General features: G+C 40.6%; 1 protein-coding gene across 1 annotated transcript; it reads right to left on the bottom strand.

Annotated features, from left to right (window-relative positions):
• Positions 1–147,144: 147,144 nt before the first annotated feature.
• Positions 147,145–269,545, bottom strand: LOC129522787 (uncharacterized). Its single transcript, XM_055345193.1, has 2 exons — positions 269,421–269,545; positions 147,145–147,658 (listed from the first exon to the last, which is right to left on the bottom strand). The coding sequence occupies exons 1-2, from the start codon at positions 269,543–269,545 to the stop codon at positions 147,145–147,147; spliced, it is 639 nt and encodes a 212-aa protein (XP_055201168.1).
• Between the last annotated feature and the right edge of the window lie 18,813 nt (positions 269,546–288,358).

Raw genomic sequence — 288,358 nt, 5'->3', positions numbered from 1 at the left:
GACACTTGGCTGTCGGGTTTTATAAAATGAAGGAAGCACACCTGCGGGAGTGACAAGATCTATTTTGTATTTGGGGGAAACAATTGCATAGAGAGCTAGGATAGACGGGTTGGCAGGGAAGAGATTAAGAACTGGGGGATGAGTTAATATTTGATGCTCGGGGCTGATTGTAGTGCAGTGAGTCCTGGATCAGAGAAACAGTTGGAAGGTAGTTTCAGATCATCCAGTCTCATGGGGGGTTAAGAATGTAAATCACTGTAGCTCAGCCCCGGGAAGGAAAAGCAAAGATGTGAAGGTTAGTTTCCTTGCAAATATGGAATCCAAATTGGGTTACAATTGGGTTGTAGTTATTTTTCTTTGGATTCTTTCAACTGTTTTTGTTTATACAGTTCCATTGAGCCAGAACAGAAAGTCTCATTGAAGTTTCATACCAGTTGTTACATCAGATCCCAGGAAGTGAAGCACTATGATTTGTGAAGTAAAAAAATACTGCTATTAGGAACATTTTTGATTGTGGAGTACATCTTCTATTCTTGTATTCCTCAGCTATCCATTTTTAGACATATCTCAGACACTTCTTTAGCTGGAATTTCTGAACCAGCCTAAAACTATACGAATGTGAATCCATCGATGTTACAGTTATGGCGACAGATGCAGGGAGACAGGGGTGAGGTGGGGAGACAGCATTGCGTGAGTTGTAATTGAGAGTTGGCCAAGACACAACAGGCTGGATCTACTTGCCATTGCTCTGCTTCTTGGTGAAATTTCACTGGGTAACACAACTTTATTCTCAAGATCTTTGGTTTTCAAAAAGTAAATCATTAATGAGGGATGTCTGGGTGACTCTGGTTGAACATCAGCCTTCGGCTCTGGTCCTGGGATCGAGTCCTGCGTCGGGCTCCCCGCAGGGAGCCTGTTTCTCCCTCTGCCTGTGTCTCTGCCTCTCTCTGTGTCTCTCATGAATAAATAAAATCTTAAAAAAAATAAATCATTAATGAAATGCAGGTTCTTGTAATAGGGGCACCTGGTTCCCTAAGTAAAGCCACTGGGTTACCAACCCACACCTGCCTTAAGTTTTTGTTAGAAATCGGTAGGCTGGGGGGCTCTCATTCTCTGTGATCTCACGTGAAGCTAAGAAAAGTGCATTTGGAGCAATGTGCTTTAAGAGGGAATGTGCTAGTGGGAACTGGTGCCGGGGTCCGGAGGCCCTGGTCGGGCTCTGTGAACAGAACCCCGAGAGCTGTCGAGGTGGGCGCGCTGGTAAATACCAGGCCTTCGGCACAGCGCCGGTGCCCACCATCGGTTCGGCGTCCTCCGTGACTTTGGTGTGCCCCTTGCCGCCGAGGGCCGCAGCATTTTCCATTAGGAAAAGTAGCTTTCTATTCACACCAACAAAATACTGGAAAGAGGAAGCCTGGAAGAATTTATGGGAAGAGGGGATGGAGCTATTTCTAGATGCAAGAGCTGGAGGATCACTGCCGGGAAAGCTGAGAGGAGGAGCAGGACTGACAGCGATCCACGGGCTGGAAAGTCAGAGATGCGTGGACATCCCCAGCCCTGGGATGCGCGGCCAGGAGTCAGCAAACTGGGTTTCAAGATCACTCTGGCCGCCTCAGCATGTCCCTGGCTCTTTCTGGGCCTCAAATGTTCTCAGAAGTAAAGTAGGGACCCTATTTCCTGGCCTGCCTGACCTGGAAGGTGAGCCTGGAAATCAGACGAGAAATTACAGTCTCGTGAAAGTGTTTTGTAAATACAGAGGGAGTCTGTCCATGTGCCCTCCCTTTATAGTCACATGAAAGCAGGTGTTTAGGAAATGACAAATGGCATCTTTTTTTCAAGATCTCTACGAATTATTCACCTTCTGTTATTCAAGGGCCATGTTTAAAAGAGATGTTGTTTATTTATCCACGAGAGACCCAGAGAGAGAGGCAGAGACCCAGGCAGAGGGAGAAGCAGGCTCCCTGAGAGGAGCGCGTTGGGGGACTCGATCCCGGGACCCCGGGGTCACGCCCTGGGCCCAAGGCAGACGCTCAACCGCTGAGCCACCAGGTGCCCCCCTCAAGGGCCATTTTTTGACTTCCACTGTACCAGCACAATTTGAGAGGGACAGCCTACTTGGGAACCAATCAGATAATCCAGTTTAGTTTAGACATTCACGGAAGGCAAGCCGTATGCCCTGGGGAAGACCCGCCTTCAGGTGGATTGGCCTGGTGAATTGGCTGTCCCTCAATTTCCCAGATGTGTGACCCTGGTCTGGAGACTACACCCCTCTGGGTCCACTTCCTTAGCCATAAAAAAATGAGAAGACTAGCTGCTCTTTTCATCTCGCTGGGTTATTTTGAAGACCACATCCGTCGTGCAAAGGTCCAATAGGAACATCTTAAACAAAGAATCCACTAATTCATTTGAATCGCAGATGTTAAAGAAACTAGGTACAGCAAAGCGTAAAAACGTAGACCCCCTCCCTCGGATGGAATATTATGTCACCCTGACCGGTTGTGTTTATAACCAGATTTCCTAACACGAGACGATGTTCATAAAATAATATCAAGTGGGTAAAAAGACATGGGTGCACACTCCCCCCCACCCCGCACACCCTGAGAAGTGCATCAAAAACACCAACAGTGATTGCTTTTCTGAGTTTTGGGATTTTAGATTATTTATTAGCTTATCTTTGCTTCTTTCAATGTTCCTGCTCCTTCCACATTTTTTCTTTCTAGAAGAAGCACCTACTGCTACTCCACAGGGGGGAAAATTTATTTGACAAAATGGGGTAGCACGTGTGGAAGCTCTGCAGATGGCCAGGCACACAGGGTAGGATTTCAGAGATGTCAGTTGACTCTGGATGAAGTCTTTTAAAAAAGCGGCCTTGGAAGGAGCAGATTTGTCCAAGGCTCTGCCATCAGATGATGTCGCTCAAAGGAAATAGATGGAAAGCCAGGACCCACCAAACATGCCACCACTGTGATGCCGGGACGTGAGCCTTCAAGTGGATGTTAGGAAAAACTTTGACCCCTGAGCCCTGCAGGGGTATTGTGACTTCTACTTCCTTCAAGACAGACAATTAACATTTCAGCTGCTCGTGTTCTGGGGACGATCGGAACCACATGAGGGACTTAAAATATCCCCGGGATGACATGTTGCAGAGCAGCTGGCTGGCTGGAGGGGTCCCATAAATGTCACAAGGAGACTCATACCATCAGGGAAGACAGAGACGCAAATAATAGCAATAATTCTCTGCATTCACATGGCATCTTTCATCTGAAAAGCTCAAAGTATCGTACAGATGTTATGTCCATTAAAACTTATGTGGCAAGTGTTACTCTTCCCGGATTAGAGACGGGGAGGCGACTGTATCCTGTCATTCAGACTAAAAGTGGAAGAAACATGTAATGATCTTTGAGAGGAAATCTTTCTCCTGTGACCCTTTCCTCCTGCAGCTTTCTGCTGCTTCTGAGTGAAGAGGACAGGTCACATCCTTGGGCCTGGAATTATCTGGGGCAGGTATCCAAACACTGAAATGAGATCACCTCTCAATCTTTTTTTTGCCCAGACGAAACATATTTAACTTTTCAAGTCTCTCTTCAGAAGCCCGAGCTTCCCCCTTTCTCATTTCCCTACAACCTGGAGGTGGTTTTCAAGTCGAGTAACTAAAACCAGGGCCTGACGCTTCAGCCTGAATCGGCCGATGACTCTACCTGAATAAACTCACAATGTTGGGGTTGGTTTTGTGTTTTTGCAGCTGGGCCTTCCACGAAGACGCATTATTTTTGGTTTGGACATTTTTCTGATGAGGCTGTGACTTCTATCCTATTTCTGATTTTCAGAATCTCTCCCCCCGCCCCCATTTTTTGGTAGAGTTAAACTTTCTTTCAAAAAGGCAAAGTATCCCACTTTCTTAACCTTGCACTTACGATCATTTTTGCATACTCGCTTTGTCTTTATTCATATCCATATTTTGACGTTTTAAAAATAATGCTGTGTATGTCATTTTGCACTCTTTGAATTGTGTTCTGCTTTTGAGATTCACAGTTTACTATAAGTATCTTCTCTATCGCTTCTTGGAAAATAAGGACAATGTTGACCATATAATCGGGATTCTAAGGTTTATTTGTTTTAAGAGAGGGGGGAGGTGAAAGGCAGAGGGAGAGGAAGAGAGGACTGTCCAGCAGACTCCCCCCTGAGCACAGAGCCCCATGTGGGGCTGGATCTCACCACCCCTAGATCATGACCTGAGCCAAAATCAGGAGTTAGATGCTTTTAACCAGTGGAACCACCCAGGTGCCCCCAGGATCCTAAGTTTGTAATAAAATTCACCCACTTATACTATTAGAAGATGTTAGAATTACCTCCAGCTTTTCTGCCACTATATGTTTTTCTTTGTTGAACGTCTTGCATTTAAAGGCTTTTGTTTTTTATGTATATTTTAGGCTATTTTGTTGGGAACTTTGTACTTTTTCAAATACCTTTCTCCAATGACTGAGGCTAATTATAGTGTCCCCAGTAATGCTTGCCAATATCCTATTCACTACACTGTTGATAAAACTGAATTTTACTATTTTTTGAATTTGGTGAAACCATTTACCTTGTTTCATAATCTAATTTGAATTTCCTTTGTCTTTTCGTTTTGTAAGTCAGATCAAATAAAATGTTTTTCTTCTTTACTGGGAGTTACACACTGGGTGAAGGATGTGGCACAGTGTTAAAAAAAAAGTCTTGATATGAAAATAGCAATAATGAAATCTCCATGTGCAAACAGTGGCAATAATGAAATCTTGCACGAGAAAGCCCTCCCCACTCTAGAGCTCCGTGTGCTATCTCATTCTTCAAAATGCCTCTGCAGGGTAAATGAGAAGTGCTCTGAGTCCATTTTAAACAGGAGAATGAGGAGAATGGCCTGATGCCATGTCTTAGACCATCGCTGTTCTGTAGCAAATGGCACTGATCACGTTGTCTCACTGCATTCTCAAAGCAACAGCGCTTCAGACTCTGGCTAAGCCTTATTCAAATTCTCCAGGCGTTATTACTTTCCCCTTTGTGCTTCAGATATACATGTGATTATTTATCCTATGCTCAGATAGTGGAGGGAAGAAACAATCAGTTGAGCCAGTTTGGCAATGTGTAGGAGGAGTTGGGAAAGGCACTTGTGCATTTAATCTGTTCTCAGAACTAAAAAGATTTTCAGATGCATCAAAAGGCCAAACAAGTTCGTACTTGGAGACACCAGCTCAGACAGACTGATTGTCGGTGGTGATAGATTTAATATTTGGACCCGACTCTGATCCCTGTGAAACCTTATTTATGATTTAACTGTATGAGAAATCCTGCCGCAAACCAGAGACTTTAAATTCTCTGACCGTCTGAGGAAGATCAGCCTTTCCCAAACTGTTTTTTCATCATCTCTGTGTGAAGTTGTCTTAGCTTATACATTCAGATGCTTTCTCTCTGAACCTGTAAACCCATAAACCGGCACCTCCAGAAGGTAGGTTTCCTCCTGAGGCTTGGCGGGGTGGGGGTGGGGGGTATGTTTTTTGTCCTTAAGCTCAGAGCACTGAATTGTGGTCTTCAACCATCAGTAGTTCCTGGTCCTTTTTCTGAGTGAAGGCATGCACTGCAGTTACACAGCTGAGAGAGAACTGATTTTTAATAGCATGGCACACAGCGAGATTTTTGGAATTTAACTAAGTGTTCAGGAAATAACCAAGTTTCCAAACAAAGAGAGCTTGCTGCCTTATTTATCTCTCTGCGGTCTCTCTCCCACAACCCTGCGCCTTGTTCACGTTTATGTGAAACGCAATGAGGGAGAAAGTGGCTCCAGGACATGCTGGTCTCACAGCTCAAAAATTTGGGCCGGATTCATTTGTCGAGATGCTGCAGATCATTAAATAACAAGACCCTTTTCAAGTGGGAGATAAAGTAGTAAGAAGGGGCCGGAGAGAGGGAGGCCTGCAGACAGCAGAACAGCAGAGGGTGGCTCCGATGAGGTGCTAGGGCATCTGAGACCAGTGATCGAGGCTGGCGATGCCCTGCACCTCGTGCCTGGATGCCGCCTTCAGCCTCTGCCCGAGACTCGGTCCTGGCTCTTTCCAGGAGCTTCTGTCTCAAAAGACACCTGGCCGGGTTCCTTCCCTTCCTGCCTGTACCTTCTGCTTCAGGAGGCCCTGGGCCCCCCTTCCCGCTCCTGGCAGCCTAAGACCCTGCTCCCTGGGCTTCTGCTCTGGCCACCTGAGAGCAATTAGGGAGCCTCTCCTACCTAGAGCTCAACCGACTGGTTCCAAAATTATATTTTCCTGGAACATCTTGTCGAACTGGAACGCTTTGGCAGTTAAGAAACCACTGCTCACACCTGAACAAATCAGTCCGTTTTTCCTGAAATGTAGTCCATGTCCCCCCACCCCCACCCCTCCCCACCCCCCGGGACAGGCCGAGGCAATTGGCAGATCCGTCGTCTGGCTGAAGCCGCCTGCAGCGAGATTGTCACATCATTCGAAAGCACAAAGTTACAGATTGCAGAAAATCAAGAGGTGTATTAATTGATCGGTAGTCTAATCACGCAAGCAGGTCAGATGAAAAAACTCAGAGGCAAGAGTAGCCACGGTGCGTGTCCAAACACAGTGGGAAAGGTGAGTCTGTCTGCCACACAGTTGGTTTTTCAGGGAGACAAAATTCTTTTTTTTTTTTTGAGACAAAATTCTTGAAATATAAAATAATTCTTATGTGGTATGTCACACACACACACACACACACACACACACACACACACAGACACGGAATATCGTTGCCCCCACCCACTAACCCTTTGGTTGGGAAGTAAGTCAACTCTTTCAAGATCCCGAGTTCTGTTCCGTATTTCCCTTCCGATTATTACTACTTGCCACTTGGTTTTCTGCGGGCAAAAGGCAATAATTCCATGCTGACTTGTAGGGCAATCTGAGAAAGAGTGTGGCCAACTCAAGTCAAAACATAATGCTTAAAAAGCCCTTCCCAAAGGAACCTATGGAAGGAGTTCTCTCACTTCCAGACCTAAAGGTAATAATTTTGAGGAAGAACAGCAACAAAACAAATTGGAAGCCTTTAGGGAGACAAGTTTATTAGAACTGAAAAGCATAATTTTTTTTCTTTCACATTTCATGTCCAGAGACTGAAGTGCCTCCTTACATTTTTTTTTTCTTATTATTATAAAGGGGAAACTGCTCTTGAAACATTTCAAAGAACCACTGGGGCTAAAACACGGAATACATTCTGGGGTTGAGCCCCTCCTTGTCTCCCCACCCAGGAAAGAGTCTTCCTTGCCTCCTGATGTTGGAGGATCCTGGGGTCACTGCTTGCACGCAGTGGTGAACTGTCCTCTTTCGGGTGCTCTGGGACCTGGCGCGCTGGTGGGGGCCGTTGGGCATGGCAACCAGGTGCTTTTCAAATTCCACATGGAGGTAGATTGTCCTTCTCGTGTAAACAGATACATTCAACTACGAGCAAACCCGGAGATGACACACAGTCCTTCTGTGATCCAGTCTTGGTTCACTTGGTCAAGCATTTTGGGCTTTGGCAAGTGCCAGCCCACTCCTTTTCAGGCTGCCCTTCCTTGCGTGGACTCATAGGTATTTGCCCCCAAGCAGTAGACGGAAACATGATGGAAACATTTTCCTTCACAGAAAGAAACCTGTCAGCATTGGCATAAATTTAAGGATGTTATATTTTGATGGTAGAAGATATATCAGAACCCATCGAGTGAAAACCTCTGTACCATGCTGAGTAAGAAAATGGGGACAGAGGGATTCAGTGACATTGTGCTTTTGCTCTATCGAAAGTTCACAGTTCTTAAAGCTCCACGGAATTCCAAGTGCAGGAAATTCAAATCGCTTTAGCCATACAGTCCAAAATCATTTCCACAGGATATCATAGGCAAACCAAGGGCATTCAGATAAAATAGATATGATGATTGGCACTTTAGAAAAAAAATTCTTAAAAAGTACAGAATAGGTAAAATTAGTACTAACTGTTGGTTGCAAAGCTGATTTGATCTTCTATGTTACTCATAGAAGTTTCCAACTCACAAACAGTAAGAATCACTCCCTGGGCTTCGAGAGTTTATTTTCTTTTTCTTTTTTGTTTCCTTGCTGGAAGGGAAGATCCGTATTCTCTGTATTCATGACGATCTTCACTTTAGGAGATGTAACCAACATTTTGAAGGTTGGTAGATCCTGGGAAGAAATTTTCGATTGGGGGAAGCTAAATACAAGTTTAGCTTTGGATAGCAAACGGAGGTATAAATATTTAGAATAAGCAGTCAGATCCCACGCACGCAGATGTGAGGTCCCATCAAGAGGTGAGTCCCATCAGAGGCTGAGGGGATGGGGGACCCCCTCCTCGGTGGTCATCAATCACATCCTTTCCTTGTGATCCAACTGATAAATGCAGAGCCGGCACTCACAGACCTGCCTCCTGTCATCTCGCCCGCAGCACGCAAAGCTGTGAAAAGTTGGCGGCAGTAATAGGTTTTTTTTTTTTTTTCAGTAATAGGTTTTGCACCGAGGGGGGACAACAGCAGGCCTTCAGCACTGCGAGGAAGAGGTCCTGGGCTGCTCCCTGCCCATACGGTACTTCAGTTGATGATACAACATGTGAGCTTATTTCAAGGGACAGTTTTAAGCCACAGCTACATTTTACTATTCCCTTAAAAATACTTCTCACCAATCCCATATCACCAAAGAGTGTTTCTTCGGTTCAATCGTTTATTGAAGACAGCCCCGGCCCTATTCATGAACCACAACGGCAGCGGCAGGGGCCCCAAAACCTGATTTCTCTGCAGCCCTGCAGCCCCGGGGCGGGCGGCTCAGCTCCTAGGGCAGGAGGCCCGTTAGAGACCCCTTTTACTGCCCTAACCGGGCGCTCCGGGGCCAGCCCGCATCCAGGAGGCAAGTCACGCTTCCCCAGGCCTTGCCTCTGTGGGGAAGGCGCCCAGCGTTTGAGAGAGGGTAGTTCTGATGGGTGTGAAACATCTTGAACTGCTGAAGTCCCCGCGGGACTTGAAAAAGCCTCTGGAGAATCAAAGGCCCAAAGTGATGTCACGGTCTTTAAAAGATAAAACACAGATAGAACGAAGAGGGCTTTAATTCATTTCAGAGAGAGATGTCAACTCTGTGTTTGTGGATAGAGTTGCCAGATAGTGTCTCTCATTTAGAAGTGGATCTTGGGTGTGGGGTGGGGTGGGGGGCAAGGACCGAGCCTCCAGAAGAATATCAGGCAGCCAGTGCCATCTAGTGCTGCGACAGGGTCAAGACAGAATTTCAGCAAAGGGAACATTTCAGGCGCCGCCGCCATGGTGAGGGCCCAGCTGGACTAGCTGGCTTGGCTGTTCAGCTCCGGTCACCCACTGCCCAGCACACGCCCAGCGGTGTGGCATCAGGGCTCAACGATTTTGATGAAGCCTTCACGGAGCAGAGGTAAACCGCTAAGGTCACACCGAGCAAGGGGGCCCTTCCAGGACGTTCAATACGTGCGATCTCCCGTGTTTCCACCACGGCTGCGTTAAAACCATCAAATGATGTTTAAGGAGGGAATGTCACATCTATTTCAAAGTATCAGGTTGCTGAGAGTTCCTTTACCTGTAAACAATACGCAGATTCTAAAACCTTTTTTTTTCTTCTTGAAGATTTTATTTATTTATTCCTGGGAGACCCATAGAGAGAGGCGGAGACACAGGCAGAGGGAGAAGCAGGCTCTCTGCGGGGAGCCCGATGTGGGACTCGATCCTGGGATCCCGGGGTCACGCCTTGAGCTGCTTAACCACTGAGCCCCCCAGGCGTCCCAATAATAAACAGATTCTAAAGGGAGACTACTGTCCCCCTGGTCTGTTCAAGAGGAACAGAAGGGAATCAAAGGGTCCACACAAATGGGGATGGAAAAAAGTAACATCTTTATTTTCCACACCCTGAATCTGAAATTTAGCATTTCCCTCAATTAAGAAAGTAGGCTACAAACCATAGCAGTGTTAGCAGCATCTGGGACTTTGACACCACAAGAAATGAGATATTTTATCACTGTACACGTTTGTCACCACTTATCAAGGAGAGGAGTTGCTGGCTGGACACCTGATATTGCTCCTCATTGATATCAAATATCAATTATTTGATATAATATCAAATATATTTATTGTGTTATGAATTTAGTTTCTTTAAAAAAAGACTTTTATTTATTCATTTGGCAGAGAGAGAGAGAGAGACAGAGAGAGAGAGAGAGAAAAAAAAAACACAAGCAGGTGAAGTGGCAGGTAGAGGGAGAAGCAGGCTCTTCACTGAGCAGGGAGCCGGGCACGGGGCTCGATCCCAGGACCCTGAGACCATGACCTGAGCCGAAGGCAGACACTTAACTGACTGAACCACCCAGGAGCTCCATAAATTTAGTTTTAAAAACATTTAAATAATGGCTTTCAAAATAATATATTTTCTTTGTACTCCTATGTATCTTATTTGAGGCATTTCCAGACTTTAATCTGAGAGGGGTCCGTGGTACAGAGGGGTCAGGAGCCCTGTTGTAAAGGGAAGGCCCAACCATGAAGCTGAAACACATATCATTCAGCAGATATGAGCCCAGGCCTCTGGCTCGGTTACCTGGGTTCAACTCCCAGTCCACTGGGTCTTCTACTCAGCTTCTCTGCACCTTGGTTTACCCATTTACACCACCAATCTCATAGGAGAAGTGTGAGCTTTCAGTGAGTTGGTGTAGGTGAAGGGGTGCCGTTAGCCGCTAACCCACAAGACATTCTCGGGGACTGTTCATGCTTTGCGTTGCCCGAAGTGGTCACTGAGCTTGGAAACTCTAGTCAAAAACAAAGAAAGTGGGGCGCCCGGGTGGCTCAGTGATTGAGCATTGGCCTTCGGCTCAGGGCGTGATCCTGGGGTCCTGGGATCGAGTCCCACGTTGGGGCCCCCCTGCAGGGAGCCTGCTTCTCCCTCTGCCTGTGTCTCTGCCTCTCTCTCTGTGTCTCTCATGGATAAATAAATAACATCTTAAAAAAAAAAAAAAAGATCGAGACACAGCAGAGGATTTGCACCCAGTCCTTGCTGGTTGTGTGTCTGTGACAGGTCCAGGGCACTCGAGTGAATATGACCTTCTGATTTTTTTGTTTGTCGGAGATGCAGCTGAACTTTGGTTTCGGCTTCGAGGCCGGCATCAGGAGATCGGGGTCGATTCCCGGCTCTGCTACCTGCTAGCCGCGTGGCTGCGATTGGACTTTGTCACATCACGGAAGGAGCAGAGTGACCCCAGCACACCTTTGTGAGGACGCCCTGGGCCCAAGAACGTCTGGAAGGACGGCTGTCCAGGAATGCAGCGCCTTGAATTAGGCGGGCAGGCGCTATCATTAACTCGTGGAATCAGCCAGGGAGGCCGCGGTCCCGAGAGGGAAAGAGCTCTACCCACGGCCTGGAATCCTACCTCCGTCTCCACGGTCCGCAGCCCGCCGGGTTCCTGCCACAGGACAGGCCCTCGTGGGATGCGCTCCCCGAGTCTGACGGCGCACCTATCAACTAGGCACCTTGTAACATGTGCTACAAATTTGGGTTGAAATTCTTTTTTTTAAAAAAATCTTTATTTATTAAGATTTTATTTATTTATTCATGAGAGAGAGAGGCAGAGACACAGGGAGAGGGAGAAACAGGCTCCATGAAGCCCGAAGTGGGACTCTATCCTGGGTCTCCAGGATCACACCCTGGGCCAAAGGCGGCACTAAGCTGCTGAGCCACCTGGGCTGCCCTGGTTTGAAATTCTGTGGATGTTTTTAGTGCAGAGACTTTGGATCAAAAAGCCTAAGAAACGAGAAAGCATCAAAAACTGTTAGAAAGGGGGCAACCTGGGTGGCTCAGCCATCTGGAGACCCAGATTGAGTCCCACATTGGGCTCCCTACATGGAGCCTGCTTCTCCCTCTCCCTGTGTCTCTGCCTGCATCTCTCTCTGTGTCTCATGAATAAATAAATAAAATCTAAAAAAAAAAAAAAAAACTGTGAGAAAAGTTTGATGTGAAGGAGAACGTAGGAATGACAACTCAGCACGGGGAGCGTTTCCCCGGTTGATTAGGATCTTCATGAGCCTCCCTCCGAAGTCTTTCCGTGGCTCTGCACCCCGATCACCCAGTGTGGGCTCTCTCTAGAATGGGCACGTGGATGGGGACCCGACGTTCCTACTGTCCTCACAATTATCTGCTGAGTGTGGGTGTCTTAATGGTACAGCAGGAGTGAATATTGAAAATTGAGAAAGTTTGGCCCCATCTGCAGAGCCCTTGGTGGGGTGGGGGTGGGGGTGGGTAGGGGTTAATGGGAAGGGAGTTTATTTTCACCCAGTATTTGGAAAACAGGAATTCAAATGTAAATACCTGGCCTCAGGGCATCTTTACAAAGGTTGTGCCCTGGAACCTAGCCATGGGGCTGGGCTGGATTTAATCCTAAAAGTAAAGAGTGTCGCCCTACAAAGGAGGGGATGGGTAATAATGAATACATTATGGTCATCAAGTTTTTTTTTTTAAAGATTTTATGTATTTATTCATAAGAGACACACAGAGAGGCAGAGACACAGGCAGAGGGAGAAGCAGGCTCCCTGCGGGAAGCCCGATGTGGGACTCGATCCCAGGACCCCGGGGTCACACCCTGAGCTGAAGGCAGATGCCCTACCGGTCGTCCCTGGTCATCAAGTTTTTAAGCCTTCTGCTTGGTAGTAGTGATTTCCTCCTCCCAACCCACATTCCTCTGTCTGTCTCTGTCTCCCCCAAATCCCATCAGCTCCCCTGATGGGAGGGTAGTCGGCTCCTTGGGATCCCAACCTTCACTGTGTCCCTAGGGGGAAGCAAGGGACTTTCTGTGGGGAGAAGGATGAGGGAGAGGCTGGCCACCTGCTGAGCTCTTCTCTCAAACAAACTGAGCTCTAGCCCTGTCTGAGGGCGCTCGGGCAGCCGAGGCTGGAGGCCGGCCCTGGGACTCCAAGGCCTGGCTAGGTCCGGGTGCCCGTCGGGCCTGGTTTCCCCCTCGGCCTCCTGACTGCTTCCTGGACTTCTCTCTTCTGGGATCTCTGCTCCTTCCAAGCAGCTCCCCCCTGAATTAGGGCACTCAGCCTCCCTACCGGGCCCAGCCAGCAGGTCCCTCGGGCTCTAATCATGATTTGGCAGGTGTCCTCCTGCCCAGGGAGAAGCCCTTGCTGGCCGCCCTTTCCAGTCCCGCTGCCCTTCAGTGCCCCCTGCTGGCCAAAGGGGCCACTTCCTTTAGCCCTTGGGGTTTAGACTTCATTCCAGGGGAAACACGCTGAAAGCTTTCAGACCGCTCCGCAGTCATGATTCCAAGCAGGTAGGTTGGAGTCGTGGGAGAGAGAGAGAGGGAGAGGTTATCGAGGCTCTGATACTTTTCTTGTTTTTATTTGAACCTTAAACATAGGTAATTATATTGAAACAGATACTACTGAGGGAATCTGGTTTCAGGAGGTGAAGCAAAAACAAGTGGTTTACTACCTCCGAGTAGCACCTCTTGATCCTCATTCTGTAGTCAATTGCACGAGTCTGGTTTTACACAGTCTGGAGGGTCTCACCCTAAGCAGAGCTTCTGACACAGACTCACAAGCACACGAGAACCAGTTTCTCCTCACGCCTGGGAGTCCTGGGTGCCTTGGAGAGTTGTGTAATCCCTCTTGCCCAATGCGACGGCTAACCGCCAATCACAAGGGCTTGAGTTGTGTTAATTCTCATACATATGTTGCCACATGGTCCATATTTCGACACAGTCGGATGAATCTCACAGGCTTTAGCAATCCATTGTACACTCCGGAGATTTCTGGTGGAGACAGATGTTTGCAGGCCACTGGGGCCTTAGGAACATGCCAAGAAGGTGAATTTGTCTTTGGTGGCTCCTCCCATCTTCTGAAGATGCCTGGGAACCAAATGAGTCTCAAGAATCAGTCAAGTTTGTGTCTTTAGAACTGCAGAGGGCAGAGCCTCTGGGACGTCTCTCTGCATGAGAATCCCCCGCCTCCCCCAACCCGAATCTGAGCAAACTGCACATTTTGCTTCAAGGAGCTAGAGTGTGCCCAAGAGCCTGCATTTCTCATGAACTTCCAAGTGATGCCTATGCTGCTGGCCCTTTATGGACCACACTGGATAGCAGGGCAATCAAATCATCTGATTAAAGGGATTCCTTCTAATTAAGGTCTAAGTAAATGTTAGGTCCAACACAGCTGGTGTTTGCATTTTAATAGGAGTTGTGCTCTTTAGAGCAACCCTTGGAGGTTTCAGGAAGAACAATGGTGTAACCTGTCCTCTTCCTCTTAGGCCTCCTTTTCTGAAGTGATGGGGTGCAGGTAGGGTTAATTGCAGGAAATTTGCAAAGGCGTTTCTTTGGCTTTCCATCCCTTTTCTGTGTCTCTTTTCACCTCTTCCATCCATGGCTCATCTTTTCCTCATGCACCTTTTCTACTCGGCGTTTCAAGGACATGAATGCTCTAAGTTTTAACAAAATCATTTAATATTCAGATATTCTGTCACAAGATAAAAATGTTCATAAGCTATTGGTAATGGATGGGTTCCTATCCCAATTTTGCCGCAGAATTGGGGTACAGATATGGTGTTATTTCTTGACCAAGTGCTTAAGTAGCCAATATTAGCTTCCACATAACTAATTAATCGTCAATAATCTTAGAGATCAAAGACCGGTAAAAAAAATAGAAGTCCAAAGTCTGTGCTATTATGAATTAACCAATATTTATTTAATAAGGATTTTGCTCTAGCAGAAAGAATGGATGGGAGCTAAGAGAGTCTGGCTTTGTTCCAACTCTGTGCTCCCTGGCTGAGTGATCCTGAGCAACAGCAACAGACCCTGGCCTCAATTTTCCCATCTGTCAGACCTGATCATCAATTGAACAGATATTTATTGAGTGCTTACTATGAGGTCATTACACCTCTAGCCAGGACTCAATACTCTAGTATGAATCAAGTTCTTATATGTATTTAAGTCACAGGCTTTAGAAGTTGGATTTATTTGTTCCCAGGAAGTGATTGAGGCATATAGAATAAGGACTCTACTTTTGGCTACATACTCCTTGATGTGGTAGGAGGCAACCCTCCCCTGTTTCCCATTGCTTTCCTGAACCTGAAATTACGTCTGGAAGTCTTGAAGACTCGGCAGGCGGTTCTTGTAGCAACTTTCTCTTTTGGGTGATGGCCAGGGAAGGTGTCCAGTTGCACATGAATAAACCGTGTCTGGTGAGCCCAGGCTGTTATAACTTGGGTGGGCTCAGCTGTGAGGGATGCTGGCACTGGCCAAGAGGAAGTGTTGGAGAAACCCAGGACCAGATGGGAGCAGCACTGGGAAACTTCCTCAGCTGAAGGGCCCCTCTCCAGAGCCAATGGTACAATTTGCCATGTCAGCAAGGTCAGCCACGTCATGGCTCCTGAGGATAAGCACATTTGGAATGGTGCCCCTGCCAGCAACTGGGAATAGACAGGACAAACTACAACTTCCAGGGGAGGGGCAAGGGCAAGGACTCCACAAGGAATTGGATCTCTGCCCAATGGGCTCTGATGGTTCTAGGCAAAGCTCCAGTCCCAGCAGTGGACTGGAATACTAAGCAGGAAATTGAGAGCTGCAACCTGGTGCTTGGGGCTCATCAGGCCTGCAACGGCAAGATGAATTCCAGACTCCACACACAGGTGTTAATCCCTGTCTTGGTCAGGGCTGATTGACTCCGAGTCCAGGCAGGACTGTGTCTATAACTGGCCAGCATCGGGAAGGCAGGGGTTGTGAGGGAGGGCTCCAAGTGGGAACTCTGGTAGACATCCCCAGTACCATTTATTTCTACCTCCTCTTCTGTGCTGCCTGGAATATTGTTCTATTGGTAGGGAATCACTTCTTTGTCTCAGAAAGGTTTTTGTTTTTTAAGATTTTTTATTTATTCAATTTAGAGAGAGAGAGAGAAAGACGAAGAACATGAGGGGGAGAAAGAAGCAGACTCCCCGCTGGGCAGGGAGCCCGAGGCAGAGCTCCATCCCAGGACCCCAAGATCATGACCTGAGTCAAAGGCAGATGCTCAACTGACTTAGCCAGCCACCCAGGCGCCCCTTTCAGGAAGGTGTTCAAACAAGAGTAATTTTGTTAAGTGTTAATACTTCTGAGATATGTAACATCTTAAAGCCCTGCTTCCTTTTTCCTGTACTGAAAATTCTAGGGCAAATGTACGGTCTATGTCCTCCAGGCTAAGACCATTGGAGACACACCTGGAGTCAAGCAAGTTGGTTGATTACTCTTTACAAGGAGAATGAAGTCGACTGCGAGGCTCTGTGGGATGTCTTGTTGAGAAGATATTAGAAATGACATTTTATAGAATCTGGACTTTGGTTGGGTGACGTTAGAAGAGGGGCTAAAGGAGCAGAGTTGGTTCTAGAGTGGCTTTCGTCAGAAATCAGGGACAAGTCTAGAATTAGGCATCTCAGTAATAATAGCCTTATCCATAGGGAGGAGAGTATAGAGCAAGGATAAAGCTGTAATTGGTAAAGAAACAGCAGTCGATCATGTTAGCCAGGTGCGACTGGAATATTTGGTATTTTGTAGATCACACAACGGCCATATTTTTGTCTGTACTTAGATAAAATTATGAAATACTCTTGTTCTGTCTTACTTTGTCATGGCCTCAGAGTGGCTGTGTCTGAGCTCAGTGTTCTGTGATATCTTTTATGTCCAGCAGGAGACACCATGCTGTGAGCATCAGGGCCACCCCCAACAATACCTCAGACTAGTTGGAAGTGCCAGACTAGCACTTAGTTGTTAATATACTCTGGTCCATCCATTCCTAGCAGGTTGGAAGAAATAGGGCTTAATATGTACAGTTTTGAGAGTAAAATATCTGGGTACATGGAAAAACTCATGTTCTCATGTTAACATTTTGTCAGTCAGGAAACAGAGTAAATTCTGTAGCATTTTATTAATGTCACTCAGATGTTGGTATTTACATTTCTACTAGAAGAGAAGAGGAATATAGAAAAGTCTAGAAAGTTCTGAAGGTTATCACAAATCATGCAAAAAGTAAATTAGGCAGAACTAGAAATACACAGGCTAAGCTTCTTTAATTATACACTAGTGGTTGGTCACCAAGCTCATGGGAAGGCGCTAATAATGCACCCAATGTGGCTTTGTTGGGGGGCATGGTGTATGCAATTGGTGACGAAGACAATGACAGTCATCAGAGTCAGGAAGGTATCATACACATACCTGACTTTAACATTAATACGTTCATTCTTTCACATGATATAACTCCTAATAGATGTTTGTAGATAATGATATAAAGAGTTACATAAGTTTGAGCCAACTTATAATTGTGGTCAGTTTCATCTCTTTGGACAGTAAGTTCGTTGAGTGTAGTGCCTATTCTGTTAAGGAGTATATCCTCATTCAATTCCTTTACATTTGTATTTAATTCACTAGATTTTGTGTCACTTGAAGGCAAGGACAATATATCTTCCTGAGATACTACCGGGGAATACTGAAAATGACTATAGATGAATGATACTTATTTACTTCCTGAGAAACTATCTCATCCTAGGACTGTGATTTTACGACAAGCTCAAAATTTCATCACTACCATCACTAAAATTGTGATTTCTAAATATCGTTGAAGTTAAAAAAACAACATCAAATCAAACAACTCTTCATTGAATGAAAACAAATATCCACAAAGATGGACATGAATGTTTATAGCAGAGTCATTCATAAAGATCCAGCTGGAAACACCTCAAGTGTCCATCAGTAGGTGAACAGATAAATAAGTTGGGGTATATCCGTGCTATGGAATGCCAGCCAGCAATAGAAAGGAAGTAACTACTGATTCATATGCATTGACATACAATTCTCAGAAACGTTATGCTAAGCAAGATAAGGTAGACATAGGAAATGACATGCTGTGTGATTCCACTTATTTGAAACTCTAAAAGATGAATTTTATTTATAGTGATATAAAGCAGATAAGGGTTGCCTGGGTCTGGGTGCAAGAGGCCGATGGGTGGGAAGGGACACAAAATGTTCTACGTCTTGGTAATGGTGGTGATTGCATAGATATTTACATGTGTCAAACTCACTGAACTGTACACCCCAAATTGGTGAATTTTATTGTATGTATTTCACACCTTAATGAAGTTGGTTTTTAAGAAGTTTCCGTTGACTCCACACCTCTCTTTAGCTACTGCCCCTTTCTTTGCTCTCCATTTAGCAAAACTTCTCAAAAGAACTGCCTATATCCATTTTAATCCTTCTCCACTTATTCTCTTTAGAAGGAAAGACTCTTGGGTGTTGATCTCAGGGCCATGGGGTAGAGCCCCACTTGGCTTGTCTTTATGCTTAGGGGGGAGTCTGCTTGAGGACTCTCTCTCTCTCTCTTCCTCTGCCCTCCCCCTGCTCACAGACACACACTCTCTCTCAAAGAAATTTTTAAAAAATCTTTAAAAAAAAAAAAGGAAGAAAAGACTCTTGTCAAGGTCATCAATGACTTCAGGGTTGCTACTCCAGGGTCAGTTCTAAGCCCTCAACTCAGGAGACCTCAGTCAACCTTGACAGAGGCGCTTACTCTATCCTTCTAGACACACTGTCCTCAGCTCTCAGGCAATTAGCACGCCCCGGGCAGCATTCCTTCAGTTTCTTTCTCTGCTTCCCCATCATTGCTTATACCATTGAATTCTGGAGGCTTACCCGAAGGTGATCTCATGCATTCTTAGGGTTTAAAATGCCATCTCTATGCTGATGATTCCAAGTGCCATTTCCAGTGCAGACCCATCTCCAGCGTTCTAGACCCATATAATCAACTACTTATTCATCAGGGCCACTGGGAGGCCTAATTTATACTCCACACGACTCTTTCTGTACTAGTTTCCACAGTGCAACTATAGCAACCTTGCTTCTCACACTCTGTTCCTCCCTTCAACAAAGGGCAAGTCTGTTCTAGTTCCTATGCCAGAACTTTGGTGTCATCTTTGGTTTCTTTCACATCCCACACTGTTCTGCTGAAATTCTGTTGACTCTTTTTCAAAAATATAGCTAGGATCCAACCACATTCACTGGTCTTATTTTAATCCAAGCCATAGTTGTCCTGTGCCTGGATTATTACGATTATTACGATGGCAGCTACTTGATGTCCTCGGATGAGTAAGCAGTGAATTATGGGCTCCTTTGTAGTCTAAGCCCCACACAGAAGTTAGCATAAACCTTTTAAAATGCAAGTTAGATTGGGACACTTGGGTGGCTCAGTTGTTTAAGCTTCTGGCTTGATTTCATCTCAGGTCATGATCCCAGGGTTGGGAGATTCAAGCCCTATGTGGGACTCTATGCTGAGCATAGAGCCTGCTTAGATTCTCTCTCTCCCCTCCCAAGAAAGAAAAAAAAAAAAAGCAAGTCAGATCATGCATACTCCTGAAAACAAATGTTCTGAAGTCTGATGCTGTAAGTCTAATGCTTTAACCCCACATCCCTATAATGACCTAAGAGACCTAACAAAATCTGGCCTCCTATTGCCTCCCCTTTGCTCACACTGGTTAGCCACCTTGCCGCCCCCGAAATGTACCAGTCATCTTTGTACCTCAGGACCTTTGCATTTCTTTTTCTGTCTGCATCCTTCTGGAATGCTCTCCCCCAGATAGCCACATTGTTTACTCCCTCACTCCTTCAGGACTTTGCTCAAATGTCACCTTCTTAGGAGAGACCTTGGATAGCCACCTTGAAAACTATAGACCCCTTTATGCCTTTCTACACTGGGATTTTCAATTTTCTTTCCTGTTTTATTTTCATAGAATTTGTCACTATTTGACATAGTCTATGTATTGTTCATTGTACAATTTTCTCCTCTTGAATGTCAGCTCTCTGAAGCAGATTTCTTTCTTTTCATCCATTTCTTTGGGCATTTTATCTGCTGAGCCTAGACTACAGTCTGGCACAAATAAGACAACAAAGACATTGTTAATTAATGAGTGGAAGGACATTGAGGCATGGGGAGATTAAGCCAATTGACAAAAATCATCTAAGAGAGATGGACTTGCTTTTAAGAAAAATCAATACCCTGGATTTGGACCTGATATTTATATTATTAGAATCACACTAAAATATATATTTTTAATAACCCACCTGTATGTATGTATAATAAACTTCCCCATATTGGCAAGCTGGTTCTATAAATTACTTACCATCTCTAAGCTGATTGACTTCAGCAGAATGTTCTGAAAATTCCTCAGGTATGATCGCTGACTACTTAAATTCTCCATTGCCAAGGGCTTCATGACCACCAACGGAAAAGTACTGCCATTCTCCACCAGCCTCTGAAAAGAACTATATTTGTAGGAAGTTCATGTATAAAAGCTGAAAGGATGCTCAGTGATGGAAAGACTGGTATGAAATTTCAGCCCAATTTCTGGAAACAGGAGCCTTTGGTGATGAGGACAAAGATTCTCAACTTTGGGTCTCCTCGGGCAGAGTGGTCCCTGGTTGGGGGTAACAAATCTGGTCCACCCTCCTGTAGGTACATTCCTGAACTAAACTAGGTAAAAGCTACTTTTGAGATCCACACTACTCTAAATAAGAAAGAGTGAGGAGGTCCCTATGATGTAGGTGGTTTAAGCTGGCACACAAAGCCATAATTTTGACATGTTCTTGTGATTAAAGATAAAAGTTTTTTAGTGACTGTAAGCTTACTCAGGTGCACCATCCAGTGTGTCGTAATGGGCTGCTTAGGTCTGGAGACCACGCAGGTTTGCTCGGTAATTACCTTACTGAAAACCAGATTACATATTGTTTGCATGTCAGCTACCTGAGAGTGTGCCAAATAGCTCTCGACAACCGGGGATTACCGACAATGCTTGTCTGATGAAGGCACCTGCATTTTTCATGTCATGCATGTTGCCAGGGTGGGCAGACTCGTTCAAGGAAATGAACTTCATCCTGTGCTGCAGCAGGCCTCTGCTGAGCCCCCGCCACCCTGGCTGGGGAAATAGCAAGACGATCATTTTCTTTGATGGGCTGGTGCGCCGAGACAGCTCTTGAGTGTTGAACCAAGAAGAACAAATACTCTGATGTTTGTCCTTCTGGCTGTCTCCTCTGCTTGGGAACTTCTAAAGTGCTGTTGACATCATGACATCAGAAAATTTGATATTCTAGAAATTAGATCTGCTTTGAAACTTTGAATATTGACAGAAGATATATACGTATGAATATATTGCATATATGTTTGAGATTTTATTTATTTATTTTAGAGACCAGCACGAGTGGGGTGGGGGTAAGGGGAGAGGGGGAGGGAGAGAGAGAAGGAAAATAATCTCAAGCAGACTCTCCACTGAGCATGGAGCCCGCCACAGGCCTTGATCTCAAGACCCTGAGATCATGACCAGAGCCCAAATCAAAAGTCAGATGCTTAACCGACTGAGCCATCCAGGCGCCCATATGTTTATATTATGTTATATACCAGTTTATACCAGTATAAACACAAGTCTTAGAGATGTTCGCTGTCTATAGTGAAGGGCTAGTAAAAGTCAGGAGTTAGGCTGCTGGATTGAAATCTGCTTCAAACTTCTACTTGTTACTTAATCTCTCTGAACTCATTTTCTTCTCCCTACAATGAGGATAAAATAGTAATTTCCCATAGGATTCAAAAAAATTTTTTTGGACTAAATGTGGAAAAATACCTGTAGATGTATCTGAAGAGGAACAGCCAACTTCAGGCAGAAATCCAAGTGCAGATGGACTGAGGTTTCAGTTGACAAGACACTTTATGAATCCTCCAATGTCACTAATACTCAGTTTCTTTATTTGTGGTCCCTATATGGTGCTGGGCACAGTGACCGGTACACAGATAGAGATCAGTGTCCATTAGTTATTACTGTTATTGTTGCTTTATGCTCTGAGGTTTAGGAAGCTATAATCATCCAACTGATGAACGATTATTCTAAGTATTTACTAACTGCTTCCTAAGTACTTACTGAGTACATACTAAGTACTGAGGTAGGAGGAGGGAAGTAGGACTTAAAACATGGAATTTGTAGTTTAGTTGGTGAGTTGATTTTTATGTGTTTATATACACCGGGGCAACAAGTCCTATTTTTCTTTTAAGATGTTACTTATTTATTTGAGTGAGGGAAAGACATAGGGAGGGGGAAATCACACTCCACGTTGAGCGTGGGCTTGATCCCATGGCCCCAAGTCTGTGATCCAAGACAGAATCCAGAGCTGGATGCTCAATTAACTGAGCCACCCAGGCATCCCTACAAGTCCTGCTTTTTAAGAAAGAACATGAGATATGGAGTTAGGAGACTTCTGGTCTGCCACTTATCAACTGGATCCTTGAACAATCCAGTTCGTTCTGACCATCAGACACCTTAATCTGTGAAATGACTGTAACAAAAATCAGGTTTGTGGTCAGGATAAAATGAGATCATTTACATACAACTCTTTACTAAAGGTTATATACCTATTAGCTCTTGTTATCAGGAGTTAGAAAGTGAAATCTTGTATAACAAGTGCCTAATTAGGCAGAAATAAAAAGTATGCAGAGAACAGGGGATTACCGTGGCTAGAATAATCTCAGACAATTCCATGGAGAAAATGGATCTAAAACTAAGGATGAGAGGAAGGATATGGTTTAAAAAACAAACAAACAAACAAACAAATAGAAGAAAATAAACTTCCCAGGGGAAGCAGTGTGAGCAAAGGCCTGGAAAGAGAAGTGCAAGGTATGTGGTTAATCCCCATGAGGACACCAGTCTGGCTGGGATAGAGAATTGAAATAGGGAAGTATTGGCAGTCGGGCTAACGTCGCCGTTGTTGCAGAGCATGGTCAGAAGTGATATGGTAAGAAGGTAGATAGCCTAGGGGTTGAGTCTGGGCTACACTATTATAAACTGTATTCTTGGGCAAGTGAAAGTTTCTTTCTGGAAATGATGACAAACTTTCAAGAGTGTTGTAGAAATTTAATGTGTTGGTACATATAAAGCATAGAGCTCTGTGTCTGGTATTTAGTAATCACCTGGAAAATGCTAGACAGTTAATCATTCTGATCCTTTCACGTTGATCTTTATTCGTGATTATCAAACAACCAAAAGCAGGACATGGTTGTTCATGGCATAAATAACAATAGTTAAAGACACCCACAATCCCATCAGCCTAATAGATCAGTTTACTTTTTCGGATTCCCCTTTGACCATGTGTACATCAATATATTTTTCATAATTTTAAGAATTGCTTGAGAGTAAATGCTCTGTGTTTTATTTCAATTACGCCTTCAAATGCTATATTATATGTGTGTGTGTATATATATATATATTTTTTTTCTAATCCTAAATCTACTAGAATTTTGGTAACCCCGAAACTTGAAAATATCTTTGAAGTTTTAGATCACTTCTATCATTTGCACGGGGAGGTTTTATGAGTTAAGTTTTTTTAAAAAAAATATTTTATTTATTCATTCACAAGAGAGAGAGAAAGAGAGAGAGAGAGAGAGAGAGAGAGAGGGAGAGAGGAGAGAGACAGAGATGCAAGCAGAGGGAGAGAAGCAGGCTCCATGCAGGGAGCCTGACTTGGGACTCGATCCTGGGTCTCTGGGATCACACCCTGGGCTGAAGGCGATGCTAAACTGCTGAGCCCATCCTCCCACCCCCCCACCCCCGGGGCTGCCCTGTTTTTGCATTTTTTAATCTGAATCCCTCATCTGACTCTTTGGGAATACTGTATCATGGGAAAAGACCTAGAGCAGTGGTTCTCAACCCGTTTTGCCCCTTGGGGGGATACTTGGCAATGTCTGGACACCTTTTTGGTGTCAAAACTGGGAGGTGGTGGGGAGGATAGTGCTACTGGCATCTAGTGTGGGTAGAAGCCAGTGATGCTGCCAAATATCCTGCAATGCACCAGACTATCCCTACACACCCAACAGAGAATTATCTAGTCCAAAATGTCAATAGTGTTGGGGTTGAGAAACTCGGATTTAGATAATTTCTTTCATCCTTGTTGTCTTGTTTAGATGATATGACATGGCCAAAGCTACATGAAACAGACAACTAAGCCGTAGAGGATGGAATGTGGCAATTTTTCCTTTGTGTCTGTGTCAACCACCCTAAGCCTACTTTTCATCAGCCACAGAAGAACAGGAGCTACTAGAAAACCCTGCTTCACAACCAGTCGACACAGTCACTCCATTTGTGTTTAATTTGGTGCAGTCAAGTGCATCATCACTGTGTTAGTGTTAGTAAGTTACAGATTGAAATACTTAATTAGAACCTATCCGACTGCCCGAAAACATCATCTAGCAGAGGTGTACTTTCTAGGAGCTCAGCTCACTCCTAATATTTTTGGCTCCTTTCTAATGAGACATCTCATCAGATTTAATAAGGCCTCAATTTTAAGATGCACCATTATTTCTTTCCCAGTTGTGTGCCTTCCAGTGAGAAAGAGCAAAAATGTCGCCAATTTTAATCGTAAGCTGCCATTTATGGTAAGATATATGCCCATTTCAGGTATGTTAAAACGTGGAAAAATGTGCATTCTAAAGTTGATAAAGTATGCTCATTACTGCCCATATTATTGAATGGGGGCATTAAACTTATTTTCCTTTAAAAACATCGTATCTTTTTAATATTTGGATTTTACTTTTGGGCAACTTCAGTATTTCAAAACTGTAGTATTCTAAAATGTGACGGTAGCAAATGGGATTAAAAATTGTGTTCAGGAATAATAGATTGCCTTTCTGGGGGGAGGGGCACCTACCCAGCAATTCTTGTATCTTGAAGAATATAAAGGAGAAAATGCTTGAAACCAGACTGGTTACAATTCCTCAATCTTCCACAATAATATTGATCTATTCCTAGGTTTTTTAGCCTCTAATCAATAGCCCTAATTAGAGACATGACTAATTTTGACTACGATGAGAAGCAGAGTTGATTGAATCCTTTGGGCTCCATGGAATTTACTTGTTCTTTGCAGCTATTGGAAAAGTCACAGAGAGCCAGAGATGTCCGAGTGCATAACAGGTAATGATTGAAAACCAATGACACGTAGTCATCGCCACCTGTAGAAAGGAAAGCTTGTATTGCTTGTGACTCAGCCTTGGGTTAAATCTGGAAATTGGAAAATGATATAATCTTTTTAAAAATATTTTATTCATTTATTCATAAGAGACACACAGAATGAGGCAGAGACACAGGCAGAGGGAGAAGCAGGCTCCCTGTAAGGAGCCCAATGTGGGATTCGATCCCAGGACCCCCGGTTCACGTCCTGAGCCAAAGGCAGATGCTCAACCGCTGAGCCACCAAGGGGCCCCGTGATGATCATCTTGAAACAGCAAAGTTTCTTAACAGGTCATTTCAGAGACTTAGAGTCTAGGCCCATCAACCCTGTATCATTGGCTGTTCACACATAGTGAGAATTTAGTTTGGACCACCTACCTTTCAGCTAACTGGGAGAATGTAAATGATAAAAAAATTAATCATTTTCCTATTTTTACATGTAATAAAAAAGGGTTGTTTTTGAATATTATGCAAACAAATATTAGTAGCTGTTCAGCTTGAAATGTGAAATCAGAAGATAAAAACAATTCGTAGGAGAAAGAACCAAATCATGACAAAGCAGTTTAGTGAAAGAGCTAAAAAATCAGCTTTATGAAATAATTAGTGACTTAACCAGAAATCTAGGACGTCAAGACTGGTGGATTTCTCCACTGAAGTGAGAACCTTAAAGTTTATTTTGAGCTGTATAAACAGCTTCTTCTTGACAAGGACAAAACTAAGCATGGAGCCCCATCCTCAGCCCTCTTGTGGTAAGTACAGATTATGACAGAGATGATAACCTAAAAAGTTCTATACAGGACAATTTTCACAGAGACAGAATTATTTTTCTCTTATAGGAAATTTCAGAGTATGTTTGCTTAAAAAGAATCACAATAGGTGCTTATTATTGCAAAGCGGAATGTAAGCATCTTAGACTTTGGAGTAAAATAAAATAAAATAAAATACCAAATAAAAAACTCTACTTGTTGAAAAATTCTCTTTTTGCCTGGAAAAAAAGCTGTTTCCAGGTCTTTCAGGCAAGGCTCTCAACCCATGGAAATCTATCGCCACAAGCATGTCTAGGGATGGGATATTTACTCGACAGACTCAACAAGGTCATTTGGAAAGTCAAATGAAATAATTGACCTGGCAGCATTTTTAAGCTGTAAAGTGCCACAAGGGGCAATGTATAGTTTATCAAGCGAAAAAGGAGTGAGTGGGGGACACCTGGGTGGCTCAGCGGTTGAGCATCTGCCTTTGGCCCAGGTCATGATCCTGGGATCCGGGATCGAGTCCCACATCAGGCTCCCCAGAGGGAGCCTCCTTCTCCCTCAGCCTGTGTTTCTGCCTCTCTCTCTCTGTGTCTCATGAATAAATAAATAAAATCTCTAAAAAAAAAAAAAAGAAGTGAGTGGTTACACACCCTTAAACTAATCAGACATACTGACTTGAAATGTAGAAGGTTCATGACACCATCCTCATCTTCAGGACTGTAAATAACTACATTTAATTTATTTTTTTATTTGGTTAATTTTATTATTATTTTTAAACCACTGTTTTAAGGAACTTTTTTTTTTTTAAGATTTTATTTATTTATTCACTTGGAGAGAGCAAGAGAGCAGAGGGAGAGGGAGAAGCAGACTCCACACTGAGTGCAGATCCCAACACGGGGCTCGATCTCCCCACCCTGAGATCGCAACTTGTGCCAAAATCAAGAGTTGAAAACTAAACCGGCTGGCCGAGCCACCCAGGTGACCCAAATATACGCATTTTACAATGAACTGTTTTTTCTTTGCATTCCTTTTCCTCTTTTAATTCTTAAAATTTTCCTATTTCCTTTCAGCTTTTTATGGACTTGGAAAATATCTATCATTCACATTCTTTAACATTTTTGCTGTTCCTCATCATGATCATAACACTTCTAGTTTCACCTTATGTCATCATTTGTAGAGTCTCTGGTCTCTTTGCAACTGAGAGTCTACATGGCAATTACTGTTCTATTTTTCTGGGCATAGAGGGGCCGAAAGGCAGTGTAGCCCCTCATGGATCTTATGAGACACACACACAAGCATGCACACACACACACACACATGCTGCTCGACAGCATTAATACTATGAGGAAGGCCGAAGCATTGGCTCAAAAATCATGGAGTGAGGTGGAGGAAAAAAATCATTCCAGGCTGAGGAAGAGCAGAAAGAGCAAGAAAGCCAGTGGGAGTGGAGTACAGGTTGCAGAGATGAGGAAGGACTTGAAGAGAGGCCAGTGCAGATGACGAATGACGTTGTCATCCACAGGTAGGAATCTGCTTTACTCCGAGTGCATGGAAGCCCCTGGGGAGGATGTAGAATGGGATAACGATGCATCCCCACACGGGTCACCTGGCCACCCTACGCCACAAGGCTGTGAGCTGTTGAAATAGGAGATTATGGTTTCTTCACCCAGTTCCCAGGTCAAATCAGGTCATAGACTGGGGCCCATTGCCAGAAGGGGAGTTCAGTTCTCCCTGAAGAACTGCTATGGATTGACTTTTTGTGTCCCCTCAGAATTCATGGGTTGAAATCTCAGTGCCCAATGCCATGGTGTTAGGAGGTGGGGGCTTCGGGGGGTTTAGATGATGAGGGTGGAGCCCTCCTGAAGGGGATTAGTGCTTTTATGAAAGAAACTCCATAGAGCTTCCTACCATGTGAGGGTATAGTTAGAAGCTGAAGGTATACACCCAGAAGAGGGGCCCCTGCTGGAACCTGGGCACGTGGGCTCCTGACCTTGGACTGTCAGCCTCCAGAACCACGAGAAATAAATGTCTGTGGTTTATGAGCTGCCCATACTGTGGTGGTTTGCTGTAGCAGCCCAAATGGGCCAAGACAAGGATGCTTCAGCTTATATCTCCTGAACTTTCCCCAAAGAGGCCTGTGGCCACCTCGCAATTCACAGGCTACTAGGGAAGAGGGAATGTCCACACTTGCCAACAATTAAGTGGATCAAGAGGGTCTGAGCTCTCAGGAATAGCAGGAGAACCTAGGCACCAACATGGCGCTGCGGGTAGAGTGGCCCTTGGGAGACCAGGTGATAGGTGGAGGTCTGGTCCGAGTCTGTCCCCCGGTGGGGCCAATGCACGTTCATTACTGGGGACATCTATGTGGATGCTGAGGTCACTAACACTGATGACAGGGAATAGCGATGGTGGGAAAATGACTGAAACCAACCAGAGGACAAGGAGTGATAGCCAGGTGGTGGGTAGACGCCTGCCAGAGGGGATGGCAGCAATGCGACTGGTCTGCTGGCGTGGCCTCCAACAGCACTGGGTTCTAGAAGGAGAAGAACTGTCTGGAAGTGGGAGAAAAAGAGGGCATAAATGCCCTCAGTCCAGGCCCGCTCTGGAAAGCAATAGCCACCGCTTTATGAAACCATAAACCAACACCTGGCACGGTGACTGGGGACGGTGGCCCATCTTCCCCAGGTACCACACCTGTTCTGTGTGGCAGGTCACTTAGGCCTCCGTCTGACAGCTTCCTAAGTGGTCTGGTTCGACAGCAGGAACCAGGAGGCCTTGGACACAGACTGCGGACTGCACAGTCATTGCTGTTCTGCTCAAAGTCTAAAGAAAATGCTTTTTTTTTAGGCACCCCCCCACCCCGCCCCCTGGTAGCTGAGAGAATTAGTGAGATCCTGTTCAAAGGGCTTTGGGCTCCCAGGAGGAGAGGCAGCCGTGGGCATGTCAGGAGCTTCAGCACAGGTGTCCCTGCCTTGGCCCCCCACTTCCCAGACATGGTCCCAGCATGCTGGGGGGCACTGCAGACGGAGGAGCCCTGGCCCAGGGGAGTCTGTACCCTTTTTTTTTTGAGAAGTCAATATCCAATTTCATTTTCCTCTACAAAATTGAAACCTATCTTGTACGATGAATTCACTGCTCAGAAATAATTCAATATGTGGCCTTGCTATTGACATAGAGATTCAACAAGTTTCCATGAAGGTCCATTAGAAACAGAGGGAGTTTTTCAAACATTTTGATGATATATCATAATAAGATATTTTGCCCCCCTCGCCCCCGCCTCCCCGACTGCCTCCACACCGCAGGGGCCCCTTCCTCGCAGCGTGGCATCTGCAGGGACACGGGTCGCTCCGCCGCCCAGACACCGCCCTATGGAAGGACTTTTTTTTTTCTTTTTAAAAGATTTTATTTATTTATTCATGAGGGAGAGAGAGAGAGAAAGAGAGAGAGAGAGAGAGAGAGAGAGTGGCAGAGGGAGAAGCAGTCTCCATGCAGGGAGCCTGACAAGGGACTCGATCCTGGGTCTCTAGGGTCACGCCCTGGGCCGAAGGCGGCGCTAACCAGCTGAGCCACCCGGGCTGCCCCAGGACTCTTTTTTTTTTTTTTAAAGATTTTATTTATTTATTTTTGAGAGACCCACAGAGAGAGAGAGAGACACAGGCAGAGGGGGAAGCAGGCTCCATGCAGGGAGCCCCACGTGGGACTCGATCCCGGGACCCCGGGTCACGCCCCGGGCAGGAGGCAGCTGCTGCAGCACTGAGTCCCCAGGCGCCCCTGGAATGACTTTCCATTCAGTTTCTGCAGCACCCCCCAACCCCCCCACCCCAAAAGTTATTTGCTCTCTGCACACGAGACCGTGTCACGCTCCCAGGGCCCATGCGGTGCCGACTCCAGGCGGGTGCCTGTGCACCTGTGGGGTCAGCTGGGCCCGGAGACGTCTGCCCCCCCCGTGCGGATGATGCCTGCCTCGCTGCTTCCCGGGACCCGCAGGACACATCACTTATGGGGTTCGTGCATCTCCCAGGGGTTCCTGGAGAGAAGCCGCAGAGCGATGGGGGGCCTATGGGAGAGTGAATCTGTGCAGCCCGCGCCCCTTTGAGGTCAGAGCTGGGCACCCACTGGCCCTTTCCGGAGCCTCTGGGTACCTGCTGGGAGACGGAGTGTGTCCCGTTTGCCTGTGACCATCCCACTCTCACCAAGGCCCCCCCCCCCCGTGTGCATATTCTTTTCTGTATTGTTGACGCTGGAAAGGTTCCAGACTTCCTCCTGGCTTCCTACAGGGATCTCTCAACTTCCTTATAATTTCCTGTCGTACTGTCAGTGCTGAGGGCTCGGGGGATCCTCCACGGTGGGGGCTGTTGCACTTTTAATTAAAGGCATCTGCCAACACCACTGTGTTCAGTGTGAAATTACCTTCCCAAGTGAAGGGGAGGAGGGAGGAATGTGGTTGTGCAAGGCAAGGCCTTTCAGATGCGTGGGGCCCACAGGGTGGCCCGGGAACAAACTTCTCACCTGTCTTCCTGCCCTCATTGGACTGGTTAAGGCAAGTTACTTTGAATGACTTTTAAGCTAAGTTGCTTCAGCAGGTGTAGCAAGTGAGCGTGAGTGTGTGTGTGTGTGTGTGTGTGTGTGTGTGAGAGAGAGAGAGAGAGAGAGAGAGAGAGAGAGAGAGAGAGAATTTAAAACAGAAATAAACAGACCTGAAAAGAAACAATGAAAAATACAAAAAAGGAAGCAAAAAAAAAAAAAATGAAGGGTCCCCAAATGCTTAATAAACTTACGACAAGTTGTATCTCCTTTATTCGCCCAGTGAAGGTCAACCGTCTATTTACTTCTCCCTTTTATTTTTTTATTTCCCCCCTGACCTCCCCCCCAGGCAGCCTCTCTTTGCATCTCCCTCATGTCTCTCTCTCTCTCTCTCTCTCTCTCCCTCCCTCCCCCCTGACACCCTACTTCTCACTCCCCCTCACTCCCCTGCATGATTTCCTTTTTACCCTCAGATTTTTACCACAATGTGTCCAGCTCTGGCCCTTTGTGGTTCCTATTTTCAGATCACCCTGTAGTCTCTAGTCTCTTTGCCTGGCTTGATCTATGAGCATTGCTCAGGATGTCCTCTGGAACGTTCTATCATGGCATCTCCAAAACATTTGGTCCCTCTGTGGCCAGTGCTTGGGATTTCCATCTTAAATATGATCTGCCTTGTCTGAAAATCCCAGGGTGAGGAGGCATTTGGGGTCTGTATGGCAGCCAGACTTCACCATAGATTTGAGAGGTGAGGCCTGTGTGGGGAGAAATGTCAGAGCAACAACAAGAACAACAGAAGCGCGGCTGGAAAACCTGTGAGCGACCTGACACTGCAGTCAGAGGTGTTTGTGTAAGAGCTTATTCCTCTCCCCTCCGGCAGCCGCCCATGTGGGAGGAGAAGGGCTTCCTTTCTCAGGCTTTCCCGCTGGCCTCCACCGCCCAGGAGAGCGGGGCGACAAAGAGACTCCAGATGGAAAGCAGCCAGAGTGGTGACCTGGGAAATCACTTTGGCCACCGATACAGCCAAGTCAATTTTCATTCATCCCAAATGTACGGAGATGCTAAGATGCCTCAGTTTCTGTGCCAGGCATGAGTGTCCTAAAGATAAACACGGTCAAAGAGGACTGGCAGGATTTGGGGCTCCACTGGACTCAGAGTGGCGGAGCAGGGGTGGGGTAGAGGATGACTCCCGGGTGTCTGGCTTAGGAGATTTGGAGGAAGGCGGGGATGTTAGTGAACAAAGGGACCATAAGAGGAGCAGGTTTGAGCAAGGTGGGGCAGGGAAGGAGTGGGGGATGCTGTGGATGGTTGGGTAGGGTTGAGTGGAGCATGCCATAAGGCATCCAAGTGGAGATTCCAGAAGGTGGTGAAAGTACAAGGCCCAGGTTTAACAGAGGGAGCTCAGAATTGGAGATTTGATCTGGAAGTCGGATCCATGTAGATAGAGCCAGTTACTGAAGCTGCTCGGACTTTACGCTTCCCAATATGAATAAGAAGAATAAATATCTGCTGTGAAGTAAGACAAATGTATCTACAGGTCTCTGACGCTGGTTCCTCTCACAGAGACCCTCAAAGCACTGACATTTCCTAGGTGATAAGAAGAGCACCAGGAGCATCTTTTGTTCCAGTATTTGTTCTTTGACTCCAGTTCCTGATCCTGAGCTCCTAAATCCCTTGGAATTTCCTGGGTAATAGGAGTGTCTTCTGTCCTAATGAGGCAGTTCATGGTGGGCTATTCAATCGCTTCAGGATGGGGGTGGGTCACCAGGAAGACCAAGCCATGATTAGAAACTTGGAACTTTCTGCTCCACCCTTCATATTCCAAGAAGAAGAGGACGGCTGGGGGCTGAGTTAATGATCCATTATTCCTATGTAACGAAGCTTCCATAAAAATCCCTGAAGTACTAGGTTTGGAGAGCTTCTGGGTTGGTGAACATCCGTCCATGCTGGGATCGGACGCCCTGGTAGATGGTGTCAGAATAAATTGTGGAACACTCAGCTGGTGTCACAGAATTGCTTGATTGTGGAAAACCCACACTTCTGGTGTGGGAAGTGTTGTGTGTGAGGACATGGGAAACACAGGAATGTTTTCCCTTTATAGCTTCTCTGATAACCTCATGGAGTTATTGAAATAATTAAATGTGGGGATCCCTGGGTGGCTCAGCAGTTCAGTGCCTGCCTTTGGCCCAGGGCATGATCCTGGGGTCCCGGGATCGAGTCTCGTGTCGGGCTCCCTGGGTGGAGCCTGCTTCTCCCTGCCTGTCTCTCTGCCTCTCTCTCTGTTTCTCATGAATAAATAAATGAAATCTTAAGAAAAAAGAAATAATTAAGTGACATAATTTACTTGAAAGTATTTTTAGCACGCAGAAGGATGCAATAAGATCCTAATATTATTGTTTGATCACCACATCTATAATATGACAGAGCATGGAGTGTAAAGTGAGAGAAGATGAGACCCTTCTCTCAAAGAGCTTGCAATTAATGAAGGGTCTAGAAGAAATACCTGTGCCTGCAAAACATTGAGGAAGGCCCTAGGATTTGGATTCTCCTAGGATTTGGGTGGAAGAGAAGGATACCACATGAGGAATAATTCCTGGTGAGGAGAAGATAGTGATCGAGCTCTACTTCATGATCAAAAGCCTACGTCTGGGGTTGTACAACTGTCGGAAGAAGACTTTGTCCAAACGGAGTGCCTTTTTAGGGCTCCTTTCCATTATGCAGGCAATTTATAGGATGCCCTCTCTATTTGGAAGGTTGGCCAACTTGTCAAAAACCTTAAAACACCCAGTCAGTACTCCCCCCACAGGGATAGGTAGTGTCTGTCGGCAAAGTGTAAAAGCCACAGACAGGGCTGCCTACCTAATTTGTGGGGCTCAGTGCAAAATGAAAACATGAGCCTCTTGTTTACTTAAACTTAGGAATTACCAAACAGTGACAGCATAGCTCTATGCTGGAAGATAGTGCTAGTGGAAGATCCTTGTAAGCATGAGGCCCTGTGCTACTGAAGAGGTTGCCCACACATGAAGTTATCTGTAGTATTTCTGGAATCTACTCTAGGGACATCCAACCTGAACCATCAGTTGAATTGAGAGAAAGAGCTTGAGTCTCCATGCACTCAATGAGCAATCATTCAGTCATTGCACCAAGCACCTGTTATGTGTTAGACCAGCTGAGAGGTGGGTACAGAGGTTAGGAGAATAGATAAAGCTCTCTTCTCTTGAGGAATGCATTTGCTGCTTAGTAAGAACAAAAAACAAAACACAAATACACATATTATTGTCCGGTTATTGTGTTTATAACATGAGAGTATGGAGTGCAAAGTGTTAGAAGATGAAACCCCGCTCTCAAAGAGTTTGCGATTAATGAAGGGTCTAGAAAAAAATATCTGTGCCTTCAAGACAATGAGGAAGGTCATCGGGTTTGGATTCTCCTAGGATTTGGGTGGAAGAGAGAATATATATTCTTATTCAGGAGGCCTTTCCAGTAGCAAGACTGCCTCACACCACACACAGGACCTGAGCCGAAGGCCCACGCTTAACTGACTGAGCCACCCAGGCGCCCCTATTACGTACGGCATTTTGGGGCCAGGACGCAGGAGCCACGGTCAGTGGGCCAGACCACAGCCTCACAGAACGTATTTCTGCAGCTCTTCATCTTTTCAGATCTTGGCAGACATTTGAAATCTTGAAAGGATTCACCCCGTCTTTTTCCCTCCTAGAAGACAGAGACAATGTTAGGACTGGCCCGAGGTGGTGATGCTTCCTTCTCCTCCCTCTGCAACTGGAAGATGTCATTCTGCTCTGCATCCTGTCACCTCCCTTCTTTCTTTCTCCCCCGCCCCTGTCCATGCTCTCTCTCCACACAGAACTGTGTAGTCTCTGCATTGCTTTGTCCCTTGCAGGACCTTTCTTCAGGCTGAGCTTTGCCATTGGGCCACCAGTCTATTTTGAGTGAATTTATAAGACACAGAGCCCCCATCCCCCATACCTAGTGCTGAATTTATTGCTAGGGGTGTTGCCTACAAGTTGAGAACCAGGAGAAGAGATTTCTCAGAGGCCTCGGTAACCCAGGAACTGGGCCTATCTTGAAGAGTCTGCTTTTTAATCTGATATAAATTGTGAAAATGACTTTTCCCCCCTCTTATAAATGGCTTGCTGAGAACCGAATCTGTTTAGGATTTTACATGCCTGCCTGGTATTTAGATATATTTTCTAGGAATAATTTGGTGGAACTCTACCAAAAAGTATAGGGCTTTATCGCGTGTTATTGGAATACTAGCCTTTCCTTTGTCTTCATTTGCTCTTCTTTTTTCGCTAAGATTTTCTATTGTTTTAAATATTTTATGTTTTTATTTGTGAGAGACACACAGAGAGGCAGAGACACAGGGAGAGGGACAAGCAGACTCCCTGTGGGGAGCCCGATACAGGACCCGATCCCAGGACCCCGGGGTCACGCCCTGAACCAAAGGCACAACCAACTCACGCAACCACTGAGCCACCCGAGTGTCCCTCTATTTTTATACTGATGTGATCCTTGTATCATGTGCTACTTCAACTATCTTTTTAGAGACACAAGGTAGCAAATAAATACATTAACAACCGAATGCACAGAGGGTAAATGAATTTCTAACCTGTCTTCAAAAATCCTCTTTTTTGTTTTTTTCCTCCCATCTACTTTCCTTTGGGTTGCACCTGTCCCATAAACCCTCCACAAAGGCAGGGGGAAAACCAGGGCCAAAACAAACTGCCTGACAGGCCCATGAGTATTTGCGGAAGAGTAAGCTAGATCGCATGGCTGAATCCCCCAGTCACACCAGTCACCGTCCCGTTGTTGGTGGTCGGCTTGTGCTTTGCACGGGAGGCAGAGATGCGTGGGCGGGAACGGGAACTCCACGAAGGGAGAGAAGGGGTGTTTTCTATGATCCACTCCAGGCATCTGCTCCATTTCTGGCCGCAGGTGGAATGTGCCAAAGATGAGGAGGCAGGGGCTCCTGGGGAGGCCGTGAGAATTTCTGGTGGTTGTTGACATTGGGGTAGACGACTCTGATTTTAAGGTAACGGAGTCCCAGGTCTGTGACCTGTGGGGTCTCGGGGAGGAACAGGATGAACCTTTAGAATCATTTTTAGCTTCAGAATTTCTAGGCTGCAGGGAGAGCCAAGGTCAGCTGTGGATGCCGCCCCGTGTGGCATTCTCCGTAAATTGAAATCTCGCTGCTGATCCAGGGCAGATGCATCTCACTTTGTGGGACTCCCACACTTCTGGGCATTTCTATGGTAAGTGAGCACGTGTGCAGTAAATGGTGTCGTTTAATATACAGCTGGGCAGCTCTCGGGTCAAAAGATCCCTGGGGTGAATCCTTCTGGAAGCCACAGCTCCTCTGTGACTTAAGTAATCGTGTCCTAATTTAGGTTTTCTCTTAATTTGTATTGTAACGTAAGGAGTTTCCTTTATAAATCTTTACTTAATGTAAGTAAGTAAGTTGGTACGTAGCCTCTAATATTTTCCCCAGGGGCAAAATGATCACAGATGTGTCATCCTTGTAGTAATATTATAAGTCAATGATTTAATCCTTGTCTTAGAAGAGATACGGATGTCATGAGAAGCAGGGACAGCCAGTGTCATTGGCTCATCTAAGAATAGCTCGCCGGGCTCTTGCCCTGGGATGTGGGATAAACCTGTCTGACCTTGAGCTGGCCTCTTAAAATCCCTGAGTTTCAATTCCCTCAGCTTAAAAACAGGCTAAAGTATCACATAGGCTCCCGGGTGAGAGTACGGAAGGACGGCTTCCACAGCACCCTTCCTGAAGTGCCAAGTACAAAGCATATGAGTTCATTTTGGTTGTGTTTTTTTTTTTTTTTTTTTTTTAAATCGACCTCTGCTTTTTCAAACACAGTGTCCCAGCAGCTTCTAATCCAGGCTTTTCTAATCGAAACTACCCAGCTGTTCTCTTTATTTTTATTTTTTAAAATTCAAATTCAATTAGCCAACTTACAGTACGTACATCATTCGTTTAAGATGTGGTGTTCAATAATTTATCAGTTGCGTGTAACACCCCGTGCTCATCACATCACGCGCGTCACCTAATTACACCTCCCCACACCCGCCCCCCTCCGGTGAGCCTCAGTTTGTTTCCTGTAGTTTAAGTGTCTCTCATGGATTTCCTCCCCTCTGATGACTTCCCATTCAGTTTTCCCTCCCTTCCCCTACGATCCTCTGTGCTAGTTCTTATATTCCACATGGGAGTGAAACCATATGATTATTGTCTTTCTTCTTTCTCCGATTGACTTATTTTGCTCAGCATCGTACCCTCCGGTTCCATCCACGTCGATGTAAACGGTTGCTATTCATTCTTTCTGGTGGCCGAGGAATATTCCATTGTTTATAGACCACATCTTCTTTATCCAGGCATCTGTCGATGGACATCTGGGATCTTTCCACGGCCTGGCTATTGCAAACTTTGCTGCTATTGGGATGCAGGTGCCCCTTTGGATCATTACATTTGTATTTTGGGATAAATACCCAATAGTGCAGTTGCAGGGTCATAGGGCAGCTCTATGTTCAACTTCTTGAGGACCCTCCACACTGTTCTCCGGAGTGGCTGCACCAGCCTGCCTACCCACCAACAGTGCAAGAGGGCTCCCCTTTATCCACATTTGTTGTTTCCTATCTTGTTACTTTTAGCCATTCTCACTGGTGTGAGGGGGTATCTCACTGTGGTTTTGGTTTGTATTTCCCTGATGCCCAGTGATGTCACTCAGCTGTTTTAAAGATTCCTTGGACGTTAGCAATCTTCTTTAGAAAAGACCGCCTTTGAACGGATGTACAGTAAAAAGATTTTCTGGAGAAGAGAAAGTTCGCCCTCTAGTGTGGCCCATGAGAAAGACAGAATATGGATTTATGAACCAGTCGCAATGTGCTTTTTGGAGAGACTGCCCTCCGAATTATTTATGCTGCCCTTTGAATCGAAACCCTTGCTTCTTTACTAACTTAGCTTGGCTGCTCAATGTTTACTTGATCGCTCTTCAAATGATCTATTTATGTTTCATAATATTAAATAGTCTGCTGACTTTTTAAGCCACTGAAAACAGTAAAATCCCCAGAATTAGTTCAGTTTTATCTTACCGGGTGGTATGTCTATATGGTCATAGTTGTCATGTGAATGCTACGCAGAATCTTGCCTTGATGTATCTTGCTTTGATCTGATTTCGAATTAAATAACCTCAATCAAGATTACGAACTATAGTGTCTGATGCTGTGTGTTGTAAAAGTCCCTGCTCCTGGTGGGTAGACAAATGGCAGGGAAATGAACGCTCTCATCATTTCAGAATAACAAAAGGCATTTAATCGCATTAGCATATAATATAGATACGTGACATTTTTCCCCATGGAATGTCTTAAATTGACATGGGCACATCCTCCCCAAGCTTTGAGCTTTATGCCAACATCTTTCATTCCTTTTTGGCACCCCTGAATGAGGAAAACATCACAAGTGTAAGTTTCATAAGGTTAAATGTACAAAAATCTCACTATTTTTATTTTTCTGTTACATGACGTAATATGTATCTTGATCCCTATGTCTGCCTTTTAGCAAAAAAGCGTAACCAAGTCACTTCCAGGTCAGGGGGTGCACTGAAGCTGGCTTGCACAGCACGACAGAGCCAACTGTTAAATTTTCAGGAATTATACACATAGGTTATTATTACACGTTAAATTGCATAAACTGAAAACTAAATGAATAATATCAAACACAAGGATCATTAATATGCATCACTCATCCTTTCCTAATTAGTTTAGGTGGCCATTGTAATGTAATACAGAGGTCTCTGGACTCGGTGTTCACTCCCATATGTCCGTCCCATGCTTGCTCTTCTCGGCCCTGAACTTCCAGTCATTTCCTTCAGGTCTCTGTCCAGGCCCGCGAGTCAGGCCTCTTCTTGTTCCTCACAAAGAGGAGGAAGCCTCTGCCCATGGAGAGGGCTTGTCCTCAAGACCACCCCTCAGGGAGGCTGTAGCACACTTGCCGCCTGTTTTCATCTCAAACCCACAGAATGCAGCTGACCCCTCTGAACCGAGCTCTGACTTTCCCCTTCTTGCGGGTGAACATACAGGACTGTCCATGTGGTGAGAGGCTGGAGCTGAGGAGGGCTGCTAGTGGGACGCTGATGGGAGCCAGGCCACGTGCGTGCCCCGCGGTCCTGCACATGCTGGGTCCTGATGCACTGCTTTTATCCTACAGGGGATTAGTGCTGGGCTTTTACTGTGGCTTGGTGGATCTGATGGGACTCAGCTCATCAGGAGTAATTCTGGCGAAATGAGTCCTTGTGGTCCCATCGCTAGCAGGGTCAAGCGGCTTGAGGGAGGTTGTTTTTCAAAAGGTGTGTAGTCCCGTACTGCCGAAGACCCGGTCTTGCTCCAGACCCCGCGGGAGCATGCTGCAGGCCCTGTGCCGTCTTAGCCTGGGTACCCCGACCCGTCCAGCCTTGGCTGGATTGTTTCTCCCCGGGGTAGGCTGCCTGCACTGCAGCCTGGGCCTGCTTCAGAGCCCTTTCCTGCTCGGGGCTCCACTCAAAGGCTACAGCTCTTCCTCTCACCAGGTATGGGCTGCAGTGGTGGTCCTTGCTGTGGAATGTGCTACCCCCGAATCCAAAGAGGCCCACAATGTCGCGCCTCCTTTGTTATGGGGGTGCACGATGCCGTCAGCTGCCTTTGGCTTTGGAGTGGATGTCTCGGTGTGCCCCTAAACCAACGAATCATTAAACATTTTGCAGCTGCAGCAGGTTCTGCATCTTTGCAAGTCTGCTGTCCCACCCTCCGCAGCATCCATGTGGCCTGCAGCATGCTCATCCAGCCGGGTCAACTAATATTAACGTGTGCAATGTATTCTGTTGGTTATTCCATGTGAATGCAAACTGTTTCTCACGCTCTCTCCTCCTCGCAGTAGAAGGGAACACCTTCGCCAGATCGGTGGCCAATCTGCTTTATACCTGAGGCTAAGAGCGAGTTGAGCATCGGGGTGGAGCTTGCAGTCATCTCCAGTTCTAGCCAGGAGTCAGACTGATGAATTAAATGGAGGTCTGATGGGAATCGTGATGCCACATTTTTTAGATCCTTACGGAGATGTGAGCTCCTAAAACACTTAAAAATTTCCCAAGCGGTGAGAGTGACTAAGATATCTTTTATTATGTCAATGAGATGGCTTTTCCACCCCCACCTGATGATGGGGGCTGGTTGTTAGTGGAGCCAACCACGCAGTCAGAGGTTTAGAACTTACAGTCTTGCCCACCCCCCTCCTAGGAGCCCGGGAGGTGCTAGAGATTGCATTCAATCACAATGGCCAATAGCTTAATCATTATAATGAAGCCTCCTCCATCGAAACCCAGGAAGTTGGGGTTTGCAGAGCTTTGGGGTTGGTGAGCACATGGAGTTTTGGGAGCAGCACACAGAGCGGACGTGGAAGCTCCGAGCCCTTTTCCTTATACCTTGCCCTGTGCATTTTTTCTTCTGAGCTATTCCTGAGTTATATTGGTGATAGATTGGTAATCTGGTGAGTAAGAAGTTTCTCTAAGTTTTGTGAGCTGCTCTAGCAAATTAACAGAATCTGAGGAATGGGGTCATGGGAGCCTCTGATCTATAGCCGGGGGTTCAGAAGCACAGGCGACAGGCTGAGCTGGTGTCTGGCATCTGACATGTAAGGGGAGTGGGCAATTTCATGGGACTGAGCCCTCAACTTGTAGAATCCGATGCAATCTCTGAGCAGGGAAGGACACCCAGCTGGTAGCCAACCACCTCCTAGTTGCCCCCCTGGAATTGGGTCTCAGGGCCGTTAGCAGTTTTCTCACATCTGCTGCCCTCCAGGGGTACAGTTTTGCTTTGGATTTATCTTCTTGGCCAGAGGGGCTTAGCTTCAGAGACTTCTGCTTTGCATCCCCCTCTTCGATGGCTCTTATCCGTCAGAACAAAGTGCAGACTGCTAAAAAGTGCAGACTGCCAAGCATGTTGATCTCATTTACATATTTTGGGAGAGGAGAGATGGCACAGAGGAGGTCTGTAGCCCCACTGTGACCCCCTGTATGCCAGAATGTGGTCAGAGTTATACTTATTACACGGCCTCGACGTGCCCCTACTCAAACAGGGGGAGAAGCCTGGGATGCTTCAGGTGTCTGGCCTGAAGGGCATTTCAGATCCTGTGTCCGTCATTCTTGAGGTGTCTGGGAGGCCATGCTCTCCAGCATGCAGCTACACGTAAATAACTGTGGATCCCTTTGCAGAAGGGCTGGGAGTGCGTATCTGGTGTGATGTTGCAGGATCCTTCCTTCTGGGAGCCTGGTCATCAGTCAGAGGGTTCCAGGTCTGGAAACGGGGAAAGGGATTGAGAGTTTTTATGGATGTGTCTGCCCTCAGCCTGCAGGCCATCACCCTTTATTTCTTCTGCTGGTGTAGACTGAGTAGTATCCTTGTCAGTTGTCCATGTATTTCCCCCCAGGGTCACTTTGTTCTCTTAGCCGTTTCCCTAACTAGTGCAGGTGGGACCCCGTTGGCTACCACTCCAATTTTGCCAGCCCTTCTGAGACCTTCTAGACTTCTGGCATCTCCATTGTTTTAGCATCCTGTCATTGCATTGCCATCAGGGAACCAAGTTTTGAAGCAGCCTCTCCTGCTACCAGCCCGCAGAAGATGGCCACCACCGAGCTTCTTATTATTTTTACATTTTTTAAAAAAAATTTATTGTATTTTTTTTTAAATTGGAGTTCAATTTGCCAACATATAGCATAACACCCAGGGCTCATCCTGCCAAGTGCCCCCCTCAGTGCCCATCACCCAGTCACCCCAACCCCCCGCCCACTTCCCCTTCCACCACCCCTAGTTCGTTTCCCAGAGTTAGGAGTCTCTCATGTTTTGTCTCCCTCACTGATATTGTTTCTTTTTCTTTTTCCTTTTCTTTCTTTCTTTTTTTTTTTTTTTTGTTGTTCACCAAGCTTCTTAGTAATGCTGGTGCCTTCTCACTGGCACATTCCTCTGGCCTTGCTATGTGTTGTGTCCTCTGGGCCCTCCCATGAAACTGGCTGTAGCAGCATGTCCATTCCTGCATGCCCACTTCCCGGAGCCCTTTAATCCCTTCCTTCACCATCTGCCACCACAATTCTGTTCTTTGGGCATTGGCCATTGCTTTTTCATGCCTTTGAGAGCAATGCTTGTACTGACTTAGCACCCTCTCCTGGGATCATTGCCAGGGTTGTTAAATCCTATCTCCCGGGACAGACAGATAGAATTCACTTGAGTCAACAATTTTATGTCCTGCTTCCCTTAATCGAGCATTTTCAGAATTCGGTCCCAGGTGTGCTTCCCCTGCTAGTGTAGTCTTAGCCTTACTTCTCCTTTGGGGTTTATTCCCTTCCCACCTTATCAGATCACCTTTGGGTGATGCTATGACTTAACCTTCATTATGAACCCAGTGGCCAGGATTCTGAGAGGGCAACTACCAGTTCTCTTTCTAATATCATCTCTGCAGAATTACCCTGAATTCTAGCCTCCTTAAGGGCCTGGCTCTCCCTTTCCACAGGACTTTGCCTTGTCTCCTGGGACACTTGTTACATCACACAGTTTCCCCACTAGACATCGTTAGTGCCATGTGATGGGAGGAGCGACCTTCGTTTGATTCGCTAATGTATCCTCTCTGCCAGGTTCCGGGCCTGACATGGATATTCAGTGTGGGGCTTGCATAGGCCTCCCGTGATAAAGGCCAGCAGGTACTGAGTGTTCACCATGGACGAGGCTCTGTGTAAGCTCTTCCACAGGCATTAGCTTATTTCATCTCCATCCTAATCCTCTGAGATAGGAACTCTCCTTTGGTTCCTATTTTGCAGAGAAGGCTGTTAGCTTGCCCTCTACTACTGTCCTCACAACACCCTATACATCCCATTGTCATAGTAATCACTGCGTTATGTACCTTGAATTATTTTCAAATGTACTTTGAGCTCTATGTGAATTTGGAATCACAGAAATTCGATAAACTTTTTTTTTGCATGGGTATTTATGATGGAATGAATGAATAAATTAAGTCTCAGAAATTGACTAGAGGGGTTTAAGCATTTTATAATTTCACTCTTTTTGTTGCAGGCGCATTGCATTATATATTGTTCTTAATTCACGTACGCTGTTAAAGAAAGGTCAGATCTTTTCATTTGAAGTTCATTAAGCCATTACTGCGCTCACCTTTACAATCATCTGTGCCTAGTAAACAAGCCATATGTTTTATGAACCAGGATATGTAAAACTTTATCCCACACGAGGAACACGTTCCTTTTATGTGTGCCCTCCTCCTCTTGCAAATGTAAATCAATTTTTTATGTCTGTCAAATACCAGCACACATTCCAGTGATTAACAGCCCAGTGTTAATGTGATGAAAGAAATTAATTTTAGATGTGTTTGGAGTTTAAAGTAATTTGTGTAAAAATAAGATCCTGCTGTGATTCAACTATTTCCTACCAATCTGAAATATGCTGCCCTGGAAAATGTGTTATTGGCACATTTATCATAGATCACAGCTCATTATTTCAAGGGCTGACAAGTGTCTCGTTGCTCATTTATTAGGGAACTGAGCCTTAATCATATCTGTGGTTTTAAGAGTTTCTGTCCTATTAGATTTGTGACTTTTATTTTTACAGAAGAATTTTAAAAGGGAAAAATCTCCCAGACTTGGAACTGAAAGGATGATAATTTTATAGAGTATTAAAAAAGAGTTATAAGGACTCACCTACATAAAAAGGATGGCTCCTATTTTTTGATTGATGAGCAAACTCAATTTTTTGATTCCAGCCAGTAGTTTAAGCACAGTTACATTCTGAATTTGTGAAACATTCTGCCTTCTAGAAATTTCACAGTATTTTCTTTTTCTTTTTTTTTCTTTCTGGATTTCCATAAAGATGAAATAGGTAAAATATTAAGTTAGAAACAGAAAACCAAGAACAAATCTACATTACCAAAAACAGTACTTTTCAAAATTTTGCACTTAAGACATTTTTTGTTTAATTATTTCAACAAATATTTGAGCCTCTATGATGTATCTGTCACTGAGGGCTTTTGCTATATCAGTGGAAAAGTGGCTATGATTGTGTGCCTAGGGGGAGATTACCTTCTATTGAGAATAGACATTAAATAATAAGCATGATAAATAATAAAATTATAAACTATGCTAGAAGGTGCTAAATGCTATGGAGAAAATATAATAAGAGGGAACAGGAGTTCTGGGGAAGATTTACAATTTTAATTAGTATCACTCTTAATGAGATATTGACATTTGAGCAAAGATTTAGTAGAAGGGGAGTAGGCCTTGGAGATATCTGGGGATCCTTCCAGGTATAAGGAACAATGAGGTCCAAAGCCCTAGTTTGCGCCTGTGTCTGGAATGTTCAAGGACCTGCTAGGAGGCCAGTGTAGGGGGAGTAAGGTCATAAGAAAGAAGCTTATAAGACATGAGCTTAGAGAGGGACCCCAGATGCCAGACTAGAGAGGGTCTTGTGGGCCACGATAAGGACTTAGGCTTCTACTGTGAGGGAAATGGGAGACCAATAGGTCTGAGAAAAGGAATGGTAGGATTGGGATCCCTGGGTGGCCCAGCGGTTTAGCGCCTGCCTTTGGCCCAGGGCACGATCCAGGAGACCAGGGATCGAATCCCATGTCAGGCTCCCGGTGCATGGAGCCTGCTTCTCCCTCTGCCTATGTCTCTGCCTCCCCCCCCCCCTCTCTGTGTGACTATCATAAATAAATAAAAATTAAAAAAAAAAAGGAAGTAGGATTGGTCATGAGGATGACACTGCTAGGTTAAGAATAGACTGAGTACAGGGGTTGATGTAAGGAGACTAGTTAGGAGATCTGAAACAATTTGGGTTCAAGATGAGGGTGGCTCAGATCAATGTTATGATAGTGGAGGTGACTGGAGGTGACTAGACATGACTAGACTTTGAATATAATTGAAATGTAAAAACAACGGATTTTCCAGCAGATTTGGTATGGGATATGATAAAAAGGAAGAAATCAGGGAATAACCTAAGCATTCTGGCCTGAGCTTGTAACAGGATAAGGCTGTCATAAACTGAGATGGGTGAGACTGGGGATTGGGCATGGCAGTGGTAGTGGCGGAGGTCCGAAGCTCAGTTTTGAATCCATTTCAATTAGCCGTGTCCATTAGACATTCAAGCAAAGAAGTTGAGGAGTGACCCAGATAGGAGATATATCTTTTGTAAACTATCATTATATAGATTATAATTTAAGCCATGAAGTTGGTTTGGTTGAGATCACCTATAGAGTGAATGCAGATTAAAATGAGAGGAAGTTTAGGGACCTTTTTCATTTTGTATTTATATTTGATAGTCGACACGATCATTAACTAGCATAATTCAACAACAAGGACAACTGGCATAAGCAGGTTTTGAAACAAATACTCCAGGGAAGTGGGTGACTCACCTTTGAGAGCAGAATGGAGTGGGAGGCTGGTGGGTAGCAGGCAGGATGTTGTGTAGAGGGGGTGAAGAGAGTTCGTTAATATGGCAAATTGGTTAGGAGGAGAACATTTAAGAAGATTTTTACTTTATTGATGTAAATAAGCCAAGAAAGAGAATAGGAGAAACAATTAACTCCTTCATTGGACCGCTTCTTCCAATCTCTCCTCCATGATAGACCCAGGTAGAATCAGGACATGTGCTGGTTATCATCTCTTTGGTCTCCTATTCTCTGTCATTCTCTAGCTTCTGGAATGCCATGGCCTACATCCCCTCGCAGCCTGGTTTCCAGGTGGGTTCTTCTAAGGGGAGGTACCTCTAAGGGGAGGAAGGAGGAAAGCCTGGAGAATAAATTACCCTGACTGAGGAGAGAAGCCTGGAGAATCTATCCTCCATCTTTGTTGCAACTGATACAGTGTCTATGTCTTTCCATGACCACAGCTTCTGTTGAGTGGTGGCTTCACTCTCATCTGGGCTCCTGTTGCCTGTTACACCATTTCTTCCCTTTACCCTTTCAGGCCTAGGGCTGGAATTCACTTGCTGTTGCTGATAGCCCTTAGAGGGCTCAACATCCAGGGTCCACACCTTGTAAAGCTCCCCTCATTGAGCTTTCCTCAGCTGAACTCTGAGAATGCCATCTATTTTTTGTTGTTTGTTTGTTTGTTTTGTTGGGACCCTGCAAAACAGGGGAAGGGCTCAATAGAGTTACTTTTAACTACATGGTAGTTAATAAACTAATAAATACAAACTCCCGTTTCCTCCTCCTCTTCCTTTTTCCTAATATTTCCCCACTGGCTCATCTCACAGAAGATCAAGGAGAAGTCACTGAGGAAATGTACATTTCTAACCTAAGAAAGAATAGTTCACAAAAATATGATTCTTCTTATTATACAGGAAGATATAAAGATGGTCTATAAATAATATTTATTATTTGAGTTGAACAATAAATGTCACTGAGTTATTCATCTCAGGAAAAGATATTTGTTAAAAACGAGGCTTCAAAATGCCATCCCCGCTTACAAATTTATGAGGAGGAAATTCTAGAATGTTGTTCTGCTGCATTACTCCACAAAATAGTCCTGTGTACAGAGCCTGCAATAATTGACCACCACCATTCTTTTATTCATTTAATAAACTTTTATTGAATATCTTTTATATGCCAGCCACAAAGATAAATACAGAATAATTACTGCCTCAAGGATTTTACAGTCTGGAAAGAGAGCTATATTGACAGTTCCTATACAGTGTGATAACTGCTTTGGTTGAGGAGAACACAGACATGGAAAAGCACTAAACAGGGGAAATCAGGAAAGGCTTCCCAGCAGAGGTGACCCTTGAGATGAATACTGCAGGATGAGTAGGAGTTAGCTGAGTAAAGGAGGGTGGTTGGAAGACAGGGGCTTTGGAGGGACAAGCTGAGAGCCTGGAGATATGGGATTTGGAATCTATAAGGTATAACTACTTGTGAGTAAAGGCAAGGATGTGGATGGGATCTCCCATGGAAGGGTTTAAGAGCAGAACCAAGAAGCAGAACCAATACATACAGACCAGGAACATAAAAAGAAGCCAACCAAGGAAAAGACTGAACAAAGGAAGAAGCTCACAGAGAGACTAGAGAACAACCAGAGTAGAAGGGTTTGACAATGTCAGGCATGACCGTAAGATCCAGGATACAGGCCGAGGGGTAGTTTGGTTGGTGTGAAGTTGAAGAGTGGGATATGGTGCTTCTAAGTCACAGTTTGGGGGATTAACCATGGAGGGAGTGAGAAAGGCACAGTGTAGCTAGAAGAGACAGCAGGTAATTCAAGAATTTTCTGTTTCTATGTTCAGAAAGATGTGAATATGTCCAAATATGTGACAAGAAAGAAATAGGAGAGAGTAAAAATATAGGATGAAGGGGGAGCTACTGTGAATGAAAATCCGTTCCCACCCTGAAGGAGAAGAAAGGGAATATTATATGCATGGACAGAAGAACTATCTCTGAACTTCCTGTTAGAATAGAAAAATAAGATCCAGTTTATTGGAGGCATTGTAAGTTGAGTTTTATCATGCTGACTTTCTCATTCTTATTTAACTCGCATATACAGACTATTCGTTTCTGAGGTCCAGCGTATCGAGTACCTACCCTGTTAAGCACTGTGGAATTCAGGGGCAGAGCAGAGGAAATCCCAGAAGCACCTAGTTCCCCTCTCCAGCTTCTCACTCAAGAACTTTAGTCTCTGATCAGTTCCAGGAATGGGACTAGATACCTTGATAAATCTCTTTATTTTTGGACAACTCCAAAAGTTAGAACGACCTTTCTTAGATCATGCTGAAATATGCCCTCTTGCCTTTTTTTTTTCTCCAATTGTCTTGGAGATACTCTCTGGATTAGGGACTTCGGAATTCTGGTTTTTTCCCTTCTCCAGATTTAACATGCTTTTTCACTTCCACTGCTATTTATATGACATTAAGCAGATCCTTCTTGATGTTTAGAATTGAACCCAACACTCCCTGTGTGATCTGAGAAGCCCAATCTAGAGCCAACTGTGCCCTCTCAGCCTGTAACCTCTGCCACTGCCTGTTTTCAACACTGTGTTTATCGAATCCCACGTTTCCTTCTTTCCTGTCTCAAACATTTAGCTTGGAAAGTTTAGAAGTTTGTACAAAACAGTTTAATACCTCAGATTTTCTCATGCCAATCCCTTTCCTCATTTTAAATTGTTTTAATACCAAATGCTGCTATTATTCCTACGCAAAGTTTTTTTAAAAGATTTTATTTATTTATTCATAGAGACCGAGAGACAGAGAGAGAGAGAGAGAGAGAGAGAGAGAGAGGCAGAGACACAGGCAGAGGGAGAAGCAGGCACCATACAGAGAACCTGACGTGGGACTTGATCCCGGGTCTCCAGGATCACGCCCTGGGCTGCAGGCGGCGCTAAACCGCTGCGCCACCGGGGCTACCCTCCTATGCAGAGTTTTTGAGATTGAATTCTTAGACACAATAGATCAGTGGGTTAGTTAGACTGATTCTGTAAAGACCTTAAAATTAAGGACAGGATAAAAAGAAAATGCTTCCTTTTCTATACTCTTATTAAGCATAACAAACTCAGAAATATATATATATTTTACTACCTTAAAAAGTTGCTGCTTTTGGGAGCTTCTGGGTGGCTCACTTGGTTAAACATCCAACTCTTCATTTCGGCTCAGGTCATGATCTCAGGGTCATGACATGAGATTGAGCCCTACCTTGGACTCCATACTCAGCATGGAACCTGCTTAAGATTCTCTCTCTCCCTTCCCCTCTGCCCCTCCTTCCTCTCTCCCTCTCTAAAAAAATTAGTCTCTCCTTTTGGATAAAAGTTTCAGCCCTATGCATCACTTGAAAAAACATTGCAAAGTGAATAGTTCCATTAAAAGAATATGTCATGCATCATAGCATTTGCCACATTCATTTATATCCAGAAGAAGTCATAGTTATGTAAGAAAAGTTAAATATGCAAAATTGAAAAGCCACTAAGGAGATATGAAATTTAGCCTGCAAAAGAATGCAGATGGTGAGCCACTGAATGGTTATTTGCTTTGCCTATTTCTTCTGGGAGAAACACATTAAATGGGGTAGGGAACCCGCTCAAGGAGTACACATTGTTGAATTTGCCCTGGATTGGCTCTCCCTATATTTGGTTAAGATTATGTATTTATATGCTTCAACTATCCTTCTTAGTTCATCATTGTTCAGGTCCTTCAGGAAATGAGATCTTCCTAAGGAAGGATCTAATGACCACATTCACTAAAAGAAAAGTAATAGAATTTTTGCTGACTGTTTTTTTCCCCTCACCATTAATGCTTCCTTATGATCGTAATGAAAACCTTGAAATATTAACTCGATTAAATGTTTTATAGTGAGAAGGAATTACCATTTTATAGAAGTTGAATTTCTGGCCCAACGAGGGTTTTAGTGGGTTGGCAAAAGTAAAAGAGGTGGTAAAAGAATCAATGAATGGAACACAAATCTCAAAGTGCGGACATTGGAAGGATTTTTAACAGTCATATTTTGTTCTGATTAACTCTCCTCTTCCCAGAAGCAAAGAGGATGTCCTTTGCTGGGGCAATGTAGCCAGGACAATCTGTCATCTTTAATAATACCACTTATAATAAGAAAGCCATTTTCAGGCTCTTTTGTTTTAATTAGATGTTGGGTAACTATCATCATAGCTCATTCTGTTCTTTCTTCAAGAGCTCATATATTATAGCTTTTGTGGAAATAGAAGTCTTATTTCATAGACAACTGTCTACAGTCATTCTGGCTAAAGCACGTAACTTTTATATATTATTCCTTAAAGGGGGATTTTTTTAGTTTTTTCTTCTGTGGTATGAGTGAGACTGCCTACGAGAGCAGATCAGGGGTGAGAATAGACCCATGTTAACCTGGCCAGTCACAAGCATAGGTTTATTTTGGTAGATATCAGAAGCCTTCAGTACTTTGAGACAGGTAAAGGCTATAGATTTCCTCCTCTACGGCCTTGCACCCATGTGGTGTGTTACAACTTGATCTTGCAGTTTTCCACTCAGGCAAGCAACTGTCAGCAAGCACCAGAAACCAACCCTTTGGCTGGCTTTTCTTGCTTATGTGGTTAGTGAGGTCCCATCCTCTATCCTTCAGTCTCTGTCTTTCATTGTGTCACACCATCTGGTAGCAAGTTCTCTGCATGAAAGATTCTCTAGAGGTGGATTTGAAGCTATTCCAACAGGAGGATTAGCTGAATCCTCCTGTTGGAATAAGGTAACAGAATCCTCCCTGAAGCTGTGGGATTCAGGACTGAACTGAAGCCCAAGGGCACCACTTGGAAATGTGTCTGGGTGCCGGGCTGGCTAGATTCCTATATCGAATCCACTGTGATTGAAAAGCGCTCATTTCACCCATGAAATACTATTTCTAATATTCCTTATGCAGATAAGCAGACCCTATCTGCTGACCTAGATACAGTTCAAGTGTTTGTGGTTCAAATGCTATATTACCAACATGGGTTATTTATGACTTGGGATTCTTAAATACTAGCCAATTTTCTATCTATCTATCTATCTATCTATCTATCTATCTATCTTCTATCTATCTATCATCTATCCTCATTTATCCTCTATCATCATCGTCATCATCATCATCATCAAATCTATCCATCTATCTATAACTTGCACTGCGTATAGAGTAAATTATAGATAGCATAACATTAAGATTCATGAGATATTCAATCACCATGAAGCTTCTACTTCCCTCTTGTTTTCATTGTTTTGTTTTCCTTCCTCCCTTCTTCCTTCCTTTTCATCCTTCCTTCCCCTCTCCTTCCCTTCCATTTTTCCTTCCTTCCACCTTTCCCTCTTTTCTTCCTCCAAATCTCTCTTTCTCTCTCTTTCAACAAGTATTCATTGGATACCTTCTTGGAGAGTCAGAGGACCTGGATTGGAAACCACCCACTATTTTATTAGTATTAGGGTGACCAATGTTCCTGATTTGCCTGGGGTTGAGAGGTGCTCCAGGACCTGAAACTCTGTTAAAATGGGAATAGTCCCAGGCAAACTGGGATGGAACCCTACTTGTAACTCTGAATTATTTAACTTCTAAAGCTCAAGTCTCTTACCTTTAAAATAGGATTTTACTACCTACTAATGTGGTATGAAAAATTAGTAACAGTTGATACAAGTGTGTGAAACATGATACGACAATGTAGAGGACACTTTATTTCCTTGGCATTAGCTGTCTCCGCCAGAAAAGACCTGTTGATTGGATGAATAATTTGATGAGCATTTCAGGTAGAAATAGAATGACCTCAAGGCATGTGTGAGGGGACATAGATGGCACATAAACTGTTCCCTAAGGGGAATTGGGTGGGGTGGCAGCCTGGCTTTGTCTCGCTGAGTTCACTTCATGCTGAGTGTCTGGATGAGAAGATAATTGATGGAGGACCTATCCATGAAGATGGTCGTGTGATGAGAACTGAAATGTCAAGCATGGAGTTGAATAAAGCCTTGTGCGATGGGTGCTATATTTACCAATCTTCCAATGAAATTCTTTCTAAGAAATATACATCATGCCTTCATGTGTTTGCAGTTATGTCTTATTGCCTTATTTTTGGTTGGAATGGAGAACTGAGTCTAGCATCAACAAAGCCATGAAACAAGAAGAGAGGCTGCCCTCTGAAGGACGATGACAGTGCCTGCCTCATAGGCCTATTGCGAGAATTACATGGCGTTTTCCGTGTGTGTCATGATGTCTAGAGAAAACTCATGAAACAGTGCCTGGTACATCTTAAGTACTCTGTAAATGTTAGTTTTTTGTTTCATTATTATTATTATTTAATAATAATAAAAATAGTGGTTATTAGAATAGTCTGCTCTCAATGAACACTAATTTCCTTTTCCCTCCTCTTGGGCCTTGCTCCCACTCTCTGCACATCTCTGTTTTTAATTAGCTCTTACTGTTGGATTAAAATCTAGGTGCTCTTTTTGCAGGAACCTCAAAAATCCTGGGTAATGTAACCCTTGTCTATGCTGGAGATACTGCTTCTCCTTGGCTCAGCAGGGTCCTGCCAAAGTCTTTCTCCCATGGGGACCAAGCTGATTATTCTCAGAGGCCTCATTTTTACTTTTTCATAATTCTCAAGGCTTGGCTTCAGACATGGTTGAATTTCATATATTTTTATAACTGCTTGTTTCTTTTTTTCTAAATTGGAGGAGAGGAAGTAAAAATAAATTTGGTAAAGACATTCCAGCTGACATGTAGAGCAGGAAAATAAGTAATTTTTGGTAGTTATTGGAGTCCTGAATGGAAGCTAAGTCTTTTGACCTCCAAGATCTCATAGGTCAAGCATCCACATTCAGAGCCTCATGAATAATTGAGGTAATTACAGAGATAGTTCTGTTAGAAATCCCCCTTGATTTATTCAGCTTCTAGTTGTCTCACTTCTGGGTTATTCATTCAGAACTACTTCTAGATAAAAATGACAGCTTCTATTACCCAAGCCCCAGATCTGTATATTGATGCCTATAAATTTGAGTAATTTAAGGGGTGGTTCTTTCAGTCAAACCCAGAATATATTGTGATCACATAAGAATCTCAAATATTTTTATATCCTACTCCACACTCCCCTTGTATAATGGCTAAGTTATCACTAGATCCAGAATGTGACTGTTGAAAGCTTAAATGATGGTGAGTAAATCATATCCAATCAACAATGCAAGGTCAAGCTAGACTTTTCATGGGACCTTATGATAGCATTAGTAGAAAGGTCCTCCAGGGGCATGAGGCATATACACTATTTGGAAAAAGTAACCTTTCCTTGGAAAGGAAATCTATCTGACTAACCATTGGTGACTACTGAATGCTCTTTTGTGTGTGTGTGTGTGTGTGTGTGCTTTATAGCATAATAGTGATCTAAGAATTCTTGCCTAGAATTGGATGAGGTTACCCATCCGTTCCTGTTTTTCAGTGTTTAATGTAAATGAAGTATTTTGGAGGCATAAAAATGTTCTTTAAATATTAAACCTAATTCAACAGTAAGAATAGTTTCCCCTTCTGTATTGAAAATCAACCTGACCATTCATGCATGCCTAAAGTCAGAATTTATGACATCCTAGAGAAATATGGAAACAAAGAAGAATCTGTTAAGTGTTTCCTTATGCTTGTATACAACAAAAACAGAAATAAGTATTTTTATACTTTCGGTTATATAAACTTATACGAAGAATGGGGCTCATCTTTTTCATGTGTGGAAAAGTATCTATACTCAAAATATTTATTATTCTCAACCACCTTCTAATAAAGGCAGCCTAGCAGGTTTGTCCTGCACAATCGTTCTAATGCTTTTCTCTCTCTTCTTTTTTTTTTAAGATTTTATTTATTTATTCATGAGAGACACACAGAGAGAGGCAGAGACACAGGCAGAGGGAGAAGCAGGCTTCCTGCAGGGAGCCCAGTATGGGACTCGATCCCATAACTCAGGGATTACGTCCTGAGCTGAAGGCAGACGCTCAACCGTTGAGCCACCCAGGGGTCCCTCTCTCTCTTCTATTAATACTTTATTTTTTAGAGGAGTTTTATGTTCACAGCAAATCTGAGGGGGATGTACAGAGAGGTCCTATAAACCCATGTACCCACACATGTGTAGCTCCTCCCATTATCAGCATTTCCTAACACTGTTGCACATTTATTGTAATTGATGAACCTACAGTGACACGTCATTGTCACCCAAAGTCCATAGATTACATTAGAATTCACTCTTAGTGTTATAGATTCTATGAGTTTGGACAAATATTCAATTATGTATATCCACTATTCAAGTATCATACAGAATATTTTCATTGCCCTAAAAATCCTCTGGACTCAGCCTACTCATCCCCCTTACACCCTAGCAAGCAGTTTTGCCTTTTCTAGAATGTCATGTAGTTTAAGTCATATAGTATGCAGCCTTTTCAGACTGGCTTCTTCATTTAGTAATATGCACTGAAGATTTCCCCATGACTTTTTATGTTTCGATAGCTCATTTGTTTCTAGCATTGAATAATATTCCATTGCATGGACATACTATAGCTTATCTATTCACCCACTGAAAGGCATCTTGGTTGCTTCCAAATTTTGGTAACTATGAATAAAGTTATTAAAATATCTATGTGCAGGTTTTAGTGTAAACATAAGCTTCCAACTCTCTTGGGTAAATAAATACCCAGGAGCGCAATTGCTGGATTGTGTGGTAAGAGTGTATTTAGCTTTATAAGAAACTGACAAATTGTCTTCTAAAGTGTCTATACCATTTTTCATTCCCACCAGCAATGAATGAAAGTCCCTGTTGATCCACATCCTCACTACTATTTGACAACAGTGTTGTCAGTGTTTTGGATTTTGGCCATTTTAATAAGTGTGTAGTAGTAGCTCATCATTGTTTTAATTTGCATTTCCCTGATGACATATGGTGTGGAGCATCTTTCCATACATTTGTTTGTCATCTGTATATCTTCTTTGGTGAAGTGTCTATTAAAGTCTTTTGCCCATTTTCAAATGAGAGTTTTTGTTTTCTCATTGTTGAATTTTAAGAGTTCTTTGGATATTTGGGATAACAGTTCTTTATCAGACATGTCTTTTAAAAGTATTTTTTTTTCAGTCTGTGGCTTGTCTTTTTCCCTTGATATTGCTTTTTTTTATAGAGTAGTTTTTAAATTTAATGAAGTCCAGCTTATCAATTATTTCTTTCATGGGCCAGCCTTTGGTATTGTATCTAGAAAGTTGTTGACATACTCAATATTATTGATATTATCTTCTGGTAATTATATAGTTTTGCATTTTACATTTGAGTTTGTGATCCATTTTGAGTTAATTTTTATGAAGGGTCTGTGTCTAGATTCATTTCGTTCCATGTGAATATCCAATTGTTCCACCCCCCCCACTTGTTGAAGAGACTATGTTTGCTCTGTTATATTGCTTTTGCTCCTTTGTCATAAACCAGTTGACTGTATTTATGTGGGTCTATTTCTGGACTCTGTATTCTGTTCCATTGATGTATTTGCCATTTTTCCTGCTAATATCTCTTTTTTATTTTATTAAAAACCACATTTTGGTTTCATACACTTGCCCTTAAAAAGGCAAACAGTTTGTGAGTGATGAAATTTTACTTGCTATAGAAAACTAAAGGTCTACTAAAAAAACAAACTAGAGGGCAGCCTGGGTGGCTCAGCAGTTTAGCGCTGCCTTCAGCCCAGGGCCTGATCCTGGAGTCCTGGGATCCTGGAGCCCACGTCGGGCTCCCTGCATGGATCCTGCTTCTCCCTCTGCCTGTGTCTCTGCCTCTCTCTCTCTCTCTGTCTCTCATGAATAAATACATAAAATCTAAAAAAATGAAAAAAAAAACTAGAGAAGACAAAAATGTATTTTGGGGGCTTATCCTTCATTTCTGAAAGGAATGTAATTTTATCAATGGCTCCACAATTTATATTGATGCTAATGAAACACCATAGATTAATTTACCTGATAATTCAATCTGAAAATTATATAAATATTTCTCTTTTTATTAGGAAAACATGTTTGGGAATACTAAAATCTGCAAGTGTCAAGAGAATGAGAAGATCATAGCCTGGGATATAATATTTGCAAATGATACATCTGATAAAGGACTACTTTCCAAAATATACAGAGAACTCTTAGGAATCAACAGTAAGAAAATAAATAACCTGATTGGAAAAATGACAAAAGATAGGCATTTCTCACCAAAAAAGATGTGTTGATGACAAATAAATGTATGAAAAGATGTTCAACATCATATGTCATCAAGGAATTGCAAATTAAAATGAGCTACTACTCCATACCTGTTAGAATGGCCAAGATCCAAAACACTGACAACATCAAATACTGATGAGGATGCAGAACAACAAGAACTCTCATTCATTGCTGGTGGGAATACACAATGATACAGCTACTTTGGAAGACAGGTAGTTTCTTATAAAACTAAATCTATTTTTTACCGTGTAATCTAGCAATCATCCTCTTTGGTATTTACCCAAAGGCATAGAAAGCTGATGGCCACTGGACATTGATGTTTGTAACAGCTTTATTCATCGTTGTCAAAATTTGGAAGTAGCCAAGATGCCTTTCAGTAGGTAAATGGGTTAAATTAACTGTGATACACCTAGACAACGGAATATTGCTCAGCGCTAAAAAGAAATGAACTATCAAGCCACGAAAAGACATGGAAGAAATGTAAATGTATACTACTAAGTGAAAGAATCCATTCTGGAAAGATTCTATACTATAGGATTCCAACTAGATGATGTTCTGGAAAAAGCAAAGCTATAAAGAGAGTAAAAAGGTCTATGGAGAGAGTAAAAAGATCATTGGTACCAAGGGTTAGAGAGAAAGATGAATAGTTAGAGAGCACAGAGGATTTTTAGGGCAAAGAAAGTACTCTGTATGATAGTATAATGGTAGATACTTGACATTATGCATTTATCCAAACCCATAGAATGTGCAACATCAGGAGTGAACAGTGATAAAGTAAACTATGGGCTTGAGGTGATAAATGTGTGTCACTGTAGGTTCACAGAGTATAACAAATGTCCCACTGTGCTATGGGATGTTCATCGTGGGGGAGATAATGCATGAGTGGGGGACAGGGGCTCTGTGGGCACTCTGTACTTTCCTCTGTTTTGCTGTGAACTTAAAATGGCTCTAAAAAATTAAGTTTACTAATTAGAAAAACTAAACAAAATTCCTAAGCATAATCTATTTTAAAATCTTGAGTTAAAAAAAAGAATTTATATAGCAAGGGTGTAAATATGTCATACATTATATTCATAAGTGAAAAACAACGTTGCCTTTAGTGAGCTATATTTTGGCTGGTGTTATGCTATAAACTTAGGGTATTTAATTAATATTAATTATAATAATATATTTAAAGAGATTTACAAGCAATGCAATATGATTTAAATCTGTATTTTTCCCTCTCTGATGCTATTCCTTTTTCTTCTTTTCCCCCTCTTCTACTTTTTCTTAGCCTCATCCTTTTTTTTATAATAAAACTAAACTTTCAATGTCTTAAAATGAGAATATTCATGTTTGCATTTTCTATTAAGAAATGAACCCATCCAAAATCTCAGGAGAAAAGTCTTCTTGCTGAAGACTTCTAAACCAGAAATACATGTAAATATGCATACTTTTCAGAAGGCTCATGTTTTGTGGTTTTTGTGTTCCTAAAATAAAATGACATATTGGGAATTGGATGCAAATAGCTCATCTAATGAGCAACTCTGTTCTCTCTTGAGCACCATGAGAATAATCAGGGAAGTGACCAATTATCTTGGACTAATATTATATACTCTAAAAAATGAGTAGTTTCTGAGTGCATATGTGCATAAGTTTGTTGGGAGAGGGGAACATATGTGACCCTACCCTACTTTGTCTTATACTAATGGATATGAATCCATATTTTAGACTTTCAACAGTGTTTTATAAACTGCGATTTTTGACTTATTAATGGGTCATAAAATCAACTGAATAGACTGCAACCAGTGCTTCTTTTTAATAGGATAGAAACTATCAGAATATATGACCCTTAGTAAAGGTAAGTCATAAAACATGAGACTTTAGTTTCAAAATTAGTTACTGAGTTAAGGTATATATAGTGGCTTGCAAGCAACATAGATTGAGAGCCACTATTTTAGATCACTCATGTCTCCCTTTAAGCCATTAAGAATAAAAAGTAATAAAGGGGCACTTGGGTGGCTCAGTTGGTTAAGTGATAGAGTCTTGATTTTGGCTCAGGTCATGATCTCAGGGTTGTGAGTTTGAGCCCCATGTTAGATTCTGTGCTGGGCATGGAGCCTGCTTAAGATTTGCTCTCTCCCTCTCTCTCTATCCCTCCTCCTGTTCTCTCTCTCTCTCTCTCTCTTAGAAAAAAAAGGAATAAAAAATAATATAAATTCCAGTACGTTAAATGTTAGTCTTCCTGCCTATGGACTCCCAGTGCTTCATGAATGATATGATCTCATTTATAGTGATGTGGGTCTTATATACAGTGTAGAGAGAAGCTGGCCCAGATGGAAAAAAAAAAAAAAGGAAGCCCATGAAAGACTCACATGAGGGTTGTGAATGAGCTGGCCAGAAAGCCTTTAAGTGGATGTGCATGAGTATGAAACTGGAGATGGAGTTAATCACCCCACCTTCTCCTAAGTGCAGCCCTTTCCACCACCTGCCCAAAGTATGTGCTCAAAGTTTTAAATAAATCTGGTACAAGGGAGCCATTTCTAAACCTTGCCAGAAGCCATAGGGAAGCCTGAACATTCACGTGTGCATAAATACACAGTAGATTTGGATTCTGCTCTGGTAGTTCTTGGGTTTTATTTGTGAAACCTCTGAGGATGAACAGTAGTGCTTATCTGGTTTTTTTCTTCATGATAGGTTAATTTGGCAAGACAAGAGAAAGACAATTGTATCACATTCATCAGGCTCTGGATTACAGTGTCCCACTGAGGCTCAGGCTGCTCAGGAGAATTCAAGAGATGCTTCAAACAAAGAAGACACTCCCACCCATAAAGATGATCATTTCTCAACTGTTTCAGTAATTCACTGCCTGGCACTGAACTCTTCTGTGAATATTGGTGTTGACTCCCCAAATGGATGGTTTGCTCTTTAAGAGTTCATAATTCATATTTCACTTGTAGCACCTTCTATTTGACAAGCTCTAGTACATCTTTAAGTAATGACTGGTGGTCGCTGGTGAAAGAGTACCCAGGATCAGTAAACAACTGGGACTCTATGGTAAGTGCTGAACAGAAGAGAAAGGCAAAGCAAGGGAGTAGTAATACAACCAGTGGACATTTGTTTAGTGTTTGTTACATTCCAGGCACTTGACATGCAAAGGCTCTGAGCATCCAATTACACCCTGGGGTGGGGGGCATGTTTCCCCATACCACAAAGCAATGCTTTGATGCCAGCTGGGTGTCCTACAATTCAACTAAATTCTGACACTATCTGCCTGGACATAGTGTCAGATTCCATAGGTTAAGGGCTCAGTCTCACAGAACTGCCTCCTCCCCTATTTCAGACAGCAGTTACATGCCAACATTTTACAAAACTGTGCTTCTGGCCACAGACTAGAGGTTCCAAAGACTCTCTCCTTGGGTTTGGGAAATTTGGTAGAGCGGGTCACAGAACTCAGAGACACATTTTGCTTACTAGATTACTGGTTTATTATAAAAAGAGCTATAACTCAGAAATAGCTAGATGGAAGATGCATATAGGGCAACGTATGGGGAGGGCTCAGAGTTTCCATGTCTTCTTCAGGAGTGCCCCAAGGGTTCACCAACCTGGAAGCTCTCTGAGTCCAGTCCTTTGGATTCATTACACAGACGTGGTTGATTAAATTATTGACCACTGGCATTGATTCAACCTCCAGCCCCTCTCCCCTCCCTGAAGTCTCATCACATGCATGGTTGGCTTCTGGGCAACCAGACCCCATCGTTAGGTAACCTAGGAGGCATTCCAAAATCATTTTCTCCTTTACACCACTCAGGAAATTCCAATGGTTCTAGAAGCTCTTTAGAATGGGGATGAAGACCTAACATATATATTTCTTATTTTAAGTTACAATGTCACACCTGCATTATCTCTATGCAACTCTTAGAGATAACTCTCTTTAGAGTTGTGATGACCACACATGCAATTAAATTGAGACACAGAGGAGTGCAGTAATCACTCAAGATCACACAGTGGCACAGTAGCTAAATTCAGAGTCCAGGTCTGCCTTGCTCCAGTGTTGAGCACTTCCTTCTTTGTGCAAATCAGGCTGGTGACTTTGTTCTGTTCACCAAGGCAGGTGGCATCACGTCCTACAAAGAGATCTACTATTTATCAACGTGTGATTTGGGACAATTTGCTTCTCCTTTTTGAGCCCTAGTCTCTCCTATTAAAGGGAGATCATGATACCTCCATGCTTGACTTGTGAGACTTCATTTGAGTAAGGGAAGTTTCAGGAAGCACTGAGTCAATGTCTGGGACACGGATAAGCCTGTAGATGAGTTTCTTCCTAGAGTGAGTGCTCCTTACCTGAAGTATGTCAGTCAGTAATTACAGATGGTAGACCATGTCCAGGGTCATCCAGAGACTTGCTGGATTGAGACACATATCCACTTATCTGCTTAGCCACGGTCAGCAGTAGACAACTGAGGACTCCCAAGCCTGAGGGCATAGCCTGTAGGAATCAGCTAGGCTACAGGAGAGCCCTCCTTTCACAGCTATTGTTTTCCTAACACAATCTTTCATTGTCCCCTTTCTGATACCTTCAGAAAACATTGGGAAGCAGGGGCTTGGCTCTGGTGCACAATAAAGAAAAATACTCTCAGTTTCCACCTCCTTGACTGTATAGCAACACTCACCATCTGCTTTATGATGCTCTAGCCACATATGTTTTCCTCTGTCCCTTGAACACCCCAGCTTCTCACTTGCTAGCATTTGCACCTGTGCTTCCTTCCACAAGAGGCTCTTTTCTTGGCTTTTTGCACTCCTTGCTTCTTCTCTTCCTACGAATCCCACCAGAGATGTCTTCCTGGCAGCTCATCTATGGGGCCAATATCTCTAGGCATTTACCCCTTTTTATTTCTTTCTTTACTTTTATTCATATTTGAAATTGTAACATAGACTCCATGAGGCCAGGGATCCTTGTGTTTTGCTCACAGCTTCTAGTGTCAGGAGCAGAATTTGCTAATTGATAGTTGTAGAGTGAGTAAATGAATGCATACATTGGTTTACCTAGACATTACTTGTCTTCTTTTTTTGGAACATAAGCTCCTTTAATCAAGGATCTGTCTGGTTTGCTACCAACCACCAGGGCCTAAAAGGTGTCCCTAGCACAACACAGGGACATAATAAATAGTTCTAATGGATCAACTGAATGTGCACTCTAAACCTACCAGGCCCACTGCTCACACTATCAGGGTCTAGGGAGGAAGTAGAAATGGACACCTATATACCACATTTAGAAATCAAGTTAATATATTAAATAAAATACCTTCTGTTCTTCTACCTTGACAGCTGGTCTTTTGTAATAACCTAGGGAAAGAGAATTTTGGATTCTAAGATGACCTAGAATTCCAAAATTGAGTGCTGAAATACAGTGGCATGGGCAGAGTTGGTCCTGGCTGGTCATCCACACTACTTTTCCACCCTCTGCTCTATCTCACACTGATAGTAAGTAAGTGTATGTTTGGACACTTATGCCCATATATTCAAACTGCCTGTGTCCCTCTTGAAAACAATTACCCCTTGGATGGCTGTTAGGCCTGAAGGTCTGCCAACAGAAGGATGGACTCAGGAAAGAAGCCCTGCACAGGTCCTGGAGGTGGACTTGGGACAGCATTTGAGCAACAAACTCCAGGATACTAGAGATTGGCTTGGGGGTGGTGGATCCAGATTCCAGGTGGGCACAGTTTCTTCATTCTGTGGACTTCCTGCCCTAGGCAGATGGGGAGCAGCTGGAAGAGGGGCAGAACAGGACCATCTGGAGCTCATGGCCTTGATCCCCAGGCAGGACTGTGTGTGAGGATGGAGGATTAACCAATCTGAATGTGAACAGGCACAGAGGATGAAAGGGCAAGAAGAAAGAGAAGGGGTTATCTGGAATGAGTGTGTAGTTCATTTGGCTGTGGTGCCCGCCTCTCTGTCTGATGGGAACCCTATCTCCAGCTGGAAGACAAATGGAGAGAGGAGGCCATGCCTGAAAGCAGACAGCAGCAGGATAGCAGGTTTTAAGCTGAAGGCTAATAGGTTGGTCCCAGAGCATAATTTCACTAATGTTATCCAGATCAGACCAAATAGGATAGTCTGGCTGCTGAATCACCTTTATTTCTCAGTAAAATGAGGCTGATATGGAGTGCCTGGGTGGCTCAGTCAGTTAAGTGTCTGCCTTTGGCTCAGGTTGTGATCCCAGGGCCCTGGGACGGAGCCTGTGTAGGACTCTCTGCTCAGCAGGAAGCCTGCTTCTCCCTCTATGCCCATACCCCCAACTCATGCTTGCCTGTGTGCACTCTCTCTGAATCAATCAATCAATCAATCTTAAAAAAAGAGACTGATAATTATTAGAAAGAGTTCCCACAATGACATTTAGTGAAAACTTGAGGGGGAAGAGCACACATACAGAAGAACCTATGCTATTAAGTGTAAAACTGAGAAGAAATATTCACAAATAAATGTTTGGGGGTCTGTGCTACTTCTGAGTTTATTCAGAACACAATGTAATAGAAGTTAGTTTGATCAAAGAATTTCGGTCTTCAAGCATCTTCTCGGTGCAGACACAGGTTGAGCCCTGGAGCCCCAAAGGTGAACAAATGAGGGGCCCAGCCCTTGAGGACTATGTAGATTTTTGAGATGATCTAAATTAAAATTTGTTGCATGCTCTTTTAGCTTCATGCCTACATTCTGTGCTATTTATTAATGATTTTATAAGTAAGATCTTGAAAACATTTTACTGGCCCCCTAAAAGCTTTTAAGTGAAAATGAATAGGTGGGAGGTTTTGTTCAAAGAAATCATTTAACTTTCTAAATCAAAATTCTACCCATGCAAATATTGAGCCTCTTTCATTTTCATTAATTTGACTTAAAGGGTCTTAAAAACTGCATTAAGGTTCCATAGCGTTTCACTCTAATTATAATTTATGTTTCTTTCCTCCTTTCACCTTTATCTTTCAGGCTTTCCTTTTTCACTCTTTATTTCCATTTTACCTCCGAGCAGTGTACAAGTCATCACCTTTCTCAGTAACAGGGGTTGAGATAGTCAATAATTATGTGATTTTTAAAAATGATAAGTTCTTCTAATTGCTTCAGCTAATAAAATGACATAGAACTGATAAGCCTGCAACACGCTGCTTAATTGCCTTTGCTAAAGATAGAGGTGCCTGGCATTACTTATCGTCTTTTAGCTGTGAAGAGGCAATCCAAGTGTTAGGGAAAATGACTATGAACTCTTGGGGAAAACAGTACTTAGATTCTCTTCTTGCAGGCAGGGAAAGATACAAAAGAATCTTAAACACAACTCAGTTGAATGAACCCATAGTTTCACAAAAATTATCCTTTTCTAAAAGATTATAAGGCACAGCAACAAAAGAAAAAAGGAGAAATCAGGTGAATTAAAAAAAAATGTGTACTTCCAAGCCCGGTGTCAAGTAAGTGAAAAGACAACCCACAGAATGGGAGAAAATGTTGGTAAAGCATATAATTGGTAAGGGACTTGTATCTAGAATACATAAAAAGTCTATTAACAAGAAAAAGACCAAAAAATTCATATTTTAAAATAGCCTATGGAAATAGACATTTCTGCAATTGGAAGGATAAATATTCCTCCAAAGAAGATGTACAAATGGCTTGTTAGTGCACGAAAAGATACACAACACATTTAGTCACCACGGAAACACAAAGAGAACCACAATAAGATACCGCTTCATGGCCATGAGCGGGGCCAGAATGGAAAGGACAGGTAATAACAGGAGTTGATGAAGGTGAGGAAAGATCACTTTATACATTGCTGCAGAAAATGTAAAATGGAGCATCTGCTTTCAGGAATAGTTGAGAAGTTCCTCAAATGATTAAATATGTGATTACATATGACCCAGCAATTCACTCCTAGGGATATACCCAATAGAAATAAAAACATATATATTCACTCAACTTGTACGTGAATGTTCATAGCAGCATTATTCATTATAGCCAAACAGTGCAAATAACCCAAATGTCCATTAATGGATGGATGGATAAACAAAACGGAGTTTATTCATGCAATGGAATATTCTGGTCTTATAAAGGAATGAAGTATGGAGACATGTGGCAATATTGATAGACTTTGAAAACATTATGCTAAGAGAAAAAGAAGCTCGTCACAAGTGATCACACAGTATGTGATTCTACTTGTATCAATGTACACAGTAGGTAGTAAAGTTCGATGTTTGTCTAGGGCTAAGGTTGGGAAGAATTGGACACTGACTCCTCATGGGTGTGGGGTTTCTTTTAGGAGTTGAAAGTGTTCTAGAATTAGATACTGGTGATGAGATACACAACTCAGGGAAAATACTAAAAACCATGGAAATGCATGAAGTGCTTATAAATTAAATGCATGAATGGGTGAATTGTACCGTATGCGAAGTATATCTCAGAAAGCTGCTATAAAATCTGAAAATTATCTGCTCTTAAAATCTTGTAATTTTTATTTTTGTGTTTCAGAGCCTCCTTGGAGCTTTCTGTGGTAACAAATGCTCTTTTAACTAGCTAGCTTAAAAGACATAGTTTTACTATTTCTGCTATATTATCCATGTGTAATTTCTTCCTTTGCTTTCTCATTCAATAGTAAAATTTAACCAAATCCATTTTAATGACTTTATTTTATGATAAGCTCCATAGAGCAATCATAACTTTAAGGATATGCCTTTTTTTTTTTAAATGCTATCTAAGTATTTAATGTGAGTACTTTTTTTAAAAAAAGATTTTATTTTATTCACGAGAGACACAGAGAGAAAGAACGAGAGGCAGAGATATAGGCAGAGGAAGAAGCAGGCTCCATGCAGGAAGCCTGATGTGGGACTTGATCCTGGGACTTCAGGATCGTGCTCTGGGCCAAAGGCAGATGCTCAACTGCTGCTGAGCTACCCAGGTGTCCCTTAGTGTGAGTACTTAATCTGGTTCTTTTTTTTAATTTTTTAAAAAGATTTTATTTATTTATTCATAGAGACAGAGAGAGAGAGAGAGGCAGAGACACAGGCAGAGAAGCAGGCATCATACAGAGAGCCTGATGTGGGACTCGATCCAGGGTCTCCAGGATCATGTCCTGGGCTGCAGTCAGCGCTAAACCGCTGCACCACCGGGGCTGCCCCTTAATCTGGTTCTTAGGAGTTCTGTGAAGAATTTAAATTTGAATCCACTCAAATTCTCCCCATCTGCTATGTCACTCCCCTATTCACTGCTCCATTCAAGCTTCTAGTATTTGTTTCCTGTTCAGAATAGCCCTCCAGGAGGCATCTCCGTATCCTGGCCTCAATCCTGTCTAATCTTCATGGTGATGCAGGAAATTTTTAAAAATGCAAATCAAATCATGCCATTCTCCAGTCATAAAACTCATCAACGCTTCTTCCCTGTTCTCAAGATAAAGATGCAAGCATTTTCGGTGGTCCACAAGGCTCTGCAAGGGTTGAGCCTTGCCTCCCTTTGCAATGTCATCACCCACTCTCTTCCCCTTACTCGCCACTCCCATCAGGAGCCTTCCTGTTCCCAGGATGCACACGCTTCTGCCACAGAGCCGAGGCACGTGTGGCTCCTCCCTGCACCCCCACGCTGCTGGTTATCTCCCATCTGTGCGTCAGATCCCAGCCCTGTCTAGGTTTGGTTCCTTGGTGCCATGTTCCTTTCTGCCATAGTCCTTGTGTCAGTTTGCAACTACACATTCATTACCGCTGCATCACACCACCTGCCAAGTACACCACAGCATGTCCAACATAGTCGGGAACTCCTGGGAAGGCCAGGTCTGACTTGGTGTTGGGGGAACGGAAAGATCCTCGGTGAGGATGCTCTTCTGACAGGGTTCAGGAGGGTAGGTTTTGCAGGCAGTTGGGAGAGCATGGAACGAGAGTTGAGAGAACACATAGCAAGATACACAAAGGTATGAAAATATTGTGTTTAGGGAAAAGCAAGAGTGCAGTGTGGCTGCCAGCTGGATGTTGGGATAAGTGGTGAGTGCTGGGTGAGGCGGGAAACAGGGCAGGGCTGCATGTGGAAGGTCAGGCTGGTCCTGTGTCGCACACGGCCTTGTGAGCAGTGGAAAGTTGCTGAGGATTTCTAACAGGAAAATGGTGTCAGTAGGCTTTGGGGCTAGGAGGATGACCTCATGAGAAGGATAGAGGACAAGACAAAGGAGACAGGCCCCAAACAGGGACTGGTCCAACAGGGGGATAGTCCAGAACCAGGAGACCATGTTCTGAGGCACCAGTGAAGAGCTTCCTGGTAGGCCAGCAGTGGGAGGCCAAGCAGTCGGGGACTGCCTAGCCAAAATCAAAGTGATTCCAGCTTCAGAGAACAGGTCAGACCTCTGGGAAGATATCCAAGTGCTTTTTGGTCATCCTATGAATAAAAGAAGGGAAAATATCTCCTTTTATTGTTAGGTTTTGAGAAATGTCTATCTTGCTTCTAAAGAGGGTTCCATTTGCCGACAAGGGTTAAATTATATTACTTGATTCCCTTTGTCATCTTATCTCTTCCCAAGAACACTATGAATTAAGCGACAGAATTAATCAGTATTCAAACTATATAAATGTTCTTTCATTGCAGCCTTGTAGGTCATTATAATCATGACTTAGAAAACACACACATAGTTCGAAAGAGTCTAAACAATGAGGTGAAGCATGAAATATTTTCTCTGCCCCTAATAAATGCCTCGGCTTTGTGAAGCTCAACCTTACTCACTGGGTGAGAGGTGCCTTTTAATTGAAATTAGTATGATTCCATACTTCTGATCATATTCAGATATTAAAACAGTCTATTCTTGGATATTTAAACTTACTTTTCCCAGCGCAGACCAAGTTGGTGGTTACAGCAGCCAGCAAGGGAGTGGAGCTGGTGCGTGGTCTCTTGTTTCTCACTCCCCCGTTCCTTCTCTTTCTTCTCTGGTACTGGGGAGGAGAGAGAGAAACGGGAGGGTGATCACCGCTCATATGACTCATGCTCATGAGTTTACAGGCTCACGGTGGATCGGTGCGGGTCCTGAGAGGTTCATGGAAGAGAGACTCAGCCTCTAGCAATTTCCCTGGGTTTTGTTGGTTGCTTGTCAAGCTCAGCCATATCTTTTTGATGTCTGTGTTGGCCCCTAATCACAGCTCTCTGCTTCACTCAATTCTTTGACTCAGATCATGGTGTTTTCATCAAGTTTATCCCATTCGTCCAATTTTGGAAACTCGAGCGGTTGCCTGTGAACTGGAATTTGACAAGCTGGTCCCAGATCCCTCTATGATGGAAGGTACCCCAACTCCATCGTGCCCTGTGCTCTTCCCTTTTCTACCATAGCACCAGGACAGGAGATCTAAGCCTGGGTTTGGAAGTAAACTTCCAATTAAGTAGCAAAGTGCTAAGTCCCCTTCTTACAGATGCGGGTGAGTGTTAGAAATGATGTTTGTGGGGACTCCCTTCCCATACTGGGAAGGGAAGGGAACTGGGGAGGGAAGCACCCTCACTCACCCTGAGAGGGAAAGGAAATCTTGCTTCATGAATTGCTGTATAGCCATATTCATGGTAATTGCCTGATAGCTTTTTTTTTTTTTTTTTTTTTTTTTTTGCCTGATAGCTTTTGTGGTAAAACTGTCAGCTGGATCAGTGTCGCCCCCTCCGTGGCATGTGGGAATCTCCACCAGAGAAGGAAGCTCTTTTGAACTAGGTTCTGCAGACTTTGTTAATTTTATTTATAGGGAGGAGCCTTTCCACTGTGGACGTCCCAGTTTTGGTGACCTCAGGGGAGCAAAGGTCCTAATCAACACCTCACACCACATGTAAGTCTCCCCACTGCCACCCCTTTCTTTAGTGATGCCCCTTCTTGCATCTGATGTTAACTTTTCCAAATTACTCTTTTGAGCCTGTAGATTCCTACATCTTCCAGGACTAGGGCAGAGGTCTTCTTCGATCTCCTCCATCTATTTGTCCTTTCTCTTGGACTTTCAACTGCCACCCTTCCTATAGCTTGTAAGTATGCTCAAGTCACTTTCAGCTTAAAAAGAAGACAAAAGGAGGGGCACCTGGGTAGCTCAGTGAACCAAGTGTCCAACTCTTGATTTCGGCTCAGGTCATGGTCTCAGGATTGTGAGATCAAGCTCCATGCTGGGTGAGGAGCCTGCTTAAGATTCTCTCTCTCTCTCTCTCTCTCTCCCATCTAAAACAAACAAACAACAATCAAACAGAAAAGGAAAAAGTCCATTTCTTGACCCACATCAACACTCTACCTGCTTCATTATCTCACTGCTTCCCTGCACAGCAATGTTCCTAGAAATGGTAGGCTACACTTTATTCCCACTCGTCATTCACTCTTTAACGTATTTTCCCAGTTATATCAGCAATCTATTTTCATTGATAACTTTTGGTAAATATAGAAATGCAGTAAAAAGAAAGTGAAAATTTCCCAGCATCCCATCACTGTCTATTGCCGTGAGATGTTTCCATCTTGTCCTCTTGTGGCCATCTTCCAAGAACCACCCTCCTCAGGAAGTCTTTCTCCTTAATCGTTCCTTCTGTGCTTTGGCTCGACCTAGCACACATGTTAGCAGCACACGGGCTGGACCCATCTGGCCCCGCATCCATATCTCCCTGCAGTTTGTAAACTCATTTATGGGAGAAACAGTGTTTACCTCCTTTCTGTATCTCCAGCATTTAACACAATATCTGAGACACAATAAATGCTTAAATTTTTCAAGATGCCAAGGATATGCCTATGTACAAAACAAATTCAAAATGTCGTTTGTTCAGATGTACCAGGGCAAGAAGGATAAATAACATCATCTTCAGGGTCAATCATGATCCCTTTGTGATGGCTTTCTGTGACAGTTGTGTTGACAGCCATTTGTGCCAGTCCTGAAAGCAATCAGCAGTCCCTAGGCCCAGAGAGGGAGGTCCCAAATAGTATCAGAATGTATCTGAATATTATTTTTAAAGATAGACAATTTTTTATTAATTTTGAGCGAATACCATCACTGTAGATAGGCAAAGTGTGGTCCAATAGATCACCTACTTCAATAACTAGATTAGCTATTTGTATTTAGCATCTAGGCAGGATTGGTCTTTGCATGGATAGTAACTAGAATGTTTAGAAGCAGATGTTTGTATGTTTTCTCCAGTACTAAAGCACTCCTTTGGGAACCTTACAAATACTATCACTTCCCAGATATTTCTTTTGTATGTAGTGGAAAGGTCAGCACTAGCCCAGCTCCTTCTTGAACTATGGCAAGTTCTAAATAAATGAATCAGAATTAATGAGGTTTATTGTAATGCCATCCATTGGCAGAATTTTGCTTTTTTTTTTTTTTTTTTTTTTCTGAGCAGCTGTCTGAGCTTGGTGTTTATTTTCACGTGAATGCCTGTGTTAGTGTTGCCGGTTTGGGGATGAAAACTGTGTGGGGGTCACAGACATCATTGATTTCACTTCATCAAGAGTGGAAATTAAATACGTGGGCTCTGAGGTAAAGTCACTGGGTATGAAACTCTGCTCAACCACTTAACACTTTGGGCAAGTCTTTTAACCTCTCTAAACCTGAGTGTTTTTATCTGTGAATATGAGTTAATACGGATGATTAAGCAAGATCAGACATATAAGATGCCTTTCTTTCTTTTGTAAAAATCATAGGACTTGTCATGTAATAAATGTTAGCTATATTTGCAGTAGCAGCATTGGATCTACCCATCATAATAATATGCGTGCAAGCACTTGATAAGTGTTATATGATATTGTGGAATATTAGTGCAGTAGCAATTTTTTACCAGGGTTGATTTTACCTGCTAGGGGACATTTGGCAACGTGGAGAAATTTTGATTGTCACAACTGGGGAGGAATTACTACTGCATCTTTTGGGGGAGAGGCCAGGGATGCTACTAAACATCCTCCAATGGTATAAAGATGACCTCTACCCCCCGGCCATAAGGAATTATCCTGCCTCAAATGTCAATAGTGCCAAGGTTGAGATACTCTGTAGTAAAGGTGTGAGGTCACTTACAGGAGACACTGTAGGAATCTTGAAATACACAAATACAGCTAAAACTAAGGTGTTTCATTTTTCTTCTTGATTAATATAAAAGGTTAACAGTTTTACATCCTTTTTTGTAACTATTTCTGGCTAGTAGATCCTATGTGAGGTATTGTTTTCGTGGCTCAGAACGATTTTGTCCAATTGCTTTTTAGGTATGAAATGTGCTGAGAAGCTATTCTGGTGAACCTATCTACATGTAGTAAAATTTTAAAATTAAATTATTGGGCATAGAAGGTTTATCTGACTTTGTTATTTATATTTGTTTATATATTTTAAATATATAATTTTAAAATAAATATTTTAAATATATAATTTAAATATATAATTTTGTTTATATTTGAATTTCTGATAATTACCAAATTGCCTACTTCCAGTGAAACCAAAGAAGGGACAAATTTGTTTGCCTATTTTTTCCCTTGACTGGGGCCAAGTCACACACACACACACACACACACACACACACACACAAAAAAAAAACCAAACCAAAAACAGAATTGTATTTCTTAAAGTGTGGTCCAAAGACTCCCTGCTCAGAATTACCAAACATTCCAGGGCCATGAGAATGGAGTTCTACGTAAAATGTACTGAGTCAGCATCTTTGGGGGTGGGGGGGGGGGTTAGGCCAGGGAATCTGTATTTTCCAAAAGATTCTAAGTGGATTCAAAGCATTCTAATGTTTGAGAACCACTAGGTACATACAACCTAAGTGATGTGAAAAGGGACGAGGCAGGGCTGTGGTCCTGTGGTGTTAGTTTTTGTATCAGATGGTCTGTGAACCGGGATTAGAATGTATAGGTCCCTAGAGCTCAGTAGTTTAACATTTTCTTTTATTTTTCCCTGGAAAAGGCCTTCAATATACCCTGTACCTGAACATAGTAGTTCCATTTTTAATAAAGGAACCTGCTGTTTGAGCCCTCGGTGAGGCTGTTAGAAGGGAATAGCTATGGACAAAGGCAAGCTGATTATATATTTAGAATGTTCCATGGGGCTGAGCCTGTGACAAATTCATTCTTGTTCCTCTTAGAATTGCCTGGTTTGTGAAGCAGAGAACAGTTTACTATATTCCAGCCTTTCAAACTGGGTAAAACTTAGGGTTATTTATGTGTCCCTTAGGAAGGATGATATATCTAAAAGCTCATTTCTCTTCCTTCTTTGCACATCAATTCTCAAGTTAAAACAACATCATACCTTTTGGTTCTTATTTTATGAGTTGATATACCTTTCCAAGTGCCAGTGTAAAGTCTACCGATGCTAATTGCTAATAGAAATTAGATGTTTTGAGGGAAGAGTCAAAGGGGGGAAGCAAATGAATTCAAACCTAATTTGCATTCCCTTGCCAAGTTTGAATTGGGACCAATTTGCAAACTGAATTATCTCTCTAGCCTTGATAGAGTTTATAATAATGCTGAAAGTTTCTTAACTCATGGCAGTGCCTTTTTAATAAAGACACATTCACAGCTGCAGTCTTGGTGCCTTGTAACATATTGCTAATAATTGGGCTAATAAGATCTTAAAGTTAATTAAAAGGAGGGAAAAACCCATAAAATCTGATGCAGCTCAAACTGGTTGGTGTGTAATAGGCTGACCAAGCAAAACTGCAAAGAGAAAAAAAGGATAAAATTTGTTCACTAGTCATTGGCCAATGATGGTCCTTTTTTTTTTTTTTGTAAAAAGTTATCACTTTTGCATTTTTCTTAAAATGACTAGAAACCATTTAACAGAACTATTCAATGCCTATTATCTTGTTTCTTTTTACAGAATCTCATGAGACAGCCAAAGAGGTGACACATAGGTAACTCACCACTTTGTTAAATTGATGGTCCATGAGCGTCTGGGGCATGCCCAATATCACTTTACAAGTCAGAGGGAACTTGAGTGGTCTAGTCTGGCTCTCACAGTCCAGTTGCAGTGCTCACAGCATCTCTTAATCGAAGGATTCCAGGACCAACACAGTGAGCAGTAATATGGTTTTCTGATCAAAGGCCCTTCAAGTTTCTCCAAGACAAGCCTGCCTTTTTGCACTTCCCTGTGTGTCCTTTTTCAAAGCCTATAGCTTTGTATAAAGTGATAACCCTGGTTCCCCTGTGCTAAGGTGCAAGTCTCCCCAACATAAAGAGAAGTAGAATCCTTGCAATGTACACTGATTTCAAAATGGTACCCAGACAGAGGATAACGGAAGGGATAGGTACCAACTGCGGCGCTATCTATCCATTTGTAGACGATAATATCTGAATGCCCCTGCCTGGAGTGAGAGCTGATTTGAATGCCTACTGGTCTTCACGTCCCTCAGGATACTATCTTCTGGCCCAGTATAACCAGTATATGACTTAGAGTTCTGAAGGGTCTTTTTTTTTTTTTTCCTTTTCGGAAAGTTCTAGATAATTCTGCTAGCACTATACCCAGATTATCTTCCCATAAATCTGGATTCTGTTCTGATAATTTCTAGTGTTGGTCTCCTTCTTTAATAACTGACTTCATCAAAAGAAGCATGCACATAATATTCCAATATGAGCTTAAATTAGATGTCAGTCATCGTCATTGTGAAATCCCACTTCACTCTCTTTCCCTATCTCCCCAGTCTGTGTGAAATTGTTGATGGGTCAATAATTGGCAAATAGGCATTTGCATGATAATCCATATCTACTTCTCACTTATTATGTATGTATTCTATTTTCTAGCGTCAGATTCTGAGCAGAGTAGCTTATGGTGACATACCAGTTGAGGCAGAGGTAGCCAGTTGTCCCCCAATATCCATTCTCCCATTCTATAGAAATGTTTGTGATATAACCTATAGCTTAACCTAGGCGGTTTGGAATAAAGCTTCCCTTACAACTAAGGATTGCTATGGAACTAAATTCTGGTCAATATGATATACATCGAAGCAGGCTGTTGAACTTCTGGAAAGTGCCCTTACGCGGAGGCAGCATTTCTTTCTTTGCTCATTTTTTTCCATTCTGCCACGTGGAATGTGGATATGATGGCTGGAGCTGGAGCAACCATCTTAGACAGAAGTGATCTAGGGCATGGAACCATGGACTGAGGAGCAGCAAGAGAGAAGGAACCTGGATCCCTGGCACTGCTGAATGTCATACCAGCTTTGGGGCATGCAGTGCCAACTTTTTTTGAGAGCAAGATATAAATATTACCTGTTATTGGCGGTCAAAATGAATACTAAGTAATTCATTCGTGTTCCTCAATTCTCAAAAATTCCTTTACGAATCTATTTCTTAATGTTTGGAATTCTTTCAAAAAAGCCTAAAGCCCATCATCTCACAGCTTGTTAAATGAATTAATGAGCATGAGACTGAGGCATTATAAACATTGCCTTAAATATTCACTAAAGGGTGAATTACTAACACCAGGTCTATTTCAGAGATCATGGTCAATATATGGCTTCCCATATTGAAACCTTCTTTCTGAAGCCTGAGGCTTGGGGGAAATGCATCATAAACTTGTCTAGTTCTGGCTCTGTTTTATGGGCACTATGTTGATCTGTTTATATGAAGGGGAGGGAAAATAAGAGCAAAAACATTGAAATCTTTAATTTTGATCAAATCAAATAAGAGTATACTATTGATCAACAGATTCCAGATAGCTATTGAATATCCCTGTTATTCAAAAGTTCATGCAAGGTTCTGTACAGGGACCTGTTTCCAAGAAGTGAAATCTAGTCAGGGAATGTCTTATCTTAGGTTCTCCAAAAAGCAGACTCTGAGATAGGGATGTAGGTACTAGTAGTTTGTGAGATGCTCCCATCAGCATGGGGAGGAAGGGAAGAGGGATAACCAAATAGGTTGATGTTCTGGGTGACTAGGGCACAAACAGTGAAATATCTTCTGAGGAACCATGTGGAGCATGCTTCAGGATCTTCCCACCAATGTTAAGAAGTTGGGATATTGATTCACCAGCTCTCATCCTTTACTGATTGAGGTTTGCCCCTAAAGATTTTAACTCATTGGGATTTCTGGCTTATTCTGCTGATGGGCTGAGAATACAACTGGGGATAGCCAGACATGCAGGTTCCAGGGATAAGAAATCTTTAGCGTATATGAGAACTGCATCAAGCTAAAAGTGACCTCTGAGGTCACCCAAGGGACTATGAGGCAGGCACCAACAGCATCTGAAGCCGTCCATCTGTGTATTGTTTGGGAAACACTCTTAGTCTACTGTCCTATTATGAGGAGAGAGTTGCCCATATAAGGCAATATCAGAAATGCTTGATGCTTGATAGTATAATCTTAGAATCTCTAAAGAAAAACAGATCACTTGGGGCTATAGTGCTGAAGGAGGGGTTTATGTATGATATGAAAATCCCTTTAGCTTAAGGCTGGTTAGGATTTAAACAAGAGGAAGAACAGGGGGGAAATGGATATCAGGAGTGAATCATATTATGGGCTAGGGCTTGGATGTAAAAATGTGAAGGGTACAATGTGGGAGTTGGTGGCTGAAATCAAAGGTCTAGAGTGGGAGGTAAAGTTGGAAAAGTATTAAGGAATGTTTTTTCTGGGACCTTATAGTTAGGACTAAGTGTTCTGGCTTGACTTCCTGCCAAGATATTCTTTCTATTTTAATGGTACTAAATTTATGTATAATTAAAATTTTTAGTCCCAATTTAATGGAAAATATTATACACTCTTACAGGTAATTTTAAAGCAACTGCTCTCAACCTTTTCTTCCCCCCTATCATGGTAGACATAAAAAAAAATGATGTTAGCATACAGCCCATACATTAGAGATAGGATATTTCTAAGTTCCTATCTGTTAACTCCACCCTTTTATCTCCAGTTCAAAGATGCCTATTGGAATGCAAGCATACAATAAGCAAGCCATGGGCATGATTGAAACAATTTAATTCATTAAAAAGAAAACAATTAGCAAATGTTGGTCCTTTAATGCTTATAGAATAATGAGGTTATTTGTGATACATTTCAAAGCCGGTTGAGATATAAGGTTGTTTCTAACACAATGGCTGACAACCAGTGCTTTTTAAGTCAAGGTTGAAAATTGGTGACCTGCAGGCAGAAGCCACAGGTGGACCTTTTGTCACTTCCACGGCACTGGCCTCAAAGAGATGGAGGAGGGGCTCCCTTTAACACCGAGGCAAAGACAACAAGCTCACTCTATAAAACCAGGAGTCCACAAGACAGGGGAGACCCAGGGAATTTTGGTAACTGTCCTGCAAGTACCTTGCACTCCAACATTTCCACATGGAAGCTACTGGAGCCCAGGAGAGTGCTGCTTAGATGGGGCTGTGGCCTCCAGTTTATCCCTCTGGCCTCCTCACTCTCTTACTTTAGGCTCCAAATGTCTACGCTCTTGAATATGCCTACTCTCTGTAGGCATCTGAGTGTGAAATGTCACTTTTGGAGCATAAAAGGGACACCTGGTTTCTATAGATTCCCGGAGCCAGTTAGTGCTTTGGCCTTGAAGTCTCAGAGCTCGTGCTCTCTCTTAATTCTTAGACAATTGCTAGGCAATCTCAATTAGGGAGTTTCTGACTGTAGTAGCCTTTGTACCTTAGCAAAGACTATTTTCTTTTTTCTTTTTTGGGGGGTGGGCAGAGGGAAAGGGAGAGAGAGAACCTTAAGTAGGCTCCACACCTGGAACCCAACGCAGGGCTTGACCTCACAACCCAGAGATCATGACTTGAGCGAAATTAAGAGTTGAACTCTTAACCAACCGAGCCATCTAGGCATCCCAGTGAAGACTATTTTCTATTTCTATACTATTTCTATCCAATGTAATTTTCTGCCTCTTCTTTCTGTAGCTGGAACCAATGTTCCCCTCTCTAAAATAATATAATGAGTATATTTAAGGTCCCATCAATTTGTGAATCCAAGCTAAGGTCTCCTTAATGGTTTGTTAAGAGGGGGTCAATTTTGTTGATTGATTAACAGCTGGATCAGTAGCCTCCATTCACATGACAGATAGCAGCCCGGTACTGAAAAGCTTCTGTTGACCAGGCACAGATTTAGGTGCTGAGGATACAGCAATGAACACCACAGAATGTTTTGCCCCTGGTAACCTTCTAGTTCAAGAAGTGCCATCACAGCAAAGGTATCAAATGGTGAAGGTACTAGGAAGAAAACAAAACAGGGGAAGGGGAAGGTGGGAGGTGTGTTGTTTCATAGAGAATGAGGGAAGGCCTTTTTTGAAGGGGTGACATACCAGAGCCTTGAAGGGTGCTGGGACAAAGGTATGCAGAGATTCGAGAGCAAAGTGTCTCAGGCATGGGAACAGTAAATCTTGAATTGGGGGTATACTTGATATGCTTGGCCTTTTTTTTCTTTCTTTCTTTCTTTCTTTTTAATTTATGAGGAAGCCAGCATGGGTGGATCTTAGTGAAAAGTTAATAGGATACTAGATTGGAAAAGTGGCTGGGGGGTCAGAGCATGCAACACTTGCAGACAAGAATAGGGCTTTTGAATTTTATCCTGAGTGATTGGTTTGATCAGAGAAGAGACATGATTTGAATCATTATTCAAGAGGATTAATCAGGCAGCTATGGGGGAACACAGTCCATAGTAGGGTGACAGTGGACACGGGGAGATGATGAGGAAGCTACTGCAATATAGTGGCTTGGGGTAGGATGGTAGCAATGCAAATAGTGAGAAGTAGGTAGATTCAAGATAGCGGTAGAGCAGAGAGGTTTGGTGTAAGGTGTGGCATGAAGAAAAGCAACAAGAATAAGTTCAAGTTTTTGACTGAGAAGCTGCACAGTGGACTCTGAGGTGGGGAATACTGCAGGAGGAGCAGCTTTGGGTGTGTGGACTTTGGTGAAAATCAAGAGTTTGGTTTTGGATGTATTGACTTTGAGATGCTCATTCAACCTCCAAGAAGAGATGTCAGATAGACATTTTGATATACACATCTGATGTTCAGGGGAGATGATGGGGATGATGAATTAAGTTGAGGAACCACCAGCATATTCAAAGCCCATGGGGCAGAATGAGATTATTTAGGAAGTGACCATGCATAGGGAACAGGTCCAAACACTGTTCCTTGGAGCCAGCAGTGAGAATAGGTGGTTGGATTTGACCCAGGCTGGCTTACACAAGAGCAGTGTCCGTGAATGAGGAAAGCTTGTGAAGAAGGGAACTGAGAGTGAGAGGGAAGGACATGGAAGCAGTGAATATGGACCATTCCACACTAGAGAACAAAGAAATGTAAGAGGGACACATGGCCATAAAACTCCAGGCTTCCTCTTTCCTTATATTCTCTCATAAATCCTAAAATGTGGTTAGGGAAAGAGCAAATTTCATGCATAAGGCACATTTGCTTCCAACTTTTTCATTTTTCAGCTGGCAGCTAATCTTGTCCTTCGAAGTCCAGGCCCTTGTCACTGTTCTCTGTTTATTGCATTGGTGCTGCCCACTTGTGACACTCACATGCTAGCACTGACCCACATTGACCAGTGACACCCCTTGAGCATCTGTTTCTGTCTCTGCCTCTGTATCATTGCTGCCTAGAGCTTCTTATCATCAGCCTGTCCTTTCATTGGATGGGCCTATTGTGCTTTTTGGCTGTAGGCAAATGAGTTTTTCATCTGCTATTCCATGTCTTATGTCCAGTATTTCATGTCATGCTGTGGGGCACTGAGAAAGAGAGAGAGAGAGAGAGAGAGAGAGAGAGAGAGAGAGAAATGGGAAGAGGATGGTAGATTAAATTAGAAGATGTAGCTGGATACAGGAGGGGGTATTGTCTGCTCCTTGGCACCTGGCTGGTGTAAGTCTTGTCTCCATCAGAGCTGTTAGAGCTGAAATTTACTTGTAAATTTGTAAATTGAGAAAATCAAATCAATTAAAAGATGTCAGTTAAAATGTTTGTGTTTTGAGGCAAGCACTTTTGTCTCTTGTTTGATTCATCAGGGACCCTGAATCCTTTTCATATGGTTGTGTAAGTCTTTAATTTCTGAAAAGGAGAAAACATGCATACATATGAAATAATCTTGGGCTTGATCAAGGTAATCTTTGCTTGTCTGGGTAATCCCTCCTGAGTTTTTAACTCCCTCTGTTCTTGGAAATTGAGTCCTGTAAACAAGAGTTTCAGAAGAAATTAACTCAGATGTCTAATTTTTTTCGCTCTCTTCCTATTTCTTTCCTCTCCAGAGAACATTCTTAGTTGATTATTCCAAGTTTAAGGTGGGAAACAGGATTTTCTCCTTTGCCCCTGCTGATCATATCCATAGGAGTAATTGACTTGCAAAGTGGATGGGTCTCAACAACTAAAGATTAAATGAGTACTTTCCTAAAGGCAGCATTTCAGATTCTTTTAGAGGTACTGAGAAAACTCTTCAAAGTATTTCTTGTTCATTGAGGAACTCATTGAGCCCAGAACTTGAAAGTGAAGGAAATTATACCTGTTACCCTCATACTGTGATTTATAAGCCATCTCTTAGGTCTAATTGCTTTGAAGTCTGTCTTTTTTGCAAGGGCAAAAAGAAGTAAGAAGCCTACTCATCAAAACAAACAAACAAACAAACAAACAAACAAAATTTACATTGAACATTGTGTTATAGAAGTAAAGCCACAATTTTGAGCTCTTGAGAAACCAATTCAACCTTGCTCTCTCTAGAGTGGAACCACTTTTCCTTGCTCCGTAATGATCATTCTTTATGTTATTAGGCAGCTGTGCAATATTTCTCTTTCTACTATGAAATGTGCAAATGAAAATTTAACTTTCACCTGTGTCCCTGGTATGTCAGTAGCTTACATTTAAAAATTGGCATGGCCAAGGGAGAAATACGCATCGAGTCTATGTACTACAAAGACAAATGAGCCAACTTAAAACAGATGCCCCAGGTCCCTGCAGAGTGTAGGCTTGGCCAGAGCACCTTGGATGAGGTGGCGAATTGGGTTCCTCTCTCAGTTATACAGGAGGACTTGGAGAATATTGCCCCAAGCCCTGTAGAAGACAAGCACTCACACTGCTCAGGGGAAAAACCAAACCAAACTAAACCCCTGTTATTTAACATGCTTCTGAGGTTTTTAATAAGCAATGCAACTTCATAAATAGATGATAACCAAATAGGAAAGCACCAGTCTCATTTCAGACTTGAAGAAACTTGAACCAGTCTGGCCAGTTTCTAATTATAATGTGTGTTGTAATTAGACGAGTGATTTATCAGAACATTACTCAATCCAAGTTTCGGTTCAGAGGCTTAGAAGGGAAATTTTGCTAGTCTTTGGATGACTGACTTCATTTTCCTTGCTGAATTCCATTTAAGTTCTGGGTCCAGATGGAGAAAATAATGTTCTTATTATTTCCTTTCCAGGCAAGGAATTAGTAAGGGGAATGCTTCATCTGACTTTGCTAGAAATCAAACCCATTAGAAATGGAGGTCATGTGGCTCAATGTATTTCTCTGACATTTGCTCTGTTCTGGGCCTTTGTGATTGGTGGGTGGGTGGAGAATTCAGACTTATCCTACACTTCATTTTTAGTGACTCCTTTTATTGAATACTCATGACAATTTTCTATTTCTTTTTTTAATATAAAGGTATTTTCTATTTAGTACCATGAGAGCAGGTGAATATTTTATGCTAAATGCCACCTTGAAGACAGAAAAGAAGATGGAAAACCATAATAAAGTTAGGTAATTGGTGTAGGAAGAATATTTAATCTAAGGCTTGAAACTTTTTCCAGCTTGTGTTGTGTCTATGATATGAATGATTACTTTGTGGGATTCTGGAGGGCATTTCCAGGCATTTTATCAAGGTTGGTGAATTGATTAGTCAGCCCTCTTAGCATATTTGGGATGGAGGCAGCACACAGTCTGTAAGAATGGACAGGAAGGTGTCACAACATAGGTCTGAGAGTTCCATATCTCACTAATAGGATCATAAAATCAGCACCCTTAAAATGAAGACTTCTTACCCCACTGTCATTAAGATTAGCCCTATTTTCAAAGTAAAAATATAAGAGGATCTTATTAGCAAACCAAAGTGGAAGTTAGGAGCTCATATGTCCTAAATTAAGTTAATTCTAACTGAATCCTACTGTAGTAAGAATGTAATATAGAATCTCCAAACATAGCCCCACATGCAAATTTCATTTTATGATAAGAGATTATTTTAAGGTAATCTCAGTGAGACTATATAATAATATTAAAATGTAAAACATAACTGGAAAGTGATACGATTAAATTTTAAGAATTAAATAACACACATTTACCCAATTATAATGGAAAAGTGTATGCTAGCTTGCTAAAGGACCCACCCAAAATCCAATCACTGGAGAGTCTTCTTGTGAAGAGAAATGCCCAAGTCATTTTTCTAAGCTTTCTCTGTAACTGTTTTGGCAGGTCTTTCTTTTCATGTAGAATGAAGGCATTCACTGGCCTACAGCCAAACTCTGAAAAATACTCAAAAAAGTATAAGACACAGACACAGTCCTCCTGCAGTTTATATTCTGGTTGGAGTTACAAGACCTTTGCACAAGAAATATTGAAATGAATGAGACTGGATGTCTGAATTAATCCTGTAGGGACTAGGAGATCAGAGGGGCAGTGTGATTGGAGTGTTTGGGGAAATTAGGATTTGATGGATGGATAAGATCTGATAAAGATGAGAAAAGATAGATGGATTTGGTACATGGCATAAATATAAGTAAAAATAAAGGAAAGAGCTCAGAATGTATTCATTCAATAATTATTTATTGAGTGTCTGCTAGAAAAATACAGTGGTAAATATGATGATGAGGTCTTGACTCTCATGAAGATTCCATTCAAAATTTGATGAGGGAGGCAATAAAAAGAAAAAAAGAAAAAAGATATTTATAGATAGTGAATGTGCAATCAAGGACATAAATAGGCAGAGAGACAAAGACAGGGAGGTGGTGGTGGTGGGGCTATACTCGGTGTTTCTCAAACTTTAATGTTGGTATGAATCTCCTAGGGGTCTTAATAAAGTTTAGATTCTGGGTCAGAAAGTCTAGGGAGGGCCCAAGAGTCTATATTTTCAAAAATACCCCAGGTGTTGCCAATGCTACGGGTCCACACACCACACTTTAAGTAGCTAGGCTTTTGATGGAATGATCTGAGAATTTGGGGAAGGTAAGTCTAGTTGGAGTATAAAAATCCTGGTAGAATAGGGTGGGGACACTGTATGAAAAAGAAGGCTTGGAGGAAGATTTGGACCATATTGAGGTGGGCCTAGAATGTCAAGTTAGCAGCTAGGATGTTAGCAACAAGGCCAGTGTTGGAAATGTCTAATGTGGCAGCGCATGCAGGATGCAGTCTAGCAGGGCTTACCACCTCATCATGTCAAGGCATGGATAGAAAATGATGCTATCACTGCACGGTGGGGAAAAATGAGCTTCTGCTCTGGGAAGATCCAGGTTAAAAGAACAAAAGGCTAAAGACACAGGATTTTCATGATCCAAGCATTCCCTAATGAGCTCCTTGTCAATGGAAAGAAAGTAGTGGGTAGGGAAAAACAGGAATTAGCGTTTGTGTATATGTGGTGAGGAAGGCAGATGGTCTTAGGGATGATGGGACATCAAAGAGTCTAGCAGGCCCCCAAACACACATGACTCGCCTTTCAAGTGAAAGTTCTGCCCAAGAGTTAAATATTTTTGAATCAATCCCCACATCTTATTTAAGATGTATAAATAAGCAATTCCTTTTAGGACGAGCATATGAAGACAGAAGAGCAACTAACTAAAGACTATGCTTCCGGGGGTATTTACAGCCCACAGAAGGAAGAAGAGGACTGGGGAAGGGACAGGTGAGAAATTCAGCAACATCAGAAAGCTGTCAGAGGTCGTGCATGTCCAACGTGCGTGGGCACTGTGCACTGTGTGATGTTAGGACTTTGGCCATCATCACTGTCATTGCAAATAGGCTGATTGTGAAGGCAGGTCTTTAATTCTCAAACCACTTTTCCCCACCTCGCCTCAAGCTATGTGGTCAAGCATTTCCATCTGAGAAGTGCCTTCAGCCCTGGGAGAAGGGGAGCAGGAAGAAAAAGATCCCAACCAGGAAGAGGCGAAGCTTGGGACCAATGCCCAACCTGACCCTACACAGGTAACTACAGCCCCAGAAGCCTAAGGTTCTCTGCAGGATACACTACTATGCCCCCCAGGGGAGGCTGAGGGAGGGGAGAGCTTTCCTATGTCTTTGCCTGTATTTTATAAAAAGGCTGAATCCCAAAGAGGCTCAATGAGTTCTGAGAGAAAATTACATTTGTTAGCAGTAAGCTTAGAATGAGGACTCAAGCTTTTTTTCACTTTCAGAGTGGTGATCTTTTTATTGCAATTAAAGTAAATAGAGACAAGTGTTAAATATAGAGGGTATATATAGCCTACCTTGTCTATGAGAGGCTTGGTTTTTGCATTCATTGACATTAGTTTCTAGCCTTTCTGGATTCAGGACATAAGGTGACATTTTATGTTTACTGTCTTCTGCATGTTAGGAATGTGAGAAAACCTTCAGTGAATGTTTTGAGCAGCTCCACAATGAAATACTAGGTGGCAGTCTAACACTACCTTTGGTATGTAGAACTACTGGTTCTCAAAATGGCATTTTAACAGAAATTTTTAAGAGATATTTTTAAAAGAATAACTCCAAGAGAAAGCTGTACAGAAATAAATAAATGGTGTATGACACGTTTGTAAATTACCTTTTCCAAAACCATATTTTTAATTACTAAATGAACATGCAATTGAACGAGAGACTAAAGATCTAACAACAACAACAACAAAAACCACCAATAAATAAACAAAGGACATTAATAGATATTTCAAAGAAGGAGAAATACATATGGTCATTGAACAAATGCACAACACTTAATATCTAATGAGAAAGAAAATTCAAACACTAGGCAAACATTTTTATTTCCTCTCAATGTGACAATATTATTTTCAAAAGTTCTACTTCTCGAAGAAAAATTAGAGATGTGGTCAAAGATCTATGTATAGCATCTTCCTTGATGTTTTATTTATGATGATCTAAACACATTAATGCTTAAAAGATGGCATTTCTTAAAATAGAATATTATACATTCCTAATTTATAGGGCTTTATATTTTAGTTAGCCAGTAACACAATTATATTAATTATGGCCAATCGCCATAAAGAATGCAGACACATAAAGTTTAAAACCATGCAGAGAGGAAGTATAAGTTAGCCCTTGTTGGAAGGACAGAGGTTCTTGGACAGTTTTGGGGTCTTTGGGAGCATTGATTGGATCAAAATACGTAGAACTAGTTCAATGTCTGAATTGATGGTGAAGGAGTGAAATCATAACCAAATGGATCACTGCTGACTCCACACAGCAGCAGCTGCTTACCTCACCTGCAGGAGTGTCATGGGATGGAAATCCAGTTCCCTTCCTTCAGATACTTTTCCGGAATCACATGAGAACATGTGTGGGATCTTTATGCCATCTCAGGGCTGCCTTCAAGTCATAGATTTCCCAATGGCAACTAAGAAAGAAAGAATTCAGTAAATTAGAAAAAAAAAAAAAAACCACCCAAATCCTCAAATCTCCCTCCTAAGTGATTACTGAAATATCATTTATAAATATTTTGCCATGATGATAGAAATATTAATCTGCTTTTCATTTCTTTCTTAACACATTCTTTCTAATACATGTTTCTTTTGTCAAAAACAAGTGATTATAGTTGCTTGGTTTGTTGTTTGCTTTATGTAATAATATGGAATAAATAAGACTAAAGAAAAATTAATAGAATCATCTGGCTTGAAAGGTTGCTTGTTGCATTCTGCTAGAAATGTATGAACTGGGTGTTCAACTTATTTATCCACCTAATTTATTGATTCAATTACTCATTGCCTTTATTGTGGAAATAGTAGATAAAAATGAAGGAAACCTTTGGCAAAATGGTCTGACACCTTGGCAACTGTAAAGAATGTGGAATATATAGAGTTTAATTTTGGAATCCAGGACTCAATAAGAATTTTTTTTAAAGCCCTTCATTTTTGGATGAACATATTTTTAAAATAAGAGCCGCATATGGTCCCAAATTAAAAACATAATCATAATCTAAACATAATCAAAATTCTGGTGCTTTCATTTCACAAGCCTGAAATATAACTTGTTGAAAACCTGGTTGGGAGGTAATTTTTCTGCAATGTCTCTGCTTTCAGTAATTTGTAATTTTTTTTTTCTATGAACAACAGAAAAAGCTCATTAATAGCATTTTTCTGGATTCTGTCCTTTGACAAGGAACAGAGCGTGAGACCTGTAAGTTCTTAAAATTATATCATGATTAGAAAAACACATCATTAACCATGAGGAAAGATTTTTCTGTATCAACGAGATATTTAGGCACATCCTATTTCCAGGCATCCAGCCTGCCAACGAGGTCCCACCCTTTGTGTAAAACAACAATGCTGCTGACCTATTATGATCATTTCCATGGAGAATCATATAATATTCCATGGGGGAAGAAACAGTGGCAATTGTCCCCCTGAGTTCTCTCATTTCACAAATGAGCTTGCACATGTGAGTGGTTTTCCCAGTTATAGGTCAAAACCTGCTCTCACGAGCCTGATAAAACAACAGATTGTGTTTCAATGGAATACAAAGGAAGCTTATAATATTATTCATTATTTTTAAAATGTGCCTACTTGAAGCAAACATTTAGTTTGCCTCTTAATTGCACAATTAGTAAGTTCAGGTAGTGAGGGAGAAGTAAATAAGTGGACTTGAGCAAATGCAAAGTTTGCGGGTGTCTGGGACACGGGGAAGGGCAGATGCCTGTGTCTCTTTTACGATCATATTTCGGTGCAATTTGAGATCATCTTAATAAAATGCTCATGTTTTGTAAAGGTTGCCGAATTTTTGTTTGTTTGAATTTACTTACGTATACAATCTTTACATCAAGGGTTCCTGTCGCATGAAGGGGCCGGCTTGTCTGCTGTTTGGGGTTATTTCTTGCCTATGATTCTACTTTTACAGAAATGTCAGAGATGAGCCTCTTTTGAGTTCCAGCATCTCACTAATCGCTGCTGCTGTGAGGACCGAGGAGACCCCTGGTCCAGTCCTCTCCTTTGAGAGGTGAGAACAACAAAGTCTGTGCTGTGTTGGTCTGAGGTCGATGGCAGAGCTGAAACGAGCACCAGGGTCTCTTGCCAGCCCAAAGTGGGGCGATTTTTCTCCTACATCGTGCTTGCCTTGCAGGCCCTTCCTTTCCTCAGCAAGGTAGTGATGCTGGGAGCCGCATTTCTCACAGAGATTGGCTTGCTTGCTGGAGATTGGCCTCTGGCTGTAGCCTCACTGCGAGCCCTTGTGGTCCCTTACCTCACCCCAGTCCATCTGACCTTCCTACCTCCTTCCAACGGGGGGTGGCAGGGCACTCCCATCTCTCCCTGGGCTTTAACTAAGAACTATGGAACTTTCTGGTGATGGTTAGTGGTAGTTCCTAGTCACCAACCTTTTCCCTGGAAAAGTTGTTCTAGAGGCTCCCAGACTGCCTTCTGTGGGGATCCACATGGACACAGGCTGCCTTCGAGGCACGAAGGATGTGCATAATGAAATGCGGAGCAGAGGGCTCAGGATGCTTCTTTCACATTTTGACTTTACCACTTGGGCAAGCTCAGTGTCTCAGTTTCCTCATCTATAAAACGAGGATACTAGAAGTATCTCCTTACCAGGGTTGTTATGAGGATGCAATGAGTTAATACATATAAAATATTTAGAACAGTGACTAGTGCACAGTACATGCTCGATTAATGGAGGCCCATGCTATTAGTATGGGTTTTCATACTTGGTCAAGATAGTAGCCTAAGGGATGTTGGGGTTATTTCTGGATATGGTTTTCTGTGTCCAGCGACGGTAGCCTTCTTTCGGTCCACAGAGTGAGTTTTATTCTGACCTGCCCCAGGGCTTTGCACATACTGTTCCTTTTGACTCTAAGGGTTTTCTTTCTTCACTTTCATCATCTAGATAGATTCTATTTGTCCTTCTTAGAACCAGCATTACTTCTTCAGGAGAAAGTTCTATGACCCCCCATATATTTTACTATTTATTCTCATTGAACTTTTCTGAGAGGACCATATTTGTAGCACTTACAATAATGTAATTTTGTATGTATGTGAGTGGACATTTGATCAAAGCCTATGTTCCCCGCTGGTCTGTAGCCTGCATCAAGTAGCATAGGAATTTTGTCTGCTTTTGCAGACCCTTGGCTCCCTAGTGCCCATATAGTACAGAACTCGTAGAAGGTGTTCAATAGCTCTTTTTTAAGAAGAATGAATGAATGAAGGTGGGCAGAACAGAGTTTTGGCCCTGAGATCAAATTGGATGACAACTTGCATATAATATTGACTCTCAGGAGGCGTAGGTCAGATGGGTGAATGTCATGAGATGAACACCTTCACCATGTTTTCTATAATCTGCTATGAGAAATCAGGCTCTAAAAATAAGTAGAGGGCACCTGGGAGTTCAATGGTTGAGTGTCTGCCTTTGGCTCAGGGCGGGGTCCTGGGATCCAGTTCCGCATCAGGCTCCCCACAGGGAGCCTGCTTCTCCCTCTGCCTGTGTCTCTGCCTCTCTCTGTGTGTCTCTCATGAATCAATAAATAAAATCTTAAAAAAAAAAGACAAGTAGATCTTCAAACCCACAAAGCCAGAAGTCATCTCCCCTTTTTGTAAAAAGGAAAAATTAACTTCATAACTTGATAATATTGAATAACTTACATGCAGAAAATACATGCTTTTAAGTGCACGTTTCAGTAAGTTTTGATAAACATACAAGCTCATGACCAGCACCATTGCTTGGGCCACATGTGTCCATACCCACTGCCACTGTATTAATCGGGTTATTCCTCAGCTGGTCTTCCGCTTCCACTCTGTTCTACCTGGATCCCTTCTCCACCCAAAGATGTCCACATTCTAATCCTCATTAGTTGTGACTTTGTTACCTTCCATGGCGAGAGGAGCTTTGCAGTTGTGATTAAGTGAAGGCTACTGAGATGGGACCCTTAGTCTGGGTTACCTGGGAGGGCCCAACGTACCCAAAGAGGGAGGCAGGAGGGTCAGAGTCAGGGAAGGAAATGTGAGGGCAGAAGCAGAGATGATATGCTGCCTCTGAAGGTGAAGAGGCCACGAGCCAGGAAGGTAGGCGGCCTTCAGAAGCCACAGAGGCAAAGGGTGGGTTTCCCCCAAAGCCTCCAGGAGGAGTGCAGTAGCCCTGCTGCCCTCTTCTTTTTAGCCCCACATGTAAGACTCATTTCAGACTTCTGAGCTCCTGAACTATAAGGTAACAACTTTGTGTTGTTTTCAGCCTCTAAATTTGTGGTTTCCTTTCTTTCTTTCTTTCTTTTTTTTTTTTAGATTTATTCATTTATTTGGGAGCAAGAGAGAGGGAGAGCATGAGTGGAAGGGGCAGAGCAGGAGAGAATCTCAAGCAGACTTCACGTTGAGTGTGGAGCCTGATGCAGGCCTCAGTCTCATGACCCCAAGATCACAACCTGAGCCGAAATCAAAAGACACATGACTGACTGTGCCACCCAGGGCCCCAGTTCGTGGTTATTTCTTGCAGCAGCAGTGGGGAATAAATACAAGGTCTCTGCCTAAAATGCCGTGTCTACAGGGACCCCTTTTCCTGCCTCAGTCTCTCATTTGATTTTTTCATAGGAAAACTTTGTTTTATTTATCCTTTGCCGCCTTCACTAGAACGTGTGGAACCTGGGCAGAGATAATAACTCATCCACCACTGTATGTTCAGGAACCAGTATAGCACCTGCAACTTTAATAAATATTTATAAATGGTTCAGGTCTGTGCTGCCCAATGTAGTAGACACTAGTCACGTGCTTTTATTGATCCCTGGCAAGGTGGCTTGTCCAAAGTGAGGTGGATTCAAAGTGGACAATGCAAAATTTTTGTCTTCAGGTGAAAAAAGGATGAGAAATATCTTTATGCTTTAAAACGAATGCCTTCAAAATATTTAAGCATAGTAAACATTTTTAATTAAATGTTGAAACAAAGATATTTTAGATCTACTGGGTAAAATAAATATATCAAAATGATTTTTGACCATTAAATTAGTTTCAACTTTTTTTGTTTTATTAATATATCTACTAGAACATTTAAAATTATATATGGGGCTTACATTATATTTCTATCGGGCAGCACTTACTTGGGTGGTAGATTTCTCAAAAGAAAACCCAAATTTTACTCTTCTCTGGATGACACAAAATAATTTGCCCATAGTAGCTCCTCGGAAATGCTTGGTGTATGACACACTTGTTAAATGTTGTTTTATAAAAAATATATATTGTTGGGGGCGCCTGGGTGGTGGAATTGGTTAAACGTCTGACTCTCGGTTTTGGTTCAGGTCCTGATCTCTGGGTGGTAAGACTGAGCCAGTGTCGCGCTCTGGGCTCAGTGGGGAGTCTCCTTGAGTTTCTCCCCCTGTCTCTTTCTACTTGCCCCCCATGCTCTGTCTCTTAAATAAAAAAACCAAATAAATTTACATATAATACATATATAATTTATATGTAATTTGTAATATAGTATATTATATATATTGTTGTATCAGTACATAAATTTGGGACAGAGGGGATTTTCATTCCACAATTTCCACCAATGATATTTGTGGTTATACATCTTTTTCACCTGACAATTTTTTTTACTTTATTATTATTTTTTATTTTTTAAATATTTTTTAATTTTTCTTATTGGAGTTCGATTTGCCAATACATAGTATAACACCCAGGGCTCATCCCACCAAATGCCCCCTTCAGTGCCCATCACCCAGTCACTCCAATCCCCTACCCACCTCCCCTTCCACTACCACTTGTTCATTTCCCAGAGTTAGGTGTCTCTCATGTTTTGTCACCCTCACTGATATTTTCACTCATTTTCTCTCCTTTCCCTTTATTCCCTTTCACTAATTTTTATATTCCTCAAATGAACAAGACCATATAATGTTTGTCCTTTTCTGATTGACTTATTTCACTCAGCATAATACCCTCCAGGTCCCTCCACGTGGAAGCAAATGGTGGGTATTTGTCGTTTCTAATGGCTGAGGAATATCCCACTGTATACATAGACCACAGCTTCTCTATCCATCATCTGTCAATGGACACCGAGGCTCCTTCCACAGTGTGGCTACTGTGGACGTTGCTGCTATAAACATCGAGGTGCAGGTGTCCCGGCGTTTCACTGCATCTGAATCTTTGGGGTAAATCCCCAACAGTGCAATTGCTGGGTCGTAGGGCAGGTCTATTTTTAACTCTTTGAGGAACCTCCACACAGTTTTCCAGAGCGGCTGCACCAGGTCACATTCCCACCAACAGTGCAGGAGGGTTCCCTTTCCTCCGCATCCTCTCCAACATCTGTGGTTTCCTGCCTTGTTAATTTTCCCCATTCTCACTGGTGTGAGGCAGGATCTCATTGTGGTTTTGATGTGTATTTCCCTGATGGCCAGTGATGCGGATCATTTCCTCATGTGCTTGTTGGCCATGTCTAGGTCTTCCTCTGTGAGATTTCTGTTCATGTCTTTTGCCCATTTCATGATTGGATTGTTTGTTTCTTTACTGTTGAGTTTAATAAGTTCTTTATAGATCTTGGATACTAGTCCTTTACCTGATAGGTCATTTGCAAATATCTTCTCCCATTCTGTAGGTTGTCTTTTAGTTTTGTTGACTGTTTCTTTAGCTGTGCAGAAGCTTTTTATCTTGACGAAGTCCCAATAATTCATTTTTGCTTTTGTTTCTCTTGCCTTCCTGGATGTATCTTGCAAGAAGTTGCTGTGGCCAAGTTCAAACAGGGCATTGCCTGTGTTCTCCTCTAAGATTTTGATGGGTTCTTGTCTCACATTTAGATCTTTCATCCATTTTGAGTTTATCTTTGTGTCTGGTGCAAGAGAGTGGTCTAGTTTCATTCTTCTGCATGTGGATGTCCAATTTTCCCAGCACCATTTACTGAAGAGACTGTCTTTCTTCCAATGGATTGTCTTTCCTCCTTTATCGAATATTAGTTGACCATAAAGTTGAGGGTCCACTTCTGGATTCTCTAGTTTGTTCCATTGATCTATGTGTCTGTTTTTGTGCCAGTAACACACTGTCGTGATGACCACAGCTTTGTAGTACAACCTGAAATCTGGCATTGTGATGCCCCCAGTTATGGTTTTCTTTTTTAAAATTCCCCTGGATATTTGGGGTCTTTTCTGATTCCACACAAATCTTAACATGATTTGTTCCAGCTCTCTGAAGAAGGTCCATGGTATTTTGATAGGGATTGCATTGAATGTGTAAATTGCCCTGGGTAACATTGATATTTTCACAATATTAATTCTGCCAATCCATGAGCATGGAATATTTTTCCATCTCTTTGTGTCTTCCTCAATTTTTTTCAGAAGTGTTCTGTAGTTTTGAGGGTATAGATCATTTACCTCTTGGGTTAGGTTTATTCCTAGGTATCTTATGCTTTTTGGTGCAATTGTAAATGGGATTGACTCCTTAATTTCTCTTTCTTTAGTCTCATTGTTTGTGTATAGAAATGCCACTGACTTCTGGGCATTGATTTTGTATCCTGCCACACTGCTGAATTGCTGTATGAGTTCTAGCAATCTTGGGGTGGAGTCTTTTGGGTTTTCTATGTAGAGTATCATGTCATCTGTGAAGAGGGTGAGTTTGACCTCTTCTTTGCCAATTTGAATGCCTTTTATTTCTCTTTGTTGCCTGATCGCTGAGGCTAGGACTTCTAGTACTATGATGAATAGCAGTGGTGAGAGTGGACATCCCTGTCTTGTTCCTGATCTTAGGGGAAAGGCTCCCAGTGTTTCCCCATTGAGAATGATATTTGCTGTGGGCTTTTCATAGATGGCTTTTAAGATGCTGAGGAAAGTTCCCTCTATCCCTATGCTCTGAAGAGTTTTGATCAGGAATGGATGCTGTATTTTGTCAAATGCTTTCTCTGCATCTATTGAGAGGATCATATGGTTCTTGTTTTTTCTCTTGCTGATATGATGAATCACATTGATTGCTTTACGAGTGTTGAACCAGCCTTGCATCTCGGGGATAAATCCCACTTGGTCATGGTGAATAATCTTCTTAATGTATTGTTGGATCCTATTGGCTAGTATCTTGTTGAGAATTTTTACATCCATGTTCATCAGGGATATTGGTCTATAATTCTCCTTTTTGGTGGGGTCTTTGGTTTTGGAATTAAGGTGATGCTGGCCTCATAGAACAAATTTGGAAATACTCCATCTCTTTCTCTCTTTCGGAACAGCTTTAGTAGAATAGGTATGGTTTCTTCTTTAAACGTTGATAGAATTCCCCAGGGAAGCCATCTGGTCCTGGACTTTTGTGTCTTGGGAGGTTTTTGATGACTGCTTCAATTTCCTCCCTGGTTATTGGCCTGTTCAGGTTTTCTATTTCTTCCTGTTCCAGTTTTGGTAGTTGTGGTTTTCCAGAAATGCGTCCATTTCTTCTAGATTGCCTAATTTATTGGCATATAGCTCCTCATAATAAGTTTTTTAAATTGTTTGTATTTCCTTGGTGTTGGTAGTGATCTCTCCTTTCTCATTCATGATTTTATTAATTTGAGTCTTTTGTCTCTTCTTTTTAATAAGGCTGGCTAATGGTTTATCTATCTTATTAATTCTTTCAAAGAACCAACTCCTGACTTTGTTGATCTGTTCCACAGTTCTTCTGGTCTCTATTTCATTGAGTTCTGCTTGAATCTTTATTAATGCTCTTCTTCTGCTGTCACCTGACAATTTTTTTAGTTGCATTTACATTCTGAATGGGGTACCTGGGCGTTCAGTCGGTTGGGCGCCTGACCCTTGATTTCAGCTCAGGGTGTGACCTCAGTGTCATGAGATAGACCCCAGGTCAGACTCTGCACTCAGCAGGGAGTCTGTTTGAGATTCTCTCTCTCCCTCTCCTTTACTTGCCTCCCTCCCACCCAATGCCTGCATTTTCTCCGTCTCAAATAATTAAATCTCTTAAAAAATTAACATTCTCAGTATGTGTTACAAATCAACTGGAAATAGAGCTAGATGGCAAAATGGCCCATCAGACCTTCTTGTGTTATCTGGCACAATGGAATTGTACCTTCAGGGACTCAGCTTTTTGTTTTCTTTCTTTTTTTTTTTTAAGATTTTATTTATTTATTCATGAGAGACACACACACACACACACACAGAGGCAGAGACACAGGCAGAGGGAGAAGCAGGCTCCATGCAGGGAGCCCCACGTGGGACTCGATCCCAGGTCCCCAGGGTCACCACCCCGGCTGAAGGCAGACGCTCAGCCACTGAGCCCCCCAGGACTCAGCTTTTTCCTAAGAACACTGACTTTCTTGTGCAACGTCTAAAGCCGGATCTGAGGCAATCCATTAGACAGTGCTTCTAGTCCTTGTCCCCAAATTATTCTGAATGTGCAACGGAGAGAAAGGGGCCTGACCGTTAGGAAACAGAGCATTGAGGACCCAGTCTCACGTTCTGCCTAATTCCAGCTTGCTCGAATTTTTTCTTTTTTTTAGCCTCCACAATTCTGTCTTAACAATTCACGAGGATATTTTATTCTACTCTATAATTTGTATTTGTTTCTGTATAAAAATCTTGTGTGCAGTGCAAACCCTCCAGTAGGATGGGCGGTCTGCGCCTTCATCCGAGGCCCTTGTGGCCCTGAGATCCCAGCCCCGGGAGCACTGGCCAGCAGCGCAGCTGGGACTCAGTCCGGGGCCTGGAGGTGTTGGGGCATCCTCGTCTGGCTGACATGGGGCAGTAGCAGGGAGACAGGTGAGGGGCCTCTCCCAGGGGCTGGAGGCAGAGGCTAGGGGGCGGGAGCGCCAAAACTGTCCATAGAAAGACGGACAGCAGCTGGCCCTTGGGTTTCCGCCGGGGTGGTCGGACAGACCAACCTTATCTCTAGCCACTCGGGTTTCCCGGCTGGGCTGCCTTCAAGGCTGTCTGTGTGCATGTGTGTTTGTGGGCGTGCATGCACTCCTGCTCACGCTCGTAGGTGCAGGTGGCTGTAAAGCAGCCCTTGGGATCATCCGCCTCTATAAAGATTGGAGGGCAGGAAAGACAGAGTGTCATTTTGTCCCCAGCCCACACTCAGTTGCCCGCGGCCCCGGCCACCTCCTGGTTTTGGTAACTGGTGATTTAATTTTTTAAAATTCCCTGTCAACCCTGTAAGGGGGAGATTGGTTATTACCATTTCAGAGGAAAGGAAACTGAGGTTCAAAGAGGTGACACAGTTCGCAGCCCGCAGTCAGGGTTCGGGCCTTGAGCTCCGTGCTGCTGTGGCCGCCCGCATGTCCAGCAGGTGTCCGGGCCTCTCACCTGGGCTGCGATTCCTCTGGAGCGCCCGCTGTCCCAGGGACCCGGCCCCCGTAAGAGAAGATGCAAGGATGAATAAAGACCTGCTCCCTGCTGGCTCCCAGGCCAGAAACTTCGCCTTCCACGACACTCAAAGCAGCATGTAAGAAGGAGAATAACTATTAAATTACCTTCTCGGGGCAATTCATCGTGACTAGCCCAGAGTTAAACATTTCTTATTTAACACGAGCAGATGGTGAATGAGGCAACAGTGTCTGCACTGGAAACAAAACAAAAGTAATAAAAAGAATTGGCACTTGAATAGAAAAGATGAACCACCATTCCTGCAGGTCTTTTGTCTCAATCATTCAGCAGAACGAAAAAAAATCACTTTATAAATCAGTCAAAGCTGGTCTCATTCTGCCAACCCCAGAACATGGAATTACTTGCTTCGACTGATAAATGGATGTCTTTGCCAGAGCACTGTCACCGCGGCTTATATAACTTACAGTGCAATTATTACTTATGTCCTAGGAAGGACTTATTTATTTTAGCTTCTATCATCTTTTCATTCTTGAAACATGTTTTTTTATGTATTTGCTTTTGAAAACTGGAGTATATTGCCAGTATAAAAAGAGGCTTTTCTATTACCGTAACTGAAATATAATTTTGCAAGGGAGTGAGAGGAAACAATGTGTTGATTCTTTGCATTTTATCACTGGAGACCAGAGCCAAAGGAAAATAGCAACTGCATTTTTGGAAAATCAAGGCTCATCTGAAATTGTGGGTGGATCCCCAGAAATTCTAAAACCAGAGCGTGTGGGGTGGGTAAGCCCTCAATTTGTTAGTACCCAATGGATTGATTCATTACATTTTAATTGTTAGGATCCAGTGAGGATGGGCACAATTTATCTACATGGGAAAACACACAAGTACATACAGTAGATGCATATATGTATATACACACACACGGACACATGGACACAATACGTATACCTATACGTGCACACATATGCACGCACATGAAAACTTGTCCCCCAAAACAAATTCCATTTTAATCTTTTTAAAATAGGTAAAAAGCCGAGTCTGATCTTTGTGTATACTATAATCTTAATACTTTTGGGGAAGAGAGCAGAATTGAAGCAAATATATATCCTGGTAATTGGGCACATCTCCAAGTCATTTTCTAAGATTCTCAAGAGTTTTGGTGAAAGCTGAAAATTAATCTCTAAACCATTTTTTCCATTTATTTTTATATTCTTAACGCATGTTGTAAGTCTTTTTCTCCTTTCTAGATTATGGCATGTCTGCTTTTAAGAGTGGAATCAGATCTGTAACTTTTCACTGAGTGATGATACTTTTGCTATGCAACTTGAGATTGCCCAAGGTCCGCCTGATTCTCAAAGTCAACAATCAATGGCCTAAATGAAAGCCAAGTATCAGCATCTATTTGACTTATAGACAAGTTGGCAGATTTGTAATAATTTGAAACTAGAAGAATTTTTTTGATGCTTCTGCCCATAATATGTCCTATATGTTTCTGCAGAAACTATATGTTTCTTTTCTAAATGATAAGTACAATTCTTTAGTAAAATCCAGGATTTATTCCTTCCTCCCCTATTTTTCATTATGCTCTGGTTTAGAAAGTCATATTTATAATAAGTTCTTTCCCCCATTTTCCCACAGTTATAAATAAGTACTGTCCTTCCACTGTTTGCCCCAGTCATGCCCCACCTGGCCAACCAGACAAAACAGGAAACAGGATTGCTTGACATAGCTTTTCATTTACCTATTTTCCTTTTTTTTTTTAACTTCCCTTTTTAAGAAGGTTTCTACTTGATAGTTTTGATGGACTTTAGGTAGTATCTCAAAAAATTGCAAGGGGAAGTATTTGTCACTTTTTATTTGTAACACAAGCTAGTCTATGTCACATACACTTTGCAGATTCATAGGAATAGACATTACCTCGTGTCCTTTGGCCTCCTTTCCTCTTATTTTTTTTGTCATCCTTCTTTTTTTATGCTAAATGGAATATTATGGAAACAATAATTGAAAAAGAGAGAGTCAGACGTAAACCAAGACAACTGTATGACTTTCTTTTTATTATATCCTCTATGGAATGTTTGAATTTTTTGTTTTCAATATTTAAAAATTTAGCTATTAAAAACAATCTTTTGTCTCATTTTCCAAACAGTCTTACTTCATGGTTACTCTAAAGAGCCTATTCCTCAAACCTATGCTTGATCTTCCTCCCTAGCCTCATTCAGTGAGACCTTCCCCCCTCCTTCCCTTCTCCCTTTTCTCACCAATATGATTCTGCATCTTGCTCTATTATTTGGCCTGCTATGCATCACAAAAGCCTAGAATACGTTGGTAAAAAAGAAATTCCTAAGTGGGATGGGGAATGGAGAGACAAAACTGAGTGGCAAAGATAAAATGTGTTTGTGTCTGGGGTAGAAGAAGCATAAGGCAAGGTTGGGAACACCCACATATTAATTTTGTCCCTATTACACCTAAATTGAGACACCTAGGTTTCCTTTATCCCACAGACAAGGAAAATTTCCCCGCTCTCAAATGTGCTTATTTCAAATTCTGGAATTGAAAACCATAGTTTCCAATCCCCTAAAAGGACTTTGTCTACAGCATTTGAGCACAAACACTGTATAATATATACTACATATCTGTTCCAATTCTCCACATGACTATGGGTCATGTCAGAAGGCAAACCCACAATAGGAATTGGACACATCCATCTTGTGGACATAGCTTGGAAGGTAAGCTTTTTTAGAAAGCAAAGATTTTCTTGATATCCTATGTAACATTTCTCATACACGACGGTATTCTGTAAATATTACATAATGTGAGGTATGATGAACCCATGGGTTTTGATAACCCTATTCAGGCCTACATGAAATATTTTCTTCTAAACATAGGATTAAATATCTTCCGGGGTGCCTCCATGGCTATTAAGCATTTGACTCTTGATTTTGGCTCAGTTCGTGAGATTGAGCCCCTCATCGGGCTCCACGCCCAGCATGGAGATTCTTTTGGGAAAATCTTGGGATTCTCTCTCTCTCTCTCTCCCTCTGTCCCATCCCCCTTGGCTCTCACTCTCTCTCTTTATCTCTAAAACGAAAAAAATCTTTCAAAAGTGAGGCTACTGTCTCCCTTTTAGAATTCTTATAAAGCTATTTTTTATTGAGGTATTCTCTTTTAGGATTTAGGCATTTCTGAAACTATACTTGGAGAAAATATAGCTACACACAAAGAAATGAAAATACAACTAAAATACCTTTTTAAACATATGGAAAATTCACAGTTTTATAAAACCTGAGTTACTGTCAGTTGAAAACTATCATTATCTTATATCACAGACACACATACACATGCACATGCGACTAAGGTATCTTATCAGTTATGAATTTATTCTATACACTTGCAAGATTTCTTTGGGACTTCACTAAAAATGTTTTGGTTTGTTTTGTTTTTTAAAAAGCCTTCAGGTTTCTGTACACATCAAAAGGAAAATAAAGTAAAAGTGGTTAAGGCATCCCTAAACTTGTTCCCATTCTGGCACTGTTGGCTCAGAGCTGCTGGTGTCTGATTTTTTTTCCCTCTTCTTCATTTTTTGAAACAAAATAAAACAAAACAAAAAACACAAGAATTAAAAGCATTGTAGCTGCGGTGACTCTACTGTTCTCTCGATCCAACTGTCTCCTGCCTTGGTATGAGAATGAACATGGGGCTGCAGCTCACTTTTGGCAGAAATAAGCTTTGTCCCTTGCAGCTGTTGGTTCTGACTGTGTTCTTGCCAGCATTCCATGGAGAAAGAGAAAGGAGAGAGAGAGAGAGAGAAAGAGAGAGAGAGAGAGAGTTCCCAGGTAGTTTTGGTCTCTAGCTTCCTTCAAGAATGCAAAGTTGCTCATGGGGAAGGGTATTCATTCCAGGGCTTAGGGAAAACCAGGCTTCAGAGCCTGGGGGAGGGACACTAGTTCTCCATAGTTTGTGATCCTCCAAGAAGCCCTGTTGTTTCATTTGCCTGCAATTTCTTCATCGCATCCATTTCCAATCACTACTATGTGACTTTCTTGCCAAACCCACACACAATTCTTTTGACTCAGCTCTCCTTACTAATTTTGGTAGCACAATAGATGTTTTCAATGGAAAATACTTCTCCTAGCCCATATAGGAGAACTTTGGTCAGAGCTGGAACCAGCAGGGTTGTAGCCATCAGAACATTCACAGAATTCTTTCTGGGCTTGATGAGAATTAAGGACTTTAATGTAGCTCCTCACCAGGAATCTGTTGAAACTTCAATTTCTGCTCTTTATCTGTGCAGTGCAGGGGTGCCTGGCTGGCTCAGTGGGTAGAGCATCTGAATTGATCTCAGAGTTGCTAGTTCCGCCCCATGTTGGGTGTAGAGATTAATTTTAAAAAAATACAGTGGGTTGCCCAGGGGAAAAGTTTTGAGCCCTTGTTTGATTCAGGGTCTGTGATTTTTTTCACTGATCCGCCACCTGCTGTGCCATCTTGCATGTCAGTGATGCAACATTACCTGAAAGAGTGCTCCAATATTGTCTCTGGGATGTTCTTAAAGCACATCCTTATTTATGTTCTTAAAGTGCTCCTTATTTGCAGGGTTTTATGCTTGTGCTTTCTTAATTTTACCATAAGGTGTCTACAGAATATTTTCAGATAATAATCAGAACTTATGTTTCATCCTCAAATGGACCTTGTATGGTTTGTCAACTGAAACATTAAGAGATTTTGATTGTCCAGTTGGGTCACTAGGAATAAAAACTGACATCAAGCCTGCACAGGTAATGATCACTACTTTGCATTCCACCTGGCTGACAACACTTGTAAGGTGCCCTCCATTATAGATGTAAAATATGAAAAATGATCATTTCAAAATTGATGAGAAATGATGGACATTTTATTAGAGGCCAGACATCGTATTTGATTGATTATTCTACAAAAAAGAATTACTGATCTAATCACTCATTTTACCATTATGTATCATTAGGCATGGTCTTATTCATGTTTTTTGTTGTTGTTGATTCCAGGTCTTATGGAAATGATGGGACATTGAAACATTTTGTGGTAAGATTTCAGGTTAGTTCCTCAAGTAAGAGGAGGTTTAAGTGCCCAATAATGGACAATGCACAGGTCCCTTCCTGGGAACTGATTCTTAACTTTGGGGTGCGTGCAACTTGTAACAGAGGCAATGGCAGAGAATTTGAAGACTGACAATCTTGAGTCCAAATCTTGGCTCTGAAAACAGTAACTGGAAGATCTTAAAAGAGTGTCTTAACTTATCTTCCTTCTCTACATACATATGTTAACATTTATTTGTAGTATTGATTAGATTAGAATTGTTGAAACTTAGTGGGCATTTAATAAAGGGTTAGCCATTATTGCATGAGATCTACCCTTATTGGGTGTCAGGATAATGATTTCAATTGTCATCAGGGTGTACTTGGTTCAGTATCTTTGTTTAACTTGTGTTTAAAGTGATATTTAACTTGTGATTTATGAAGACTAAAACTTAAACAGAATAAAGTAAGCCATGAAGTTTTGAAAATAATTTATACTCAAATATACACATATGCATGAACTTCAAATGCTGTAATGGCTCAATTATGATGTCGTTTTGGAACTTCTTCCTAGTTCCTTCTCATCAAACCGGATCGGTTGAGTTCCTAGCCAAGAATCGAGATGGCTGTATTTCATATCTGTTCCTGCCGTGAGTCTCTTTCACTCCATATCTGACTTTGCAGTATCTCTTGCTCCACTGTAGTGACTCTGCATGGATCCTTATCAATCTCTGTTGGACTGGCTGTTATCCTCTATCATTGGTCATGTACTGGTAGCTGAGTTTTCATTGTCTGGTGTCTTGAACTTGTCAAGACCTATCAACTGTATTTATTTTGTGCTAATGCTCTTGGCCCTATCCATTATTGAGTAGTTTCTTCTAACACATACAGGTCTACCAACCTCTCCATTACAATGAATGCTTGCCAACTGCCTTCTGTTACTCAGTGACAGGGTGTTTTATAAGATTATCTTGTTTCATTGCTTTTTTACTCAGACAGACAACTTTTCTTCTATGTTTGCTTCCATTTTCAGATTCTTTGAAGTCCCCATTGGCTATAGCAGCTAGAGTCAAACCCAGCTGGTCTCCTTGGATTTTCTCTTAAAATTTACTTACACTTGGATTACATTTATATAGAGGTTCTCTTTGACAAATGTCATCTTGCTGAAATAGTTGACTCCACACATCTCAGGGGACAGGATAATGCCCATTAATTATTAATTCAGTTACCTCCAATCGTGAACATGGTTGCATAGTGAAGGAACATGGGGATTGCACATAGGTAAACTTGGTTTAAATTTTTACTCTGTCACTTGCTAGGGGTGTGACCTTAGCCAATCAACATAACATCTCTGAACCTCAGTTTTTTTCATTTATAAAATGGAGATAATCTTACCTCACTAGGTTAATGTGAATGTTAAATAAGATGGTAATTGTAAAGTGCTTGACACAGGCAAAGCCCTCAGTAAATCATTGTAATTATGAAGACTGCCATCATCTGGCATTCAGTGAACAACTGGCATGGAGACCTCCCCTTTGGACGTTATTTCACTGCCCTTCTACTGATGGGCTTTCTGGATTCATCCTTGAGCTATCTCACTTCTCAAAGGATTGCCTTTAATAGTATAGATGGTGCAGCCATACTACATTTTTTTTTTCAAAAGTAAAATCCTACTAAATCTAACAACTCATTTTCTTCTGTGGCTTGAGATGAATTTTTGCATTTAGGGAGGAAGACACTTATTGAATATTGAAAAATTCCAACATTGACTACGGAATATTGGAAATTTGGTTCAAATCGCTTATCTATATTCCATTAAGACCAGCATTTTACCACATGGACTATAGGCCATGGGTATCAGATTCCCTAACATCACTAGAGCTGGATGTCTTGATAGAGCCTTAATTTTCATCATCTCTGTTTAAAGCACAGCATAACACCTAATAAGCTCTTCTGAACAATTCATTTGTGCTGCTTGAGATCTCCATCATGGAGAGAGCTTTCATTCACGGAGCTATTAAAAAGCTTAACAGAAACGGGTGAATTTTTCTATTTTCTCATACTTTCCCCTTATGAAGGAAATGTGTCAGGGACAAAATCTGCCTTTAAAGGATAAAACATTATATCAGATGTGTGAAAATGTTAATACGTCATTAAGGAATGAATGCTATATTACAGTTCCCGCCAAGCATTATTCAAGCAATGGTTAATTCTGTCCAGCAGGCATAACATGTACCCTTTTCCATCACAACATGTAAAGACCTTGGCAATAACAGAGAGTTTATAGTATCAGGAGCTTTAACTTTTAGAACTGATTTTGCTGACATAGAATTGCTGGTATAAATGTTGGCACTTCCTTAACTAAAGTTGTGATAACAAGTGTTGCTATAATGAAAACAAACGAGATTAATGATCTTTTCCAGGTTTTTATCTGGCAGTGTCTTGCGAGATTGAAATTCCTTTTGCTTTGCCTCAGACGTGGTTACTGTCCCTGCCTCCCAGTCTAAATGAGGTAATACAGAATCTAGCTGCTTGATGTTCTTTAAAACATACACATGGTCTCAGGAGTACTAGAGTATGTGTTCATGTTGAGAAGAACTGTACAAAGAAAGGTAAGGTAGTCTTTAAAAAAAAGGCTTACTAATTCAATGAAAAAAAGGCATAGATTTCTTCTTGTAAAATGAGCATTATTTAATGCAAAGAATAAATTGGTAAAAAATCCCTTTCTCTAAATGTGGTGTATGTTTTAGTCAACATAAGTCAGAGTTTTAAGGTCAAAGCATAGTTATTTTAGAAATGTATCTTGACTGACAAATCTTTTGTTTTTTTTTCTTTGCAGTAACATAGAGGATATAGATGATAAAATGACAGTATAGGGCTGATGTCATAGCTTAATTAAATAATTGCACTTTGGATATTACACTGTTGCTTATTTGCAATAATTCATGCATTACTGCAGCTAATTCAGGTATTAGATATAAGCTTCTAAGCTAAGCAGTAGAATTTGCCTACCTGAAAAGTTTATTTAACCAGAGTTTTCACTAGATAATGGAAAGATCATACATAATGAAGGTATTTTCTTCTGTACCAAGAAATGGTATAATCCTTCGATTTCTTCCAAGAGTGTATCATGAGATTACACACATTTTCATTACTGTATTCAAGAACAATATTGTTGAGTAAATATTTGCACTAATATGTTGCCATTTTAGGATTTCCTGAGGTGTACAGAGTCTCAAAAGGTAAATAATTAAAGGATCTGCCTTCTTGGGTAGCACAAAGCAGTGCTTGATATAGGTTTGATTAGTTCACTTGTCTCTTTGATAATCCATAACTGTCTTCTGCAATTATTTTCATCATCCAGCCAGGCAAAGATAAAAGATGGAACATGCTTCTTTTGCCTACTCCCAAGGAAACTCCATTATCCTTGAAAGGCCATGTGACTGCTCAAAGCCCAATGTGAGTCGAAAGAAGAATCCACAAGGACAAGCTTAGTGTGAGCCGAAAATGAAGTTGTTACCAGACAGCAAACTGCAGTCCTCGCTTCTTATGAATATTTGAATGAGTAACTAAAAACAGCTCAGTAAACTCTAAGCAACTATGACAGCTGAAACTGTCTGGAAACCAGGAGTCCACCAGGACCATGATGAAAAGATCGCCAGTTACCTTGTGCCCTCATCCTGCTGTGGGTCTACAGAGGGGTGGAATCAGATCTATTTTACTCAGATATAAGTTATGAAAAATCTGATTTATCTCTGCACCTTCGGAAGCTAAACAGCCTCCAAATCTCCCATGTTATTTTGAATTCATTAAAATGCAATGATTTCTAACAATCTTTTCAAGGCAAGAGAATGCCATGTTTTTGCAGACCCTGAAATATTGATGCTGTTGTTGTTTTTACTCATAGAAAATTGGCCCTAGTCAATCTTTCGTATCTTTCAGCCTGTTCCATGTGAACAGAATCCCTAAAGCCAATATTCTCTGAATTATTCCTCCAAAAGCTCTAATAAGAAGAGTTACCAGATACATGGCCTGACTTATCTATTCCCACATTGAATGTTGTTTTACTTTTTTAAAAAAATTAGGTAAATAGCTTCTTTTTTCGTTGAAGTAGAAAATTCAGAACAGATTTTTGTCACATGGAAGAGTTCTAGAAAATATTTGTAGAAGATAAATTTCAAAAAACAATGAAAAATGTATTTGTTTTTATTTGGTTTTCTTGGATATATGGACAAAGATGACTACCTCAATTTTCATCTGCAGTGTACTGAGAAAGTAGCACACAATTTTCAAAGTGGTGCCTTTAACTACAGGGAGAGAACCAGTTATTTAGTTCCTCTAAGTGTGGACAGTCAATTCTACTTAAATCCACTCAGTTTTGTGCATTTTGATGAACAAGTGTAAATAAAATAGAGCCCTCTCATAGTCCATGAATTCCCAGTAAAGCAAGAATCTATGCAGGATGAATATCTAATGGAGAAAGTGTGGCAATTCACATCTAGTAGCTAACTGGAGATAAAATCAAATTGAGGGGAACCTCGAGGAAGAAGCCATTCATTCAGTGGTTATTTATAAAATCTTTCGAAACATGAATTTTCAGGGATAAAGCCCTGTTAGAAAGTTCCAGAAAACATTGGCCACTGCCTTTGCTGCTGAACAGTATGAGAATATTTTCAATGACAGTAGGGTTTACAATGCCTGTCTAAGAGGCCACTGCTGGGACCCCTGGCCCCGCATCTGGAAATGAGAGCCATGTTTCTACCTCGATTGTTAAAATACAATTCCAGCTCCTTGATGTGTCTGGACAATGCCGACCTTCCATGGCTATTTGCCATGTCCTTTCTCTTTAGCCATGTGTGGATTTAAGATTGGTATCAGATATTGCCAGATTTTCAATTTTGCAGTAAAAATGTTAAGAGGCATGCAAAATGCCACTGTGGTCTGTGCTCATCCAATGGAGAGAAGGAAGGGGGTAGACTGAACATGTTCACACCCACATTAGAAGCCCAGCGCCTCCAGATGAACAGAAACACAGTCACTCTGAAGCAGTGTGAGGAGATGGAGATCCATTTTAATATTCGGAGTTAGTCAGATTTAATGCCACTTGCAAAAGCTCACTAAACCCAGCAGGGCTGTGGGAAGAACGTTGACTCAGAGGTCAGAGGTAGAGCTAGCGCTGTGGCCTTCAGAAAGTCACTTACACGCTCTGGGCTCTTCTGTCATCTGTGTGGGGCCGTGTGACCCACCTGACAATTACAGAAGCAGTTCTGGGAACAGAAGGAGCATAGCTTTTAGAGTCAGAAGACCTGGGATCGCATTCCCTATCCGTCATTTACTAGTTGTGGCAGCTTCCCGAACAATCTAGGTCTCCATTTAGGAGATGCGGGTGGCTCCCCTCTGTCAGGGTTGCTTGAGAAAAATGAAAGATAGGAGGTGGGGGATCCTACACAGGCAGGTGCTCTGACGAATGTTAGTTTTTTCTCTCTCCTCATGCTAAGATTTTTCTCCAACTGTGAATTTTGTCAAATAGTGAATAAAACAAAGTCTTTTCTGAAGTGAGTTTGAATAGTAGTGGGGTTAGGTTTGTAACTGCCGCTGTCTTGGTATTTCTTACCCATGGCACATGTGAAAGATTTAAAATTTAGTGGTTGGGATGCCCGGGGAATGTCAAGAGAGAGGAGTAGACGGTGAAGGACAAGGTCAGTTGAAATCACTAAATATGATAATTTTGATACTTTCCAACCCTTTCATCTTATGGCCTGTGATACAAAACTGTTGTATATCAAAAAAAAAACTGTTGTATATCAAATGTAGTATTTCAATTTAAAAGGTCAGAGCTGGGTCAGTTTAAAATGGAAGTATTTCCAAAGACTTACACAGTAAATATGTATTCAGGCACTAAATATGCATTGACATGTACTCATTTTTCTTGCATTACAGTGGTTTTCAAAATTAATGGGAAAAAAAAGCAACCTTATAATCAAGTCATCTTAAAAGTGGCCTCAGAAGATAAGAGATTAGTCCAGCAGGAGTGCAATCAGATCTAGCAGTAGTGGATTCTTAAAAGTTTTACTTGAATGTGTGGGGAAAATCTTCACCTAAAGAAAAAAAAAACCCATTTTAAGTCCTGTTAAAATAACTCTCAAGCATAAGACCCAGTAATCCTATTTTTAGTTATGTGGCCTGAAGAAATACTGTTATAGTAAAAGAAGGGGGAGTTTACACAGTTAAGGCAGCATTTTCTCTAAGGGTAACTAATTGGAAATGCCCTAGTTTTCTCTTCATAGGAGAATAAATAATAGTACATGCCTACCATGAAAAATGATATTGTTATAGAAAAGAATGAAACAGATCTATGTATTCAGCTATGAGAAGATGCCTATGATTTATTGTTAGGTGAAAAAAGCAAATCAGTGAACTATATACTTAGTATGTACCCATTTTGAAACAAGAAATACATATATGTATTATACAAATATGTGTGTGTGTGTGTGTGTGTGTTAGGCTAACATAGAAAAATACTTGATACACATATAGCTGTTTACAGTCTCCACCCCTCGGTTAGAGGTTAGAATTTTTTAGTACAATTCTGTTGTGATGTAACATGCTACCACAAATGTAATGCTTTTACAATTAAACACTAAGTTTAAATATGGGTTGAAGTATTAAAATGACTTGAAAAATCAACATATTCCTTCTGACCTTTATTCCCCTGGCAACTTAACAGGGATAGGCTTTAAAACCCCAAGGTCCATATGTGAATTGGTTGTTGGTGTTGGCTCTGTGTTTTCCGGCCCTCAAACTAATCTTGATTCTTCCATTAGCCTTCTGTGAATCTCAGGAAAGCTGGTTCATCCTTGGCTTCCTCATCGAGAAAACAAAAAAGATTGGAAATAAATAAAGGGGTTGTGCAGCTCTGTTTCTGTTTAAATGAATTTCATGGTCCTTTGTGGTATCATAATTTTTGTTCTAGAAGCTTCCTCTTTTACTGTGAATAGCCTATTACTTTATTGGAGACGTGACCAACGAGGACTTCATAATACTCTATTTTGTCCTGATTTTTTGTTCTTAATAAACTGAGTGTCAATCTGGGGATCAGGAAGGTCCACAGACCTTCATGGTCCTCACCTAAGGATGCTCTAGGTCTGATCTCCCATTTAGGAAATGGTGGCCAAGTGCATCCCACATGTGAAGTGGCACGTTATCCTCATAAGGTACACTGCTCTTCCTTGAAGCCTTCTGAGATGCTTGCTTTTTGGGCTTGCAGCCTTTCCCCTCCCCCGTGGAGGGCAGAGATAGGCAGATTTGGTGGAACATTGTGTCATGAACCCTTTGTTGATTTTATTGTTCATCTGGTCCATGGCCTGTATTTGTAGCAAGCTGGCCTTTTGAGAGAATGCATTCTGAATAAAGGCCACCACAATTTGTTTGGCGTCATTAAAGTTATTTTGTTTTCTCTGACCACAGTGAGATCATGAATTATTCTCCTTCTCTGAAGAACCAAGTAAACATGACTCTAAGGATCGTCCATTGTGTATAAGGGGAATGAGAGGCACAGAAGACATTGTGCCTGCCCTTGGAAGTTTAAATTTGTACTGAGGGAGACAGAATGAAAGCAGAATAAATCCACGAAAGTAGAACACAATGTGCTATTAAAAAAAAATAAAAGCACCAAAGATAAGCATTCTGAACAAAGAGATAAGGAACTATGGTTCAAGGAAGTACTGAAGTGGCCTCTTGAGAGCTTGATAGCACTTTACCTGGAAACATGTAAGGGAGAAAAGTCAGAGATTTTTATTATATCACTATTATGAAGGGATTTCTATGGCAATTTTGTGTAAAGATATCTTAGGCCACACTGGATGGATTTGTACTTAGCAAGCTGAAATAAGGTTATCACTTTTGTATTTCCAGTGGGTTAGTATCAGATAGGAGCTCAGACAGACAAAAATTGGAGCGGTGCTCTCCATGGCAGGTGTCCTCAAGTGGGGTCTGCACAAGATCATCTATCGGGATAAAGAAGGAAAATACTTCACCTTTATAAGTTCATTTTGAATTTTATCCTTTAAAGTCCTCTAGTTCTGTATTTGTTTTGTAATACTCATGTCAGTAAGTATAGCAAGAATATAATTTACAAATAAATATTCATGGTTGGGGCTGCATAGTTAGACATTTTACTTCTTGAAATACATATTTGTTAAACTCTAGTCAGTCATTTTGCACATTTCGGTGAATAGTTTAAATGACATTTATAGGGATACAGTAGCCAAAAAATCTAGAAATCAGTGCTTTCAAGGAAAATAATTCCTAATTTCTTTTGTTTTGTAAATTGTAGTTTTCTTTCCAAAGGAAACTTACTAAAAGCAAATCTAGAGTTTCTTCTGACTATCTTACATACCAGCGAAATATTTCAGTTTGACAAAGTTGGTAGGAAGATCAGTGATTAATAGATAGCTTTCACTCCTTTCAGATACTTCTGGCTTTTGGGCTAAGCCATTAGGGATTTTCAAGAGAGTAAAGAGTTTCTAAGGTAAGAGGTTTGTCTTTTATCCTTATAGTGTGAAGGCAATGCTTTTGAGGTCACTGTGATTTACTGGCAGTGAAGTAACTGTGGTAGGCTAAGGTACGTGGGGCTTCCTCGTCACTGTGCTGGCAGGAATGCAGTGGAACCCACTCTGACTCCCGTGTCTCCCCAACCATGTAGACTGTGGTCACTGTGTCACTGGCTCTGTCTCCCCTGTCAGGCCCTCTGCCTCATTCTGCAGGTGGATTGCTCTTGTTGATTTTTCACCTAATTATGTGATATTTCTTGAGCACCAATATGACATTTGGTTTTGATCAAGGGACTAAACTGATTGTGTAGTTCATGGAAGGGGAGGGTGAGATTTCTCTCTCCTTTTAAGATCATCCACAAGCAAGGAAGAGTAAGTAGGTGTTGGAAAAGCCATTGCAGGTATAAACTAGTACAGCCTTTGATTTATGAAATGACTTTTCCTCTATTAAATGAAAAGTGAGACTAGAATTTTATGAATAAAATAAGCACGGTACAGGATATTCTTAACATTTGTATTAGGAGTCTCTAGAGAAACAGAACCAGTAGGAGATTTCTATATTTACATTGATATAAGCATAGACATATCAGTCTTTTTTCTGGTAAGGCCCTCAGCTCAGTGGAGGAAGCTCACCCACATCATCGAAGGTAATCTGCTTTACTCAAAGCCTACTGATTTAAATGTTAATCTTATTGGAAAAATATACCTTCACAGAAACATCTAGAATAATGTTTGACCAAGTGTCTGGGTACTGTAGCCTAGCCAAGTTGACACATAAAATGAACCATTACACTATGCTAGCAAAGTCTTGAACTACTTGATGAATTACTACTCTACTGTACATATTTTACAAAATACTTCCTCATGCACCCGTATGTGCTAGAAATAATTATAGTTCAGTGATGTCACTTTCAACAAAAGCCCTGTAGCTATTTCCTTTTCAGAGAAGTCAGAAATAAGCTTTGATTACCCAAGGCATGAACTCATTGTCTAAAACGAAATTGTTAATCAAATTCTGTCTAAAGAGTCAAAAAGTGTGATGTGGATCAATATGTTGGATGCCCATTTGTGTGTGGTGCCAAGAAAAGGAGATCAGGTGATATAAGCCAGTGGAAGTCTCCCCTAAGCACGTCCCAGTGAAGAAAGTAATCATTTTTACTCTCACTAGATCTATCCCTTTTCAAAACAATACATTTTTGTAAATGTCAGCGCTTTTTAATTTTATTTTTAAACTAACTTTTTAATTTTAATTTTTAGTAATCTCCACCCAACATGGGGCTTGAACTCATGACCCCAAGATCAAGAGTCGCATGCTTTACTGACTGAGCCAGCCAGGTACCCCAGTGTTAGCCCTTTTAAAACTCAGAAAGCACTTGACTACTGTGAGAAATTAATATTATTAATATTTTTTATTTTTATTTTTATTTATTTATTTATGACAGTCACACAGATAGAGAGAGAGAGAGAGGCAGAGACACAGGCAGAGGGAGAAGCAGGCTCCATGCACCGGGAGCCTGACGTGGGATTCGATCCCGGGTCTCCAGGATCGTGCCCTGGGCCAAAGGCAGGTGCTAAACCACTGCGCCACCCAGGGATCCCGAGAAATTAATATTATTAAAAGTAGTAACTAGCACTTGCTTCCAAAATATCTTCAAGAGTTTAACTCCAAAATTGCATCTCCCCAAAAGCTCACATTTTCTTTCCCTGAACTGGATGTGCCTACAGATAACAGCAAGAATAGTTCTTTTATTTACCATTCCTAGTATCAAATGTCTCCCAAATTGCCTCGCTGATGTACCTGGAAGTGCCAAATGCTCTTCTATTCTTCTGCACCGGTATGTCAAGCATCAGTTGTCCACTCCTTTCAGTGGTCACCTCCCTTGGTGTGTGTTGGATCATAGAGAAGCTGGATTCTCCTCTCTTCTGAGTCATCCCTTGGCAGCTGCTTATCCACACCTCATTCACTATCTCATGGCTCCCACTCTGCAGGGGACACTGCATGGTTCTGTCCACTTTTCATAGCCCGGGACTCCTGGCAGTGTCCCTTGAGGAGAGCCACTTTCTTCTTGGGCCCAGCAGAGAGAATAGGGGGTAGAGCCCACATCCCTTTACTGCCTTGTTCTTTATCCCCCCGCACTGTGCCATGCACAGATGGTTACAGGGCTCTCTCATATGCTGTTTTGGCAGGGAGACGTCAGAAGGAATGAAAACACAGGTGGGGAGAATAGGGAGGGAAACTGAACCCCTACCAAAACAAAGCCAGCCAGTAGGTCCGTCAGAGTTCCCAGCATTCCCTTCTCCCTCTGTGCTCAGTTGTTTTCCTCTGGAAGAGAGCTTCCTTCAGCTTCTTCTGTCTGTTGGAAATGCTTCTGACCAACAACTGATCTCACTCAGTCTTTTCCTCGGATTAGAGCTAATGAGTCTAAAATAATGTTCTGGAGGCCCCACTAAGACTGGATTGGTGGTCTTTGATACTCTGGATCTTGCCTGCACAGGTGGGTGCAGACATTGAAACTGAGTCTCTTCAAGAGTTCCCACCAGTGTGAGTTGCAGATAGGTTCCCTAACTCTTCTGGCATCAAGTGGGTAACCACTGGCAGGCGTATGCGCACACACTCACTCACACTCATATCAAGGACAAACTTAATTCTCACAGATAGTGAAATCTAAATATATATGGAAATGACATTTTTCTAGCTGTTTCATACCAAAGCTTTGCTCAGATGCCAATTTTTTTTTTCATATTTTGCAGAACAGACACAGTTGCTCTTTATTTTCAATTTCACACTGCGTCCTTGGGCTTTCTGAGCCTAGGGACCAGTTAAAACATTGTGGCCATAAACGAGTCATGTGCCTGTTGAGAATGCCTCTTAGCACAAAAAGCCCACTTTTGAAATTACCCTTGTTTTTAAGCTAGGCCAAATGAAATTTTTAAAAAAGGCATTGCCATTCCATTTTCTTTGGTTAGTGGAAGAAATCTGTTAGGAGAATATATGACCGCCCATTACTAAAATGTCATAATGGTGCTGGTGGTGCTTGAGATTTCATCATGCTTTTCTACCTGCCCAGAAAAATGAGAGATTACACTGAGATACTCACAGTTTTATCTGAAATAGCTTAGTTTTTCAGAGTTTCTTTACATAAGGAAGTTACTACCATATTTTACTGACTGGGAATTTCTTTCCCTCAAGGAAAAGATTATATTTGTTTGGGGAAATGCCTTGATAAACTGATTAGAAGTGGAAGGTTAAGCTTTACGGAACAGACTGGAGGGAGGCAATGGAAACACATCTGAACTCCTTTTCAAACAAATGAAGTGGTGGGGAGTGGGGGCATGGAGAGCGGGTGAGCTATAGTGGGGGTAGGAAGGGAAACGAGGGGTTCCTGGGCCAATTTGTGAAAATATGCATTCCTAAGTTGACAACATGTATTTTATTTCTTTTAAAGATTTATTTATTCATGTTAGAGAGAGAGGGGGGTGAGCAGGGGGGAGGTGCAGAAGGAGGAGAGAGAGAGATAAAGAGAAAGAGAAATCGAGAGAGAGAGAGAGAGAGAGAGAGAGAGAGAGAGGAGGAGACTCCCTGCTGAGCGTGGAGCCAGGCAAAGGGCAGGATCTCACAACCCTGAGACCATGACCTGAGCTGAAATCAAGAGTCAGATGCTTAACCAACTGAGCCATCCAGGTGCTCCTCAAGTTGACAATCATTATTAAAGAATTAGGGGCCCCTGGGTGGCTCAGTGGTTGAGTGTCTGCCTTCGGTCCAGGGTGTGATCTTGGGGTCCTGGGATCGAGTCCCACGATGCATGGAGCCTACTTCTCCCTCTGCCTGCGTCTCTGCCTCTCTCATGAATAAATAAACATCTTAAAAAAATAAAGAATTGGTTAAAGAATAGAAAAGGGAAATGCCCAATTTCAGATTGTCTGCTGAACATTTCCATAGCATGATTTGTTCTTCCTCGGCAAGTATCTATCTCCAGGGGCCACCCTGTATGAGTGGGATAGGGCGTTGTTTGTATTGAGAGGATGAGGGTTCAGTAAGGAGAAGCCCCCATGAAAAAGAAAAAGTCACAGTACCAGACATCAAATTCTGAGAGAGAAATGAACAGAAGCTGGACATTGGAATCTGAGATGATTAAGGATAAATAGAATTCCTATAATTTCTAAATATTCTTGTGAAGGCTTTGAATTTCTCACAAGATGTGAGATGGTAGCTGAAAATAATCTTATAAAGATTTTAAGTGGCAGAGTGACCCTTGGTTACACTTAGCAAGCAGTGAATTTTTGTCACTTTAGAAGGAATCACTCAGGAGTGCTCATTAAAAAAAATGTAGTCTCATGAACATGATAGGGCAAAATAAGTGGTTTAAAGCAATGACATGGGTGTGCATTTTGTCCTGGGTTCATTTGGTTGAATGCAGCAAAGATGTACCCAAGTGATCATAAGTCGGTGTTTTCCAAAATCCTCAGTAAATTACTGATAATTACAGCAAAGAGGAAACGTGCTCCCTCAGGGATCTGGAACTTAGCCTCCTGCAGACTGTTGCATCCCTTCTCCTCCCCAGGTCTTTGAAGGCTCATGTTTTATCCTGAACAGTCATTAGATCTTTAGATCATAGTTTATCAGACTTCCTTTAGTTTTCATGTTAAAATTTCCCCACCCCTGCACACAGCGTTGATGGTAAAATCAACCCAAAGAAAATTTCCCACCTTTGGGTGGGAAGATTTAACCTCCTTTCCAGCTTTAGAAGTACATGTTTTTTTAACCTAGTTATTTATTGACTGTCTTCTTAGGTAGAATGTACAGTCTGGGAGGACAGGGAAACTTTGTTTTCTTTATTTGTGTATTCGGATCAGAAGGTTAATATTGAATGTATGAGTGGTGTGACATACACACCCTGGTCGTATGTTGCTGTACAACCCCTAAGATGTACATAAGGAAGTCTGAGAGGTCTTAGGTGAGAGGGCTTGTTGAGAAAAATCTCAACTCTTCTGTTCTAGTCCTAAGCCATTCTGTAACCTCTCTCAGGCCACAGTTGGCATTTAAGGAGTCTTGGTGCAAATTCGAAAATGTGCTGTCACTAAACAGGTGAAAAATTTTTTTTTTAAACAGGTGAATTTTTGAAGGCGTCTCTTTGTCTAGGCTGATAGAACTGCTCCTAGCTCCCGCGGCTTGGCAGACTGACCTAGGCCTGCAGTGCCACCCCCTAGTCTGGGCTCTCTCTGGGCTTCTCAAGGTGTCCTCCTGTCTCCTGTGTCCTCAAGCAAGGAGGACTCTGATTGGTCCACTCAGCCACCGTGATGTGCACTGCTGTACTAGGCTCCCCTCCTTGGTCCTATCAGTGAAGGCCTCTTGGTAGAATATTTGGTAGGATTGCCTGGTTTTCTCAGAAAAGAACCGTAGCAGTCTGCATAATTTATAGGATGGATCTACTGTGGCTTTCACGATGGACACAGCTTGTTCATAGTAGGCCCGTGTCAATAGGTGAGGGAAGCAGGTGTCAATGGCGTCAACTGTTGTCCATGATAAGGGAAAAAAAAGTTGTCCTGTAGTTCTTATCCAAAAGAGTCTGGAAGCTTTCTTTGGATTGGTTTAGTATGAACTGTCTTTGACTGCCACTTTCACTTCTGTTCACAAACACTGTGTTGTGGCATTATCCCTATTTGGTACCTAACGGAACTGAGGCCCAGAAAGGGTCAACGCACCTAAAGTGACCAAACCATCAAATAGACTTGACGGTCAGATCCAGGTGTCTTGTTTTCTCATTTCACCACAGTGCTTTCATTTCAAGAGCAGCCCCACATGGTGAAGCTGTTAGAGATGGCGACCGAAATGATCCAGTTTTCTTGGATTTACAAAAGTGTGCTTATTTTTAAGACACCTGATCAACTGCCTATAATTACGTAATGCCACACGTGTGCTTCAAATTCAAACATTCATTTATTTTTATTCTTTAGTAGTCACTGAATTTCCTCATCATGATGGGTCAAACTTGCAAAGACTTTTCCAGAACTATTAGATTTGTTAAAAAGAGAAAGAGAGAGAGAGAGAGAGAGAGAGAGAGAGAGAGAGAGAGAGAGAGAGAGAGAATATCTTCTGGAAAAAATAGCACTTTAAATCCTGATGACACTTATTTATTTTGTTACTCTGCCACCTTTTCCTCCTTTTCTGCTTCTGATATCAGAGCTATGACTACATAGAAGTACTCTCCGAGGTCTTCCTTAATTTTAGTTCTCAAGAAGAAAAGTGAAGTAAATATGACTGATCTATGTTTTAAAGATTTGCTGATGGATTCTCAGTAGTGTCATAGGAATATCTTTATATCCTGGGTACAGATGTCTAGCTCTTCATTTAAAGTGATTTTCTATGGGGCACAGAATAAAATGGTCACTGGAAATGCTTCAGGCCCAATAGCTTTCAACTCCTCAGGTAACATGATATGCCCATCACATTTGCAATGTGCATATCATATATCTTTTTGGTTGTATTAATTTTTTATTTATTAATTTGCTTATTCATAAATTTGTGCATTAGCTGCTTGCATATTTCCATTTTGGTAATTTGTTATTAGTTTCAGAGGTAGAATTTAGTGATTCATCAGTTGCATGTAGCACCCATTGCTCTTTATATCAAGAGTCCTCCTTAACACCCATCACCTGATTATCCCTTTCTCCCGCCCACCTCCCCTCCAGCCACCCTCAGCTTGTCTCTTAGAGTTCAGCACGACCATTTTCCAACCTAAAAAAAAAAGATGTCCTTTCATCCCCGGGATTCAACATAATGGAAGGCCCACCCCACCGAACCAACTGCATTTTCCTTTGGATTTACATGATCAAGTTCTTCTGTCTTCCACTTGGTGGGCAGGAAAGTTGTAAAGATAAAGGAGACTGTGTTTCTAAATTGCTTTTAGCTCTTCTGAAGGAAGAGCGGTGAGATACACAGTGATGATGATGATGATGTGTTAACTATTATACTGAAGGAAGAAAGCGGTTTAAAAAATAATAACCTTAGATAACATGACAGACAAAAGAAAAGTACTATTTTATTTTTATAGAACTGTGCAACGCAAAATTTACTCACAATTGTTAAACATGGAGTCTTCATTTTCAGGAAATCAAGGTAGCTTCTGCTTGTGAAGGGACCACCGTTTTAGGAAATGTTTAGTTTACATGGCTCAATAAAACCAATCATTAGATCCACCAAAGCATCCTGGTTCCCTTCAGCTGATTTTTACAGTTCAAGGTCCTTGAGGAAATGTCAAATGGAAATGAATTCAGAGTCTGAGAGAGTAAGGGAATTCAGGTTTGTTGAGAGTCTGAATTATAGACTGAATATTTGCATCCCCTCAAAATTCATGTGTTGAAGCCCTAACCCCCAGTGTAGCTGTATTTGAGGATTTGGCCTCTAGAGGTTAGTCGAGGCCATGAAGGTTGGAGTCCTGATCCAATAGAATGAGTGAGTGTCCTTGTAAGAAGAGACACCAGAGAGCTTTCTGTCGCTCTTCTGTGTGTAGAGAGGAAAGGCTGTGTGGGGACACAGTGAGAAGGAGACTATCTAAAAATCAGGAAGAGCGCCTCACTAGGATCTGAACCCTGCTGGAAACTGGTCTTGGACTATCTAGCTCCCAGAATGGTGAGAAAATAAATTTCTGTTGTGTAAGCCACCTGGCCTGGAACTTTGTTAAGGCAGTCCAGGCTGACTACTACAGTCTGCTGTTGTCAAAACTTGCAATCAAAAGTGAGATGTATAAAAAAAAAAAGTGAGATGTACTCAAGAACTCGGAGATGATGGAAACAAAACTGTGCCTGTGGCTTCAAGGCCACCAACCCTGGATGAAACTTTCAGCAATGTCAGTGACATAGTTATTGCATTTATACAACACCTGTTAGATGCCAAGCACAAGCATGGCACTTTACAGATATTCAATCACTTAATCATTCCAAACTTTTATTAGTAAGTCTCTCTTTTAACTTGTGCCTTTTAAATATAGTTGTAGAGTCTCAGGGTGGTTAAGTCACACTCAAGGACACTCAGAGAGGAAGGGATCCAAGCTTGGGCTGTCTAATCCCCAGTGCCAAGGGCTTAACCTAGTCCACACTGCAACTCAGTGCGGATGCATACTTATGGAAAGAATGTGGCTATCAGAGACACCTGGGTGGCTCAGTGGTTGAGCGTCTGCCTTCGACTCAAGGCATGATCTGGGGTCCTGGGATTGAGTTCTGCATCAGACTCTCCATAGGGAGCCTGCTTCTCCCTCTACCTATGTCTCTGCTTCTCTCTCTGTGTCTCTCATGAATAAATAAATAAAATATATATATTTTAAAAAGAATGTGGCTATCAGAAGAGTAGTTAGTTAGCAATACAGCACAGGAAATGAAAATTATAGACACAAAGCTGGCATAGTTTATCTTGGAACATCTGAGATCTCAAATGAGTTTCCCAAACTGCAAAAATCAAACTTAGGCTTATAATTAACAAAAGTGAGTCTGCCCTCCATTCTGCTGTACTCACATTCATTTGTGTCTTCTAGTAGCTAATGAGCTTTCTAAGACCTGAACCTAAGATTTGATTTGAACTTCTCCAGGATTTTCCTTAGCTGGAAGCAATGTTGGGGAAAAGGAAGTGCTCAGTAGATGCTGATTGCATCCTAGTAATCTGACAGCCCACAACATCAGGTCTACTGTAGAGATTCAGGAATTGCCTTGGTCACTGGTCCATGGTCTTCAAGCCACCCTTCCTGGTCTATAGCTCAGCCCAGTCATGCCAACGCTTACTACTATATGCTGAATATTTCCTGGATTTCTGTAGGCACTCTCCAGGTAAGAAACAGGCAATTTTTGTCTCTGAGGCATTTGGAACACAGAAGTGTCTCCTATGTTCCATTTCCATATGGCATCAAAATCACAAACTTACTGAAATTACACTAAATAAATTTCAAATTAAAAAAAATATGTATTCACAAAGATTTCTTTTGACATCATGTTTTTACCTCTCTTTTATCAGTCCATGCCTTTTAAATGGCCCTTCCTCCTCATTTCTTCACTCTGAGCCAGAATACATGGTCCCACAGGCATTACCTTGTGAAGACTTTCCATTTTCAAAGGTCAAATGCATCTATTTCTTTTATTCATTAGGCTTTTAAGTAAATATGCCCATGACTTGATTCTGGTAAGTAAGGTGAGTCTTTGAAAGATATAGAAGTACGCAAAGCAGTCTCAAAAGTGGGAGGTTTACTACGTCAAGAAAATTTGAGGATGATCCATACTCTTCTTCATGGAAGCTTGGTAGTGTGATTGCAAAAGAAAATTATCCACTACTTATAGACTGGAGTTCAGTCTAGAATGTTAATATCACAATGCTTATTTGCTATCACTTTATAGACTTAGAGTTTATGAGGCAAATATTTGAACAAACTTTATCTCTTAGATATTGGGTCTGCCATTTTAGTATGCTACCGTTGTGGATGGAAGTTCCCAGTGCAAACAGCAGGTATTTTATTGGTTAAACTAATAGGATAGAAGAGATTGTACACAGATTTCTTTTATTGACTATATTCCCCATGCTATTCTTTTCATCTCTGTGACTTATTTATTTTATAACTGAAAGTTTGTACCTCTCAATCCTCATCACCTATGGCACTCATCTCTCCCACCCCCTGACCTTCCCTCTGGCAGTCACCAGTTTATTCTCTGAAGAACTGATTTTTTTTTCCTTTGTTTGTTCATTCATTTGTTTGTTTTTTTTTTTTTTTAGATTCTGTATATAAGTGAAATCAAATGGTATTTGTTTTTGACTTATTTCGCTTAGCATATACACAGGTTTTTGATGAATGTTTTATCTTAACAGTTGTCAAATGTCTGTCCATATCCTCTTGGCCTCCTTCTAAATTCATTTGTAGCTGTGGTGGGCAGTTTGTGCACACATTTTCTGCTGGAGGCTCTCTCTAGTGTGACAGTAGCTGCTTATTTCTCATGCAGGCAATGCACCTACAGTGGAGGCAGGCTATCAGTGTTCCTCAGTGGGAGAATTCTGTGATGTGAAATGCATGGTAGCTCAGGTTCTAGAGCACTGAGCCTCAGTTTCCTGCAGCTGTAACCTACTCATTAATATTCCCTTCATTGGGTTTTCTCTCTTGAAAATTAGAAAAAGCAGTAGAGATAACACATGCCTGTCCTTTGGTCTGTCTCTAAGGGAGTTTTTGTCATGTTTCTTAACCAATGTGACCACTTTGTTCTGTGTTACCATTACTCTTTGTATCTTTCTTTGGTAAACTAAACACACTTTCCCTTCAAGACTGTCCTTGGATAGATAAAGAAGATATAAGTGAGATATATATAGATATCTCATTGGATATTACTCAGTCATCAACAAAGAATGAAATCTTGCCATTTGCAGTGACATAGATGGAAACATGGGTCATGCTAAGCAGAATAACTCAGTTAGAAAAAGACAAATACCATGTGATTTCACTCATATGTAGAATTTAGGAAACAAAACAGATGAATGTGTGGGAAGGGGAAAAAAGAGAAAGAGAAAGAGGGGGAGGCAAACTATTAAGAGACTCTTAACAATAAAGAACAAACCGAGGGTTGATGGAGGGAGGTAGGTGGGGGATGGACTAAATGGGAGATGGGCATTAAGGCAAGCACTTGTGATGAGCACTGAGTGTTTTATGTAAGTCATGAATCACTAAATTCTATTTCTGAGACCAATATTACACTGTATGTTAACTAACTAGAATTTAAATAAAAATTTGGACCAAAAAAAAAAAAGGACTGCCCTTGGGGGTTAGGAGCTGTGGTTGTTTTGTTTGTGTTCATACTTGCAGCAGGTAACAAAAGTTTTAGTACATGGTGAGCCCTTAATAAGTATGCTTCAAATGGAAATTTGATATTTTTCTTTTACATGTCGTAGTACTTCAAGGTTGTTCATGACGTAGCATGGGTTGGTACTTCATTCTTTTTTATAGCTGAATAATAGTCCTTTGCATGTATATGCCACATTTCATCCATTAGTCAGTTAATGGCCATTTGGGATGTTTCCATTTTTTGGTTATTATGAATAATGCTGCTAAGAACAGTGATACACAAGCAGCTGTACCATTTTGCGTTTCCATCAGCAATGCATGAAGATGCCAAGACCTCTACATCCTCACCACTTGTTATAATTTTCAAGTTTATTATAGCCTTTCTAGTGCCAGGTTGAATTTGATTTGGGAAGAACGGTCTTTGGAAGACTTCTTAGCATTCTTTTTTATCTAGCAATTTACGTTCCCTTGAGACTTCTCTCATTTTACAGCAGCACAGAAAAGAAACTACATAAAGTAGCCAATATTGTTAACTTATAAGAAGGCTGTGATTATTCTTCACCATTGAACATTTTCCCTGGCAGCCTCCTTTCCAAATCTAATAAGATCAGAGGTTGCTCGGCATAATATAAAGTGCAGCTCTGAGCCTATCAAGTTGTGTGGCCATGGGAAAGTTAATTTTCCTCTCTGGGCCTCAGGTACTTCACCTGTATATTGAATAAGACATGCTCAATGTCTTACTGGAGTGTTGGAATAAACCCTCTCAATATTTACTTTTAGTTTTTGAAGTTCAGTGCAAGGCAGTAATAGATGTCTGCTTCATTTTTACCCCCTGATCTATATCCCTTCCTTTTGGGAATTATTCCTCATTTTTGGCAACTGATTCTTAATGGAATCTCAGAGTCAATATCCTTCACTCCAGAAGTGGACCTAATTAAAATAGTTCTTCTCCCTGGATAAAGTGATCACTTCAGAGATGGGTATATGGCCCAAGCTAGGGAGATTGGAGTCTTTCCTGGGACCTCTGAGCCCAAGCTATCAGGGAAGATGCCATCTGCTGCTGGGACCACTAGCTAAAGGCATATGTCTGCACTGCTAGTGGCCCATCATGCCCTCCACATGAAAAATAGAAATGATGGGAGAGATTGTGCCATTTGAGGTCCTCAATCCATGTGGGCCTGCAGTCAGATCTACCACTATATTTTTCTGTTCTTTCTTTTGCATCTTTACATAACTTATTTTAAGTTGAATTTCAGTCACTCCTATTAATCAGAAAGTGACTAATACATACGCAAACATTTATTGAGTGTCTATGGTGGATATTCTGGAGTAAACAAAGAAGTATATGTCCATATTCTCAGGGAGTTTACAGGCTACTTTAACGGCCAAGTTGAGGAAATAGGAAAGCCAGCTGCACAATCAACCTTTCCTATAGGAGGAATGGCACTAATGTGCCATTTCAGAGAGTGCAGTTTTTTTGGCACAGAGTCTCACATAGTTTTAGCATCTAATGGCCTTAAATGCTCTATCACATATTAAACTGCATGGCCTTGGACATGTTTTCTTAATGTTCAGAGCCTCGTTTTCTTTTTGCCATCCACAAAATGGGGATAATATTATTTAGTTCATCGGTTGTTTTGAAGATGAAATAAAATAATTCAGGCAACACAGTTCTTGATACCTAATACAGCTTCATAACTTTGCTCCCTTTCTCTGTCCGGAATCCCCTCCAGTCTTGAAAAATCTAATTCAGGATTTGCCTTTAAACAAGCAAAAGCTTTTTTTTTTTTTAAAAAAAAAACAGTGATATAAAATAGTTATTCATATACATCTTAAAATAGTAACCGTTTATTGGGATAATGTATTCACAAACACATTTAAACAACATAATTAAATGGTTTGCCCAGGTGTTGGCACAGTTTAGGAAAGCTAGCAAGCAGAGATTGATAGTCACTGAATATAACTATCCCTCATAGAGAATGAAGAGGATTGCTAGAAATTAAACAACAACCAAAAGGTACTTATTAAGAATTATTTTGCCTGAAAGGCATGGGTTTTCTGATTCTGAGTTGTAATTGTAACAGTCTCCATATGACATTGGTAACATAACCAATACACTCATTTGTCATTGACCTCAGGGCTTGTTGACACATAAATATGAAATGAAAATAATGTAATAACCCAAAGGGCATCCTAGTGAATCTCCCCCATATTGTTATTATTGTTTAATGAGCATACATGATAAATTAATATTATGCTAATGGATAATCAGTTTATCTTCTGTTGGTTCAGGGCATGTATAACATGTTCACTTGACTTTTAGTTTCATTTCTAGTTTTTCCAAACAGTAGTCACTCTTTCTCAAACCTTACTTGACCTTGTCTTTATGAACTTGACCCTAACTAGAGGGCGACCAAAATTTGCTGAAGTAGTGAAGAAGTGATTGAAAATATTTAGATATTTCCTAAAAATAATTATTCATTAGTGTACATGTATAAACTAGAAATATGAAATGGCATGAGAGTTGCTGTTACAGTCTAAAACAATGGCAAGTTTGTTTATAGAACAATCATCCTTTGAATCAATTATTTTTTCTGATTAGATTACACTCATAAGAAAATGAATACAGTGCCCTTTAGAAATGCAATATAGTTATGGGAAAAAAAAGCCCACCCTCTCCCTGTACATTTTAATGATTAGTAAAGCTATCTCATGGTTTGGATGGAGGCCCAGGAAATGATCCAAATGGGATTATATTTTTCTTAATCTATTAGGATAATGTACAACTTGCTTCCATTCTCCACCCTACCCCATCTAACTTGGCAAGTATTGTTAGCAGACTCTGAAATAGTTATATTCCAGAGACAGACTCACATACAGTTTATCATCTCCAGACGCTGTGTCTGTCATAGCCTGAAATCTTAAGAAGATAGTATTGCTGACTAGAAAAGAATTCATATGCTTTAGAATTTGATTGATTAGGGACACCCAGTTAATAGTCAGTGTGATCAGCATTATGCAAATATATAAGGGTCATGGCTTCTGTTCCCTAAAAGTGATTGTCTTTCCCATACACCCCTCAAAAAGCAAAAGCCACTACTGAGTTTCAAATTCATAATTAAAATTTGGGAAAACCAAAGGTGATTTAGAGGAGTCACTGTTTCTTAGCACCTGTTTTTAATCTGCATGCATTGCCCAATATAAGCATAAGCACTGGGGAGGAAAAAGATGCTGTTTTTAATAGCAATATGGTGGCTTAAAGGTAGGCAACTATCTGAACCACTTTCAGAATTAAAGACCTTTGAACAAAAAAATGGTAAGCCCTGCTTGGAGAAGACATTGAGACCTTGCTCTCTGCTAAGATGATTTTGCCTAGATGTGATCATGATCATTGAGAGACTCAGCGATAAGAGCAAAAGTTGCCAGTCACATGAGAGAAAGGGAACACTTCTCTTTCTTCTCCCTACAGATATTTACGGTTCCAGAGGGGCACTGCAGAGTCTTGGGTTCTGGAAGTTGATACCGTGAACTTGGAAGAAATCCTTATATGGTGTCTCATTTGGAATGGGCTGCTGAGAAGACCATGCTGACTATCTGGAGAAAGTGCCATCTGCAGATCTTCCACAACTGTAGAATTTGGTGAGCCACATTGAAAGCCAGAAATGCAAGGAATACAGGGGGGAGAGATCCTTCAGCCACTCTTGTGCCATGTTGAACTTCTGTGGGTCCTTTGAGAGATAGTGGTATTATAGGTAATTAACGCGTACCATTGGGTTGTTGACTGTGCTTTGTCTTAGTTTAAAACTCTTGTAGAATATTTTGGTCAGAGAATTGAACATTTGTCCAACAAGGCATTTACTACCTGCTTTCTGGGTGGAACTTTAAATGAAGGAATATCTAATACCCTTGCCCCCGTCCCCAAATGAGTATGTTTTTTATTTCGGGCAAGTTATAATTGAATTATGCTCAAATAGAATCTTGTTTTGGCAATTCATTTTGTGCATAAAAAAGTAGCTCTGAAGAATAGGATATAGGTGTGGTTAATGAGGACACCTTCCCTTGTGTGTTAAACATTTGTCTTTTATTTATTTATTTATTTATTTATTTATTTATTTATTTATTTATTTATTTTTAAAGATTTATCTATTTATGATAGACATAGAGAGAGATTGAAAGAGAGGGGCAGAGACACAGGAGGAGGGAGAAGCAGGCTCCATGCTGGAAGCCCGACGTGGGACTCGATCCCGGGACTCCAGGATCGCGCCCTGGGCCAAAGGCAGGCGCTAAACCGCTGAGCCACCCAGGGATCCCCTGTCTTTATATATTTAAATTAATCAAGAGTTAGTTAGCTTGGACTAAGATTTTAGAATTAAGAAATGGAGAAAAATTAGCCCCATTCCTCAAATGAGAGCTTTTCTTTAACCATGATAGAGAAGCTATATGTGTGGTGGGGAAGACTATTAGAGTGGATCTCTGAGGACTGGCCTCATGAAAGTAGGTTAACATTTAGTGAGTCTACCACATTTAGTAAAGAGGGATTATTTGGGGTGGACTGAAGACGAGTGACTTGGTGATTAATTTTGCATTCATTCACATATTCATTCAATAAACATTAATAGAGCATCCAATCTGTGCTTGTTCCTGTGTCGGCAACGGGTTCTACCAGAGAACAAGATGCAGTTTCCTCTCTTCTGTAGCTTACAACCAAGAGATTAATAAACATGAATTGAGCACATCTTATGTGCAAAGCGATGAGATGTTCTGGGTGTGGTGTGCAGATGAGTAGCAATTGTCTTCAATGAATTAACAGTTTATTGATGAAGTTGGACCTAAACATTGATTATCATGCCAAGCTGTGTGTAATTAGGACTCTATTAAAGGTATGGGTCAAGGGCTAGAGTGCATAAAATTTTTTAAATCCTTTCTTTGTATTAACTTTTTATTTTTTGGAATTTTCCTCTGGGAAACATTGGATTTATAAATATTAACTCCATCAGAAAAGAGCCATAGAAAGCAATGGAGACAACACTTTGGCTTTAGCTCTGGTGTTGATTGAGGCAAAGCTCCACCGTTCTCACATAATACTTCCCTGTGAATAGGATTCTTGAAGTCTCCTTTTGTCTATGAACATACAAACAGAGCTTACTTATTTACAGTGCTGGCTTTGCATGAGCCAGTGACTGTAGGCTGCTGAGACTCTCTGAATGGATGCTGGGATGACAAGCCAATGCAACAGCTCATTGAGCTTTGAGGCTCCTGCACTGCCTCCAGGACTCATGGTCTGAAGCCACTGCCTATGAGCTAACTCTTCTTGTCCTACCCACTTACCCACATGGCTATGGCCAAGTTATCCAATAATTCTTAGAATGTCACTGGAGTGACATTTCTGGAATCAACTCATTTATTTATTGGATTTCTTATCTTGCAAAGAAGCAGGTTAATAACTTGTCTTGAGGCACTGTACAAAATAAAGAAAGCTCTAATGGGGCTAAAAGTTTCTAATACCCCTGTAAGTTACATTTTCCATTGTTGCTCTACTCAATATTGCAATATTTCTGGGAATATACATAGCTATCAAGCCAGCTATTTAAGAGTCTAAAGGTGGGGTTGTCTAAATTATTATTCTATGAGGGGTGATTTGTGCTTTCAAATATGTATTTGTCTTTAGATTCTTAACCTTTAGCCAATTCCATGTTTGTCGTGATTTATTTTCTATATATGTTTTTGACCTTCTCTTGGCAGATGAGTTCAACATTATCTTCGTTGAGAATGATTCTGACACTGGCTAGAGAGATACAATTGTGTTCTGTTTATGCAATAGAGAAAGCCAGGGCACTTTTTCTAAGCTGTCGTCATACATCACTGTCAGTATTTTGAACCACTAAATTGTTATTAAAAATTCAGGGACAATAATCCATTTTGAGAATACCATGAGAAAAGCAAATACTGTAATGACTGAGTGACATTTCAAGAATAACATCATTCAAGACATGCTAATTTTTTTGCAACCCATTTCCCTGGATAAGTGTCTATTGTATAAATAAATTTGGTTTCCAACCCCTTCCCAGCACTTGCTTTTGATGAGGGAGTCTTGATATTAGAAAAGAAAATCGTCTGAAATGAAATTTGCTTATGTTCTCCATGGTTCTACAGTCAAAAAAAAAGTAGCCTGCTTCATGGCTAGAATAAATGACTATCTTTACCAGCAAGGGTTTTGTAGCACATGGTTTCCACTATTTTTTAAGAAAAAGACCCCTGCTATCAAAAGCACTTAAATTGGCTTGTGCATTGGTTCAGGAGGAATGAGCTATGATGAGAAACATACTGGATAGAGAGTCAGGAGTTGGGAGAGTGCTGGTTCTGAACTTGCTATGACAAAGCTGTGATAATAACTTTGAATACAGGATTTAATTTCTCATAGCTGTAGTTGACTTTGGGTTTTGTTTCTTTGTCTTTTTTTGTTTGTGTGTTTTTAATTAGGCATGTTTGGGTGTGTTCCGGTTCTGGTAGGCTATGAAAGGATACCCAGACAAAAGTGTAAGGTAATGTTTCACTGATAGCCTTTCTCATTCTTTATGGAGTTTTTTTTTTTTTTTCAGTCAAGAGTGGGAAATTGACCTCCCAGTCCTATTGTTTTTCAAATACCTTCATCCACTTTGGCAGGACAAAAGGATCATGGACAATTTATCTTATAACTTTCACTTGTCACCGCAACAGAAAATAAAAAGTAAACAGGCTTTTTAATAGAAAATATGTTGCTTTTTTGAATCAGATGCTAATGAGAATGATAATAAGAAAACTGTTAATGCTTTTTTGTACTGGAAACTACAGATTCCAGTATCATAAGAGGTTTGATAGTAATAATTTGCATTTATGTAGTGTCCAAGTTTATAAAACACTTGCATTAAAAAAAATCTCATTTGACCCTCACAAAATGGAGTGTTATCTTTTCTGTTTGATAGATGGGAAAATTGAAGCTGGGTTATGAGGGGGAGAGCCAGATCAAAATCCCTGTCTTCCATTTCTTAATTCAGTTTGCTTTGCATTACACTGTGCTTCCTCCATAATCTCATAGTAGGGCAATATAAACCATGAATTATTGAGTGCTTCCAACATTATTTTGGGATATTGGGATGACACATTCTTCATGATAAAGTGTGTGTTTGAAACAAACCATTGGGAGAGAACAGTATTAATACCTGAGCGATAATTGTGATAATAAAAAGTATCTAATATTTATACATAAATACACAGTTTACTGAATACTGATTTTAGGGGATCCTTGAAACAATAATCTGACATAAGCTCTATTATTCTTTGGTTACAGGTGTAGAATCCTGTCACGTGAGACTGAGGGCACGCCTTACACAACTGGCATATGACAGGGCTAGGCCTGTCTGTGATGTTTATGTCCAATGATGCTATGTAGTGTTAGATGCCACTGGGGAACCCAGTTTGGCTGTTCTTAATGATTGGAACTTTTTAAATCACAGCACAATTAGCTCTTTACCGGTAATCATTCTTTCATGGAGGAGAGGGGGATGCATAAGAAGCAGGCAGTGTAAAATACTGGTTAAAAATATGGGATCTGGATTGAGATAAAATTCAACATATTTCTGACCTATTAGTATTAGGATTAATAGATAATATTACCCACTTGTATCCTCTGAGGACTCCTTTAAGGAAGAACTGCCTCTTCCTTTCTTGTGTCCTACTCAATTGCAAAGGAATTAAGTTCTGATCCTAGTACTCGATATACACCCTCACTTTCCAATGACATGGATTTCCCCTTTGTAAGTTGTCAAAGCAAAAGTCACAACTATTTGTCACTTTAGCAAGCATCCTCCCCTCCTAATATCTGGAATATATTAATATTAGAAACGATAAAGTATCAATGCAGGGGCCTGGCCGCCTCTTCGACCACGATTATTGTGTCCCAGTCAAGAATAATCCAGAATCCGACTTCCAGAAAGAGTTTACAAGGGCGCTCAAGGACTGGGACTGTGATGGGTTGAATTGTCATCTACAGATCTAAAGACTCTAACCACTTTCAACGTTTTGTGTCATTTTTATGCACACTGTATGATTAAAAGACTCCCATTCAGAATGGCAGAGGGATTACTGATTGGTCGTTCTCAGTAGATGCTACTCTTGTTCCTCCTGTTGCTAGCAAGTAACAAGAGACATGTGTAGACAGGTGAGAAGGCCTGGAATTGGCCACTCCACATGCAGTATTGGTTGGCATCGTGAGAGAATAAGGCCAGAGGGAAGTTAGGACGTGTCCACAAGGACAGAATGCATTTAGAAGAATGATACTTCTTGTTTGTCACTTTCTAAGACATTCCTCAATATTCCTTGGCTGAAATCCAAAGTCACTTTCCAGTTTTAAACACCAGCCTATAAAGTGGACGGGCAAGAGATTAATGACACAGACCTAGTTTTTGTGTGGATGGACATGTATGCACTTTCAATACATTTGAAATGCATTAGTAGACCACTGCATACATCCACAGGGTGTATGGCAATTCAGTGAAACATCACCTCTAAGGCACTAAATATTGCATCCAGTGCGTGGACATTGCTTCTTCTTATAACAATGATAAAAATAAAAGTGTAACAATAACAATTATTGTTCAGATATTGAGACCCCTAGAGCAGAGCTAGTAAAATACACTATAGAAGAGAGAGGATAAGGAGTCTTGCCTTGTCTACTTTGAATTCTGGCCCCAATGAGGTCTGAGATGTGAGTTTCTCCTTCACTGCCACCATTAAGCTTTGTGATTTAATGCTTGTGTGGTTTCATGACCTCCCATGAAAAGCAGAACAATATCTCCTCCCACTAAATGCCAGGAGGATCTTTTGAATGAGTGAGGTTGGAGCCGGAGTCCAGCAACACAAACTGTGGTTGTTGGCATTACAAAGGCTAAGAATACAGAACCAAAAATCAGATCCTTCCGGGTTATGGGAACCAAAGACAGCAGCCTTACTACTGACTTCCATGACCTCTTCAGCCAGAGCCTCAGTGTTTCGCTTCAGCGGCTTAGAGACAGACATCCTGGGAACCAATGGTCCTTCTCTGATGGGCCATTGAAACAAAGAAATGCTTGTCATTTGGGGTCTGCAGTGAAGGTTTACTGATAAAGCTTGTTAATATTCTATAGGAGAGTCACAGAAATGGAAAATATTCATGAAAACATCTTCCTGCTCTCAAATAACTGTCCCTGCCCGCCCCCCAACTCATTTGTCTTAGGCACAGTAGATCATTCAATTAACTTAGGTAAGAGCAGAAGCCATTCTTTGTAACCTTTTTCCTGCCTGCGGGGGGAAAAACACTTTTGAAATTGCCATCTGCTCCTGGGCATCTCTGTGCTTGCCTCTCTTCAGTATATTTTGGCCAAACCCAACAGGAGGGCAGAGGACTCAGAGGTAGGAAGGGGTCTGACAAGTGTCACAGAACCAGGACAATGAAGGCGCATTCCAAAGCCCAGAGCCAGCACGTTCCCCGGGTCACTGTACGACACTTGCCAAGGTAGCACTGGTCACCGTTTAACTCAGTGTGTCTAAGAATGTATCCCTGAAAGATTATTTTTTCCTGCCAAAATTATAAGCGTGTTCAAGATAGAAACTGGGTTTTTTTTTTTTCTCCCTTCCTTTTCTCCTAAATACAACTTAATGATTGGGGTGATTTCAGAACTGCCTAGGAAAACAAATCAATTCTTTTTGGTTTTTAAAAACTAACAAGAAATGCTGAGTGAGTAAAAGGCAACGAGGCAGCGTTCAGTAAATGCACCCACATCAGGAAGGAGGTCAAGTTAACATTGTGTTTGATTGTTGGAGTTTACTAAAAAAAATTTAAGTACCATTACTGGAGATAAAATATTGTATGCGTGCATTAGCTCTTGGCTAGATAGCCAGGGCTCGTGCACATGGTACAATTTTTATATATAAATGGACGCGCTACAAATCAATGTTCTCTAATCTCAGCTGCACCCTCAATGATGCTTAGAAACCCTGTTATTCATCTGATTTCTTATCACACTTACCCTGGGGGCCAGCACAAGCCTGTGTAACTCCGGACCAGCTCCATTCCCCAACACACTCTAATTGATGGCTCCTTCTGCAGAGGCTCCCTGTATTTTCCTCCTCTTCCAGGCAAGACCCTTCATGTGCAGCCCTAGTTTTATCTCCTTCCATCCTTTTGGTGATGGAGTCCAAGTCCTCCAGCGCTGTTTCAAAGCTTGGCAAGGCCCTTGCTTTTCTTTGTCGGCATTGAACCTTGGTTTGCTGAGCTTCCCAGCCATCCTCACAAGTGGGACCACTGATTTTAATGACCCCCACTGTAGCGCCTGGCCTTGCCTGGTGCAAGAGTATATGCTAGCTCCTTGCTTCTCTCTTGCACCAAGATCAGTGGATCTTCTCTCTCTTGTAATGCCAAGATCAGTGGATCTTACCTGTTTCAGAAACACCTTCTCTCAAACCTGATATGCCTTCTGGCTGTTGACCATCTCTCTCCTTTCATTCACCACTAAACTTCTGAAAAAGGAGTTTTGATATGGATTGCTTTGGCTTTCTTCCCTCTTATTTCCGTGTCAAGCTCTTACATGCTGGCAAAAAAAAAAAAAAAAAAAAAAGAAAGAAAGAAAGAAAGAGAAAAAAGATTTTGCTTTGGCCTCTGGATTACTGCATTTTCCTGGTTTTTCTTTCTTTCTGGTGGATTTTTCTCATGGTCTTTATTTTTCTCCCATTCCATATTTATTGATTTATTTGTTTAAAGATTTTTATTTATCTATTCATGAGAGACACAGAGAAAGAGGCAGAGATACAGGCAGAGGGAGAAGCAGGCTTCCTGTGGGGACCCTGATGGGGGACTTGATCCCAGGACCCCGGGGTCACACCCTGAGTCGAAGGCAGATGCCCCACTGCTGAGCCATCCAGATGCCCCTATTCTACTCATCCCATAATCAGTCTGCTTCCCCTGCCATTTTAATTAGTTGACATTGAACCCATATTTCATGCTTAGTCCAAGACTCAAAAGATCCTTGTACAAATCTTTCCTAAACACCCTATTAATAGAAGCTTATTCCTTCTGGGTTCTGCTGAGTCCTCCGCAGCCCTTTCCTCTGCCTTGCATTGCTGTCAGGTGAGTAACTCAAAAGTCTATGTTTATCTTGACCCCTCAAAATACCTGGCACCTGGAGGAGGTGCTCACCCCTTCATGGCTCCAACCGAAACAGAAGCTTGACAATGATGGAAACAAGAACCCGATGCTTATTATTTTGAACTTGTTTAAAAAGATGAACATTTTCAAAGATTTTATTCAGCGATGTTCAAATAAGGGAACTGTTTCTTTTTCACTGTTTATAATTTATTCCATCAGACAGGTGTAAAATGTCTGTGGAAAGGCACAGATGCAAATTAATTACCCATTTAACCTCTGACAAAAGAAAATAATCTGGCTCCTTTTGAAGAGTCTTCCTTTCCACCTCCCCCCATCAGGATAATAATGTAAAATTTTACTGATATCTTTCAAGGGCAGTGTCACGTTTATGGCTCCTTGTCCCAGAGTCTCCCGCAGCTGAACAGACTGTGAGGAGGTGATAAGTGTGGGTAAACAGAGCTCTTCCGAGAGGGAGGCAGGTCTATACATGGCATGTGGTGATTAAGGAAAAAGCTGGGTGATACCCAGTGGGACTCACGTGTGCATTAACAGAAAGGGGGAGAGCTGGGTTAATGATTCTGTATGAGAAGAATGAATAAACATAGATGAGGATTGTATTTCCAGAAACCACAATGTAAAATTAACTGAAGCAGTCCTCCACTGTCTGATCCTGATTCCAAAGAATTTCCTTGTTGAATTGCAAAAGTTTCCATCAAGTGGATTAATATGCCCGAGAACTCTGAAAAGTTCTCCTCCCTAGGTTCTCAGCTTCTTTGCTAAGAAAGAAAAACAGTCAATAGAAGCCATTCATTTTTCTAATATTGCTTTAACAATATTTACCATGGAGCATCATTCGCTTCCTCTCAAGACAACATTTCTCAGGGCATTTTTTTTTTTGAAAAAAGAGAAAAGGTGATTGTCCCTCAAGCGGGCTTTTGAAGCATTATAGAAACATGGCATAGTCAACCATCTGCACAAAAATTCAATTGCTTTAAAGACCGAGAGTGACTGCCTTCAAGTCAGTGTCTTGAGAACTTACTTCTTCTTAAATGGAGTAGTTTTATGTCTAAATAAACTGTTTTAAATGATCATTTATTTAGTAGGAAAGCATTTGTAGATTTCCTTTTTTCTCCCCCAAAAAACAAAAACAAAAACAAAAAACAACCAACGATTACATAAGTCATCTCTTTTGTATGGTACTAGTGAGACAGTCGTCAAAATTAGAGTTCTACTCTATTGTCCTGCTGAGTATGCACCGGCTAATGGGAAATCTGAAGGTCTGTAAGCATCCTGAATTCACACAAACCGAAGGTGAGCCATAACCTAACGCAGGTGCAGAAGGGAAGGGTGCAGGAGGTGGAAGGCGGCTGCCATGTGGCGCTCATCACAGTCCCCTATGACGCTCGTCTTCCTAAACAACCACCAGCAGAGCTGGTTCCTCACAGGGCTTTCAGAAGAAAATGAAAGCATTAGGAATTGCTACTCTACAAGAGAAATGACCCCTCCCCGGCCTGCCCCAGACAGGACTCTGGGTGAGTCCCAATGTCTGGGTGACGTCAGCCCTGGTTTCCAGGTAGAAAGCTCTGCCCCCCTCTCCTCCACCAGGCACAGTGCCCTGTGGACAAGGCCTTCTCTTGCCTCCTCCTTCTGCCCTACTTGGGGGTGGGGGAGTTGCCTGTTCACATTTCCTCATCACCAGCTTGAAATTTTTGGCCTTCACCTGTGTACTGCATCTATATTTCAGACCACCCCCCGGTGGGTTCCTGGTCACCCACTCCAAGGGGTCTTCCCTCCCTACTCATTCTATTTTGACTTCCTGCCCTGGTGAACAAGCCTGGGTTTATAACTACATTTCCATTCTGGCTTTCCCCTAATGATAAAAAGATACAGGACTGCTCATCCCACAAGCAGGTCCTCCTCTTTGTATATTTTTAAGTTAAAAAAATAAAGATATTTTATGTATTATAATATGTATATATGAATACACGTAGGTATACATACATGTATAGGTATACATAAATTATACAGAGGTCTATATAAGTTCACACACACATATAAAAATATCAGAAAATATAGTTAAACAAAAAGTATGAAAAATAGCTATATTTGGACTCACCTATCACTGTTGTAGACATCTTGGTCTATAATACTTCCCGACTGTTAAAAATGAATGCAAATAGGGCTCTCTGGGGAGAGCAGTCTGTTAAACATCCGACTCTTTCAGCTCAGGTCATGATCTCGTGGTCATGAGATCAAGCCCCACGTCAGGCTCCACGCTCAGTGTGGAGTCGGCTTGAGATTCTCTCTCCCTTTGCCCTTCCCCCTCGTGCTCTCTCTATCTCTCAAATAAATGTCTTTTAAAAAATGAATGCAAATATGTACACATTTAGATAACACATTGTTCCATGTTTTAGAACTTTTAAAAATCCCTAATGGTAACACATATATATTCGGCATGTCAACTGTTTTCCTGTGAGCTCTCAGGCCCCTTCCCCACTGTTCCCATGCCAGTCCCTCCAAAAGACACCTTCTCTTCTCCAGGAGCTTCCATTTAGGTTGGGCTAACTGGAGCTTGAAAGGTGGGAAGATGGAACAACCTGGATATATTATCTTAGTATCTCTCTAGTTTGGGTGGAGTCCCTGGTGTTTATGGGGCCCAGGGCAACATTAAAATGCACATCTCTTGTTCAAAATCATTAAACATTTCAGGATAACAGGAGAACGTTGAGCCTGGTGTGCCCCAGGGGGTATATGATGTGACTACACAGATCGCATGCCAACAGGCGAGCTGTGATCTCTGGAGAGGGCTCTGTCTCTTCTTTGATTCTGATTCACCCCAGATGGCCTTGGGCACACAGCTCTTGGGGGGACCGTTTGGGCAGCACCTCTCCCATTGTCCTCTAGCCCTGTGGGTGGTCAGTGGCTACCACTGACCACTACTTAGTGGTTGTAAATCTTTGGGTTGTTCCACTTCCCCTGTTTCCTCTTGCAGCTTTTCCCCTGCATCTGTGACTAGCTCTCCCTATTAAATTCCTTCTAATGAACTACCTGTCTTAATCCTAATAGTTACCTTAGAGATGGCAAGAGCCTGGCCATTGGACCACCACTGTCTTTATTCTACTATTGCTGTAGGCATCAGTAGTGGGTAACAGCTTGCTTTCTGCAAGACTAAATTCAGTTTCAGAATCCTTCTCAACACAGCGTTGATGATGTTGATGTTGATGTTGATGGCAGTTGACATGTGGCATAAAGTCTGTGTGGCCTCCCAGCTCTGTATCATCCTTTTTTTTTTTTTTTAAAGATTTTATTTATTCCTGAGAGACATAGGCAGAGGGGGAAGCAGGCTCACTGTGGAGAGCCTAATGAGGGACTCGATCCCGGAACCCTGGGATCATGATCTGAGCCGAAGGCAGACACTTAGCCACCTAGGCCTCCCTCTGCATCATCCTTTTAAACAACTTCATGCTTTTTTTTTTTTTAAAGATTTTATTTATTTATTCATGAGAGACACAGAGAGAGGGGCAGAGACACAGGCAGAGGGAGAAGCAGGCCCCATGCAAGGAGCCCAACGTGGGACTCAATCCCGGGTCTCCAGGATCACACCCTGGGCTGAAGGTGGCGTTAAACCGCTGAGCCACCCAGGCTGCCCAACTTCATGCTTTCTACTACAGCTATAATATATCTTATTTAACTGGTGACGATGAGTATGTTTTTTCCACTAATTCTGTGATGAGTGGTGGGACACAGTTATATCTGTTTACTTTTTCATTTGCGTGCAGGATAATGTCTCTGAAGTGGAATGGCTAGGATGCAGGGTATTCACATTTCACATTTTGATACATATTGGGAATGGTTGTACAAATATTAGAATATTTAAGTATGAAATGTCTAAATATGCAATGATCCATTTTTTAACCTTTCACAGTTGTTGGGAGCCATTACACCTATTGGGAACAAATTCTTCTTGGAAATTGTCTCCAGATCTAATTTTGAAGGGGCTTAAAAGGCACCCCTTTATATTCAACTTACAACTTCTTTTTAAATAAAAACATAATTACTCAGCTTAACCACCTCCCAGTCTCCAGACTTCATTTCAATGAACTTTTGATTACTTTTCAGAAACGAAAATCTATTTCCATGTGTTGAAGTTCCCTTATTTTGGAAGATAGTCAAAATGATAGAGTGCTCTCCCTGAAGACCTAACCAGAAAAGTCAGAAACTCAAGAAATTGCTACAGCCTTATCTAAAGCTTATGGCTTCCTAAGGCAACCCCTTCGACGGAGGGAAGCCATATTTATTGAGATGCATGAGGTTTGGTGTATTTGTTTTAAAACTCTGTTGCTTTGTGTTGTTGAGTTTTCATTAGTGGCAGGTTGCCTCTACCTAAACTTCCTTTAATCAACGTATTTTGTCAAAAAGGATGTAAAATATTTATTTGGCTTGGTTTCATCAATAGAGCGACAGAACTATCTCTGCATAAGTGTCTCATCTTTCACCTAGAATTGTTCTGACTGAAAACAATGTGCCTTCTAAGCACACAGGAATTCAGCCACTTGATTTAAAAAGATAGGCCACCCTTCAAAGAGTGTGGGGTCATTCCATTTTGCACAGTCTGTCCAAGATAATTTCTAATTTGCCTCTTTCAAGGAGAGCATGGAAAAATGCTCTCATAAGATTGAGTATTTTCTCTTTCTTTTCCGCCCAAGAATGTCACGCAACTTTCAAATCATTGCAAAGCAAACAAAAACACCCTCCCGCCTCCCCTCTGGTGAAAATCTGTTGGTTTAAAGGCAATGTCTGGTTTCAGTAATATGAAATTCTTTGTTAGCCTCAGAAATGGAAGATCAATGACTTATTCTTGTAATCCCTTAACTCTTAAACAGTCTACCAGAGAGCTGGTTTCAAAAAATAAGACCAGGCTTTGCATTTAGATAGACACTCAAGTGAGTCACTGGGAATGTGTGAGCTCCTTTTGGTGCTGTGTTTTCTTCCCACCAGGCCAATAAATTCCTACAGGTCTCAGCTCTTTAATTCCCTTTAGGGAGGACTGGGATAAAGAATATCAGCCCATTCTAAAAAAATCCTGCTGTTTTTATGACACACAGAAATAGCTACAAGAAATACCTTAATCATTTTTGCTTGCACGGCCATGTAACGTTTTTTTCCCCCTCAAACGTTAATGATCACTAAGGGCCCGCACACATGCACACAGAGCCCTGGCCCTTGGGTCTACCTAAGTCACCTTTATGGTACGGCCCCCAAATAAAACTGTGTCGAGTTCTCTGAATTTGCGTTCCTGCTCTACCCTTCAGGGTTTACAGGCTTCCATTTCATTTCCTCTGCTAGCCATGTTGCAGCTATAATATTTCAGTCCCTGAGCATTTACTTAGTGGGGCCAGACTAATCCAGCTTAAATTGGCACTCGTGGTGTAAAACTGACGAGGCCTGTCTCCATTCATCAGCGTCCTCAAGACCGGACCCCTAATTTTTTGCCTCTGTACTTCTGCACGGTCTTGTGTCTGGAATGATCATTCTCCCATCCCCTTAATGATATTCTTTCTTCCATCAGAGCTCAGACAAGTCCCACAACCTCCCATGAGCTTTCTCCAGCGTTTGAAATGATCTGAGCTTTGTAATTCTCTTTCTTCTTGGAAATCCTATAATACAAAATATAATGTTTCCCACTTATTATTATTGCTTTTTGGGAATTATTTTCTGAAAGGGGCTACCTACCACTCATGGGCAGGGGACACTGCATATCTCCTGGTAGCCCTCTTCCCTGAAACTTCCCAACACAGAGCCCGGCAAGAGTTGGACTGGGGTTCTCACCCATTCTCACTATCTTATGTAGTGATTCAGTCTTCTTGCAGCAAAATATGTGAAAACACAGGGATTTTATTTGAGCTGTACAAATCTAGGGCTTGATGACAATAATAGTTTTGCATATTTTCATTGTTGGATGAACACTTACATTAAAAGGTGTAATATCCTCCTCACAAATTTTATGTGCATTATGTTTAACACAAGCCTACTCTTTCTCATTGTTTCCAGGTTTCCAAAATTTAAGCCAACCACCTCTTTGGAAAATTTCCATTTCTGTTTTTCTTCTCAGTGGTTTATTCTTTTCTAAGCTCTTTTCTGAGCCTCCCTTTTACATTTTCCATTTCTATCATGTTCTCAATTTGTACTCATTCTCAAGAATCTGAAGGATTAAAAAGAACACGTATATTAAGTACATACCTAAAATATCTAAAAAAGAACATGTCTATGAATACTCACAGCTTACAAAACTTGAAAAATATTTTCATCAGTGATGCAAATTCAAGTAAAAGTGACATTTTAAACAATTGAAATTATTTAACTTTTCAAAGCAGTAAATTTTCTTTAAATGATTCAAAATCATCTATAAGTTTAAAAGTGAAATGTGTTATTAAAAAGTATCAACATTCTAAGTAAAATTAAGTTATACTGAATCACAAAATTCTATTTAAAAATCTTTTTCTTTGTTTTCTTTTTTTAAAAGAGTATTTATTTATTTATTCATGAGAGACACAGAGAGAGGCAAAGACACAGGCAGAGGGAGATTCTTTGTTTTCTTGAAAACATTTTATTATGGAGAAATTCAAACACACAAAAGTGGTTTGAATAGTATAATGAACTCCCATAGACTTATCACCTAACTTTAATTAATTGCTCAGCTCATAGCCCATCTTATTTCATTTCACCTTCCTATCTACCCCCACATTATTTTGAAGTAAATCACACATGTTGTATCTTCAAATATGTCAGCAACATCTCCAAAAGATGAGATTTTTAACACAACTACAGTATCATCATCATACCTTCAAGATAACAATAATTACTCAATATCAACAAATAACAGTCAAACTTCAATATTTCAGTTTTACCAAATGCCCCATACATATTTTATAGTTGGGATCAAAATTCAAATAAAGCTCACACATTGTGATTTGCTGAAATATCTTTTAAGTCTCTTTTAACCTTTTGATTTCCTTCTCTCCATCTGTTTCTATTTTTCTCTCTGTTGCTGTATCTCTCTCTTTCTTTCTAATTTTATTTGTTGAAAGAACTACCTTTTTTCTCCTAGAGAGTTTCCCCTATTCTGAGTTCGGTTGATTGCATCCCTATTGTGTTGTTGAACATTTTTGATGCTGATATTTGATTGCAGCATTATTTGCAATAGCCAAGATACAGAAGCAACCTAAGTGTCCATCAGTAGATGAATGGATAAAGCGATGTGGTAGGTATATACAATAGAAAACTACTCAGCTATAAAAAACAATGAGATCTTACCATCTTCAACAACACGGATGGACTTAAAGGGTATTATGCTCAGTGAAATAAGTCAGAGAAAACGAATACTATGTGATTTTACTTATATGTGGAATCTGAAAAATAAAGCAAATGAAGAAACAAGACAGAACATAAACAGCCTGTATGTCAATTATAATTCAATAAAAACATTCCATTAAACCTTATTTAATACTTTGTAAAATTGTATTTGCAATTTTGCATCCAATGTCCAAATAATTATGAATGCAAAAAAATTCCTGTATGCACTCCTATTTAAGAGTGAAGCAAGCTGTTTTATATTGTGAAATCTTCCATCAGCCACTGTGTTAACTTTGGTGCTTACCCTACAAGTTCACTAGTACTCCCCAGAATTAGAACTTGAAAAGAAAAGAGATACTTGATTTTACTGAGAAACTACACTTCCATTTTGTAAGAAGCTATGGTGTTCATGGTGAGAGAAAGAATCCACAAGTTATTTGATTTGTCTCTTACCTAAGCCTCCCCCATTCTATTCCACTGCAATGTCCATCTCTGCAATCAAGAACGGACAATGCACACAGCTCCAGAGCCATCAGGTGTGGTTTCCTAGGCCAACAGGAGACAAATAGGTGAAAACATTTCCTTGAGGCCTGTTATTCGCCAGGGGAGCAGATGTTTAGACTTCCAGGTTGTACTGGGCTAGCACTGAGGGTTGGACCTCAACCGAGAAACTTGGCAGGCACTTAAAAATAAGACTCAGTGGCTCTCCTATCAACCATCAGATAAATGACTTAAGGGCTACAGGAAGTCTACAGAGCGGTCTACACAGAGAGGCATGGCTTCTCTCCAACATGCTTCTCTCTGCTGTTTTTATGTGAAGCCAAAGCTTTTTGGAGAGTAACTAAAGGCTGGGTTAGGAAATGATCAGATTCATAGATGGTTCTTTGTGATAGGAAGTGTTTTAGAGCCACGACGATCATCCAGGAGACTAGTCAAGTCCTCAGAGATATACCCATCATCTCTGGTTCTATCTTCTCTTCAAGAGAAACACACAGACCTCTGGTACTGATTAGATCTCTATGGTATGGAGCAAGTGATTAAACATTCTGGCCTATAGGTTCCTGGGTTATATGCTGAAGAGGCCAAACTGCGTGATCTCCAGGATACATTCTGGCAATTTTGCATCGTGAATTGGAAGCAGAAGTGTGAACCAAATTCAGTTCAGCATGACCCAGTCTTATATTTGATCCATTTCTGCACATGGGTCCGCTTGTGCTAATTCATAGCTAGCCTATGGAAATACGTAGGAACGAGAAGCCCTACAGCAGTGCCTGGCACATTGCTGTTTCTAATACTTATTTATGGATTGAAAAAATGTCTCCTCAGTTACGTGAATCTGGCTAACTCCTGTTGAGTTCCGCAACATGTCCCGTACCTGCAGTCCTGTGGTCTCTATTTTCCCTATTCTCTCTCTCTCTTTTTTTTTTTAAGATTTTATATTTTTAAAGATTTTGTTTATTTATTCATGAGAGACAGAGAGAGAGAGAGAGAGAGGGAGAGAGAGAGAGAGAGAGCAGAGACACAGGCAGAGGGAGAAGCAGGCTCCATGCAGGGAGCCAACGCGGGACTCGATCCAGGATCTTCAGGATCATGCCCTGGGCCGAAGGCAGGGGCTAAACTGCTGAGCCACCCAGGGATCCCCTATTTTCCCCATTCTCTCCCCATTCTGTTGCCATTTTGAGACCATTTGTACATATTGGCTTAGCTAGGGGCAAAAGGAAGCAGCACTTCTTGTGTGGGGAGGCACTTCATAAAGATATTAAATTAATACAGGCACCAATTATTATGCAAAGCAGCATGCAAATTCAGTTAAAGGGAGCATCCTAATGGTAGCGTGTCTCAGCTTTGACTTGTGTCAACCTGGAAAAAGTTGAGAAGTGCTGTGTTAAGCTAATATTGGTCTGTGTGAGCTTTTTCAGAATAAAAATACATCGCTATTAACTCATCAAGATGTTGTTTATGAAAAAATATAGCAGGAGCATCACCAGCTTCCCATTAATAATAGAGGTTTAATAATTGTAGAAATATTTTGGTAAAATTATTTGAGTCTTTTATGTCAAAATAAATATATTTTATTCTTTTCCTATTTCACTACCTTCTACAAAGCCATTGTTCTCATGGGCTTTTGTTCTCTGGATTTATATTCTATCTATTCCCGTGAATGCCATTGTCTGGCTATACTAGTTTTTTGTTTTGTTTTAAGTAACTTGTTTTTTACTGAAGTGTTGTATACATACTCACATACAGAAAGGCTACAAGTCTTGGTGTGTTGAAGTGAACAGACATGTAGCCACCATTCAGAACATTAAGTGTCACTCCCAAAAGCTTCCCGAATGCCCCTTTCCAGTCATTTGGCCCTACTCAAAGGGAATCGTTATTCTGACATCTACCATCATGAATTATTTGGCTGTTTTTGAGCAGTATACATGGAATCATGCAGTAGGTTCATTCTCTTTCTTCCTCCCTTCCTTTCTTTCTTCCTTCTTTCGTCTAGGGTCTTTCGCCCGATATTATATTTGCAAGATCTTTCCATGTTATTGTATTTTGTGATAGGTTGTTTGTATTGGCTTCCAGCGTTCCATTGTGCAGCAGCCATGGAGGTGTGAGTATCAGACTGAGGAGTGGTTAGCTGACAGCCTCCAGCTACAGTGCCTTGGATCCACTGATACATCAAACCTCTAGGACCTTCTCTCTGAGGGCAACATCCAGCCAGGGACTGCACATGGCTGGGGCAGTGGCGCTGACCTTAAGGTCTGAGTATCTGTGCTCAATGAGGACTCCGCTGTGGGCATGGAGGCTCCCCACTGGACCAGCCAAGACATTCTCAGAGCCACACGATGTCTAGGCTCCTCTCCCAATCTTTCTTCCTTCCCTTTTTCTTTTACAGGTCAACATGACTTGCATTGCCTTCTGAAGACTTACTCTGCTTACGCCCACTCCATCCATCAGTATATCACTTGCACTCCTAACCGTATCTGATTGTGTGCTTCCTAGAGGATGTGAACTGACACATTATACAATTACACTACAATGTATTTATCCCTTCTCCTGTGGATAAACATTACTTATTTCTAGTCTTGAAGAGCAATGACAGTGGGGCTCTAAACACTATTCCTGTACATGCTTTTGGTGCACATTTGTATGCAAATTAGTTGAATCACTGTGGAATTGCTGGTCACAGGTTATGTGTGGTTTTAACTTTAGTAGATCCTGTCGGAGCTTAACCACAATGATTGTATCAGTCTACGTTGCCACCAATACGATATGAAAGTTCTAATTGCTCCACATACTTTCCCACACTCAGTATGGTCTGTTTTAAAACTTTTCAATACTTTGATTCTCTGATGCTTAACGATGTTGAGCACACTTTAATATATGTTTATTGATTATTCGTTTATGTGAAGCATCTATTCATATGTGACTATTTTTCTATTACTCATATTTTTCTTATTGACTTGTAGGAATTCTTTATATGTTTTGGATATGGCTCCTGAATGTCTTTCCCCACTCTGAGCCATGCTTTCTTACTGATAATTTTCTTATCCTTTCTTAATGAGGATTTTGGTATACAGAATCTCTTAATTTTAATATAGTGTAATTGATCAATCTTTGCTCATTTTTAAGAGCTTTTTTGACTATATAAGAAGTCTTTGTTTTTCAAAAGCTCATGAAGATAGTTGCCAATATTTTCTTTAGAAGCCTTTTCCTTTCCACATTTATTTCTATTTTCCACATTTTAGGTCTAAAATGTACCTGGAGTTGATTTTTGTGTAGAAAGTATAGTAGGTATCATGATTAATTTTTTCAATATATGGATATCTATTTGACTCCGTATCATATTAAAAAGACCATCCTCTCTTCATTGCGTAGCGCTGTCACCTTTGCCATAAATCATGTGGTCTATTTCTTTACTTTCTCTTTTGTTCCATTGATCTATTTGTATATCTTTGAATCAATACTATATTTTAATAACTTAACTTTATGGTAATTCTGGCTATTAGTGACTAATCCTTTCAATTTTCTCCTTTATCTTAAGATTGTCTTGGGTAGGGCAGCCCTGTTGGTGCAGCAGTTTAACGCTGCCTGCAGCCCGGGATGTGATCCTGGAGACCCCGGGATCGGGTCCCACGTCGGGTTCCCTGCATGGAGCCTTCTTCTCCCTTTGCCTGTGTCTCTGCCTCTCTCTCTCTGTATTTCTCATGAATAAATAAATAAAATCTTTAAAAAAATTAATCTCAGTAATAATTTCTGATGTATACATAGACAAATTTCTTAGGTTTTGTTTCATTTCTATCTAAATAGATGATTATTCTTGATAGCATTATGAAGTTTTATTTTCAAATTTTATATCCTAATTATTTGTTTCTGTTGTATAGAGATGAACTTAATTTTATATATTGACCTGGTAGGCAACAAACTTCACTTATTGTTTATTAGTTCTTTGCCATTTTCTATGCACACATTTATATTTTCTACAAATAATGAGAGTTTTATTGTTTTCTTTCAAATCTTTATAATTTTTTTCTTATTATGTTGCATTGGCTAAGATATTCTTTATGATGTTGAATAAAATTGTGAAGTCAGATATCCATGTTTCATTCTTGATCTTGAAAAATGGCAAGGAGCATGCTTTTAACATTTCCGTATTGGCTGTTGTTTTGGGGAAAGATGTTCTTTGTTAGATTGAAAGCTATCTCTTAATCTCAGTTTACTAAAAGTTTTGTTTTTATCAGAAGTCTGTACTGATTTTTATCAAATGCTCCCCTGCATCTATTGAGAAGTGTTTCTCTTTTATTTTGTTAACATGATGAATTACATTGATTTATTTTTAAATATTAACTCATCTCTAAAAAAAATCCTGGAATAAATTCCATTTAGCAATGATATGTTGCTTATTGTAATTTTACTGAGTACAATGAACTAATATTTGTTTAAAATTGCTACGCCTAAATTTACAAAAGAAATTTGCCTATAATTTTTGCTTTCTTATAACATTCTTATCAGGTTTTGATATCAAGATTAATCTTGTATTATAGAAAAAGTTATAAAGCTTTTCTTTTTAATTCTTTTTCTATTCTCCAGTTTAATATTGGCATCATTTCCTCTTTAGATATTTGGGATATTTCATCAAGGAGGCCGCCTAGATTTGTAGTTTTCTTTATTGGATGGGTTTTGCGATTACCAAATAAATTTCTCTAGTATAACCTATTCAGATTTTTAATTTTTGTTGTGTGTTAGTTTTGTTAAATAACATTTTTAAAGGATGCTTGTATTTAAGACTTCAAATTTACTGCCATAAAGTTGTGCATGATACCCTCTTACTGCTTTTTAAATTTCCGTAGGGTCTGTAACGTTATCCCTTTTACTGTCCTGATATTATTTGTGCTGTCTCTCTTTCTCTTTTGCTTTCTTGTTCTGTATTGCTAGTGATTTATTAATTTTTATTAATTTTGTTAACATTCTTGAAAAAAACTCTTTTTTTCCTATCATATGTTTACTTGCTATTTAATTAATTGCTGCCCTTGTCCTTTCTTTTATGAAATTAATTATATCCTTTTCCTTGAGAAGGAAACTCAGATAATTGTTCTTCAAATTTTATATATATAAAATTATATTATATAATTACATTATATGATATATGTGCATATATTTACACATAATATATATACACACATATCTATTCCTCGAAAAAGGAATTATTTGATTTCTTGTAGGAAGTTAGATAAGTGTAATCATCTCGATCCAATTAGGTATTGAGATACTTTGAGACTGAAGTTCAAGTTTTGCAAGGGATTGTCTATTTTCAATTTTTTTCTATTTCCTAGGATGTTACCATTCAGGAATCTCAATGAGAGACCTGGAATGGTAATCAGAGCTCCTTCTACTTGGCAGGTCCTGAATGCCAATTTTTTTCTTCCCAGCTCTGTGCTACAGCTGAAAGCTCTTCTTATTTATTTATTTATTTATTTTTAATAAATGAGGTTTTAGAACAATTTTAGATCAAAAGCAAAGTAGAGAAGAAAGTACAGAGAATTCCCATATGCTCCATGTCCCCCCTGCCACACTCAACCTTCCCTACTATCAACAAATTGTACAATGAGACACATTTGTCACAATTGGCACATCACTGACATTGACACATCATTATCACTCAAAGTTCATAGTTTACATTGATGTTAACTCTTAGCCTTCAGTTGTCTCTGGGTTTTGAAAATCTATAAGGATGCATATCCACTATTGCAATATTGTCCAGAATAGATTCACCATCCTTATGTCCTCTGTGCACTGCTTATTCCTTTTAGTCGTGTTGGAGTTGAACATTCTGCCTAATTTATTGGCGTCTTCTAAAATCTTAGGGTTTATCAAATGCTGGAAGTTTAGAAGCTCGATATTATGTTCAGCTCCCTTCTTTGAGAGTCTCTTATTCTTTGATCTCTCTGCTCTTAAGTCTTAGAAACTTTGGTTCCTTTCCAAAGCCTTACGTAACTGCTGTTTTAGTTTAGTTTAGTTTTATATTGTGTGCAGCTTTTATGTCTTTTCCTAGGGAGAGGTTTTATCTGATAGAAGCTAGTCATCCAGCCATGTCAACATTGTAGAACTACTAATATAATTGGTTTCATCTGAGCTAATTATTTGGTTGACATATAAAGACTACAAAGTTATCAAAATGGAGAAAAACTATTCTTGATGAATGCATCTTTTTCCGCCAATAGAAGCCATCTACTCATTCATACATTTATTTATTCATTCCTCAGCAAATATTTATTGAAGATACCTGATGTGCTTCTATGAAATGTAAAATATATTAGTCTCTGGGGATATAGAAGTAGATTTATCAATGGTTACTGGAGTTGAAGAGCTTTCCGTCTACTAGATTACATGAGTGGAAAGATTAGGAGGAAAAAAGATATTGAATTTTGGACTCAGATGGACTAAGATTATTTATTAGTTGTGACCTTGAACAAGTTATTCAGCTATTTCCAAGCTTCAGCTGGGCAAAATATTGAGTGTTATAAGATTAGACAAAAAAAAAGTATGTGATATGTCTATCACTATGCCTGCAACATAGTGAGATATAAATAATTTGTATTTCTTATTGCTATTCCAGGTAGAGAAACATACAAAGCGTAAAGTCTCTGGGAGTGTTTGTGGAGGAGAAGGGAAGATTTTGTAGAGGTTAAAATATAAAAGTAATATAGGATATCACCATCCACAGTAGGTGGTGATGGTAGTGCTAGAGTGTGCCTGTGTGAGTGTGTGTGTGGGGGGTCAAGAATAGGTTTGGAAGATAAGAAGAAGGAAATCTTTGATACAGTGGGAATTATACAGGTCTCAATTTTTTAAATATATTACAAAATGGACATTTGTAATATACTTGGCACACAGTTCAATGAGGATATAACTGTGAATAAGATAGACGTGGTTGATTGACCAAACTTTACAAAGTTTACTGATGATCAAGGATAGAGACACACAAGTAAGACAGTCACAAAAAGTATGGTATTCTAGACCTTTTTGGATAACAGTTCATCCTGCAGCCATTGTTCTCATCTCTAAAATGGGCCCTCAGTTGGATGACTAACTTAAATAGGGCCCATAGGGTTATGGCAGAAATTTGGGCTTGTCATTCAGGAACATTTAGTTTTCTGCATGTGGCTAGAGCCATGGCCTGCCATAGTCTTCCATATGGCTAGAGAGCAAAGAAAGCTGCTTTACAGATACCAGTAGGAAGGAAGTAGATATGCAGAAATTAGCCAAAACATGAGGAAGAAAGAATCCTATCAACATTCAATTTGTCCTTCCCTAAGGCCTGGATTATGAAAGAAATGCCACCTCAGCTTGTAGTCCCTGAAGCCAATGTCCACATCTTGCAACCAAAAGTCTTAACAAATAAACTTACGACAGATACTAAAATAAAAGACCTATATTTTGCCAGAGAATTACATGTGAACGGGACATCACGCTACTTAGTTGGTATGTCAGGGAAGAGCCTTGTTGGAAGAGATGTCTAAACTCAGATTAAAAGGATAAGCAGATGTTACAAGAAAATGGACAAGATTGCTGCAAGCAGAGGGAAAGGCATTTGTGAGCCAGAAGAGTAACTACAGAGGTTACGTCTGTTGTGGCATAGTGAGGGAGGCTGGGCAAGAGAGGGTAGGAAGGGATCAAGTTGGAGAGGTAAACAGCTCCAGGTCATCTGGCCTGCTTGCTAGGATGGGGACCCCCTTCCTCACACTCCCTATAGTCACACTCCCTGTCACTTCTCCACTGAGAAAAACCAAGGTATCTGGTATCTGGTGAGTGCCAGCCATTATTCCACATATCTTGATCGAATGAGCTCTGGATTCAGAGCTGGGTATTTGGTCGCATTCCTTCCCTCTCTGCCTTCCTTTTTAACTTGCTCTTCAGAAAATACAGGAACGCCTGGATGGCGCAGTCAGGTAAGTGTCCGACTCTTGGTCTTGGCTTAGGTTGTGATCTCAGGGTCATGAGATCAAGCCCTGAGTCCGGCACTGTGCTGAGCACAGAGTCGGCTTCAGATTCTCTCTCTCTCTTCCTCCATTTCTCCTGTTCATGCTCTCTCCCTCTCTCTTTCAAATAAATAAATAAATCTTAAAAAAAAAAAAGAAAATACAGTTTGTGCCAGTATGGTGGTGGGTGACCATTCCTCTGATGGCTGATGAAGGGAGATTTAAGAGACTCTGTTCATGATGCGGGAAGTCTGAACCTGGTACATTGGTTAGGACTTTGGTAAAAGACTCTGTAGGTCCTCTGAGGGCACTGAGCATTGATTTATTCTAGAGACTGCTAGGCCAAATCCGAGGAGTGAGTGAAAAGTTAGCAGTAAAGCACTTGGGTTTTATTAGAGTGAAATATTCTCCTCGGTGTTTTTTAGCCTGTTTATAAACAACTTGAGTTATTTGGAGAAATGTGTTAAATAATTATGCAGTTACTAAATACTTCATTTTTGTAATTGACACTTCTCTTAGATTCTATTAAAGAGTGTGAGCGTTATTTTTGTAGATTTGGGTGTGGGAGAAAGCGGACTGCACTGCGCACTGCCGTTTCCCCTAGGCTCCACAGCAGGAGTCTTTCTGGAACAGGACCGCAGTGTCAAGGACTGTGTTCCCTTTCCTTCCTCCTTGCAAGAGGCCCCATATTCCTCCATCACTTAGAGACCTTCTCCTGCAGGCTGCTTAATCAGAGACAGGAAAAGACTGGATCTGGTGTGTTTCCATTTTATCTTGGAACCCAGTGTCAGGGACCAGACTCAACCCCAGACGACTCATCAGTCATGGCAGATGGCCTTGACCGTTCATCCTAGGCTAATACCAGTTTATCAGGAGCAGCCACTTTCTCTCCGATCAACATTTAATATCAAATGACAGCTAGCTTGAGGAGGATTTGGAGGATGATAGTCAAATGGAAAAAAAATCAAGGAAGAGAGGGAGGAAGGAATGTACGCAATCCACGCAGATGCATGGGAAGGCTGCGAGTGCATTCAGTGCATCCCAAAGGTGTGAAAGCAGGAGCTCGCGGCAGCCTAGGGTTGGGGGGGGAAGGGTGGCAGTGCCAGGCTGCCCTTACTGCACAACCTAATGATAGATGCTGGGTTTTTTAAGTGCTTACAATCTGACGGGCATCGGATTCAGTGCTTTTTGTGGGTCATCTTATTTAGTACAGGGCACCCGAAGAGCTAGGTGCCACCACCGGCTCGGTTTAAAGAAGGCGCTCGCTGCAGTTCCCCCGGAAGAGCAGGGGGCAGGGAAAGCGCCCCGGGCTCGGTTTGACTCCGGGACCCCCACCCTGAGTGACCTTCCTCCTCATCCCCTTAGGCCGACGGCTTCCTCTGCTTCTTTCCTTTAGCAGCTTGACCTTTGACGTCGTGGTCATTTGGGCTGGATGGACATTTGCACCTTGTAACTTCCCAAGGTCTTGCCTGGTCCCCTCTGCTACCGTATTATCCCCTAGGATCAGCAAGGTCTGGACTCCGGCTGCCGCTCGGGTGGCGTCCTCGGGTGGGGACAGTCGTGCCCGGGGGCCTGGCCTGTGTGCTGGGCGGTGCCCGCGCTCCTGCTGCGCCTTGCCCTTCACCCGCTTCCTGGGACCGTGTTACCATCACCCGCACCTGCGCCCCAGGGCACCCCCCCCCCATGGGACAGGACTCTCCAGCGGGCTGTCCCTAAGCTCAGTTCCCCCGCCCCGTGTGACTGCCTGGGTGCAGCTTCAGCAAGGCCACCACATCCTCCCAGGGCCCTGTGGGGGCGGGAGCCAGGGGGCCCGGGAGGCGAGGCAGGTGCCGGCCCCTGGTCCAGTCCTCCCGCCACCATCCCAATGTGGTTGCTGCCAGGGAGTTGGCATTTTCAAAACGTTTTCTTTTTTTTTTTTTTAATGTTTTTAATTTTTATTTATTTATGATAGTCACACACACACAGAGAGAGAGAGAGGCAGAGACATAGGCAGAGGGAGAAGCAGGCTCCATGCACCGGGAGCCCGACGTGGGATTCGATCCCGGGTCTCCAGGGTCGCGCCCTGGGCTTTGCAAAGGCAGGCGCTAAACCGCTGCGCCACCCAGGGATCCCTCAAAACGTTTTCAAGAGCACTTGTCAAACCCAATTTCCCAGCAGCTTGAAAACCTCTTAACACATTACCTTCAACCTGCGGCTCGCGCGGGGTGGCTGCGGGCGCCCCGGGGACCTGTCACGGCGCTCGGGGAGGAGCCGCCTCCCCCGCCTCCCAGGCCCCCGCCCCCTCCCCCCGGCCTCCCCGGCCCTCCCCGACCCCCCCCAGCCTCCCCGCCCCCCCCGCCCCCTCTGGGCCTCCCCGGTCCCCTCCGCCCCCCCAGACCTCCTCGCCCCCCCCCCGGGCTCCCCTGTCCCCCCGCCTCCCCGACACCCCTCGGCCTCCCCGGCCTCCCCAACCCCCCTCTTTTTTTTTTTTTGAGGATGAGAATAATCAGATTTATGCGCTGAAAACATTTTTGACAATAGTCATCATTTGCATTTGAGGGAGGTACAACGGCATAATCCTCTGAAAGAATATTTCTGACATAAAGAGGAATGAATAGTGTATGGAAAGGGGTGTTCCACTCTTTCCGCCACTCGTGCCTCTAAGTGCTATTCCTGCCTTACTGCTTTTGATTCTCAACGAAACCACTGAGAAAAGAAAACAAATGGCAATAATGAACCAGATATAAAGTTTCCCAATGAAGACCTTCATAGCTTTACAATGGGCATTTTAAACTCTAGTCATGGTAGTGTTTGGCAAATACGGATTTGGTTGGCTGCTTTTTCCGTGAATCACCAAAAGTCTTGAAAGCTTCAGATGGTGGCCTTCTGGAAGTTCAGAGTATTTTATTTATTGAAGAATGGATTTCACTATTAACCTTACCTGCTTCAAATTCTGTTGGCTACCTCACCAATATAAATTTAGTCTTCATAGATAAAAAAAAATATTTTTTCATAGCAGCAAGTCTATCCATTATTGTGAAGTTTGCTTTCAAGGAAATTTGATATTCCATCATGAGTTAAATTTTTTGGTCCCAAAGTAACTTCATCTGCAACATGTCAGTAAAGTTCCTAGTTCTCTGTTAAAATTCGAGCCACTCTGTCATATAAATACAGTTAGATGGTGAAATCTCACCACCTTCATGGCAGTCGTCAAACACCGGGCAGAGTCCACATGGGGCCTCCCCCGTCCCCTGGCCCCCAGGCCTCCCCGGCCCCCCCGCAGGCCGCGGTGCACGCCGTGGGCTCCCTTTGGCTCCGGGGAGGACGCCCCTTCTCAGGAGGCTCACGCCCACCGAGCCTCCGGCCGCGGCGGAGGAACGGCGGCCTCCACGTGTAACTAAGGACCTGAACGCCGTATTAGGGGGCGCGGGGGTGTACGGGGACGGGTGCAGGGGTGTGCGGGGATGGGTGCAGGTGTGTGGGGCTGTGCGGGGACGGGTGCAGGGGTGTGGGGCTGTGCGGGGACGGGTGCAGGGGTGTGCGGGGACAGGGGCGGGGGTGTGGGGGTGTGCGGGGATGCGTACGGGGCGCTAGGGGGTTGCGGGGGGTGCGGGAAGCCGAGCGGGGGTCGGGGCCGGTGGGGGGGCCGAGGTGCCGCGGGGGGCAGGTGCGGAGGGGCCGGGTGCGTGGGTGAGCGCGCGAGGTGGGCGGGTCGGACGGCCTTGGCGGGCGGGGACCCCGACAGCGGGCCGTCCGTCGGTCTGTCCGTGGCGCACACACGATTACTTGGGGCCCGAGGGTAGGACTGGGCTGGGTTCCTCCCCGGCGAGGACAGCGCGCGGTTCCCCAGGCCGCGTGGGGACGCCGCCCGGTCTTGTGCCCGCGGGGGAGCCGCTGCTGCGCCCCGTCTCCTGTCCCCCCGGAATCAACCTCTGATCCTCCTTCTCCTCCACCTCCTTGTCCCCACCCCTCCGGTCCCCCTCCTGCTCCTCCCAGTCTGGACTCGCACAGACCATTCAGCTTTGGCGCCTCCCCGCCGGGTCGCACTGGGTCCCTCCTGGTCCTGCAGCCGCGGCTCGATGCCCCCCCCCTCCAGGAAGCCTTCCGCCCACAGCCTGACCGCTCAGAGCCCTCTTGCTAGGGGCGCCTTCCACACCCTGCTCTTTCTTTAAAGATTTATTTATTTGCTTATCTACCTATTGACTTACTTACCTATTTGAGGGAGGGAGGGGCAGAGAAAGGATCTCAAGCAGGCTCCTTGCTGTGCGTGGAGCCTGATGTGGGGTTCGGTCTCCAGGTTGTGAGATCGCCACCTGAACCAAAACCAAGAATCAGGCCCTAACCCACCGAGCCCCCCATGTGCCCCACTGTACTTTTTCTTTAGAGCAAGAACTATAACTTTAGTTAAATAATAACCAAATGACCCAACCTAATATGCATATTTTTGGTAGATGTAATAGTTATTAATAAAAAGTTCACAAACTCTATGCTTCCATTTATACATTTCATCGTGAAAAATGAATAACATTTTTAGATGTAGCACTTAGTGATCTCAGGAAGGAAAGCATAGAGTTCTCCCTGCCTGATTCTGGGAAGTATTAGCAAATTTGACTAGAGGTCTATTTTTGTAGCCAATCTGGGAGCTCCTAACTCTCTGCAAACTCTTTCCTGAATTACATTAAGTTCCAAATAGACAATGTGTGCTGAATGGTACACATGGTAAACATTTTAAGAAAAATTTCAAAAGGTTTAAATGAATACATGCACTTAAAATATGAGGTGACTTTTATAATTAGTTTGTCACTTCTTACTTATAAACTTGCAAGTGAGCTCCCCCCCCCCCCCCCAGTCACTGAATGTCTACTTGTTCTTCGGAAGGATTGGCTGGAGAAAAAATCATATCCAGTTGAACCTCAGAATTGTGTACAGTGGCTCTTCATACTCAGGGGAAACACTTTCATATAGGACTGGTAGTCCATTAATTAAGTATTTTAGAGCAGTGAATTGGGGGGGCTATGAAAGATATGTTTACATATTTTGGGGTAAGTTAAAACAAAAATATACATCTGTTTTCCAATCTTATGATGTAGAACCAGGCCTTTTTCATGAGTTTGGGTCTCTAGACTGAAGTCCTCCATCACCTTTCTACCTTTTTTTTTTTTAAGATTTATTTATTTTAGAGAGAGAAAGAATGCACATGACCTGGGGAGGGGCAGAGGGAGAGGGAGAGAGAGAAAATCTCAAGCAGACTCCCTGCTGAGCATGGATCTCATGACCCTGAGATCAGAACCTGACTTGAAACCAAGACTCAGACACTCGACCACCTGAGCCACCCAGGTGCCCCCCATCACCTTTCTTGTATCAATCACACATGAAATGCAATATCCACATCTTTTATATTTTTTAAGAGAAATAAAAGACATTTGAGAGAGGATTTAAAATCAGAATCTTTTATATTTTGTGTTTTTCTCCCTAGTCTTTCACAGTTGCCTCACTTACACTTAATTGAATAAGTTTGATTGACTGATCTGCTGATAAGACCAAGAACCATGGGAGCAGCTATAGAAGCCTTAAGTCAAGGCAAGTCATTTTAGCTTTCTTTTATCAACCAAATAAATAACAGAGAAAGGAGTGCTTGCCAACTCAGAGTTTCATTTTTTTTAAGTGTCGAATAGGCCCTTGTGCTAACAACAGCTATATCATAAATAAATGTGACACGTAAAAATGTAATCACAATTAAAACCACAAAAATATTGTCCCAAGGGGTGGATATTTACCATATAACTAGAAATACCAAAGTCAAAACTGAGGAAATTTCCTAAGGTTTGATCAGCTCTAAATACTGATATCAGAGGAATGATTCTTGATGCCTGTCTCTGAAAGTAGGAGCAGATATTTCATGAGAACCTGCAGCTTGCCAAGTGCCTGGGCTATGTCGGGCTCTGATGACCACAGGTGACTACGTTATGGCCTCTGTTTCTGAGAGAATTACCAGCCGGTGAACCAGACTGGTTGGAAGTTAATCATCTTATATGGCAGAGTTAAAAAATGCCATGATGAGGGAGCATGGAGGAATGAGAGATTCTATCCCGCTCTGGAGACCAAAAGAGATATCTGGCGCTACACAACGATTAGCAACAGAAAAGGGAAAAAAAAATCACATTTGACCTGCTTGGGAATATTACTGAAAGGTGTTGGCTTGAGTGGGCACAGGTTTCTGGGACACGGAGGAGAGAGAACCACCCAATGGCCAGGAAGGCTCCAGTCCAGCTCTCATCCTTACCCTTTGTCAGGACCAGAATCTGACTTCTCTTACTAAAGAATAACAGTAATGTCAAGGCTGTCACACTCCATGGCCAAGGTCAAGAGTTTCTTCTGATGAGTAGTAGAGGCTGACGTGTGGACAGATGGGTGGTGGGAGGCTTCCACACAGAAATATTAATGAAAAACCAGAGGCTATGACACCTGCCATAACTTCACGTGTACAGTCATTAGCCAAGGGTTTTCCAGGCCATCTGTGGGAATGACACTCCCCGTGTCTCCTTCCCTGTGGTCTGAGGTCATACGCTAAGGACGGATGATGCTAGGCTTCCCTCTTCTGTGAAGTGACACGCATATTCCCCAGAAAGTCATGAGAAATGTCAGAGATGTTTGTGGTAGAAGAAAATGAATATAATAAGAGGTTTTATTGACAAGAGGAAAGGAAGAATTTATACCAGAGGGCAAATGATAAATCTTCTTTCTTAACTCCAGGATGAACACTAGTGGTGATGGAAATTTGTTTTGTGTAATTAAAACCAGTAGCCTGGTGTCCTATGATGTGGATTTTGATCTAAGATTATCAGCAAGTGTCTTCCATGTTGCTCTCCAAAGATTTCCTGAGCCTAGTAAAGAGGCAAATTAAGAGACTTTCCATTTACTTACTGTTTCCACTCCCATTTTGGTTGTATGCTACTTCATTACTTGCACAGTTTTTTTTTAAATTTATTTATTTATGATAGTCACACAGAGAGAGAGAGGCAGAGACACAGGCAGAGGGAGAAGCAGGCTCCATGCACCGGGAGCCCGATATGGGATTCGATCCCGGATCTCCAGGATCGCGCCCTGGGCCAAAGGCAGGCGCCAAACCGCTGCGCCACTCCGGGATCCCCTACTTGCACAGTTTTATTGGTGAACTAAGTGAGCAACTTTCAGAAAGAATAAGCTATTTTTTTCTTAACATGAATTGCTGATTTTTTTTAAAAAACATATCTCTGGTTGTTTGAAGAACTTTCTTCTTTTTAAAAGAAAACTTTCTTCTTTTTAAAGAAATTTTAAAAAAATTTATTTATTTGAGAGACAGAGCATGATCAGGGGTAGGGGCAGAGGAAGAGACACAAGCAGGCTCCTTGCTGAGCAGGGAGCCTGACCTGGGGCTCCATCCCAGACCCCAGGATCATGACCTGAGCTAAAGGCCGACACTCCACTGACTGAGCCACCCAGGTGCCCCTTTAAGAAAATCTTTTAAGATCATGAAGGAATCTTCAAGAATGTAAATGATGTAAAGTGGGAAGTGTGAGGGAATCTATTACTCTGATAGGCCATGGTTTCCTAGGATTGTGCTGGCTGGGTAGCAATAGTTAATGTTCTTGAATCCACAGATATTGGCCAAACACCAAGTTTCGAATAGATACATCTATCAATATTCTTCAGATGAAGGCTTCATCGGTTGGTAAGTTGCCAGAGAGTCCAGACACATTCACCTTCAGTTTTAAGGGAGAGCCAGTTTTTATGAAACACCTAGGGGAATATTTCAAGGAACCACAAACCTCAAGTTTATTAATATTGCAATTCTAGAAAACTCTGCCTATGCTTCTGATTAACTAATGGCCATGTCAAGGTTACTGAAAAAAAAAAAAAACACCTAAAGAAATTGCATCTTTGTGATGAATGGCCCAACACATTATCCATGGATTTTAAATATGCTGCAATATTATAAAGCAGGTAAAGATCCTCTTAGGTGCCTTGTTCTCCCTCACACGTCTTTTTTTCTAGCATGGCACCCCCTTGTCTCACTTTTTCAGGCATTTGGAATTCTCAAGACTTGTAATCTCTGCTCCCTCTACCTTTACCTCCTCCTCTCACAGGCGATTCTTATGGAAGAATCTAATCTTAGGTGTATCTTGATGCAAATTTAAGTCGGTGTGTTACTTGGCACTCAGGGAGGAGGAAATAGGATGGGGGTGGGGGACTGTTTTACACTTTTTTGGTATTAAAAAAATTTTTTTTGAGAGAGAGAGAGAGAGAGAGAGAGAAAGAGAGAGAGAATGACTATGCAATGGGAGAGGGGGAGGAGGCAGTGGGAGAGACTGAGAATCCCAAGCAGACTCCAAGCCCAGAGTGGAGCCCAACTAAGGGCTTGATCTCATGACCCTAAGATTATGACCTGAGCTGAAATCAAGAGTCAGATGCTTAACTCACTGACCCATCCAGGCGCCATTGCATGTTAAACAATTGTAGAATGAGATAGTAATTCTAGTTTCATTTTTGAATAGATAATACAGTCATGTGATTTATAGACTTTTCTTACTTCTTTCACATGGTTCCAGAATTTTTATGCCTCAGAAAGAAAAAATAAATATAAATATAATTTGGGATCTCTTTCTCACTTAAAAAGCCACCTATTATGCACACTGTTCACATCTGACTTTCTTCGCTTCATACATCTTGAGGATCTTTATCATCTGTAGGAAGTGTGCTGCTTCTTTTTTAAAATTTTCTTTTATTAATTCAATTTTATGATATACCATAAATTATTTAATCAGTTTGCTGTTCAGGAACATTTGAGTTTCAGTCTTTTGCTGTTAAAAACAAGGCTGCAACGGGGGACTCTTTCAGAAGCCATTTTGAACATGTACACATGTATCTCTAGGAAAACTTCCCAGAAATGGAATCTCTGGGTCCAAGGGTATATGCATTTGTAATTTTAATAGATGCCACTAATTCACCCTCAGTTGGATTTGTACCTGTTCACACTCCCACTGGTAATGCTCGAGAGTGCCCATTTCCCCACAGCCTCAACAATAGAGTATGTCACAATGAAAGATTTTAATCCCTATTAAAAAATTTCCAGGATTAGAGAGCTTTTGAAGAGCAAAAGGAATTTGTTTTAATACCTAAAAGCCCCCTCCATCTTCTGAAACCACTTCCGTTGGGCAGAAACAAGAAAGCAATACTTGCTATGTTCTAGGCACCATGCCAGTGATCAGAAAAATAAAGGTAAAGGCATTTAGGTTTTATGCTCACTCTTCCTCCTCCTCCCAGCTCTGTTCAAAGTTGCCAAGCCTATTGATTTTATATGTCAAAGTAAGAGTTATTCATTAAACTTACCTTCTCTCGATCCTGATGTGTGCAATTGTAATAGCTTCCTAACTACTCATGCTTTGTCCCTCCCAGCTCCAGTCTATGGTCTCTCTTTGCCTAAAGCATCTTTCTAAGATATGGCTTAAACCTTGTCACACTCAGGAATCTCTGGATGGCTTGTCTTCTGGGACAAAGTCTAGATTTCTTAGTCTACTACCTAGTCTCTCAAGAGCTCACAATAAGCTACCTCTTTAGCGGATCCCTTGGAGCTCAGCTCTGATGCGCAGTGTGATTTCCTTCTGTAATTCTCTTTCTTTTCTTCTCTGCCTGGAGAATTCTCTCTCAGCTTCTAAATTTCACTTCAAGCACCATCTCCTTTTTGTATTTTCCCAGAACTCTGCTCCAGTCTCTGCCATGACAATTAGAATTAATGATCACTCCTTCCTCGGATACCCGTAGGATTGTTCTATATGTTTGTTTCCCCTACACAGTTGTGAAGTCATTGAGGACAGGGGCCATTTCTTATTCATCTTTAGGTAGTGAGTCCTCAGGACTGTGGTTAGAAAGGCTCGATAACCTGGATTAATTATTTAATAATAGGTGGCTGGTCAAGGTTCTGGATCAGTTTCAAGATCATTTTCTAAAGATAAATTATTTCAGTCTTAAGGCTGGTGGAAATAGAAATGAATAACCTTGAACTTGATGAATGTTTGTCTGCATCTGTTTTATCACACAACTGGGTTAAATTTGTGAGTTCATATTTGTGAATCTACCCAACATATGGGTAAGACTGTAGATGATAAAGCAGCTTTTCACACAGTGGTGGAGAATGGTTAGATGCTCACTCAACCCATTCCTCTTCTTGGACACACAGCCGATGGCTGTTCCCATTTGCCCTTGAAGTTAGGTGAGGCCATGGACTGAGATCAGGCCAATGGGATATGGATGGAAACAATGAATGCCACTTCCAAGTGTGATATCTTAAAAATTTCTGCGAAATGTTCCACACGCACTCTCTCCTCTCATTCCCTGCCATGGTGCAGTACGTCATAGTGGAAAACTCTGAGGCCCTAGAAGATGGTGGAGTTGTTTATATTAGAGCCATGGAGATTAGTGTGAATAATGGGCAGTGTATATCAGAACTACATTGAAGGGCACTCATCAAATATCCAGGTGGATTGGGATAAAAAAAAAAAAAAAAAAAACCTCTTCTTTTGCTTAGCCGCTAAGATCATACGGTTGTTTGTTACTGCATTTAGCTTATCCTGTAAACACACAGTTGGAAACACAGGCACATATTCATGTTATTTAATTTACCTGCCACATAGGTCCTTCACCAGAAGGGTGGTTTTCACACATGCAAATAGAACCCAGTCAGAGTGGAGACATCACCTGCTCTCTTCCAGAGGGAGTTCTAGAAGGAAGTCTGCGGAGCTTGCCATGCACATGAGCAAAGCAGATGACACGGCTTAGTCAAGATTCAAATGCCAAGATGCCTGACAGTGAGGGATGGTGTCATTTTAGCAAACGCCTTCTCTTCCCATCAGTAATGGTTGCTCTTTATGTGCAGACACTCCTTTGATTGTCCTCTGCGCACAGACACTGTAGTCCCACATAAACATCTTCAAGTAACTTCTTTTTAGGGTCATCCTAATTCACCAGTGAAAATTCATTACTCTGAATCCACTGTCACCATAAATCCTGCCTCCCAGCTTCAGAATACTGAAGAGAAGAGGACCTGCCAAGCTATTTTTCAGTATAGCATTCGTCTGATTTTTCTTACATGAGGCTTATCAGCATAAGTTGACCTACATGTCATTTCTAGAATCTGTACTCTTTTTCACTAAGCATCATACTCGTAGGATTCCTTTTTTTTTTTTTCTGTAATACTTATTCCCTGGGGAAACTTATGTGGACTCATGACTAAAATAATCTATGTGCTGGTGGATCTCAAATATATACCACAAGCCGTTTCTCCAGAAGCTAATCTCCAACTGCTTGCTTGGTATGCTTCTTCTGAATGAGTAATACGCATCTCTCACTTCAAACTGAGTTCTTGGTCTTTTCCCTTCTCCCATTCCCATCTCAGTTGATGGCAATTGCATCTTTCCACTGGTACAGATCAACAACTCCTGTCTTTTTCTTCTTCTTTTTTTAAAGATTTTATTTATTTGGGATCCCTGGTGATTCAGTGGTTTGGCTCCTGCCTTCAGCCCAGGGCATGATCCTGTAGTCCCGGGATTGAGTCCCACATGAGGCTTTCTGCATGGAGCCTGTTTCTCCCTCTGCCTGTGTCTCTGCCTCTCTCTCTCTCTCTCTATGTCTGTCGTGAATGAAAAAATGAGATCTTTAAAAAAATAAATAAAATCTTTAAAAAAATTAAGATTTTATTTATTTGAAAATAAATAAATAAATAAATAAATAAATAAATAAATAAATAAATTTGAGAAGGACTGAGAGGAAGAGAGAGAAAGCACAAGCAGAGGGAAAGGAAGAGGCAGAAACAGGCTCCCCGCTGAGCAGGGAGCCCGATGTGGGGCTCCATCCTAGGATCCTGGGATCATGACATCACACAAGCAAATAGAACCAAGGCAGATGCTTAACTGACTGAGCCACTCAGATGCCTCCACTCCCTCCAACGCCTGCCCCGTCTCTCTTCTTACTGATGCCTCCCTGTCGGTCTGTCAGCGGCATACCTGGAATTGGACTTCTTACCACCTTCATCACCATAAACCTTGCCCAGTCACCACTAGCTCCATCTGGGCCAGCACAGTGGACTCCTACTACATCCCTCTCACTCCTCATTTCCCCTCGCCCCCTAACCTCGTAGACTATTCTTTTTTTTTTTTTTTAAAGATTTTATTTATTTATTCATGAGAGGCACAGAGTTAGTGACAGAGACCCAGGCAGGGGGAGAAGCAGGCTCCCTGCGGGGAGCCCAATGCGGGGCTCGATCTCAGGACCCCGGGGTCACGCCCTGAGCTGAAGGCAGCCGCTCAACCACTGAGCCCCCCAGGTATTCCCCTCATAGACTGTTCTTAACATGGCAGCTGGAATCATCCTGTTAAAACATAATGTCAGTCCTTTTTTCAAAAGCGTTCTAACAGTGCCACATCTATATTAGGCAGGCCGAGCTCTGCTGCTGAAACCAATGTCCCCTAACAATCTCAGGGACATAAGGTAGCAAAGCTTTATTTTTCCTTCAGATGAAGTCTGATGTAGGTCAGATGGTTCTAAGTATTTCCATTTGGAACACTTGAATTTAAAGGTCATGATAGCAGAGCAGAGGGATACAAAGGGAGCATAATGTCTCTTCACCTTGACCCGATGTGATACGCGTTGCTTCTGCTCAGAGCTAGGCCTCTGGCACGATCCCAGCTGCCATGGAGACCGGGATATGTAGATGAATACATGGTTATTCTGCAAGTGTTGACCAACACTTTGACTCTGGTCACACCATTTCTCTCAGAGGAAAAGCCAAAGTCCTGTGATGAGCTACAAGGCCTTATAAGATTCCCCTCCTTCTCACATTTACTTCCCTCCACCCCGTGACTCTCTGGCCCCATTCCTACTGTTGTCCTCATCATTACCACTATCCCAGCCTCAGCCTCACTGGCTTCCTTGCTCTTCTTTGCAAATGTCAGGTACAGCCCTGCTGCAGAGCCATTCACCTGCTGTTCACGCTGCCTGGAATGCTCTTCCTCCACGTGTCTGGATGCTTCACTCCCTCATTTCAGATCCTAATACCAAATTCATCTTTCAACACCTGCCATGACATTTTAAATCCCCTTTCCTTACAGTATTTTTCTTCTTAGCATAGTATTATCCAACATATATATATATATTTTTTTTCTTAATTATTTCATTTCTTAATTATTTCATTTGCCAAAATACAAGCTCTGTGAGGTCAGACCTTTTTTTGTGCCAACATCTAGAAGGAGCCTGGCACATGATCAGCATGCAAATAATTGTCCAATGAATGAATTAATCATTCCTTTCTAAACTGTCCTATCATCCTCTATTACCCTTCCTCTCACTCTGAAATGATATAATCCTAGACTTCTAACTTTAGCTACCTTCAGGCCAGACTTAAGCAAACAACCTACAACATATGTCTGTGACAAAAAAAAGATAAGAAAATCAATTCAGAAGATGTGCCTTGTTAATGATAGAAGTAATGATATGCTGTGTGCAGACAACATATTTGACTACTTCTATCTATCTGTATGCCTATCTCTGTTGACATGCAAAAACGTCCAGCACTGGTCTTTCCATTATATATTTCACCCAAATCTGACTTACATGTTTTTCTAGTTTGCTCCCCTGCAGAATGGCACCACTCTCTGAACAGTGGCCTAAATATTTGAAGAATAAGAAACCCCTTCAATCTTATGGCTCTGTATCATGCTACACCACTCCTCTGATCTTCCTTATAGGTGCATTTTCATATCCCTAAAATTATTTTTAATCATTTCTGCTGCTTGTTATTGGGGAATAAAAGCATACACGTGTACAGAGCCTGTCAGAGGTAGGAAGTGAAATCATGGTCTAGGTTCTTCCACAAAAAGAATGATTCTGCCGGGATCTGCCCTCATTTAGTGAAGGATGGTTAGCACCTACCATTGGTTTCCTAGCAACACAAACTTTTCCTGCAGCTAGGATGGAGGGTCATTTTTGCATCTTCTCTTCATTTCTCTTGGACTCCATGAGAGGAAATTAGTCTGGAAAGTTCCCACCATATAAGAGGCTTTGCAAAAGTGTGTGTGTGTCTCTGTGTGTGTGTGTGTCTGTGTGTGTGTGTGTGTGTGGCAGGGGAGTCAAGGAGGTGGGAGATGGCCATGTATCTGGAGGGAAAGATGGGGAGGAAGGGGAGGAGGTATGAAGAGGGGTGGAGAATGAGGTAAAGGATCAGAGAAAAAAGTTTTAATGAAAACGCCAGAGGGCTCAGAAGAGTTTTAAGAGTATATATTCTCATTGTAGCCCAAATAACTGGTATTCTAATAGAGGCTAAGACGAATGATGCTTACTCACCAACTTAAAGCTTCTTTTGTGGGCTGAGTAAATTGAACAAACAGGCTCTTCAGCCCTCTGTTTCCTTTCCCTTTATGTGCCAGGTCCACAGATTTTTTTCCTGTCTAAATTCTGTAGGGCTTTTACACAATAGCTATATTTGAATGTTGTTTCCTAATTGCCTCTGTTCCCCTCTCAGAGAACCTGCATTTTGAACAAAATATGCCAGTTTTGAGGCCCCAGATAGGTCTGGCTTCCTTGTCTGATACCCACCTATTAACTATGTGATGTTGACTAAATATTGATCCCTGAAGTATCAGTCTCCTGATATGAAAATAGGAATACTAATTCCTGCATGGGCAGTCGCTTTCGCACTAGGCCTGTGACTTTTCTTTTGATTAACATTGCCCTGATTTGGTTTGGAGCAAAAGTGTGTCTAGCTTTCAAAGAAAAAAATAATCCAACTCAATTTTCCAGGGTTGCTTATGGGATACCTCTGGCCAATTAGATATAAGCACATATAAGCAGAAGACTACTTGGTAGAATTTCCAGGAAATATAGTGTTTTTTTTTTCTGATGAAAAAACAAAAACCACAAAAAGTTGACCTAGCTGGAATGAATCTTTCACCCTTTATCAACCCCCTTCTTCAGTACTGGAGGTCAGACAAGATACGAGAGGTGCAGAGCAGTGATGAGTGACCATGACCATGAGAATCATCCACTGAGGCTGGTGGAGCTTGAAGATTGATTGAAAGAGACCAAATCCTTGCCAGTTTCCTCCTGTGCCTGGACCTGCTGTCTATCTCCAGATGGGTTTTAACATGATAAAAATAAACTGCCTTACAATGGTTGTAAAGATTGACTCGATGTGATAGTCAAACTACTTATCCCACTAATTGTTCCCTTGTCTATAATTTCTCTGATTCTGTATTATTGATCACTTTTTTTGTTTTTTAAAAATATTTTGGGCTGACATTGAAGTGAAAGTAGATGCCTCTAATTCTTTATAACTTTTACCATCATAGGTAGAGTTCACCTGATAGAATTTTACAACTGTTCATAAATTTTTCTCATCCCTCTAATATTTCCTAAATACTGTATAGAAAAGAGGAAATTATGATTTTTATTTTTCTAGCTCTGTCACTGGCTTGCTTCCTTTTTAGTTTTACATACATTTCTCTCACAAAGTCTCTTTCTTCACTTTTACTGAGAGGAAACCAAACTAGGTCAGCAAATCCCAAACCGTATTCCAGGAAATGTTCATAGATGTTTCCTGAAGAAAGAGTTCGATGATGAAATAATCCTGTGAAATGTTCTTTCATTTCCCCATTTCTTTTATGGAGTGCTATGTGCTTTTTATATGCCCTTCTCGAGGTGGACTATGTATGTTAGCACATGAAGGGCTCAGAGAAGTGTAACAGAACATAGATGTGATTTTGGTTTATTTAATCAGCACTTCCAAAATTTGATTGCTTGACCTTTGTATCAGCAAATATTACATAATATCAGTCAACCTAAGATTTTTACGGTCACAATATCAGGAAGCCAAGACCAATTAATTCCTAAATTTCATCTCATTAGCAGTGTGCTGCATTTATCTGGGTTTTTAATTTTCTGGTACTCCTGGGAATTCCCACCAACCATTCTGATTTTCACCTCCATTTACTCTAAAACACCAAGTTATTTGGAGTTACACATCAATGGGTGGCAAATTTTATTGAACTCAAGGTATTCAATATGTCTACTTTTATTCAGTAATTCTATAATGCTTAAAACAGTAGATTGCCTCAGGCATTCCTTATTAGAGAATTATAAAGGGATAATTGAACATCAGCTGAGTGTGGTGAGCATTAGTGTTTCTTTTTTAAAAAGATCTGCAACTCTATTGGTTCTTTAAAAAGAAAGTGCCTACTTGAGTCCTAAATCATGACTTCTGTCAATGCAAAGATTGGAAAGATACTCAGAGATGGCACGCAGAAGCCATCAGCCCACAGGGAAGGGGCAGCGCTGAGTGACGGTGCCGAAGGGTGGATCAGGGATTCCTCTGCTCCTTTCAATGATGGCAAGTAGCAGTTAGTTCTTAACTTTTGTTCTGTCCTAGGAAAGTAAAGCATTTCCGACTTTCACATGCATCTCTTTAGGGATTAAGCTGGAATAGAAGAAGGAAATGTGAGTAGGTCAGATTTATTCCAATATAAGTGTACGTTTCTACACTGAAAATATACCAGCAGTGCAGCTTATGAGTAGACTAGGTGGGTAAATCCCGGCTATTGTTCAGCCTGGGTTTTACAAATGGATTTCTACTTCAGACTTACTAGGGCTCATGGTTTAAACTTGTTTATTCTAGGGCAAAACTCAGCTTTCGTCCTTCATCTTCTTACTGATCAGATCTTGGGAAATCAATTGATTTTCACCAAAATCTTAAGAATCCAATATAAACACAAAATGTCAGTTTACTCATTAATACTGTAAGATAGACTTGACCTAATGAAAAGATCAGTTTATGCGGACTTTGCTCCCAGAAAACTCGGATACTGTCTTGATAAGCAAAGATTCATCCCTCAAGAAAATTAGATCTAGTCAGGAGACAGTTCTAACAAAGAATTCATTCCTGAATGAGGACTCCTTGTTAAGGGTATTTAATTCATTTATTCACTAGTTCATTCACACACTAATCAATTAGCAATTATTTATTGGGTTTCTACCATATACGCTCCAAGAATCTTTCCTGTAGAATCAGAATATTGATCTCTATCAAGCAGTGCTTGAGACTCACAACTAATACTTAGTATCCTGGCCCTTCTTTATCTCTGTTTTCAATATAATACACAAATTTCATATCCTGGCAATGAAAATCTTATAATTTATTAAAATATCCAAGGTGTTGGCTTATTTTATACTGTTTACAATTTAGAGATATTCTTTTAAATGATGAGCAATAAAATTGTCATATGTTGGCAAACTGAATTTAAATAAAAAAATAAAAATTGTCAGTGTCTAAATCATAATTCAAAAGGAATCAAAACTAATTCTATTTACTCTAGTGGTGATACTAACTTTGTGTTGGAGAATGATTTTTCTCTGATGATCTTTTTCCCAGATTCCGGATCTGAAACTCATCTGATTCCTACTGCTTGTTACTCGCATACTACAGATAACGCCTTTGAAAAGATTTTTTAGAAAAATATTGAATTATGTTTTTCAATTACCATATAATATCAGTATAGAGATGCTATTTTTTAAAAATCTCTTATTATTCTACTCATCAACTATTAAGGGATTTTAATTTCTTGGCTTTCTCTTTTCCTGGAACTCCTAAAGCACATCACCTTCACTTTCTATATTGTAATAGGAGGCTACAGGTAAATTAAGCAAAAGAGAACAACTGTCACGGTTTCTTTTAAACAGGTAGGAATCTTTTGTAGCACAAGTAATATATCGATTTAATAAAATCTTACTTGATAGAGTTTCTCAAAGATACTCAAATCTACATTTAGTTACTTAAAAGACATCTTGCTAAAAATCATTTTTAATGCTCTGTTTTAGAAATTATAAACCGAGTGTATGTGTGTGAGAATTGTCATGTTACCAACATTTTATTTTTAAAAATAATTCAAGACCTTTTTTACAAATATATTCCTGCTTCCTTATTTAAAGTTGCCTCATGCTGGATTTTAATTCAATACCTCTGATGTTTGAGTACCTTCCTTTAGCCCTCATGAAAACAAATAATAATAACTTACAATGGCTGGAAGTTTCTAGAAGAGTCAGGGAAACACCTCATGGAAGAATAGCCTCATGGAAGATATTTTGCAGCCCATGAAAAGAGCAACCGCTCAGCTCAGTGCATTTTGCTGTGTTCATCTTCACTGCTTTTCTTTTACAGCTTGAAGGTACTGTTGAAAAAGCTTTAAAAATCATATTCCTGTATTTATGATTGATAATTTAATTTTTAAAAGATTTCATTTGTTTATTTGAGAGAGAGAGAAAGGGGCAAGCATGAGCAGGGAGGAGAGGCAGAGGGAGAGGGAGAAGCAGACTCCTTGCTGAGCAGGGAATCTGCCACAAGACTTGATCCCAGGACCCTGGGACCGTGACCTGAGCCAAAGGCAGATGCTTGACTGAGCCACTCAGGTGCCCCTCCTCCATAACTTATTTTGAGGATTATTTACTTTTCATAAAAAATTATTTCTCTGCTAAAGCTATTTTAATGCTTTATTAATATATATTTTTGATTTATTTAATTCTGTTGACGTCACATGCAGGTGAATATCTCTTGTAATTAAATGAAAGTTAGTAGAAAATTGGACTCATATAAAATAGTTATGTTTACTTTCTGATGCCATTTCTGATATGAAATGTGTGGTGTTTTCTGATACCAAGTTCAGTTCTCTAATTCTCTAACACCAACTGGGGTCCTACCATTCAATTCAGTTTTGACACTAACTTCCAGGAGTTGGCAATAGATCCCACAGGTCAAGCGTTCATCCCCTCAAGACTGCGCCCTCCCAGCTGTTAGTGAGGTGCCCAGACTGCTCACACTTCCACCTGGCTTACCACAACTTCAGAGGGTCCTTGACCCCTTCTGTAGGTTTAATAATTCATTGGACAACTCACAGAACTCAGGAAAACACTTCACTTATGTTTGCCTGTTATAAAAGATACAACTAGAGACATCCAAATGGAAGCAATGCATAGAGGAGGGGTGGGGGGTACAGGAGATGGCGGGACCACCCTCTTAGACTTCCATGTGTTCACCAACCTGGAAGTTCTTCAAAACCCATCAAAAGTTTTTATGGAGGTTCCATTATGTAGGTGTGATTGATTAAATCATCACCAATTGGCGATTAAATCTCAAGTCCTTCTCTCCCTGGAGGTTGGGGATGGGGCTAAAATTCTAACTGTGGCTTGGTCCCTCTGATGATCTGCTTCCATCCTGAAGCTATCTGGCACCTCCAGCCACCAGTCAGCTCAAGTAATTCTTATCATTCCAAAGAATCTAAGTGTTTCAGGAGACAAACACTAAATATGTATTTCTTATTATAACACAAAAATAATTCTCTTTTTAGGCAATTTATAGGAGGAGTGCACTTGGTCATTAAATGACATACACTGTTAATTTCCAAATTAACAATCATAAGCATGACAGGGATTTATATTTAATAAAATATATTCTTAAAAATTTTAAAAACAAGTTTCATAAAAATAAGACACATGTAATATTCACCAGTGATACTTAAGTGACAAGGTGAAAGAACATGTATTTTTTTTAAAAAGTCTAATCCTTTAAAGGCTAACCATTTTGTAAAATACAATAAAAATAAATTATCACAAAAATGAAGTAGAAAATATTGGACCATATGGGGTTTCTATTTTTAATTTTTTGAGGACACTCCATATTGGAAGTTGAATCCTTATGTTGTACACCTGAGACTAATGTAGCATGTGTGTCAATCATACCTAAATTAAAAAAAAAGTTAAAAAAAACCAAACTGGTGAGCAAAATACAAGCTCAAATGTTTTATTATAGATTGTAACAGACAGGAAATTACTCTGTCAAATTGCTAAAAACTTTTCTAAATGCTGATTCTTACCCTCTATGCTTATTTAGTTTAGGGCTGGGAACAGTTTGCAGACCATCACAGTCTATGGACCATACTTTGTGTTGCATTGATACAGATTGTCAGATAGTTTCATGCCAGTTTAATTGAAGAAATAGAATCTAATGAAATGAGAACCACCAATACGCTAATCATGCAAGAGTTTATCAATTTCTTGCCCAATTCATCTTTGAACATTTTCTTAGCCTGAAGAGTTCAATACTTTTATTTGTTCTTCTCTCAGCCAGAAGTATTCTTTCTCTTAAGGAGTTGCCTGACAACATTTTCACTGTTGTCATTATCCATGTAGCCTCCTTTCATTTCCCAAACTGTAAGGTTTTTAGGGCTTAAGATCATATTTTTTTCTTCTTAGGCCTTAGTCTATGGAAGACTCTGAAACATCCTGGCTAAATACTCCAGATTCCCCATTAAGTGATAGATGGGGATAGAAAGACACAGACATTTGACCCCAAAAAAGGACATTTTAATGGCTTCAGAACATTCTGTGCTTGGTTGATAATCTTCTGGGCTTGAGCTGTGGTTCTGCTTTTCCCTTTGCCTGATCTTTCTTCCTCCTTTTTCCTTTCATAGGTATTGATTCTTAATAAACACCTTGCACCTCAAAATGCATCACAGCCTCTCCTTCTGGTGAACCTAGCATCTAATATAGTCCCTTACCCACAATGAACAAGTCAATGAAACACCATCCTCATCTTTATCAGTCTGGTTTAAGAGCTTCTTGGCAGAGTTGGATTGAGAGAGGGAGTTTTAAGGCATTGACCTCAGGGTGAGAGGGGATGAAGAGTCCTATAATGGTGATGATGATGATGATAGTGGCTCTTACTATGTGGTAGATACACTTTTATGACAATACTATGGGAGAGGTACTAGTATGATTTTCAGTTCAAAAATGAGAACAATGGAGAGATTCAGAAATATGACCTTCACTGTACAAGTGGTAAAGCCAAGATTTGGGCCTATTGTTTATCTAATTATTCCATGAAAGCAGGGATTTTTGTCACCTGTGTTCATTAATGAATCCTTCAGAACTGCAACAGTGTCTAGTACATAGTAGGAGCTCAGCAAATATTTGTTGAAAGTATGCATAAATGAATGACCGTCAATGAAGACTTCCAGGTCAATTTCAGGAAAGATTTGATTTGATGGCAGGGATCAGTTCTTTTCTTTCTTTTCAATAGGCCTATGTTATTTAACATAGTGTTTTGTAGATAGTATGTGTACTGTTGATGTTTGCTGAATTAAACTAAATAAAAATAGAGCTTTCTATTGACTGACATTCTAATTTTGTACTTGCTAACTTAGTCTTTGAAATTAAACTTCAGATGCCCTCTTGACTGCCACATTTCTGAAAAGCCTCAGAAGATTCAGTGGTGCTGTGTACGGAACCTGCATCTATGAGATATCCCTTAGGAAAGGGCAACAACTTTCTCAGGGTATAGGTCCAGGGATGTGAAGTTTGACTCTTGGTGGCTATGTATGCATTCAGGGACCCTGAGCCAAATCACAAAACCTGGGGTGAGCATCTAATAAACTAATGAGATATTCCCTCCTGAGAATCTAGCCATGGAACAAAGAGACAACAAATCTGAAAGTCTCTAAATTTGAATCATGTTAAGTATAGAGCAGTGGTTAAAAGGCCTATGGATTCTTGGGCCTGAAGCCTCCCTGGTTCCTGCCCTCGCTGAAGCTTGATTATGACTGGGAGACACCACAATGTACTGCTATCAGATATGCTCCTTGGCTAAAACACCGATGACTAACAACACAAAGAACCGCCACAACTGCCCTGTGGCTCAGGAGATAGTTATGTCATTTAGTGGTGGGACATAACACAGAGGACCAGATATGTTCACCTGGTCAGGTAAAATGAGAAGTGCCTGATTTTAGTGGAGATCCACATAGGCTCTGGAATGGAGGTGGGATAATTGTTGTGGATATTTGGGGTCCTTTATTTGTAACTTCAACTGACTAATTCCAATTCTTGTGAGAGAACAGCTAAGAGCAATGGTCTGAAGGATTGCTGCTTTCAGTTTTGGAGTCAAGGAAGAACCAGGTTTCTCATGTTACCGTAGCTTATAAGGTTTGCTTAAAAGTATTTTTAAAGATCTTTTGCTTTTTGTTTTCTACCCCAGAAAGATCATTAAAGTGAGCTCTCTCTCTCCTGCCATGTTGGCATTCCCAAGGAAGATTCATGATTGGATTATGTTCCTGGGCAATATAAATCAAACTTGGTGGCAGGGATATGTTGATGGCTTGAAGTAAGTGAAAAATAAATTAGAAAGGGAGAAGGCCTGGGGTAGCAAAGACATAAATTTAAAATTTAAATCTCAAAAGATGAAAAACTATGAAAAGTCATTTTGAAAACCTGGCTTAGACTCTTCTAAGTGAGTGAAAATAGGGAGCAAGGGGAATAGGTTGGGAGCATGTGAATGAATTTGGTTTACATATAAGTCCTTATAATTCTGAGGAAGAAAGTCTACATATTTAAGCAATACCAGAAGGTCCTTTCAAAAGGTATTATAGCCTCAAGAGAAATCATTTAGAATGTTTTAAAAACATTTAAACATTACAATAGATTACTTTTGGCACTTGAAAAGAGAACATTATGTTGAAAGGATACAGTCATCAGGCTAGGCAATGTTACCACGATGAATTTATTATATTCATTGGTCTTACTTTTCTTGTGTTATGCACCTCCCCCCCCCATAAGGCTAACTGTTTATGATTCAGAATTTACATTAGTTATTGGAACTAAGGAAAACAAAAGTCCTTAAGAATGGCAAAAAAAAAAAAAAAAAAGAACGAGGTTGAAGGCTTTGGACTCCACTAGACCTGGAATATGAGCCTGTCTCTCAAAAGCTGTATGATCTTGGGCAAGTCACTTGGCCTTGTTCTCAACTCAAGGTTTTGCGAAAAATAAAGTGAGATATCTGCCCAAACCAAATATCACAATTGCAGCTCACAGTAGATACCTAATAATTGTAGATTATTAATAGATCCCTCATTCCTTCCCTCTGAAACTTGAAACTTAACAAAGCAAGATTTTAATTTATGTAAATTTGTCCTAGTTTAGAGAGAAACAGCTCCCTTGTGGCAGAGATAAGGAGGATGATTATAAAGTTCTACTAAATTAATAAAAAGTGTGCATTTCTAATCTACAGAGGTTTCGTTCTACTAAAACTTATTCGAAGTTTCCACATGTAATGGTTCATACACCCACTCTGCACACCTGCTGCTCCTCCTCACATCCCTTTACTAAGGAGCAGGGTAGGGTAGGGTCAGATTGTATATTATTTAAATCTGAATTGAAAGTGAATTGCATCCATAGTATTTTAGATTTAGGAAGTTTGAATACATTTCAAATTAGTCCTTTTTAAGAAAAATTAAATATTTGGTGATCCAAACTTTCTTTCTAGCTCTCTTTGGTCTTCTCCCCTTCCTCAAACCATGATCTGCCCATTAAAATGTTTTCTTGTGCTCGCTTCGGCAGCACATATACTAAAATTAAAATGTTTTATTTACAGAGCTGTAAATACAAGAATCATGTCTTTTAGAAATGAATGGCATAATGATAGAGGTAAAAACTGGCTCTTGAATGGTTGATTTTCACAATCCGGGATGGGTGTGGCTAGCCAGTGAGTAAAGGTGATTTGGGTAGAGGTGGGGTGGTAAGAATTTGATTTAGTTTGCTTTACATATAAGATTTTCTCTTCTTTAGAAGGCCAGATATCTATTTCAAGTAATTCTCTAAGATTTTTCTGAAAGACGTTGGTGCTAATGGTGATGCACACTCTTTCACGTTTCTGTTCTATGCCAACATCATTGTAGCATTTGCTGAGGGGCTTCTCTGTGTAGGCCCCTACTTTATAACATGAGAACTCATAGAGGAACTCTGGGTCAGGAATCCTGGGTCAGGAGCTGCTAGAAGTTTTTAATCTGCTGTATCTTACAGATAAAGTGATAAAAGGACTTAATTTTAAGCTAAGGGGGAAAAGTTTAAATAAGCTTGTATTTCTTTTATAATACGCATGTTTATTATAGAAAAAAATAGAAAAATTAAAAATTAGAAGGAAGAATACCAATTCCCTGTAAGTCTAACACCACTGATAGAATAGTTGTCAATTTCTTTCCAGAACATTTCCCAGGAGTCCCCGCAATGGTGAAATGAGGAGCTGTGAGCTACTGAAAGCTCATTCTCCTAATCAGGCTACATGGGAATGATCGTCTGTGATGGGTGAGGAGGTCACATGAGGATGTCAGGGACTAGTCATGGGTTGCAGGGACTTAGCTCATTTCCTTCCACATTATCCTGGATCCAACTGATTTGTCATTTTGGCTTAGAGTGATGAGTAATGCTCACCTCCTTCCCTCCTACCTTATGGTTCTTGTCTCTTGAGCACATGTGCATCCTGCTTGTCAGCTGGTTCCTGTCAGCTTTGCATGTAGTTGTGGGGGCTTGCCAGTCCCCTTAGGGCTTACTAGCTCACACATGGTCTGTATGGATTCTCGGATAGGCCTCCAAAGGGAGGGTGTAATGGAGCAGAGCAGAGCCTTAGTAGTGCCATTGCTGCTCCAGAAAACACTTGCCAAAACTTTCATTTAGAATGGCTGAACTGATGTTTCTCTAGGACATAAGAATTTCTCAAGCAGTCAGCTATGGTTCCAGGAGAGCTGAGATTTGATAGGGCAAGTTTCTTTCTCTCTGTGCCAGGGAGGCCAGAGAGCTGGTTCCTTACAGTTATGGGAAAGTTAAACCACTGGAATTTACTGGGAGAGTTTTGTGGCTAATGGCATAGACTTTTAAGTAAATAATGCATGCTGGGCTGGGGGCACAGAAAGATCTTCAAAGCATGCTTTCCTTACTAAACTTCTGGCTATGGAAAAATTTGAATCTGGGCAGAGAGAAAACAAACAAACAAATTTTTTTTTTTAAAAAAACTTGTGAATAAAAACCTAAGAGCCTTCACATCCTTCTTCCTTACTTCAGAACTCTTTCTAGTGATAAGCTCAGGAATAAAATATTTGAAAGTAAGAACATGCTATGAATAAATAATGTGTGCATCTCTTTTTTTCTCCCTGAATTGGAATGCTCAAAAATGAGACTCTTTGAGATCACAGAAGTTCTACTGCAAGAATATGGTGACTGATAATATCACTTGAACTATTCTAAGTAAGCTGCAAAAATGGGTGACAAGCCTGTGGGGTGACTGGAAAATAAGAGGAGGGGATAATCCAATAGAGAGTGAATGAGCTCAAGGCATGACCTATTCAAAGACCTTCACTTCCCTGGAATCCACCATCTTTTACATTTTCTGTAACATCCAGGTAAACATCTTGTTTAATAATCTGAACTCTCAAGTTCTGACATCCTTTCCACTTGACCATAATCTCCAATAATCTTCAGACTTCCACACATAGGACCAAAATGCACACCTTATGATTGCTCCAAATTGTTCCACATGAAGAGAACTTGCACAAAAAGACCTACTCTCTGACCACCATCTCCTATCCTAAAACCTCTCTCTTACTTGTTCCCACAGCCCCTGCTTTCAGATCTCATTGAGACTTCCAAAATCCCATGTCTTTCATCACTGTTACCAACCACCTCCTGCCCATCCCTTCTTCCCTATTAGTGTCTAGGCCTCATTGCTGTAACCCTTCTCTTATCATTTATTTCACCCCTTTACCCTTTTATTTTTTTCTAATACAACTGCCTATTAAACACCCAAATCTGGAATTCCATATTAAAGTGCTCATATCTGGATTGAGGGGCAGTGGGGAGAGAAAATCCATACAACCACAAAGACCTGTGTCCATAAATTCATAGTCATGAACTCAACTCAAGAGGCTAGTGTAGTGGTTAGGGACGTGACCTCTATGATCAAACTGACTAGATTCACATCCCAGTTCACCACTTACTAGATGTGAAACCTGGGGCAAATTATCAAACTTTTTTTTTTCTATGACTACATTTCCTTATCTGTATAATGGGAATCTAAGAGAAATTGCCTCAGGATGCAGTGTGATCATGAGATGTCATGTACAGAGAGCAATATCTGGCATGAAACTCAAAGCCACCACCACCTATTCCACTTTTACAAATGATACTTTCTACTTCATGAAGAAAATAGTAGCCTTAAATGACAGAAGCTCATGATTGGTTCATAAATTTAAGGAGCTGTTGTCTTTAATTTTCAGAGTTTGTTTTAATATTCTAGGACCTGCAAAAGGTAATCTTGATATTGTTTATCCACCCATGCCCATAGGAGGAATAGAGAGCCTTATAGACTATGGAGTTGGCATTCCCATCATTTACAATTATAATATTAATCTGAAAAATATGCATTGAGTAGATATTTGGTTGCAGACACACTGTTAGGCAAAATGAGGAATAAATGGGTAAGTGGGATAGGTGTCACTAAGTGGAATTGTATTGTTCTTAAATGTCTGAATCTTGTCAGCTCCAACCTGATAAATAACCTCATATAATTTTTTATCTTACTTTTTCCTTTTCTTTCTTTATCTTGAAAAAATTATCACCAATGTATATAATTCCATTTGAGAGTTTTGCTACTGGAGCATTCAGTTTAAAACAAAATAAAAAAACATGTCTGAATATAAAGTGGAAATGGACTCTGTGTACTAAACTGAACCATGGCTTCTTGCCCTATTTTTAAAATTCAGGAATTTGAACAATAAGTATGAAGTCCATGGAACTAAAAAATTCCAACCTGGGGGCAAATCAATTGAGATACTTGCATGTGCTTTTCTCCTGCAGGATAGCCTCTATAACACCTGCAAACTTTACTACCATCCACATGATTTACAACCATGTAAAATGTCAGCTATAAGCAATATGACAAAATACCAAAATTAGATGATGTCACTCACTGTTTTATGAGCTACAATATTTTTTTTTTTAAAAAGCTCTTTGGTGAATTCTTCTCTCTACCCTAGTTGTTTTCATGATATAAAACAGGATGTTCTAGGTGACATCGGTAAAAATGGAAGATAGGCAACTCCAAGGCCCTGTTTTCCATGAAAACAGTAAATAAATTGACAAAATGCGGTCAGAATCAACTTTATCATAACTCTGGAAACTAGCCAAAGGTTTACAGCAACCAGACAAACATTTGATCAAAAGAAAGTGGCTGAATCTCAGTACGGAAGCTTCATGGGGTTTTTAGCTTCCCTTGGTCCCAACCTCTCTCCCCAGCTCAGGAATGGTCTTGAAGCTGGCATCCTGCACTCCTGGTATGGGTTTCCAGTGTTGACTAATGTGGAGCAGCTCTTCCGTCAGAAATTATGGTTGTGGGTTTTGGCTCATCTGGTAGTTCCCTGAAGGACTAATTCAAAGGGCTTGCTTTATTTCACCTAACTCAGAATTCTCCCAAGGTGGAGCGATGACTACATGGAGACATTCGTCAGAAACATTTAAAGGCAATTTTATTAGCTGTTGCCACTTGAAGCAAGGGATACCAGCTGGAGCAAATAATAGACACGCCTAAAAGCATATCTATTCAGCTAGGTGCACATGGGGTGGGATGCATACACAGAAAATATCCGAGAAAGTCCCGAACTCTCACCTTCATTGACCTTCTGACTCTGTGCAAGCAGAAAGTGAAAGTTAGAGCAGAGTTGTAAATTGCTCATCTGAGTGTTGAAGGTTTACTCTGCAAAATTTATTTATAAAAACTGGGAGTTTTGGAGGGGGGTAAAGTGGGAGTAGGGAGGGGAGTCCGCCATGTTTAACGAAATCTCTGTCAAATCACTAGCTGACCACTAAGGTAATTTAACGAGGCACCAGTGGTTATGCGTGACAAAAAAATACAGATTTTACAAAATTAGTTTAGAAAACAAACAAATGTAGCCACAATAAGCAATAACTACCTGGGAACCAATAACTAACCTGGGAATAGGAGAGAATCTGGCTTCTTTTTTTTTTTTTAAAGATTTTATTTATTTATTCATGAGAGACACACAGAGAGAGAGGCAAAGACACAGGGAGAGGAAGAAGCAGGCTCCATGCATGGAGCCCGACATGGGACTCAATCCCAGGCCTCCAGGATCAGGCCCTGGGCTGAAGGTGGCACTAAACCGCTGAGCCACTGGGGCTGCCCAAGAATCTGGTTTCAAAAGTTGCCACATTGTAGTACTCAAATGTCCAGCTCTCAAAAAAGGTTATGAGGTATTCAAAGAAAAGAGAATGTATGGTCCATGCATTGGAAAAATTAAAAAATGCAATATAAACTGCCTCTGAGGAAGCCTATGCATTATACTTAGTAGATGAAGACTGTACATCAGCTACTTTAAATATGCTCAAATGCTAAGGAAAACCATGTATGAAGAATGTAGAGGTGAGAAAGATGTCTCGCCAAATAGAGAATATCAACAAAAAGATAAAAGTTGTAAAAAGTAACCAGGTAGAGATTCTGGAGTTGAAAGATAATAACTGAAAGAAAAAAATCCATCAGAGGGATAAAGAATGGATTTGAGAAGAAGATTCAGAAGAAAGACTCTGCCCACTTGAACACCGATCAATTCATATCAGTCAATATGAAGCAAAGAAGGAAAGAGGAGTGAAGAAAATGAACAATACTTAAGATACCCATGGGACACTATCAAGCACACTCACATAGGCGTAATGCCACTCCTATAGAAGAGAAAGGGATGTAAATAATATTTGAAGAAATAATAGGTGAAAACTTCAAAAATTCAATGAAAGACTAAAATCTACACATCCAAGGAGTGTAATGAATCCCAAATAAGATTAACTCAAAAAAGATCCATGTGAAAACATACACTAATCAGACTGCTGGGTGCTAAAGACAAAGAGAGAGAATACTGAGAACAGTAAGAGAGAAGTGACTTGACTATGTGCAAGTGATCCCTGATTAGATTCATAATCTATTTCTTATCAGAAATCATGGAGAGCAGAAGGCAATCAGCTGATGCATTCAAAGGGCTAAAAGAAAACAAACGAAAAAGATGGGTAAGCAAAAATTCTGTATCTGGCAAAACTATACATCAAAAATGAAGGAGAAACTAAGACATTCCCTGAAGAATAAGAAGAGAGTTTGTTTCCAGTCAACCTACTCTACAATAAATGCCAGAGGGAGTTCTTCAGGTTGAAATGATAGAGCACTAAAGGGTAATTAAAATTTGCATGAGGAAATAAAGAACACCAATAAAAATATATAAAAGTCAGTATCAACATGTTTTTGGTTAGCAATATACTTTTTTTCTATATTATTTTTTAAAAACTACTAAAAACAATTATAAATCTGTTGCTTCAAACACAGGTACAAAGATGTAATTTGTGATAATAATAACGTAAAGGATGGGTGACGGAGATACACAGGAGCAAATGTTTTATATATTATTGTGACTCAGTATTAATTCAAACTAGATTGTTATAATTGAAGGTATTAATTGTAATTCCCAAAGCAACAACCAAGAAACTAACTAAAAACACATATGGTAAAAGAAATGAGAAAAAAATCAAAATGGTATATTTAAAAATGTTTGTCTAACACAAAACTAGGCAGTAAAGGATGAATTCAGGAAATAAAAGATATAAGACAGAGAAAACATAGCAACATGGTAAAAACCTTTCTTATCAGTCATCATATCATATATAAATAGATTAAACTTTCCAATGAAAATGTGGAGATGGGCAGATTAAAAAGAATGGATCCAACTATATCTTGGCTACAAGAGAACTACTTTGGAATAAAAGACACAAATTGGAAGCAAAAGAATAAAAAAGTTATTTTGTCCAAACAGTAATCAAAAGAGAGCTGGTATGACGATCAGATAAAATAGACCTTAAAACAAAAACTGTTACAAGAGACAAAGAAGGATATTATATAACAGCAAAAAAAGTGTCAATCCCTTTAGAAGATATATCAGCTATAAGTATATATGTACCGAATAGCAGAGTTTTCAAATTTATGAAGTATATATGGACAGAGTTCAAAGGCAAAGTAATTCAACAATAATAGTTGGTGACTTCAACACTCCAGTTTCAAGAATAGATTGACTAATTGGACAAGAGGCAAAAAAGGAAATAGATTAAAAAAACAAACTCACTAGCACTAACAAGACACTCCACCTAATAATAGCAGAGTACATATTCTTTTTGATTGTACATGGGACATTCTCTGGGATAGACCATATCTTAAGCCACAAACAATTATAAATAAATTTTAAAAGATTGAAATCATATAAAGTATCTTCTCTAACCATAATGGGGTGAAATTAGAAATTAATAACAAGGAAATTTGGAAAATCCACAATTTGGAAATCAAACAACACACTCTTTAAACAACCAATGTTAAAGAAGAAATCACAAGAGGAATTAGAAAATACTTTGAGAAGAATGAAGACAAAAATAAAGCATGCCAAAATACATTTTATAGAGCAAAAGTAGCGCTCAGAGAGAAATTTATAGTTATAAATGCTTTCATTAAAAGAACAAAGATTTCAAATCAATAACCTAACCTTCTACCTTAAGAAAGTAGAAAAAGAAGATCAAACTAAATCTTAAGCAAACAGAAGAAATGAATTAATAAAGATTAGAGCAGAGATAAATAAAATGGAGACTATACAAACAGTAGAGAGTCAATGAAACCAAACGTTGGATCTTTGGAAAGATCAACAAAATTGACAAACCTTTAGATAAACTGACAGAGAGAGAGCGAGAGAGAGAGAGAAAGGCCTCAGTTACTAAAATCAGGAATGAAACAGGAGATATTATTACTGACAATAGAGAAACACAAAGCATTATAAAACAATACTGTGAACAATTGTATACCACTGAATTAGATAATCAAACAAAATGGACAAATTCCTAGAAACATGCAAACTACTAAAGAAGAAATAAAAAATATGAATAGACCTAGATAACAAGAGATTGAATCAGTAATTAAAAATCTCCCAATGAAGAAAAGTGTGAAACCAGATGGTTTCACGGCTGAATTCTATCAAATGTGTAAAAAAGAATTAACACCACTCCTTCCCAAACTTTTCTAAAATATTGAGGAGGAGGGCATATTTCTTAACTAACTCGGAGACCAGAGTTACCCTGATGCCAATGCCAGACAAAGACATCACAAGAGAATAAAATTGCAGACTGATATCCCTTGTTAATATAGATGCAAAAATGTCAACAAAGTAGTAGCAAACTGAATCCAGCAACATATTCAAAAGATTATGTACCATTACTAAGGACTATTTATCCCAGGAATGCAGGATGGGTTCAACATAGAAAAACCAATCAATGTAATGAATAAAGGATTAAGTTTCCCCCTATGATCATCTCAATCTAGGCAGAAAAAAAATAGACAACATCCAGCACCCTTTAATGATAAGAATATACAACAAATTAGCAATAGAAGGAGACTCCCTCAACCTGGTAAAGAACATCTATGAAAAAACCTACAGATACTATCATGCTTAATGGAGAAGGACTGAAATCATTTCCCCTAAGATCAAGAACAAGGCAAGGATGCTCACTCTAATCACCTTTATTGAACAGTGCACTGGATGTTTTAGTTAAGGATACTAGGCAAGGAGAAGAAATAAAAGGCATCCAAATTGCAAAGGATGAAGTAAAATGATCTCTATTGGTAAATGACATGATCTGAGATAAAGAAAATCCCAAGAATGTACAAAACAAAATAAAAAACTATTCGAACTAATCAATATACAAATCAGTAGTATTTGTAAGAGCAGTATACAAAAATCAACAGTATTTCTATACACTAGCAATGAATAATCTGCAAACGAAATTAGGAAAACTATTCAATTTACAATAGTGTCAAAATGAATCAAGTACTTAGGATTAAATTTAACCTAAGAGGTGGAAGATTTGTACACTGAAAACCAAAAAAACGCTGTTGAAAGAAATCAAAGAAGACCAAGTAAATGGAAAGACATGCCATGTTTGTAGATTGGAAGACTTAATATTTTTAGGGTGGCAAAACTACCCCAAAGAATCTATAGCTTTGATCCAACCTTTACCAAAATCCTGGTGCTCTTTTCTACAAAAATGGAAACGCTGGCCCTAAAATTCATGTGGCATTGCAAGTGACCCTGAATAGCCAAGACAACTTTTAAAAAGAATAACGCTGGAAAACATATACTTCTTGACTTCAAAACTGCTATAAGCTACAGGAATCAAAGCTGCGGCACTGCATATGGATGGAATAGGATCAAAAGTCCAGAAATAAGCCTATATATCCATGATTAATTGATTTTTGACAAGGATGTCAAGACTATTCTGTGGGGTAAAAATCAGTCTCTTCAATGTCCTGGGACAATATAATATACATGTCCAAAAAGAATGAAGCTAGACCCTTGCTAAGTTCACATCATATAAAAATTATCTCAAAATGGATCAAAGATCTAAATGTAAGAGCTAAATGTATAAATCCATAGAAGACAGGGTAAGTGTAAATGTTCATGACCTTGGATTTGGCAGTAGTTTCCTATAAAGACAACCAAAGCAGAGAGCAACAACAACAAATAAATAAATCGGACTTCATAAAAATGAAAAGTTCTTATGCACCAAAGCACTATCAAAAAAGTTAAAAGACAACCCACAGAATGGAAGAAAATATTTGCAAATTATAAATCTGATAAGGGCCTAGAATGCAGACTATATTAAATAACTTGTGAAACTGAACAATAAAAACGCTGCCTCTCCCTACCCCCAGCCCCACATCACAATTAAACATTGGGCAAAGGATCTGGTAGGTATTTATCCAAAAATGATATATCAATGGATAATAGTCACGTAAAAAGATGCCCATCATCGTCAGTCATACATTGCTGTTGGGGATGTAAAATTGCATAGCCACTGTGGAAGACATTGGGTGATTCCCCCAAAATGCCTATGATCCGCATTTCTACTCTTAGATAAATGTCAAAGAGAGTCAAAAACTGTTCATGCAAACACTTGCCTATGAATTTCACAGCAGAATTCCTAATAGCCAGGAAGTAGAAACAACCCAATCCACTGAAGAATGGATAAGCAAGTGTGTTACATCCCTACAATGAAATATTCAGCCATAAGAAGAGGGGAGGTGCTGATAGGTGCTACAACATGAGCAATCCTTGAAAATAGTCTTCAAAAGGAAAGAAGACAGGCACAAAGAGCCACCCATCATATGATTCCATTTATGGGAAATGACTCCTTAGTGGGTACCTTTCCAAAGAGTACCCACTTTTGAATTGATGGAAATGTTCTGGAATGAGATAGTGGTGATGGCTGCACAACATTGTCAATGTATGGAAAGCTGTGGAATTGTACATTTTTAAATTATTAAAATAGTGAATTTTAGGTCATGTGAATTTTACCTCAATTAAAAAACCAATCAAGGATGCATTAAAAAAAAAGGAATGCTTCAAATGAATACAATTAAATAATGATTTAAAAATGGCCTTAAATCATCTCGACTCTCTTCTTGAGTTATAGTCTTTTCCTTAGTAATGCAGCCTTTGCAGTAAAGGCATGTATCATGCTGTTATAATTAACACAATTTCCTTGTGAAATTACATTTGCAAAACTATAGATGTGTTTTCAGTTGTCTTTTATTCTTTCCAGATAGCAGGCCATCATCATGAATTATGCCGGAGACTGCAATAATTTAATCAATATTATAATTAAACAGTCCCCAGTATAAGTATATATTTATATACTATGGTGTTGACAACTGGCTTTTAAAAGAGTCTAGAGTTTAATAGTTTTGCGCATCATTTACAGTTCCCTTGCACCACTGACGTGATTGATTAGCACCACAATAAGAAATTATGTCTTCTGCAGAATCCATCCTGTATTGGGAGAATTGATTATATTTCCCTGGGGAGGTCAGTTCTCATAATGCAAATGTTAATTAATTTTTTGTATTAAAAGCTAAATACAAAGCTTGAATCACTTTTATTAGGAACTTCTTTTAATGAATTCACTGCCCTTTGAACCCAAACAGTTTATCTTTTGGCACATGCATCCTATTAAAGAACAAAAACAATTGATTGTGGAATCATCCACATGGAGTCTCCCAACTAGGCTACGGAAATGCTGGGGTGGTCTCTCAGGAGCTGTTAAATTTAATCGCAGACTGTTAGCAGATTTCCTTCCATCCATTTCTCTCTCTCTCTTTGAAAAAAAAGATACTTGGAAGAATAATTCAGAAAGTTAAAACAAACAGCATCATTTTAACTTTTAATATGAGGGTATGGAATCGAATGGGATTACATATGCTGTTTATTTCAAATATATTATACTAGAAAAACATCATGTAAGATCATTATGGTTATGTAGATGGTAGAACAGGCTATAATTAAACTAGAGAGCTGCTAGGATTTATTTCATAGACTTTTCTGGGTAATGAAAGTTCATGACTCTGAGAGAGACCACCTCAAGTGTATTTTATTTAGAAACTTCACTGGAAATTTAAATTCAAATGTAGCAAGGGTGGTTTGCAGTTGACTCGTCTCTATTGGCCGGGTCGTCCGTCTGCAAGGTGTGCAGAGTTTTGAAACTCTATTGCAGTCTAGCATTTCTGTATTAAAACTCTTTTTTTAATTAAATTAATTTGATGAAAACATACTTTGGTTAACATCTTATCTAAATTCAGATTTCTCAGACCAAAGGTATCTTACTCAATTCTTCCCAGCATGGGATCATTGCCATGGTTTATTTTCTTAATGTTGTTTCTGTCTTCTTTTGAAAACTTTTGTGAGCCTGCAATTAGTTTGAAAAATCTCATTAGGTATCGAATGAGAAAATCATTAAGTGTGTTAAGTGTGCTCTCTGCAGAAGGCATGGCGCACTTGGAAATCCACATTACTTGGCGTGTTTCACTTCAGACTCCAGTGCTAACCAGACTATTAGAGGAGGTGTCATCCAGGGACAGTCTCTCATTTCTGAATATATGTGGGTCATCTGTGCATATGGATGGTGATAAATATTTTGGATGCCCAATTTTGGATTAATTATTCCAAGGCAATTTTCTTTGTATTAATTATTGATGCCTCATAAAACTTCCTGTCTGATACCTCTGTGTAGGGTCTAGCTAAAGCAAAATGAAAATTTGGGTGGACTGTCTTAAAAAATGAGGATATATGGGACACCTGGGTGGCTCAGCGGTTAAGCATCTGCCTTCGGCTCAGGTGGTGATCCCGGAGGCCCAGGATCAAGTCCTGCATCAGGTTCCCCACAGGGAGCCTGCTTCTGCCTCTGCCTGTGTCTCTGCCTCTCTTTGTGTGTCTCTCATGAATAAATAAATAAATTCTTTTTTTTAAAGATGACTCTGAACTCTCAAGTTCTGACATCCTTTCCACTTGACCATAATCTCCAATAATCTTCAGACTTCCACACACAAGACCATCTTTTTAAAAAATATTTTATTTATTTTTTCATGAGACACACACACACAGAGGAACAGACATAGGCAGAGGGAGAAGCGGGCTCCACGCAGGGAGCCCAACATGGGACTTGATCCCGGGTCTCCAGGATCACACCCTGGGCTGAAGGCGGTGCTAAACTGCTGAGCCACCTGGGCTGCCCTAAATAAAATCTTAAAAAAAAAAAAAAATGGAGATATGTTTTCCCTACTTCTTGTGTTGAACATGCCTAAACTTTCTGTTGTTGTCTTACTCCTACAGTTCTTCAACATAACGTCCTACTGAAATATATTTCATCCAAACAGTAAATGGTTAGAGGCTACCAAGAGGTATGAACTCCCCACGGCATCTTCCAATGCCCCCAAAAGGGGACAAATCATAGCTTTCCAAAGCTGATCATCCAGGAAGTCTAACAAATTATGAAAAGTTAATCAGGATGTTCTTTGCTTTGCTGTAGTAAATAATTGTATATTTTCAACAGCCAAGGTGACAGTAGCAATTTGTTTTTAAGAGTGAGGGAAAGGGGTGCAGAAAGAGATTCTTAAGCAAACTCCATGCCCACCGTGAACTCTGACATGGGGTTTAATCTCACAATGCTGTGATCATGACCTGAGACAAAATCAAGAGTTGGACGCTTAACTGACTGGGCCACCCAGGTGCTCCGATTATAGCAATTTTTAATGATATATCATTAAATTATAAATATTCAGTTTCTTACCTATTCTCTTACTCTAAGGAAATAAGATGTCTGGCTGGGCCAGTCCTGATGTTGGAGGAATTGGGGAATCACATCCAGAGATCCCAGAGAAATCTTTCTATGTAATAAAAAGCTGGAGCAAAGAGGAGAGGTGTAAGAGACAAGAAAGCCTCAAGAGCTGGTTTAATGAGAATGTGTTTTTGGGGGTGGGGTGAGTTGGGGTGGGAACTGCTGTGGCATGTGAGTGAAATGAAGTGAGAGGGATGGGAATAAGGGTTTTTAAGTTTTGATTTACATGGACAATATCCTTTTCCTTTGATAGTTTAAAATATCCAGAAACATACTGGAGTAGGTTAAATGTTCTTAAGTTACTTTGGATGCTGAATTGATGTATCTTTGAAAGGCCCTCAAGGTAGAGTCAGAACCTCAGAGGATTCAGATCTACAGGTTACACAAGTGTGACTAGGAGTGCCCTCTTGTGGGTATCTTGACTACTACCCGCCTGGGCAAGTTCTTTTTTCCTTCTTTTTAATTTTTTAATCATTAGTTTTTAAGTAATCTCTACACCCAACATAGGGCTTGAATTTACAACCCCAAGGCCAAGAGTCACATGCTCTACCCACGGAACCAGCCAGGCGCCCCCCCTGGCAACTTTTAGTACAGACCTCAGCCTTACACAAGGTTTGGCATTTCCAATGAGTTTCAAAACCTTTCTTCTTGATCAAAATTACCTCTCTTTTGACCAATTTTCTTGAGAGTCTTGCTTTTTTGCTTCCTATCTATTGGGTTCATCTGGACTAATGGTTCTAACTGATGTGACAAATTTTCCACCTGATGCGAACTTCTAGAAAATATGACTTGACTTAGGGAAATTTCCAATTATGGACATTCCAGGCATCATGACTAACCATTGACACTGTTTTTTTTTTCTTTCTCATCATCAATATATATTAAATAGGAAACTACTTCTACTTTGTACACATCACACTTGTTTCCCCCTATTCTTTCTTCAAAAAAGATTTATTTCCATCTGTATTCAGTAATTAAAAAGGCTATTCAATTCATGATAAGTCAGACTGTGAATCAAATATGTAGCCAAATATTTGCTAAACATGGCATTTTGCTAAGTTCTGGGGTTGTGGTGCAATGAAAAAAGACAGAATTCTTACCTTCAAGTAATAAGTAATTAAATGAGAATAACAAATAATAATCAAACAATCACATGTATAAATGTCTATTCATGATCTATGTTAAGTGCTATGGAAGAAAGAGAGAGGATGCTGTGAGATCATATAACAGAGGACTTGTCCTAGCATGGGATTAAGGAAGACTTCTCTGAAGAAGTAACAATAAAGAGAAGATCATATTTGTAGTTATTAATTAGGCAAAAGGTATGAAGGAAGAGTGGTCAGGTCAGTTACAGGGAACAGGATGTGCAAAGGTCCTGAGACAGATCAAAGTGTGAAATATTTGTTAAAGAAACACAGGGAGACCAGTGTGGCTGAAGAACTGGAAAGAGATTAGAGAGAATCCAGTATGAGCCTGTAGAAACAGAGAGGGGGAAAATCATGTTGGATTTTGCGGTCTACGTTACAGTTTTTTTTTTTTTTTTTGACCATAAGAGCTGTGAAAATCCATGGATGTGTTTTAATGCAATAGAGTAGCATGATCAGATTTTCTTTAAGACCATTAGGTGAAGAAAAAGGAATGTTGGCAGATGATCTGAAGACTGTTGCCGTGGTCCAGATGAGCTGTGAGAGCAGCAAAGTCTTGGTTAGTAATGTGGGAGACGGAATTCAGGGGAAGACTTGAAGGATGTATACAAGATAAGAACGTGTAAGACCAAACAATGGATTGAACATGGAGGTAAGGAGAAGAAGGAATCAAGGATACCTCCCAGTTTCTAATTCCTGCACTGAATAGAGAGTGGAGGCCCCACACAAAGGTCAGGGAAAATGTGAAAGATTAGATTGGGGAGGACACAGGGTCATAAGGCGGGCTCATTAACCAGCCGCATTCACTCTTGCTGCAGCTCGAATTGACTTTGAGTTACCCAAGGTGAGATGATACCATCTCTAATGTGAACCTAGTAACACGTGTCTCACAGGGTCGTTCCGTGTTTTACAGGAGATGGTGGATGTAAAGCAGAGTTCCTGTTGCTTACAGGGCCCCCAGGAAAGGTGAGGAGATGGCTTGACATTATGCGTACGTGTGCCTATGGAAGCTTGTGTGCCTGGTATGTAAATAATCAAATTACTGCTCCCCGCGCGTATTTAAATGCAGCCAACATAAAGCTACTACCATATAGAGGATAGTTCTTGTGTTTCTTATTAACCTCTGAACTCCCGGGTAATTTAATTCCAAATACAAGATAGACAAGATAATATATAGCCAACTTGTGTTATGCTATTTTATCCCTGCATTCATTTGAGCCCATGAGTTCACAAAGTCAGTTAAAAAATGGCATCCCGGTTCTAAATAATTACAGTATTTTAACTTTAATTTAATTACGGTGCATGGAACGGGTAGACCTTTAAAACTGTGTAGTGATTTGCCTCAGTGAGTTAGACTAATCACTGCACCTCATTATACTCAACACATAAAAGGATATATGTCTCCCACTTTCTAACACATTCCTTAATGTGCTCCTACAGTGCTATCAAAGCTGGTGCTTGAGCATTTGCAGAGCTTGTATTTTTCCCTTTAAAATTAAAAAAAAAAAAATCCCCAAGTGCAAGGTTTTGCAGAGAAGAGCTGTGGAAAAAGAAGGTAGGTGAGCTGAGAAACGAGCTCTGTCCTGACAGCATTTGACTCTGAAGGAACCACAAAATAGTGGTGACTTAATTTTTTTTTCTGACAGGTGACATAAAGATGATCTATGGAGTCATCACTGTCTATACGTGGGTAGAAAAAGAATATTGGGAAACCCCAAGTGCAAATAACATTGCAGTGGACATCCAGGGGATGCTTTCTGCATTCTTACAGAAAAGACTTCTACGTGAAACAATATTAGATGCACCTTCTTTGAAAAGACTGGGACAAGATTAATTTTATGGGAAGACTGATGAAGCCTTAATCAGCTAGCATTAAGTGAAGATTTTTTTTTAAATAGAAGCTTATTCTAAAGGAAAACAGTTATCAAAAACCAAAACTGTTTTTGAGCTGTTCCTCAAATTCTCCAATTATATCATCCTGGCTAATTGTACAAACACCAAGAGTGGGGGATGGGATGGGCAGAGAGGAGGAAGAGGTAGGAGTCAAGCTTTTAAGTGAAATGTAAGAAGGATTGATTAAGTGAGGTGATTGGACAGTGAGAATGACTGGTTGTATGATTTTCATCTTTTTTGACTGGACTGTGGGAGCGGAAGATGAAATATTCTGGGCGGCCTATGACTTGAAAGACGTCCAAGTTGGTTAAGCTTTGAGCCCAAATGGCCCCAGCCCACCTACCCGATGGTGTGGAATAAACCTGCAGTGTTAACACAGTTATGTACCAGGGTAACAGAGCCGTGGGTATCAAATAACAGTCCTATAATCCCTGGAATATTAAACAGGGATGCTGCTTTATTTATTTACTGATGAATTGCAGGAGATGGTCTGGCACCTGTGGTTTGGATAAAAATACACCATTTCTTTTTTCTTATCCTGCTTCTTATATCCCCACATCCATTAGACTTTGGTTTGGACTTGCAGAAGCTGGGGCCTTCCAAAGTTTCTGCGCTGGAAGGAAAAAATACTCTGCTCTTAGAGCCACACAAGTGGGGTGGGATGAAGCAGACCCAGAGCACTCCACAGACAAGGGCCCTCGTTTTCTGCTGCTGTGGGTTTTTCATGACCACCCCTCAAGGATCCAGGCGTTTCTCCTCCAATAAGCAGATATTGGAAACATTTCTCAGAATGACGAGAATTTGGAATGGAAATTGATGTCTTCTCTTTCACTTTTTCCTGGCCTCCCAGAAGCCTAGTGGGCTTTCAGAAAAACACTCATAGTTAAAGGCAGCTTAGTGGGAAGAACTAAATTTTTCCAGGATTTGAAAAAGTTGGGGCGCCTCTGGGTTGGTAGGTATATATTTCTGTGTGGGTGGCCTCAATTTCTAGTGTGTCGCTTCCTGACTTTGTCCGTGCTATGTCTTCAAGGCAGGCAGAAATGTCTCCAGAATGTCGTCTCGGTCTTCTAGCTCGTACTGCCTTTCACCTTTCTTGTGAATCTTTTCATTCTCCTGATCAGAAACAAAACATATTCCTTCCTAGTATTTTCTCTCCATTCAGCGTGTATTACCCTGGAGGTAGTATTCTGACTTTCCCTAAGACCATATTATCTTGTAAGAGGACACATCTCCCCAGATGTCTTGCTTTCTCTTGAAATTTCTCTTGATTCTCTGTCAGCCTGTGGGATATTCTCCTCTCTTTCATCCTTTCCTAGCTGACTCTTGAGACTCTAGTGACCAATGAATAGACTCCTTCTGGTTGTTCTTGTACCCTTCCAAATTATATCAGATTTTATTTCTGTTTCTGCAAACAGTTTTCCTTTTGCTTCCAGCGCTTACCACCACCACTTCCCTCTCTGTTTGTCCATCCCTGTCTCTGTCTCTCTCTCTCTCACACACACTAGCAGGAACAGGGCCTGTCCTCACCTGATACTTCTGAAGTATTACATTAAGGCTTTCATCCCCTGGCTTCGTTGCCCCTTTTCTGTCCTGGCATTTCTAAAACTATTTGGCAGTAGAAATTTCTTGCATGTACGATGGAACAAAAGGAGTGCATGAATGACAGCAGTGAGTCCCACTGTCACTGACCTGGTATGATTTGCAGTTCGCCCTGGAAAGCATGGCTTGGGAGTTTAGAACACATGCTATTTGTACCAGGTACGGCTAGAGGCATAGACCGCACATGAACGAGATCTCATTCATAGCATCAGGGCACCTGTCAGGGATATAAATATTGCAACAACATAGTGCCTTGATTTTTATGATTATTTTGAATTTTTCGTGGCTGTCTCCATCAAGCCAGAGTAGCAATGACTTGTTAACACTGTGGGGATATATGGCTAGATAAGGAAGCTAAAGTGAAATTTGTCATCCTGCACAGATATGATACTTTCATACCAGAGTGATGACTGTTTTTATTTATTTATTTATTTTTTGTGATGACTGTTTTTAAACACATACACACAAATAGAGAGAGAAGTCATTTTCTCTTTTACTTTTTCTATTCCTCACCTTAAAAATGTTCTTGTTTATGTGACATCGAGAGTGATTCTTATTCCAGATTTATAAATTGAGGCATGGAGGATAAGTTTACATAACTGGAAAGTGAATACTCCTTTTTTAACTCCTGCTAAAGAAATAATGATACTTTTTTTTCTGCCTCCAACATAGAAAGGTTTGAACATCGTTTAGTTGTGTTATGTGCTGTGTTTACTCTGGTAGAATATTTTATTTATTTTTCTAGGTACAGAATGTTTTTTTTTTTTAAATGTGTCCAGTGTTGATAGACACATTCAATTAAAACAAACAAACAAAAAAAGTGTTTTCAAAGCCTAGGCCAACATCTCTTTAGAAAACACGGGCTCTGACCTCCTTGCCCTAAGAGCTGAAGAGCTGCCCCCAGTGGAGAGCGACTTCCTCTATAGTCGCACACAGGTGCTGAGGGAAAAAGGAGGACCAGTAAGCAGACTGCTGATCTGGGTGGGGGCTGAGGAAAGTGGGTGACCAGCTCCCCCCAAATGGTACTTCCTCAAAGACACAGTGGAAAAAGAAAAAAAAAGACACAGTGCATCTCTTTACATGGAACCCTGCCCCTCAACCACTGAGCACCACATGGTCAGAGACGTCTTGAGAAAGATCATAGCTCTGTTACTTGATTGTGAACAGAGTTCAAAGGAGTGTCCACAACCCCAGCCCCTCTCCCCATAACTAGTCTCTCATCACTCCAGACAGACCTGGCCTTCATCTGAGCAACCCTGAAGTCCCTTCTAACTCTATTTCTCTCCTGCTTTTCTTTTCTATTTCTCAATACCCCCTCCCACCATGACTACCCACCTCCACCGGTACCCTGATCCAAACTTCCAGAATCCTACATGGATAGATCCAGAGAAAGAATTTTTCTGTCCACTTCCCCTGTTTTTCCTCTGGCTTTATTGAGGTGTAATTGGCATGCAAAAAACTGCATGAACTTAATGTATACAGTTTGGTGAGTTTGAACATATATATTGTGTTACCATTGCCAAAATCTAGGTACTAAACATATCTGTCATCTCCAAAGGTTTCCCTGTATCTTTTGGTTTTGTTTATTTTTGTGGCAAAAAGACTTAACATGAAATATACCCTTTTAATAGACCTTAAACACACAATACCTTCTCGTGAACTATAGGCCCTGGATTCCAGCAGACGTCTGGAACTTACTCCTTTTATGTTACTGTAACTTTATACCTATGGAAAAATACCTCTTATTCCCCATCCCATTCTCAGTAACCACCATTCCATTGTTTACTTCTTTACCTTTGACTATTTTCAATGTCCCATGTAAGAGGAATCATGTAACATTTGTCCTGTGAAGAACATAGTGCACAGAGCGTAATGTCTTTCAAGTCCATCCATGTTGTTGCCATGATCTACCCTACCCCAGTTTTAATGTGGGGTGACCACTGACTAGGATCAGTGGCTCCTAGTGCCCATTAGACTGACACACTGATCTTCAATAGTCTTGATATCCTCAATAGTCTTGATATCTTCAATAGTCTTATATCCATGTGGTATAACTTAGAATCAAAATTTCCCTTTCCGACCACGCATGAGAATAGGAAGGAAATTAGGGATGAAGGAAAGAGAGAAACCATATTGTCATGTTAGGCATTAGCTTTATTTCAATAGTCAGGAGTTTGGACTATTGTTTTTGGAATTTAAAGTAGTGATGAATTAATCTATCTGAGAATTCTTGGGATTTTGGCTTCGTAGGAAGGGTCTTCTGTGCATCTATTTTATTTTTAGTTTTTGACATCTGCTTTTTCACCAGAAAATGACATCCCTTCCTTTGCTCATAAAGCAGGAGAAGACAGAGTTAAAAAGAGGCTAAATCGTTTGTTAAAATCCCTCTCATGAGTGATTTGCAGAATAGGGGTTAGAATCCAGAATCCCTAGTGTGTAGGAGACATTAGCCCAGGTAACCCTAATTTCAGACAGATCCCTTCAAGTAGAGCTAAATTTTATGCAAATTCTCATGGCATCTATTTTGCGAACAACTCAGGAATATAAGGAAAAGTCTTTGACCCACTTTGCAAGCCAAACTAGCTGATGCAAGCAGTGGTTGATGCCCTATGTTCTGTCTTGTGTAGAACTGATCATTTCTAGGCAAGTAATGAACTTCAACCGAATATTGTGTCATAACTAGGACTCAGAAGATCAAGTCTGATCCAGGGCTTCACCATGTGACTTTGGACTAGATGGACACCAGTGCCTCCTCCTTGGGAGTCACAGTAGGTAGAATGAGTGCATCCCAGAGTGCGGGGTGTTGGTCTCCAGGGCTCTAGCCATCAGTACATCCCATGGTCTGTAGGCAGTCTGACCATTGCACAGGAAATGCAGAGAAAGGATTTATTCACAGACGTTGCTGAATTTGAAAGGTGCGATTAATGATTTTATTTGGAGAGATTTTGCTTATTCCACAAGCATTGCAGTGGCCCTTTCCTCCCGACCAATTCATTCAGGAAACAGGGTGTCCTGGGATCTGGAGCAACTCATTCTCGTCTCATTTACATATTTTTGCTTACATTGGTTAGATTTCCGGTTTCATTCTTACTTTTCTAAGGTGTTATATTCTTGATTCACAGAAATGATCAGTGACTCAAAACTTGTGAACTGAAGCATGAAAGTAGTGATGAAAACAGTAAAGCAAATAGCACAACTTGGAATAACATCATAAATATAAATAGTGAACAGAGCTTAGATGCAGATATAGAATGTGATTCTGCGTGTCCTGAGATAACTGGATTTCTAACTGTGATGCATTTTCACAAGCTGTAAAAGTGCAAATAAGAACAATGCATGTCTGAAAATCGGATTTTGTTGGACCAAACTTCTGTTATACCTTAAGATTTCACTGCTCTGTCTGATACAAAATTTTGTCAGATAATGGCATGGAGACACCAAATTTTTAAATCAATCTGAAGCATAATCAACATACTAGAAAGTTTATCAATACTTTTTTCAGAACAGTGACAAAATAATGCTTTCCACCATTCAGTGGACAAATTTTATTTCTGAAGGCTGAGAAAAGGACACTCAGAATTTCCCTCCTTGTGGGGAAAAAATTGCAAAGCAAAACCCTATGCCAGTCATAATATGGTTGACAAGCTCATAAAATTTGATGACAAATATTATGCTTGGATAGAAAGTAGGATGAGCTACTGGGAGAATCCTTTTATCAAAGAATGCTGTTGGATGTCATATAATATCAACAACAGGGTATCAGATATTTTGCTTTATAGTTACCAAAGTCACTGATGTGCAGAATGTGTGAATCAACTCTTGCCAAGTAGGAAGAGATATTCAAGAAAACAGAGCAAATGTTTACTGAGAACTTTATCTGTGCTCTTGCTTTACGTGTTCTATCTCATTTAATCTACCCCTAAGCCCTCAAAAAACAAAAGTTGTGTTGGAAAGGGCTTAATCACTAACAGTATGTCTTTTTTCTAGTACTTTTTTTTTTTTTTAACTCAATGCCAAAACACTCCAGTGAGGAGCAATTGGGTACATTGGAAATTCACGCACACACACACACACACACACACACTATGTATCCAACAATAGGACAAAGAAAATGTAATAAAAAGAGGATTCAAAATCCACTTGTCATTATTTCCCAAGTTGAAATATTTGACCTTCCAGCTTTTGAGAATAATACGCTTTGGTAGAAAGTTGACTGTGGGGAAAAAATAAAAAAGCTCTGTAGTTTTTGGATTTATGTTTTATCTGACTATATGTAACTGACATTTTAAACAGCCCATGATCGTGAATGTGGATTGTCTAGATTGGTAAAAATAAAGTGTGAGGAAAGAAGCTAACCGAGAATGTAAAAACAGAGCAAGGCCTCAGGATCTCTGTCATTAAACTGAATCCACATATGCTGGAAGAATTGCAGGAGTGTTGCTTATTCACTGAATGAGAAATAATTATCAGCATATTATTCACTTTTAAGTAGTTTATTTTAGTCAATTCCCTAATTGTGAAAAACATTTTAAAAATGTACTTAAAATGAGTGGCTTAGCTATGTGCCAAATGTTGACTGAGGGATCGACAAATACAAAATCATTGAGAAGCACGGTGTAACAGAAAGATCAGGTGCTGGGTTCTAATTCTGATTCCAAGGTAAAACAGGTTTGTGACTTAGGCTGATTATTTACCTCCCCAGGTCTAGGTACCTTCATTTTTAATATAAAATGGTTAATTTTTAAAAAATTTTAAAATAAAAAATAAGTTTATTAACATCAGTGTTTTTCAACTTTAGTAGCATTGACATTTAGGGCCAGATAATTCTTTGTTGGGAAAGGAGGCTTTCTTGTGCACTGTAGGATGTTTGGTAGCATCCCTCGTCTCTACTTTCTAGAAGCCAGTAGCATTCATTCTTCCTCTCCTCACATTATGAGGACCAAAAATGTATTCAGGCAGAAATGTATTGAGGAGGCACAAAATGGCCTCCAATTGAGAATCACTTGGTTTGGTTATTCTCCAAGGCCAAATCAAGTTTAAATTTCTGTTAATTTTGTGAACTCTCTCTGACACGTATAGTTTGTGACTTTAGGCACCAGGACTTGATGATTCAGGAAATTCTCAATTTTTCTGAATGGGACATAATACTAAAATCAAGAAATTGTTTTTGAAAGCACGGTATGAGAAAAAGCCAAGGATGTGGCTGTAGAGCATTTCACTGAAATCTTTTTTTTTTTTTTTCACTGAAATCTTTTACTGAAACTCTGAGAGATCAAAAGGTCTTAGTAGCAGGAGATTAAGGGTCCCAGATCTCAATCAAACCAGGGGGCCCTAGGAAACTAAGGTCACTACCTTTCCACCATCTCAGCAGAAGCTAAACATGGTAAAGAGATTATTCACAGATGATGTGTGGATGAACCTTTCATCTAATGGAGTGAACATCCATGAAATCCATGCCCACAAGATTCTTGAGAATTTTATGTCAGCAGAAACACTGCCAGGTTGGGCTGAAAGGCATTGAGAGATTGCAAAGGTTCTCAGACCCAACATTCTCTGGAAGGAGGAGAATAAAACTACTCAGCTGAAATTTCACTGTTACCATTTTCATGAAAAAGAAAGCAAGAGTGAAAGGATAGAATGAGGAGCACAGACAGCAAAGCCCAGAGCACAGAGATCAGAGCTGAGAGCCACAGCAATGTTGACATTTAAAAAAGTTTGACCAACTGGATTTCAAACCAACTGGGTTTCAAATTGTAGCAGTGACTACTTTTGATTTTCCGTTTTTTTTCCCTTTTTTTGATTGCATCTGAGTATCTATAATTACTATCCTATGCCTGCCCCAGCATCATATATTAGGAACATATAACTCACTTTAATTCCATAGATCCATAGATAGAGAGAAACTGTGGTCAGGAGCTTTACCAGTACTGATTTAGATGATTGAGCTGATAGGATTTTGGACTTTGAATTAATACTACAATAGGATGAGACCTTGGGAAACCTTAAGAAAGTGTGGATGTATTTTGCATTTGGGAACCATGTGAACCTTTGAGGGCTAGAGCGTGAACAGTAGTTAGTAGAATTTCTAAAGTCCCTCTCCACCCCCTCCCAAATACGTCCTGACCTAATCACTGGAACCTGTGAATACGATGAGCTATCACTTCCATGATTTTGTTACATCATATGGCACAGCTTACTTTCAGACAGGGAGATTGACACGTGATCCTGATTTAATCATACAGCCTTTTAAAAGTACAAGAGAAAATCAAAGAGACCCAAAGTATGAAGAGGATTCAGTGTGTCGTTGCTCATTTGAGGGTGGGTGGGGGCACATGAGAAAGAATATGGGTGGCCTTCAAAAGCTGCATGAGTCATCCCTGCCCCCCAGTCAGCAGGGAACTGGGGATCTCAGTCCTTCAATTGCAAGGGATTGGATTCTGCAGGCTTGAAAGTGTTTGAAGTAGATTACTTCCTAGAGCCTCCGTAAGAATCCAGTCTGACTGACACCTTGATTCCAGTCTTGCAATCCCCTTAGTGTAGAATTCTGTTGGTCTCCCCCAGGCCTCTGAATTATGGAACCATAAACTAATATATTGGCTATTGTTTTAAACTAACTTCGAGATAATTTGTTAAACAACAATAGAAAATAAATACATATGCCGGATGTAAAAAGAGCTGCTGAAAGATACAATTTGAACAACAAAATATTAGCATGGAGATGTAACAATGCATCACACACACACACACACACACACACACACACACACACACGAAAAATCTTTCTAAAGCTTAAAAACATGAATTTCCTCCAAATATTCAGAGATGAATTGAAATGCAGGATGGTCGTTGTTCAAATGTAAAACAGTGACTTATAATATCAAAAGGAATAAATAGCCTCAAAAAATATAAATGAATGGAAATGACAGAAATGCAAACAAAACAAAAAGACTGACAGAATGAATTTAGAAAGAATAAAACACAAAATAATTGACAAGAGAACAAAAACCATGAAACCATCAGAGATGGGAGAAAGAAAGAAGGGATAAAGAAAGAAAATCATGAGAGATTGTGTGGTACTCTATCAAAATAAATTTAGAAATCTGTGATGGAAAGAATTAACTACAGGAAAATATAATCATTCCCAAAGGACCCCAGGACAGATAGAAGTATAACAAGATAGTTTCCTTAAGGTAAAAAATAAATGTGCAATGCTGTAAAAGAGCTCCATCATAAAAAAACATCAGTCCCAGAAAAATTCTACCAAATCTTTATAGAAGAGGTTATTTCAATGCTTCTTAAAATGTAGCATTTGAATGTTAAATATACAGAAAAAAAATTCTAAATCCTTTTAAAGAGACAAATGAATATCAACACTTGATATAGATAGTATAAAAAAGAAAACCATAAATTAATCTCACATACAGGTATCAAGGCAAAATTCTTAAAAAAAAAAACATGAATAGATAGAGTCCCACAACACATTAAAAAATAACATATTATTGCAACGTGGAGTTTATTTAGAAAATGTAAGGATGCTTCCATATTAGAAAAATATATAAATAATCTAGAAATAAAATTGTTAAAAATCTAAACAATTCATTGTATTAATATATCAAAGGAAAAAGTCAGGATTGTTTCTGTATTTGCCTAAAAGGTATTTCACAAAATTTAACACCCATTCCTGATAAAACCAATCAAAGGAATAGGAATCACAGATACTTCTATACTATAGTTACATATACATGTGTATAATCCCTGAAACCTGCTTCTTAATGAGGAAACATTTGAGACATTCCTGTAAAGGGAGGAACAAGATAAGGATATCCAATATAGTAATACAATTTAACTTGGTTTTAGTATGAGCCAAAAAAATCAAATGTGAAGGAGTTTAGATGCATCAGAATTAGAAAGAGGCAAATTTTTGAACTTGAGTATCTGGAAAACTCAGGAAAAGGGAAAGCTACTACAAAGAAATGTAGTAAAAAAGTATGGTATAAAATTAATACCTAGAAATCAATAGAGCCTTGCATATATAAAAGTTAAATGAGGTAATGGAAGAGAAGCCCCAACTAAGATTACAACAAAGAAAATTAGATACCTAGTTGTAAACATAACAAGAAATGTAAAAATGTTAAATGAAGAAAAATTTAAAATAGTACTGAAATATCCCAAATTAGATTTGAACAAGTGGAAAAACTTATAATGTTCTTAGCTAAGAAGTCTCAGTATCATAAAAGTATTATTTCTAAGTTATTTTAAGGATTTACCACAATTCCAATAAAAAACTAAGATGTTTTTAAATGCAACTACCTAAAGTTTGAATTTTCTATGGAAAAATAAGCAAGCAAAGATAGGCAAAACCAAAAGACAATCAAACAAAAAACCTTGAAAAATCAAAGTATCTGTATTGGGGATGGTGCCATGCCCTGTCAGATGGTCTGATATGTGATAATCCCTTTACTTTAGTATGACATTGGTACATGAATAGACAAATGGAATATAACACACAACTGACCCCAATGCATGTGGAATTGGTGGATGATGAAAATGGTATTTTGTATCTTTAGGGAAAGGTTGAACAAAGAATCAAATAAATCCGTACCTCACACCATATACCAGGATAAACTAGAAATTGATCAGAGACCTGAATATAGAAAAACAAAGCATACCACATCTGAAAGCAAGCATGGATGAATCCTGAACAAACTGGAACTAGGGATATCTACCAGCTGTGACTCAAAATCAATAAGCAATTAAGATGATTAGGTTCAATTACATTAAAAAAAGTAATCTAAAAAACTTGGCATGATTACAATCAACATAAGAAAAATAAAAAAATAAAAATAAAAGTACTTTGCAATTGAGACAAAGGGCTATTATCCCTAAAATACAAATAGCAACTAAAACTGAGGGGGAAAAGATTAGTAACCCAATAGAAAAATGGGCAAAATATATGAACATGTAATTCACAGAAAAAAAAATTACAAATGACCTTCAAACATATTGATTAATGAAAAATCATTAATCTCACGGTAAATAAGAGAAGTACAAATTAAATTATATTGTCACTTTTTTCACAGGTCATATGAAAATCTAAAAATTTAGAAATGGAGGATTTTGGTGAGGTCATGAAGCAATAGTGACTCATACTTTTTGGGGAAATGTGGTATCATACAGCCCCTGTGTAGGGGGATTTAGCAATATTTTTAAAAAATTTATATACATGTATCCTTCCTCAGCTACCTGACTCCTGGGAGTATAGCCTAAGAATACAATGGAAAAATATGAAATGTTCAAGATTATCCATTGTGGTATTTTTTTATAGTAGCAAAAGATAGAAATTATCCCCAAGGTTCATCAATTGGAGACTGATTGAATAAACTAGTGTGCATTTATACAATGTAATATGGTGTAGCTATAAAAAAAGAATGAGGAAGGTCTTCATACCCTCATGTGGTTTGAGGGTTATGTTTTTAAAGGAAAAGAGCTAAATACAGAAAAAAAATATATATGACATGTTATCTTTTGTGTAAGATAAGGGGTTAAAGGTATAAATGCAAATGTAAATAAGTATATTTGAAAAAGAATTACAAGAGAATTAACTAACAATGAGTAAAACTTATCACCCAGCCCATAAGAGAAGTAAGCAACAGAATGCAGAGGACAGTGATGGAAATGTGGCTTCCATGAGTGTAATTGGTTATATGGTTTTGCCTTTGGAATCATGTAATAATGTTTACATATTCAAAATTTAAATACAGTAAAAAAAAGGAAGCAATTCCTAAAGATTGAAAAAATTATAAACATCTGTTACTGACAGGGACGCAGAAAGAGTATTTTCTCACACATTGGTAGTGTGAATTAAAACATTGTTTTGAAAACCACCTGCCTGGCAATATCTATTAAAATAGTGTGTGTGTGAGTGTGTGTGTGTGTGTGTGTAAGAGTGTATGTGTGTGCATGTGAGTGTGTGTGTATTAACCTAACAACTCTACTCCTGGAAATCCAAATGAGAGAAGTAATAAATGTATATTGACATTTATTGTAGTAAAAATCTAGAAGTGAAGTTCTTATTTTTATGGGAATGATTGACAAAATCATCATGTACCTATACCATGGAATATTATACGATATTCAAAAGAATGAATCAGATCAGAACTGAGAATGACAAGATACAGAAAAGTGTGCAAAACATAATCTTATTTTTATAAAATAAGCAATGAGGGAAAACCATATAGATACATGTGTGTGTTAGAGATTATATGATTATGAGGAATATATGTAGGACTGCAGAGGAATAGAAATTATCTGTGGAGTTGAAACAAATTCCTGAATGGGAGGACCAAGCAAAAAAAAAAAAAAAAAAAGGGAGGGAGGCAAAATGTTTTAAAATGGGTAAAAACAAAGTTTGCCTTCTCACACTTTGATTGCATTTTGCTATTGTGTGAAATTGTATTCATGTGTATATGTGACAAAATTTAAGAAAAGGTATGCAGGTACAAGCTTAGATGTGGGATGCATAATTAAGATGGGGTATGAGAGATGAAGCCTTTGAAAAGAAAGATGAAGTATGAGAGGAAAGCAAAAAAAGGAAAAGCGATCAGGACTGGAAGACTATGGAGGAAGGAGAGACCAGGAAGAGCACGGGAGGTAGGAGGCTTGCAGAATAAATGCTCCAGAGGCCAGATGTGAGCCTCAGAGGGTCACAGGACATGGTCTGAAGAGATTGTTGCTAGTGTTTCACTCATGGTACCATCTTCAGCAAAGCCTTCCTCTTGACTCAAGCAGAAATGGTCACTTTCGTCCTATTATCACCTGCCACCTAGTGTGTACCTGCAAACATCCCATCGTGTTCTAACTTATGTATGTGTGTTTTCTGTCCTTTGATGTCCTTGGCACCTTCGTTATTAACACTTTTATGAGCTCGGCCTTTATGCCAGTGTATTGCACAGAGAAGGCATTACACAGATATTTACCAAATGGATTGTTTAAGTTAAATGGATAATGTTAGATTCTAGGTCTTTCTTTCTTTCTTTCTTTCTTTCTTTCTTTCTTTCTTTCTTTCTTTCTTTCTTTCTTTCTTTTTCTTTCTTTCTTTTTCTTTTTCTTCTTCTTCTTCTTCTTTTCTTCCTTCCTTCTTTCCTTCCTTCAATGTTTTAATTTAAATTCAATTTGCCAACATATGCTATAACACCCAGTGCTCATCCCATCAAGTGCCCTCCTCAGTGCTGTCACCCAGCTACCACATTCTCTACCCACCTCCCTAGGTTTTCTTTCTCTGTGGCTACTCCACTGCCCTGAAAATAATTTACATCATGGAATGGAGATGCCCTCTGAAGTTTTTGAAATACTTATTTGCAGTAGCCCAAAAGAGCAGGGGTTCTCTCCTGGGAAGTAAAGAATAGAAATAAGCAGGAAGGAGGAAAAAAGAGTGAAACCGGCCTCCTTTCTGTTTCTTCAGGCTGTGACTGGGAAGCTCTGTATATAAATAGAGAACAGTTTAGTAGAACAACTAAACTGTCCCGTCTCCTATTTTGGCAACCATGCCTATAAAAAAGACTGAAGTGTTATCCTCTTTGGTCTTGGCATTTGCGAGCTCTGAAGGGGCAAGTTTAAGGAACTGTGACAAAGGTGGTCTCTTCCACCCTGGGGGCCCAAGAAGTGACCTGTGCTGTGGACCACCTCCAGTCTAAGGAGAGAAAGACCTGGGCTGTAGAAGCTGAAAGCTCCTTTTTGCTCTCCATCATTTCCCTTTGCCTTCTTTCCTCATTCTCGGTGTAAATCATACTTCTGTGTTTCACATCCTTTCTCTTTCAGGGTTAGAGCACACACCTAGAGCTGTGCAAAGTGTTTCCATTACCACTGTGTTATTCCCCTCATTCCTTATTGAAACCGCAAGCCTTGGGGCTTGAATTGCCTACGTGTGGTCTTAATTCATTCTAAAAATACTAAATCTATTGAACAGCTCTGAGTTATAGGAGTGGAGTGATAAAATGTGTGCCTTTCCATTTCAGGGATCTATGTGCATAAATATCTCTTAAGCAATAAAATATTATAGCTTCATGCTTTTCAAGTGGTAAGTTCCCTATGTGAAGTTGAAAGTCTAAGAAAAATGTTATGTTTTAATAATACTGTATTACTTAACCATTTCAATTGCTTCATCCACATCTTATTGCAGTGTATGGATTTCTTGCCCACATATTTCTTTTCTTATGCATGTGGTTCTGAAAATTGTTAGAAATCTCCAATCCTAAATGTAGAATAATGATGAACGTAGCCCTATATAAGAACCATCTCAGAATAAAACATATGTAGAAAAACAGAATCAATAGGACATATCAACAGGATTTTGATTATGGTTCTAGCTATTTATGTATACAGAGATTTTATACATATGTGTATACCCATATAAGCATATATATACAAAAAAAAACCACACACACATATGGAAGAGGAGAAGGAGCAGGGGCAGGAGAGGGAGAAGGAATTAGCTACACAGTTACAGAGGCTGAAAAGTCCCAAGATCAGCCAACTCCAAGTTGGAGACTTGGGAGAACCAGTGGTGTAGCTGCAGTGTGGGTCCAAAGGCTTGAGAATTTTGAGAGTTGCTGATATATATTTTATATGTATAATATATATATATATATAATACATATATATATATTATACATATGAGAGAGAGAGAGAGAGTTACTTGAAGGCGGAAGATCGATGTCCCAGCTCAATTATTCAGGCCAACAAAATTCCCTCACATTAAGTTTTCTTGTTCCATTCAGGGCTTCACCTGATTGGATGATGCTTGTCTACACTGGAGAGGACCCCCTGCTTCACTCAGACTACCAATTCAAAGGTTACTCTCACCCAGAAACACTCTCCCAGATACACCAAGAATAATATTTGATCAAATGTCTGGATTTCCTGTGGCCCAGTCAAGAAAACACATAAAATTAACCATCACATCACAAGAACCACAGCACACTCTTGAAAAATACCCTTTGCAGGCATGGCTAGAGCATTACAGATATTTGACTTCCCTTAAACAACACTCATATAAGATATTAAAAGTTGCAGATATGGACCAACAAGCCGTTCAAATGTCCTAAGATTGCCATGAGCAACCAATAGGCACAACTTATTTCGTCTATTGTTTGAATTGGAGCTCAACATAAATCTTAGTTTGGTACCATTTTGGTGAAGTTCTAATTCCTATTGTTAGATAGATCAATTGCTCTTATTTAGAAACGTTTTATGTAATAATTTTCTAAAATAGTTTTTAATAAATTATCTGACAGTTTTTTCTCACCAAGATAATTAATTTTGTATTTTCTCCCCTTCATTAAATATTTTAAATATGCAAGTCTGTTGGCATTTAGTACTGTCTATCACAGCGGTGCCAAAAAAGCCTGCAGAATCTTGTTTTCAGAGATTTTGTTCACAAGCTTCCTTAATAGGGTGCAATTTGCATAAAATAAGCTTAAATTGATTACATATTTCTGATAAGATTTTCTATTTCACAAGACCGGAGTTGAGAGGAGGCATATGTGTGTCACCACTGGCTGGTTTTCCTCCCTCTGGGAAAATGGCTGTCTGCCACTCTGAGACCAAAACAATGTACTGAAGTCATGAAACAATTTTTCAATGTTCCTTTTAACACTGGTTATGCATTCCATGACTCTTAAGCTTGTACATACCTGATTAGCAAGCTTCAACCAAATAAAGATAAGCAAAAGGAAAATAGAGAAAAGAAAAAAGAAAAGGCTTTTATAAATTATCTTCCACACCCTGAGCCTCACTAGAGGGGCACCAGAAATGCACAAGATAGGAGCTTGGGAATCCCTTGATTAAGAAATTTTGGGGGGCAAATCACAATGGAAGTTGTTCATTCAGCACCCGAGAGTCAGTTCAAAGTGCTAAAGCCCATAAAAGCTTAAATGTCTGAAACCTGCCTGCTCAGAAAATTGTAGACATTTCCCTCCTTCACAACAATTGTCATCCAACAAATATTTATTGAGTGTCTACTAGTTACAGCGCTGGACACTTGACTAGAGAGGTAAAAGAAAAAGCAAAGCCGGTTTCTGCACTCTTGGAGACCATAGCATAAAACATTAACTAACTAACCACGTGGTGACTATAAGATCACCACAGGGGCCTGCTGGGAAAAGAACAAGCTATAAGCCAACTTGGTAGTTTGCAAAGATAAGGTTATTTACCAAAGATAAAGGCAGGCTCCAAAGCTAACTTTGGCCAGGCCTGCAGTTCTTCTCCACTCCCGGACTGATAACTAGGTGTCAGTTAGAGTGACAGGAAGCCTGGGACAGAATTGTGTCACACCAACCGTTATCAGGAAGCTGGCATCCCAAAAGAAAAATAAAAGCATTTATACAAACTGGTCTGTAAGCATGATGACGTTCCAGCCCTCGGCCCGTAAGCGTGGGTGTGTGGAAGTCACCATGGATCTAGTTGAAATGCCTAAGGCCTGAGGCCTGAGACCCATGTTTCCAGCCAGCTCTCAGTAGGTCCCCACATAGCATCCCGAGCAGCAAGGCCGTTGGGTGCACTAATTTAAAACCTCACTTGAAATAAGTGTGCCAGCATTCAGGCAGCAAGAGTCAGGTGTCAACATCCCCCGCGGAACCCAGGACCCGATGGGCTCCTACAGGTAAGGCATCCTTCTGCAGGCTGTCTGCCACCAGGCTTATTCCTCTCTTTACCCTCTTGCTGCAGAGGTGAGAGAGGGTACACTGAGATTTCTAGCCAACCCACATTTTTAAAATGCCAGGCATTCAACCAATGAAAATTATCTTTAAATATGCAATTTACTGATTGTTAAACCCTCTGGTGGATGAAAAGAGATAGTCAAAGTCTTTGTGTAGCTGTCCCCGGAGTGTAGGTTTGTATTTATTTATTTATTTGTTTGTTTATTTGTTTATTTATTTATTTAGAGCTTTTAAACGCTAACCACACCTCGAGTGTGTCTTCTAGATTAAGGTCCTTCCACAATGAATTAAACATCCTCAAGATAGAGATCAAGACACAAACACGGTATATGCAGAAGAATTTATAAGTAATTTATGGGCAATATAAACGGTCTATAACCTGGGTTCTATGCCTGCCTCGTGAAAGAAACATGGCCCGACTGGGAGCAGCTTCCCTGGGGAAGAGCTGAAGCACACAGGGTGAGGAGGGGTTGTCCTGGAGGTGCGAACCTTCCAGGCCAAGGAACCACAGCATGCAAAGCTTCTCCCCATGACAAGAGAGCGGAGGCGTCTTACCATGGACTGCCATCAGGTGGTTATATAGGTCACAGCGAGTGTCCCAGAGTGGACAAGGGAACACGGCCTTCGGTTCTGTTTCCCCTGGGGGCAGAGAGTCTCAGCCCTGGAGAAGTTAACAACAACTGAGTCATAGTTTCCCCTGTGATTAAGCTGCAACACTGACCATCATCATCACGCAGTTGTCTTCCGATTGTGCCCCAGTTAGTACCTAAAGGGAGAATCCACCTTCTCCGGCTGCTCAGAAAATGCCAGAAGCTTCCAGAAGAGAAATCCGGTGAGTTCAGCTAAGAAACCCAAGCACTGTTAAAGGAAAAGCATCTGGTAGCAATACAGGACTGCATTTGGTTCAAGGAATGCTTTCAGATCTCATTCAGACTCACACGACTCAAGACTAAACCTGATGGTGGATGACAGTTATTTTGATGTAGCCACGGAAACAATCCTCTGTAATGGCAGTAGCACCGACTCAGGTTACGATAAATGAATTTTTGATTTGGAGAAATTTGTAGTGTACAGAACTTGTCCTTTGAGAGACTTTATTAGAATTTTAGATTGGGCTTTTTCTAACCAGCATAATTCGAGTGAACACAACGTTATTACAAAGAACCAATGTTTCTCCTTCATATATGGTGTCCCTCAGAACTCACTATCCTTGATTTTTTTTTTCCCTTGGACTCAGATCTTTTCCTCCTCCCTCACCCCATCCTACTAAAGATGAGCATGTGATGCCTCAAGAAAAGGAAGGGGCAGGGAAAGGGACACACATCAACTTTGGTGGAGGACTTAAAGGTTTTGTCTGTTTGTAAAATTAATGAGCTTGTTTGGGGGATGAAAATTCATCATCTTCAGAATTACATTTTAACCACAAAAGGCAACGCAACCCAGCAGGGATGTCTGATTTTACCTTTACTGGGTGAGGATGTATTGGTTTAGTTTATAGGCACTTTAGTAATAAGGAGAAACTTTTTCTGGTTCACCTGCTACCTTTACTGCTTGGCTTTGGATTCCATTTGTATCCAGTGGAGTAAAACGCATGTATGTGTATTTTATGGCCTGTCCCTACCTCCTGGTTCAGCCCTGGTATCCCCATGGTCTCTACTGTGCTTTTTCAGAACTGGCACAGGCTAGAAATAGAAATGGCTTCAAAAACTGTTTAGATAAACTCGTGGATGGGCCGTGTAATTAATTATTAAGGGAGGCTGCATGGTTTGTGTTACCTCCCTGGCCTTTTTATGGTTGAGATCAGAGGCAGTAAACACACTCTCCTGCCAAATTGCTATCAGAGACAAAAAGGAAAACTGCATGGACTGACCTCATGGATGAACATTTTTATGACCTTTTCAATTACCTTCTATTTTTACAAAAGGGAGCAAACACATAATATATTGGGTAGATTGGCTTAAACTGTTCAGACTAAGTTGGCCAGGAGGAATGGTCTATCATAACTGAGGAGGGCAGGATACAATCTTGAAAGGTAGGGCTGCCAACACGGCTGAAGTGCAAATATGGCTTTAGTCAAAATGTAATTGTGCAGTATTGAAATGATTTGCTAGTTATGCAACTATTTTTATAGTCATAAACTTAAAAAGTAATTCTGAAGCTGTCTGATGGGTGCATGGGAGTTCATTATCCCATTCTACTTCTATATATGTTTGACATTCTCCATAATAAAAATTTTAAAGTAATTGTTAGTGATGTCATTATTGAATAAAGGAGCTATAAAAGTGCATGCTTGACCTGACCAATTTGTAGATAATCTGGTATCATTTAGTCATGTTTAGCACTTGACCACTCAATGGGCCACGGGCCAACACAGATTTGAAATGCAGACATTCCAGTTTCCAAAGCTATCATGGGTTCACCAAGAAGGGGTGGTGTAGAGCAGTGTCCCAAGGCAGCTCACAGTGGGCTACTGCCATGCTTGGACAAGACTGGAGAGGCGAGCCAAGTCATCTGGCCACCTAGTCGGGCCACAGCCAAATCTCTGATGGGGCTCAGGTTGGAGATTATGAGCCTGGTTGGTATCCAGGAGAGGAAGGACTGAGAATGACTAGAGAGGTGAGGAATCAGATCAAGCAGGCAGAGACCTCAGGGCTGATCTCGGGCTCTGCCTCCCATCCGGGAGCCCAGTACGGGCCCTACTGACGTTCCTCATCAGATGAGAGGCGCTGAAAGCCGGCATGGACTCAACACGCACCTGCTCAGTTCCAGTAAGTCTCAAAGGAACTCGTTCCCTTCAGAATTTCAGATTAGGATAGACACGCTTAATTCTTGTGGTCTGAACGTCACTGAGGACTCCACGGAGGTGGTGGAGTGAGTGAGCACAACAGTTTTTGAATAGATAAGTACACAGAACCCAGTTTCTGTTAAAGCTCAGGACAAACCCCAGCCATTAGATGCAAAAGGAGAGTTCCTACTTTTGATTTTTGTTCTCCCTCCAGTTCTCAACATTAGCCTGTCTCTCTGGTGTCAGAAATAGAGATTTATTTCAGATTTTGGCAGGTCATACCGACAAGTGCCGGAAGCGCCTGCCTCTGATCATCCTGAAGGCTATTTAGAATCTGACTCTTTTCTCTTATATGCATTTTTCTTCCAAGTATCCAGTCTCCACTCACTGTTTCTTGGTTGAGGGCAGAGTAATAAGCCCTGGTGATACAATTTTTAATGAGATATAAGTCTCATGGATCTGTTCTTATGATGTCTTTTGGACAGTTTCAACATTGGGTATTTCAAAGCTGAGGGTGCCTCTTTGCTAAACAGAAGAGCACGGTGGGGCTTCTGCGCTGTCTACTACCTTGGCTGGGTAACAACGACTGGAGCAGGTAGTCAGGAGCAAGACATACAAACACCCTGCTTTACTGGACAGCCCTTATCAGATTCAGGTTGCTGAGTAAATTTTCATAACTTAATCTGGCTGAGACCGGAGAGGATACTAACTCATCTCTGTGGAACAGCACAGTGCCTCGAAGCAATGAAAACCCCCTCATCCACCTCTCCAGACCGTCTGGGTCTGCCCAGACCTTCCTGGATTTCCAGAAACCTCACCATGGAGCTGTGTACAATTTCTGCATTCCAGTGGTTTAAATTTCTCTGAGCTGTTCTTATACAATTTCCCTCTAGAGTAAGTTGTATCCTTCAAAACCAGAAGCATGTTTGGCAAGCTGCAAATTGAGGCAGAGACAATTTTACCCAGCACACTGGATCTATTCCTACAGCAGTATTTATCCAGAATTGTCTGTCCACTCGCACTGCCGATCTTTTCAGCTGTAACAGCAGTACCAGTTGTCTGGTCTTCAGCAAATAGAGATGTTGTTGTCACATCATCAGATGTTAGATTTGGAAGGCGAGCACCATTCATCCAGCATAATTCTCTTTAAGGCAATTTTATTGGGTTCTCTTTCAGGAAAAAAAAAAGAGAAATGGTAATGGCATCCACTCTATTTAACAAAGCCACTCAATTTTACTTTCTAGGTCAGTGAGTTTTTGGTGCTTTTTGATTTTTCCCTTTTTGGTAACCTCATCATATTCATCAGTTTGGCTTTCAGTAAATTCTTGGATTTGGAGGAAAGAATATTCAACTGATAGTGGAAAATAACAAACACCATTGTATTTTTTGGATTTCACCTTTGAAGAAATAATAAAGGCAGGTGTTTTCATTTCACGATCACAGCAATTCATCACAGCTGGTGACCCCAGCTTCCTTTTGCTCTTGATAATCATCTCTTTGTATTTACTTGGAGCACTGGGCTATAGTAATAATACCAGTAATTGCAACCATTTACTTATTTCATACAAGCCAGGAAGCATGGGAGGCACTTTACACATATTCTTTTTCTCAATCCCTGCAGTCAAACTGGATATTATTACCATGATTTTACACACCAGGAAACTGAGGCACAGAAAAATTAAGAAAATTGCCCAAGGTCATACAGCTTCATATTGTCTTATGGGTCTAATGTTCACAGTGATCAAAATCACTTGTAGTGACTCTGTCTTGAAATACCGTCTTTGCTGAGTGTGTGCCCACTGTGTACTTTAAAACATGTAACTTAGGAATAGGATGAGTCAGAATGGAAATAGAGGTATACCAGAAGAGCCAAAGGTTGGGCAAATTGCCTATTTTTCTGTGTTTCCCTTCTTTCATTCAATAATGCAAATGATCATACTTAACTTTCTTTTTTTAAAGATTTATTTATTTATTTATTTATTTATTTTACAGAGAGAGTGCATGGGGATGGGCAGAGGGGAGAGACAGAGAGAGAATTCTCAAGTACACTCCCCGCTGAACACAGAGCCCTATACGATTCTTGATCTCAGAACCCTGAGATCATGACCTGAGCTGAAATCAAGAGTCAGATGTGTAACCAACTGATCCACCGAAGCATCCCAACCATACTTACCTTTTAGGACTTTTTGGTTTATATAAATTATTCTTCTTATTACATTCTACAAGCCCAATAAGCATCAGATCCCTTTCCTTCTTACGGTTGATAGTGGTCTTTGAGCCTTCTTCCTTTTTTCTGTACCTCACACAGTTAATCCCAAAACAGAAGGGGTGGATGTGGCCAAAGCTGCATCAATCAGATTATCCCATTCCCTTGACTTCAGTGATTGGTCCAGGGAAGGGCACATAAGCTGCACCAATCAGAATGCTCTCCATGATTTTTCAGACTGAAGCTGGCAGGGATGACTTTCTTCCAGGATCAGGGGTTCATTAGTATTTATAAGTTCAGAGATGGCTTCTGCACTTTGCCCCCCCCCCGTATAGGTAGAGCCAATATGTTTGAGGGTGGATTAAGCCCATAAAGAGAGGATTGCAGGGTTAAGAAGTGGAAAGAACAAGAGCAAGACAAAAAGTTCAGACTCTTTTCCAATTCCCAGATCTTGCCCTTCTAAGATGTATTCATCAGATTCCCTCTCATTTCTTCACATTTATCCTATAAGTTAAAAAAACTGCCTTCCACATCTTTCCTTCCCTTAGAAATTTGAGGTTTTTCCATTTCATTTTTGTCCTTAAATCCAAGGTACAACTGAAAATATATGATGTTGAGGATTTTTCAAAATAATATTAGGATGGGATAGTGGATAAGGATGTGGGTAGGGTGGGATTGACCATGAGCTAATTGGATTTTTTAAGGGTATGTGATGAGTACATAGAGATTTATTATACTATTTTGTTTAGTTTTTATGTGTTCTAAAAGTCTTCATTATATAAGTTTAAACAACCAGCACTGACTATAACAACAACAATAAAAAAATACCAACCAAGCCTTGAAACTTCATTTCATGTCCCCCAAAAGATGGATATGACATAAGAGCAGTTCATAATAGATGGAAAGGGAAAATTCTTCTGGTGCTTGAAAGAGGAGACTGCCAGAGAAGAGGAGAGCAAGGAAAAGCTCAGTTGATGATAGCCTGGCTCCCTTTCTGGGTTGACTAGAAAATGTGAAGGGAAGCCTTGTAAGTCAGTGAGCTTTTTAAACTTTTCCATTTTCCCCTTCACGTACACCCTCTGAATGAGCTCTGGAGCAGTGCAGTAACATGGCTTTAGGAGGCATCTTCTCATTTTCATTTGCTCATTCATTCATTTGGGTAATGTAATCTGATTCAGGAAACAGAAAAGCTTTGCTAATGCAATGTCTGGCATATAGGTGGTATTCAATAAATATTTGTTGAGTTAATGAATGGATGAAGGGAGGTACTATAAAGAAACACCTTTAATTATGGAACTCTTTTGACATTACATCAATATTCAATCTTCTACATTTAAAACTTGCCAGAGCCTGCTACAAATTCTATTTTGAAGGCCGCAATAACTTGGCCAGGAAAACATTTCCACTGAAATTTTGCATAGACATCCACAGCTTGAGATTTGTTCAAAGTGACAGAATTTGAAACCCCTAAATCAAGTTTTCTGGCTTTGAGTGACAAGGATGTCAAAAAGATGGAAATTAATCTTTCAAAATATGGTTTTTGCTTGTTGAACTGAAAACCTTTTATTTTCTTCTGGGTAGAGAACCTCTTTCAATACGATGAATTCATGATGTAGACTTAATTGCCCTAGTAATTTCAATAGCGATTACTTTTTAAAAGATATAACAAGCTTTTGTTATATTTAATTGATGAGAATCTAAATTGACTAGTATATATATATTTTTATATTATATGTGGAGACTGCTGTAGGTTTATCAATGCCTCTATTTATAGTATTCATTCAAACCACGGCTATTTGTTGAGTACAAGGTACTACGTGCTGCATAAAAGAATGAGGAAATATGGCTTATACCTTCAAGGAATTAATAAGCTAATAGGAGAGAGAAGCTATATAATTTTTGGCTCTTAAATAGGCAAGTTGGTTGCTTTAAAAATAAACAAGGAAATTGTCATAAATTATGTGCTGCTGTCTGGCATGAACCATGCTGTTCCACCACATTCTTCCCACCAAGCAGCATTCCTGCAGGGCAATACACAATGATAATTCTTCATCCCACTGCTTCTATTTGTCTTCAAACATGTGAAGGTAAACATAACTGGAGCTAAGAAAAATTGAGAAATCAGAAAAGTTTGTGTAACCTAGGTGTCCCAGACATGTCCAGTCTTCAGAAAACACTCTTCTTTTTTTAAAAAAATAAACTATTTCTAGAATGGTTTTAAATTTACAGAAAAATTGCCAAGGCCAAATGGTAAGTTTATATAATTAACGAACAATAGAAATCATTAGCTAAAGTCCGTACTTTATTCAGATTTCTTTGTTCTAGCATGGTTTCCCTTTAGCCAAATAAGAATAATCTGAAGCTTAGAGAAGAAGGGAATTATATGGAAAAAAAATGTAAGGTTTTACTGACTACTGCGTAACTAGAATCCACAGACCAAGAATTTTCATGGAGACTACTTTCATGGGATTTTTTTTCCTGTGGCTTCTGCATCTGACTCCATTTTGAGAGGGTCAGTTGACTTCCTTCCAAGCCTTAGATTGAAATGATCAAAAGGGCTCATTAGGATGGTTTTCCTAAAAGAGGGAGTAATTTGTCATCAAAGTTGAATTCAAGTCTACTCTTCAAGGGAAGCAGAAACATCATTGTAAAATGATTTCACTGACTTAGCCCACCCTTAGCCATCAGATTAAAACAAATATAGATATAGATTACAGTTACCTTCATTATTCTGGACCTCTCTTGGATATCTTTCCCCCACTATATGCTGGCTCAAAAAAATGTCCTCACATATCTAGTTTGGACAGTTCAGGTTCCTGAAATTGTCTCCCAACCCAAGAATATAAGAAATGTATGAGAAAGTGAAAATAGTTTCCATGGAACATACCCTCCACACCAGGTATCAACTCTGCCCTGGATGGCCAAGTTCTGTTGGCCTTGTGAGAAGTTCTTTACTAGCTAGAGATTGCTTTCTTTACCTATTGTGGTAAAGCCATGCAGAGATGAAAGGTCTCCACTGGAAGACACTACCAGTGGCATGTGGGCAAACTGTCATGAAAACACCAATTCCTTGGGTGGCGCAGCGGTTTGGCGCCTGCCTTTGGCCCAGGGCGTGATCCTGGAGACCCGGGATCGAATCCCACGTCGGGCTCCCGGTGCATGGAGCCTGCTTCTCCCTCTGCCTGTGTCTCTGCCTCTCTCTCCCTCTCTCTGTGACTATCATAAATAAATAAATAAAAAGAAAAAAAAAAAGAAAATACCAATTCCAACTTCATGTGAATGCCTTAGAGTGATCTGTAAGTAATTACACGTCCTTTAGGACCCTGGTCAGATCTTTGACCTTTGAATCATTTTTTTTAAATATTTGTTTCTTTATTTGAGAGAGAGAGAGAGAGAGAGAGAGAGAGAGAGAGACCAGGGGAGGGGCTGAGGAAGAGAGAAGCAGACTCCTTGTTGAGAGGATCCCAATGCACGGCTCAATCTCACCACCTGAGATCTGAACCGAAATCAAAAGTTGGACGCTTAACCAATTGAGCCACCCCAAAACCTCTGAATCGTTTTTCTTAATTGGAGATCTGTGGATCCTAAATTAGAACTTTTTGACCAATCCTGGCCTGAACTTTCTATCCCACCCAATCTTTTTTTTTTTTTTTTTTTGCCCTAAGACATACTTAGAAGCTTTTATGGTTTGCTTGATCATCTGTTTTTGTTTCAGTTAGAATTCATTTATGTGTTACTCATTTTCTGATACTCATTTCTACACCATGTGAATTATGCTTTAATCTGAAAATGAATTTTCAGATCAGGCTGAGTTCTACTGATACAGGAGATTCTATTGAAAACTGGGGGGGGGGGGATACCACCATGAACTGGAGCTAGGAAATTTAATGGAGGCTGGTTTTGAGCTTGGTCTCGAAGTCCAGGTGGGTCTTTGAGGCAAGAGAAGGCAGGTCAGAGTCAGAGGAGCAAGGAGACCAAAGCCATAGGTAGTGTGTGATATAACAAACATCCTACCTGAAACAAAGGCTATATGGAGGGCACAAGTGAGAGAGAGTTGAAAGAATTAAAGTTAGCTGAGGGTTACGGATACTTGGCCAGAAAGGATTGGACCTCAGGCAGGTCTAGCACTTGAGTCTGTCAAGGTATGCTGCACCTGAGAACTTCTTTTAATTCAACAAGGTTCATAGCAACTGCTTGGGGATAGGCTGAGCTTATTTTGTACCTCTGACTTATTCCTGAGAGGCAGGTAGGAACATGGTCGGTTTCCAGAAAGGTTAGATGATGGTGGGTAAGGGGCAGACGTGTATAAATAGCCTGTGAGAATGGCAAAGCTGAGCAAGGGCCAGTGGAATCTTCCCTCCATGCAGAGGTGTCATTCTTACTAGCTCTGTGGCTTCACAGAGACCTGGAACGTGCAGTGTCATCGCTTATTCTGTGGGATCTCTTTTGCGTGTTTCCATATTTTTGCCTTTCAAGAAATTTCGTGTCGAACAAACTGATAATTGCCAGAGGGGAGATGGGTGGAGGAAGAGCAAAATAGGGAAAAGGGATTGAGAGATACAAACTTCCAGTTATAAAACAAGTAAGTTACAGAGGTGAAAAGTACCACATAGGGAATATTGTCAATAATATTGTAATAATGTATGGTGACAGATGGTGACTGCACTTACTGTGGTGAGCACTGAGTAATGTAGAGAATTGTCAAATCAATATTTTGTCCTCCTGCAACTCATATAACATTGCATGTTAATTATACTTCAATAAAAATAATGGGAAAAAAGAAATTTTATGTCTATCAGCACTGCTGAGTCAGAGAGCAGAGGACAAAACACATGCTGACCATGTAGCCAACCTTGTACAGTGCCTCACGGCCATTATTTATTTTGTTTCTCACAGTAAGTGTGGTGGAGAAACAGACCTGGAGAGAAAAAGGGGACACATTTAAATCCCCTATTACATGGCCCCAAAGCTCTTCCTCTTTCTCATACCATTTCTTACAATGCATCATCTATTCTGAACAGCAGGACATCATTATGAAGGGCAACATTTTTAAAGATTTTGTTTATTTATTTATTTTGGAGAGAGAGAGTGTGTGTACATGAGTGGAAGAAGACACGGTGCAGAGGGAGAGGGAGAGAGAATCTCAGACAGATTCCACATTGAGCATGGGGCCCAACACGGGACTCGATCCCAGGACCCTGAGATCATGACCTGCACTAAAACCAAGAGTTTGACACTTTACTAACTGAGCCACCAAGGAGAAGGGGAAATTTTTAGGTTAATTTAGTAGCCAATCTGGAGTGAACTGGAAAAGGGGATACTGGAAGGAAAGAGATAAGGTTTAGATTTTATTTCAATGGCATATAGGCTGTGTGAAAACGTCTTCTGTGGAAAGAGCAGTTTTATAGACTTTTTTGTTTTTGGTAGAAATTGACAAGCTGATTCTAAAATTCATATGAAAACACAAAGAACCTAAAATAACCAAAAAAATTCTGAGAAACAAAGTCAGAAGACTCACACTAAATGAATTCTCGACTTGTTTTGAAACTATAGGAATTAAGATATTGGCATAAGTATAGATATATAGATTAAGAGAGCAAAATGGAGTCTGGAAATGGTCCATTGATTTTTCTTTTCTTTTCTTTTCTTTTCTTTTCTTTTCTTTTCTTTTCTTTTCTTTCTTTCTTTTCTTTTCTTTTCTTTCTTTTTTTTTTTTAGAAAGAGAGAGAAAATGTGTGGGGAGGGGCCAAGGGAGAAAAAACTTCAAGTGGACTCCTTCCTGAGCATGGAGCCCAACACGAGAGATCATGACCTGAGCCAAAATCAAGAGTGGGACACTTAACTGACTGAGCCACCGAGGCACCCCATAGTCAACTGATTTTTGACAAAGGTGCCAAGATAATTCAATGATGAAAGAGTCATCTTTTGGTAGTCTTTTCAACAAATGATGAGTGAAGCAACAATAACAGTAATAAACCTGAACCCTTAACTCATAGCATGTGCAGAAAATTACACGAAATGGATCATAGACTGAAATGCAAACACTAAAACTATAAAATTTCTAGAAAATACATAAGAAAGAAGTCCTCATGCCTTGGATTAGACAAAATGTCTTAGGACACAGAAAACATGAACTATAAAATAAAAAAGAAATTGACAAATTGAACTTTATCGAAATTTAAATTCTTTATTCTTCAAAAGACATGATTAAGGCAATGAAAAGTCAAGCCACAGCCTAGGAGAAAATACTTGCAAAACACATATCTGATAAAGAACTGGAATCCAGAATATATGCAGCTTATAGACTATGTAGGATTCTTACAATTTTTAAAAGAAAAAGGCAGCAATTTGATTTAAAAAATGTGCAAAAATTTGAGCACTTTGCAAAGATTTATGAATGGCAAATAAGCATATGAAAAGATGCTTGATATCATCAGTCCTTAGGGAAATTCAACTTAAAACCACAAAGAGATACTGCTACACACACACTGGAATAGCTGAAACTAAAAAGCCTGACAATACCAAGCATAGCAAGGATGCAGAGCAGCTCCTAGATATTTACCCAAGAGAAATGAAAGCATATGTCCACACATATGTCATGTGTGGCTTTATTGCTAGTAGCTAAAAATTGGAAAAAACATATATTAACTAATGAATGGATGAACAAATTGTGATTCACTCCTATATAATGCTCAAAAGCATTACATTTAGTGAAAGAAACTAGATATAAAAGAGTATATATTGTATGATTCCACTTATCTGATATTACAGAAAATATAAAAATGCAGTGACAGAAAGCAGAGCATTTTCTAGGGCCAAGGATTAGGAGAGGAAATTGGTGACAAAGGGGACAGAGGTGACTTTTTGGAGTATGTAATCATGGTCACATACAAGATTACACACATTTGTCTAAAGTGCACACTTTGAGTAGGTACATTTTTACATGTAAATAATACCTCAATAAAGCTGATTTTAAAATAGTTTTATGCCTTAAAGAATTGGTAGATTCTTTTTCTCTCAATAATAAGAATTACGTCAAACATCGTATGTCCACGTTGGTGTTAACCTTGGCTTGAGGAAGTTTGTAACTAAATTAAACACTCAGGGGCACCTGGGTGGCTCAGTTGGCTAAGCGTGATGCCTTCGGCTCAGGTCATGATCTCAGGGTCCTGGGATCAACCCCCAAGTCAGGCTCTCTGATCAGCAGGTTAAGCTGCTTCTCCCTCTGCCCCTCTGATGCTCGTTCTCTCTCTCTCTTTAATAAAAAACAATCATAGTAACAATGAATGCTCTTTGGATTAGAAATGCACTTTCTATGGGGATAGTTGACATGCTATTTATTTTTAATAAACCTACCTTTTGCATGTCTTTTATTTTATTTTTTTTTTTAAATATTTTATTTATTTATTCACGATAGTCACACAGAGAGAGACAGAGAGGCAGAGACACAGGCAGAGGGAGAAGCAGGCTCCATGCACCGGGAGCCCGACGTGGGATTCGATCCCAGGTCTCCAGGATCGCGCCCCGGGCCAAAGGCAGGCGCCAAACCGCTGCGCCACCCAGGGATCCCTGCATGTCTTTTATTATCAAATAAGAGCCTTTTAGAAACAGGCGGAACATAAAATAAAATCTGAAACATACATAGAGTCATAAGGAGATAGGGCCTAATTGAGGTAGCAACGGAGAGGTTGGGAGGATAGGACAAAATCATGTGCCCTAAAAAAAGAAAAATAGCTTGTTACTGATTCAATTTGCCTTTGTACTGCGGGGCAGGTGCAAGGTAGAGCGAGCCATGATTGGGTGACAGAAGGTCAGACCAGGCATGACGGATTCCAACAGAAACTTCTTCATGTGAAGGAAAACTGCTTGCGTATAATCTGGAAATTATGGCTGAATAAACACCATCTAAACAAAAATGTTTTATGAGGTCAGGCATTTTAAATGTGCTAGGATATATTTTTACAGGGTTGAGTGGCACCATTCTTTTCACCACGCACAGGTGTGGCTCACACATTCAGAAAGGTGCTCAGAGGAACAGTGCCTACAACTTTTGTCTACTCTGGGAACTAGAGAACTTGGAACTTCTCTGTATCCACCTAGGAGGATTTAGCTAAGGTCCCTAGTATGTACTGATACCCGGAAGTTTCTTTCTTCGGGAACCTGAAGATAATCGAAGGATTTTTTGAGAATGACTTGAGTCTACACTACAGAAGAAGAAAACAAGATTCAGTAATGAGCAGAAGAAATTATTGCAAGAATTGTGAAGGATGTAAAAGAGGCTCTGAAGTTTGATGTCTAGCTGCTTCTCACTTCATCTCGACAGATGATCATTTTAGCCAGTGTGTTCTGGTCTTCAACAAAGACCTCTCCTCCCAGATTCCAAAGTTCTCCTTTCATGTCCAGCCCATCCTTGTCTGATGTGATCTGGGAACAACTGATAACATCTTATAATTAGAACTCTATTACCAGTTTCAGATTGTTCTCTATTTCTGTTTACTTGATAGTAGGTAGCTTGAATAAAGACATTATCATGTGTCTTTGGAGGAGGATTTGCTTAGGCTAATATGCTCTGTAAAATGCAGGTACCCCTTTCCTGGGTTACTTGGCTACTGTGCCTCTCTGTCTCTCTATTCTAGAAAGTTCTCTGCCACTTTGCCTGCCATTCTGCCACAGTAGGTAGGGTGACCATCTCTTCCTATGCTGAGGAGATGGCCAGTTTTTGATCGGGCTCATCTCACATCTCAATTTCTGCCATTAGCCATTGCCATGACACCTGCAAACACACCATTACATCCTAGCAGCAGCAGCTCTGAGGACTTCCCATGCAGTCCCTTTCTTCGGAAGTCCTAGAGGCAGAGTGGGAGTGGCCCTCAACAGATGGTGGCAATTTTGCAAAGACCCTTAGGTCAGGAACCAAAAAGGATTGTGAGGCCAAAAGGTGACCCTGCAGAGTAGACCATTCCAGCATTTGCTTTCTTGTTTACACCTAAGATCATTCTTAGAAGGGTCACCAGTCTAGGTAAGGCAAGACATATATCTTTGTCTTCTAAGCAAAAGTAAGACTACAGGGAGAAGATCGTGCTGTTTTATACTTACATCAAACAGTTCTTGCTCCAAGACAGTAGTTCTTAATTTTTAGTATATGTTAGAATCATCTGGATAGTTTGTTAAAAATAGTTTCTCCTGTATTACTCTTATCAGTTTGGATTCAGTAGGTTTTAAAGTTCAGAAATGTTTTATCACATCCCTGAGAAAATCCTAATGCAGATGGTCCTTTGACCAAACATTGAGAAACACCAACTACTTTGAAAGATGAGGTGGATCTAGTAATTGTCAATGAACTTGAGAATCCTGGAAGACCAAAGGGCAAGTCACAGGCTTCAGTTCTTGGTGTGTGAACTTATGGGCATAGGTTAATATCGATATCCAAGGTGTTGATTTAAAACATACACATTGCTGGGCTCCACCCGGCCCTGCTGAGAGCAGGACCAGGAACCTGCACTCAAAGGAACATTCCCAGTGATTCTTAGGCATGTCGAAGTTTGAAGACTGCAGGAAGAGAGATCTTGTATTCACTAGTTTCACAGTCATTTATGAGGAATACCCACTGAAAGTAGGGTGATTAGACAACATCATGGTATGGAAGCTCCTAGAAAAATTTGGTAGCAGGAAGCAATGACTTAGTTAAAATTCAAATCTCATCTCTATTCCTAACATTCAATTCCACTGCAATGGTAAAGAATTACCTCTGCATAATGAGAGGAATGGATGAGACTAACCTGAGTTTGAAATTTGGCTTGTGATTTTTTTCCCCTTTACCCTTTTGAACAGAGTAAATAATGCCCATGTAGTAACCTCAACAGTTGCTCTTTTGGTAGCAGCCCAGAGCCAAAAATGCACTCTTTCCTTTTGCTGCTTTGATATCTTAATGGAATGAATGCGATATTATTTATCAACTGCAAGCTTGATGGAATATATCATATAAATCATCTCAAATGTTATTTGCCACCTGCCTGCCTGTTCTGAAATGCATGCTGGCTTAATTAATCTAATTAGTCAATGCACAGATCAGGAGCACATTTACAGCTTCTCTGTCATCATAAATAAACTAGTTTTGTTTTCATAGGCTAAATAATTCATTTTAAAGATGGATACTAGAAAGAATCGGAGAGAGCTGACCTCTATTACAGTAAAACATGGAATAACGATGACAGGGTTTTCTTTTTGTTCTGCGTGCCCTCCATTAACCTTCTATTAAAATACTCCTTTGTGGGGGAGGCTAGGAGGGAGGAGGTGGCACGTGGCAGAAATGTCATGCCCTCCCACCTGGAGAGGCATACCTGCCATTTGCTAAGAATGAGCTGACCCATTTTAAACCTCATGATTGAAAGACACGTGGATTCTCAAGTACACCCATGTGCACTACAGAGCTGAGGACCACAGATGCTGTAAATTCAGAAGCCCACATTGCTGGTTGAGGACAAATCCAAAAAGAGAAAAGGGAGTAGCAGGTGAGAAATGAGGCTAAGCACGGTGAACAGGTTGGATGTTGTGAATGAGCGATTGTTTCTTTTTACAGCCATGACTACCTGGTGCAACCAGGTGCAGTCCTCAACTTCAGGATACGCTCGTACCTGACAACAGAGTCATGCCACATGGTGGCCCTAAAAGAGACAGTACACTAGAGACAGTAGTATAATGGTTAAACCCCCAAGTCCATAGTTAAATGAATCTGAACTTGTATTCTATCCTCTACTATTTACTTGCTGTGTCCTCTCAGACTATCTACTAAATCTCTCTGTGTCTGATTGCTCCTCAGTATAATGGAGATACCTAACAGGATTGTTTAAAGGATTACGTGAGATAATTTGAGGACTTAGCAGATGATTCTCACCTAATATATTTGTGGGGCACAGGGCAGGAATATGGAGCTCCTTCATCACCAGAGCACTGCTTGCTGACCTTCTCATGCTGGTCCCTCTTCATCACTACCAAGCAAACAGCCTCTCCTTGGCTTTCCCTCAGCATTAGAAGGAAGAACCTAGGGAAGAACCATGCTGGATGTGGAAGCAGGGTTAGCTCATTTGGGCAGATAATTCTTACATCACAGGATGAGAAAGAAGACAGGGGTATGGATTGTGTAGAGTTGAACAGTTGGTGTGTGTTCTTGCCCTTATGTCTTGGATTGGCTCATTTTAGGAGCTTGGGTCTGTTTTAAAAAAAAATAAAGACTTGTCACAAAGCAATAGAGCTGCAAATCGAAGAGTGAGCACTAATGTGTGCAAACTAAAACCAACAACAAGAACAACAACAACAAAAAAAAAAACCAAAAATCCACCACCACCACCAACTGGAATGGTGTGCAGATCACAACATATGAATCTCATTTTATTACAAATGTATGACAACTTTACAGATGAGCTTGAAGGGTAAAGGAACTGACCCAACTAACTCTGGAAAACGGTATGTTGACTGGGACCTATAAGGATAACACTGGTGGCTAGCTGGTAAATTTGTTTCTTCTGGTGGATAGATGAGCAATTCTGAAAATACTCTATGCGTGTAGCAGGGTTGAACACATAAGTAAATGGATGATGGATAGTAAGAGCATTGGAGAGGGAGGTTACAACTGTGGTTCTGGGATTAGAGTCCAGGTCATCAGCATGAACTCATGTTTCATTCAAAATAAGAGCAGACCGATAAATGCAGAAACTATGATAGGTATGTGTGCGTATGTGTCTTGGTATGCACACAAATATCGTCTAGCTCCATTAGCTAAGAGGGTCTGGAAGCAACAGCACCCCAGGAGCGATGGACACGCAAAACACCCACATGGGAATTCCAAAATTCTGTTCTCCAATAAATGGAATCAAATTTCTTTGGAGAAATGGTTGGTTCTAGGGTTGCGACAGGGCGAATATACGGTGAGCCTGGAGCATCTTGTAGGACCAGAAGTAAAGAAGTACTCAAACATTGAAGTACTCAAAACGGGGCATACTAAAGGGACACAGGAGCCAATTCAAAGAGATCCCATAGAACCAAAGCTGGAATTTGAGCAACAAAATTCATAACACAGTATTGGATTACAACCTAAAGTACAAAATAAATATCCAATGGTAAAAATACAAACCAGTGTATAAAATAAAGACACATGAGTCCTTAGTGCTCTAGATAGATAAACAGATATATAGATAGAAATAATAAGTAAAATAAATAAATAAAGGAAAAAAAAACAAATATTCCCCACAGAAGAATTCAAGATACTGAACTAGATGCTCCCACTCAAGGAGGTGTAGTTACCACCTCCCCACCCCCTCACCATGAACTGGAGTTAAGAATAGCTTCCAAAGAACAGACATGGAAATATAAGGACCATCACATGTCAGAGGAGATTCAGGAGACAAGATCAAGAAATGCGATGGAATATCCTGGGTGGGAGCCTGGCACAGAAAAAAGAGAAAAAGGGACACTAATGGGAAATCCAAATGACCCTGGCATCTGGTTCAGAGTAATAAATAAATAGTGCTCCTTTTGACAGAGGTATCACAGAGACGTACAAAATACTGTGTGAGGGGTAACAGGGACTCGCTACTACCTTTGCAACTTTTCTGGAAATTAGTAGTTTTTCCAAAAAAAAAAAAAAAAGAGAGAGAGAGAGAGATCATGTAAGTGGCATTGCTTGGTGCAACTTACCTATTATGATCATAACTTCATCTCTTGAGTAGATGGGAACCCAGCTGAAGTATGAATTTTGAACCCTGAAGGAAATGATAAGGTAGGTCCAGATTACACCACTCTTCTCACACCTGTCCCACACCAGACCTTTCCTATTTGTAGGGCCACAAGGTTGCCCGAGAGCTCGAGGTTGGGTCCAATATTGTAAACGGTAGACTGGCCTAAGACCCTCTCAGCCCATCGTCTTCCACCATTCACAGGGGCAGCCACCTTTAGTGGGGCGGAAGTTAGTCACTTTTCCTGGCAGCAAGAGAATCATCATTAACTACAGTACAGAATACAGACGCCAGGCTTCTAGAGAGTTCTTGAGTTTTCTATAGTGGAGCTGCGCCATCCAATCTGGTAGCCATATTTCTCGTAACTAACCTCCAGATCAATAGACACAACACACTTTGTAAAATATGTTTAAGTAAGATCCTTGGACTTTGTAATCATCAACTTATGTCAAGTGACTACCGACTTTGCCCATCAGACCCCTGGTGGCATCTCACTATGGGACAGAAGTCATCTAGCTTTTATACAGGAAAGTTTCTAGAAATCTAATCTCAACAAAAGAACAACTGCGTGGAGCTTCTCTAGACCTCTCCTTCCGAAGTCCTAGGGTAGCTCTGCAGGGTCCACAGGCCCTGCGCCTCCGCCGATATACAGTAAATTAGAATATTTCAAGCAGTAATTAATCTGGGACTTGGATAGTTCGTTCCAATTGGCATCTTTCGTTTGACTTCCAGTCAACGCAATGACATATTTACATTTTGTGTTAAGCAAAGAATAAACTCTGGGGGTGGGGGGAGCAGCTCAGAAACAACTTTTTGCCATCCCAGTACGCAGATTTACAGCAGAGCTGTCTGCCAAATTAAGGTTGAGGCAGAGACAAACTGTTTAATTGGCACATCGGAGTCACAGAAGCCATTTATTGTGAATAGCTTTGGAGACCACAGGAGTCCTCTGGTTATGTTCCAAGGATTCCGGCTGTATTTAAACATTTCCCTCCTAGAGCAACACTGATCATTTTGTATGCTACATTTATTTTCAGTTTATCCTGTTTCTTACTCTCAATTATTTATAAGGACTCTCACGGAATCCTGCCATCAGCCTGCCCCTCGCCCCCACACCGCTGCCAGGGTCTCTCCCACGGCAGGCTCTGGGTTTCATCGGGTGATAATCATCCCAGAGGGGCCCCTCTTGCTTTCCTTGTTTGTGCGGCAATCCCAGTGGTGAGGCCAGAGAGAAGGTGAAATGAAAGAGCAGATTTACAGCAGCTTGGCAGCCGGCCACCCGCCCTGGTGGCACTGAGACAGCGACCAGGGTCCCGAATAGTCCCGGGCACTTTGATGCGGCCCAGTTAAGAAAGCAATAGGCCTCCTGTCAGTGTGTCCCGTGGGTCCCGCTGGCAGCTTTGTCTCCTCCCAGGTGGTTCCAGCAAACGACAGAGGTGTCAGACTAGGATGGAGTTTCTTTCTTGACTGCTTTGCTAGGATGATGGGTGCGAGGCTCAGTAAGCTCGGGGTAAACGCATTTTCCCTCGTTCTTTTGATTCTTTGTTCATTCCCCTGATTGAAAGGAGTTTTGCATTTGCCTACGACAGAGGAAAAAGCCCATGGGTTTCAGATGAGAAAGATGCAGCTTCCAGGCAGGGCTCTCCCAGATTTGAACCGTGCCACTTGGGCAAGTTACTCACCCTTGGGGAACCTCAGTTTGCCCCTCTGTAAAATGGACATTCCACCTCTGAGAAGATGGCAAAGACCTGTGAATGGATTTTGATCTAAAAGAGAACTGGAAGATACCGGACAGAGAGCCTCACGCTTGTGTCCTCAGGAGTTAAGAACCGAGAGACTGATCTCCCGGAACGTCTGATCTCCAGAAGATCAAGACTAACCTCCCGACCCAGGAACATCTGCCAAGAACCTCTCCCCATTCTCAGCAAGCGAGTTTACTGCTTGGACTCTGGCTCGGCCTCCGCCTCCTGTAGGTGACACGTGTTTCCCGAATGGAATTGCACTGCTATTCCTGCATTGGCTCAATTTCAGGCAATTTGGGCTTGCCTCAGTTTACCTCTTTGTTTAGGCCGCCAGAGGAAATAAGTGATTTCCTTCTGAAGACGAATAGAGCACCGCACTCTGTGCCAGGCGCCCAGGCCACCGACCTCATCACCAGACTCTAATCAGAAGAGGCTAGCAGAGAATGTGCAAGTGACTCAGGGACATGTTCCCCCCCCCCCCCACCCCCAGGGATTCAAACATTTGAGAAGAAGCAGAAGCTGCACGACCCGGCGAGTCTCTATTGTTATTCCTTGAGAGGAGAAATAAAGCACAATGACGCGAAAATGATTTATTTTGATGGTGTGGGTAAAACAACAACAACAAAAATCTGATGGGTTTGACAGTGAGAGGCCGGGGTGATTATGCTAATGTTCCCACAGTACATGGAAGTCCTCAGCTTGTTAGCAAAGTGTTTCTCGTCCTGTAACCTGAAGGTCCGAGCGCCAGCAGGTAAGTAGCTGGGGACTCTCGGGGAAAGCCCTGGAGCCCACGACAGACCCCTCATTTCCTTGTAATGAAACGTCATGGTTGAAACGTGGTTTGTCGGGTCTTCTCTAGTGTTGTGTCTCTAGCACTCTGGGGTTAGACCCCGTAGTTTGAGGATTTCGGCCCTGGCTTACCAATGGAAGCTGTGAGAACAGCAGGAACAACCCACCATCAGACATCTGCAGGATTCCTTACGTCCTGGTGTTTCTCCCCCTTTAGGTCAAACCCTGAGTTACCACTCGAACAACATCAATCTCAGAATCAATTAAGACAACACACAATCAAGGTTTTGAGATGAATAGCCTTGCGTCAACTGAAATTACAGCTGCAGCAAAAATAAGGTGGTGGGGAGGCCCCTGGGGGATCACTTGGTGAGGCAAGCGTCTAACTCTCGACTGAGGCTCAGGTCATGATCTCAGGGTCCAGGATCAAGCCCCACGTCAGGCTCTACACTCTGCTTGGAATCTGCTTGTCTGTCTCCCTATGCTCCTCCCCAAGCCCCTCAGATAAATAAATGCAATCTTTTAAAAAAAATATATTAAATGGTGGGAAACACTTTGATTCTGCGTGCATGATAAGTTCAGTTAAAACATAGACACAGGGGATCCCTGGGTGGCGCAGCGGTTTGGCGCCTGCCTTTGACCCAGGGCGCGATCCTGGAGACCCGGGATCGAATCCCACGTCGGGCTCCCGGTGCATGGAGCCTGCTTCTCACTCTGCCTGTGTCTCTGCCTCTCTCTCTCTCTCTGTATGACTATCGTAAATTAAAAACAAAACAAAACAAAACAAAAAACATAGACACAGTAAATTGAACACCAATAAAAAATAAATTTATTATAAAAAAAAAAAACAAAAAGAACATAGACACTAGGGGATCCCTGGATGGCTCAGTGGTTAAGCATCTGCCTTTGGCTCAAGGCATGATCCTGGAGACCCAGGATCGAGTCCCACATCAGGCTCCCTGCATGGAGCCTGCTTCTCCCTCTGCCTGTGTCTCTGACTCTCTCTCTCTGTGTGTCTCTCATGAATAAATAAATAAAATCTTAAAAACAAATACATAGACACTAAATCAAAGTATCTGAAATTTCATTTATCTCTTTTATGTCATAATTAGAGTTACTAGGGACATTTCTTATGCCACATAAACAATGGCAAGAAGAAGGACTGAGTTGTAAAAGATCATTTAAGAGGGCAAGTGTGATAAAGCCTCTAGTCAGAATGTCAGAAAATTGCAATTCAAAATGTACAGTGTTCCTTTTATGATTTTCTTCCTTCCTCTCACCTTCTCTCCCTTTGTTTCCTCCCTTGTCCTCCTTCCCACCCTCCCTCTCCTCTCTCCTGCTCTACAGTACAAAATACACCTGCTTATTTACCTGGTGACGAGGACTGGCTTCACTGCTTCCTGATTTTGTCAACTGTGGCAAGTTGATTCATCTCTCACAGTCTTATTAGCTTCATCTGTAAATGTGCAATCTATAAAAATATCTGCCATAAGGTCTCTGTATGTCTAAGATGGGATAGAGTATCTACACATGCTTTAGAAACCACGGTATGCTTGCGTGTCAACATCACTGTCTAGTCTGTGGAGAGAGACATTGCTCTACTCTTCACCCTGCCTTCCATCATCCATGCCTACAAATCCTTTTCCCCTCTGATTTTAGCTGCCCTAACACAACATACACACCAATCTGGGAAACCTAGGGGAACTTAACCTATTTGCTATCTTGGGAGGCTCGTTTTGTTATGCACTCAAGGATAAATATTTCAGCAACCATGCAAGAGTAGAAGGTCAAAGGTGTTGAGGCCACCATCAAAAAACCATCCTGCCAGGATCCCTGGGTGGTGCAGCGGTTTGGGGCCTGCCTTTGGCCCAGGGCGCGATCCTGGAGACCTGGGATCGAATCCCACATCCGGCTCCCGGTGCATGGAGCCTGCTTCTTCCTCTGCCTGTGTCTCTGTCTCTCTCTCTCTCTGTGTGTGACTATCATAAATAAATTAAAAATTAAAAAAATATATATTTATAAAAAAACATCCTGCCATATTCCTGGTGGAAGAGGAAAGGTAATGGTTTTTGGTCCTGTTGGGTACCCTGCATCCCTGGTACCAATGGTTCAAATTGCCTTTAGAGGATCAGTATATGCAGGATTGTTATTCTGTTTGCCTGTACACTATTTTCATTGATGGTTGGGCCAAATTACTCATAACTGATGGACAAATAATTGTAGTCACTCAAATTCTTGGGAGAAGGAGGGATAGGGGTCAGTGTTCCTCTTTGGCCCTGTAGTGACTATAGTTGACAAAAAAAAATCTTTGCATCTCTCCCCACCCTATTGCTGGCAGTTAGGCTCACCCTTGAGAACCACAGTTTAGTCCTTAATGGTCCAAGGCACTGTTTCTCTCAGAACTTAGTGCATGTATGTATGAATTATCCAGGGTGCTCACCGAAATAAAGACTCTGATCCTGTAGGTTTGGGTGGAGCCCAAGATTCTGCAATTCTCACAAGCTCTTCTGTGGTGCCCCCGATTCTTGTCTGCAGATCCCACCTTGAGTAGCAGGGCTTAAGGGGGATGAGGAGCAGGGGTGTAGCAGTCCTAAAGCAGTTTGTTTCTGGCTTAGCTGGTAGCTGAGTGGTAACTTGGGAACTGTGAGAGGATATGTGGTATTTCCCAACGTTGGCCTGGGCCAATGGAGACTGAATCGGTGCCCCCAGAGCCCCCGTGGGAGTGCCCAATGGACCTGCCCATGAAAATGCATGCTTACCATGTCCTACTGGTATGTTACTAGCAGCATGCCCAAAAGCGTGAGCAACAAATCAAAGGGGTTTGTGTCTTCTTAAAATCACCATCTTTTCATTCTTTCCAGTCATTCTGAAGGAAGTGAAAGAGATTGATCTTGTCTCCTAGCTCCAGATTCAACCAAACTTTCCTCAGACAGAAAGAAGGAAAATCTCGGTCGCTCCTTCAGGGCCATAGTTATGTTCCATCTTTGTTGTGTCAAGTCAGAGCTCTTTGTGGAGGGAAGTATCCGTTGAAGAGACACAAAGTACCAAGTTCAGTGATTTATGGAAGACTGATCCAGTCTCACTGTCCTCCCTTTGGACCACTCCCCTTCACCTCAAAGTGATACCCTCACTCCACCAGATGGCTCAAGAGTGTGCATCTGGGTGCATGAGGGATGGAGGTGTGATTTAATGGCTTATTTTTCTTTGTGGTCTTTGTTTGGGAAGGGGGGAAAGGAGGGAAGAGGGGCCAGGAAGGCAGCTGTGAGGGAGAATAAATGTCAGAGGCCTCTTGCCTAAGTTTATGGCAGCCGCTCTGTCAGTGAGGCGCAGAGTCCCAGGCTGTATTTCAAATCCTCCAGCCTCAGGCATTTGAAGTAACACAGCGAGAAGGCTTTTTTCCCTTCCTGTTAAACAAGGAATGAGCTTTCTTGTTCTCTCTGCATGTAATTCCCATTCTTTTCCAACCCACTATATAAAGCATGGCTTTTGAAATAAACAGAAGTGTGAATCTTTCACTTGCTAGCATGAGATTTTGGGTAAGTTACTTAAGTTCTCGGAGTCTGATTTCCTTATCCCTAAGAATAAATAAAAATCTATCCTGTTGGGTCATCACTTGAATTAAATGACATTAAATGAGATAATGTATGTAAAGAGGTTGGTATGTGAATTGCACTTTGCAGGTACTTGATGTATTTTACTATCGTTATTCTAAGTAATTTTATTTTTAAAATCAAAAGGGGTGCCTAAGGACTAAGGGTTCTTCAGACCACTCGAGAAGTTGTTTGCCTGTTTGTATTTTTGTGTGCAGAAAGCCCTCACTGCTGAGCTATTTATTTCTGGCACGATACAGCTCTGTACAAGTGTGTCGTTCCTGTAAGCTCTGTCTGTTTCATCTGTGTTCAGAATTAACCCAGAGTGTGACTCTTGCTTATTTTGGGACAGTATTTGGCTTTGATTCTCTTTTAGTTGGACTTTTTTTTTTTAATTTTTACCAATTATCATGATGATGATAATGATAATAATAATGGCTATTATCATAACAACTAAGACTTAGGTGATGCTAACTCCATGCCTGGCAGTTTACTAAACCCTATACATATATTAATTCTTACAATGACTTTGTGAGGCAGGTCCTATTATCCTCCTCATTCTGCAGTGGAGGAAACTGAGTCACAAGTGTTACCAAAGACACTTGATCTAATCATGGGCTTTTTGATTGTTCTTAGATCTAAGCTGGTATCATTAAACACAAACCTTACGTTAGTTTCTTCAATCTACACACAGTGACTATGGTTCCTTGTGGGCCAGAGTCATGACCTACTTATCTGCTCTGTGTATGTATTCTTGTAACAGAAGAAAATAATCTTTGTTTTTCAAATTAAAAAAAAAATTAAATCCAAGAGTAAAACCTGTCAGCACTCACTCCTAAAGGCTTCTAGGCCCTGACCACTTCCGATGAATTTCAGTGTGTCTCCTTAGACCATTAAGCTTGCCATCACCTCCTGCCTGGCTGTCTGCAGTAGCTACCTCCCCGGTCTCCCTGCTTGTCTCCTTCAGTCCACCCTTCACATGACAACCTGAGTGAGCCAAGTGTAAACCAGAGGTTAACATCTCCCTGCTAAAATTGCTTCGGTGCTTATCCATTATATTTAGAATACAAATTCCCAAACATGTCCAAAGAGCCCCACCCAGCACAGTCCTTCCCTACCTCTCCACCCCATTTTCATCATCCCTTTCTGTGTTAGGTGTTCCAGAACAACAGAACCGATAAGATGTGTATACATACAGAAGGAGATTTATTATATGAAATTGGCTCCCACTGACTACTGAGGTTGACAAATCCAGAATATGAAGGGTGGACTGGCAAGCTGGAGACTAAGGAAAACTGATGTTCCAGTTCAAGGCCGAATTTCATCTGCTGTAGAACTGAAAGTAGCTGATGTTGCAGAAAAAGGCAGCCTGCTAGAGAATTTCTTGCCTAGTGGAGACCAGTCTTTTGTTCTGTTCAAGTCATCAGTTGATTAGATGAGGCCCACCCACATTACGGAGGGCCATATGCATTACTCAAAGTCTACCCATTTAAATCTTAATCTTATCATAAAGCACTCTCAGAGAAACACCCAGGATAATGTTTGACCAAAATTTAGGCTCCCTGCGGCCTAGCCACATTGACACATAAAATTAACCATCCCGTGTTCCATATTCATTAAACTCCAGCCAAGCCTGTCTGTCTCCAAGCCTCTATCATTCTCTTTCTCCTGTTTGGAATTCTACTTTACTTTTTCTGGGATGTAAGTTCCTCTCAGGAAAAGACTCTACTCTGACTTGATCATCAATTTGATCCAGTGCCTAGAAGCCTGCTTGCCACCTGGAAATGCTCAAAAATGAATCTTTAAAAAGTGGGTGATTCAAGTGATCAATTAAACCTATTCAAAGAAGATAGTACTCCTGGACCCTAAGTGGCCACCTATGTGGTGTGATATTGGAAGCCCAATACATCTAGTCTTTCTCAAAAGTATCTCCCTCCTGAACCACTACAGCAACATCTTCGTCTGCTGCTCCAAATCTACACCCTTCAGGTCATCCCTGGTTAGATATTCCTGGCATATTGTGCCCCAATGATCTCCGCTAAGTGTACATTTTACCCGGAGCCTTCTCTTCCATTTCTGTCATATAACAGCATCAATTCAGATGAATTTGTTAGGGGATCCCTTGGGCTGCCATCTTGGAAGATCCTGAGATGCTGACCTTGAAAGAGTGATTCAGAAAACGTCAGAGGTAGAAGGGACCATTGTAATCACCAGATCCTGCTCATCTTCTTGCAGATGAAAACATGGAGGCCCTCAGAGGGGGAAGAGCTTTGTGCAAAACCAGGCAACCAACTAATGAAAGAGCTCAGTCCAGAAGTTAGGTCTCTTTAGTTTAAGGTTCTACTTAACAAAACAGACAAATTTCAGTGGAAGAAATATTGTACCCACCAGTCCTGAGTGGCAGGTCTGAGGAAAACAATGTTTTAAGGGTTTGGGGAAGGGGAATGTGTGTATGAGTGTGTATGTGCATATGAGGGCGAGGAAAGTAATATCCTTTCTTCCTCTCAAACCCAAAATAATTCATAAGTAAATGATACAATCAAGAGATGAAGGTTTTTAAAAAACCCTACATTTGCTTTATTACTGGTAACACTGATTGGAAATATTATTTCATATATGCAGCCACAAGGCCTTCAATTGTAGACCTCAAGTACAAGGTCACTCAAAGGAGACTTTTAGCCTGAGAGCAGAAATAAATATCCAAGATCACTTCTCACTACTGGTTAAGAGCAGGAATGTTACAAAAAGAGCAAATCTCCACTGTTTAGAGCCTTTGAATAAATTGATTTTACTCAGCCCCCAAACATGTTTGCCAGAACCTTACTACCCATCAATCCAATGAATTGCTTTTCCTCTGTGGGAAGGAAAAGGGGGCTGAAGGAGCCGGCAGGAGTGACTCTTACACCTACGCAAAGGTTTCCAGGAGGAAGGAGGCAGATAGGAGGACCAGCAGAGAGACAGGATGTCATTGCTAAGCTGGAGAGAGCAGTGTTACAGGATGCATTGATGGGAAAGACTTTTGACTTTCCTTCAGTAGCAGATTTATTACCAGAACAAGTTGTTTTTTTTTTCTTTCCCCGAGTGATTAAGACATCATTCTCCTGCTAGATCCTCCACTACTCTATTGCACAAACCTAAAAAGCAGCAGCTTGTCTTTTTATTTTCCTTTGACTCCTTGGAACTTTATGTGCTCCAATCTAATGTATGTAGAACAGCTACTGACTAAAACTTTGAGTAGAGTGGTAGTCTCAGGTGCTCACATTTTCACTGTCTTTCCTTCTTTTACTAATTCCCTAATAGGGAGGGGCTTTGACATAAGGTGTGGATTCTAACTCCACAAGTCCACTCACTATGCATGTGACCTTAGACCATTATCTTTCCCCTGTAAGCCTCGGTGCTGTTATTCGCAAAATTAGAATGATACTACTGCAGGGAGAATTAAATGAGAAAATGCATGTCAGACAGTTTTCCCCAGTGTCTGGAATATTGAAGGCACTCAACAAATGGTTCGTTACACATGGGGCTGGCTTCATGGGTGTGCAGCCTGTGCCCACACAAAGACTCTACTCTTGGTTTAATGCTATGTTGCTGCCGTCTTGAAATTCTTAATCATTTTTAACATGGCGTCCCACATTTTCGTTTTTCATTGAGTTCTGCAAATTACATAGCTGGCTTTGATTAAATAGTTATTCTGGAAGGGTTTAGGTACAAGTTACAGGGAAAAAGGTAGGACAGCAGAAGAGAGGCAAGAAGAAAGAATCAAGGGGGAAAGGGGATGTGCTTTAGTATCTATCATCCAATTTTCCCAAGGAAATTAAAATATTAAAAATAAAAATACCCCCCCCTTTTCCCTATGGGAATTTTTCCATGACAATTGGGGTAGGGTAGGAGGAAAAGACAAGTTAGTATGTAGGTCAAAAGATTGATAGGCTTCCATAGGAAAATTTAGCTTGTTTCCTTATTCCATAAAGATGGCCTGGAAAAAGGGGCAAGATCAAGAAAATCTTTTGAATAGATGAATCAAGAACACAATAACAAGAAAATCAATGTAATACTATAGAAACCTCTTGCTGAAATATTTGTGTAACTTTTTTTAAAATTAAAAAATATGTATAATTTTTCCATGCCAGTGAAAAAGCAATCTTTATAACACAGTATGTTTGGTTTTTCAGAACTTCAGAGGCTAATTTAAAACAAATTCACATCTCATTTAAGAGATAAGCAATCTAAAATCTTGAGATGAGATCAGGTTCTTTATAAATGCTTGTTGATTAGTTAATTAATCCTTCTTCCCTCTGGATGAAGGGATTCTTGAGCAAAGCCCAGACCTGCCTGCAAGTACCTTCTCCCTGTGGTCGTGTGCTCTACTTGTACAACAACACAGAACAGCCCACACCTTCAAGCCAGGCCTCCATCATCCAGGATACTTCTCCTTCATTTCTAAGTCATTATTTTATCTGATGGGTATCCTGCAAGGTTGGTAACTGTAGCCTCACCATCAAAAAACAGCTGGAGATGGGAAGTTTCTCATGGAACTCCATCAAAGGTAGGCTTCATAAGGTCTGGAGCTGTGGGTATGTGGGTATGTGCCCACCAGGGGAAGAAGGGCACCTTTCACTGAATTCTCAAAGGGTTTCTGGGGTCCTTCAAATTATAGAAGCTTTAAGCAGGAACTAAACAGGAAATAAAAGTTTTTTTTTTTTTAGTTTAGTTTAGTTTTTTAAAGTTTCCTTTAAACAGGAAATAAAAGTTTTCTGGTGCAAAAAGAATTTTTTTTTAAAGTTGGTTTAAGAGGGAAATCATTAAAAACGATAAAGACTTTAAACATTTTGTTTGACTTAATACATAAACATTTGTGATTTTTTTTTTTTTTAATGAAAGGTCAAAGCGTTTTTCTTCTGGTTTGGGCAAGCTGACTGGAATTCTGTGTCATATAAAAAACACACCATCAAAAGCATCATACATGAATTCCAGTCTCGGTTGGTTCAAATGGAAGGGAGAATTATAAAACTGGAGAGCAGTAATATGAATGAAGAATCCTAGATTTTTATAATTTTTAACGAACTCGTATAGTTGTCATGCTTACACTTAAATCGATAGTATTTAATTGAATGCTTGCCTTTGTCAGGTCTTTCCCAGAGTATTCAACTTGGTTGAAACAACTCTAATCATATTTCAACAACTTAAATAATATTGGATTAAATGATGCAATTAAAATTATTGGGGTCTACAAAAGGGAACTCAATAATTAGCACCCCTATTTTCCACCCAGGTTCTGAACAAATTGAAAATAAAACAAGGAGCGAATATTGAGATCGGGATATCACTTTCATAATGCTAGAAGCCAGGTGGAAGGACGGGGCTTTAGATTTATTAGCTAAATTGGAGTGCAACTAGGGATTAGGTCATGACTTGACCACCTGGTCCCAAGAAACACTGGACTTGGACTGGCCATCCCTGGAGACAACCGAGGTCCTGGGTGAGTAGAACTAGACATGTTTATCCAAGAGAGAAAAGCAAAGCTGAGAAAACCAGCCCAGTTTTTCTTCCCAACTTTACTATTTGTAAATTACTCCACTTCCCCAGGAGGCAGAATGAATGAAGGAGAGGGAGGTTTGGAGATTGCTTTGGGAAAATCCCTCATTAAGGAATCAAGGAGTGGGGAAAAGAAAAAGGAATTCCCCTCTAACAGTAACACCGAGTGTAACTGGCTTCAGTAGGGTTCAAAAGCAAGCCTACACATCACTGAGTAGGACTAACTCATGAGAACAGAAGTACATGGCTCCACTGGAGGAGGCCTCCTGGTTGTTGGTCTGTATGCTTTTTGGAGGCAAGGACGAGTGTCAGTTAATCCTTCTGTTTTGTAGAAGTCAGTTCAAAGGCCTGCCCCATCCTGTCCAGGAAGAGTTTATGCAGGACTCGAGGGTTTAATCTTGTACACTAAATCTCATTTATTTCAAGATGTAATTTTAGGATATCACTCAATTTGGAGACACATGAGGGAACAACTTCCCTGCAGGCAAAACTGAAAACATTCTTTTCTAAAACTTCTAGAACTTTCAGGATGAGTGATGACAAAGCAAACATATTTTATAATTAGTAAAGTTTTAAGAAGAGAAATACAAAGGTGTTAGTATAAAATGTATGCCTATTGAGCTCTAAAGTCGGATGATGATAATCACATTTTTTTTAGGATTAAAAACTGAGAAAATATATCAACCCAGTACTGTGACAAAACTTTATCTCAAACAAACTTAATGAAATATAGGTATTTGCTTAAAATATTTTTCCACACATGGAACAGCTAGAAGATTTCAAATATGACCTTGGTGTGCAACAGCATAAAAAAGATCTAATTATCTTTGCAAAATTCTTAATAGGGAGGTAAGTAATTATTTTAAAAATATAGTTCTTATTTTAAACATTTCAACCTTTGAGATAGAAAACATGTATATGCATCAGAAAATTTTCATTAAATGTGTTCTGATTCTTACCCTAGGTAAGTCAACTTGGGAGTATTCTCTGAACTCTATTCCTTTCCAAGACAGAGAAATCACTCATGGTCTCCAGAACAAGGGAACTGGTTCTGTTTTTGTTATCTAAAGTCTTCCAGTTGAGACACTCTACTTTCCTTCCCTCCTCATACACTCCACACCTGTGCAAAATATTTGTGATTGGATATTGCTTCTGTGCTTTCAAAGACAGGAAGTTTCATGAAGCAATTTTACTGTTACTGCTATGAGTGATTTTAATTCATATTTCTAGAAAAGGTCTGGGAGACTGAAGAGGTAATTAAACTGAATAGAATTCTTATTTAACTTTATACTTACATATATAAATGTTATCATCTTGGCTTTGCAAAGTCAAATCCAGCTCATTGGTTATATAAAAATAGATACACACAACAGAAAAGATCACTCTTCTTGGTTGCAGGAGAATCTGCCTTGGTCGCCATAGTCTTCATTTCAATATAGTTGTATTGTAATCTAATGCAGCTGTTTTCAAATTATTGGTCACTGGGCATTCTTTCAATTTAGTGGATGTCAATTAAAATTTTAAAAATAAATAGAGTGGAAAAGAAAGACAGAATGTATTGCACATGGTAACAATAAATATTATTCCATGAAAATTTTGTTTGATTTATGTACTTAAGTGCATGCTGGATTGCCATGTGAGATGTTATTTCTTCTTGTACGATCTTAGTACCCCCCACTCCCCACCAAAAATAAGGAACAGAGATCACTGTCTGCTTACTTGACACATATGACCTTCATGTTTATTATTATCCTGTTTGACCATGGTAGGGCATTTAATACTATTGACCACAACCTCAACCCTCTGAAAGTCAACCTGCCCAGGGCACCTGGGTGACTTAGTGCTTGAGCGTCTGCCTTTGGCTCAGGGCATGATCTTGGGGTCCTGGGATTAAGTCCCACATTGGGCTTTCTGCTTCTCTCTCTGCCTGTGTCTCTACCTCTCTCTCTTTCTGTCTCTCATGCATAAATAAGTAAAATCTTGAAAGAAAGAAAGAAGAAAGAAAGAAAAAGAAAGAAAGAAAGAAAGAAGAAAGAAAGAAAGAAGAAAGAAAGAAAGAAAGAAAGAAAGAAAGAAAGAAAGAAAGAAAGAAGAAAGAATCCTCCCTTAACTTCTGTAATTTTTCTTCATCTCCCCACTTTCCTGGTCACTTCTTACTAGCTTCCTCTTACCTGTTTGGTTTAATATTCCTTCAGCATCAAGAACACATTCCTTAGCTGAGCCAAATACTCTTTGTCATTGTCTACCCCCGCTCTTCTGATCTTAGATCCCACTCTTCCAATTCAGGCACCCTATCTTGTAGCCACACCAAACTGCCTGCAATACTCCACACTGTTGGGCCATTGCATCCTCCCTGCCTTTGTCCAAACTGCTCCCTCTTTCTTAATCAAACTTCAGGTTCTCTTCTTGAGAAGTACCATGCAAGATTGTTTGGTTATCACTAATGTTGCAGTGTATTACATCTATATAATACACTTACATGCATAATAGATACTCATACAGTGGAATTAAAGTTTAGAGAAAAATATCTACCCTTTCCATCTTAGATACACTCATACTTCATTCTCTTCCTTTCATTTCAGAAAATGCCAATCCTGAACCAAATAGTTAATTTTATTACCCAGTGATGGGTTTCTGTCCAAAGTAGGTCAAGCCATTAATGGAGAAATAACAGAAAGTGAACTGAAGGCCCCTCCTTTAACCAAGTCTCTTTCCTTTGTGTGTCTTTTTTGGGGCTCTTTTACCTTATTAAACATTCCTTTCATTGCGCCTCCAGAATCAACCACTTGAAATTTTAGTGCTTCTCACTAGCCGCATAACTTGAGCAGGTTCATTCATGCTTCATATTTGTTAGTGTCAACTCTGTCGGAAACACTGTGCTGGGCATAGGAGATGCTGACCCCAGGTAAGGTCCATACACTCTGTCTTTGGCCTCACAGAGCTTGGAATCTTATCAATCCTTTGAAATGGAGATGTTCGTTTCTGTTTAATCCCATTAAAGTTAACCTTGTTAGGTGTAGCCCATTATTGCAACCTATTGGGATCTTCCTGCAACTCAGTTCTGCTATGGTTTCCACGTGAAAAATCAAGTTTTATTTTAAAAACAGAATGTTCCCAGAAATATGGAGACCTTTAGGGTTACAGTTATCTGCAACTGATGAGCATGTTCTCAAGTCCTGGTGGGAATCACAGGTAAACATTAGTGCCCAGACAAAGTCAAAATCAATTCCATAGTTCCTCTAATTAAGATTTGCAAACACACTCCACACACTTCAAGTAAATAGTAATCTCTTTAAGGGGAAACAGGTCCATATATTTTATTTTTGTTTATTGTCCATGGCTTGAAGATCATAGGTCTTCAGTAAATATTTTGCTGATTATTTGATTGGTGGATAGCTAATAAAATATGTTCCATATTTTAAAAAGGCATCTGGAAACACAGGAGAAGCAATTGCCAGGCACCTAGAACACATGGGAAGTTTCTCTAAGTATCATTTTAACTCCTAATTTCCATCTGAAGCATGGGTAATAGTGTTAATGGTTAACAATTTCACCATGTTCACCTCTGTTTAAATAATATACTTGAAACTAGCAAAACCCACTACTGCCTTTTGAGATTGCCTTTATCAGCATTCAATACCCGTCCTATTATAAGATAATTACACAAGATAGTCACAGCTAATTAACATTGTTCCTTAAATAAAGATTAAGTGGAAAGAATTTATCAGTGACTTTAAAATCAGATCATTTTCTCAGCTGAGTGACTCATGTGCAGATTCATGGTGTCCTCCTGAGTCCCCAGCATCGCTTTCTCCTTCCAGTGAGCTGGCTTCAGCTTGCATTGACTTGCTGTCTCCAACTATATTGATTGTAAAGCTATTTGCCACCCAGTGGGACATAGTGACAAAACAGAAGAGCCGGCTGGCACCGTTCACCCACAGGACCTCTGCATTGCTGTGGTACCCAGCCACATCGGGGAAAGACAAGGAAAGAGCGTGGGGTTGGCTACAGAGGAGTCTGTTCATCCAGTATCTGGATCAAAGACTCATAAAGCAGAAGAAGGTCATAAAGCCAAGTGAACTTCCCTGCCCCATTCCTCCCAATCCCCCAGCATGATTCAGCCCGAAACACAAGGACTGTTGGAATCCAACTTGCAAATTTTACACCAAGCAGGGTTGACATTTAATTTAAGCTTCCTGCCACTGGAAGTTAATAGTTTACCACTCATTGCAACCTGCACTGGAGAGATCAGGAGAATGAAATCGGGGAGAGGGCAGAGCTGATAACATGACACAACCCAAGAGAAAATGTACGTGTGCTCCCACACGGCATTGAAAAAAAAAGGGCATACTTTTAAGCCTTTTAGTAATGTTTAAACCAGAATTTTGCTCACTTATTCAGTGTTACATTATCTCCAAATAGGGTTTCTTAAAAGCTTCCAGAAATCAATCTCTCTCTCTCTCTCTCTCTCTCTCTCTCTCACACACACACACACACACACACACACACAGATATGGTGTCTACCCCTTAGTGAAGAAGTTGGCAACTCTAGTTTTATCCACATAAGCTGGTTCATATGGGACAACTATGTGTATAAACCAACCTGACATGATTTTTTCCTCAGAGAAAAAAGTGTTTCATGATATGAGATGTCCTGTTAGTCTCTCCCTCCAACCCTCCATCTCTCTCTCGTTCTCTCTCTCTCTCACTCTTCACTTTTTCATTTGAATATGTAGATAGAACCACCTTAAGATATTCAACTTTAATTCAAAAATAAGCAAGAAAATGGGAAAGGTGGCCAAGTACAGTAGGAGAAACATTCTTTGGACACACAGTGCATTACCACGCCCAGAGTAGGCCCTAAATTCATTCTTGTTGAACAAAGAGAAAAACAAATCAAATCTTGATGTAAATCCCGATTCTGACCCTTGTTTACCCAAGCTACTTAGCATCTCTGAGTCTCACTGTTCTCATCTTCAAAGAGAGGAGGGCAGTTACTGTCATAGAGATGTGAAGATTAAATACAATGAAATAATGCACGTGAGGTGCCAGGTCCTTACGCAAGACCTGGCCAACTCAATAAACAGTTGTTACTGTTGTGTTATCCTGCTCTTGCTTTGCTATAGAGGCTTCTCTGTGAACTACATGAAGTCAAACCCTGTCTACTTTGTTCACCTCCGCATATAGAGAGGTGCCCAATTAATGCTCTTCCAGACAATATTTCCCATTGTCTTGCCTTATTTTACTCCAGGGAAGACAAGTTTGCCTCTGCTTTAGATTGATTGCATCAATTACCTAATGGGCTTAGTTCCTCAGTGATTTACTGAGCTGGGAGGTTAGGAGAGGTAGGTACGCACAGCAAAATGGTGCCCTACATTGGGAGATCTGCAGGTCTGAGATTCTCTGCTCTGCCCAGGTGCTAGAAGCTTCTTTTCTGCCTCTGATGTACACAGTTGAGTTTGAAGGCTGGTAGTCTATAGACTCTTATGCAGCCATTAAAAAGAATAAATGGAAGCTATGCCAGTTAATTTGGAAGGATATCTGCCAAATATTGTGGAGAGAAGTAGATGTAGCAGAAGAATGAATAATATAATCCCATTTTTAGAAAACAAATAACAACAAAGATAGTCCTAAACTGAATGTCTTCATCACTCCCCTGCACATGCATTTTCTACCTTCTCCACTCTGATCTGCACCCTGGGAGGCCAACCTTGTGGATCAAACCAGTGGGTTCTCTGAAACCAATGATTTCCTGTCTGGCTCAGCCAGTTAGAAGTGCTGTGAGGAGAGGAAGGTCAGGTTGAGTCACTGAACACCACAGTTTTGCTCAAGACAGCCCCTTCTCTGGGACTTTCCTTCTGTTTCTGGTGACTACTTCCTCCCCTTCTTCCTTTAGTCTTAGGAATAATAACAGTCCTGGGATACAGCTCCAGTCCTTCTAGTTTTTGTTACTTATCTGCACTTTTATAAACAATCCCATTATTAGATTCTCTTGGAACAATCTTAATTGGAAGTTGCCATCTGTTTCCTGCTGAGACCCTGACTAATATAACCTCCATTCCTGCATGTTTATATACGTATATTCACATTTATACACAGTTACATAAATGTGGAGAATTGTAGAAGGATCTATAATACATGGTGAAAATGAGACACAGGAGTTGGGTAGAGGGGAACAATGATGGATAGGATGGGGATACAGAGCTGAGAAAAAGGAAAATAATAAAAATAATCTGCACTAAGTTAACCATAAAAAAACACACACAGAAAAACAAAAAACCCGCACAAAATATACATCACATCATATTTAACATATCTATATATGCATGTATACATATATAAATACATTTAATTTGGAAATTCAGTGGGCAATATTATTGACAAAAGGACTAAACAATACAGATTTCCTGGCTCACAGGATAATGGGGGAAGCAGAGTGAGATGCTGAACATCTGGTCTGTAATGCCGAATGAGGTCCTCCTAATAAGAAGCGGGTGTCCCAGTGGAAGATGAGGTTCTTAAGCAAATTGATGGGCTTATAAAGTAAGAATTCCTTTCTTAGTGATTGAATATGTTCAGAGGGAGTAAGAAACCACACATCTCAAAAAAACATCTCTTTTTAGACTCTTCCTTAAGTGTAGGAAAGTGGGAAGAAACAAAATCATAGTCGAGAAAATGGCCCAGTCTTAGGTTGGAAGAGGGTGGTGTTTGGAGGACAAAACAATGAAGCACACACTCAGAGCTGGTCAAATTGTACTGCACTTTATTCAGTGATAAAAGGAAGACATGATGAGATGGGACTCCCAGGGTTTGAGAGAATGGTTGATTTGGCATGAGACCAATTTTATTAGCCAAGAATGACAAGACTTATTGAACGGAGGTGTCAGAGATGTGAGAAGTGTATAAAGCAGAAGTCCAGAGCAGAGAGGGCAGCCAAACTAATGAAGACAGTGGCTTATGCTCCAGCAGAATGCTCATGCCCTTAGTTTCTGTCCCTGGAATCAGACTCCTTGAAAATTAGAGACGTTTCACTAATAAGACAAAGGAATCACATCATATTGACCAGTCAATAGGACAGCATTTTGTGGAACCATTGTGTAAGCCATTATAGGTTTTGCTAAACGTCCTTAGTAAACAGAGGGTCAACTTTGAATTTGAGTTAATTAGAGAAATAAAGGAGAGGATTGAATTCTAGAAGGATACTCGCCCATTCCAGGGAAAGCTATGGAGAAAGATCCAACCATTGGCCTGTCCAATGAATATGTTACAAGCTCTAGGTGAACAAACATGTACAGATTGGAGAAAGTGGTGAGACCCCTCATCCACACATTTAGTCTGCTTTTAATGAACGAATTACCTTATTACCTTTTGCTTGATCAACAATTTTTACTGCCCATTGATTTGGTTGGTGTAATATCCTCACCAGGGAAACAGATCAACAAAGAACCAGCTGCTAATAGTATGATATATCCTTTCTTTCTTCCCCTGGGGAGTGTTATGAGGTCCCTGGACATCAAATGTATTGCAAATGAAAGGCATTTATGACACATCAACAAGTAATTATTGATCATCTCAAATTCTAGAACTATAAATAGAAGAGACCATGGAGATGATTTGTGTCAAATCCTTTGTTTTACGGACTAAGCAGCTGAGGGACAAAGGGGATAAGATTTTGCCCCATAAGTTTCACAAGCAGCATATTCTCAAAATGGAGCCACAACTAATATGTATAAGGGAATCTGTAGAGTTATAAATATAATAGCACAGTTATCAGTTTAAAGCATTTATTAAAGAAATCTGCCCAGCTTCCTTCAAACACACACATATACACACACATACGCACACACACTTGGCATTCATCATCCTAACAACCCATGGAGGCATATCCACCCGGCATTAGTAACCAGGGAAATGGCCTTGTTTCTCAAACTAAAGAGACGATAGGGACATGTGCCAGCACATGATTAAAACAGGAAGACATTGTTCTCAAGCTCTCTCTTCATTTTCTATAATCTTAATTCCCTGCTTCACATGTCAGTTCATGGTGCCAACTGATATCACAAATACAGAAACCCATCCCAGAGAGTCCTTGCTGCCAGAGGTCCGGCCAAGAGCAACTTTACTGTTCCTGCCTTACTTGCTAACAATTGTGTCAGCTTGGACTGACCACTGAAACAGTGATCACTTGGAGTGACAATCTTTCAGTTCTGCAGAAAATAAGACTCAAACAAAGAAACAGACAGGAGTTCTTAGAGTCAAAAACATGGATCCACTCAGTCTCTGGCATTCCATCTTAGCTTGACCCTGCTGGAGAGAGAGAATCGTTAGTGACAGTGTAGCCATGGCATGAGAAGATGAGTGTTTGGAGAGATTCTGAGAATCAGGCAGGGGCGTCAACACTGGAAGCTGATCTTTGCTGGTGTAATGATATTCCAGTTTAAACTAGTTAATTCAGTATATTCACTATATAGCCTCTTGTTGAGGTGAGGATGTTTGGGATTGTGAATGCTTTTGGCAAACCCACTAGAGGACAGCTGCCCTAAATGGGCTGCTGTGAATGGATATGATCTGATATTAAGATCTGGACCTCATCCATGAGCAACTAGGTGGATCTTCTAACTACATTGAATATGCTCATTCAGCAGCACCACAGACAGCAAATGATATTAATAGCCTTATGCAGAAGTCTTATCCTCAGAAACACCTCCTTTTCTTGCACCATTCTTTCTATCCTGTCACCTTCACTTTGTGGCTTATTGTTTACCTGGTTGCATCTCACAGAGCACAGAGTGTTCAAATAGGTTAGTTGAATATACTTAGAGGCATAAGTAAGATACATAACCTCTTTGTACCTTAGATTCCTCCTCTTTAGAAGGAGGAAATTAGTAGTCCTATTTCATAGGATTTTGGTAAGGAGTAAATTGACTAATATATGGTGAGCAATGCCTGGTACATAGTAAGCACTATTTAAGTACTTGTTATTATTTAGAAGGGATCTGAAAGCCCTGGAATATTCCATGCCCCACATTTGCCTGTGCCTTTACAAATTTTAAGATTTCTGCTATTCCTTGATTTACCTAAAGTTCCACAATTCTCTCTCTCTTTATCTCTCTCTTTCTGTCACACACACACACACACACACACACACACGCACACGGAGTCATAAGTTTTCATTGTGCACTATAAATATGCATTCATTTGTCCCACATGTCACAGTTATGTTACTTTCAGAGGTTTCTAAGGAGGTCTCTACCAAGATCACCTACATGCCAGGTATTGTAGAAGGTGCTAGGAATATAAAGAAAAATAAAACTGAAACCTGCCTTCATGAAATGGATGGTCTAATCAGCAAGTGGGTATGCTGACAAATAATTGCCAAACATTGTGATGGGCCCAACAATAGAGCACAGAGATGCCATGGAGCCCCAGAGGAGGGGACAACTAAGGCAGGGAGGTGCTGGAGAATGGATTCCTGATGTGTGCACAGGAGTTTAGTAGCAAATAAAGCAGGAAAAGTTGTGTTTTTGTAGGTGGAAGGACTGGCAAAAAAAAAGAAGAAGAAGAAGAAGAAAGGAGTACAAGGTCATTGCATATTTAGAGCTCTGTAAGTCATTACGTTACAGATGGGACAACACATTATATCTATTAGAAGGATCAAAGGATAAGAAGTGACAGGAAAGGTGTCAGGAGATGAGGATAGAAAGGAGCCTGGCGGTCACACCAAGAAAGACCACTAATGGATCTTGGTCATGATCAGCAAGTGGAGATGCGGGACTATGGAAGGATCTTTGAAGAGGAGCATGCACAGCAGATTTACATCTGAGAAAAGTCACACTGCGCAGCAAAAAAACGGGTTGGGAGAAGATGCACAAAGGAAGAGTCAGGGCTGGTGGCTCCTCATGGTTGTCTAAGCAGGGATGTCATTGATTTCCTCCTCTTCCCCTATCCTGTCCGTGCACCCATGAACATAAGACACATGACCAGGTGTTCGGCTCACCTGGCCCTGTGGGTAGGCACATGACTAAACCAACCAGGGGTCTCCTTCTTCCTGTTGTCACGGAGTCTTTGCAGCGGAACTCCCCTGGGAGGTGGGACAAGAATTAATTGAACTCTAATTAGATTAGCTGAATCCCATCAAAGAATGCAGCGATCTAGCTGGGAGATTAGCCAATTCCTGAATTCAGATCTGGTGAAACAGGTACAGGAAAGTTGTGACTGAATTAGGTAAGCATTGAGCTCTTCGCAGGGGACTCTCCACCAGTGGAACCCCATCTGTGGGTCATGGCCTTTTGAGGAAGCAGTATGGTGCCTGTCAGGAAGGCGAGAACCCTTAAGGTCCAGCTTTGCTAGTTTCTGGGCTCACTTCTGGGCCCAGATCCTCAGGATAATAAGAAACACCGTCCAATGAGAAGGTAGCTCCAGTTTGCAGAGAATTATAAAAACTGTTCCTTTAGCAGGTAATTGTTTTCTAACCTTGGAAGTTTTTAGAGTTAACGACAGAGAGGGTAAATTAAACAAACCCCACAGTTTTAACATTTTTTGTGTGTTGAATTTCAGACACCCCCTATATGCCTGCTAGTGAAGCTGTAATGTTCGTAAAGTGTTTTTAATGTTTAAGAGATCCTGGTATAGTCGACCTTGTAATTTGCCATGTGATTCTCGTTTAAATGACTAATTAAGTGGTTGATTACAGACTAAAGCTTTAAAGTTGAAAGTTCCAAGAGAGGTTGGCTAAAGTTTGTAAACAGTATTGAAAGATTTAAGAGAACTTTAGGGTCATGATATTTAAAAGCTTAATTTATTAGATTTATAAGAACTGCTTAGGTACTTGGGAAAGTTTTGCTTGTTAGTCAAGCATTTGAAGTACTTAAAAAGAAAATCGTATATATTACATTCATAAATGTGGTTTAGACTGTTTAAGGGAACTTAATTGCCAAAATTGTAAAGTACCCCTTAAAAATTTATTAGATTTATAGATAGAATAATAAGATTTGTAGTTTAAACTTAAAAGCTTAAAGAAAAAAAAACCTTCATTACTTCAGTATACTGAATATTTATCTTAGAAACCAAGTAGCTGCAAACAGTCTTTTATGTGCACAAAGCCTGGCCTCAAGGACCCCAGAAAACTCCCACTGACTTCTTCCTGGGATTTGTTTGAACTGAGGCAGGGTGTGAGACTTCTTTTCCTCTCTGGGCTTGAGTTGAGAAGCCAGCGGCCGTGTGTGAAGCAACATTGCTGCCCTGAGAGAGTGAAGGGGTCAGGCAGGCAGAGTGTGATCCCCAGGTCCAGTCGGATCACAGACCAGCATCACTTCCACTTCCATTTATTTCGGTGAAGCAAACAAAACATTTTTCCGTATTTGTTGTAGCTGCGTGGAGTTGAGTCTCCACCGCTTCCAACTAAAGAGAGCTAACTATTGCTGAGGACATGGAGAGACCCATATTATGGTGGTGTGGGTAGAATTAAGCTGTGTAGTCCAGAAAGAGCAAAACTAAACTCGCCAAACCTGCAACATAGATTTCATAGTTTGGCCCTCAGGGCTCCTCCCTGAGAGGACTTTTCTTACCATCTTCTTGACTTGTGGTGATCTGGATGCTTGACCCTGCCCTCTCCAGACTCCTGCCCTCACCAAAGAGGTGGGTGGCCCCAGGAGAAGCCAGAAGGCAGGGTGCAGACCCTTCTGTTCATTTTCCTTTCCTCTCTTTTGTCCTTGCCTCCAAAGATACGGGAGCAGGAGGACGTGCAGTGACGTGAGAGAACCGGTAGTCCCAGGGTATTTTTTTTCTCCGTTCACTATGTGCCTAGTCTCCAGATTTAAAAAGAAAATACTCTGGGTTCCTTATGGGCCTCTAACCAGGACTTTGAAACTCTGATCAAGCCCAACAGGGTACTGTTGAGAATGGTGCCCGTATCCTGACTTCAACACTTAAGGGACAATGGAGCCATGAATTGAGATTAGGAACCCCGAGAAGCAGATAGAGGAGGGAAAGGGGGGTTGGGTTTGGTACAAGGAGGGTTTGAAGTGCCATGGCTTATCCTGTTGGGGGTGCCCTTTAGGCAGCAGAGTGTGTGGTTCTAAAATTCTGGGAACCAACGGGCATGGGGAAAAGTGTAATTACTAGTGAGCCTTCTCACCTTTCCCCTCTGCCTGGCTGGCTGTAAGGCATCTTGCTGAGCACTGGGCAGGGTAGTGTATCCATCCCAGGAATAAGCTTGGCTCACGTAACAGAAAACCATCATGAAGTGGTTCAAATAGCTAGAGATACTTTTTCTTTCTTTTTTTTTTTTTGTTGTTTATCCATTTTTCAGTTTAAAAGAATTTATTGAGATATAAATGGACAGAGAGCCTTGTATCAGTTTCAGATGTAGAACATGATTTAAATATGTGTATATACAGGGAAGTGATTATTTTGATTACATTTAGTTAACATCCATCACCATACCTAGCTACATTTTTTTTTCCTTTCCTTCTTTTCATTATTACTTAATAAAATAGGTGGAAGGAGTTAGCTGCTGGCATTGGCTTCCTGGCTCCATGACGTGAGAGCTGGTGCGTCTGCCATCATCCTGGCATTTCTCTTCTGGTCTCTGGACTGGTGCTGCATCTCCAGGCACAGAATCTGCATTCAAGGCAGAGGCGAGAGGCAGATGCAAGTTCTACTGTTTCCTTTTAGTAAGAAAGTAAAATCTTCCAGACCTTCTGGCGCTGCCCCTGGGACTTCTGCTTGTGTTTCACTGTCTAGCACCGCGTCATGTGGTTGCCTCCAGTTGTGAGGCTCGGCGGCAAATGGAAAGGGCATTCGATCCGGACTGTGGGTTCAGCCTGTGATCTCTCGTCCCCATTGTTAGGAGTCTTCGATGTCAGGACTGTTATCCCCTGAACTAGGAATCCAGAGCCCAGGTCTCCGCCACGCTCTTTATTAGGCGGACGACTGACCGATCTGCTTGACCTCCTGTGATGTACTTTCTTCTCCTGAAACTTTCTCTGTCATCTGGAACTCAGTCATTTTCCCAAGTCTGCATAAGAAAGAAAGATGTTAATATCTGACAGCTCTGGATCTTCCCAAATGTGTAGTCTGATGGTCACAAAAGCCTCCAGACTATCCCTACAAAATGTGAAGTGTGGGAACTTTGACCTGCTAGAGAGATTTTGTAAAGGGTGGAGCCCCTGTAGCCTTTGACTGGGACTCTGGTAAACCCTGGTCCTGAAAGTCATTTGCGGGGTGTGGGGGTGGGGAAGGCGGGAGGGGTGAGAGTTGTATTTTAGGGAATTTGAAAGTAGGTGGGACACCTGGATGTGAAGGGCTTATCTGGGCAAGGTGCTGCTTGAGAATGGAACACTGACTGCACAATTCTGAATTTGCCAGGAAGGCTCAGGTTCTGTCTTGCGCTACTTGGACCAGTAAGGTGTCTCTCCTAAGATGGCCAGGTGGCAGCAATTAAGAGTCTTAGCACAGTTTAGAGAAGAATAAAAAGAAAGCCTCAAAAGAAAAGGAAGAAACTCTTCTGTGGTTTCTTCTGTGCTCAGAGCTGCTATTTTTAACATAAATAGGTCAATGCAGGATACTAGAGTGTAAAATTTAAGTCTATGTTTATTTTTGAGGGACACGTAAAATCAGAACCTCTGTCAGAAGAGCTTTGGTCTAGTGTTCAAATCTCTCTCTCATTTTGAAAGCTTCAGTGGGGGCCTTGTTTTTGGGTTTTGCTCCTAGAAAGATACTTGATTCCACCGTGTTGTGAACTGGAAGGTGAGTGCCATTTGGACGGCCTCCACCGGGTGGCCCACCGGATGCTATACAAAACTGCTAGCACTACGTGTTACCTTGGTGAGTTAGTGTCTGACTTCCGATTTGATTTTCTGTTTTGTTCGAAATAGTCAATGATGCCATTGGTTTTCTGGTAGGAAGCTTACACGAACATTCAGTTTTAAGTGTGTGTTCCTTTAAGTTGCAATGAAGGTTCCCCCGCCCCAAATTTGTTTCCTGTATCAGACAGTTAGACATCAAAAAATTTCTCACAGATTTTTATTGTGCGTTTAGAAATGTTTTGTTTTAATTGTTGATTGATGGTTCAATTGGCAAAGGCTCCTAATGCTCTGAGCGCAAGATATCCTCAGCTTGTAACTTCTGTGGCAGGTCGTTAATATTTCATAGGATCTGAACATGCTCTAGGAGCTTATTAACCTATATAATGAGATGGAGAATTTTATTCACTGAAATTCCAGGGCCTGTTCTCTATGAGATTAATAGCGGACACAGGACTTTCCTGGGGCTCTGCGTGAAGTGGGGGTCATGAGTTGGAGTGGGAGTCCATGAGTGGAATGACTAGGTGGGAGAGAAGGAGGGGCAGTTGGCATGGTGACCGCTGGTAAAAAGAGAAAGTGAGACACACAGAGAGGAATACGCATGGAGAGAAATACACACAAAGAGAACGTGTGTGGGAGAGCTGTGACTGTGGTCTTTTGGCAGGAGGATGTGTCCTTAGGAATTTTAGGATGTTTCACTGTGAAATGTGCTATTTAAACCCATACACAGCTCTTTCAAGAAAACCAAATATAAAGATTTAGTTAACGTGTCCAGACTTCTGAGGTCAGATTTGTGTCGTTCTGGGTGATGCATCTGTGGACTGAGACTGGCCTCAAGGCCACCCAGACCTATTTGGGCCTAAGATTTAAGCCTCTTCCCCTCAGGTTCACCCTTTCCTGTCTGTTCTCCAGCAGCTGGGAAAAATTATTTCCTTAAAGTGGGGCATCCCCCAAATGAATTGTGGTTTGTCCTAGACAGCATGTGTATAGTGGGAAGGGTATCTTGAACTTAGAATCAGAAGTCCTAGTTTCCAATCCCAGCTGTGCCATTTGCTAACTCCTCACCTGAGTTCCCATACCTATAAATGAGGCTGCAGCACAAGGTTGTGAAATAATATCTGTAAACGCTCCTTCCACCGTGTCTGGCACATAATGAGTTTAACGGATCTTGCGTCTGGATCAGTGGAGAATACCTAAATTATACCATTGGACTATTTTTACCCCAATCTTCCCATATGGGGTAGAGGTGGAGAGAGTCATTTCTATTACTAATATGATTTTCTAATCAAGGGCCATCTCTGGGGTCATCGATAAAAAGGAAAAACCAAATTAGTATCAACAGACTCATTATCCGCCCCCACTGCCCTTAAACACAAAACCAGTTAAATGTTGCTGAATTTTAGACCAATGGGAAAGTTAGGACAAAAAATGAGGGGATGATATCAGGTGCTTTCGACTCTATGTATATCTCTGTCCAGCTGGCCCATGGTGAATTTTATTGTTTTCCATCCATCAGGCCAAGGGAAATCTTTCTTTTTCATTCATTCTTGAACTATTTTTGTTTTTTTTTTCCCTCCAGTAATCTCTAATTTTTTTTAATTTTACAGAGAATTGAGATTTTTAAAAAATATTCGTTTGCCAACTTATAGTATAACACTCAGGCTCATCCCTTCAAGTGTCCTCCTCAGTGCCTGTCACCCAGTTACCCCATCCCCCACTCCCCTGACTCCCCTCCCCTTTTACAACCCTTTGTTTGTTTCCCAGAGTTAAGAGTCTCTCACGGTTTGTCTTCCTCTCTATTTTTTTTCCCCCAAGGGAAATCCTGAATCCCTGAGCCATGAGGGCTCTGGTGGCAAGATCTTCATTACACATTCTCTATCTTGCAGTTGTAGTTAAGAGTGAGTGGCTTCTGCCCATGGGATCGAGTGTATGGAGAGAGAGAGAGAGAGAGAGAGAGAGAGAGAGAGAGAGAAAAGAAGAAAGAGAGAGAGAAAGAGAGAGAGAGAGATGAAAGAGGCCCATTAGAGCACTTTGGGCTGGATTCACAGAGCCGGGCATGTATTCATGGCTTTCACAGCCAAGGGTCCCTGTGAAAACAGTGGTTGCTGAGGGGACCCCTCACCTCACGGCCCATGCGTACTTGAGCTCAGCATTGCTATCTTGTCTAAGGAATGTCCCAGATGGCATCACCGGGCAATCCCCGCAGTGAATGCCGAAACAGCACCCCAAGGGCTATGCCTTGGTCTCCATCCAAAACAACGACATCTCACAGTTAATTAAAGCTGCATGACACTCTACTACGGTTCCCACTAGGGAGGGAAGCAACTGAAGGCTTCTCCAGTATCATTTCTTAAGTTGATGGTGATTCCAGAAATAACCTCGGACACTCAGAAAACACTGTCGGGTATGAGTGGTACACAAAAGGAACTGAAAGGTAACCAGGAAGGATCTTTTTCTTCTCCTCCCCTCAATGTCAGCCCATAGATCTTAAGCAGAGCATTGTCCTTTGTTGACCGAGCCCGAGACTGGCCACACTTTAGTTCTGCCACTTGCCTTTTCATGGTCAGGAACCTGAGACCCAGTGACTCGACTGAAGCCACATCAGGTCAGGGTAAAACTAAGGTCTCCGGGGCACCTGGGTGGCTCAGTCGGTTACATGTCTGACTTTGTCTCAGGTCATGATCTTGAGGTCCTGGGATTGAGGCCCACATTGGGCTCCCTGTTCAGGGTTGGGGGGGACTACTTGTCCCTCTCCCTCTGCCCCCCACCCCCAACTGCTTGTGCTGTCTCTCAAATAAATAAATAATATCTTAAACAAACAAACAAACAAAAACTAAAGTCTCCTAGTTGTTACTCTTTATTTATTTTTTTGCCCCATTTAATGGAAATATGTGGGCTCTTGCAGGGACAAAGGCAAAGAAAGAAACCATTTTTGACTAAAGCTTTCTAAAAAAATTTTTTTTTAAAGAAAAGCCATCAATATCAAATGCTTAGCACTTATCGGTTCTAAAAATTGCCACATTCCAAAACCTCCAAGAACGAGCTGCATGGATATCTCATTTAAAAGGAGACCGCAGCCTGAAAAGGATAGATTTCAAATTTTGCTTTGGATTCAGAGACCACCAGTTGACCCAGCTGAGCGGTGGGGGCCACGGCTTTACACACAGAGCACCTTTGCCCCCTTGTCTCAGTAAAGAGTGCTCGCTGCCAGCGGTTCTCCATTCCTACAAAGCCCAGATGATTCGTGTAGATCTGTCAAGTGAGAGGTGCAGTCTAGCAAATACTCCACGTTGCCTCTCTCTTTAATGATGTATGTGGCTTGCATTAATATGGAAATCGATGCAGCCCTAAGGCACTTTTGAAGTTGTCAGGGCTGTTCTCATGTGACAAAGTTTTCATGTCTCCGATCATTGTACAGTGCTCCCTTGATTTTAAAATCTGTGCTTACCTGATGTATTGTAATTATGGGATCAAAACTGACAGGGTGATGCTATTCCAAAGTTAAAATGAAGGATAATAATACCTTAGGTTAATATAGTGTCTTTCTTCTGGGAAAGTAAAAGAGTTTTTGCATATATTATCTCGAGTGAGGTATCATTAGCCCCATTTTACAGATGGAGGACCAGAAGCAGGTGGGTTACCTGACCTCCCCGAGATCAGCCGTCTGCTCTGGCCGCTGAACCACCAGAGCAGGAAACATGAAAGCCCATGTTCACTGCTCAAATGCCTCAGCATTTAATGTCCTTCATCCAGAGCACACATCATCATGTCCCTCCCGTTATGAATGACACTATGATGTCTAATCTTTTTTCCTAGGTCTTTGATAATCACATCAATTCTTTCTTTCCTTCCTTCTTCCTGCCCTACCGTCCATTCCTTTCCCCCATAAACCTCACCCTCAAACATGGCATTCTGTTACATTCGGTAAATTTAGGGAGGGCTACTTTGTGCTTCCTGCCCTCTGGGAGCTCCTGGGCTCCCAGAGTCACAGTAGCAAGCAGCCGGTTATCCCACAATGGCATTACGTGCTCCAGTTTCTCCCAAGGCAGGAGGCTTAGTGGTGATTAGGCGGACAGAGAACCAACCCATGAACACTTTTAAAGACAAGGACCCTATATTACTCTTATTTGTAAGTTTCCCACACCTACCTAGCGACATGCATATGCAGTGAAATATGAAAATTTATATTCTAAATCAAGCTCACGAGCTGCTAGGAAAATTAATTCTGTCTCGTACCTTGGCAAATATACCCTCATAATGATCTGGAAGGCTGATTCCTCAGAGTTCTGAGCTGGCAGCAGGGGGAGAGTGAGCCCTGCACCAGCCCGTAGCCCTTAGCCCACTTCTCTTCCTTTTTTTTCTTATCTCAGACTCTGGCTGCCCCTGAATGAGGTCATTGCTACCTGTGTGGAGATCCAAGCCTTCATGTATAAGCTCCATCCAAATAACTTGCAAATATCTACCAACAGCCAAGTGGGGCGCATATTGGGGTCTAGTCTGCCCCAGGAGGGTGGACCCTGAGAACAAGCCCACACAGGTCCTGAAAGTGGATTTAGTGCAGTTGGTTGGGGAATTCTGGAATTCAGATTACCTGGAGCATGTTTTAAAAGAAGGGTAGGGTTTCCATGGGCACATGCCCCTTGGTCTCATGGACTCCTTGCCCCATGCAGAGGGTTATAGCTCTAGGAGGACCAGAGTGGAGCCTCAGGCAGGTACTCCCTTGCCAGAGTCTAAGAACGCTGCTACTGAATGGGCACTTCGGAGGGCAACCCAATGTGTCTTGCCACAAATACTTTTGAAGTCTTTAGCTTCATTTTAAGAGGTCTCACAGAATTTCTTTCTCCCTAACCCATCTTAATAACGGCAGTTCCAATTTTTCAACTACTTAGGTCTGGACTCTTCCAGTCATCCTTGATCTTTTCCGATACACCACTTCCGTGGGCAAAGCCTGACACATACATCTAGGTGCTGAGCTCTTCTTACGACCCTTGCTGCTATTTAAGTAATCAAAGCTACCATCATGTCTTGTTCAGACTTTTAGAAGAGCTTTCTAACTGGTTTCCCTACCTCCACCCTGTCCCCATCCTCGCACCCCTTACAGCCATGGGAAACCTCTTAGAATCCAAGTCAGATTAAGTCTGTCTTCTGCTGACTATTATTATGGCTTCCCAACACATTCAACTTGAAAGCCAGACTCTGCATTCTTACCTCCCTCATCACCTCCTACTATTTTTTCTCCCTCAGTCACCCAACTCTTGCCACATTGACCTCCTTACTGCCCAAGAACCATGGACCATACCACCTGCTCAGGGACTTCTTTCTTGCTGTTTGCCCTGTTTAAAATACTCTTCTCCAAGATATCCAATCACCTTCTCCCTCATTTTCTTCAGGTCTCTGCTTAAATTTACCTTTCTAGGCAATCATATACCTGACCCCCAACCATGATCAGCTTCCCTTCATCCTACTTCATTTCTTCCATTGTACAGATTACAGAAAGCATGCTTCATAGACATGTCTTTGTTTTATATACATCTCACCACATACACAGACCAGGATGTAAACTCCATGAGGATAGACACTTTGATCCATCAAAGACTAGAACCATGTGAACACATGGTGGCCCCTCAATACAGTATTATTGTATGAACCACTTCATTCCAGAATTCAATTCCAAAAAGTATCCATTATTGTTTTAAGATTAATTTCTTTTAGTTCCTTAAATTAAAATGGAAGTGTTGGGGGATAGTCTGTGCTATTTGTATTGGCTGACATATTACCTCAAATCTCAAGATTGAAAGCAATGAAAGCTGGTGTTCAGTTGATGTTTTTCTTATAGAGGAAAGAATTCTATTCACATTAGTGTGAATCTTGGCATATTGTCTGTGATTCTGAACCTAACCATGTCCCATCTTCTATTCTCTTGGGTGTTTTGTTAAGTTAGTTGAAGTCAGATTACCGTATTATGACAGATTTCAGTAGTATAGTGAACTTCCTCAACGTAAACTATGGCTTTCATGATCTCCTCTCTTACTCACTTTTATTTGTGCTATATTTATATGTCCTTGGTTTATTTGTTATTTTGAAATACTATCTAATTATGCCCTCCTCATATAACTAATTTCCATAAACCACCCATGAAATGCTAATCACTATTGTAGTCAAATCTTGCCTCTACAAATTATAACTTCCTCAGGGTCAAGGGCTATATCTTGCTTTCTTTTTTGTTCTCATCCCACCCATCCTGCACCAGTCCTTCTCCCAACATAATATTAAATGAACCATAGGTATGTGAACTGTCACTCAAGACATTAAAGTCACATAAAAAAGAAACTACGTTCGTAACTTGAAACTTCAGGAAAGGCTGAACACTAACAGCCTTTAGTCAATGGTGTCATCATATGATTGTGGATTCCTTTAAGATTTTAAGTCACCTTTAAGTTAAGTAACCTTTCAGTTCTAAGATCTTGCTGTTAGAAGATCTTACAGCTAAGATCTTCTTAGCTGTTGCTAAACTTAGGTCACTTAAAGCAGAGGAATCTAGACTATCTATATCTTTAAATTTTTTGTTCTAAATTGATAAATGTTTATTATGGAATAATTTGACAACATAAAAAAATGAAAGGAGAAAATAAAAGCCTCCATGGTCTACTCCCTAGGGATTTCCATAGCCAGCATGTTATCTGTGTCCTTTCTGTCTTTGCTTGATCATAATGTATTTATTGCTTTGTTCTCAATCTTAAATTTTTAAACTTATTTACACAAGCAATAAGTCATCCTCATTTTAGAAAATATTAACGCACAGAATAAAAAATAAGGGGAGAATCATTTATAACTCTCCATCTAGAGATTTCCGTTATTAATATGTTAGGAATTATCCCTTCACAATTATACCTATGCATGTAGTCATGTGTGAATATTATAGAATATATATTATGTTTCCACCAAAATGGAAAAATATGACATATATGACTCTATAAACCCACTTTCACCACTTACTAAATCAGATCCTTAATTTTTTTACATCATTATCATGATTTTTGCGACACATATTCTATTATATAGATGTACCAAAACTTATTCATCTCCTAGTGTTGAACATATATGTTGTTTCCTTTTTTTTTTTCTGAAGTGAACATCCATGCAAGAAAGTATTTGTAGACATTCATGAAATTTGTGGTTCTGAAATCATGGAGACAAGAAACATCAGTATCATGGGAGCTTTGTTTCAAAGTAGAATCTTCTCTGGACTTCTCTTTAACTTTTTCAGATTTTCTTGATCATGTCTCCACACAGAACATGGGGCTCTCCTGTGGAATCTTTTTCCTTCTGGAATATGTTCACCACCCACAGAACATTAACACTTGATGGATGCCTGCTATGTATGAGGCAGAGGGAACATCATATTGAACATGGTTTCAATTTTGATACATGCTTTGGCTGTTCAACACGCAAGAGCGATCTTGTTAAATCGAACAATATCATCAACTTGCCCCATTCCAGGTGTCTGACGTGTATTCACGTTAACTCTAAGGCTGTTTGGAAATTGAAGTAAATGTGTTAAATTTATGAGAAGTGCTTTTTACTGGTCTTACGTGCAATAGGTTTTCTTCAATCAACATTAGCTCAATACTGCAACCATTATTACTAGGAAATTGCTGCTAGCCCATAGTGTAGCTAATTTGCCAAGTCTCACACATGCATAAATAAACATACTTATTGTAATTTTGACCTTTCATCTCTCTGCACTCCTTGAGACAAGCCAATAAGAGTCTTTTTTAAGCAAACAAACCCAAAACAACAGGGTTCCTTCTAAACTTGTTAGGAAAATAGGAGAGAAATCAGTAAGAGTTCACACTGCCTTGTACCTGGGTGCAGGTGAGATGTGCTTAGATTGATATATGTGGTGTCATTTTCTGGACCATTAAAAATCCTGTCACCTCTGGAATGAAATGTTGCAGTGATTTACCAGCAGATGACATAACATCGCACTATCATTTAGAAAGAGAAATGAGAAGCACAAGTATTGAACCGAACATATTTTTAAGTTTATCACCTTAAAAAATAAAGATATTCTGTGCAGGAGAAAACCTGTAAATTTATTCTCTCCGATCAAGTTCTTCATCTAAATCATTTTGATTTAAATGACAAACTAAGCTTTGGAGGAATAAACAAGTGAATGAGAGAAAAGCTTTTACCAACAGGGCTGAGAGAATGCCTGGTAACAAATTGCAAGCTCTTTGATGTAGGTTTTCAAGGCCATTTAAGCAATTTAATTTTTTTTTTCTATTCTTAAGACTTCATTCACCTTTAGACTGAGCCACAGTAGAGGACGCCAAATCAATTTTTTTCTTTCTATTTCACATAAGCTTCTCTACATGGCTGTAGGGGTGGCAAAGCTTCAGAAATAGCAGACAACTATCAGTGGCTCATCCAAACAAGTTAAAGCTAACTGCACGTCCTGAATGTTTCTCTTGTGACCTTGATGTAGGGATACACTTGTGGTCTAAGCAATAGAGAATAGAGTAGACTTTGAAGACTTTTTCTTCACATAAAAGGGATCCTTCATATTTTACCATAACAAATCTAGCATTTGCTAATTTAAAAATAAAGATGGATGCAAAATTTTGTAAAGATTATCTATAAAAGTCTACAAGCAGAGCCAGTATCTATCTAGAAAACATTTACAGAATCTGAAGCTTTTCATGATCAGTAAACACAGTCAAATATACTTTGTTATAACTATAGATGCTCCACTTAGGGTTAAAACTAGGTTTTTAAAGTTTATATTAAATATTTCTGCAGCAAACTAGAGAATAACTCATAGAAAATAGGTTGTAATGAAAGATATTTGAGGTCCTTAGAACTAAGAACACCAAAGAGGAATACAATAGTTGATGATTTATTGGATGAAAGAAGGAGTAAACTTATTTTGTGTTGTTCTGGGGAAAAAAAATGGGCCAGTAATTATTCTGATGACTTTACCTTCTTTAGCACAAATACTGAAAATGTAATTTTAAAGCCTTGCCTAGTCCTTACTTTGTAAGTGCCCCTTCTATCAGAGACACATAGGCCAGAGACATACACCTGCTGAATGATACTAACTGGGAGGCTATGTTTGCGTAAAATAACTCCATTCTCTTGGTTCCAACTAATTGTGCCAGGAACTATATGTCCCAGATCCCCTTTCTCAAAACCCCCCAAAAGGGAGTTGTCAGATGGTTGGAGACAGTGGAACTGGCTATAAGATCAGAGTCAGCCTAATGGTAAGTCATTGTTACTAGACGAGGCTGTCCGATGAATCCAGTCCATAAAAACAAGAAAGAAGCAGATGTGTTGGGAGAAAAACCAGGTAAGAGACTGAAAGCCCAAAGAAAAGGACAGAGGAAAAAATAACTGGTGGCATTCTAGCTTCTGAAAGTCTAGAATTAGGTTAGCCAAGATGATTCTGTTCATATCCTATAAATGAGCCCTGCTCACCCCCATTCTCTTTGTAAGTCATTTTGAATGGGTTTTCTACATCTTGAAATCAAAATTCCCAAAGAAACCCAGTAATTTAAAGTCTCTTCATTTCTTCTCCCTGTCCTGCAGAGGATAAGAGGAGGACCAATAAGAATAAGTTATAGAGAAATGGATCTTATTTAGTGATTAAAACTGTCCAGAGTCAGAATGTGCTGTTACTGAAAATATTGCTGCGGGCTTTATAATCCTCACTTGCTATTGCAAGTCATGCCATGGGAGTTGCTTGTGTTTGGTGGGGTTTGCTTCACTTATAATCTTTGCTAGTAGTCAGAACAGTTAGTTAAGTTTTGGAAAACAACAGCGATTCCCTACCTTTGTTTGGATGTAACCATAGCCCTCACCAACTGCCCCCAATCCCACCAATAATATTGGTATACAAAGGTCTGTTGGGGAAGTGACTCTATAATGTAAAAGCTGTTTGGCCTTGGGAAGATTTCTGAACCACTCAAAGCCCCAATTTTATCATCTATAAATTGGGTCCATAATCTCTTCTCTAAAACCTTTGGATCAGAAATATTTTAGACCTCAGAATTTTAAGATGTCGATCATTCACACAGCTTATACATTCTGTATTCTATGTAGATGCCTCACTGAGTTTTGTGCAAATGCTCGATAATTATGCCAGGTCTGCAGTGAAATATTTCGATGTTCACACCAACTGGCATAAAGACCATAGGTAGGTTTCACCTCAATTCAGGTCAGATTTTACTTTCAAGTGAGTTTGCCACAAACCCAGTACAACCCTTTTGTGTTTCAGAACTTTGAATTTCAGGGTTGTGGGCAGGGCTTGTGACCTGCAACACTTAGCTCCTAGAGGTGTTATAAGGGTGCAATTGTGACCATGTCTCTGTAGCAGTGGGAACAGGCTCTTGTGATCTGTTTTCCCACCCACTCCTGTTTTGGATTAGACTCAATCAACCTGGATCCCAGGACTCAGCCTATGCATCTATGGCCACCGTTTGGTCCTCATAGTCTCTCTCTGTCCCCTCTTCCTTCCCTGCCTTGAGCAACAGCTCTAGTCCCCATACTGACTATGGGAGAGGTTTCAAAGGCAGCTCTATAACCAGAGCTGAACTTCCTGTTCAGAGAACTACTTGTCACACAGTGAGCGTTCTCATGTTGCCCACCATCACAATTGTTTCTACTACTACTGGTGGTATATTGTCTTTTTACCCCAGATGGCAATGCCTGGTGTAGTTCCATTTCTAAGGAGAATTTGCATCCTGAGTGATATTTTGCTGTCAACACAAAAGTGTTGAGAAATGAAAGATCTGGGAACAGTAACCAAATATCTTCCTTTATAGGAGAAAGTATAGGTAAAAAGAAAAGAACATGCAAATTTGCCTTCACGGTCATCCTTATCTTGGCTGTCTTCACACTATTGCATTATAATGATTATAGAAAGAGCACTGGAAATTGGCCATTTGAGTCATCATCTTTGAGTCTTAAGCAGAACTGCATACATGCATACTCTTACAAGAACACTTAGAACATTAAAAAAAAACTTAAGATGCTTTAATACCGAAGAACAATCAGAACGTTAGCAGTGAGGGGCTCTCCTTTCTTTTATACCCTAGCAGTTTCTTATACTTGGGAAATGTGACATTGAAAATCTCAAACACTCCTGCAGACTCCAAAGGAAGAAAATAGTGAAGTCAGCACCAAAGCCAACGCAGCTTCTGTCTTTCCATCTCTCTTAGGTAATCTAGAAGGCTGAGAGTTTCTATGTGCTGCCCTTTCAACCATTTCATATTGGAATTCTGATGGAAATTTCATTTTTCTACCTGTTTCCTCCCCTGGAACTAATTGCTAACGTCTTTTTTGGGCATCACCACCAAACCCAAATCTAAACTTTATAAGCATAGGATGGACCACAAAGGATGGTTAGGGAATTTAAAGAAGGAGAAACAGAGAGTTCAAAATGTTTCATCAACACTAACAAGATTTACTGAGAACACTCAGAATTGACAGAACTTTTCAAGCGCACGGTCATAAATGACAGTCTACACTGGTGAGGCCAAACCTTCCTGTGCCAAGAAGGCCTAATTTGTTGCATACCAACAAGAAAAGTATCTAAAAGCCCATTGATTTAATCTCATTAATGGTTAACCCCCCAAAAGCACTGATGTGATAAGTTTTCCACAAATTTGCTTCCAAATAAAAAGAAGAATAATCAAATTTAGAATTAAGTAGATTGCCTTAGTCTGCCATTTAAAAACAGCACAAGTAATCTAATTAGCTAAATTTATTAGGAGTAAATGTGAATGAACTCAGAAAATTGAATCTGGGGACTAGCACTGGTAGAGTCTCTGCATTAACACATCAGAGAGCAAAGCTAAATAAAAATTCCTTTTCTTTCCAAAGCCTGAATATGCATAAAACAAAACAGAGGATGATGTGCAAATAGAAGAAACTGCCTTTGTTCCCATAGAATCTTACCCCAGAGTCAATAATATCTACTGGAAACAACAAACCCATTTTTATAAGGTTTATATATTTTGTATGTCTACAATTACTCATGGCATTAGACTTAAGTGGATCTTACTGCTATTTGAGAAGCATTTTGAACTTAAAAAAAAAAATTCTCTAACTTCCCACTGCTGGTTCAGCCTTATGGTTTAAATTTTGGCTTGGAAAAAAAAAATTGTGATTATCCAGGATAAGAAGTTAGCACATTGCTGTAAGAGAGGGGCAAGGTGAAGATGGAAAATGACATTCCAAAGGTTGGGTGGGGAGGATTCTTCTGCTCTTTTCATGTTTATAGAAAGACTCTTCTTCGATCACTGGCATTGTCCATGGCCCACACCACTGTCATTTGGGTAACAGGAGAAGGGAACTGCCTTTAGGCCAGATTCTTTATTTCAGTTTTTCAAAGATTTATTTATTTATTTGAGGGGAGGGGGGGCAACTGAAGAGGGCAAATCCTCAAGCAGATTCCCCGATGACTATAGAATCCCACCACACGGGGCTCAATCTCATGACCTCGAGATCATGACCTCATAAGCCAAATCAAGAGTCAGATGCTTAAACAACTAAGCCACTCCGGGTGCCCCAAGGTCAGATTCTTTATATATATATATATATATATATATAAATTTATTTTTTATTGGTGTTCAATTTGCCAACATATAGAATAACACCAAGTGCTCATCCCATCAAGTGCCCCCCTCAGTGCCCATCACCCAGTCACCCTCACCCCCCACCCACCTCCCTTTCTACCACCCCTAGTTCATTTCCCAGAGTTAGGAGTCTCTCATGTTCTGTCTCCCTTTCTGATATTTCCCACTCAATTTTTCTCCTTTCCCCTTTATGCCCTGTCACTTTTTTTTTATATTCCCCAAATGAATGAGACCATATACTGTTTGTCCTTCTCCGGTTGACTTATTTCACTCAGCATAATACCCTCCAGTTCCATCCACGTCGAAGAAAATGGTGGGTATTTGTCATTTCTAATGGCTGAGGAATATTCCATTGTATACATAAACCACATCTTCTTTATCCATTCATCTTTCGATGGACACCGAGGCTCCTTCCACAGTTTGGCTATTGTGGACATTGCTGCTATAAACATCGGGGTGCAGGTGTCCTGCCATTTCACTGCATCTGTATCTTTGGGGTAAATCCCCAACAATGCAATTGCTGGGTCGTAGGGCAGGTCTATTTTTAACCCTTTGAGGAACCTCCACACAGTTTTCCAGAGTGGCTGCAGCAGTTCACATTCCCACCAACAGTGTAAGAGGGCTCCCCTTTCTCCACATCCTCTCCAACATTTGTGGTTTCCTGCCTTGTTAATTTTCCCCATTCTCACTGGTGTGAGGTGGGATCTCATTGTGCTTTTGATTTGTATTTCCCTGATGGCAAGTGATGCAGAGCATTTTCTCATGTGCTTGTTGGCCATGTGTATGTCTTCCTCTGTGTGACTTCTGTTCATGTCTTTTGCCAACGTCAGATTCTTGATACAAGTACTGCTGCCAAACCCCTGCAGCCTTGTGTGTATGAGGTCACTATTATTGTCCCACTTTACAGAGGAGGAAGCTGAGTTCCAGAGATTCTAGGTCACTTACCCCACGTCATTCAGCGAGTAAATGATGGACTGAGATTCGTACCCTTATTTGTCTAAGTTCAAAGATATTATGAAAAGCAGTTGAATGAATATTTATTTGAATTATCACAGTCTACTTAAAGAACATAGTCCAATCTTTTACCTATGATAACAACATCTATAACCAATGGCTTTCTACTTTCAAATCCAGTTTTTCTTTTCCTATACTACAGTTCTCTTCACTATAGTCTTGGGTGTTGGGGGTAAAGACAGTCATCATCCTCATGTCAGAGACACAGTGAGTTTCAGTAACATACTTAAAATCAATCACACATTTATAAGTAAATATGGACCTTGAATCGAGATGTGTGAGCTCAAATCCCAAGCTTTGCACTAACCTCCACAGCCTCCTGCATCCAAAGAAAAAAATGAAACTCAAATAGAGATCCAAAGTCTATCTTCTGGCCTCTGACACCAGCTATGACCAGATCTCTAAGACTGTGTTTATTTGGAGAAGAAAAATAAGTGTAAGAAAGTGGCTAATTAGTTAATCCAAATTGGAAAGAGCTGGTCCATCATTTGGTGGTCTTATTGTTGATTGAGACAAGAAGTAGATCATAATTTGGGCAGAGCAATGAACTTTCTTGCAGGACACGTTAGTATGGTCCTCCTAGCATGGAACAACATTGCTACTGTAAATTCCCCTTTTGGTTTATTCTGTATGGCCTCTGGGTTACAATTTAATCCCACCTTTGCTCAGCCCCTCAGGGACACTGGGTCACTTTCCTGATTTACAGGGAAAGTGTTAAGCCTCATTTTTCTTAAACTGAAAGACCAAAGCAGTCAGAGCAGAGACAACAGGGATGTGACAAGGCCGGGAGGCAATTACGCGTCCCTCTCTGGTGTACCTGCCTGAATGCTTATGTGAAATTGGGAAAGGACAGGATGCCCTTCTTCTTGTGAAGTCTCTACTGATCACAGAAGCAGATTCAAATAATCTTTTCCGTTTTGCTCCTCTGGGCTGCTTGGCTTTGTAAACTGTCAGCAAAGCCGTCAAAGTGGGAAGCCAGATATTGCCATCTCTATGGGCGGATGCCGCCCCAATCCTGTCTGTGTGATGGCAGGCACAGAGGCCGGAGCAAACAAGAGCAGACCGTGTTGCTGCAATATTTCTGAATTCCCCAGGCTAATTAGGCCTTCTCATTCTCTTATAACAGCGAACAACAACCAAGAAAAAAAAAACCCAGCTACTTGGAGATTCTGTTAGAAGCTCTACGCTTTTAAGACACATGAAATTGCCCAGGTATTGCTGCGGGTAAAATGAAACCTTCCTCTCTTGATTTGAGATCATTAGCTTTCTGTTTTATAGCAAATCATCTTGGTGTTCGTATCTCCAACCAGAGATTCAAGGGAAGCCCTTTCATTAGCCAGGGGGACAACACTGTCGGCCACAATTGCTGATTACCCTGCACTGGGGAAGGGAGTGTGCCCCAGTGCTCCCAGGGCAGGCAGTGGGAGAGAGAAGCAAAGAAGGGGTTGCTTTGTGAGGATGTCCTTACTCTGTGCCTGGCCAGGGAGAAAGAACCAGATGCCTTTCCAACCACCCTGTGGAATAGGTCAGGCTGTTATTCCCATTTTACAGATTGAGGAAACCGAGGCTTGCTCAATATCAGTGAAAAATCTTTGGAATGTTTTATGCCCAGGAAGGGTAAAAGGTACCCTATAGGTACAAATTTTCTCCTTTCATGTAAAGGTTTGCTCATTGAAGTGTAAATTCCCTACGATGGAAACCACATTCTCTTTATTCCACAATATTTTAGATAGAATCATTTCATTTCCTACATTAGCCTTGATTTATCTTAAAATCCATATTCAATAGCACAAATACAATGTAGAACTAAGAAATGGTTTAAAAGTTTGCCCTGATTACCCTGACTCGTGTGACAGCATAAGCGAAGACAGAACAAGCCATCATAGAAAATATTATTCCTGCTATAAAATTGGGGTGCAGGTGTTCTGGCGTTTCACTGCATCTGTATCCCCAACGTTTATAGCAGCAATGTCCACAATAGGCCAACTGTGGAATGAGCCTCGGTATCCATCGACAGATGAAGGATAAAGAAGCTGTGGTCTATGTATACAACGGAATACTCCTCAGCCATTAGAAATGATGAATACCCACCATTTGCTTTGACGTGGATGGAACTGGAGGGTATGATGCTGAGTGAAGTCAGTCAATCGGAGAAGGACAAACACTCAAATGAATGGTCTCATTCATTTGGGGAATATAAAAAATAGTGAAAGGGAATAAAGGGGAAAGGAGAGAAAATGAGTGAAAATATCAGTGAGGGGGACAGAACATGAGAGACCCCTAACTCTGGGAAATGAACAAGGGGTAGTGGAAGGGGAGGTGGACAGGGGGTTGGAGTGACTGGGTGATGGGTACTGAGAGGGGCACTTAACAGGATGAGCACTGGGTGTTATGCTATATGTTGGCAAATCGAACTCCAATAAAAAAAAAGGCAAAGAAAATATTATTCCCATATGTGTGCAGTCAGATATCATTCAGCAAATATTTGAGTGGCTCCTAAGTACCACACCTGTGTTAGATGGTAGAGATTCAATGGTAAAAGGATAATATTCTTTTTTTTTTCAATAGACTTTATAGAGAAAACATACGTTAGAAAACATAGCACTTACATATAAATAATTTTATGTTTCTGAAGCTGAAATGTGAAATGGAAAGACTCTAGTGGTCAATTTTTGTGTTATAATCTTTCATTAAAAGAGCACAAAATGTGAATTACGTAAAACAATTGTAGAAGAACAATTTTATTAGAGGAAAACAAATGGCCATCACAACCCTGGAGTAGTTCTTGAAAAGAATTAATGAACAAATGAATAACAAAAGAAGTAAAGCTGATAATATGATTAACACTGATAAAATAACATCCAGCAATTCTTTTGATACGCTCGGAACCATATGTCAGGCTCTTCATTCTCAGTTTGACAGAATCTAAAACAGGATTCACAGCAAACAGCAACATTTTGTTGTGCATATGCTGAGGGTACTTGACTATCTCTGGAGAAAATACCTTTTGCCAGATGATGTTTTTCGGATACAGTTGGAGCTCTGCAGAGAACACAGGGAATGCAGTTATTCCCTAGTTCGGAAGGGAAAGGGTTAGGAAACAAGGAGATTCTCTAGTGATTTCTGTTACCCACAGAGATAAACCAAAAGCATGGGTACAACGTTCAACTGCTTAGTGGATTTTTGAATCATTTTACAAGACTTCACTGAGCACACCTCAATTTAGAAGAATATCCATGAGACCTCCAATTAGAACTATAATTAAATGTCATTTGGAGACTAATAACCAAGGCCTGAAACATTATCTGGGTTGATGACAGTGGGGAAGGTATGAGGTTGCCCCGTTCAGCTTCTGGTCAGAAATGCCAGCTGGTCATCATACTCCAGTAAATTTCATGCACCAAGGTATTTATGGCTGCTATAAACTGAAAATATGAAAGGAAGAAAAAGTAGGGAGCTATTGATTTTGCATGGTAGGCCTTGGAGGTCCTGTTTGCTAACCATTATTCCTTGATAACAAATGTGCCTTTTGGTTTTATCCACTCCAACCAGTTTCCCTCATTGCCAATCTTTGGTGAAGATAAGCATAAAATAAAAATATATGTACAAAAAAAATTCTTATCTGGTTATAAAAGTATGGCTTTTTGCCCTGAAGCAGTGGTCAGGCCCCAAACATCTCCCACAGTGGAGACCGGAAGGCATTTAGAACTTGGGATCTGGATCTTGAGACATGAGGACATTTTTGCTGTCCTGATTTCCCCGCAAAAGGTGAGAATTCTAGACTAACTCTTGAGCTAACAAATTATTTAGCTACAGTAGGTCTGGAAATGGTCTTCTCTGGGGCGATATTTTTGAGAAAGTGTTAGAATCTCTATGTTTTCCTTTTAGATTTTAGAAACACACAGACAATTAAAACATGCCTTAGTAGATTTTCCCCTTAGCCTAATACCTTTCTCGGTGCCTGTTGAGCTCTAGTGCTTAAGCCACAACTGAGAATCTACCGCTTCTCCATCGGTCTACTCAGAAATCAGGAATGAGAATGCATGGCAGGAAAATGGCTACAGCAATTGGAATAACTTGAGGTTATGATAGCATTGAAGAGTATCATGTAAAAGAAGCAAAAATTTAAAAAGTACTATGCTTATTTATAAATAAATGAAGCCAGCAAACATGGATTTAGGTTGCTGTGAGGTCAGGGAAGAAAATGGCTTTTGTATAAATAGGAAGAAGTTAAGGAAGTTAGAACATAAAGGAGGTGGGAGGATCTGAGCACTTCAGCAGCTGGCTCATGGCTTTGTAGGACCTATTTTGGCAAATCTGGCATATGTGGTCATGCGTCAGGCTGGACTTTGTCGGGAGTCCTATATTTACCAGGTAAGTGACCAGATGTCTTTGCCAATGTGTAATAATTTCTGACGAAGAGATTTGAAATTCAGCCATGCCACCCAAAATAGGAAGCCAGCTCTTCTTGCTTTAAAGGAAATTTATGGATAATTCAAGATAAGCCATCTGTGCACTAAGAAATACACATCCTACAGATGGTGAGAATTATAGGATACATAATACTGTTAATAATAGCATCATATTCTGATGTATTGTATGAGAAATATATGTATATGTGTGCATCAGGTCCATTAAGGTGGCATTTTATATTTATACACTGTAATTAGACTCCATCTCTGGTATAGCGCTAGACACGTAGTAGGCTACCAATAAGTCTGGAAGCAAGGCAGGTAGGAGGGGTGATGAATGAAAAGGAAGGGAGGAAGGTAGGAAGGACGGAAGGAAGGAAAGAAGGAAGAAAGGAAAGAAGGAGGAAGGAGGAAGTTTTAAGGTTATCTTGTTGTATCTGTTGTGTATTAATTAACATTAAATATGCTATACCATGTAACTGAGCAAATTTGGCACTGACTGTGATTTGACAGAGGGAAGGAAGCAGAAACAGATGCTTTTGCTCTCCTCCCATCCTAATGTGACGCTGATATTTCCCTATGTTCCCACTACCTCAGAGCCAAAAGTGGGCAGAGATGAGGATGTAGATCCAGACCCTTCCAGGGAACCAGGAGGTCTCATGCATCCTGAGATTGCAGGTACTTACTTATTTTGAGAGGAAGGGCCAATTCCTTCCTCCCATTGTGGCTGCCTCAGTGTCTGTGTGGTAATTTTGATAATTTTATATCCTATTTTGACTAGTTTTGTTTTAAGTTCACATGGCACGCCAGAGCCTGCTGTGTGGCTACTTGTTAAACTTTCGGGAAATTGGTTCAGCCAGTCTTGTTCAATGTTAATATTAAAGCAATTATTAAAAATTAAGTTACATAAACTTGCAATTAAACAAGTTGTATTTAAAAACAAAAGTAATGAACATTCAAACTCATTACCTCAAATTCCTGCATTTTACTAAGATCTGTGCCCTGGAGATGGTGTACTCCTGCTGTATCTGTGGATGGGAGACACCTGAAAATGCAAGGCTACTGTGCTGATCTTCCCAAATCTGCATTCCTTCCATGATGTCACATGGGCAGCTTGAAATTTGCTGTGATAGCAGCATTCACAGTGCAGGAATTGCCAGATGCTCCAAGCAAGGGTTTTCTTTTTGTGTTAAGAAGAGGATGGTAGTTGCACGTCTACCCATACCCCATGGAGTAGACATCTTGTTTTTCATTGGGTCTATATCTATCACTTCCCCTCTGTGGCATTACCTCCTGTCTCTATTAGGTAACCACCCTTTCCCTCTAGGTGGTTTTAGGGAGGCTTCTAGTTATACTCCCTGTTCCTTGATCCTAGATATAAAAACATGACCTAGGTTTGGCAAATCAGAATTACCCTCCCCCCCGACCATAGTGATAAGCCCATAGGGATGAGTATGTGATCTGGGCTAAACCCCTTTGTACTTCCCTGAGGCTTTTCTAGATGGGTACTGGGAAAATTTAGGTTTCTCTTTTTGTTCTGGAGTAGCTGAACAGAGATGATGTAAACCCAAGGCTGCCTATGGCCACGTTTCCCCAAATACCCACATCACACATAAGCAGCCAGTTCCCATTATGAGGGCCTGAAGCCAGCCACAGAGAGGAGCAAAACCCTGTGGCAGAGGACAACCTGGTAATATCATTTGAGTCCTTGGGTCCACACAGGCCTTTCATCCATATTATTTCCCGGTATGAAAGTCAATAAATTCCTGTTTTTGCTTCAGCTCCTTTGAATTGGGTTTCTGTCACTTGCAACTAAATGTCCTGATGAATCTGGTTGATTTGGGATTATCCATTTCTTCTCTCTTGTTGCCTCTCTGTTTTCTTGGTTCAACAATGATACGTATGTATGAATTGTATGCTGATACTTTAAAATTGATCTAGAGAAAAAAAAAGTCATCCTAGAAAACCAGATGTAGTCTTTCAGGAAATCCATAAATTTCTCTTAACCGGTACTTCCAAGGTTTTGCTGCCACCATGGGGACTGGGGTAATAAAATGCAGAGGTTTATCACCTTTAAACTCAAAGTCTGCCAAGAAGAAACAAGATTCCAACACTATAATTCATTAGTGTTGCTCCAGCAGTAGAGCTGTATAGTGGTGGTACCATCTCCTGAGATGCAATCGTAATGAAATGACTGGTTGGTTTGCTGTCTTCATTAAGTTAGAAGCTAGCCTGCTACATCACTTCATAGCACAATTGATTAATCAATTGGTATAACAAAAGAAGTTTAAAAAAATAAAGAAAAACCGGGGGAAAATAAAAATGGGGGGGGGTCAAAAACTAGCTATCCCTCTATAGAGGAATAGTGCCACACTAGGACTCAACGTTGGCTCCTTCTGTTGGTGAGTTGGGCACTACTAGAGGAAGAAGCCATGGGGAAGTAAAAAAATTAAGTGATCGAGATGTCCCAAGTTAGGATTGTATGAAACCTTTTTGCCCAGCCCCGTCGATGCTTCTTGAATAGGTGATGCAATACAGCTTTGGTGACCATGATGGAAATTATGTGTAGGTTCATGGAGATCTCTTAACAGAAGCCTCCTCTGCTTACTGCCAGTGGTGCTACAACTGCTGGTAGTGACACTCCCACCTAAGGGGAACAGCAGAGTTGTCTTTATCAGACTGATTTTGTACCATGATTTTAGATATTAGACTTCATGGCATAATATTAGGCCTTCAGACTTCCCACTCTGTGAGCTAGTCAGTAGACCTTTAATAACTCTTTTTTTCCTCACTGAAATCAGTCAGAGTTTAGGGTGGAGTGTGGGTGTGGACTGTGTTTAAATGTGTGATGCAAGCAGAAAGCCCTGAGCAGCCGACTGAAAGCCTACCTGCCTCAGGGAATGGGTCTAATGGCTCAACACTCTGGGCCATGCTAAAACACAGGATGATCAGACGTTTCCAGACAATAGAAATTAGAAAGTGAGAAGGTTTCATAATGAATATGGTAATTTTTCCCAGAACTGGTATTTTAGCTGGAAATATATAATTGTGGTAATACATCTGTTGAACTTCAAATGAGGCAGATAATAGGGTATAAAAGGTCATATTACTCATCATATACAATCTCTGTTCCAAAACACACTGTGCAGAGCAAAACTGTTCTAGAAGATATTATTGTATGTTTCCTATCTTAGAAGGTAAAAATATAAATAATTTGCATTTTTTTGTTTAATGAGCATTTCCTTGGAAAAAATCCATTCATTATCATCTCTCCTTGGATTATTCAAATTTGAATGAATTACCATCATAAAATAGAAATCATTTACCTAATTTTTTCTTATTAATATTTGGCATTTAATAGCACTTTTTCATCAGATAATGCTTTCTCTGGCCATTTATTCCTAATTAATTGTTTCAGTTTACCATATTCTTGAATCGTTACTCTCCAACTTTTAAAAAATTAATTATGTTATTTCTAAAGGATCATCTGGAGGCACCACTATTTCATCTTCAGTTGGAGGATTTTTCTGTTTGCCATGAATGGACTGTGGTCTTCTTTTTGTATTTTGCAAAGCAGGAGGTGATGAAGGTAAATGCAGTGGAACTGAGTCATCAGGCCTTAGGTACCATGATAGGCCACTGACAGCAAGCTATTTTCTCCAGGAAAGGGAGTAGCCATTTGCCCTGATGATTTCCATTCTGTCTTGGGATTGTAGGAGAGGGTAGGGGCTGGAAAGATTAAGTCATGAACAAGGTAGAGCAAGTTAGATCCTTTGTGGTTGACTGACCCACCTTTGTCACATGGGATCCTGGTCCCTTCTGACTCCATCCTTATCAGAAGGACAAGCTTAAGAACAATAAAACTCACCCTGAACCTATAATACCTATAGTTCAAAATCTGCATGAGAAAAAAAAAATGATTTGGGGTGCTGACAGCTAAGGATAAGAGCTTGAATGGAGAGAAATCCAGGTATTCTTCGAGAATAATCAAGAAAAGTAAATTATTTAGTAAGGTTTCTTTGATTTAGGTAAGCCTGAAAATGTTCCCTTTTCTCCTCCTCCTCATTCTGCCTTTCTGTTATACGACTCATGTATTCTTTTTCAGAACGTTAGAGTGCCAAGTGAAAACAATGGGCTAGCTGTGCTGTGGTTCTCCTGATTAAAACTCCAGCCTGTAAAGTCCCATGTGGGTCCCATCAGACCCCATATTTGTGGTGAAGTACAAAATATCACTTTTGACAATCAACTCACAGAAAAGTTATAAACCAAGTGTTTATTCCCTAACACTAGCATTCAAATGAGGTTGACCATAATGAAATATTATCAGCTATATGAGCTCAAGGATTTTCTTTCCTACTTCTCATGTTCCAGGTCTATTAAGTAATTGATGTTCACAACTAAATGTACAGAGGACACATGGATATTTATGTGGTTGAACCAAAAAGCCGGGAACAGACCTTCCAAGCATATGACAATGTATAATTTGAGGCCATCCAACACGAATGTAATACTGGAAAAGCAATTGATGTTTTGCTAAGAATGTAGACTTCAAACATACTGGTGTACCTCTAAATCACAGGCAGAGTATTGAAATGGCCTTGGAGCTCTGCTTTCTGTGACTGCCTTTCCAGCACCATTTCCTATAGCAAAGACCAACTTTCTTAAACATCTGTTCCCAGCTGTAAGACAAGGAATCGGGTATCTCCTAATTGGGGCAGTAGTGAACGGTTGAAGTAACTACCAAAAACGTATTTTTCAGTCCTGATGTTACTTTGTGTGAATGTGAAAAAAAAAAAAAAAGCCAGTGCTTTTACTTATTTTTTCAAATTACATTAATTAGCAGGCAGTGTCAGGACAAGAGATAGAAAGATGGGTTATGAATGGTCTGTCACTAGTAGGTAGGTAGTAGGTAGGTAGGTACATAGATATCTAGTCAGGTAGATGAGATGGACAAGGGCAATCATTGACCTCTATTCAGTCAGGATAGCAGGCCATGGGGGTAGGTGCAGGCTACTACAAAGGCGGTATAGCATAGTGTTTCAAGGTTTAGATTTGGGCTCAAATTCTGACTTTTCCACTTACCAACTGTGGTAACTTGAGGCAACTTCCCTGACTACTCTGGGCATTAATTTCCTCATCTGTGAAAGAGGAATAATAATAATTTTCACCTTACAGAGCCTTTTTGAGGATTAAATCAGACCAGCTTTTCCCAAAGTGTGATCTCAGAGTGTGGTCTGGGGCCTCCTGGGGTCCCTGTGATTCTTTCAAGGGTTCTGCAAGGTCAACACTATTTTTATAATAATGCAAAGACATATTTACCTTTTTTTTTGCACTCCTTTTATAATAATACCAAGCTATTAAATACCTTTTCTTTCCTATTCTTTCACAAGTGTACCATGGAGTTTTTAAGAAGCCACCTGATGTGATATCTCAGCAGACTGAATACAGAAGATGGAAGAGTCCTGATTGCTTCTAGTCAGCCAGACATTAAGGGGATTTACAGAAATGTAAACAAAATCACTTCTCACATTTTTTTTGTTTTGAAAAATACATTATTTTTCATTAGAAAGTTTTTATGTTGACATTTCATCAATCCTTATTTTAAAATGAATTAATGACTATCTTGAAATTTTCTCAGCTTTAATTTATAATATTACAAATATTGACAGATACGATCTACATAAACAGAAGCTCTTTGGTATTCTTAAGGGAGAATGTAAAGGAGGTCAGAGACCAAAAAGTTTGAAAATAACTAAATTAAAAAAAAAAAAAGGAAGCATAAGTATTGAAACCCAAAATGAGGTTTTTCTCAATTTTCAATTTTTGTTGTTTAAAAAGATTTTATTTGTTTATTTGAGAGAGTCGGGGTGGGGAGGGACAGAGGGAGATGGAGAAGCAGACTCTCTGCTGAATGGGAAGCCCAAAATGGGGCTTGATCCCAGGACTGGATGATCATGACCTGAGCTGAAGTCAGACACTTAAGCTGATCTAAGTCACCCAGGCACCCCAGAACCTAAAATGAGTTTAAAAGAACTGGTCTAATCTGCATCTCTGGATTTAAAAGGTGGTAAGTAAGTCAATCTGGGCATTGGCCTCATTTGCCACATTATATTTATCATGATAGGGTTACAAATGGAGATGTGAGACTGTGCTGGCAGGGAAGTAGCTGAAAGCCCACTTGGAAAGACAAAACTTTTGACATAGGAAAGATAACTCATGGTATAAATTTACAAAATAAAGGCTAGTATCAGTGGAAGAAAAGGGCATTAGCAAGGGAGTGTGATAAAAGGCAAAAAAGACCAGGAGGTTTTGGAAGAGTCATAGAAGGTTATTATTGAAGGGACATGTAGTTATCTTTTGGAGCAAACATTTAATTTTTCTGTTTTAAAATTATACAAGTATTGGGATGCCTGGGTGGCTCAGCGGTTGAGCATCTGCCTTCAGCTCAGGGCGTGATCCCTGGTCCAGGGATCAAGTCCTGCATCAGATTCTCTGCAGGGAGCCTGCTTCTCCTGCTGCTTATGTCTCTGCCTCTCTCTCTGTGTGTCTCTCATAAGTAAATAAATAACATCTTTAAAAATAAAATAAAATAATACAAGTATTGCAGAAATAGGTTTTGTACTTAAATATTCTAAGGGTGAGAATTTTTTGGCAGGGAGGGTAAGATAGGAAATGAAACTGAACCTTAAGCTTAAGTCATCCCCTCTATCCTGAGATTATTTCCACAAAGTTTGGTAAATATCTTTTAGACCTTTAAAACTCATTAGAGAATAATGGGATCAAAACCAATAGCACTTACCAGGTGCTAAAAGTAATTCTAAACCATACAGTCTTTATACAACTCATACAATTGTCACAGGTCCCATAAGGCATTTATCATTATTATTCCTCTTTACCAGTGGGGGTGAGAGGAGAATCTGAGACACAGAGAGGCCAATCAATTTATACAAAGTCATGGAGCTAGTGTGTGACATAGCATACCTCACTTAAATGGCCAGATATATAGATAGGAAGGTATATAGAAACATACTTTAAAAAAATATCTTTTATAAATGGGATTGTATCATACATGTCACTGTATGACTTGCTTCTTTCACTGAACAGTGAAAATGGAACCTCACTGTATTTGACTTAAGAGTTCCACAGTCTTGGTAATAGGTATGTGATCAGCTTCATGAACAGTTTGGGCTGCTGGGATACAAACATAAAAATGTTTAATATTTCTCCAACCAAAGCCTATCTAATCTCCTTTTCAAGCTTTTTAATGACATCTAGATCTGATCTCTCGGTAATTCAAACAATAGCAGACTCACTCAGTCCAACTTCAAAGTATCATCTCCCTTTTCCACCTCCCCATTGTTGCCTATCCTGCAGAGGCCCCTGCCCCTGCTAATTAGGACTAGGGTGGTGGGCAGTGGTGGTGGTGGTGGCCCAAAGGGGCACATGTCACTTAACTTGCCTATGTGCAGCCAGCAGCAGTTGGTGTTTGAAGCCTCTGCTGGTGGTAGGCGTCTAGATGCTTACTCAGTTAGGGGACATGCATGAGGTCTTCTGCGCTCTCAGGACCTCTCTGAAAGGCAGGTAGCTGCATCTGAGTGCTTCCTATTGAGTTAGAATCCCTCAAGTCCTTCTGATATGGGAGTGAGAGACCTGCACCATCTTTTGTGGGCAGTCAGTAGAGAAGAAAAGGTCTCCTATGAAGAAAAGAAACCCCAACCCCACGCACGTTTGTGGGATGTGAATTTACACTATTTATGTGGTATGGGATTCCCCAAGTAAGAATTAATTAACATCGGTAGGAGTCTAGAACCCCTGGAGGTCCAGAAGAGACAAATGTAAAAACCCTCTGTTGCTCTGTTCTCACAAGCCAGGGCACAATCTTGCAAAGATGAGCTCACACTAAAAAATTACAAACCACAAGAAGAAAACCACCATGAGAGTGAAAGTGTGTCTGCACATGCAACACACAAGAGAATGAGAGCCCAGAGAACTAAAAACACTAGAACAATATGAAAGAGATTATAGTCTAAACCTTTAAATGATTAAAGTAGAGGGGGAAAACAACCAAAGAGTAGGAAAAAATTAAAATGTAACTCATTTTCTGTATTTTTCTTTATCTTTTATGGAATTACTTTATATGTCTACCTCTTTAATATACCTATGATTTATTTATTCAGAGGATTCATGGATCTGGCTTATTTTTGTCAATGCATGTCTCTTTTCTCCAGATTGTTTTTTTTTCAATAGTTTCCTTTCTCTTCACTGACTTTGAAATGCCAAGATGGTCATAATAAATTCCTAAATATTCCATATAGATGTGAATCTATTTTAAGATGTTGTGCTCCGTTGTCTATTATTCTACCATACTCTTAATTAAAGTAATTTTTAGCATGTTTTGATGTTAGTTTGGAGAAGTGATCTTTCATAATTCTTGTTCTGAATTTTTTTCAAATTACTTTCTACTTTTTAAATTCTAGATCATGTATTCTCAATGGGGATGATATCACTCCCCAAAAGGTGGGAATTAGCTGTTGGAGAGTGAAAGATCTTACTCTTCCAAGGGTTAAGCATTTGATAAAGATACACACAGCAGTTAAACAGATATGTTCCATAGTTGTGGTATTAAAATTTCATGGGGGGGTGATTAGAAAAAAATATCAAAAAATCCCCTTGGAGTGGTAATAATATTAATAATAATAACAAAGATCATGAAAAGATCAAAAGACACTATCCTAGGTGAACTTTGGAATTAGCTTATCAATTTCTCCTGCTGATTTTTTTTTTGGGGGGGAAGGCCCTGGAGACCAGAGAGATGACATGATATGACCTAGGTCACATTGCAGATCTGGGATGAACACCCACTCTTGACTTTTACTTCTAGATCCTTTTCACTGTACAGCTCTTTCTGACTTATCTTGGTACCTTGAATATGAAATCTCTTCCAGGCTTTTGAGCAGTTTCTCCACATCGGACAGCTCACAAATTGCCCATAACTCTTGGTCCTTAGTCCGAGGAGGCTGCTTCTGCATATGCCCATGGATGTCCATCTTCTGACCCATCCCTTTCTGTCCCCAATTCCATTCCCCTTCTTAGAGCCAGCTTCAATAACAGCATCAGTTGGGGCCCTCCAGTTAGGAGCAGAGATAAGTATACCACAGTGAAGCCCTAGAGTTTGGATTCCAGGCACTACTGAAACCTACCAGAAGTTCAGAGGAAAGGAAGCCCTGTGGGCTATGTTGATCAGGAAAGGCTAAGAGATTGCAGAGGATGAGAGAAGATTAATACAGCAAGGGAAAGAGAGCACATCCATAATAGAGGGGGATCAAACAGTTGACAATTGCTGAAGCATGTTACATTATACCTTTCACTACTTTTATATAACAAAAAAAATTTATTTCTCATCATATTCAAAAGTTTTATTTTTTTTTCACCAGGTCACCTCATCTGTATTTCTGCTGATCATCAGTGAAGCAAGAGGCATTATCAGTATTTTTTTTTCTTTGATCCATCTACCTCTGCTACTTCTGACTCCTTCAGGGAAGGGAATAGCAGGGCAAAAAGATAAAAGAGAAGGAGAAAAAAACCACTTGTACTTAGCAGAGGGCATTTGTAATTCTGTCTTGGCTATTGATTACACTAATCCCTGATGGCCATGGAGGACTCTCTAGCTGGCTTCTTAAAATTCCACCCATGATAACCAGCCATATGTACCCAATGATCCCTGCCTTCTAGTATTCTCCCTCTGAAGTCTCCTCCTATATTGTACCAGGGTTGGCATTGAATACAAGAGAAATGATGGTTGTCACTTCCAAGATTAGGTTATAAAACACACTGTAGCTTCTGTCTTGGTCTCTCCTTCTCTCTCATTACTTACTCCCAGGAAAGTCAGCTATCACGTTGTAAGCAATCCTGTGAAGAGGCCACCTTACAGAGGAACTGAAACTGCTTTCTAACAGCCATGTGAGTGAACTTGAATACAGATGCTACAGCCCAGTCAAGCCTTCAGATGACAGTAGCTTCAGCTGGCAGCTTGAATACAAACTCATAAGAAACCTTAGCTAGGAATCACCCAGCCAAGCTGCTCTCATCACTAAAAATTGTGTGAGATATTTAATATTTGCTGTTTTATGATACTAAGTTTTGGAATAATTTGTTACAGAGCCATAGATAACTAATATACTTCCTCTGTTCTACTCCTAGCAGTACGTACTTGGTGTTGCTTTATCCCTGAAAGTGGTCCTCTTGGGAATAGCCTTTTCATCATATGTCTAACCAGGATTCCCTCGGAAGTGTCCACTGTCAAAAGAGAGCCACACATCCTTGCCCTGCGCTTTGTGAAAGTCTAGCTGGGTTTGACTGCAGACTCCCCTCCTCACCTCGAAATTGCAGGGGGTAGGCACAGACTCGGTAGCCCCAAACTTCAAAGAACAATAATCTTCCAAGAATTTTCACAGGCTCTATCTTGGGATGGGTCTGTGTACTTGTTTTTTAGGGCTGTTGGAATAAATGCTCACAAACTTGATGGCTTAAAATAACAGAAACTTATTATCTTACAGTTCTAAATACAGAAGACTAAAATCAAGTGTCCGCAGGGCTATGATCCCTCCAAAGACTCTAGGAGACTCTTTACTGTCCTCCTCCAGCCTCTGGTAGCTCCAGGAATTCTTGACTTTTAGCTGCATAACTCAAATATTTGCCTCCGTCTTTGTATTAATTCTTTGTCAGGGTTTTCTCCTCCTTTGTCTCTTATAAGAACACTTGTTATTGGATTTAAGGCCCACCTGGGTTATCCAGGATGATCTCATCTCAAGAACCTTAATTACATCTGCAAAGATGCCTTTTTTCCAAATAAGGTCACCTCCACCAGTTTTGAAGGGGATGATAAATACATCTTTTTAGGAGCTACCATTCAACAAAAGCCTGTGAGTTCTTTTACCTCAGCAGTCACCAGCTGATAAGGAATTACTAACTACTCTTGATTCCTTCTCATTTAGCTTAAGGATGTTAATAACACTCCTCTTTCTCTCTCATTTTGGCTCGAGGTGGATGTTGGGCTCAGGATGAAGTGACTGGGAATGTTGGTTTACACCTCTTGATCAGTGTAATTATGAACAACAACCCCCTTTCACTTTCAAAATTGTCCCAGTTGGGATAAGTTACTTGAGCACCTGATTAAGGTTTTGGCCAACTTTTAGCAAGCTTTGTAGATGGACGTCTAGGACCTTTCTTTAGAATCTTTGGAAACTTGGTAACTAATAACTTAAAAAAATAAAGTTCAGGTTTTTAAAATATTTTATTTATTTATTCATGAGACACACAGAGAAAGGCAGAGACACAGGAAGAGGGAGAAGCAGGCTCCCTGCAGGGAGCCTGATGTGGTACTTGATCCCAAGACCCTGAGATCATGCCCTGAGCCGAAGGCAGACGCTCAACCACTGGGCCACCCAGGTGCCCCCCAAATAACAATTTTACTAAGCATACAATTCCAGTTATCATTATTAATATTCATTTCCTGAAGAGGAAGTACCTGAGAGGTTTAGACTAATATAATCATATAGTATGTGTCATGAGGAAGAAGAAAAGGGACAGAGAATGAATATTTCAGTGCCTGCCTTTTTACAAAGCAAGACTGGTCTGGAAATGTCATGAAGCATGGGCAGAGTTCTCACCCCAGAAGTCCTCTAGAATTGAGGGCTATACAAATAATGTTTATCAGTGGCCAATTCTACAGGGAAAGGACAGGATACGGGGGGCCCAAGGTTGGGAGCCACTGACTTCCAGACACCTTGCCCAAATTTAGGGTGGGTTAAGAAAGAGCAAGCTCACATGTAGGGATCCCAACAGGCAAAAGAAGGAGTCTTTGTGTTCATTATTTGTTTCCTCATTTGCATTTGTGTACCAAACTTTTCATGCTTTGCTCTTTTCTAGTGACTTAGGAAAGATTTGTTGGGTGTTAAGTTCTCAGTTTCTTCCTATGGGAAGTGAAAGTGCTATACATATTCTGTGGTTCTTAAGTATTTGGGAGGATAATCACCTCTTTAACTGTCCAATTACTATTCATCCTCCAGATATTAACTTAAATGTCAGTTCTTCCAATATTCCATTCTGATGACAACTTTACTCTATGCATCCCAGGCTAGGGTAGGTACTCAGTTTATGTGCTTTATTTGCCATAGGACAACTATGCTTTGTTGGAATTGCTTATTTAATTGTGTGTCTTCTCTTCTGGACTTAAAGATAATGGTCTCCATTTTGCCTGTTTGCTAATTTTTACCTATACAATCTGACATATAGCCAGTACTCAATAAACATTTGTTGAATGAATGGAAAAGCCTGATATAATATATGGGTGGTTTTTACCCATTTTGGAATATCTGAATAATGAATGAAATCTATGGACCTTTTTCTCAGAAAACTTCAAGGGATTCACAATTATCATCCACTCTCAGTCATAGATTCTGGGTCAATAACTCTTAGGCTCATTGACTTGTCATCAAGCCTCTATCAGCCCTGACATTCTAAGATTCTATAAAATCAAAAGCCTCCAGACCTCCCAGAAGATGGCCCTCCATAGTATCCCCTCATGCAAGAGATGAAGCAGAGTTCAACGCAACCACAGTGAAATGTTACATGGCCATGATGATTAGTGCCTGAAAATATTAAAAGGTATTTCAGGGCAGGGAAGTGCAGAGGCATCAAGTTGTGGGGGTTTTGAATAGGGAAGGAACTTACAGATCATTAGTTAACCCCTTATTGAAAATAAGAATCCTTACTAGGCCATAACTGATGAGAAAACGCTCACCTTCTCCCTATACAGCCAAATAAAAATCACAATTTTTTAGCAAGATTTGAAACCTGGTATCCACAGGTTGTATCTAGTTTAGTATCATCTTCCCCCCACCTCTCTAATAGTGTTTTAAAATTCAGAAAATTTCACATTAAAAAATTCCCTATTTCTGGATTTCCTCATGAAACCATGAGATTGAAAAACCCTGGCTGCCCTTTCCCATAGAAACATGGCTAGAACTGAAGATATCCCTTGCACATGTCTCTCCGGATCCCTACAATCTGGACTAGTCCCTCTTCACCTGCTCTGATTCAGTCATGTACAATTAAACCTTCTTATGCCCTGTAGGTGATGTTAGGCTGGAGGTGGAGTGGGGAGCCCTGGTTTGCAGCATTTGCCAATTTCTATAGTGTAAATACTCCCACCATAGCCAATTTCAAGCTGACAATCTGATGCCAGTCTGCTAGATTTCTTCAAATTTAACAATTCTCTTTCATTAATCAGTACAAGTTGGCAGAGCATACCACTGTTATTTGTGATCTTAAAATGATAGAAAAACCAAGTTCATTTAAGTTGAACCAAAACTTCACTTCCTGTAATCTCTACCTATGTTCTCAGGTCTTCTCTCCACATCACTACAGGATGCACTTTAGGTTTTATCATAAGACAGCCATACAATTATTTTTAATGGAGGAACTATTACTATTATCAAAGCTTCAAAATCTGTCTCCTGATTTTGATAATTAAAGTAGATCATCAAATACTGATAAAACAATAAAAAAGAAAACCCCAACATGATAAAAGTAATAATCTCAGAGCAGTATGATTATTTTATTCTGTGTACTTTAGTATTTTACAATCTTTCTACAATAAATATGTGTTGCTTATGTAAATGTGCCTCCATCATACAATGAAGAACGTTTAATCATTTCAAACTTACCATGTGTGTGGTATAGCCTGAAATAAACTATATTTTGTCAGCTAGGGAACAAAATGATCTTCAGATCACCATTGTTTACTTTGGATGTCATATTGGTGAATGATTTGGTATAAGTTAGTCCTGTTAGCTAAATGTTCCTGTGAAATAAGAAATGTGAAGGATTGAAAATGAAGTTAGACCCATGAGGACAGCATCCTGGTGTAGGACAAAAAGAATTAAGGTAGTTGAAGTGGGAAGAGGATAGTAAGTTGCATTTTTAAAGAGCCCGTTTCTATTTATCATATATTTTTTTCCCTGATGAAAGGGTGTTACAGAAAGTAGTTTTTTCCCTCTATTTTGTCTGCAATCTCTCAATAGTTATAAGGTAAATTTCACATCAGGAAATTCCGCAGTTATTTGGCCTTGGGCTCATAATATTTCATAAGTGTCTAAAGCTCTTTTGCACATCAAGCAGGTCTACTCAAGGAAATCACATACACACACATAATCATTTCTGATTCTCTCCCAGCACTTCCTTCAAAATAATAATGTCCACATAAATTCCTAAATAGAGGAGAAAATCTTTTCTTGTACAATATGTCATGCATATGATGTCTGAATTGTATAGCACTTGATAAGTACTAAGTCAATTGACAAATTCTCTGAATAGATAATTTTTTAAATATCCCCAAGAGAAAACAATTCTACTCACAATGAATGTCTAGAAGACTGAGACAGCAGTAGATTTTTTTTTACAAATAGAATAAATATACTTTTATAGCTAAAAAGAATAGAATCAATAGACCTGCTCCTGATATTAAAGATAGGCTTGGTTTAAGTCAAGAGGTGGTGATATGAAGGCAATAAAGCATAATGTTTATAAAATTTTTCTCCTTTAAAAATATGCCTGTATAATTATCCTGATGGGTTGAAATACACAAAATAACCTAAAATCACTGAGTTCATTATGATTCTCAGAAGCACTAAAGCTCATTAGTCACATTCAGAGGATCTTCAGGAACCACTTTACTTTTCTGAAAATTGGTCAGTAAAGGGGAAGAATGAATTCTATACAATCTGTAACACAGCGTATTCAAATCATCATGGAGAGTTATTTTTTTAGAAATTTTAGGTAATAAATACATAAGGAATAAAACAATTAAAATACCACCGCTCGGCAGCCCTGAATGAAATAATAGGTTAGGTAAAGACCATTAAAGACTGCTCAAATTGTTAGGTGAAATAACGGTGGATAGTCTTTAACGGATGGATAGACTGGCAACACCTACAAAAAGAGAGAACAAGACATGGCAACTTCCCCTATGATGCAAAATGAATTCATAAATGGCTCAGAAGTATTACTGCCTAGAAATGAACCCTGAGCCTAGCTGAATCCTTAGCTCAAAGTGCCAGTTTATGGAAAATAAAAGGAGAGAAGAACATAGAAAATAATACCATGGAGATGTGATCAGCAAAATCCAGAGCATGGGAATTTTAAAGCACAAAATGACCTAGTTTCTTTAACAAATAACTGGCAAAGAAAAAAGTTGGAGAGCTTCTAGATTTAAAACAAACAGCAAGCAAATCAAAGATGTGGATCCTGATGCAAACACTCAAATATAAAAAAACTTCTGAGATATGAGCCAAAAACATTCATAATTCTCTCTGCATATTTGATTCCATTAGCAATTTATTGCCATTCTTTTTTTAATTTTTTAAAAATATTTATTTATTTATTTATGATAGACATGGGGGGGTGGGGACAGAGACACATGAGGAGGGAGAAGCAGGCTCCATGCCGAGAGCCCGACTCAGGACTCGATCCCGGGACTCCAGGATCGTGCCCTGGGCCAAAGGCAGGCGCTAAACTGCTGAGCCACCCAGGGATTCCCCCTTATTGTCATTTTTTATGTGACAATGGTATTGTGATTGTATATTTTGTAAGGATATCTATTTCAGATACAGACTGAAGTATTATGGATGAAAGTATGTGTCTGGAATTTGATTCAAAATAGTCCCGATGGACATGAAGAGTATATGTCATATGAGGTAGGTCACATGTTGATTGATGTTTAAGCTGATAACTTGCAAGGACATGTTCTATTGTTATCTTTATTAAGTGTATAAGTTAGTATTATAATAATGCTTCATAATGAACAACCACAAACTTCAGTAGCATACAGCAATCAATACATATTGCTTATGTTTCTAGAACTAACTGTGATTTGTCTAAGTGGTATGGTTTCTCTTGGCCAGGCTCATTCACATATCTGGTGTTGGCTGGCTGTCAGTTGACCTAGGATGGCCATGGTTAGAGCACTGAAGTGACTCAGCTTTGTTTCACAAATCTCTCATCCTTCAGCAGGATAGACAGGCATGGTTTTATTGCTCTGACAGAAGTGCAAGAGGGTGAGTAAGACGTGTAAAGCCCTCAAGACCTAGGCTGGAAGCTAGTGTCATTCTCTTGGCCTCAACAAGACACAAAGGAAAAAAAAGAGAGAGTACACAAAGTTATGTGGCAAAAGATCTGGATAGAAGAAAAAGTGGAGAACTGAGACCAGTATATGTCTGGAATAAAAGTCTGTTTTAATGGTTGTATATAATATACAAAATGGCAACAACTGAATAGATAAAAGCAATATTTTGATACTAAAACAGTTTACTTGAATACTGTGATGAATTCAGACTACTTTACATATTTTAATCATAAATCATTGATAGGATAATAATACCTATTTCATGGAAGCAGCATCAGAATTAAATTAGATTTTGTTTATAGAGCACTTAAACATTGTCATATAAGTACTCAATAAAAGAAAATAGTAATGATAATAATTGTTACTATTTCTGTTATAATTATTAGCTAAAATTATTGATCTCTGAAGCAATCATGGTTATAATATGACAATATCTATCATTTCATGTCTAGGTCAAATAAATTATTTGATTATGTGTGCTGTATCTCATTTAAAAATAATGCCAGGTAAGTAATTGTGATTGTGCTATTAGATAAGCTGTCAGAATGTTTTTGCAATGTGGCTTATGAAAGCTAAGTACAAACCAATGGAAATCCTGGAAACAATCTAAATGTTCAGAAATAAGAGAATGTTTAAGTAAGTTATGGTTTATACATAAAAGGATGCTATGCATTCATTGACATTAAAATTGTAGAGATATATTTGATTATGTATCATGTAGGATTATTTGGTAAAACTATACATAATTGTTTGGATTCATGGATACGTATACACCTAAATGTTAGCAATACTTTTCCTTAAGTGTTAAAATTTTTTCTTTCTACATTGTTTATCATAAAAATCTTTTAAGCAAGACCATCTTCATGAAATTCTAGAGTATTTGGTATACTCTTTAAGGAAATATGTGATGGAGTCCAAGAATCACTGATGTAAACAATGCCATTAGCTATATCCACACGTGCATAATTAATTTACATGTTAAATTATTACTATTGGTACTGATTGCTCATTTGCTGACTGTTTGTGCTAACCTTGTAGAGGCTCCATGGAGTGAAAATAGTCAAATCAATTGTGTGTAGCCATGGCCTCATACCATGAGGTGTGCTAAAATGCACAAAACCTGGACTTTCTCCAAAAAAACATGTTCCCTTAAGGCAAAATGGGATACAGACCTTGACTAGAAGCATGTAGCAGTATCTATAGTGGAGAAGCATTTACCAGTATCACGTCCAATCAGGGAGGCAAAGGGGAAAGACTTAAACAATGGATTGGATATGAATTTTTGGACTGGACTAGCCAACGTCCATACCTCATCTTGCAACAAGGGTCAATAAACTTTCAAAGGAGTTGGAACTATTAAAATGTGGAATGATTTTTATTGACCCTTGTGAAGGCAATAAAAATGCCAAATCTTAATTTTGGTCTGTTGGCTTGGCCATGTACAGACAATTTGAGATAAATATTTCAAGCCTTCCAATAACTATTGGTGGAATGCTTGCCTTTGGGCACCTCTGTGATTGAAATGTTGTGTGATGTCTGAAATGACCAACTTGTTCACACTTAGAGTAAGCACCAGGAGCCGTGTTTAGTTATTTGAGACAGTTATTTAACTGTATTTGAGACAGTTATTTAGTTATTTGTTTAGTTATTTAATCTCACTTGGCTCTCCCTGAGATTACTAAGATAGCAAAATATAATCATGGGGAATATTCTATTTTATATAACTTAGAGAAATGTGGTTTGCATGTCAAGCACACTATTAGTGCAATGTCTCAATTTATAGCAATCATATAAGTAATGAGCTACACAGTAACTATAATGTGACCAGTTGACTATCTTTCAATCCCTGGAAGTCATTTTGGTAGTGTGAGTTAACCAAAAAATGTTAAGAGGGATTCAATTTTTTAGTTGCATAAATTACAAAAGGGCAAGAGAACATCCACTTTGCTCATAAGAAAAAGGAAGATAAGTACTTTCGAAAACTAATAACTCAAGGCAAATTTACTAACTATTCTTATTAAAAAGTCACCGGCATATTGTGTGACTGTTTCTTCATTTATCATCATTTTGTATATATTTAATAGCTAGAAGAAAATTGTGAAAAGATAAATCCAAGGGATAGAAATCAAATCGCTAAATGCTAACTGGTTTTGTCTCTCAAATGCCCTGGCTTGAACGAAAGTAGGCGTCAATATAGACCTTAGTTTCCCACTCACAGGAAAAAGACAATATGTATTTAGAATATGCTTTTCAGTCAGTGACAGGAAAATCATTGAAGTTACACACACAAAGAAGATAGTACTTGTAGTATTGGCACAATTAAATATTTTTTCTTATGTAAATTAAGAACATTTGATTTCTAAAATCTATCTTATGAAATTGAATTGACTTTTCACAGTTCTAGAGCCAAGATCTACCTAAGGTTCTTTCCATTTTTTTTCACTACTTCATATTTCCATTATTATGAGGGACACCACCATCTTCCAGGTCCTGTTCTTGGCAGTGGAAGTTGAAGATGAATGAGCAAGACAACATCACTGCTTGGTGGAATGGACGTCCTAAATGGAGATACAGGGAACAAGTGAACTCTTGAGTCAATTCCTAGCAGTCCTAAGTGCTGTGAAGGCAATCAGAGAGAGGAATAAAAGAGTGTCTTCACATCTTTGAATAGAGAGTGGTCAGAGAAGATATCTCTGCAGAAGAGAGATGGGAAATAAGCTATAAGAAGAAGCCAATCATGAAAATCAGCTGAAGAGCATTTCAAGTAGAGAGAAAGAGTCAATGCTAGATCTATGAGCCCTGAAGTAGCCTGGTAGACATTAGAAAGTAGGCCACTATGGGCAGAGCCCAACAGGTTGGGAGAGTTGAGGCAGGTAGGAAATTGGAGGGCTGCAGGATGGCTTTCTGAGCACAACAGAAGACAACTGAATGCTATGTAAGCAACAGTGATTAAAGATCAAATGGGTCCATGAAATAATCGTCTGATGGATAATTTTCCATGCATTTCAGAAAAAAAATACGAAGAGATGTTTTCCCCATCATTTAGTAATATCAAGTTGCTGGAATAGCATTTGCGAACTAATTAATCTTTAAAACATTATTCAGATAGTCTCAACATATTCCAGAAAATTTCCATCCCTTAAGAATCTCTCTACATTCCAGAAAATCATGCTTGCACTTGTTAAAATGTGCTTTATGATCTCAAAATGCTGGGTTAAAGCATTTCCTTAAATGAGCTGCCATAAATTAAACTATCTGAATACTGCAGATTACTCCATAATTTGTTTTCTGCCAAATAGATAATGCATTCAGCACATCATATTTATTAGGGCCGCTAAACTTCTACCCTTTGCTCTCTAATTAGGCTTTTCTTGTTACTGTGTGTTTCAGAAAATATGATTGTTCCATTCCTTGAACCTAATGAGGCCCAGCTGGGGCAGGATTAGAGTTGCATCAAGCAGGAGTGGGCTTACCCTTTGTTCAGTGGTGCTCATTCAGATTATTCAGCTTTGGGGTCTGCAGCTGAATGGGAGGGTCCTGCCAAGATGGGCATGGCTACCTTTGTGTCACATGCTTGCCACGCACTTAATTCTGCCCTATTTGTCATGGTGGCAGAAGGATGTCTCAGTCAGCAACATCTGGATGCTACTTGAGAAATGCCTCGTTGGTCGGTTATTCATCACAAGATACGTTCAGGGTTGGTTGAGTGGAGACCAGCTTGATTATTGGCAAGGCTTTCTGTCTTTAAAGACACAATTGGATTTTTACTTTGTCTATGCCTGAAGCCACTTCTAATATAAAACATGAAATTGCTGGGCCCTTTCTTACAGTTTTTTCTTTTCTTCATCTCATAAAAGGTCATCAAATGTGCTTCATTGGGTTTGGATTGGGAAGAACACATGGGGAGATTCTCAAAACCAGTTATGTTCAATTTCTTGACCCAGGAAGCAGTTATATTGTGTTCACTTTATATTTACTCATCAGGCCATACACCTGTATTTTGTATACTTTCAGGTATATATGTTTATTGCACACTTTTAAAAAAATGTGATTCATTTGTATGTGTGGATGGGTATATAAATGTATTAAAGTATTTTTATGTATTTATAAATGTATTAAGACATTGAGCATATAACAGAGATTTCATCTTTTTCCCAGACTCAGATCAAGGCTTATCTCTTTTAAATCTGCCAGTCACTTTATCTCCCAGCGATCCCATCATCTCAGACAGTTGGAGTTGGACCATGTGCTTTACTTTCCTCCATTAATTCTGTTCATTTCTGTTCTGTTTGTTATTATTTTATGTGGGTTCTTTTCTTCTTCCAACTTAAGGTTGCAAACTTCTTCTTTTTTTAAAAAAAGATTTTATTTATTTATTCATGAGAGACAGAGATTGAGAGAGAGGCAGAGACACAGGCAGAGACAGAAGCAGGATCCATGCAGGGAGCCCAACGTGGGACTCGATCCCGGGTCTCCAGGATCAGGCCCTGGGCTGAAGGCAGCGCTAACCTGCTGAGCTACCGGGGCTGCCCAAGGTTGCAAACTTCTTAAGGCTCAGGTCATCTCTCCTGCTTTTTATCTTTGCTGAACACATTCTAGATATTCAAGAAATACTTATTGATTAAAACTCTCAGGTTTGAAATGGTTCTGTTGTCTGAGTAATAGGAAAGCTAACAAATAAGCTCAGAGATATTTGTTCTGGATTTGTTGCTAAGGAAAAAAGAGCAGTATTGAGTAGCAGTCAATAATGTGGCTCTAGAGCCGGACAGACTTGGATTCAAAATCTCCTTCTGACACTAATAATTATACAGTTGATAATTATACATCCTTGGGAGAGTGAAAGTTGAGATTCTTATCTTAAAATGGAAAAAAAAAACCTCTGCTTAGTTGATACTTTTGTAAGGATGAAGCAAAAGTGATGCATCTGGAACACGTAGGAAGCCACCTTGCACACTGTAAGCATTCTACAGATCTATGTTATTATTACAAGTACTACCACTACTGCTACCACAACCAGAATAACTTTAACAAAAACCTGTTATCCACTGCTTCTCTCAACTACATAAACTTTGACTCTAAAATTTGGAAGATCTCCATTCTGCTTAAAGTTCTAGTATGTCTAGTTTGGGAATATACTAGAAAAAGAAATAAAGTCAAATGCATAGCCATATATTTACCCACTCGAATGGCATTTTTTTAAATTGAGGGACACCATTAAAATACAGTGTATTCATAGATGACTGCTTAGCATATGGAATTCTGTGGCATGTGCTCTGAATGGACCTCGTCCAAGAGGACTTAGTTACCAAATCCACCAGAAGGATCTCATTATATTACTGTTTCACCTATAACAAAATCTGTGTCACTGATTCCAAGGGCAGCAAAACATCACGGCTCCAGGGCAATGATTTGTGTTGGCATCTCTTTGCTCTTCGTGTGCCATATGAGATTAATTATACCCATCTATTTGCATTATGTATCCTGTTTTACATCGATACATTATAAGACAGAGCACTTTCAGTAATAAAAGCTACCACTTACTGAATCAGGGATGAAGCTGGGGTAGCTCAGCCAAGCCCTAGGAATTTTACTCTAGGAAAGTAAAATCCAGCGGTCTGCAGCATCTGCCAGCCTCCACCACGTGAATCCTCCACCCTTCCAACATTGCAGCAAGGAAACTGGGATTTCTCATCTCAACTCTTGATCCTTTTCCAGATGCTAAACTCTGACCATTCAGCAATTTTCTGCTTCTTACCGCTTCTGTGTGCCATCGGCCAACTTCTCAATGCCCTGTGTCTTTTGGTATCCAGCCTCGTCTCTGGACATACAGATACATATATTGTATGTATGTATATTATGTCTCCTCAACCTAGGTCCTTACCTTCTCTAATTAGCCTTATGCTTGGGACCTACTGTGTCTGGTGCAAGCCAGTTGGGTCTGAGTTGAATTTCCTGCTGGGATCCTGCTCTGAGTATTTCTGGGAGACCCGAGGGGAAACTTGGTCCTTGCTAAAGTTTACTTATATGAAGAATTCATCCTAAGGAATGAGAAAGTCAGTCCCTAGACCTCAGTTATCAAAAGGAAGGAATAACCCTAAGTTAAAGCACATTATTATTCATCCATTCATTCAGAGGCTAGAGTGACCTTGGGTCATATACCTCATCTAATAGCCTTGAAAGCATCTGTTTAGGTGTTAAGTGACCATCTAATTTCTGCGCAAGCATCTTCAATGCTAAACAAGTGAACATACTGAAGTATGTATCACGTGGTTTTCACTCCCATCGTTTTACTAGTAGTTGAGGAAGCATGTGGTGGAGAGAAAGGTGGACCTAATGGCTGTTCTTAAGGAGAAGTAGGACTTCTCAAGAAGGTTGCCGTGTCCCAGGATCTAGCCTGCTTTGAAAGTTTGACTGTCATCAGGTCTGCAGGGCTCTCTTGACAGTAAAGTTCCAATATGTCGTTTACATGAAGCTGACCGCAGCCCTCCTGAACCTCAGGCAGAAATGGGAACAATAATTTGTCAATCTGCAGTGACACACTTAAAAGGTACAAGAAACAAGACACCTATGCACATCACTCTCTCTGTTGTCACTTTTATGCAAAGGCAAATCACGATCAGAAATTACTTTATTAATTAACTACAAGAAACCACCACTAGAAATCAGAAGTGTCTCAAAGTTCACATGATCAGTGTATATTTTTCTCTGCAGGCGTTCCTCCGTGGGAAGCCAAACTGTAATCAGAAGTTTGGCGTGGATTCAGAACAGGGGACGGGGGATGAACTGAAAGTCTGATGGTGGAAGCTAAGGTTTATTAGCAGAGATAAGGGAGCTGGCTGTTCAGGGCAATGAGCACCTTGCTGGAGGAGTCCTGCATCTGCCACCACATCGGTGATGGCTTTGCTGACACCCAAAGTCTCGAGGCTGAGACTTCTCCCCTCATGACTCTTCATTTCTGGGATGTCATGTGGAACACACCTCTCTTCATTTGTCAGATGGGTTTATATTTTCAATCAGATTACAGTTAGTTCTGTAAGTCTCAGCTATAATGTCTCTTCATCAGGAAACTTCCCTGCCATCAATCTAAATTTAGTCCTGTCATATCAACTGGCACATTTTGTTTGAGAGTAAGTTTCCCAATTTGTAATAGTACATTTCCTTCCATTTTTATTTGTCTGCTGCTTCCCATTTCTTAGCATATCTGTGATAGGATCCATTGTGTGATGATCTTCAGGTGTATAGCTATCAGAAGGCAGTGTTCCCTAATTCCCAAGTTCATACCGGTCAGGTTTATAACATCAATGTACTCTCTAAGAACAATGCTTGTGTTCACTATTGTTGCTTTTTTTTTCTTTTCTTTTCTTTTTAACACTCCTTAAAATCTGTTTATCCCCATTCCTTGCTGGAGCACTTTGGCACCCACGGATCTATGCTGTGATGGTTTTCTTCATAACGTTCCATTCATTCTTTCTTTCTCCCAGCTACTTTCAAAGGTGGATATTCCTGATGGTTTTAGCATTGCTATTCTCCTATCTTGAAGAAACACATTGTATATAGTGATTTGTGTTATTGCCATTAATTCACTGAATTTATCATTTTGACTATATACTACTATATGCTAGCCTATAGCTTTATGTGTTGTAGAGTTTATACATACTACAGTATGGTATATATAGACTACATATACTAGTACATAGATTTGACTATACACTACTATGTGCCAAACACTGAATTACAGACCGGCTTCTAAAGAGCCATATGAGGGCACCTGGGTGGCTCAGTGGTTGAGCATCTGCCTTTGGCTCAGGCCGTGACCCTGGGGTCCTGGGATCGAGTCCCACATTGGGGTCCCCACAGGGAGCCTGCTTCTCCCTCTGCCTGTGTCCCTGCCTCTCTCTTTGTGTCTGTCATGAAAAATAAATAAAATCTAAAACACTGAAGAAAAAAAGAACCATGTGACATGTGTCTGCCACCAAGTTGCTCATAATCCTATTGGTAATAATAATCACTCTGTTTTAAACTACAGTGTATTCATAGCAAATATGAGGTATATTTGCTAAATATTCATAGCAAATATAAGGACAGTGGATGAAAAAACAATTGCTATTGAAAGATAGAGTGAAAAAAAAAGAAAGATATGGTGTTCCTCACAGTTCCCAAGAGGAGGGGCCCCACTAGTCCATGGAGGCAGGCATACAAGGAATCAAGAGAAGAGGAGAGCTGTAGATAAGAACCTTCACTGTAGTTTCCTTGAGAGAAAACTGGTGAAATATGGTAAGCAGGGTACTTTGAAAAGATTCAGCATGTTCTGGAATATAGAGCCTGTCTTAATGTTTAGTCCATGCCCTGAGGTGATTAGAGCTGATGGATAGTTGCTCAGAGCATGAGAGCCAAGGAAGATGATGGTTGGGATACGGGTTCTAGATTGGTTAGTTTTTTTAATGTATATATAAAATATTATATATTTATATATATATATATATATTTATTGGTGTTCAATTTGCCAACATATAGTATAACACCCAGTGCTCATCCTGTCAAGTGCCCCCCTCAGTGCCCGTCACCCAGTCACCCTATCCCCCCACCCACCTCCCCTTCCACTACCCCTTGTTCGTTTCCCAGAGTTAGGAGTCTCTCATGTTTTGTCACCTTCTCTGATTTTTCCCACTCATTCTCTCTTCTTTCCCCTATAATCCTTTTCACTATTTTTTATATTCCCCATATGAGCGAAGTAAGTGAATTGGAGAAGATCAATCATCATATAGATTGGTTACTTTGTATTTGAAAAGTGTGCTCACAGGTGAGTTGTTTATATCTTTAGGAGTCTGTTAACTCTAGAAGGGATAGACTCTCCAGGTTAGTTAGCAGGGCACCAGAGGTCAAAGCATCAGAGTACAGAAAAGAAAAAGCTTGGGTAATACTCTGTAAAAGTCAGGATAGGCTAAGTTATGCTGTAGTAACGCGTAGATATCAAACCTCTTTATTTCCAACTCTCATAAAGCCTGCTGTGGGTCTAATTATCTCTTATGACAGCTTGCTCTCTCATTGTGGCTAGATGATCAATACTGCTTCCCATCATGAACCCTCTGCTGCCATAACTTAAGGCCTCCATTCTCATGGCAGAAAAGAGAGATTCCAGAGCACTATTAAGCCTTTGTCCATCTCTAAGCCCCCCAAAAGACCCCATTACACTTCTGCTCACACTCCATTCACTAGAACTACTCCTATGGCTCTGCCAGTGTACATGGGGGTCATGGTGGGATGCTATTGCAAAGGTGGCTAGTGGGAAGTTCAAAACTAGGGGTTGAATGGAGGCTGGACTAAGTCTACAAATATCAGCGACACCATCAAGCACCTGTGAGTCAAGACTACCCCAGAACAAGCCAGGGGCTACAACACTGGGACGTTGATAACAGAGACTGTTGTCTGAAGGCCAGGATAGGTGAAATGCACCTCACCTGGAGGTCAGGGGGAGCCAGAGAAAACTGTAAGACTGCACTAGAATGAGAGAACCCTCTGGACCTTCTTCTGTGGCCAAGGTGCCAGGTAAGGAGAAAAAGGTTGGGGGGAGGAAAATTGGCGCAAGGGGAAAGCAATGGACAAAACCAAATTTCCCCTGAAAAGTTAGCCCAAAAGAGACCAGGTCAAATAAAAATTAACCTGCCCTGAAAGGCTTGTTATTTTTCTTCCACTCCCAAGCAGAAATATGGGCTCTGAAACTAAGCTGGGTTCATTGATGAAAATGAAAGAAAGTTCTATTTAGCACTCCCCAATTTGTGACCATTACATTTAAAACCCCTTATATGGGTCTAGTCTAATTTTTATTCATTATGAATAAAATTGTCATTTTTGCCCAGAACCAAAATTAGATTGTAGAGGAGGTCACTTATGTCTGTGAATGTCATCCCTCCCTTCTACTCATCACAAGCAAGTGAAGAGAAAGGAGGGCTTTAGGTGTGCCCTAAGTGAATGTGGTTCCCAAGTAGAGGCTGTTGGCATGAGGAAGCTGGACTTGAAGAAGACTAACTAGATCTGGGGCATCCTTTTAAAAAAAAAAAAGATTTTATTTCACAACCTGAGCCAAAGGCAGATGCTCAACCACTGAGCACCCCAGTGCCCGGTGCAGGGCATCTTATATATGACTAGTTAAGGGTACATATTTTACCTTCACTGTGTGGTCCTAAGTTAGAGGCTGGGGCAAAAATTAGAGAAAATATTGGTTACTAAATCAAGCCCTAGCTGTTTGGGGGTGATTCTTACAGGGATTATTGTTTGGCCTCCTGGAATACACTCTTCGGATAGTAGGTGGCTTCTTGGATTGCTTACAGAAGACAGGATGTCTTCTTGGGCTGCTTGCTGCAGGTTGCCACAGTTTTATTTTCATATATAATTTGGCCATTGTCCGTATACTCATTCTTTCAAGTATATTTGACCGGTTTTTCTGCTCCTCAACACAAAACGGGCAGTTTCTATGTGTACATTTCTAAGTGACAAATGGGGCTTCCAAGCGCATTTTCCCCAAAGAGCCAATGACTGATAGCTATCTTTTAATGATCATCAATATATGCCAGCTGAGCCTGATGGATATAGCCTCTCATTCTGTCCTCACAATGACCCTACAAGATAGATGCTGTTACTGCTCCCATCTTATAGATGAGAAGACTGAGACACAGAGGAGTTAAGAAACTTGCCCATAGTCCTCTAAATTGGAAATGGAGGAGTAGAGATTTTTGCTAAGTCTTTCGGTTTTAAGCAGTGTATTATTGTCTCTGTACTACTGTTTCCCTAATAGCAGTGAATAGCAGTTCCTTTCTTATAAAGTCAGAGTATGGCTCTAGCCACCCACGCTACTGCAGGGGTGAGAAACAGGGCCAGAATCAGTAGGGACTCTGAAGACAGAATAAATGGATGGCTCCCTCAGAAGTACAAATGTCAAGTACAAGCATGAGGGGGCTTTGGTGGAGGGTACAGACATTCTGCAAAAACAGATCATACCTAAGTTCAGCTCTTCGTGGTCAAAGGCAGCTTTTTTATTTTTTAATCCCTGACGTATCTGTGTTGTGAATTAGAACATGTGTGTTACCAGTTTTAGATGCCACATATATGTCCGTAACATGCCTGCCTTCCCCATGCCCTTGGCTCACTGAGTTAGCCCTGTACACTGCTACTTACCACCACTTTATACTTTTTTTGTTTAAAATTATTTCTTGGCTTTCCGAGCATGGGAAGGGGCTGCCTGAGCGCAAGCCTTTGCACACAGTGGGTGTTCAGTACATTTGGCTGGTGTACTAAGAGAAAAAAAAAAAGAAAGAAAGAAAAACATTGCCAGAAAGACAACTCCCTGGGGTCCGGGGAACTAAATTATAATTTAAGTCAATAATTTGCCCTTAAAGAGTATTTTTTATACATTTGTAATATGAGAAATAGAATAATACAAATTCTCTTTAGGTATCATATATAATATTGTTTCCAAATGATTTCCTTTTTTTTTTCCTTACAATGAAAATCTAACACTGTTGAGATGATATAAATGCATTGGTTACTTTAGAGTAATCTCAAAAATGTCCAATAAATTTTCTCTGTTGAGGAGCAGAAAAACCGGTCAAGAATTTTATCATTCTCTATTTATCTTAAAGCAGTGCTCGTACTATTAGGGTATGAGTATATAATAGGGTTT

This window comes from Nyctereutes procyonoides, unplaced genomic scaffold (genome assembly GCF_905146905.1).
Source record: "Nyctereutes procyonoides isolate TBG_1078 unplaced genomic scaffold, NYPRO_anot_genome, whole genome shotgun sequence".
Classification (NCBI taxonomy): Eukaryota; Metazoa; Chordata; class Mammalia; order Carnivora; family Canidae; genus Nyctereutes; species Nyctereutes procyonoides.
Note: the sequence above shows the minus strand (reverse complement) of the source record. Positions and strands in the feature narration are given on the sequence as shown.

Bases quoted from the DNA above. Each gene is read 5' to 3' on its own strand.
- LOC129522787 (XM_055345193.1), bottom strand. From the start codon at position 269,545: ATGGACATCCATGGGCATATGCAGAAGCAGCCTCCTCGGACTAAGGAC. The intron at 147,659-269,420 runs GTACCAAGATAA...CCGGGGGGACAG, and splicing joins GAAGAGATTTCATATTCAAG to GAGACGGGGCGCAGCAGCGG.